The sequence below is a fragment of the Syngnathus acus genome, chromosome 3, assembly GCF_901709675.1.
Source record: "Syngnathus acus chromosome 3, fSynAcu1.2, whole genome shotgun sequence".
NCBI lineage: Eukaryota > Metazoa > Chordata > Actinopteri > Syngnathiformes > Syngnathidae > Syngnathus > Syngnathus acus.
Window position 1 is genome coordinate 18,008,015 of NC_051089.1, and position 288,358 is coordinate 18,296,372.

A 288,358-nucleotide genomic window follows, 5' to 3' on the forward strand; every position below is an offset into this window, starting at 1 on the left:
AGGCTATTTCATGTCAAAATAGGCCGCTCCGTTAATGTTTCGAGTAAATCTACGGATCGATATGGAAGGGAAACATAGGTAAGTAGTACCAATGCGTTAGATCGAACTTTAGTCAGTTCCGATCATTTTATAGGAGATCGTTTGAGAAACGCGATTGTTTACAGAGGGCTCGTTGGTTATTGGCTAGTGGATGCATACCGCAACCCTAGTCAACCTCAGTTTGTTGCAGTATAGCTTCTATTTTATGCGCCTTATAATCCGGTGCGCCTTATATATGGACAAAGTTTTAAAATGGGTCGTTCATTGAAGGTGCGCCTTATAATCCGGTGCGCTTAATAGTGCGGAAAATACGGTATAAATCGCACCTGCAGCTGGAGTTAGGATAAAAGGAAAATGCATATTCAATATTACAATTTATTGGAAACTATTACTGATAAATTTTTAGAACAACTTTAAAGGATCAAGAGCTTTAAGCAAGCTAATTGTCAAATTGGATGGATTAATTACTTTGAGAAAAGAGAATGCATTTGACAATTAGAAAATGTAATTTCTGGAGAAATTGCATGTGAAGGCTAATAGGCTGAATGAAAACTTTTGGAATGCTATGTACGGAATGATGTCAAGTGACATTGATTGACAGGAAGTATATTACAATCACTGGAATGAGCTGAAAATGTTGAAATTGGAATGGTTCAAATCTATAAAAAATGTGGAAACTAGGTGAATATGTAAAAATTAGAAAATTAGTGAATTTAGTGAATGGGAAATGCAGTGAAATGGCTTTAATGATCTGATGAAGTTGAAAGTGGCGAGTAATAAAGTAATTGAGTAATACAGTAATCGAGCCAAACATTAATCAATTAAAACAGTAACCGAGTACAATTGTTTGGGACCCTTCCGGTTTGTTTAAAGCTTTTCCGGTTTATTTTTAAGCATTTCCGGTTGGTCTGTTTGGTTCCTGTTAGGCATAAGATGAACAGTATACATTTGGAATGGGTTTAATGGGTCAAAAAAGTTAGAAATTAGTTGGGAAAAACTAAAATTTGTAAAGTTTTGTGTGTATTTTAAGGGTGAAAATGTAGAGCTTTTGGTACGTGGCAATTTTGGGAATGTTGAAAATCCTCCCCAAGGTGAGCTGAATTTCAAACGTCACAATGTAAATGTGAATTGTTCAATGTCCCGTTGTGATCATTCTCACCTGCCTCTTGTTACCTGTCTTGTACTTAGTAAGTCCTGTCTGTGTGTCACTCCCGGTCGGATCATTGTTGTTGTTCTGTCAATGTCACTCTGTCTTTGGTTTCACGTCTCTGTTCAGTTTCTGATGTTGGTTTTGTTAGTGAGTCATGTCAGTTTACCGAGTCTGTTAGTTTGTGTTTTCGCCAATAAACCCCGGTCCAAGCTGCACTTGGTCGCCCTGCTCCATCCGTTTCGTGACACTCCACTGTTGTCTGTTCTAATCTACAGTACAGATGTTAAACTTGTATGTGTAATCATACCTGTCCATGGGCTTGTTGGTGCATGCATGTCTTCGAATGCTCCCCCAACACAAGGCAGCATTGCTATCTGTATATAACAAATTATGGACAGTGTCTCAAGTTGAATTGAGGGACTTTTTGTCTTATAGGTCAGGCAAAAGTGACAGTGAAAGTAACTCTAGTACAGAAATAAAACCAAATAGAACCCTACAAGTTCCATTTGTGAGCTGTCATAAGTCAAGGGGAGACAATTACATCCAAAATTTTGACATTGCTTTTTGGTGCATTTAATGAGTTCTCCAGCTGTGTGAGTAGTCATTGAACGCACCCCAGGTGTACTGCAGAATGCGAGCGAGAACTTAAAAAATAAAATAAAAGAAAAGAAACCTAGTTTCTAAAGACGAAAATTTACAAACACAAAAAGTGTCTGGCGGCACACGACTCGCCCCAGAGGTCGGCCTGTTGGAAAGATTGGGAGCACCAAACTTCCAGCAAGGAGGCCTGAGTGTGGCCGTTTAAAATAACTCCATTTCGGATCGGCGGCTGATGTGGTACCCCATACATGGACTTCAGGGGAAATGTGAGTCAAAACAACCCTTATCAATTTCAATTGGATATACAGTGAACCGCGTTTTTCACGGGGGTTACGTTCCAAAAAGAACCCGTGATAGGCGAAATCCGTGAAGTAGAGAAAATATACTGTTACAATATACATAACAGACTTTTGTGAACCTTTATTGTAATTTTAAACACTGTATTGTACTTTTAAAGGCTTTTTTGTATTTTTCCGAATGCCATACGTAATGGGGTAGTATGGCCGTAAGCCATGGTTGGTCCCAAAATTTTGCATTTTATAGATACAATCGCCCCTGAAAACCAAGACTTGGCGTTTCATGGAAACATGGCTATCATGAAAAGTTATTGACAGCTTTTTATGTGGTAGCACGAATTTGCCATTGCGATCTGCATTTTGCTGCATCAAAGTAAATGTCATGAAAAGTGGAAAAACCCTACATGGAAGAGCAATGTGTTGTTTTGGGTTCTTTACAAATAAAGACTGCTGCTTTGAGTTCACAGGGAGCCAGCCTCTTTATTCACTGTACATACCCAGCTCAGTGGCCTAGTGGTAGAGTGTCCGCCCTGAGACTGGAAGGTTGTGGGTTCAAACCCCGGCCGGGTCATACCAAAGACTATAAAAATGGGACCCATTGCCTCCCTGCTTGGCACTCAGCATTAAGGGTTGGAATTGGGGGGTTAGATCACCAACTGATTCCCGAGCGCGGCACCGCTGCTGCTCACTGCTCCCCTCTCCCCCAGGGGATGGATTAAAATCACACGGGGATGGGTTAAATGCAGAGGACAAATTTCACCACACCCAGGTGTGTGTGTGACGATCATTGGGACTTTAATCTTTAATCTTAATAGTCTGCTCTCTAGCGGTAAAAGACGTGAACTACAATGCTATGGATGACACCACACAATATAGGTTTGAAACTCGGGTTATAGTTTCAATGTCGGAGTTAGAACTTGGCTTGCAGTTTCCGAATGCCATACGTAACGGGTGTTGTCAAAATTTCCCTAAACGATTGAAGTGCAAAAAAAAAAAAAAAAAAGCTTACAGCACCTGGTATTCCCAGGCGGTCTCCCATCCAAGTACTAACCAGGCCCGACCCTGCTTAGCTTCCGAGATTGGACGAGATCGGGCGTTCTCAGGGTAGTATGGCCGTAAGCCATGGTTGATCTCAAAAGTTTGCATTTTATAGATACAATCGCCTCTGAAAACCAAGACTTGGCGTTTCATGGAAACATGGCTATCATGAAAAGTTATTGACAGCTGTTTATGTGGGAGCACGACTTTGCCATTGCGACCTGCATTTTGCTGCATCAAAGTAAATGTCATGAAAAGTGGAAAAACCCTACATGGAAGAGCAATGTGTTGTTTTGGGTTCTTTTACAAATAAAGACTGCTGCTTTGAGTTCACAGGGAGCCAGCCTCTTTATTCACTGTACATAGTCTGCTTTCTAGCGGTAAAAGACGTGAACTACAATGCTATGGATGACGCCACACAATATAGGTACACTTTTGTAAACATTTTAAAGTCAAACTGGGTTTCATACACAGTATCCTTTATTTAAATAAATAAGAAAATAAATAAGAGTAAATACATATATTGTTACAATACAAGACTTTTATGAACCCTTATTATAGTTTTATACACTTTATTGTTTTTTTAAACACTTTATTGTATTTCTAATCACTTGTAAAAAAATTAAATTCAAACTGACTTTCAGAAACATTCTTAATTATTTAAATAAATAATAAGATAAATAAGAGTAAATATATTGTTACAATATCCACACAGGACTTTTATGAACCTTTTATGAAGTGTAAACCTGCCTTCCTATGGGATTGGCAGTTGATGCAAAGTTTTGTATTTTGTGAGAGAAATTGCAGAGAGAGAGCGAGACAAACAGAGACAGACAGAGAGTGAGAGACAGACAGACAAACAGACAGAGACAGACAGACAGTGCGAGAGAGACAGAGACAAGACACAAAGAGGGAGACAGAAAGAGAGAGAGACAGAAAGAGAGCAACAGAGAATGTACTTTAATATATACATTTTGATGCACGTATGCACATAAGGTGTTCCTGGAGATAACAGTAAGCACATAATACAACCCACGCAGGCTATTAACAGTGAATGAGGTTATTTTGATTGATCCCATGATGACAGTAGAGATAATGAAAACTGTTGACGAAGCATGACGCTATATTGCTCTGAGAGTCTGTATGTGTTTTATTTGTCTTACCTGTATGTGTGTGGCAAAACTTGGCACCATGCTCCCAACCTAATTTTCTCTCCCTGCATTAATTATTTCACCCCCTTCTCACGAGGCCACCCATGCCAGTAATTCAAACAGCATGAAAGGTATATGACTGCTATGTGCACAGTAATGTCTATTGGATATTATGTGATAAAGATATAGAGTGCTGCTTTTCCACAAATCTTTTTTTTCCTTTTGATTAATTCTATACTGCAAATCTTTCATCTATTATTGTATGCTACATCTTCTGCTCAAACTCCCCTGATTTGAAAGTCTACCTTCACCACATTCAGAAATCGCCTCTGTCTGCTACTTGTCTCCATTTAGAGCATTTTTCTACTGAAATAAACACAGCCGTTTTTCTGGGTGTTCACACAATCTCAATTTGGCTTCTTTTGCTTTTTATCCAAACCTTCCAGACAATAACTGGTCACAAGTGGCCATTACTAATTTAGACGAAGTCCCTGCTCTGGGATGACGGTATTCGAAATATATATTTTTTCTCATCAATGATCTCTGATGAATATGAATGTGATGTTTTGCTGACATCAAACAAATAAATCTGTAGTTTCGCAAGAACACGGTTTTAATATATCCAGCACGCAACTTCACATACACCGACGGCCATTAACTATCACACTTCTCGTCGTCCAAACACGCCTTAACACTCCTTATACTCGCGAGAGTTAACTGTGTGTGTACTTCAGGTACCATAGACATTTCCATACATTACATCTCCCCCTTTTAAAGTCATAACATGGTTTCAGTACAGACTGTATAAAATAAATCCCTCGACTTACTGCATGCATCAAAATCAAAATCAATCCTATTCCTCATGTCGAGTTTACATCCAAAGCAGATAAATGTAACTCTTTCAACTGTTTCAAAACATATTTTCAATCACTCATCGTACAACCAGTTCTGAACATTTTTCCCCCATTTTCTTTTTTTCACAACATCAACGTTCTCATAAATTCAGTCTGTTGGCTGGTTTACTCACTCTTCCTGAATGAGTGATGGTGACTGTCTCCCGAGTGGGTGAAACAGATGATCCAGTGGCAGGTGTCTCTACCTGGCTGGGATTCATACTCACATTTGTCCCAAAGTCACCAGTCCCTTCAGCTGTGAATTGTTGTGGAAGCCTGTCATAACCCGAAGATAATGTAGGTGCTTTCTGTAGATGACGTCTGTCCCGTTTATACTGTCCTCCATCAGTAGACTCCACCAAGTAGGACCTTGGAGTAGAACTGGCTTGTACCACCATACCTGGGGTTGTCCATTGTCTCTCATCATCCAGTTTCATGATAACCTTGTCCCCTGGACTCAGCTGCGGAAGATATCTGACTCCATAAGCTTGCATTTGCTTAGCAGCTGCATCCCTTCATCAAATTTTGTCTTTGTCCGTCCATCCTGGATCTAGGTTCTTGGACAAGGTTGGGAGAGTTGTTCTGATCTTTTGACCCATCAACAGCTCGGCAGGACTCACTCCCGTGGATGATGATGGTGTAGCTCTGTATGTCATCAAGGCCAGGAGAGGATCTTCCTGTTTAAGAATAGCTTTTGCTACCTGCACAGCCCTCTCTGCCTGTCCATTACTTTGAGCATAATGTGGACTAGATGTCAAATTGATAAAGTCATATTCTTTACCATATAATTAATATATATAATTAATCTGTCTCCTCTGGTATAGTGCCAATAGCCTTTAAAACCACTATCATTAAACCGCTACTTAAGCGACCAAATCTCGACCCGGACTGTCTCAGTAATTATAGGCCGGTTTCAAATCTCCCATTCATAGCAAAACTTCTTGAAAAAGTAGTAGCGCAGCAGCTTATTGATTACATGGTTGCCAATAATCGATTTGAATCTTTTCAGTCTGGTTTTAGAGCTAATCATTCCACCGAGACAGCACTTGCTAAAGTGACTAATGATCTCCTCATAGCTATGGATTCGAACACATCGGTATTATTATTACTCGATCTTAGTGCTGCCTTCGACACTGTAGACTTCGATATTTTATTAGAGTGCCTTAAAAGCTGTGTTGGTATTTCAGGGTCAGCACTACGCTGGTTCTATTCTTATCTATCAGACAGGACTCACCGAGTGGTCCATGGCAATGCGACCTCTGAGCTCTATAACATTACGTGTGGTGTCCCACAGGGATCGGTACTCGGACCAATTCAATTTAATATTTATATGATTCCGCTTAGGGACATAATACGTAAATATAGCTTTAGTTTTCAATGTTACACGGATGACACTCAATTATATATGCCGTTATCGATGACAAATCCGCGGGACTGTTGTGATTTTGAGGCGTGCCTTACGGAGATCAAGCACTGGATGTCACTCAAATTCCTCCGTCTTAACCCAGATAAAACTGAGATGTTGATAATTGGTCCAGCTCGTTATCACAACTTATTTAAGGAAACCACTATAACTATGGATAACTGTACTATCATGCAGAGCGATACTGTAACTAATCTCGGAGTAATATTTGACCAAATGCTCTCCTTTCAAAAGCACATTAAGAACATAACTAGAATTGCGTTTTTTCACCTCCGTAATATTGCTAAGATTCGTCCGATTCTCTCGACCGGTGATGCGGAAACTATTATACATACGTTTATTACGTCGCGCCTGGACTACTGTAACACATTATTCTCTGGCCTTCCTAAGTCCAGTATCAAAAGTCTACAGTTAGTACAAAATGCTGCTGCAAGGCTGCTTTCACGGTAAAGAAAATTTGATCACATTACCCCAATATTAGCTAACTTACATTGGCTCTCGGTCAATTTAAGGTTCAAGGTTCTTCTATTAACCTATAAATCATTGCATGGCTTAGCGCCTTCATATCTCGTCAACTTATTTGTTCCTTACGTTCCATCCCGTAACCTCCGCTCGCAAAACGCTAGTTTTTTAGTGACCCCGAGGGCCAAAAAAATGTCTGCAGGGTCTAGAGTAGGGGTGTCCAAACTACGGCCCGCACAACAGCTTGAGCACTTCTCAGTTCCCACAGTAGATGGAGCCCGCCACACAAAGCGCTTGACGTCCGATTAGCGCCCCCCCCCCCCCGGAAGAGAAGCGAACGCGCAGTGTTTGATTTGACGTCACACTAGCCCCCCCCCGGGAGAGAAGCGAACGCGCTGCGCTTGACGTCCGATTAGCAACACCCCCCCCGAAAGATAAGGGAACGCGCAGCGTTGGACGTCCCACTAGCCCCCCCCCCCCGGAAGAGAAGGGAACGCGCAGCGTTGGACGTCCCACTAACATCCCCCCCCCCCCGGAAGAGAAGGGGACGCGCAGCGTTGGACGTCCCACTTGAACCCCCCCCATCCCCCCCCCCCGGGAGAGAAGCGACAACAAATATTGGCCCCCGGGCCCCTTCACGTTACTAAATATGGCCCTCCGTGCAAAAAGTTTGGACACCCCTAGTCTAGAGCATTTTCTATTCGGGCTTCAGAGCTTTGGAATGCCCTACCAATGGATATTAGAACTGCTACCTCAGTAGAAACATTTGAGACACGTTTAAAGACAAATTTTTATGATATGGCCTCTAATTAACCCGTGGCCGATTCGGCTGGAGTTTGTGTTTTTGCTCCCTCCCCCCAATACCTCCCCGGCTGGGGAGGTGGTAAGGTGACACCCAAACTGACAGCGGCTGTCTGGATTCTTGTGGACCAATCAGGATGAGTGAACTGCAGCGGATTACCCCCCTCCGCGACACTGCCAGGACAATCGAGGTCACCTCCTGCAGCTCTTCACTTTGAATTGGACATCCAGTTTTTCTTTGATTTTTTTAATATTATGTATTCTATGTGCCCTCTCTGCATCCATTGCAGCCTGGTCATCCTGGAAGGGGGATCCTTCCATCTGTGGTCCCTTCTCAAGGTTTCTCATTTTTCCCCTGATAGGGGTTATTTGAATTTTTCCTTGCCCTCCTGGGAGTTTAAGATCAGGGGATGTTTGAGAATAATTGGCTTTTTTTTTGTATATGTGAAGCCCTTTGAAACTTGTTTGTGATTTAGGGCTATATAAATAAACTTGACTTTACTTGGCTAGTGTAAATTAACGAATTTCTGCGGTCTTAACAAAGACAGCTAAATTTCTCCGAAAGTTACCAAGTTGCACCTAATCCTTTAGAGGAAAGAGCCGCTGTAAAAAGGACGCGGTCACTCTGACGTGTCTCGATCAAGTAGTTACTCGACACGGCCGTCGGTGTACTTTAGAGGGATTGGCGTCCTAAAAAGAATAGATTAATTCTTTCCGAATTGAAATCTAAGAGGCGGTTAGGCTCGGACGAATTTTTTTCCGCCCCGACTTACTTAAACTCTCGTTGCCCACTCTTAGCGCCTTAGTGTTCCAGAAGGAACAAGGAGAGTTTTTAACCCTTTAAACAGAGAGTTGGGTCACTTACGTTTGATAAGTGCAGATTTGACAATATATAGTATAAAGGGAAAAACAGCACGGTCACTGTGAGAGGATAGTTGCTGGGATTTGTTTTCTTTATTCTAACCATCAGTGGGATTACAGAGTTTGTCTATTTGTGGCGATATGGACAGTGTAACAAGCCTGGCTCCACGGCAAGCCACAACACAAACTGTGGGGAGAATAACTCAAAGGGTTCAGGCCAATCAAAATGGTTTATTTCAACAACAATACTAATAATAATTCAATACCAACAGAAAGACAAAGTATGTAAGTATGAGTAGGAATCAGTTGTTTATGCAGTGTATGAAAGCGAATGACTGAGTGGATGTGAAGGTGTTGTTACGTGTAAATCAAAGATAACTGGAACCCAAGATGAACTGAAGACAAAACCAAACGAGTTCCCTGTGGTGGGAGAGCGCAGAATGAGCGCCGCACAAGTAATTTAACACCACAGGTGCCACCACCACAGATGCCAACAATCAGGTGGCCCTACCCCGACCTCAGACCAAGTAAAAAAAAAGATTTAAAACAGCAAAACAAAATCAAACATTTGAAAATGTCCATTGATGCACTCAGTACTTGGTTGGGAATCCTTTTGCACGGATTACTGCATCAATGCGGCGTGGCATGGATGCAATCAGCCTGTGGCATTGCTGAGGTGTTATGGATGCCCAGGATGCTTCAATAGCGGCCTTTAGCTTATTTGCATTGTTGGGTCTGGTGTCTTTCAGCTTCTTCTTCACAATACCCCACAAATTCTCTATGGGGTTCAGGTCAGGGGAATTGGCAGGCCAATCGAGGACAGTAATGCCATGGTCAGTACACCATTTATTGGTGGTTTTAGCACTGTGGGCAGGTGCCAGATCATGCTGGAAAATGAAATCATCATCTCCATAGAGCTTTTCAGCAGACGGAAGCATGTAGTGCTCTAAAATCTGCATTTACTCTGGACTTGACGAAACACAGTGGACCAACACCAGGAGCTGACATGGGTCCCCAAACCATCGCTGACTGTGGGAACTTCACACTGGATTTCAAGCAACTTGGAATTTGCTCCTCTCCAGCCTTTTCTTCAGACTGTGGCGCCTTGACTTCCAAATGAAATACAAAACTTGCTTTTGTCTAAAAAGAGGACTTTGGACCACGATGCAACTGTCCAGTGCTTCTTTTCCATAGCCCAAGTCAGACGCTTCTTCCGTTGTCTTGAGTTCAGAAGTGGCTTGACCATGGGAATAAGGCTATTGTAGCCCATTTCCCGGACACGTCTGTGAACAGTGGCTTTTCATACCTGGACTCCAGCTTCAGTCCACTGCCTTTGAAGCTCCCCCAAATTCTGGAAGCGACTCTTCTTCACAATGCTGTTAAGGCTGCGGTCATCTCTCTTGGTTGTGCAGCGTTTCCTGCCACATTTCCCCCTTCCAACAGACTTTTTGTGGATGTGCATTAAAACTGCACTCTGTGAACAGCTTGCTCTTTGAGAAATTTATTTTTGTGTCTCATGGAGGGTGTCAATGATGGCCCTCTGGACAGCAGTCAGATCAGCAGTCTTCCCCATACTTGTGATTTAGTTTACTGAACCAAGCTGAGTGTTTTTCAAGGCTCAGGAAGCCCTTGCAGGTGTTTCGAGTTAATTAGACGATTCAAGTGATTGGTTGAATACACTACTAGTATACTTATTCATGATATTCTAATATTTTGAGATAGGATATTTGAGTTTTCTTAAGCTGTATGCCATAATCAGCAATATTAAAATAATAAAAGGCTTGCAATATTTCAGTTGATTTGTAATGAATCGAGAATGTATGACATTTTTGGTTTTTTAATTGCATTACAGAAAATGAAGAACTTCATCACAATATTCTAGTTTTCTGAGACAGTCCTGTGTATATATATACCATTTTTTTCCATGTATAATGCGCCCCCATGTATAATACGCACCCTAAAAATGGCATGTCAATGCTGGAAAAAAGCCTGTACCCATGTATAATACGCACCCAAATTTTGACTTTTTTTTTCTTTTTTTTTTTTTAAGTCCCAATGATCGTCACACACGCATCTGGGTGTGGTGAAATTTGTCCTCTGCATTTGACCCATCCCCGTGTGATTTTGATCCATCGCCTGGGGGAGAGGGGAGCAGTGAGCAGCAGCGGCGCCGCGCTCGGGAATCATTTGGTGATCTAACCCCCAATTCCAACCCTTAATGCTGAGTGCCAAGCAGGGAGGCAATGGGTCCCATTTTTATAGTCTTTGGTATGGTCTTAACTAGGCTGGATGTATTTTTTTGGTTTGCGTTGATTTCTCCGACTGCCCATAAAGGCACCACCGCGATCAGTTAGGTTAAAATGAAAAGAGAGGAAAGTGACGTGCGGACATGTGAAAAAGGCGGCTCTGTATGGGAGAGAAGTTGAAGAGGAATAAAAACACCCTTGGAAACCAAAACTTGCCCCTCGTCGTGACTCGGAGCCGCAACAAATGTTTCGGATTTGTGTAGGGTACATTGTGACAGCAAACGAGCAGGTGATCGAGCAAGCGTCTGATACGAGAGCATTGCGTTCGTATGGAGCGTGTTTGAAGTGAACAGCAGAGACGAAAGGAACAAGGCAAAGTGTTGTGAAATAAAATATTACCTGTAATACGTATTTTGTTATTTGCTGATTGTATGTATTAAACTATCACATTCATTGTCAGTCAAGAAGAGAAGAGGACTATTCGCATCGGATCCATAGTACGCATGCGCAGTGATACTGCCTCCGTATGACGTCCAGTCCGCGATGGAGATTAAAAAACAAACAATATTTGACAATAACACAGGTTTCTGTTCCTGTCTTTGGTAATGTCCCCCTGTCTTTTTGTTCCACGTCTTTGTCGGTCAGTCCTGTTGTTGGTTTTGTTAGAGAGTTATGTTAGTTTACCAAGTCTGTGTTTTGAGTTCCTCCAATGAACCCTGGTTCAAGCTGCACTTGGTCGCCCTCTTCCTTTCCACACTCCATCCGTGACAAGATTTTCTTCAAAAATTGTTGTACCATGATTTTCTTCAAAAAAAATAAAAAAAATAAATACATTTTTTTTAAATTGTACCCATGTATAATGCGCACCCCGGATTTTAGGACAATAAATTAGTTAAATTTTGCGCATTATACATGGAAAAAAACGGTATATATATATATATACGCAGTAATACTATTCTCTCCACAGACACCTTCAAGTTCCTGGGAACCACAATCTCTCGGGACCTGAAATGGACCGGCCACATAGACTCTGTCTGGAAGAAGGCCCAGCAGAGGCTGTACTTCCTGAGACAGCTCAAGAAGTTCAACCTGCCGCGAGAGCTTCTGAAGACCTTCTACACTGCCATCATCCAGTCTGTCCTCTGCACCTCCATCACTGTCTGGTTTGGATCAGCCTCCAAACAAGACAAGCACAGACTGCAACGGACAATCAGGACTGCAGAAAAGATCATTGGAATCAACCTCCCATCTATCCAAGACTTGTACCTGTCCAGGACCAGGAAACGTGCAAGGAACATCTCTACAGACCCTTCTCACCCAGGCTGCAGTCTGTTTGAACTACTCCCCTCCGGACGGCGTTATAGAGCTTGGTACGCCAAAACCAGCAGACACCGAGACAGCTTCTTCCCCCAGGCTGTTGCTCTGATGAACTCACACCACTCATAGAGTCTCAGAGGCATTACTGTGCAATAACATCCTGCTCTTCACACCTTTTGAATTTGTCTACACTGTTTTTGCCATTATTCACATGTCCTGAGTGTTGTTAGTCACCTATATGTTGAACAGAGGGTGTGTTTTACCGAAGTCAAATTCCTTGTTTGGCACGCTCAAACATGGCGAATAAAAACTCTTGAATCTTGAATCTTGAATATATATATATATGTACCGTATGTATTCTAATTATTGCCCATATTCTAATAATCGCCCAGTGTGTGTTAGCGATGACATAAATAAAAAACAATGATACCTCTAATTATCGCCCTTGCTTAATTTGAATTATTTTAATTAAAATCTCATATCAGCAGTCTTCACACATAAAAACACTCAATAAAGCACATGGAATCAAAAACCGTTTGAAAAGACAGTTGGTCTTCCTTTACTGATGACCTCCTGCGTTCGATCGAAAACCCATAGTTCAAAATCGTTTGGATATGTAATCTTCCATTGTAAAACGAAATGTAAAAATGGGGGGGAACGAATGTAAAACGAATTAAATGGACGACTGCTCCTCAGTTGTTCACTGTAAATTTGAACTGGAGATCTCTTATTCTACAGGTAGGCGCATGAAGCATCCCGGGATCACTAGCACCCCAGCCATAAGGCTGGAGAACCTTTTTTTCATAGCCTCCGTAAGGTCTCTTTTCAAAGCCGTTTTGTTCATCTAAAGAAACACGACGTTACAGACAGATGACAAAAAGCACTAGATATTATATACATCAGCTTAACTACGGAAATTAGTTAATATAGCCACAGTGTTTGAACACTTAAACAGCGACATAAAGACAGAGAGCAGTTCAGTCTAACTGCATAGCCTGTCAACATAGGCAGCCGTGTGATTACGCAATCCTCAGAGGAGGCTAGGCAGGAAGAGTTGGCTCATCCGAGCGAATCGTCTTCGGTTTTAAAATAACTATAAAAATTCAGCTATTTTGGTTCAAAATGATACATAAGAATTGAAATTAAAAGGAAAATTACTTTATAATAAAAACAATTTAATTTGTTTCTCCCCTTTTTATGATGGCAGGGGAGGCGTGGCCTCCTTTGCCTCCTCTGACCGCACGTCCCTGATCTGCGTCATATATATATATATATATACTATATATATATATATATAGGCGGCTCGGTGGGGCACTGGGTAGCACGTCCGCCTCACAGTTAGGAGGGTGCGGGTTCGATTCCATCTCCGGCCCTCACTGTGTGGAGTTTGCATGTTCTCCCCGGGCCCGCGTGGGTTTTCTCCGGGCACTCCGGTTTCCTCCCACATCCCAAAAACATGCTTGGTAGGCCGATTGAGGACTCCAAATTGTCCCTAGGTGTGAGTGCGCGTGCGAATGGTTGTTTGTCTCTGTGTGCCCTGCGATTGGCTGGCAACCGGTTCGGGGTGTCCCCCGCCTACTGCCCGATGACGGCTGGGATAGGCTCCAGCACACCCGCGACCCCCGTGGGGACTAAGCGGTTCGGAAAATGGATGGATGGATATATATGACGTAGGGCAGCTGTCCCGGAGGATACCCACGATGGCACCGGGACAACATGCAAACTCTAGACAGTAAGGCTGCACCTCTGAATTGTGAGGTGACAAAATGAAATCGCAAAGCATTTACAAAATTCGACCAATTATTGCAGGAAAGAAATCAGTCGACCACTAATCAATCTTGAATGTTTTTGGAAAGTTTCTGCAGAGAAAACCAACATGAGCATAGAGAGAGCTTGCAATTTACACTAACCTCCTCGACTGTGATTCACCCGTTACCACTTCGCCTTTGGTGACCGCAAAAACTGTAATAAAATCCAGATGACACACAATCTGAATTTATAAATTTATAAATTCATTAAAAAAAATCTATTCTATGAACACAATTTGACTGCACTATGAACCATACATGCACACCTGCATGCACAAACACACCATCCTAAAAATCAGTTCTATGAACACAATTTAACTGTACTATGAACCATGCATGCACACATGCATGCAAACACACACCATCCTAATACTACCCACTATATGAATAATGAATGGTAATGTTCTGCTCCTGTCTTCAATAAATAATGCCCATCAATATGTAGCCATATCGCTCTCTCCCTCTCTCTCTCCCTCTCACTCTTTCTCTTAGTTTCTCTCTCTATATCTCTGTCTCCCTCTCTTGCTTTTGCTCTGTCTTTCTCACGCTGTGTTTCTCTGTATCTCACTGTCTTTCTCTGTCACAAGCTGTTAGTAGGAACAATAAGGGAGCTCGAGAGATTCTTGTTTGTGGAGAGTGAAAGAAAATAGAACAGGACAAAGATGACAACTGTGATTTCAAAATTTGAATAGCAACAAAACAAAAGTTGAGAGGAGGAGCAAGAGTGGAGAAGTAGAAGTACGTAGCTTTAGATCACAGAGGACTGAGACTCAAGGAAAACTTGAAAATCCAGCATATTCAATAGAGGGAAGAGGGAAACAACTGGATAATCTCAAGAAATGGCTTCAAACTTCAATGACATTGTCAAGCAGGGCTATGTACGGATGCGCAGTCGCAAACTTGGGGTAAGTCAACTAGATCGACACTTGCAATTTTCGCATTAATTTAAACAATCATTAATGTTAACCAAAATGCATTGTTCTGCTGAAAACTGATGACTTCTATGAAGTGTAGGTTACACAAGGTTGTGATTATGGGACTATCACTGTTGTTGATACAGCAGTTGAGCCCATTGTTCCAGGAAAAAACGTGTCAAATGCAGTAATTGATCTAATATTTATGACATTATTATAATGACAATATGACATTGACAATGCAGGTTATGATGCCCATCTCAGAATTTTGTTGTTAAGTCCTATCTTTTTATGTATTTGTTTACATTACAAAAACAATTGCAATTTCTGATGTAAATCGAATGTCCTTCACATTTTTGCACACAAAAATGTAGTCACGTAACTGTTTACAGAAGTAAATATGGTCTTGCGTAATGGGGTTTATCTCATTGACAGAGAAGCAAATTGGGATAAGGTAGAAATCCATCCATCCATCCATCCATCCATCCATCTTCTTCCACTTATCCGGGGGTTGGGTCGCGGGGGCAGCAGCTTTAGGAGGAACTCCCAGACTTCCCTCTCCCCAGCCACTTCGTCCAGCTCATCCAGGGGGATCGCAAAGCGTTCTCACACCATCAGTTGCCTGTTTTCCCATACAACAGCACGAACAATGTGGAATTTACAGACCATGACTTAGACCACAAGTGTCAAACTCAAGGCCCGGGGGCCAGATACGGCCCGCCACATCATTTTATGTGGCCCGCGAAGACAAATTGTACATCAAATTCGTGTCATTACTAGAATTGCAAATTGTCTTCACTTTTAATAATTTTTTTTTTAAATATTTGACCAGTTTTTACTCGTCTGATTTGAAAACGAGTTATTTGTCAGTTTGTTTTGTAGCTTTTACTGTATATAATATGAGGTGCTCATACATTTATTTGGGTTGACAGTCATAATGGCCCTCCGAAAGAAGCTATGACTACAATGCGGCCCGCGAAAAAAACGAGTTTGACATCCCTGACTTAGACTATACACCACCAGCAGCCAAAGAGTCAGTCAGCCAGAATACATTTACCAGAGAAAGGCCCCGAGTTATTACCAAGACTCTCACCTCGCAGCCCAGTGACCTGAATATTGAGGCTCCATCCTTTAACCCCCAGCCGACAATTACTCAAACTACGTCTGCAACTGAACACAATATTTAGCTCGGCGTGACTTAGTAAATACAAGTTTGTATGAGTTTGAAGATAAACCTGAAAATTATCGAGCTTGGCTGTCGTCATACAAAAATGCCACTCAAGGACTTGGACTTACAGCTACTGAGGAATTGGACTTGATGACGCGATGGCTTGGAAAATAATCTAGCAACCACATGAAACGTCTCCGTGCCGTGCACATAGCAAGACCACAAATAGCATTCGTGAAAGCTTGGGAACGTCTTCAGGAGTGTTATGCAGCTCCAGAGGTAATTGAAAATGCCCTCTTTACCCGCCTGGATGCATTTCCTAGAGTTTCAGCCAAGGAAAATCTGAAGCTACGAGAGCTGGCTGACCTGCTTATGGAAGTGCAGTCTGCTAAGGAAGATGGCTACTTACCAGGGCTGTCCTACCTGGATACGACACACGCAATTGAACCTATAAATACCAAGCTGCCTTATGGACTCCAGGAAAAATGGATCTCAGCTGGTTCTAACTATAAAGAAGCAAATGGAGGATGGTTTCCACCGTTTGATTACTTCACAAAATTCGTATGTTATGAGGCCAAGAAAACAAATGACCCCAGGTTTGCCTTTTTAAACACCACCACAACATCATTTGTCAGAACTGGGAGCGCCCTTCCTAAAACCATCAAGAAGCCCATTGCAGTTCACAAGATCAATGTCACTCACTCAGAGTCAAATGTCTCCAACGATCCGAGTAAGATCTGCCCAATACATGCAAAACCCCACCCACTGAAGAAGTGCAAAGCCTTTAGAGCCGAAACTCTCGACGACAGAAAGACTTTTCTGAAAGAAAACGGAATCTGCTTTAAATGTAGTTCAACCAATCATATGGCAAAGGACTGTACCACAATTGTGAAGTGTTTTGAGTGTGACAGCACCCAACATGTCTCAGCTATGCACCCGGGACCAGCACCGCGACCCACTACTCCTTTGACTTCGCCACAGCATGGCGGGGAGGGAGAAGAGGTAAACGAAAACCAGTGAGATTAGCTCAAGCTGCACAGCAGTATGCGGTACGGGACAAGTCGGACGGTCATGCTTCAAGATATGCCTGGCGAGAGTGTACCAAAAAGACCACCCAGATGAAGCCATCAAGGCCTACATTGTGTTAGACGACCAAAGCAACCGATCATTAGCCAAGTCCAGTTTCTTTGATAAGTTTGACATTCACACTAAGCCATATCCTTACCAACTGAAAACATGTTTGGTATCATGGAAACCGTTGGCAGAAGGGCCTCAGATTTTATTGTGGCGTCCCTCAATGGAAGAGTTATGATTCCCTTACCACCACTCACCGAGTGTAATGACTTACCTGATAATCGGTCCGAAATTCCCAAACTCAAAACTCCAACTAGGGGAAATGAGAAACCTGGAGAAGAGACCACAGATGGGAGGATCCCTCTTCCAGGATGACCAGGCAGCAATGGATACAGAGAGTGTTAGGGTTTACAGATTATGTTGATCGTATGATTATGTTGGAATGTAGACTAGAATTATTAACTTTGTTTAAACCTTTTACCTTTCCTTGACTCTGAAAAGTTTAACCATTCAGTTGTTGAAACTTTCCAAATGGTGTGGAAACATTCTTGCTTAGTTAGTCATCTAAAATGCTCCACTAGTTCCTGTTTCCACGACCTTGTAAAAGAATGAGCTGGGACCCTCCGCACTGATTAACCAGTTGCTGAGGTGACCTCCATCCTGTTCAATCTCACCCCCACCCTGTTTCTCTCAATAAAAATGCTCTTGCAAGAGGCCTGAGTCAGACCTCATTCGATCATCGCTGTACGCACAGCGACGAATGACTCTCCATTTGCAAATGCTTAAAAAGGGCATACTGTCTCCCGTGTGGTTCTTGCAAAAATAAGTTAGAGTGAGCACCACTCTAACATTTTGGTGCCGAAACCTGGGATCCTCTCATACCCGGCATCTGGCCGACGGAGGACGGCACGCTGTACACCGTCGACGGGCCAGCGTCCATTAGCCGGACCTGGTAAAGAAAGACCTGGGAAGGAAATTCTTCGCTGGGCCAGCATCTTAGGTCTGCCTTCGTCTGACAGAGGTGCATTGACGGGATCCGGCAGTGCAACGAACCAGGGGACAAGTAAGTTAAAGCCCTAAAGTTGTGTGATTGTGTTGTTGTGAAACACGTAAACAGTTAAAGGTGCACGAGAGATACGGCTTTGGTTTGTCCGAGCTATGAGATACGGCTTTGGTTTGTCCGGGCTATGAGATACGGCTTTGGTTTTTCCAAGCCAAGAAACAGCTGGGATTCTAGTCCCAATGGAAGGAACGGGCTAAGAAAAAACAGAGCTTCTTTTTCCTAATTGAAGAAGGGCGTAGATTCTTTTTTTTGTCCGTTTTTTTTCCAAGCTGTTTGGGAGGGTTTTACACCCATCCTGGATAGGCCTAAAAATAAAAAGCGCTGGGGTTTGTGTGGTTGAGTGTGACTGGTAGGATAAATTGGCTACAAAGAGAATTTGTTGAAAGGTCAATTTAAACCCGTAAAAAAAAATAGTGAAAAAAAAATTGTATAAACCCTAAAATACCAAGTTAAGATGGGAAATAAAAACGGTAAATCTCTAGCTCTTGAGGGAGATGTGAAGTACATGGCGAGTAAATTTCTTGATTGTATGCAATACATGCCGAAGTGGAAGAAAAAGTATGGAGTGGAAGGGAAGTTGAAAGTTGAAGTGTGGAAGATAGTGGTTGATGTTTTGGAGGAGAGTGTGGCTAGGAAGACAAAGGGACTGAAAAAGGAAAGAAAAGAGAGAATTGAATTGTGCGAGTGTGGTTGAAAGCTTCACAAGAGAGAAGAGAACAATTCCAAAAGACAAAAGATAGAAAGGTGAAAAGTGATGAGGCTGCGACTATGTTTGTCAGGCCGGAAGACAATGAGGCCACAGTGCGCAGGCGCGCTGTCCCGGCTGCAGCTCAAGCCGCAGCTGAAGGCGCAGCTCTAGCAGAGGGGCAAGAGGAGCTTCCTGCTCCTATGCAAAACTTGTATCCAAGTTTAACAGACCTGCACCCTCCCCCATATAACAACAAAAAAGGTCAGGGTCACATTATTAGAAGTCCTGTACAAGCAAGAGGATTGACCACTGCTGCTAGATTTTCCCAAAATTTAGACAATGTTGATGTGTGCCCAATGATACAGGTGCCAAACCCTATTGTAGGGGAAGGCCACCCTCCACATACATATGTTTTTCGGCCATGGACTTTGGAAGAAAAGCAGTTGAAAGGGTTACCCCTGTTGCTGAAGACCCAGATAAATGGGCAGAAGACATGGCTGGAATCATACATTCCTATAGACTGAATGGGCATGAGGCAGGAGAAGCTGCAATGTCTTCCTTGGGAAAAGACTGGGCAAAGGTTAGAGGAAATTATACAGGTAGAAATAACCAAGGGCCTTTTCCCTATCCCGTTGAGGGAAATCAATTGGGAGGGGGAGTATGCAGCACAATGGAATGATCTTGTGCAAAGAGTGCGAACTATATTTCAAAGACGAGCGAATTATGGTCATTTAGCAGGAATAAAACAGAAGCCTGGGGAAGATACTGATGATTTTCGCTTGAGATTTGAAAAAGAATTCAGGGTGCAGGTGGCATCCCATTCAATGATGCAGCTGAGAGTGCTTATCAGCAACAGCTTAAAAATGCACTCCTCACTGGTTTCCGCCCTGAAATAGGCAACTGGGTGAGGAAACACTTGGTGGAAGTGGACACTGCTAGTGTTACAACAACCATGCAGTGGGCCAGACATGCTGAAAAAGTGATAAAAAAAGGCAAAGGTTCTGATGTATTTCATCTAGACAATGATGATGATGATGAACTAGATGAAGATACAACAGTCTTCTTCCAAGGGTCCCAACGGGGCAGAGGAAGAGGTAGAGGCAAACAAGGTCGCGGGCCGCTATATAAATCAAAATCCCCATCAGATTCAGAGACCTGTTGGAACTGTGGGAAACGAGGACACTTTGCAAGAGTGTGTCGTTTTGCAAAACAAAACCAATCAAAGGGTGGAGGAAGGGGCAGAGGAAAAGTGTAGAGTTTTTGTGTGATACCGGGGCTTGTAAAACCGTAATAAAAACTAAACTCCCTAATCTAAAGGCCTCCCAAAATACAATTTGGGTGAAATCTGCTGAAATCGGCAGGTACACAAGGAGAGTATCTCCAATCTAGTTGTAGTGAGAGATGATGAAACGGGAGTCATAGCTTCAGTCTCGATTGTCCTATCCCCAAAATGTCCCATAAACCTGCTGGGACGAGATCTGATGACTCGGTTGGGAATTGCAATAATTCCAGTAAAGGATGGCATGCGAGCACGTAGAGTGAGAGATGTAGATTCATATGCTGCACAAGCAGGTGAACCGATTTGCTGTTCCTATGACATCTCTCCTGAACGGAATCCCAAGCTACCAAGCAGTTTACTGAGTGAAGCTCAAAAACAATTGTCCCGACCTGAATCAGAAATGACTTGTAATCAATTACATGTCACCATGAACATTCTCACTGATCCACAAGATGAATATATTGAAAGTTTTCTCAGTGACACAGAAGTAACCTTGACAATCACTGCTCTGTACACTGATCGCAGGTCATTTGCAGCTGCTGCTGTGCTCCTGCCCGCTCCTCAGAAAGACAAATACAAGTTGTCGGCTGTACCCCACATTTCATTGTTTAAACCTCACAGTATAACATGGGCAGATGTGGGTTGCCGAATTAAACTTGCCGAATCTGTCACTGATTATGAGGACAAAGGTGATAGGTGGAGCTACAGTACCAGTTGTGACATGTGGAAGCAAACAGTGTGTGAAGTGGTTTTTGGAAGGGCATGCACTTACTATGTGCTCCCCTGACTAGTTAATGTTTGTTTGACTGAGATGGAGGAGAGGGAATTGGCTGAGCTTCCTGAAAAACTCTGGACAAAGGGCCCATCTGATGTAGGACTTTTAACGTCCATTCCCCCAGTGCAGATCAAACCAAGATCAGAGTGGCGTCCAAGAGTTAAGCAATATCCTTTAAAACATGAGGCAATAAATGGGATTGCCCCTGTTATAAGTGATCTTTTGACAGGAGGAATCATTAGGAAGTGCTCGGATTCTCCTTGCAACACTACTATTTTTCCAGTTCGAAAGGCCAATAAAATTGATTGGCGAATGATACAAGATTTACGAGCAGTGAATAATGCAGTGCAGACAAGAGCACCTAATGTGCATGACCCGCACACACTTCTAAACACTTTGAAACCTAACCAGAGGTTTTTCACAGTGATTGATCTTAGCAATGCATTTTTCTCAGTGCCAATTCACCCAGACTCACAGTTTTGGTTTGCGTTTACCTTTAAAGGACAAAGTTATATGTACACCAGATTGCCACAGGGATTTGCTGGTAGTCCAACTATTTTCATTCAAGCTATCATGGCCTGTTTGGCTGATTTTCAGATGTCAAACAAAAGCCAACTTCTAGTTTATGTAGATGATCTCCTGGTAGCCTCTGAAACTGAAGCTGCGTGCAAGGAAGACTCCTCAGCATTGTTACACTATCTCTGCAAAACAGGGAATAATAAAGTGAGCAAGAACAAGCTACAATGGGTCAGACAGGAAGTGAACTATTTGGGTCACACGTTGACAGCTTCTGGAAGACAGATACAGAGAACCCTAAAGCAGATCATTGGAGATGCACCGAAACCGGAGACAAAAAAACAAATGATGTCATTTTTGGGGCTCTGCAATTACTGCAGAGCACGGATCCCACATTATGCAGAAAAGACGCAACCGCTGCTGAATATTGTGCATGGAGTCCCCATGGCAATGACAGAAAAAATAATGTGGACACCAGTAGCAGATGTTGCTTTTGTAGTGCTGAAACAGGCTCTGATGGAAACTACAACCCTTATCTTGCCAGACTACAATAAAACCTTTGTGCAAACAGCAGACTGCAGGAATGGTTTTATGACCTCAGTGTAGCTGCAGAGTCATGGCAGCAAACTAAGACCAATTGCATTTTATTCAAAAAAATTGGATCCAGTGGCTCAATCCTTGCCAGATTGTGTCCAAGCAGTATGCGCGTCAGCGCTTGCAGTGAGACAATCTGCAGATGTGGTGCTCTTTCACAAAATGGAGCTGCTAGTTCCACATGCTGTAGATGTGTTGCTACTGCAAAGCAAGATGAACTTTTTGTCACCTGCCAGACACCTATCCTACACTGCTACACTTCTGTCACAACCACACATTGTGATAAAGAGGTGCACAGTCCTTAACCCAGCAACGTTGATCCCGTTGCCAGGGGATGGAACCCCACATAACTGTTTGGATGCTAGGGAACATCTACAGCTGCCCAGACAAGATTTAAGTGACACACCACTTGACAAAGGGGAAAAGTGGTTTGTGGATGGATCATGTTCAAAGGGTCCGAAAGGAAACAATCAAAGTGGTTATGCAATTGTGAAATTGCCAAACCAGATTGTTGAAGCAGAGAAGCTTCCATACAACAGGTCAGCGCAGGCTGCTGAGCTAATTGCACTAACAAGAGCTTGTCAATTAGCGGAAGATAGGGAAGTCACTGTATACACAGACAGTCAGTATGCGTTTTCTACTCTGTTCTATTTTGCAAAACAATGGGAGCGCAGAGGGATGACAACATCAACCGGTAAGCCTGTTACCCATGCCTCCTTGTTAAAAGACTTGTTGCAGGCCATTCATTTACCTGCTAAACTAGCTGTGTGTAAATGTGCTGCTCACACCACTGGCACAGATGAAGTCTCAAATGGAAACAGAATAGCAGACAAAATTTCTAAAGAAGCAGCAGCAGGGAGACATGGCCATGGATTTTTTAAAATAGATTCAGAGGACACGCAACTCATAGATACAACTATACTGACAGATATGCAGGGCAACGCTCCAATGGTAGAAAAACGAATGTGGACGACAAAAGGTGCAATAGTGGATACAGATAATATCCACCGCATCAATGACAAACCTGTTTTACCAAAATCACTTTTCAAGGCAGCAGCAATTGCGACGCATGGGCCTTGCCATGTGTCGACAGGAGGGATGAGGTCCATCATACATCAACAATTCACGACCTTTGGTTTAGATGCTTACTTAAAAAATCTTTGTAAAGCATGTCCTGTCTGTGTGAAACATAATCCACAAGGAAACATGAGACCTAAGAGAGGCTCATTTCCAAAACCGTCTTACCCATTTCAAATCATGCATATGGATTTTATTGAACTCACACAAAGTGGACCTCACAAATACTGCCTAGTGATGATTGATGCATTTTCCAAATGGGTGGAAATAGTTCCATCTAAACGTGCAGATGCCTTAACAGTGGCAAAGGCCATCTGCAAAGCCATCATACCGACTCATGGCATCCCCAAACCATTTACAGTGACAATGGTCCACACTTTGTGAACCAAGTTGTACAGAACATGGCTGTACACCTTGGGATAACGTTAAAGAACCACTGTGCTTGTCACCCTTCCAGCGCTGGCCTGGTTGAAGGAGCAAACTCCACTATCAAAAGCTGATTGAAAAAATGCATGGAAACAACAGGCAGATCTTGGCCAGAGTGCCTAGACTTAGTGAAGCTCTATATGAGAATCACTCCCACTTCAGAAGGGCTAACACCTTTTGAAATCATCCATGGGAGACCATATAGACTACCTGTGTTCCCTGCAGATTTGCAAAAAGCAGATGAAGAACAGTCCTTGGCAGATTATATGATCAGAACACTCTAACTGAAAGATATGTCAAATGCAAATTTACTGACGCCTGATCTTTCATCCTCACAGGTTGACAACCCCATCAAGCCAGGAAACTGGGTCTACATCAAGGTCATCAAAAGAAAGAACTGGGCCAGCCCACGGTGGGAGGGACCATTCCAAGTCTTGCTGACTACCCCCACCGCAGTGAAAATCGCTGAACGGCCCAGCCACTGCAAGCTACAGGGAGTGCTGGACCCCTCATTTCGGGGCGGTAGGGAAGTCTGACTACACAGGGGCCTCATCGTTTAGGGTGGGGCGTCTCAATGTTGGTGAAGCGAAAAACGATCCCACTCCGCTAGGCGAGAGGGTATGTCTTGGTGTCCCTGTCATCCTAGTAGCAACGGGGTTCCATATGCCAGATGGATCTTCTGCTGCGTTGTGGCTGGAGCGTGCTATGGTCTATGGACTCATCTGAACAGACCAAGTGACAATGTTGACCGTGGAAAACGATGGTCACACGATGAGAACTTTGAGGACTGGTCATGGGACCCCAGGAACCCATAAGAAACCAACACTTGGTACCGGTACGTCAAGTTCACTGTGAGATCACACACACAGGAGGGTTGCTATGTGTGCTCCAAACTTCCTCCTTCCTCCACACAAGTTCACTTGGAGGCCAGAGCAATGAATGTCACTGAAGCGAAATGTATGGCATCCATGGGAGGAGTTGGATATCAACACCGTGCTGTCACAGTCAGTGATGCCGACCCTTTCCGCCCTGGACTTGCAGACGGTACCTGTGATCAGCTTTTCTGGACAAATGTCAATGTGACTGTTAAAGGACGAACATTGCTGCAAGTGGCCTACACAGAGAGACCGGCTGGAGTGAACTACACATGTTATATCCAAGGTAACGAGACCCACAAATGCATTAACGACGACTGCTCTCCAGGAGGAAAATGGATGGGAGCTTTGGACATCACCGCTGAGTGTCAGGATAAGAGAGCCGTTTCGAGTGGTGAGGGCTCTCCCACCGACATGGCTGCACCATCAAACGGGACCTACTTCATACAGAATGGCTGGTGGCTTTGTGGTCACAAGGTTTATCCGATGCTGCCCGCCAACTGGACAGGAGTGTGTGCACCAGTGTGGGTGACAGACCACACCTACAGGATACAACATCATCAGCTGACGACAGCACACAACTATTCTGGACGTCAACGCAGGGCTGTTGCAACCTTTGACCCTCATGACCCTGTCTGGGGTGCGAATGTTCCAGACGACCATAAAGTATGGTCCGTCGTAGACAAAGTTGTTCATGCGCTTTTTCCTTGGATCGGAGTTGGAAAACAATCACTCTTCATCGAGACTCTGAACTATCGTTTTCAATCCTTTGTGAATCTCTCACTGCAAGTCAACGATGGACAAAATAGAGAGATTCAGGCTATTAGACTGATGGTCTTGCAAACAGTATGGTTCTGGACTTGTTGACGGCAGCACAAGGTGGTGTGTGCCACATTATTGGGACTTCCTGTTGCACATACATACCAGGAGAAAATAATAATAATAATAATCAGGGCTGTGGACTCGGTTCGGACTCGGGGACTCGGACAAGGCCGGACTCGGTCATTTTTGCCGGACTCGGACTCGGTGCTGATTTTGACAGAGTCCACCGAGTCCGACAATAAAAAAAAGAGGCAAGACGCAGCCAGAGAGTGTCAGGTTACAGTCAGCGCGGTAGGAGTTGGAAGAAGCAGTAAAAACTCCACCAAACTCGTCGTAATGACACGTGATATATATGATATATCCTTACTATTTTCCAGGTTCTTAGATAGCAAGAATAGGTCGGACAACGACGTGAATGATAACTGCTTTATTCCTTACTCACAGTGCGTTCACAGGGCGTACCAGAACAACACAGAATGCCCATCCCACTTCCGGGGTTTTTCTACTACGGAATTTGAGTTAGCCCAAAATACACAACATCTCTTCCCCTCTTACAATGAACGTGCTATATGCATGAACAACATAGTCTTATGCACTTATAACTTGACATCTTCAAGATCTATCAATAACTACCATTAAACAATTATCATATATGGTCCAGACAATTATGACAATAATATTCCCATGAAACCTTAACTTTGGGTGAGGGTGGACTACCTCGAATTATACCGAATTATAGCGAAAAACCGATGTCGTACGGCGTCGTACGGCGTCAACACTATGTTGTTTTCAATAAAAACATACGTACGACTGGTCTTTGAATGCACCCCGCTTCAATGGCAGAACGCGGATGAATTTAAAGACATCAAATGAGAATAATCCTTTATAAAAATTAAAATTGACTGACGCAAACGTGAGTTCCTCATGTTTCTATTGAAAACAACATAGTACTGACGCCGTACGACATGGGTTTTTCGCTTTCCAAATAAGGGGTCGTCACTAATTATTTGTGTTTAGATAAATGTCTGAGCTATAATGGTGTAATTAATGATTAAAACTTGAAAGTATCTGTTTATTGTATTCGTTTATATGTTTAATAAAGACAAAGCCATCACAAAACTGTTGTAATTATTTAGATTTTGATCTAAATTAGCCTTGAATAAAGACTAAGCAGTCACATGAATTAACAGAAAAAATGGACAGCCGGACTCGGACTCGGACTCATGGTCAAGAGGCCGGACTCGGACTCGGTGCAAAAATCAGACCGAGTCCACAGCCCTAAAAATTTTATTTGTATAGCACCTTTCATACAAGAAATGCAGCTCAAAGCGCTTTACAACAATGAAAGAAAAACATGAATACATAAAAACAAAACATTAATGTATGCATACACAATTAATAAAGTAAGTTTAAAATAGGAGCACGCTTTAATAAAATAAAGAATATATCTTTAAGAAAAGGTAAAAAATAAAATAAAGATAAAGATAAAATTAGGCTTAAAATGAAATTTACAAAACGTAATTAGTTAAATGCTCGGGTAAAGAAATGAGTTTTAAGTTTTGTTTTGAAAATATCTAGCGACCTGGCCTCCCTGATACCTATTGGCAGTGTGTTCCATAGTTTGGGGGCGTAATTAATAAAGGCTGCATCACCGATCTTCTTTCTGCTGTTGCTGGGAGCCTCCAATAAACCAGCAGCAGATGATCGCAGGGTTCTTGGAGGTATATAGCTAACAAGAGAGTTTGCAATGTAGCTTGGTCCCTGCCCGTTGAGGGCTTTGTATAGAAGGAGAAGGATTTTGAAATCAATTCTAAATGTTACAGGAAGCCAGTGCAGAGCAGCTAGAACTGGTCTAATGTGCTCTCTCTTCTTGGTCCTGGTTAATAGGCGAGCTGCAGCGTTTTGGATGAGCTGAAGTCTATCAGTGGTTTTTTTCGGGAGACCAGTAAAGAGTGCATTACAGTAGTCAAGCCGGCTTGAAATAAAGGCATGAATCAGTTTCTCAGCATCATTTTGATTTATGAACGCTCTTACTTTGGCTATATTTCTAAGGTGGAAAAATGATGTTTTGGTCACCTTGTTAATACCACTACATTGTTGAAAGCCGTATGCAACGAAATTTCGTTTTGTACACACCTAGTGTTGACAAAATGACAATAAAGTTCTGTCTAAGTCTCTAAGTCTTAATGTGGGACTTGAAGCTTAGATCTGAATCTAAGATAACACCAAGACTTGTAACCTCAGATTTAATCCAGGGAGTTAATTTCCCCAAATTATTAAACAGAATTTCTCTTTTTGTTTTAGGGCCGATTAGCAAGATTTCCGTTTTATCCTCGTTTAACTTTAAGAAATTGTTGCTCATCCATTTATTTATAGCCAGAAGACAGTTGGTGATGGAGCTTATAGGTGTAGCATCATTGGGTTCTGCAGATATGTACAATTGTGTGTCATCCGCATAACTATGGAAATATACATTGTGCTTTCTGATGATGTCGCCAAGCGGCAGCATGTAAAGTGAGAATAATAGTGGACCAAGGCAGCTGCCTTGTGCAACCCCATAGCGGCTGTCATGTGTGTTGGACACATGCTCTCCTAAGCTGACATAGAACTTTCTCCCTTTGATATATGTTCTGAACCAGTTTAACACACAGTCCGAAAGACCGACTAACCTTTCAAGACGATTGATTAGGATATCATGCTCAATGGTATCAAACACTGCACTTAGGTCTAAGAGGATAAGAATCGACACCTTGTTTTCATCAGAGTTTAGTCTGAGGTCGCTGATTATTTTAGTAAGAGCAGTTTCAGAGCTGTGATATGTTCTAAAGCCTGACTGAAATTCCTCCAGGATATTGTTTTCTTTCAGAAACGAGTTTATCTGCACTGAAACTATCTTTTCAAGTATCTTACTAATGAAAGGAAGGTTGGATATCGGCCTATAGCTGGTCAGTACATTTCCATCTAGGTTGGGCTTCTTTCGTAAAGGTTTTACCACAGCTGTTTTAAAGGCATCTGGGAAGATGCCTGTTTGAAGGGATGTGTTTATAATGTTTAGGACATGACTTGAGACACTGTTGAATACCCGCTTAAAGAATGCTGTCGGTACAGGGTCAATACTTGAAGTGGAGGAGTTACACTCAGTGACAGTCTTGCAAAGCTCATTCAATGTAATACAGGTGAATGTTCCCATGGTGACACAATTTTTATAGGATTTACTGAGATCATCTATGTTTATATCGTCAACAATACTGGCTCTAATTGAAGTTATTTTACTAGTGAAGAATAATGCGAGTTCTTCACATTTTGATGCAGAGAACTGTGGGGGTGTGGGGGCAATGTTGAGTAGTTGATCAATAGTGGAGAATAATATTCTAGAGTTTCCAGTGTTCTCTGAAATAATCTTAGAAAAGTAATCCTTTCTTGCCAGACATATTATTTTATTATAAGCAGTCATGGCGTCTCTGTATAGATCACGATGAACTGTGAGTCTAGTTTTCCTCCATTTTCTTTCAGCTGCCCGACAGACTCTCTTGGTTTGCCTAACATTGCTATTGTTTAACCATGGGGAGATTCTGTCAGTACTTTTCCTTTTGACCTTTAGCGGTGCAACAGTATTCAGAGCAGACAACAAGATACCATTGAAATGTTCAACTATGTCATTTAGAGAGCAGTCATAGTTGTATGGCTCAAATGACCTCATAATATCAGAAAACTCTGCTTCAGCCTGCTCATCTAGGAATCGCTTTTGAACTAAAATTTCCCTTTTAGTCTGTGTTAAGGTTAGCTTTACATTATAAAATACACAGTGATGGTCAGAGATAGGCAATTCACATACAGAGATATTATCAATGTCTATTCCTGTTGTTATTACTAAGTCCAAAGTGTTACCATGCTGGTGAGTGGCTTCATTAATGTGTTGGGTAAGATTAAAACTGTTTAGTAGGTTTACTAGTTCTATAGCTTTGGAGTCGTTCTTTTTATTAATATGAATATTTAGGTCTCCATTCAGAATTAATCTGTCATAGTTAGTGATTCCAAGTGAAATCAGCTCTGAGAATTCCTGTAGAAATAATGATGAGTATTTTGGTGGCCGATATAATGTGATAATGAGTACTGGTAATTTTGTTTTAAGTTCAAGAGCAAGATATTCAAATGATGAGAATTCACCAAGGTCGATGTTATTACCCACAAACTGTGTAGAGAAAATAGCTGCTATTCCCCCGCCCCTTTTCTCATGTCTGACAGACTGATGGAACTTGTAGTTTGGAGGACAAGCTTCCATCAGTGTTGCTACACCATTGATATTGTTTAGCCAGGTCTCAACCAAACATATACAGTGCAGATTCCTTTCAATGATCAGATCATTTACCAAAAAAGATTTGTTAACCAAAGATCTAACATTCAAAAGAGCTAATTTCAGTTGTTGTGTTTCAATAACAGGGACTGGTTTTGGCTGGACATTAAGACATGTAAGGTTACTGAGACGAGTACCAGATGGTCTATGGTTACTACGATGTGTTTGACCATAGCACCGGCTGTTTAATATTACCGGTATGTTTAAAGAGGTGGCATGGGGTCTGTCTCATCTTTGTCTTATACCTGAGCGTCTGTTGTTGCTGCTGTTTAGTAGTCCATCAGTTTGACTGGCAGCTTTAACCAGTTCCTTAATTTGTGATTGTGGTGTGGGGGGGATTTGTGATTGAGGGGGAGGTGGGCAGGGGGATCGTTGGGTCCTCGATAGGCACAGAGACATCCTTCGATTGCCTTGGGTGATCTGGAGCAGTGGGTCTGGTGAGGTGGGATGTGATGGAGGGGGGTGTGCAGGAGGGAGAGTGTGTGCTGTCCTTGATGGTCCACGTGGGAGGGGGGGAAAGGAATCCTGTGAGGGGGGAGGGGGGGAGATGGATCCTGGGAGGAGGGAGGGGGGGTGATTGCGTGCTGACGTCTTCGGTGGGCTATCCTTTGTGCGTCGCCAGCTGTCTTCTCTTATCTTTGATAGGACACCATGTCTTTGATATGGTGTCCCAACGGCGTAACAAATGTTGGCACTGAGTAGCCTGGATCCGTAGATGTTTGGATGTATCCCATCCGGCTGGAAGCGGTCTTTACAATTCCAAAAGATACTGAAATTATCAATAAACTGTATTCCATGTTTGAAGCACTCCGATGTCAGCCATGTATTTAGGCCAAGAAGTCTACTGAAAGATTCCGTTCCTTTGTTTAAGGTTGGAATGGGGCCAGAGATGTACACACACTGTGACTGATGGTCATCCAGTATGTTTAGCAACAGGGTCAAGTCTTTTTTCAGAATCTCAGACCCAGTTTTCTTTTGTAGAATGTCAAAAGACCCGGTGTGGATAATGATTCTCATATTTCTTGGGCATGTATTTAAGATAACTGGAATCAGTTCTGCAATTTCAGATACGGTCGTGTTATCCATGCTAATGTTTTCAGTCTTTGGCATTTTAACAAATTTAGTTACTGAGTCTCCAATCAAGAGAGTGTGTGGTTCAGTTCTGGAGTTAGCAAAGTTTCTTCTGGCCCTCGGCCTGTCCATGGCTTGGGGACTGTTCCTGGGGTTGTGATTAGCCTTAGCGCTAGCAGTGTGATTAGTATCTGTGGCTTCATTACAGTTATTATCCAACATTTCATCCCTTGCCAATAGTTCATACCTGTTATGTAGTGGGAGATCAGGTGTAGGAGTGAGTGTTGATGCTTTCATGTCTAATCTCTTGCCCGGTTTGCCTCTCGGGCTGACAGCTGGTGTTGATGTTTTTGGCCTGGCTCCATTGCGATGCCAGTAAGCGGTTGTCGTCGGAGCTTCTGCAGCTAATCCAGGGTTACGGACAACATCAGAGAGCATCCTGGGAGTTTCCACCACTAGTTCAGTAGTGTTAGGACATATCCAGGGAAGTGTGTCGGTCAGATCTGTAGCGGGAGCCTCCACGTTGATAGCCCCGTCTATAACAATCTGTGTCTGTCCGTTAGCATTTGGTGCTACTTTGGCTACATGATAAGCGTCAATGAGCTGCTCCACAGCTGCTACCGAGTCCGTGAATTTGTCATTTTCACATATCTGATGTAGTGTTTCAATCTGTATTCCAAGCTGCGTTTCAAGCTGGAATATCCTCTGATTCAGTCGCTTACACTCCGTGCAGTTTACCGGTTTTGATGGCGTTGGAGACATGTTGGAGAGATTTGAGGACACTCCTTGGTGGTAGCTGGGCTTCTGTAGTCTAGTGGTAGCTACTGCAGGCTGCAGTAGCCTGGTGGTAGCTATAGGCTCCAGGCTGCAGTAGCCTGGTGGTAGCTGGGCCTCTGTAGTCTGGTGGTAGCTACTGTAGGCTGCAGTAGCCAGATGGTAGGTGGGCTGCTGTGTAGGCTGATGGTAGCTAGCACGGCTAACAGGTAGCAAGGCTAGCAAAGCTGGCTAGTGCTAGCAGGCCTGCTAGCATACCAGAGCACATGCTCCAAAAAACATAAAAATAGTCCACAGAAAAAACAAAATTGGTTTTCTAACTAACCTGTACAATGGTGGTACACTTGCATTCGACAAATGGCCAGAAAGCTCTCAAGGAAACACTAAATACACTCTAAAATTGCAGGCAAGACTAGGAGCAAACTATACCGGCAAAATGACACACACATCAACGACGCCATGAATTCACTGAAGAACTTACAGCGGGCCATGTCAAAAGACAAAGTCCCACATCAATGGGATTTCTTTTCATGGCTATTCTCTGGCAACTGGTTGCAACTGCTGTTGAAATTTGTGACTCCTGTGCTTGTTGTGCTGGTGTTATTGTGCTTATTTGCGACCTGTGTTGTCCCGTGTTTGAAGTCTGCTGTATCAAGATCTTTATCTTCTACCATAGCACAGGTGCAAATACAACATATCAGACATGTCAAATGTGATGACTATGACGCGCTGCGGAAAGATGATTGCGATGATGCTGTTTAGCCGTACATATTTTACAGAAACTTAATGATTTGACCATCGAAAATGCTTCGCAAGTGATGGGTACAATGATGTACTGTTTCTGTGTTTTTCTTGTTATTTTTTTTATTGATAGCATTCTGGTCACCTCAGGCAGAGGGACCGTGTGAGACTTTTCCTGCATTAAAACATCTTGCCGCAGGTTTTTCACTAATACACACTAAATTTGGACTGGAGTATTGAGGAAAAACCTCATCTTCACTGGAAATTATTGCTGTCATTGTTTGTTGTTTTTATCATGTATCACCCTTCACGATCCCCAACCCGTCCCCTGTCATCTCTGTTTTTTATTGATCTTTTTTATTATTATTTTTATTATTTTTCTTTCTTCATTATATTTTCTTACTTATGTTTGATTGATCGGGATTGGCATAATCATATGATAAACAGGAGGGATATGTTTGGGTTTACAGATTATCTTGATCGTATGATTGTGTTGGAATGTAGACTAGAATTATTAACTTTGTTTAACCTTTTACCTTTCCTTGACTCTGAAAAGTTTAACCATTCGGTTGTTGAAACTTTCCAAATGGTGTGGAAACATTCTTGCTTAGTTAGTCATCTAAAATGCTCCACTAGTTCCTGTTTCCACGACCTTGTAAAACAATGAGCTGGGACCCTCCGCACTGATTAACCAGTTGCTGAGGTGACCTCCATCCTGTCCAATCTCACCCCCACCCTGTTTCTCTCAATAAAAATGCTCTTGCAAGAGGCCTGAGTCAGACCTCATTCGATCATCGCTGTACGCACAGCGACGAATGACTCTCCATTTGCAAATGCTTAAAAAGGGCATACTGTCTCCCGTGTGGTTCTTGCAAAAATAAGTTAGAGTGAGCACCACTCTAACAGAGAGGACACAGTACAAATAATGTAGACAATTCAAAAAAGGTGTGGAGAGCAGGATGTTATTGCACAGCAATGACTGAGACTCTGAGAGTGGTGTGAGTTCATCAGAGCGACAGCCTGGGGGAAGAAGCTGTCTCTGTGTCTGCTGGTTTTGGCGTACAGAGCTCTATAACGCCGTCCGGAGGGGAGTAGTTCGAACAGATTGGAACCTGGGTGAGAAGGGTCTGTAGAAATGTTACTTGCACGTTTCCTGGTCCTGGACAGGTACAAGTCTTGGATAGATGGGAGGTTGATTCCAGTTATCTTTTCTGCAGTCCTGATTGTCCGTTGCGTCTGTGCTTGTCTTGTTTGGAGGCCAATCCAAACCAGACAGTGATGGAGGTACAGAGGACAGACTGGATGATGGCAGTATAGAAGGTCTTCAGCTGCTCCCGCGGCAGGTTGAACTTCTTGAGCTGTCTCAGGAAGTACAGCCTCTGCTGGGCCTTCTTCCGGACAGAGTCTATGTGGCTGGTCCATTTCAGGTCCCGAGAGATTGTGGTTCCCAGGAACTTAAAGGTGTCTGTGGAGTGAATAGTATTACTGCGGATAATGAGGGGTGAAAGTGGTGAAGGGTCTCGCCTGAAGTCCACTGTCATCTCCACAGTCTTGAGCGGGTTAGCTAGCACCTTCAATTGAAGATGAAACTTTCATTGAAATGATGGACAAAGAAGTCTACAAAAACGATTCACACAGCTGGGTTGCTCCATTGCCATTCAGACAACCTCGGCAACAGCTTCCCAACAACTGTGAGCAGGCACTCAAGCGATTTCACTGCATACAAGCCATAAGGACGTAGACCTCAGCATGGGCAGACATCTGCGTAACCAAAGCTGAACGAGTAGAACTCCACGTCTTAAGCGATGCATCTATGAAGGCCATTGGTGCCGTAGCCTACTTGAAAGCCATCCAAGAAGACACAGTAGATGTTGGATTTGCCATGGCAAAGGTCAAACTTGCCCCTCAATCAGACCCCACCATTCCCAGACTTGAACTGTGTGCTGTAGTCTTAGCAGTGGCTGACCTGGTGTCACGGTCGGTTCCAGCAGCAAAACTCACACAGACAATGTGGTTCAACGGACCAACCTTCCTGTGCAAGCCCTCTACTCAGCCAAACCCAGCTCAATTATTCAGCTTAGTCTCACCGGAGTCAGATGCAGAGGTCCATCCAGTTGTGAAGAGCTGCATCACCATCTACAAGGGAAAGTTCTCAGCACAGAGCGCTTTGAAAGGTTCTCCACATTCGACACTCTCCAATGAGCCATCGCACTCGTGATTCACATAGCAAGATCATTCAAGACTCCGACAGGCAAGTGTAGGGATGGCATCACTGTGACTTATCTCGCACAGTCGATGAGCTTTCCCAAACAAGAAAAGTCATCATCAAAGCTGTTCAGAGGAATACCTTTGTGAAGGAATTTGAAACTCTGCAGAGAGGAAATCAAGTTCCGTTATACAGCTGCCTACGCTCTCGCAACCCAGTCTTACAGGATGACCTCCTCTGCCTTGGAGGCAGACTGAAGAATGCGGTTGTGGCCATTGAACAAAAGAACCCTGTCATTCTCCCAAAGCAACACCATGTCTCCTTGCTTCTCACTAGATACCATCATGCCCAAGTAAAGCATCAGGGCCGTCATTTAACAGAAGGCACGATACGAGCTGCTGGGCTGGGAGGCAAGCGACTCGTTAACTCAACTATCCACAAGTGCGTCATCTGTCGCAGACTTAGAGGATGAATGCAGGTACAACAAATGGCAGATTTCCCCGTAGAGCGCCTTACAACCTGCCCTCCCTTCACGTATGTGGGCCTGGATGTCTTCGGACCCTGGCACGTCTCCACCAGACGCACCAGAGGGACGCAACCTAAGAGCAAGTGCTGGGTCATACTATTCTGCTGCATGAGCTCCACAGCAGTTCACATCGAGGTGATTACCTCACTGGACACCTCAAGTTGCATAAATGCGTTGAGGCGTTTCTTTGCCATTAGAGGACCAGCCAAACAACTGAGGTCAGACTGCGGCACAAATTTCATTTGAGCCTGCAAAGAACTTGGGCTGATTGCACATCAACCAAACGGCATGGTGCAGCGGTACCTGCACCAACAAGGATGCTCCTGGGTGTTTAACCCACCTCATGCTTCACACATGGGGGGTTCACGGGAGCGACTCATTCGGGTAGCCCGACGAATTCTTGATTCAATGCTCTGTGATCACAGCACTCGCCTAACTCATGAAGTTTTGTGTACACTAATGGCAGAAGTGACAGCAATTCTGAATGCAAGACCACTAGTTCCAGTATCAAGTGATCCAGACAATCCATTCATCCTCACACCATCGATGCTGTTAATACAGAAAGTCGGCATCCCACCACCTCCAGGAGACTTCACAGACAGAGGCCTTTCCACGAGGCAGTGGAGAAAAGTACAAGCCTTATCCAACTTGTTCTGGAACCGTTGGAGACAAGTGTACCTGTCAACATTACAAAGCCGCAAGAAATGGACAGACAACAAACAACTGAGGTCAGTTGGGCGAAGGCCGGGCCACCAGACGCTTGCCTTTGAGCCCCAACTCCAGGCCTGGCTCCAGAGGGGGGCCCCGGTGACCCACGTCCGGGCAAGGGAAAACGAAATCCATTTATTGTAGTCTTCGTAAGGGGTTCTTGTGAGCCGTGCTTTGTCTGGCCCCTCACCTAGGACCCTTTTGCCATGGGTGACCCTGCCAGGGGCATGAAGCCCAAGACAACTTGGCTCCTGGGATCATTAGAACCCTCCACCACAATAAGGTGACGACTCACGGAGGGGTAAGGTAGAAATGTTTTTGGTAAAAGCTCTTCGATCTCATTATTTCATGTAGTTGTCTACAAAAGATTACGTTACATCACTGCCGTGCATAACAAATCACATTTTTTTGGGGTACTGGCGTGTTTGGGGCTCTATTAAAAGAAATGCTATGGTCTGCTCGAGAGGGGGCAGTACGGACCGGGACAGAGGGAGCCTAAATAAACTGGCCAGGAGAGCGAGCTCTGTCCTGGACTGACCCTGGACTCCATAGAGCATAGGTGTCAAACTCCAGTGTAATTATATTTGGCCTGCGAGGCAATTTCAAATTAATATTAGAGCTGGCCCGCCGGTATTATACGGCGGCAGCGCTGTAACACCGCATTCATCGCTTGTACTACAAATCCCATAATGCTCTGATGTTGCTTTGGCGCCCATACGTCCGTTCATGACTCCGCCTCATGCCCATATAAGTAGAATCCGTGTTCATTTTTTCCCAGAATGCACCTGAAATTTTCAAGATGGCGCTGCCTAGATTCGATACTATTGGCTTCCGAGCAGCAGTCCACAAACCAATTGCTCTCCATGTTTGGTAGCACTTACCTATGTGAGCAACTTTTTTCCTCAATGAAGATGACGAAAACTTCTCACAGGAGACGTCTGACTGACGAACACCTTTGTTCGATAATGACGGTTTCCTCAGCTCAAACCCTAAGCCATTGATGAACTGGCATCCAAGAAAAGATGCCAGGTATCTGGCTTGGCCGCATCAGAGTAGATCAGTGTGTCGCAAAATGAGCAGTAAATACATTTTCTATGCACTTATTCTTGCTACTCCAAGGCCTGAATGGTGGATTTATTCATAGTTGTTATTTTATTTTCAAATTTATTAGCCTGTGTAAGAAGCTAATTTTGACATTTACCTCAGAAGGCTGCAAACAGAAAGGAGGCATTCAATTTTTATTTAAATTTTATTTAATATGCCATTGATGTTTTATTATTATTATTACTATTATTGTTATTATTAGTATTATTAGTGTTACTATCAACTTGATTTTGCACGCCTGCACTTTTAAGTTATATAAGCCTTGCTTGTTCAATATTCATTGTAAAATCAAAACTTGTTTGATTCCGTATTAAAAGGTTCATTTGTTCAATCTTTGTTCAATTTAAAAATTTGGCCCACTGTGAATTTGAGTTTGACACCCCTGCCATAGAGGTTGTAGGTGAGAGAAGGATGTTAGTTAAATTGGCATCCATCCTGGACACCACCTCTCACCCCCTCCATGACATTATGGGGTCCCTGAGAAGCTCCTTCAGCAGCAGACTGTTACACCCACGGTGTAAGAAGGAGAGGTTCCGCAGGTCCTTCATTCCCACTGATGTCAGACTCACAACGCATGCAGCACCTGATCATGCTCACACACAATAATCTACATCTTGTCAGTGCATCCAATTCCAAGTATAAAAAAGGCAACCAAACAAACAGTTTTTTATGACAATAGCCTATATAGGTATATGCCTAACTACACACCTTAAAGCTTATAGGCATTAACCCTCAATTGACAAAAGAACAGATGGACTTTAACTGTTGTAGTTAAATTTAGAGGCTTGCACTTTGGTATTAAAAGCACCATTACAAAGAATTGTACATCCACGCTCAATCTTGTCAATTTTCGGACAGAAAAATATTCAGACGGATAAAATGATGGACTCCTTATTAAATGTGCTGACTGTTTTTTATTTCAATAATTAACATGAAAATATTTCTCTTGTGCTTGTTGCAGATTTATCGCCGTTGTTGGTTAGTTTTCAAAAAGTCATCCAGTAAAGGGCCTTGTCGACTTGAGAAGTACCCTGATGAGAAGTCTGCCCACACCAGATCCTGCTCTAAGGTTTGTGTGTGTGTGTGTGTGTGTTTTTTTGTGTGTGACATATATCATTTTCCAGTAGAAAAAGATTTGTTTATGAAAGTTGGACAACTTGATATGGATTCTATTGACATCAAAATAACATTTCAATACAAAATTGAGCCCTCCAATCTTCCTAAACAAAGATCTTGGAATGTGGAACAACATGGAGTTGGGCTGCGACAGACAAGATTTTATCCAATTAACTCAAAACACGCCAATTATAGATTCAAATTCCGGAGCTTTCATGCCACCATTTTTATATGAGTTGACAGCTTTTAAAATAGTGCGTTATATTTCAACACAATAACTGGAAGATGACGGCGTTAGCTTTACTAATATTTCTCGAGGATACGTATATGGTGGAGCACTGGTTCTTCACAGTTCAGAGGGTGTGGGTTTAATTCCACCTCCGGCCCTCCCTGTGTGGAGTTTGCATGTTCTCCCTGTGCCTGCATGGGTTTTCTCTGGGCACTCCGGTTTCCTCCCACATCCAAAAACAAGGCTGATTCAGCACTCCAAATTGCCCATGGGTGTGAGTGCGAGTACGGATAGTTGTTCGTCACTGTATGCCCTGCGATTGGCTGGCAACTGGTTCATGTCCTACTGCCCGATAGGCTCCAGCACGCCGGCAACCCCCGTGGGGACAGGCGGTACAGAAAATAAATGGATGGATGGATGTATGGATGGTTGGCTGGCTGGCTGGCTGGCTGGCTGGCTGGCTGGCTGGCTGGCTGGTTGGAGGGAGGGAGGGAGGGAGGGAGGGAGGGAGGGAGGGAGGGAGGGAGGGAGGGAGGGAGGATATATACATAGAGTGACAGGGGTGGATTAGTTTGGAAATACCTTCCCCCGAGGATAGCATGATTCTGCCCAAAATTGTAAAGTCTCTAATTAAGCAGCGGCTAAGTGAGTTTCTCATGTCCAATATACGGGTAGCAATACGCAAGTATTTGATCTCAGATTTAACTTCGATTGAAGCAATAGCTGTGCCAGAGTAGTTCACATTTTTCAATGTTAAGAGATAATCCAGATGCTTCAGAAAAGACTGAGATGTATTGAGAGCTTGGTTCACCATTGAGTATCCTTTAAAAAAAATGTGTCAAAAGGGTTAGCCCTATTCGAGTAAACGTGCTAACAATGTGTTGTCATTACATCGCAAAGTTATAGGTCTCTAATTTTTAAGTAAAAGTATTTTTTGGGATTTGAGATTAATGTAATAATTCCCTGTTTCATAGAAGTTGACAGGTGTCCCGCTTAGATACAGTCAACAAGAGCATTGTAAAGCATAAATCCAATATTTTCCTAAAAGAAAAGACAGAATTCCACAGTCATTCCATCAATCCTTTTAATCGCTACATCCAGTTCTTCAATTTTAAGGTTAGCCTCCATATGCTGCATAAAACTATCAATTTTTCTACTTTTCTTAGTTCTCTCAAAAAACACCTGGCAATCCTCCGTTGAAAATTTGGATTCATACAAATTACTAGAAAATTGTCTAATTTCCTCATTGACTTGTATATAACAACAATTTATGAATCTTGCCAGCTCGAGTGATGCCCTCAAACCATCCTCTTGACGGAGCTAAATGGCCAAGGATTCAATCGCTATGGTGAACAGGATGGGGGACAGATGACACCTTTGTCTGGTACCCCTAAAAAGGGGGAATAGGGCAGATCAGACTTGGTAAAGACAGAGGCTAGCTACAGGGGAAGCATAAAGTAATCCATGATATGAAATTCAAAACAAATTTCTTTTAATACCAAAAAAGAGAAAGCGCCACTCCACACTGTTCACTTCAAGTGTAACAATCAATTCTGGAGGGTTTGAACAAGGGGACCGGACTATAGTTAACAGCCTCCTTATGTTCTGAAATGAATGGCTTTCTGGCATAAACCCTCTTTCACCCAAAAAATATATACTTGCAAGAACCTGTCAAAGACAATGGGCATGAATCTTCAAAAATATTTTTAAATTCACATTTAAAAGGTAATAGGTCGATAACCTCCACATGAGCGGTCATTTTTCATCCATTTTGTCGTCCGTTTTTTTGTCTTTGACTGTCCTTGACAGACAGAACAACCAAATGCGTCACAGTTTGTTGTAATGGAGGGAAAGGGGAAGTGGATCACTGGCGCGGGAGCGGAGCAGAGGTTGACTCAGTCCTCCTCGGAGCCCTCCATGTTCATGGCATCATTGTCCGGAGACACCACCGACATCGCCTTGTCCTCGGATGCGGAGTCGGGCGGCCTCAACGCCCCAGACCCGTTTTCGGGGGGCACCAGGGAAGGCACCGGCTCAAGAGCGAGGATGCGCGCCGGCCGGGGGACAGAAGCCGATGCGGGAGGCGACTGAAGCCTCGGGTCGACATGTGGGTCGAGCGACTGCCCCGGAATGTTGCGGGATGCTCTCGGGCGACCCCTCTGCAAGGCTGGCTGATCCAGATAAAGGCGATGAAAGTTGGCGTCATCCTCGTCATATCCCTCCCAGCCCACGAAGCACTGGAGGCCCCTGCCCCGCCGACGGGACCGGAGCAGGCGACGGACTGCGTAGACAGGACCCCCATCGATAACCCGGGGGGGAGGTGGAATGGGGGCAGGGACCGTCGTGCTTTCGTGGACTGGCTTGACCCGCGAGACGTGGAATGTGGGATGGACCTTCATGGAGCTGGGAAGACGGAGTCAAACAGCTGACGGACTGATTACCTTGACAACCGGGAATGGCCTGACGAACTTGGGAACCAACTTGCAGGAATCCACCTTGAGTGTCAAATCCCTTGTTGACAGCGACACTTGCTGCCCGACCCAGTACTGTGGGGCAGGAATGCGGCAATGATCGGCATTGTGGGAGTAGGCGGAGGAGGCTGGCGCGGGCTCTTGCCCAGGTCCAATGACACTGGCGAACGCAAGTGGAAGCTGACAGGCAGTAGACGCGCTTCTCCTGCTGCTCAAACAGTGGTAGCTGGTACCTGAACACGCAGTCGAAAGGCAACAGACCAGTGGTGGAGCTTGGCAGGGGATTTTAGGCATATTCCACCCAAGGAAGCTGTCGGATCCACAGACGAGGATTGAGAGCCGCCATGCACCGATGGGCCTTACCCAGCTCCTGGTTCAGTCTCTCTGCTTGTCCGTTGGACTGAGGGTGGAACCCGACGTGAGGCTGGCCGAGGCTCCCAGGCGGCAGCAAAATTCCTTCCAGAAGGCCGAGGCAAACAGTCTCCAGTCGGACACGATATCTCGTGGCAGCCTGTGATACTGAAACACCACGTGCAACAGTACTTGGGCGGTCTGTTTGGCAGACGGTACAACATTGGGGACAAAATGTGCCATTTTGCTGAACCGATCCACCACCGTGAGGATGACAGTGTTCCCCTCTGACGGTGGCAGACCGGAAACGAAGTCAACCTAGGTGAGAACACATCCGCTGCAGAACCGGCAGTGGCTGGAAGAAGCCCGCTGGCGGGCTATTAGGCGTCTTATACCGAATGCAGACTGGGCAGGCTCTGACGTAGTCCCGGACGTCGTTCCTCAGCGTCGGCTGCCATAAGTGATGTGCCAGCAGGAACGTCATGCGCACTATTCTGGGGCAAGACGAGAGTCACGTTCCCATTCCAGCACCCAGTCCCATAGTGAAACGGAAACAAAGACCTGATCCCGGGGACAGGTGCTAGGGGCCGGGCTTATCCTGAGCGGCCGCCCTTACCTGCCTCTCGATATCCCAGGTGAGCGCCGCCCCCACCACTGACTCTGTGATGATGGTTTCTGGCTCATTGTGGGCGTCCTCGCCCCCCTGTGCCATGCGAGATAGGGCATTCGCCTTACCGTCCCGGGATCCCAGTCTGTAGGACAGGGTAAAGTTAGATTGCGTAAAGAAGAGGGACCATCGGGCCTGGCCGGGGTTCAGCCGTTTGGCTGGGCGGAGATCGTCTAAATTCTTGTGGTCGGTCCAAACCAGGAACGGAGCTGCAGTCCACTCCAGCCAATAGCGCCACTCCTCCAGAGCCATCTTGACGGCGATCAATTCACGGTTTCCAATGTCATAGTTTTGCTCGTTGGGGGTCATGCGATGGGAGTAGAAGGCACATGAATGAAGCCTGTCGTCATGGGCAGACCGTTGGGACAATACCGCTCCTACGCCCACATCCGAAACGTCGACCTCCACCACGAATTGGCGCTCTGGCATCTGTAGGACAGGAGCGAAAATAAAGCGACGCTTGAGAGCGGCGAACACCTGATCTGTTTCAGGGGTCCATGTAAAGGACACAGCAGTGCTGGTGAGAGCGGTGACTGGAGCAGCGAGAGAACTGTAATTGCGGATGAATCGGCGGTAAGAGTTGGCAAACCGAAAAAATTGCTGCAGCGTCTTCCAAGTGTCGGGAGAGGCCCAGGAGGTGACAGTCTTCACCTTGGTGGGGTCCATGCGGATGCTGCTCTGGAAGTCAAAGTCTGCTACAGAGGATTAGAACATCAGCTAAGTATTATCAAGGTGATAAGGTGTAATGTTTGATGTTGTTTGTCCTGTTGGGTTTTACAGTGAGAGGAAAAAGCAGTTCATAGTTTAATTTTTATTAAGTGCTCTCCTCTGCTAGTACTGCACTGATTGCCAGTACTGCACTGATTGTATAGCTTTATTGTATTATTGTTCCAGTTGTTTAAAGTTTAAAGTTTTGTTTAAAGTGAGAGACAGAATATACATGCTTAAATACTCTCATGTCTGAAGCCATATATTCTATCCTTGTTTGCAGTGTTGCACTGATACTTTAAATGTTGTTGTAAATTTAAAGTTGCACACAAAGTTAATAAAAATAAGTGACAAAAAATATTCATTCTTGGTGTCCTCATTTTTATCATCTAATCTGGTATATATTTATATGTATATTTATATTCATATATGGAGATATACGACACAAGGTAGGGAAAGATAGATAAATAAAAAAGGCACAAATCTAACCATAACATCGACTTAAGTTAAATGCTTCAACACACAGTTCTTCCCAAAAGTATCTCAGATGGACAAATAAGTAAATAAAATAAATAAATACAATTTACAACAAGCATAGTAAGTTGTAGGCGAGGACTTGAAGTGGCATATCAAAGGACTGCGCTACATATGAAGATCAATTCCCACCACTCTCAATCTCAAAATTTTTTTTTTTTAAAAAAGATGGTAATAATAATCATAAATTTGGTAATCACTGATACGCAATGGTCATATATACAAACACACCTACACATACAACAGAGAGCAAAGAATCCAGGGAAAACCTGCGTAAACAAAATTAGTATGACGTACTGTAGCAGACATGTCCATACACCTATATTCATTTCGCAATCATCTCAAAAAGAAGCAAGGAACTTACATCTCGGATGACATTGAGACAAAATGACTAGGATTAAAAATGATCCCTATTTAAACTGCAGGCTGTGAAAAATCAGTATGTCCCTTCTGCAGCGTGGCAAATGTAACCAGAGCACGTCTATTGCTATAGTTGCCAAGACACTCGCGAAAGAATACCATGTAATCGTCACTCCAAATGGCAACAGTTAGTTCTCAAGGTGAAGAACATCCATTGACGTCCACAATTTCTTCCAACAACTGGGGGAAGAAATAGAATAAAAAGTCGAATGAAAATAATTTTGCTTCACTTCGGTCATTATTTAGAATAAATTATTCCCCATCCCTCATTTTTCTCATTGACTGAAATCCATTTTAGCAACGGAGAACTTTAATCTCTGCGCGTACTCCCTGAGTCAGGCTCACAAAGTTGTCAGGACTACCCAGCCATTACACCCATTCAGTCAGTGCGTGCTCCCTGGGAGAGAGTTTTGTCCAAGGCACCACCATTATAACCAAGAAGCAACTCGGGGACCACGCTTTGGCGGAATACTATTTTATTTTGCATCATAGGAGGATAGATAGACCTATACAGGTTATTTATTTGCATCTGTATGCGTATTTATTTGCAACTTGTGCTAAAAAGAAAAAAAACCATAAATGAACACATTAAACTGTAGTAATGAACAGAAATAACATGTGGGAAGCCACAAATTTCACTGTCACTGTGAGAGGACAGTTGCTGGGATTTAAATTCTTTTTTTCCCATCTGTGGGATTACTGGGCATGGTGAATCGTACACAGTTTGTCTATTTGTGGCAATATGGTGTAAAGGTACAGTCTCATATCATTTTCTGGCTTCATTTAGTTAGGCCAGTGTAGAAAATCCACTCTTCCAGAGATATGTGGTGGCAGCAGGCAACAGAGAATTGACTGGTTTTGCCGAAAGTGCTTGAGAATTAGCCTGACAACACACCCAGAATTTCAGAAGGGGCTGTGTTTCATATATGTTCCTCTTGACAGAGTTCGATGACAGTTTGACCAGTTGATCCTCTTCTATGGCAGATAAGCTTGACCCTACTGCTGTATTGTTACTGAATGGGAGCAGGATCCAATTGCTATTACAGCGCCACTGATCAGACTCAACAAAGTACTTTTGGAATTGGAGCACAAGCTTCCTCAAATGGCCACTAATAATGGCCATAATATCAGTACAGTAATTCCTCGTTTATCGCGGATAATTGGTTCCAAGACCACACGCGATAGGTGAAAATCCGCAATGTAGAGAAAATATATTGTTACAATATCCATGAAAGACTTTTATGTCCCTTTATTGTATTTTATTGTATTTTTAAACACTGCATATTGTACTTTTAAATGCTTTTTGTATTTTTAAACACTTTGGTAAACATTTTAAAGTCAAACTGATTTTCATAAACATTCTTTATTTAAATAAATAGGAAAATAAAGAAAAGAAGATTAAATATATTGTTACAATATCCTCACAAGACTTATAAGAACCTTTATTGTAGTTTTATACACTTTATTTTTTTAAACACTTTTTGTATTTTTAAACACTTTTGTAAAATGTTTAAAGTCAAACTGACTTGCAGAAACATTCTTATTTATTAAGATAAATAAGAAAATAAATATGAGTAAATATATGGTTACAATTTACACACAAGACGTTTATGAACTAGTGATGTGCATTCCAGATCTTTTAAGTGAACTGAATCTTTAGAATCATTTTAGCCGCTTGTATCCGGGATCTTGTTCTTTCGGTCACAACCCATACCTCGTGACCATAGGTGAGGGTAGGAGCGTAGATTGACCGGTAAATTGACCGTCTGCTCAATGACCTCAACCGCTTCTTGGCTCGCTTCGACGCTCAGAACAGCACTTGCCCGCTGAAGGCCACTCCCCCTTCCCACGAGCTGCCCCTGTGCCTCTCCGCCGACAGCGTGAGGAGGACGCTTGCCGCTATCGACATCCGTAAGGCGGCGGGCCCGGACAACATCCCGGGTCGAGCGCTGAAGGTCTGCGCTGGTGAGCTGACGGGTGTCTTCACGGACATCTTTAACACTTCCCTGCAGCAGGCCATCGTCCCGTCGTGTTTCAAAGCAGCCACCATCGTACCTGTCCCGAAGAAGCCTGCTCCGTCCTGCTTCAATGACTACCGCCCCGTGGCACTTACGCCCATCATCATGAAGTGCTTTGAGCGGCTTGTCATGGAGCACATCCGGTCAGTTCTCCCCCCCCACCATTGACCCCTTCCAGTTTGCGTACCGAGCCAAACGGTCCTCTGAGGATGCCATCTGCTCTGCCCTCCACTCGGCCCTCACCCACCTGGAGGGGAGGGACTCGTATGTGAGGTTGCTGTTTGTGGACTTCAGTTCTGCCTTCAACACCATTGTGCCGCAGCGTCTCATCAGCAAACTGGACAAGCTGGGCCTCAGTACCTGCCTCTGCAACTGGCTACTGGACTTCCTCTGTCAGAGGCCGCAGGTGGTACGTGTTGCCGACAAGATCTCCGCCAGCATCACGCTGAGCACAGGGGCCCCCCAAGGCTGCGTGCTCAGTCCGCTGCTCTTCACCCTCCTGACGCATGACTGCGCTGCCACCTGCAGCGGCAACCGCATAGTGAAGTTTGCTGACGACACGACTCTGGTGGGTCTCATCACCAAGGGAGACGAGACTCAATACAGGCTGGAGGTTGACCTTCTGACCGCGTGGTGCAGGGACAACAACCTCCTGCTGAACGTCGACAAGACCAAGGAGATTGTTGTTGACTTCCGGAAGGGTCACGCCCAACACCTGCCGCTGACCATCGACGGTGCTGTGGTGGAGAGAGTGAGCAGCGCCAGGTTCCTGGGGTGCACATCAGTGAGGATCTCTCCTGGTCCACCAACACCGCATCGCTGGCGAAGAAGGCCCAGCGCCGCCTGTACTTCCTTCGGAAACTCAGGCGCGCGGGGGCTCCTCCGGCCGTCATGACTACTTTTTACCGCGGCACCATTGAGAGCGTCCTCTCCAGCTGTATTGCTGTCTGGGGTGGCAGCTGCACTGACTACGACTTGAAGGCCCTGCAGCGCATAGTGAAAACGGCTAGTAAGACTATTGGTGCTTCTCTCCCCTCCTTGAAGGACATTTACACCTCCCATCTCACCCGCAAGGCGACCAAGATTGTGGGTGATGTGAGTCACCCCGCTCACTCTTTGTTTGAACTTCTGCCCTCTGGGAGGCGGTACAGGAGCCTGCGCTCCCGCACCACCAGACTCTCCAACAGCTTCGTACTCCAGGCTGTTAGGATCCTGAACTCGCTCCCCCTTTCGGCGTAGCGTCCTGTTCTTGCTGTCTGCTGTATGCACACTGGCTCGGTTTTGCCCCTCTTATTTATTGGTCTATTATTTATTCATCGCTCATTTTATTTTATTTATTATTTATTGTTTATGGTTTGTGCCTTCTTGTTTTTGTTTTGTGTCGCCTACTTGTATGTCTCGTCACCGTGGGATGGAGGAAACGGAATTTCGGTTTCTTTGTGTGTCTTGACATATGAAGGGATTGACAATAAAGCTGACTTTGACTTTGAAATTGAGAGCTTTGCCTTTTGGCTCAGCTCTCTCTTCACCACAACGGACCGGTACAGAGTCCGCATTACAGCCGACGCTGCACCGATCCGCCTGTCGATCTCACGTTCCATCCTGCCCTCGCTCGTGAACAAGACCCCAATATACTCTAACTCCTCCACTTGGGGCAGGATCTCATCCCCGATCCGGAGAGGGCATTCCACCCATTTCCGACTGAGGACCATGGACTCAGATTTGGAGGTGCTGATCCTCATCCCGACTGCTTCACACTTGGCTGCGAACCGCTCCAGAGAGCTGGAGATCACGGCTTGAAGAAGCCAACAGCAACACGTTGTCTGCGAAAAGCAGAGATGCAATGCTGAGGTCCCCAAACTGGACACCATCAACACCTCGGCTGCGCCTAGAAATTCTGTCCATAAAAGTTATGAACGGAATCGGTGACAAAGAGAAGCCTTGGGGGAGTCCAACCCTCACTGGGAACGAATCCGGCTTACTGCCGGAAATGCGGACCAAGCTCTGGCATCGATGATACAGGGACCGAACCGCCCTTATCAGTTGGTTCGGCACCCTGTACTCTCGAAGCACCCTCCACAGGTCGAGGGACACGGTCGAACGCCTTCTCCAAGTCCACAAAACACATGTGGACTGGTTGAGCGAACTCCCATGCACCCTCGAGGATCCTGCCGAGGGTATAGAGGACAAAAACCACATTGCTCCTCTTGAATCCGAGATTCGATCTCCTGATGGACCCTCCTCTTCAGCACCCCTGAATAGACCTTACCAGGGAGGCTGAGGAGTGTGATTCCTCTGTAGTTGGAACACACTCTCCGGTCCCCCTTCTTAAAGTGGGGAACCATCACCCCAGTCTGCCAATCCAGAGGCACCGTCCCCGATGTCCACGCGATGCTGTAGAGGCGTGTCAGCCATGACAGCCCCACAACATCCAGAGCCTTTAGAAATTCCGGGCGGATCTCATCCACCCCTGGGGCCTTGCCCCCGAGGAGTTTTTTACTACCTCAGTGACTTCGACCCAAGAGATTGGAGAGTCCACCTCAGAGTCTCCAGGCCCTGCTTCTACAATGGAAGGCGTGTCGGTGAACTGAGGAGGTCTTCGAAGTATTCTGCCCACCGACTCACGACGTCCTGACGAGGTCAGCAGCACGCCATCTCCACTGTGAACAGTATTGACGGTGCACTGCTTCCCCCTCCTGAGACGTCGGATGGTGGACCAGAATTTCCTCGAAGCCGTCCGGAAGTCATTCTCCATGGCCTCGCCAAACTCCTCCCACGCCCAAGGTTTTGCCTCAGCAACCGCCGAAGCCGTGTTCCGCTTGGCCATTATGTTTTCATGCGCAAAAATAAAAACAAGGAATAAAACACTCAAACACCATACAAGTTTTAAAATAAATGTTTATTAAAATACTAATAAAAGTAAATTTCAAACCAGCATTCTAATGTGAAATTGCAGTAGATATATTGGATAACAATATTTAGGCGTATATATGCATACACATGTTATTTAAAAACTACTGTAAGTATTATAAAATAAAGATTACCCAAAGAAGAGCATAATCTTCCCGCTGTTGCATACCGGCGCATCCCTTCATGCAATAAAGTTAGCCCTAAGCTTGGAGAAAACGAGCACAAACGTGGTGTTACAGTGAGTGGCTCTTTATTTCCTTGTCGTAAATCTACATTCTACATAGTTCTCGTTCATTCACTGAATTGTTCACGCCAGGAGACGCAACACGTTCACTGACTGATCCGTTGATGCACGGTAAGGCAGTTCACTCACTGATCCGTTCTCGTGATGAACGGGAAAGGCAAATCACTCACTCGCTGACTCGTTCCACACTGATCCGTTCTCGCAATGAATGAGAAGGCAAATCAATCACTCACTGATGCGTTCGTCATTTTCTTCTTCGTCTTGTTTTACGGCGAAGTGGCACCAGCTTCAATGCGCATTACCGAAACCTACCGTGTGGGATAAGTTACGGTATTGCATGTTGGTTGAAGTCATATGAACTGAAAAAATAACGAATTGCTTCAGGAAGTGATCCCTTCACTCACGTTCATTATCCCAGCCGACACACGTTTGTGTGAGCTCAAATTACCTGAGAAAGGATTATGCATTTTTTTTGTACAATCGCATGTCAAGAATGTGTATTTGACGACTTGCTCTTTATATAGGGTTATTGCACAATGCACAAACAATAATAAAATACGGAAATAAATAAAAAGATACTGAAACAAAGATATTGGGCCATTAGGTGACCTCGTTACACAATATGCCGACATTTGTTATTTTGGGGGACACCAACACATATGACACATAACGTAAAGCACATATTGTTATATAAAACCAAATGTCTGATTTTTATGTTTTCATGCGCGAACATAGAAACAATGAATAAAACACTCAAACACCAGACAAGTTTTAAAATAAAAGGGTAACATAATAAAATTAAATTTCAAACCATAAATCTAATGTGAAATTGCAGTAGATATATTGGATAACAATATTTAGGCGTATATATGCATATACATGTTGTTTAAAAACGACTAAGTACTATAAAATAAAGATTTCCCAAAGAGAAGTGTGGTAAAATTTGGAGTCCATGCGGCCCTGTAGGTTGCCTTAGATGGCCAACTAGCAGCAGTGAGACTACCATAAGCTATTTTTGCCGGGCAGAGAGGCTTTAGCTTCAGTAATGTATGGGTACTTAGAATATGGAAGGTAGCAGCTGTTGTTGATCAGGGAAGAGTCTGGTAGATTACCTTTTAGGGGCATCGAAAGCAACAAGTAGACTGAGACTCGAAGGGGCAGCTGTTACTCAAAGCCATGACATCACCGGTCTGGGCAGGTATAAGATAGGCTTGTCTGTCAGGAAGTGGGGGCTGCTAACATCTTTGCTGTTGGGCCACTCGAATTTTTGGAGAAACTTCACTCTGACATCGTTGAATAAAATATTTTCCCAATCAGCCGTGTGTCACTGGAGTGTTCCTTCTCTGGGCCAGCCATCATCCACCAAGTGTTTTTTTGAAGACCAGCGAAGCAACAAAGACCATTCACCACAGAAGCATAATCGCCCCGCTATTGCATACAGGCGCATCCCTTCATGCAATAAAGTTAGCCGTTAGCTTGGAGAAAACAAGCACGAACGAATTGGTGTTTCAGTGAGTGGTTCTTTCTTTCCTTGGAAAATCGTAAATCATCATTCTCACTGAATTGTTCACGCCAGGAGACGCAACACGTTCACTGTGCTGGTGGTATGGGTGTCAGATGTGATGGTCCCCAGCCTCACATGCTGTCTCCTGTTGGTCAGGAAGCTGGTGATCCACTGACAGGTGGAGGCACCGCGAGCTGGACGAGCTTCTGGTGGAGCATGTCGGGAGCGATGGTGTTGAACGCCGAGCTGAAATCCACAAACAGGATCCTGGCATACGTTCCTGGGGTGTCTAAGTGGCGCAGGAGGTGGTGCAGTCTAAAATTTGGCCGCATCATCCACTGACCTGTTTGCCCGGTAGGCACGCCCGGGCTGACCATAGGGAGAACCGGGAGTTTTTGGTTCCTCCTTGAAGATTTGTTTCCCCTGCCGCGGGAGCGCGCACGCCTTGTTTGGAAAGCGAAAAACCGATGGCGTACGGCGTCAGCACTATGTTGTTTTCAATAAAAACATGAACACACATTTGCGACAGTCAGTTTTAATTTTTAAAAAGGATTATTTTCATTTTATTTCTTTAAGTTCATTCGCGTTCTGCCGTTGAAGCGAGGTGCGTTCAAAGACCAATCGTACAGACAGAACACTCATTCACTTCACCAAAAAGCAACGATATAATTACGTGAGCTCTTTGCATAAACCTCGATGCAAAGGAGATCCACTTTTTGGGGAGCATTACATGCTACAAGGAGTATATATTACAAAGGAGACCTTATACTTAATTGTGATCATCATTCATCCAATTTCATTATTCAGGTATTTTCAAAGCAACTTAATATTGTTGCATTTATTAATTTGCTTTAAAATGACAGTGCATTATAATTAAATGCAGACACTATAGCAATGTCAAACGTGTTCATTTAAGAAAAAGCCACACACGTTTTTTGATGAAATCTTTCATAACGATTGATTTGAATGAATGAATGAATGAATGAATGAATGAATGAATGAATGAATGAATGAAAAGACATTTCAGTTCTGAAGGCTCCTTTGGTCCCAAGCAAAGTGACTGGTGGTGGGGAGGGGGGATAAAAATTGTAACAGGAACGCTATAAAAATGTCAACCCGTGAGAATTTGTGCCCCCCTCACATTTTGAGAACGGTGAGTCCTGGACTCCAACTGGCTTCTTTTCTGTCTTCCTGGGGGTCTGTTCAGGTAGTGTGGCAAATTTGAACAGGTTCGCTCATTCCTAGCCCAAATTACAGGGGGAACATATCCTCACAGCGGCCCCGTGACTCCTGGCCTGAAAGAAATCTCCCAGTCCGGCCCTGCCGGTAGGCAAACTGCAGGGGGTCGAGCAGGGGGCCCGTAATGTACTTCAGGTGGCTCAACACTAGCCTCTCAAAGGATTTCATGACCACAGGTGTCAGGGCGACAGGTCTATAATCATTCAAACCTGTGATGGCGGGCTTCTTGGTGGTGGAGCTTTTGAAGCACAAGGGCACCTCACACAGCTCTAGGGAATGGTTGAAGATCCTTGCAAAGATGGGTGCCAGCTGTTCAGCACAGACTTTCAGGCAGGAGTGGGACACACCGTCTGGTCCTGGTGCCTTCCTGGCCTTTTGTCTCCGGAACATCTGACACACCTCTTCCTCGCGGTCTGAAGTGCGGGCGCGGCTTCTGAAAGTGAGAGAGTAGGGGATAACGACGATGGAGGTGTGAACAGCGGGGTGGTGGGGGGTGGTGTGGATGTTGGGATGCAGGAGGTCCTGTTGTGTGGGTGGACCATTGAAACCTGCAGTAAAACCTGTTTAGCTGGTTTGCAAGCCTTGTGTTCTCCACAAGACAGTTTCTTGAAGCCTGTGATGCTCTGCAGGCCTTTCCACACTGTTGAGGGATCAGGATTGGCAGAGAGGTGTCTCCAGGCTATTCCCATAGCTCCTATTAGCTTTCCTGATCTCTCGGGTCAGTGTGTTCCTGGCCTGCCTGAACAGGTCACGGTCCCCACTCCTGTAGGCCTCCTCCTTGGCTTTGCGCAGCATCCTGAGGTTTGGTGTAAACCACGGTTTGTTGTTGTATGTGCAGAAGGTCTTAGTCTGCACACCAAGTCCTCACAAAAGCTAACGTATGACGTCACAGTGTCGGTGAATTCATGCAGGTCTGAAGTTGCAGCTTCAAAAAAAATAAACAATCGGTGAAGTCAAAGCAGGCTTAGAGGTCGTGCTTTGACTCCACTGTCCATTTCCTCACAGTCCTCACCACAAGCTTAGATGTTTTTAATTTCTGCCTGTAGGTTGGGATCAAATGAACTAGACAGTGGTCCGAGAGTCCTAAAGCTGCACAGGGCACAGAGCGGTATGCATCTTTTATTACGGAGTAGCAGTGGTCCAGTGTCTGTGTCCCTCTGGTGGGACACGTTATGTGCTGTCTGTATTTGGGGAGTTCGTGTGTGAGGTTCGCTCTGTTAAAATCACCCAAAACAATGATCAGTGAGTTTGGTAGTTTTTTCTCCATGTCTGTTGCCTCGTCAGCCAGCAGCTGCGGCTAAAATCTCCGTCAGCCTGGGTCAGTGAAAACCGGAGAGAAAGTACCAGGAGAAGACTGTCCGATGTTTAACAGTTCTTCTCTGCTAAAAGTGATCCGGGATGGGAAGCAGAAGACGCAAAAAACACACAAAACACAAGGTAGCAGAGAGCGAGTCACCGAGGCGGCCATCCACGACGCCATCTTATGATGTAATGCGCAATAACTGTGACCACACCCCCTCACCGCAAGTTTGGCTGCGCATACACAAACCCGGCGCCAAAGCTAACAAGCTAATCAACGCATTACGCATCAACGCACGCACTCGCTTTTTTCTTTTAAACTAAAGAAAGTTTATTACCATCAAAAATGAGTGGGGTTGCTGGACCTAGAATCCAGCCGATTGCTTGATTGACATACAGGTAAGCCTGTCGGGAGGCAATCACAGGGTAACCACGTGCGCAATAGACAGTGACCACACGCCCTCACCACAGCTCTTTGGCTGCGCATACACAAACCCGGCGCCAAAGCTAACAAGCTTATCAACGCATTATGCATCAACGCACGCACTCGCTTTTTTATTTTAAACTAAAGAAAGTTTATGACCATCAAAAATGAGTGGGGATGCTGGACCAAGTAAGAACCCAAACCGTATTTCATACAGAATAGGAGTTGGATTTTTTTTACCTCATTGACTGGGTTGACATTCCCACAGCTCTATCTAATGAACGCATAACGCAACCCTAGTCAACCCCAGTTTGATGCAGTAGCTTCTATTCTATGCGCCTTTTAATCCTGTGCGCCCTATATATGAAAAAAATTCTAAAATAAAAAAATCAATGAAGATGCGCCTTATAATCCAGTGTGCCTTATAGTGCAGAAATTACTGTACATACAACACAAAACTGACAACAAAACAAAAAAAAAACTTAAAGGAAAAAAATCTCAAACATGTTTTTTTGTATTTTTCTTCCTTATTACTGTCTAAATTACCTTATCCCAAGCCCTTTATTTTGTTGCCTAGGTGACAGAAATCAGCAACGTTCAGACTGTCAGACGGCTGCCTCGGGATACCAAGCGACAAGCGGTGGCCATTGTATTTACTGATGACACCTCACGCACTTTCACTTGTGATTCAGGTAATGATTAGAGAAATCCATGTTGATTTTTGAATGATGAAGATTAACAAGGTTACATGAAACCTTTTGTTATATTAATGATGATGTGGCTGTCTGTTGTGGTGAAGAAAGAACTGAGCCAAAAGGCGAAGCTCTCGATTTACCAGTCGATATATGTTCCTACCCTCACCTATGGTCACAAGCTATGGGAGACTACTATGTCTCCTGGCTGGCCAGGGAACACCTTGGCTTCTCCAGGATGAGCTGGACAAAGTGGTTGGGGAGAGGGAAGTCTGGGATAAAATAAAAGCTTCCCTTTTGAAAGCTTACCTTTTGAAGCTGCTGCCCCATCAAAAATCTGCGTAGTATACAGGCATTTTATTTGATATTCTCAAATATATTTTATATATTAACTGTTTTATTCTGTTCATTGTTCATGTCCCTTTTTGAATGGTATGCCGTGAAAACTTTTGGGGACACAATAAAATGCGCATTAGTCTAGTGGGCTATTGCTTTGAGATGCATTGCAAGCCATATTGTTTCATTAAAAGAATAAACATAAAGAACAATTAAGCATAGTAGTTGTACAACGTGTAGTGTTGTGTAACATATCCCCTGATCACGACACGATTATATTTATCTTGTAGTTTGACAGCGCGACCGTCGTGAACAATAAAAAAAGTTGTGTAGTCTGACAAGGGCACTCCACTATCCTTTTTACTTAATATATTATCCCAGTGGCCAATATTTACCCCAGGCCACACTTAAGTGATCAATACATAAGTAAAGTATGTGTAATCATTTGAAATACAGTATTCCGTCAGACTGAGGTCAACCCAATGGTTTGGAAAGAAAATTTAGCTCTTCAGACCTTCGTCTTTACTATGGTCTAAACAAAATTTGGACAATAGTCCATCTATCCATCTTCTTCCGCTTATCCGGGGTTGGGTCGCAGGGGCAGCAGCTTTAGGAGGGACTACCAGACTTCCCTCTCCCCAGCCACTTTGTCCAGCTCATCCCGGGGGATCCCAAAGCGTTCCCAGACCAGCTGAGAGACATAGTCTCACCAGCGCATCCTGGGTCGTCCACGGGGGCTCCTGCCGGTCGGACATGCCCGGAAAACCTTCCCAGGGAGGCGTCCAGGAGGCATCCTGATGAGATGCCTGAGCCACCCTATCTGGCTCCTCTCAACGTGGGGGAGCAGTGGTTCTACTCCGAGTCTCTCCCGGATGACCGAGCTTCTCACCCTATCTCTAAGGGAAAGCCCGGACACCCTACGGAGGAAACTCATTTCGGCCGCTTGAATCTTGTTCTTTCGGTCACGACCCATAGCTTGTGACCATAGGTGAGAGTAGGAGCATGGATTTTTTTTTAAATTGTTATAATAATAAGAGTTCTAAAAACATATTTACAGTGTTGTACCTTGTTATAGATTTTTTTATAATAATAAAATAGTTCTAAAACATATTTACAGTATGTACACCTGTACCTTGTTATAAAAATTGTTATAATAATAAAAGCTGTTCTAAAAACACATTTACAGTATGTGTTAAGAATTCTGCATGTTATTTGTTATTCAGCCGTGCTTTGATTTGAGTTAGGGTGCTTTATTTAGAAGGCCATTTTCAGGCGATACCACTTCCTGTTTCACATTCGTGTACATATGTCAGTTACAGTGGTACACCAGTCATTGACGATGTAAGTGGGTCTCCTAACAAGAGAAATGAATGATCCCATGTGTCTAACCTTTAGGACAATGTAGTATTGCTCCAAATGTTCATTTATATTCCTTTAGAGGAGGGGTGGGCCATAAATTATTACAAGGGGCCACATGAAAAATCTGAGTTGTGTCAGAGGGCCACACCAACCAGGGATGAGAACGGCAAATGAAAAAACCACTGAAAAGTAGCCAGGGTATGGGGGTCCATTTGCCGCAGGGGGCCGCAGTGGGCCAGGGGCCACAGGCCCCCATTGGGGGCTGCAGGGGCCACAGGGCTCACAGACCCCCATTGGGGGCCACAGGCAACGCCCCGGAGGGGGCTCAGGGGGCAAAGCTCCCTAGAAACTCCTGGATTTTGGCAGTAGAGCAACCCCAAAACCATTAATTCCATCACTCAATTTCAACAGTTTTGTTAAAAAAATATTCCTGCTTGGTGGGCTATCAAGGTGAATATAATACAGTCAAGCCTCGGTTTTTGACCACAATCCGTTCCAGACGGCGGTTCGAGAAGCGAATCGGTCGAATTCCGAATCTATTTTACCCATTACAAATAATGGAAAAAAATGTAATCCGTTCCAAGACTTTAAGCATTTTTTCATTTGCGCATTTTTGTCCGATCGCGCAACTGCAGCGCACCGCCGAACGCGAAACCGTAGTGCGTCGTCGACCGCGCAACTGCACCGCGCTGGTTGCATTATTGTGACAGAGCCGTCGCTGAAATTTAGAAAATATTTTTAAACTCCTGATGTACTTTCCAAAATTCAAGTGGACCTAAGTGCGCAGGGAGCTTAATTTTGTCCGATCGCGCAACTGCAGCGCACCGCTGAACGCGCAAACGTAGCGCGTCGCCGACCGCGCAACTGCACCGCGCTGATCGCATTATTGTGACAAAGCCGTCGCTGAAATTTAGAAAATAATTTTAAAGTCCTGATGTACTTTCCAAAATTGAAGTGGACCTCAGTGCGCAGGGAGCTTAATTTAGTCCGATCGTGCAACCGCAGCGCGCCGGGCGCTCACAGTCGCATTGCTTTAAGAGCGTCTTTGTGTTCCGAGTTGTAAGATGACGCTGCTCTTGAGCCATGCCCAACTGAAGCAGTTCCTGATCCCGTTCGACTTGTCTATTTCCCTGGCACGATCCTCGTCTTTTTCCTCAAAATCCTTCGCCATGCTGGCTAAAACTTTTGCTAATTAAGCAAATGAGTAGGCAAATGATATGACGAAAGTAGCGCCAAAATGCTGCCGAAAAAAAGGCGGCTGTTGTCGCAATACTGCTGCCAGCCCCCCCCATATAAAAACAATTTTCTCAATGGATATACACGATTCACGAAAATGATACTCCCGACGGAAAAAACACGGAAATCCGCGGATCCGCGGAAGATTCTCATCTCTGTAAACCTTTGATGTCTATTGTATGCAAATGTATATGCTAATGAGTTTGGCGCCAGTCTGGCGGGCGCCAAGATGGCGCCAGTCGAGACGGCGCCATCTTTGGCTGGCGCCATTTTGATTTGCTGCCACCATTTTGGATGGGGACATGTATGGGGCCTGTATTATAGCAGCCGGATGTTGGTGTATCTAATTTGACATTCAACGGATGTTGGTGTATCTAATTTGACATTCAATATTTAGTGGGGTCCGTTCAATAGTTTGAGTTTATGTTTTACTATTCCGTGTTGCTTCCGTTGTGTTTTGTAAAAAAGAAATATAATGGGTCATTCTAACCTTTCGTCAGCGGAGTCAGATTTTCTAACAAACATTGATGAAATAGATTTGCAACCATTTTTGTGAAACGGTTACAAACCAAAGAAGTGACACATCTGAGCTAGATTTGCTATCAACCAATGTGTCTAGGGGTCATGGGGGGAGTTTTGTTGAAAAAAAGGCATCTGAAGGAGATGGGCAAAGTGTTGCTGCACCTAATTTGACATACAATAGCTTGTGGGGCGGCCGTAGCCGTCTCCGATAGTTGAGTCATTGGAGAGCCAGGAGAGTCAACATTTATTGGCTCCGAGTTGTCTATGTGTAACTTTGTTGAAAAAGGCATCGGAAGGAGAAAGGCAAGGTGTTGGTACACCTAATCTAACATACAATAGTTTGAGCTGAGGTCGAGTCATTAAAACGCCGTCACAATCAGTAGCTATAGCAGAGTGTTCTCGCGGCACGTGACCCCATAGGCGTGGTCTTTTCTCCGGCAAGTTTGAAGTTAGTTTGGGACGGATGACCATCGACCATTTTGAGAAGACAAGCCAGCGCATGAGCTCTGATCAGCGGAGTCGGAGTGCGTCAAAAATTGTTTCGAGATGGTTAAAGGTAAGTAATGTTACTATTTTATCGGTATAATAATAATAATAATAATAATAATAATCATAATCATAATAATGCATTAGGTTTATTATAATACACTAGGGTTATTTGTAAAACATGATGTAATGTTTATGTAATGTCATGCAGATATCATCGTTTTTGCCGATGTTCATACACCCTTTGACGACGACTTTAGTGGAGTTTATCTAACACAATCAGACTACGGCGAGTCAGCCGTTCATCTATGGTAGTTAATATAAATGCTATTAGTTTGTGATTTATTTTATGTATGTAACAGATCTCGTAGCCGCAGCCACTAGAAAAAACGATCCGCCGACACAAGCTGATTTCGAAACACAGACTCTAGTGCAGGGGTGGCCAACCAGTCAGAGACTAAGAGCCACATTTTTTACTGTGTCATCGCAAAGAGCCACATCATACACATGAGCACACATGAACACCCCCCCCACACACACACGCACACAAACACGCACGCGCACACGCACGCACACACACACACACACACACACACACGCACACACACCCCTCTGCTCAGCCAAATTTATTGTGTGACATTATTATGTCACGCACCAACATGATAATGACAAATTGACTCCTACAGTACTAAAAGCACAGACCAAAGACCACATTTTCAACAATGAGCATTGTGTGCATTGTCTCACACAGACAAACTCTCAGTTCAACAAATTCCACAAACAAAAACATAATAAGTTTTTTCACTTACTATGTGTGACGGGACAGACCATTCGTTTGAGTTCGTCGTTTTCAGGAGACAAGATTTCAATAACGTCACTGAGGCATATTTTAACGAACTCCACTTCATTGTATGGCTTTTTAGCCCGTGCAATGTTCCAAGCCAGTTGAAACAATGCAAGTGTGACAGTCGCTGAGTGCTTCGTAATTTTTTTGAAAAACTGTACCTATTTTTCTGCCTGACTTTTCAAAGTCTCCAAACTTGTGCTTGCGAAATTCAGTCCCTTTTGCAAAGTCCTTATCGATATTGGCATGAAGTGAGCTGAAGTGGCGCTGACCATTTGAAGCTTTTAAATGCGCCAATGACGTCCGACATATCAGGCAGAATGGCTTGCCATAGCGTTCAACAAAAAACAACTTTAACTCTGTTAAAAACGTCCTGTGTTCATCGTCATATATTCGTTTAGCTGTGCATTTTTTCCTTGCCATTTTGGCAAGCGTCTTGTCAGCCTTGCTGGACCTAATGGGCCCCCGTAGTCACAGTCGCCATTCATAAAAAAAGCGGGCAAAACCAATTCACCTCACGCGCATGCGCGTTTGACCAAAATACCATATTGAACTCAAGCGAAGCAAATACGCACGAAAAATAAACACAAATGTTGATATGAACGTAAAAGAGCCGCATGAAACTAGCCAAAGAGCCGTATGCGGCTCGCGAGCCGCGGGTTGGCCACCGCTGCTCTAGTGGATGTCTCTGGACGCCATTTTGAAGTACCAGAGGCGGCAGAGCCAATCGCATCAGAGCCAGCGAAACCAATCGCATCAGAGTCACGTGCTACCATTGAGACCAATCAACTCACGCCCCACGCCGATGGACAGGAAGTTGTCACGAGCATAGAGGTGGAGCCGGAAGCATCCGCGGACACAGAATTGGCGGACGCTTTATCTGCATACGAAGGCGTGAACCACCCTCACGAGTCGACAAACAAAGTTAGAGGTATTCCTTCTATTTTTTTCTCTTTCTATGTTATCATTCGACTCGCTATTTTTGGTATTATAACGGTTTAACTGCTTTTAAATATCTACTTCCAGTTAAGCGTCGTGACACAGGGCGAGGGGTTCAAAGAGGAAGGAGGAGGAGGAGGGGGGCAGCCATCTACAACACAAGCCACCCAACAACCAGAACAACCAACAACCTGAGCCGGCACGCGAGAGTCATCACCATAAGAATAGAAGCCGTCCTGTAAAGTGCAGTGGTAATTGTATCTACAAAAGTCGGTTACAAGAATGTTTTAGGGTTATACGAATTCTGACAAATTTGGCTAAATGAAGATAGATCTGTTTTTTTTTTACTATTCTGTGTTGTTTCTGTTGTGTTTTATAAAAAAGAAATATAATGGATCCTTCTAACCTCTCGTCAGCGGAGTCAGATTTCCTAACAAACATTGATGAAATAGATTTGCAACCATTTTGTGAAACAAACCAAAGAAGTGATACACCTGAGCTAGAGTTGTTAAGCATTAACAACGATGCGTCTACGAGCCAGATATCAGATTTGCTCAACAATGTGAACAATGCTGTATCGGGGGGAGAAAGCCCCCTCAGTCCTGATATTCTTACCCATTTACAAGTTGTCATAGATGATCTGAACAATGAAAGTCTGAATGAAGGTAGACAGAGTCCTACACCGATCCCGTCACAATTGCTAAACATGATAGCAGAATTAAATAACCAAGCTAATGATAGCAGCGGTGTTTTGGGGTGTTCTCTTGTATTGAGGGGTGCTGGTTGGCCGCTGTTACTTTTTTTCCTTTGTCTTTTAGCTTTGTTTTTGCTTTGATGGCTTTTATCTTGTGCACTTTCTGACTTTCTTTGTGGCGCCGTTGTGTGGCAGCCTTATGAGAGCCTATTGAGTTGTGCTCATGCCATCTGTGTGTCTTTTGTATACCCACTCTGTGGTATGGATACTGCTGGGGCCTGAATTTCCCCACCCCTGGGGATCAATAAATATTCAATCAATCAATCAGTCCTGATATTCCTGTTCAATTGCTAAACATGATCAAAAATCTAAATACGCAGCCTCTGGTTGACCCGTTGACCGTTAAGCCTGTCGATTCAACGCCGGCTGTTCTTGATAACAGCACACCAATATTTCAACAGCAGCGTGACAACAGTTCTGTAATAACTGTTGAGATTCCACCGGCATTTCAGCCTCCCAACTGCTCTGTTATAATTGATCATGAAATAGATGTTATTGATGACAGCACACCAACGTTTCAACACATGCCCCACCAACCTAACAGCGGTTCTGTAATAACTGATCAGCACGGTGGTTCTGTTGTAGTCAATAGACCGCATTTCAATAATGTCGAGGTAAGGCGGCAGTTAAATATACCATCGCAAGCGAACATCAATGATTTTGCCACCTTTTACCTCCAGATTGAAGATAAAATAGATGATGTTATGCAAGAGGTGGATAGGCGAGCACAACCAGGTGATGTGATTCAGGTTGAGTTAGTGAGTGGTAATGATAGGGCTCACATCTACCAGCAAACGAATGACATAAACTCTATCAGAGATAGTGTAACAGACATGGTTTAGCCCAATCAAATGCAGAGCTTTTGGCCGATGAGAGCTTAGAGCTTATTGTACAAATAGTCACTCCATTGCGTGGTGGAATGCGTTGCAGGCTGGTGAACAGTACCAACAAAGAAATTTTGAGGTTGAAAAAACGACACTCACACATACCTCGTAATAAAGGCAACAATCTATGCTTTGGTCTCTCACTAACTTACCTGCTAAATGACACACTAACAACAAAACAGGCCACACGACAGGCACGGCTTTTACATGAGAGTGTGGGGTTGAATTGTCAAACACCTGTGAGTCTGGGGGATGTCCATAAATTTGAAAAAGTCCTCAAACAGAAAATAACTATAATGTACCGAAAAGAGGACTGTCGCCGCTTGACTTTTTTCGACACACATTACCCCAAAACAGACGAAGACACTTTATTTGTCTTACACCTAGAGCAGGGGTGGCCAACCAGTCAGAGACTAAGAGCCACATTTTTTACTGTGTCATCGCAGAGCCACATCATACACATGAGCACACATGAACACCCCCCCCCACACACACACAAACACGCGCACGCACACACACACACACACACACACACACACACACACACACACACACACACACACACACACACCCCTCTGCTCAGCCAAATTTATTGTGTGACATTATTATGTCACGCACCAACATGACAATGACAAATTGACTCCTACAGTACTAAAACCACAGACCAAAGACCACATTTTCAACAATGAACATTGTGTGCATTGTCTCACACAGACAAACTCTCAGTATTTTAACGAACTCCACTTCATTGTATGGCTTTTTAGCCCGTGCAATGTTCCAAGCCAGTTGAAACAATGCAAGTGTGACAGTCCCTGAGTGCTTCGTAATTTTTTTGAAAAACTGTACCTATTTTTCTGCCTGACTTTTCAAAGTCTCCAAACTTGTGCTTGCGAAATTCTGTCCCTTTTGCAAAGTCCTTATCGATATTGGCATGAAGTGAGCTGAAGTGGCGCTGACCATTTGAAGCTTTTAAATGCGCCAATGACGTCCGACATATCAGGCAGAATGGCTTGCCATAGCGTTCAACAAAAAACAACTTTAACTCTGTTAAAAACGTCCTGTGTTCATCGTCATATATTCGTTTAGCTGTGCATTTTTTCCTTGCCATTTTGGCAAGCGTCTTGTCAGCTTTTCTGTCCCTCCTCCTTTGCGGGATTTCACCTCACGCGCATGCGCGTTTGACCAAAATACCATATTGAACTCAAGCGAAGCAAATACGCACGAAAAATAAACACAAATGTTGATATGAACGTAAAAGAGCCGCATGAAACCAGCCAAAGAGCCGCATGCGGCTCGCGAGCCGCGGGTTGGCCACCGCTGACCTAGAGGGTCATTACTACAGCGTGAAAGCTATAGAGGCATTCGTTGGTCACGCGTTCTTTTGCAGACATTGCTACAAGGGGCACGAGAACTGGCAACAACACCATTGTGAAGGACACTGTAACATTTGTCTCGATCCGCGTTGTAAACAACGGCAGTTTAAACGTGTTATCTGCCCCGATTGTAACAAAACTTGCCGTAATGAGGAATGCTTTGCCAAACATAAAGAGTTTCGAGCGACGAATCGCGTGAGCAACTGCACCTCATACAAAAAATGCTTGCAATGTGGTCTGCAGTATTATGTGAAAGCTGATGGTACCGGTGCTAAGCATCGTTGCCCTGTTAAAAAATGTGCAGTGTGTGATGAGATCTTAAATCAAGATGATGCCTTGCTGAGCCCCCACATGTGCTACATTCAGCCCATCAAGCATCAACCACCTTGAAAATTGTAGTCTACTACGATTTTGAAACCTATGTAGATACAGATGGTTTACACAAACCTTTTCTTATCTGCTGTAAATCAAATAGACTGGAGAAACAGTGGTTTGGCACAGATTGTGTTGACGAATTTCTCAGATTTTTTCGAAACCCACAGTTTAAACAAACGACATTTGTTGCACGTAATGCGAGAGGCTTTGATTCATACATCTTGATAAGGAGAATGCTTGAACTAGGTATCAAACTTGGGGGAGTAAAGTTCTGTCATTTGTCGATTTAGACACAAAATCTCGATTCATAGACTCGCTCTCATTCCTGACGATGCCTTTAAGTGCGATGCCTAAGGCCCTGGGGTTTGAAGATAAATCAAAGGGTTATTTTCCACACAAATTCAGCTCTTTAGAACATCTAAACTACGTGGGATGTCACCCTGACCCTACGTACTACGATATCGAGCGAATGTCACCCTCTCAACGAGCTAAGTTCGATGAATGGTATGCCAAAGAAGCTAGCGGTGTGTTCGATTTTGCTAAACAGGCGATAGCCTACTGCGAGAATGACGTTGACCTGTTAATGCAGGGGTGTGAGAAATTCAGGAGTGAGTTTTTTGAGGCCACCGGAAGAGACCCATTCAATGCTGTGACAATAGCCTCTGCGTGCATGAACGTTTTTCGCACTAATTTCCTAACCCCTCAAACATTAGCCATTACACCTTCAGACAACTATATGCGTCAGTACAAAGCTTTTTCGCATGACACTATTCAATACCTGCAATGGATCATGCATAGCCAAAATATTCACATTAGGCATGCATTGAAAGGGGGCGAGATCAAGATAGATAACTACACTGTAGACCAGGGGTCACCAACCTTTTTGAAGTTGGGAGCTACTTCAAGGGCACCGAATAATGCAAAGGGCGACCACTTTGATAATACACTTCTGAAATAACAAAGTTACACAGTGTACCTTTAATTTTATATTTTTATTAATGATATTCTATGTGAAGACACTGAACATTAATGTTAGTGGGAAGCCTGGCATTGCATGCTCTTCACCAGTGTACTGTAATCTGGGATGTAAATTGACACTGCAACTCTGAGTGACTCTTGCAGATGTGCATCAGTGAGGCGGGTTCTGTGTTTGTTCTTAATGAAGTTCATGTCACAAAAGGCTGATTCACACAGATAGGTTGAACCAAACAGGCTAGCAACCTTCATGGCTGCTGTACATACACCACTGTACTTTTCAGTGTCTGCAAGGCACCAAAAGTTTGAGGTGGCCTGGTTGGCTTTGAGGTGGAGGTCATTTTGCAATGTTATAATTTCAATCTCCACCTGTCCAACATCCAAGTTGAACGTTGCACTTAGTTTCTCAGCAATGCATGTTGTATCCACTTGCATGAAAGGATTGGAAATGAATGACACACATGGCTCAAGCTGATCAAAGTCACAAAACCTGTTCTCAAACTCTTGCCCAAGTCTGTTTATGACTTGAGAGTACTTTTCTGCAGCTTTGTCAAAAGTCTCAGATGCAGAAGCATTGTCTTTCAGTACTGACTGCACAGAGGGAAAGTGCAGCACCTTTTTCCTCTGTAAATGCATGGAAAAAATGCTCATCTTGACTTTAAATGCATTGACAGAACTTATCATGTCAGCAACAGTCTTACCTTTGCCCTGCAGCTCACAGTTCAAAAGGTTTAGTTTCTCGGTGATGTCGGTTAAAAATGCAAGGTCAAGTATCCACTCAGTGTCCTCCAGCAGCGAGGTGTCTTCACCTTTGGACTGCATGAACTCTCTGATTTCACCCAAAAGCGACAAAAAACGTTGCAAAATCCGTCCCCTGCTCAGCCATCGGATTTCTGTGTGCAGTAACAGGTCACCATATTCAGCTGACAGCTCCTCCAATCGCACCTTGAATGTCCGGTGCTGTTTCGCTTTGGAGCGGATGCCGTTTATGATTTTCACGACGGGAGTCATCACATGCTCAAAGCCGGTCACTTTTGCACATAACGCCTGCTGGTGAATGATGCAGTGGTAATGCAGAAATGGTGGGAAGTCTGTGTCACCTTTACAGTGTGCGATGAATCCTGCATGCCGGCCGGTCATAGCGGGAGCTCCGTCTGTGGTCACCGATACCAGCTTTTGCAGTGGTACTTTTTTCTCCACAAAAAAACTCTTTACCGCGTTATAAATGTTAACTCCCCTCGTAGTTGTCTTCAGGGGCAGTAGTGTTAGGAGTTCTTCTTTAGTAAAGAAATCATCAAATACCATCCGAATAAAGATCATTAGATGTGCATTACTGCTGTTGTCCACAGACTCGTCGCACTGGATGCTAAACCAGTCGCACCTTGCCAGATCCCAGTCCAGCTGCTCTGTCAAGTTCCCAGACATAGCAGACACTCTTCTAGCCATCGTGCTCGCCCCCAGCTGGACATCGGAGAGAGTGGAGAGGATATCAGTTCCATTCTTCTCATCTTTAAGCACAGTTTTCGCAATAATCATCATTGCTTCTTTGAGAACCTCCCCGTCTGAGAACGCCTTCTTCTTTATCAAAAAATGTGTAGCTCTAAATGAGGCTTCGGTTGCTTTTTGAGAGTTTTCCACCGGCCTCGTAAAAAAAGACTGCTGTTTGCCCAAAGCTGCCTTTAACCCGCGGGCTTTTTCCATCCGTAGTGCGCTGCCTGGTGGGTAGTTAACATGGTAGCTTTTGTGAAATGTACTGAAGTGTCTCTCCACGTTGTGCCGCTTAGTTGTCGCCACAGTCGCACCGCAAATGAGACACACACATTTTTTGTTCATGTTAGTAAAAAAGAACTCATCCTCCCATTCACTGTTAAAATGACAAGTTTTCTTCCTTTTTTCTGCCATGTTTTTGTGGGTAGAAAACGCGTTTGTCTCCTCATCTCAGCGCTCAAGAGCTCATCTCAGCAAAGTTGGTTTGTCATGCGCACTAGACTGACCTCCGACCCATACTACGTCAGAGTTTGTATATTAAACTTTTTTTATGATATACATTTTTTTTTACGTTTTTATGTATTCGTTTTTAAATTTACATCACTGTAAATGTAATTCAAAAAGAATAGCAACACAATTAAATAAAATTTTAGACAGAGCTAATTCGTGATTAGTGCTATTTTTAGAACTGGCCTATGGCCGACTGATGTGGTCGCTGCGGGCGACTGATGTGGTCGCCGCGGGCGACCTGGTGCCCGCGGGCACCGGGTTGGTGACCCCTGCTGTAGACGGATATTCTGAAATTGGGGGTGTACAAATAGTGTTTGAGTATTTTGGTTGTTATCACCAAGGCTGCGCAGAATGCTACGACCTCTCTAAAATATGCCCGACAACAAAACACTTACCCGGGGACGGCTCAAAATATTTAGATTTATCCGACACATGACTACACCTGCGTTTAAAAGTAACACGTAGAGATGGAACTAATCTACCGCCACACGAGCAAGTTGGTATTATAAATTTTCCAATAAACACAATTTTTAGTCAATTAGATGTTTCGCTGGGCGGGCAGCTAATCTCACAATCTAGCGCCACGCACGCCTATCGGTCCATCATTGAGTTCTTGTTAAACTTTTCAAACGATTCTTTGGAGTCAATTCACAGCAGGAATGTTTGCTAAGGATACAAGAGGTCGTATGGACTCCATCGCATTCGAAGGGGCGGGGGTCAATGAGGGTTTACTCAGACGCGCGCAGCTGATAGCACGGTCACGTGAATTCCACCTAACGGGTCGGCTTCATGGAGATATTTTCTTTTCTGAACGTCATCTATTGAATAATGTGGATCTGCGTCTGAAGTTAACTAGAGCTCCTGATGATTTTTGTCTCATGAGCGCTCCAGACAGCGATTCGTGTCTCAAGATACTAGGAGCATCACTGTTTGTGAAAAAAGTAACAGTCTCACCAGCCATAGCAATAGGCCACGCCACAGCTTTACAGAAAGGTAACGCATTGTATCCATTAACCAGAATCAATATGAAGACATTCTCCATACCTCAAAACTCGCGGATTTGTCATCAAGACAATCTCTTTCTCGGACATATCCCTAAACAAATTGTATTGTCACCCGTAAATAACGGTGTTTTAAGACTAGATTTACGTTTTCGTACCCCGCTCCCGCACACAGCCACGCTTATTGTATACGCGGCTTATGATTCCCTTATTGAGATTAATGCCAAGAGGGAAGTATTGATGGACTATTATTAACGCTATGAACGGTCGTGAATTGGACTTGATTATGACTCGGATGCAAAGAGCATTGTTTGGAGGTGTTTTTGCATCAGACGAGTTAGCTGACGTCAAAGACACACACCCTAGACACTACATTGTAAACACGCATCCAAGGCACCTCCCCGGCGAGCACTGGCTCGCTTTAACTCTAGAAGAGGATGGTTCGGCCACATTCTTTGACCCTTTTGGTCTGCCACCGGACAATCCATATTACCCGTCAAGTATATACAGATTTCTGAAGAAGCATTCTAGTCGGGTAGAATACCAGAACAGCCAACTGCAACACGAGCTGACAGACACCTGCGGTCAGCACTGCGTGTATTATTTGTGCCAACGTGGATGGGGTCTTACTTACCATGAAGTGTTGACTCATTACACTCTTGATCCTCTGAATAACGACGCAATGGTTAGCGAGTTTGTCAAAAAATGTCGGAGGCCAGACCGGATGTGTGGCGGACAAACATCATGTTCATTGCATACATTTAAAAAATGTCATTGTCTGAAACCGTGTTAATGTTTTATAAAATCTCTTTGATTCAATAAACATTGTTAAAGAGAGTTACAGAGTCATGCGTTTTTTTCCAGTAACAGTAACAACAATAGAGTATCTAACGTCTAATAACTAACCCACTTTACTACCGCCGAGGTCTTCTTTCTTTTTCTTTTATTTATCACGCTTACATCTTTTGCGTAAGAAACATCCTCATCTTCATCCCTAGCGTATTTTAAACGTTTAAAATCAGCACGAGCCAAGGGATTCGAGACGCTTGATTCAGGTAGATTAAGCTGTGCTAATGTACGCAGAAATTCGGTCCATCCTACCGGTTGATCGGTTAGTTTTTTTTCCACTCACGACTAGATGTTTTAACAAATCGCTCATGTGAGCCTTTGACAGTTTTTTCTCTAAAAATAAATTAACTTAGCGGCGTCCAGCTTACAGCTTCTGTTGATAATCTTTTCAACACATAGATGGCGTTGCGGCGATAACGTGGACCTATGGCGTCCAAAATATCCCCCCATTCTTCACCGGTCACCTTATCTGTCATCTTTCTTTCACCCGCCTCATTGCCTTCGTTGCGAATCGCGATAGGAATTTGTTCGGAGTCTTTTTGTTTGACCAACCCTATGTAACGTTGCATCAGGGCTTGATAAATTTGGATCTTTTCATATTGATTTAAATTTTTATTATCCAAAACCTGCTTCATCTCTTCATCCAAAGAATACTCGGCTGTATCGCGAATGGTCGGGGCAGGCCGGCTCAGCCTCTCAAGCTGATAAGGGGAGTCCAGGTACATTTTCTGCGCCGTTTTCAAACTAATTTTATTATTTGTTCATAAAACCACTAACGATGTTTCCCAGAACAGGTGCGAATGCGGCTAGTAAAGGCAATATAAAACCACCTTTCTGAACTAACACAGCTCTTTTCTTCTTCAAAGTATTTTTCTTATCAGCCAAAAAGTGGATATTTTTCTTTTGCTTTTTAAGTTTCGTGTAGAGTTTTGATTTTAGGGGCACATGTCCTTTAAGAAGATTTAGAGCAATCTCACACAATGCTTTCACTAAGCTAGTAGGACCTCTGAGGAGTAAATGCTTACGTTTGGCCGGTTTGGATGTAAACAAAGACTTGAGTAACGGAGCATTTGTTTATAAGAGCTTCGTCATCGTTTTATTGTTTGGGGATATAAACTACAGGCCACTGGTTATGTAGTACACCTGTACGTAGTCTATATTGTTCTGGGCACGAAGGTGTCAAAGCTATCACTAAATACCCGTGCGGCTCCCTTGTAGCATCCTCAAAACACTCCAGGAAAAACCTCCGGTTGTTGGGAGAAATTTGATTCGCCAAAACATTCACTTGCAATTTATTGCGGGGGTTTTTGAACAAAATCAAATACCGTTTTTTTCCGTGTATAATGCGCCCCCATGTATAATACGCACCCTAACAATGGCATGTTGATGCTGGAAAAAAGCCTGTACCCATGTATAATACGCACCCAATTTTTTTTTTTTTTCTTTTTTTTTTTTAAGTCCCAATGATCGTCACACACGCAGGGAGGCAATGGGTCCCATTTTTATAGTCTTTGGTATGGTCTTAACTAGGCTGGATGTATTTTTTTTTGTTGGCGTTGATTTCTCCGACTGCCCATAAAGGCACCACCGCGATCAGATGAAAAGAGAGGAAAGTGACGTGCGGACATGTGAAAAAGGCGGCTCTGTATGGGAGAGACGTTGAAGAGGAATAAAAACACCCTTGGAAACCAAAACTTGCCCCTCGTCGTGACTCGGAGCCGCAACAAATGTTTCGGATTTGTGTAGGGTACATTGTGACAGCAAACGAGCAGGTGATCGAGCAAGCGTCTGATACGAGAGCATTGCGTTCGTATGGAGCGTGTTTGAAGTGAACAGCAGAGACGAAAGGAACAAGGCAAAGTGTTGTGAAATAAAATATTACCTGTAATACGCATTTTGTTATTTGCTGATTGTATTAAACTATCACATTCATTGTCAGTCAAGAAGAGAAGAGGACTATTATCCCTTCTTTGACGAAATGACCAGAGCACAGTACAAACACACTATTGTTCTTTCGGTATTTATTCAACCCGCATTCTTTCACAACATGACAAGAAGAGAACAATACATAAATCAATACCATGATTTTCTTTAAAAAAAAAATAAAAAATAAAAAAAAAAAACAATTTAAAACAATTTGTACTCATGTATAATGCGCACCCCAGATTTTAGGACAATAAATTAGTTAAATTTTGCGTATTATACACGGAAAAAAACGGTAATAAAAATTTAAGCGTTTTAATGCTAACACAGAATGTATTCCATCAGGGCAAATTCAGCCGTACTATTAGTTTAAACAGTAATTACCGTTTTTTCATGTATAATGCGCAAAATTTAACTAATTTATTGTCCTAAAATCCGGGGTGCGCATTATACATGGGTAAAAAATTGTTTTTATTTCTTTTTTTTTTTTTTTTTTTTTTTGAAGAAAATCATGGTACAACAATTTTTGAAGAAAATCTTGTCACGGATGGAGTGTGGAAAGGAAGAGGGCGACCAAGTGCAGCTTGAACCAGGGTTCATTGGAGGAACTCAAAACACAGACTTGGTAAACTAACATAACTCTCTAACAAAACCAACAACAGGACTGACCGACAAAGACGTGGAACAAAAAGACAGGGGGACATTACCAAAGACAGGAACAGAAACCTGTGTTATTGTCAAATATTGTTTGTTTTTTAATCTCCATCGCGGACTGGACGTCATACGGAGGCAGTATCACTGCGCATGCGCACACTATGGATCCGATGCGAATAGTCCTCTTCTCTTCTTGACTGACAATGAATGTGATAGTTTAATACATACAATCAGCAAATAACAAAATACGTATTACAGGTAATATTTTATTTCACAACACTTTGCTTTGTTCCTTTCGTTCTCTGCTGTTCACTTCAAACACGCTCCATACGAACGCAATGCTCTCGCATCAGACGCTTGCTCGATCACCTGCTCGTTTGCTGTCACAATGTACCCTACACAAATCCGAAACATTTGTTGCGGCTCCGAGTCACGACGAGGGGCAAGTTTTGGTTTCCAAGGGTGTTTTTATTCCTCTTCAACTTCTCTCCTATACAGAGCCGCCTTTTTCACATGTCCGCACGTCACTTTCCTCTCTTTTCATTTTAACCTAACTGATCGCGGTGGTGCCTTTATGGGCAGTCGGAGAAATCAACGGCAACAAAAAAAATACATCCAGCCTAGTTAAGACCATACCAAAGACTATAAAAATGGGACCCATTGCCTCCCTGCTTGGCACTCAGCATTAAGGGTTGGAATTGGGGGGTTAGATCACCAAATGATTCCCGAGCGCGGCGCCGCTGCTGCTCACTGCTCCCCTCTCCCCCAGGGGATGGATCAAAATCACACGGGGATGGGTCAAATGCAGAGGACAAATTTCACGACACCCAGATGTGTGTGTGACGATCATTGGGACTTAAAAAAAAAAAAAAAAAAAAGTCAAAATTTGTGTGCGTATTATACATGGGTACAGGCTTTTTTCCAGCATTGACATGCCATTTTTAGGGTGCGTATTATACATGGGGGCGCATTATACATGGAAAAAAACGGTAATAATAATTCATTAAATTTGTATAGCGCTTTTCAAAAACCCAAAGACGCTTACAGGGAACAAGGCAAAGACATACATGAGGGGAGGGGGACGGGGAAGAAACAATCGGATAAAATTAAGAAGAGGAAACCAGTTATGGGTAGGGGAGGTCATGAGCTTGGGAGAAGAGGTACGTTTTTAAACGGGACTTAAATATGGGGAGTGTGGGTGAGTCACAGACAGACTGAGGGAGAGAGTTCCAGAGTCGGGGTGATGTGCAGGAGAAGGCTCTGTCACCGAAGGATTTGAGTTTAGATTTTGGGACTGTCAGACGTGAAGTATTGGAGGATCGGAGGGGACGGTTGGGGCAGTAGGGGACAAGGAGGTCGGATAGGTAAGTGGGAGCCAGGTGGTGAAGGGCTTTGAAGGTGAGGAGGAGTATCTTGAAAATGATACGCTCCTTAATGGGGAGCCAGTGAAGAGAGTGGAGAACAGGAGTGATGTGTTCACGGGACCGGGTATGGGTAAGGAGGCGGGCAGCAGAGTTTTGGAGTAGTTGAAGTCTATGGAGTGAGTGAGCAGTGATTCCAGTGAGAAGGGAGTTGCAGTAGTCAAGCCGGGATGAGATGAAGGCGTGGATGAGAGATTCAGCGGCAGGGAGAGAAAGGCAGTGCCGGATTTTGGCGATGCGTCGGAGGTGGAAGTAGGAGGTCTTGACAACTGAGCTAACATGAGGTTGAAAGGACAGTGTGGGGTCAAAAATAACGCCAAGGTTGCGTGCCAGAGGGGAGGGAGTGATGTTTGAGGAGTCAATGGTGAGTGTGATGGATCCAGTTTTATTAAGGGAGGATTTAGTGCCTATGAGGAGGAGCTCTGTTTTGTCACTGTTGAGTTTGAGAAAGTTGTGGGTCAGCCATGCTTTTATTGTAGAGATGCAGGTTTCAAAATGGGTGAGGGAAGGGTTACGGGTTGGTGTCGTACGTATATAGATCTGGGTGTCATCAGCGTAGCAGTGGAAGTCCAGATTGAGTTTGCGGATGACAGTACCAAGGGGAAAGAGGTAACAGATGAATAGGAGGGGGCCAAGAACTGAGCCTTGGGGGACCCCTTGTGTAACTGGGGAGAGGATGGATGTGTGACCGGAGAGAGAGATGAACTGGTTTCTGTTGGTGAGGTAGGAGGTGAGCCAGTCGAGTGCAGTGCCCTCAACACCTAGTTGGCGCAGCCTTTGGAGGAGGATGGAATGGTTCACAGTGTCAAAGGCTGCGCTAAGGTCAAGTAGTAGTAGGATGTTGAGGGCACCAGAGTCTGCAGAAATGGGGAGATCGTTGGTGACTTTAACTAGAGCTGTTTCGGTGCTGTGAAGTGGGCGGAATCCGGACTGGAAGGGTTCATAGAGGTTGTTGGATTGGAGATGGGTGTGGAGTTGGGCGGAGACAATGCGTTCGAGGGTTTTGGAAAGGAATGAAAGGTTGGAGATGGGACGGTAGTTGGAGAGGTTGAGTGGGTCCAAGGTGGGCTTTTTGAGGATGGGGGTGATGGCTGCAAGTTTATAGACATTGGGAAAGTGGCCAAGGGATAGAGACTGATTAAAAAGGGTGGTGAGGTGGGGGAGGAGGACAGGGAGGCAGGCCTTAGTTAAGGTCGTTGGAAGAGGGTCGAGAGAGCAGGTGGTTGTCTTGGATGAGGTAATGATGTCTAGGATAGTGGAGGAGTCGACAAGGGAGAAGGCAGTGAGAGAGGGGAAGGGCGGGAGGTCAGGAAGGGGGGGCAGGAGGACAGGGGAGGTGGGGGAGGAGGAGTTATTGATGGTGTCGGTCAGAGAACTGTTGATTTGGGCGATTTTGTTGTTAAAGTTGGCAAGGAAGGAGTTACAGAGGGCGGGTGAGGAGGGTGGCTTGGTGACCGGTGGCTGGAGCAATTTGTTGACGGTGGAGAACAGTATGCGGGGGTTTCGGTTGGTGTTATTAATGAGAGATGAGAAGTAAGCAGATTTGGCAGCAAGAAGAGCATCACGATAAGAGGAGATGTGTTGTTTAAAGGTTTCGGCATGGACGGTGAGGCGGATTCTTTTGTAGAGGCGTTCGAGTTGACGGCCAGTTTGTTTCATGGTGCGGAGTTCCGGTGTGTACCAAGGGGCAGAGTTAGTGCATGTAACAGAGGAAGTTTTCCAGGGGGCTAGGGAATCAAGGGAGTCAGAAAGGATGTTGTTGAGCGTGGTGGCAAGGTCATCAGGGGAGGAAGAAGTGGGGTCAGAGGGAAGAGCAGAGGATAAGAGCTGGCAAAGCCTGATTGGGTTTACAGTCTTGATGTTGCGGTAGGAGATGGTGTGTTTTGTGGATTTATGAGGCGAGGGTAGAGGGGCGGAGAAGAGGATGCAGAGATGATCTGACAGTGGAAAGGTGAGAGGACGGGGGTTGGATGTGAGTGGAAAGGAGGAGCATACTATATCCAGGGTGTGGCCTTTGGTGTGGGTGGGGAAGTTGATGTGCTGGGTGAGATGAAAGCAGTCCAGAAGGGAGATGAAGTCAGACGTCAGTGGAGCAGTTGGCTGGTCGATGTGGATGTTGAAGTCACCGATTAGTAGGAGGCGATAGGAGACTGAGGATACGATGGTGAGAAGTTCAGAAAGTTCAGAAAGAAAAGACGGATGTGACTTGGGGGGGCGGTAGATAAGAACAGCAGTAGTAGAGTTGGGGAGGGAAAAAGCGAGATATTCAAAGGATGAAATAGATGGGAGGTTGAGGTCCAATTCAGTGATGGATAGGGACCGCTTATGGAGGACAGCAATACCACCTCCTCGCCCAGAGAGGCGGGGTTTGGCGATGTAGCTGTAGTTAGACGGAGTGGCTTGGTTGAGAGTAAAATAGTCCAGGGGCTGTTGCCATGTTTCACAGAGAAGGAGCAGATCCAAATTATTGTCCAATAGTAGTTCGAAAATAACTAGTGATTTGTTGGAGAGGGAGCGACAGTTCAGCAGTGCGAGGGAGATGGATGAAGGAGCGGGGGTGGGGGAGCGAAGATTGTTGAAGTTGACAGTACGGAAGGTGGGGGTGACGGGGGGGCGAGAGTTAGTCCAGAAAGAGGGGATGGGTGAGCCATCAGGGAAATGTCGGTTAAAAGATAGTCCGGAGCTACGGTGGATGTAGCGGCGACGGCGGAGGATCCCAGCCTTGCTGGCAGCTGAGGCAGCAGCAGCAGGGAGACGGTGATTATTGTTGAAATGATGAAGATCAGCAGCAGTGTAGACAAATGGACGAGAAGTTAGTGGAATGGAAGCCCGGAGTAGCAGAAGTGATAGTTCATGCAGGAGATGAGACGTGACAGCAGCTGGGAATAATCCAGGTAAAATGGTAGAAATAGCTAGTAGCTGGTTAACTAGAAGTTGGTAGGCAGTGAAATGCATGGAAGCAGCAGTGGACCGAGTCGCGATGTTGGTGGAGTGGGTGGTGGTGTTGGTCAATCCCGACTGTACCCGTGCAAACAGCACGCCCCAGTGTGTCATGGCGGCACCCAGCCGAGCCACGACCGGCGAGTTCGCAGCGAGCGGGTTGTTGGCAGAGTAGCCATACAGCAGCAGGTAATTGTGAGGAACACAATCGCACCAAACTCAGTGGAATAAAATAAAGAAAGACGAGGAGGACGATCAACTCTGTTTGCACACCATTCACTGCGACTACTGCGGCAACAGCTTGTAGGGACCAACTGTGCAGCATGCAGGAAGGCTTTTTATTAAACACGCCCACTTAACAGGTCATCACAGGTGGTTCCAATCACACAATAAATCAAGATGCTGTCATAAGAAAATAACCCGATTTAAACATATTCTGACAAAACATAAAATAGGAAAATGTATAATTGAGAGCATCTCTCAACACCCCCACTTGCTCTCACATTATAAACCTAAAGAAAACATTACATTGACATTTTAGTCAGAAAACAAGTCCATTTTCCTTTAGTTAGACGCCAACTTAAATTTTGTTGCAGGCTTGGTCATTACGTCCGCAACCATATGTTCAGTTGGACAGTACAGAAGAGACAGTTTACCCTCGGTAACATTGGACCGGATAAAGTGGTATTTAATATCCACATGTTTGCATCGCTGTCTTTTAACAGGATTCTTTGCTAATGCAATCGTGCCTTGGTTGTCTTCAAACACTACAGGTAGCATATACACATGTTTATCAATACCATCTAGCAGTTGTGTGAGGTATAGACATTCTTGGATAGTTGCAGCCAGAGCAATATACTCTGCCTCACAAGTAGACAGTGCTACAGTTGGCTGTCTTTTTGTCTTCCATGACACTAAAGTACCACCCTGAGATAGAGTTACACAATAACCAGTTGTACTACGTCGATCTACATCACCAGCCCAGTTTGCATCACTGTAGGCTTGTATACCCAGGTTTTCATTACTCATTTGGTAGCACAACTTCTTGTCACTAGTACCCTTTAAATATCTTAGCACATGTTTAACTGTACAAAAATGTTCAACAGTAGGTTGATTAAAATACTGTGACAGTTTGCTTACAATAAAACTCAAGTCAGGTCTTGTACATACAGTTAAATAAATAAGACTACCCACTGCTTCTCTGTACATTGAAACATCACTCAGTAACGCAGCATCATCTGTGTAGTTCAGTTTTTGTTCACAAGGTGTCGATCTACCTTTGCAGTCTTGCATATTAAACCTATCTAAAATTTTCTCAACATATTTAGCTTGAGACATTGTTACACAGTTACTGGTTTGCTCAAAATCGATGCCCAAGAAATGTTTCAGTTTGCCCAAGTCCTTCATTTTGAACCTTGCTGTCAGCATGTCTTTTGTGACCTCCATAGCTTCTTCATTACTTGCTGCAATTAATAGGTCATCAACCCATATTATCACAATGACTTTCTCATGTTCTGTCTCTCTTGTGTAAACACAGTGGTCAGCTTGGTTTTGGGTAAAATAATTTTCTGTCAAATGATCATGCAACAACTTATTCCAATTTCTGCCTGATTGTTTTAACCCATACAATGACTTCTCAATTTTGCATACTAACTTCCTATCTGTTTGAGATCTCTCCTCATACCCTTCTGGTTGTTCCATGTAGATCTCACAGTCTATGGGTGCGTTTAAATATGCGGTTTTCACATCCATTTGGTGTAAAATCAACTCCTCCTGCGCTGCTTTCTGCATCAGAACTCTAACACTGGTCATGTTAGCTGTAGGATAAAATGTCTCCCCATAATCTACACCCATCTTTTGGCTATATCCCTTAGCAACATATCGGGCCTTGTACTTCTCAGATCCATCAACATCTGTTTTGATGGCATACACCCATCTACCCCCCACTGCTTTCTTGCCCTCTGGCAAATTGGTCAAGGTAAATGTGTTGTTTTCTTTAAGTGAATGCATTTCCTCATCCATGGCTTTAACCCACTCTTTGGCCTTATCTGAGGCTACAGCTCCTGAAAATGACACAGGTATGTTACACATTACACGATAACAGTAATCAATGTTACTCTGGACTTGATCAGTCTCTTCATCATCAGCCACATATTTGGACACATTACAATCTGTGTATCTGTCTGGCTGCCTTCTCTCTCTGGTAGGGTAACGGCTACCATCAGGCTCACGTTTGATCTCAGCTCTTTCTTGTTGTGGTTGGTGGTGGCTGACTTCAGGTTTTTGTTCTCCGAACACAAGATTTGGACTTCTTGGTTTGGTTTTTACAAAGTCATCATCCTCAGATGTGACATTAGTCTGTGTTTGTTGTTCTACACCTGATTTTGCCACAAACTTTACCAATCTGTGCTTTTGCACTTTCTTACTGACAGGGGAATACACAATGTATGCAGGACTGGTTTTATCATACCCAATAAAAACACATTTTTCACACCTTGGATCAAGCTTTCTCTTGTCTTGTTTATAGGCATAACACTCTGAACCAAACCTCTGCATCCTAGACAAATTTGGTCTTCTTCCTGTCAACATCTGGATGGCTGTCTGCCCTGTTCTTTTGTTAAAACACCTGTTCCGGATCACAGCAGCAGTTTGGACTGCATAGGTCCATAGTTGTTTTGGCAAACCACTATCAATGAGCATACACCTTGCCATGTCAAAAAGTGTTCGCCAATTGCGCTCAGCAGTACCATTTTGATGAGGAGAGTACGGTGCTGATGTCTGATGTTTAATCACATTTTTCGTGAGCAAAGTCTGGTAATATTTACTTGTAAATTCAGTACCATTATCAGATCGGATACATTTTACTTTGCCATATGGGGCTACATCTGCCAGAAACCTTTCTGTAGCTTGAACAGTGTCACTTTTGTTCTTTAAGAAATACACAAAAACAGTGCTGGAAAAATCATCAGTAAATGAAACTGCATATCTGTAACCCTCTTTAGATTCTGGATGGATTGGCCCTGCCAAATCTGTGTGAACTAGTTCTAGAGGGGTCTTAGCCCTCACATCAGGATCTTTGTTCCTGGTTTGGAAAAACTTTCCTTTAGTACACACTTCACAATGTTGAGGTTTGCTTATTGACCCCTTAATTTTCATGCCATCAACAACGTTTTGTAATTTCTGAATGTCTTTATAGTTGCAGTGTCCCAGTATCTCATGCCACGTCTGAATATCATGACATCCTTTACACTGATCATCATCACAATCATCATCATCATTTACCGTATGCAAATAATATAGCCTATCACGTACGTGGATGGGGAATTTCGTACCGTCTTGGTAGATGAGGACGTTCTTCTCCTCCTTGAAGACCACAGTGGCTCCCCTGGCAGTAGCTGCTTTCACGGATAGGATGTCTTGTGGGTAGGATGGGATGTACAGCGCCTGCTTCAGCGTTGCGTTCAGGTGTCTACCTGTGCTGCCGATCAGGCAGACTTCGGCATCACCTCGGCGCTCCGCGACGCCCATGCACCGCGTGCCGTCCGCCAGCTCCACGCAGTGTGTCACGGCCTGGAACCCGTCATCAAACCGCTTGAATTTCGCCAGGTCTGTGATGATGTGCGAGGTAGCCCCGCAGTCAACCATCAGGCCTCTCACGTCGACTCTTGCTGCCCCCTCGCTCACTCGGAAGAAGTACTCGTCTCGGCCCTGGTCTTCCGTCTCCCCGTGGACCCTCCGTGCGTCGTCCCGGTTGCCGCGCTGCTTCCGCCTGCAGGTCGCGTCCCGGTGTGTGCTGCTCTTGCAATGACTGCACCACAGTTTACGTCGGCAGGCTCTGGCCATGTGGCCCTTCAGGCCGCACTTGAAGCACACCACCTCCGCGGCGCTCCTCTCGGCTCCCCGGTCAGCTGGTCTGTCAGGTCTCGCTCTCCTCTGCCGTACGTTCATCACGTTGTCATCTGCTTCAGCCTGCATCTTCTCTGTGTCCTCGTAACTGCGCAGTTTTGTCTTGAATTCAGAGAACTGCATCGTCTCATCACGTTGTTTGACATGGATTGCAAATGGTTTAAAGGACTCCGGCAGACCTTTTAACACCATTGCTACCAATAGTCCATCACTTAATGTCTCACCGGCATTTCTTAGCGCTGTGATTGCGGTCTCTGCCCGGATCACATACTCGGTCACACTTTCACTCTCAGACTTCTGTGGTGATGTCAGTTCTGTGTAGAGACTTATGATGCGTGGCTTGCCTTTGCTTTGATAGTAGTTTCTTAGGATCTGTAGGGCCTCTCGCCCGTCATCTGCAGCATCGCGCATCACCAGCGACAAACTTTTATCATCCAAAAACTGAATGAGTTCTGCATACGCTTCCTCATTCTTCCCAGCGTCTTGCTGTAGTTCGTCTTCTTCCTCGGTTGTGGGCTCGTTTAAGATAACGTCTTTCAAATCCTGCAATCGCAGGTGGCCCAAAAACTTTGCCTCCCATAATTCGTAATTCTTTTCATCACCGTCGAACAGTAACCGCGACCAGCGGCTAGCAAAACTGTTCCTCTCTGCAGCCCGTCCGCTCATGGTGCTCACAGCGTGCTATCATCACCAGTACGTCGGTGGGAACATGCGGTGTTGGGTTTACCTGGGCCCATAACCTGTTGGCAGAGTAGCCATACAGCAGCAGGTAATTGTGAGGAACACAATCGCACCAAACTCAGTGGAATAAAATAAAGAAAGACGAGGAGGACGATCAACTCTGTTTGCACACCATTCACTGCGACTACTGCGGCAACAGCTTGTAGGGACCAACTGTGCAGCATGCAGGAAGGCTTTTTATTAAACACGCCCACTTAACAGGTCATCACAGGTGGTTCCAATCACACAATAAATCAAGATGCTGTCATAAGAAAATAACCCGATTTAAACATATTCTGACAAAACATAAAATAGGAAAATGTATAATTGAGAGCATCTCTCAACACGGGTGCTCCCCCCGAGGACGCCGGCCAAGTGGCCAGCAAGTTGGGTTGGAGCCGTTTGCCGAGCCAAGAGCAAGCAGCTACAGGCTCAGAGTCGGGAGGTAGGAGGGTCCGGTGGTGGGTTGGCTAGCTGGCTAGCGTAGCTCGTAGTCAGAGGGAGCGGGATCGGAGAGGTGCGAGCAGAGCTCCAGAGATACGCGGTGGGCAGGAGAAAAGGCGAGAAAAATAAAAGAAAAAAACGGGCACACTTAAAATGGGAAACACGAAACAGACAGGGGACAAAAAAAAATAGCGGACACGGTTCGGGGTAGAAGCGGCAGTCAACAGTCCAGACGCCAGCGTTGCTCTAACCCGGAAGACAAGAAAAGGGGGCGTGAAAATGCACAGAATTAATGCCTTTCATTTTTCACGTTCATGTCGTGGGATGCTCGCTCAGCCAGCAACTTCCCCCAGCCGCACCCCTTTCATCACTGTAATGCCTGTCACCATTTTCCTCTTGTTACCATATGTATTTAAGCCCTGCCCGTGTGTTTCTCCCTGTCAGTGTCTACTGTTGTCTCCCGTCTGTGTCTGCGCCTAGTGTTCCTGTCCTGCTCGTCTAGTTTACCCCCGGTCTTGTGTGGAGGCTCACGGTCAGATTCTGTTCCGTGTTCGAGTGGACTTCTGTTTGCCTGTCTGCTGGCCGTGAGTCTCTATCCCGCCTGTGTCTGTGTTCGTCCACTTCCCTTCCCTTCAATAAACCCTGGTCCAAGCTGCATTTGGTTGCCCTGCTATACTCATCCATGACATCATTCATCCATTTACACCAGGGGTGGGCAAACTACGGCCCGCGGGCCACATCCGGCCCACGGGACCGTTTAATCCGGCCCGCCAACCCTGAATTAATTGTATTATTAAACTTTTTTTTTTTGTCATTTTGCCTGCAATGACTGCGTTTCCCCAGTAGATGGGGAACCGCTCGCCTGCGCATTTACTACCGGAAGCCGTGTCAGAAAGCTCGGTGCACACTCACAAGTGCGTGTACGTACGTACGTACGTACGTACGTACTCAGTAGTACGGACATGGCGCACTCGCGCTCTATTTGTATCAGTCCCGAATTTAGAGCGTGGGCTGTGACGACAGCATTCTTGTAATTCGCTCGCTGAGCTTTCAGATACAGTTTGACGCTAAAGCCACCCACAAACCTTCCCCTGGAATCCTTCCATTAAAATGAGTGGCCCGAAGAAAAGAAGTGAGTGCCGAATGTTAAAAGAGTGGCCAATTTGGCTCGACGTACGCGACGTGACGTTCAGCCACATCAACCCGTCACAGATCGAGGTAAACGGATCTCTCCTAAGAATTGCCACAACAAATTTTACTCCAGACTATGATGCACTAGCAAAAAAGGGAGACCAACAACACTGTTCCCACTGAAAATGAAGTGGAGGCTCTCAAGTTTGTTGTAAAAAAAATGCATTTTGAATATGATTTGTACACATAGCAGGGATTGAAACTAGCGACCATTCTCATTTTCAAACAATGCAGGATGCTCAAGGACATTGATGCACCAACTGTTTGCGACTAATCTTAACCTGTAAAGTTCTTAAGACTTACTTTAAGGAAGTGTTTCCCGTTTCCTCACCTCTGTTACCAGGTGTTTGTGAGTTAAAACTCTGCTCTGATGTTCAGATACCCCTCACCGTGTTGCCGTTTTGATTACTTTATTTGGATGTATGCTTTCACCGATTCTTCAAGATGATATATTTGGTCAGAATGTTTGCTGTTTGATGTGATCTCATAAGATAAACATTTTTCATTAATCTGACCTGCAGGCACTGAAGTGATGGAAACTGTTATTCATAATAATAGTGTCGTATTTTATGAGAATCACTGATAGCAGTTTTTTAGTGATTTTTTTTTTAATGCTGTTAATAAATGCATTTGTTTTCAAAAAACTTGTTTGGAATATCCATGCTTTACTACCTACTAAAGGCCAAAATCTTTTATGCAATGACCTTTACAGGTCGCTTATATTACTTCACACAAACACTACGTCCATCTGCTCCTGGTTCGGCCCTCCGGTCCAAATTTAGAACCCAGTTCGGCCCGCGAGTCAAAAAGTTTGCCCACCCCTGATTTACACACTACAGTCAAACCTCGGTTTTCGAACGTCCCGGTTCTCGAACAAATCGGAATTCGAACGAAAAATTCTAGATTTTTTTGCTTCGGTTGTCGAACAAAATTCGGAGGAGGTCGAACCTCGCGAGATGAGCCGAAAGGACCCGAGAAGACCCGACCGCGCGGCCCGGATGCCGACTGATTCCCTTCGTTATTGTATTTTCGTTACTCTGAGGACTGTATTAACCCCTAATCATGCCTCCAAAGAAAGCAAGTGGAAGCAGTAAAGCCATCCTAAAACACAAAGACGCTCTTAAAGCAATGCGACAGTGAGCGCCCGGCACGCTGCGGTTGCGCAATCGGACATAATTAAGCTCCCTGCGCACTGAGGTCCACTTAAATTTTGGAAAGTACATCAGGACTTTAAAAATATTTTCTATATTTCAGCGACGGCTCTGTCACAATAATGCGACCAGTGCAGTTGCGCGGTCGGCGACGCGCTACGGTTGCGCGTTCGGCGGTGCGCTGCAGTTGCGCGATCGGACAAAACCGCGCAACTGAAAAAATGCTTAAAAAAGGCGGGGTTTTTTTAGTCTTGGAACGGATTAAAGATTTTCCCATTATTTGTAATGGGAAAAATAGATTCGGAAACTCACCAACATTCTCAACTCCCTCGCTCCAGTCAGAACCCGGTCTGTTTCTTTCACCCATTCTGCCCCCTGGTTCACCCCTGCTCTCCGCTCCATGAAATCGAAAGGACGCCAACTTGAACGCCTCCATAAAAAGACTGGTCTCTCTGTTCACCTGGACATGTACAAAAACCACATTTTACAGTACAAGGACTCTATTGCTTCAGCCAAATCCACTTACTTTTCCAGTCTCATTTCATCCAACCGTGGGAACCCGAAGGCTCTTTTTTTACTCCTCAGTAAAATTCATCAACCCCAAGATCTCCTACCCTCCCACCTGTACTCCTCTGACACTTGCAACACACTCCTTCTGTTTTTCACTCAAAAATTTGACAAAATCCACCAGCAATTGAGCCCCTCTTCTTTCTCCCAACTCCTCTGAACCTCTCTTGTACAGTCTGCCTTTCCCTTCATTTCAACTCCCTGATCCCTCTACTATTTCTGCTCTCATCTCCAGATCCAAATCGTCCACCTGTCAGTTAGACCCACTCCCTACCACCCTGGTCATATCCTGCCTCTCCTCACTACTCTCTCTCATCACTGCCATCATCCACTCCTCTCAGTAGTGGCTCTGTTCCCGTAAATTACAAAGCTGCTGCTGTCTCCCCAATTCTTAAAAAAACTGGTTCAGATCCCAACAACTTCAATAACCTCCGACCCATTTCCAACTTACCTTTCATTTCTAAAATTCTTGAAAAAATTGTTGCCTCTCAACTTTAATCTCATCTTTCACGAAATAATTTATTTGAACAGTTCCAGTCCGGTTTCCGCCCCCACCATAGCACCGAAACAGCCCTCTTAAAAATCACCAATGACCTCCTCACTGCAGCTGATTCCGGTTTACTCTCCATCCTCATCCTCCTTGACCTGAGTGCGGCCTTTGACACTATCTTTCATTCCATCCTCCTCCATAGACTTTCCTCCATCGGTATCTCTGGCACCCCCCTCGCCTGGTTCCACTCCTACCTCTCAGGCCGCACTCAGTTCATCCAACATAAATCCTTCCGTTCTCAATCCTCCGCTGTCTCCACTGGTGTCCCCCAGGGCTCGGTCCTGGGTCCCCTTCTTTTCATCACCTACCTCCTTCCTCTTGGTCTTTTTTTCCGTAAATTCAATGTCTTCTTTCACTGCTTCGTGGATGACACCCAGCTCTATCTGTCCACCAAACCCAACTCCACCCTCCCTCCCTCTACCCTGACTCATTGCCTCTCCGAACTACAAAACTGGTTCACCTCCAATTTTCTCAAACTTAACAGTGATAAAACTGAAATGCTTTTAGTTGGTTCTAAATCCACTCTATCAAAAGTTGACAGTTTCTCCCTCCCCATTGACAGCTCCTTAGTTTTCCCTTCTCCCCAGGTTAAGAGTCTGGGTGTCATCCTCGATGGCACACTCTCCTTCTCTTCCCACATCAACACCACTCCCCGCAATGCTTACTTTCATCTCCGCAATATCAATCGCCTCCGCCCCTCTCTCACCCCCCACTCCACCTCCATTCTTGTTCACAGCCTCGTTACCTCCCGTCTTGATTATTGTAACTCTCTCCTCTTCGGTCTCCCCCAGAAATTTATCCATAAGCTCCAACTGGTCCAGAATTCAGCTGCTCGAATCATTTCCCAAACCCCTTCTTTCCATCACATCACCCCGTCCTACAGAACTTGCATTGGCTTCCGATTCATTACCGTATTATTTTCAAAATCCTCCTCCATACCTTCAAAGCTCTTCATAACCTTGCCCCTCCCTATCTGTCTCAACTCGACACAGCCACCTCCACCCGCTCCCTTAGATCCTCGTCTTCCATCCAACTCACTGTCCCCTATGCCCGGCTTACCACCATAGGGAGAAGAGCTTTCAGCTGCTCTGCTCCCAAACTTTGGAACACACTTCCGCCTGACATTCGCAATATTGACTCCTTCCCACAGTTTAAATCCACCCTCAAGACCCACCTATTCAGGACAGCATTTCATATCTAGTTGCCTCACTGTTGTTGTTTTTAACATGTTTTCACATTCTTCTTCACTGTATGGTATTGTTTTAATTTGCTTTTAACTTGTTTTTAACTTTTTAACTCTTGTAAAGTGACCTTGAGTGACCTGAAAGGCGCTTCTAAATTAAATGTATTATTATTATTATTATTAATGTGCCGCAAGAAGCTGGATGGGAATTAATGATATGATCAACCCTGAGGTATATTAAAAAATAAATATATATATATTTATCCTATTTCTGTTTTTGGCTATTGTTTCCCATAGAACTGGAGGCAGAAGAGTGGTTCAATACACTGTCAATTGAGTCAGCACAGGTCAGTGACATCAGCAAGGGAGAACCAGATCTACTGGCAGCTGGGATGCAACGTGAACACACAGGTCTAATTATCAAATACACACTAATTCAGAGCATTATCTTAGCTAACGTTGATTTTTTTTTGCTGAAAACAAATTGAAATACAGTGATCCCTCATTTTTTGCGGGAGATGCGTTCCAGAACCACCCGCAAACAACTTAAACCCACGAAGTAGAAACGGTATATGCATTATTTAGAAATTTGAATACCATCCATCCATCCATCCATCCATTTTCTGAACTGCTCAGTCCCCACGGGGGCCGCGGTCGTGCTGGAGCCTATCCCAGCCGTCATCGGGCAGTAGGCGGGGGACACCCTGAACCGGTTGCCAGCCAATCGCAGGGCACACAGAGACAAACAACCATTTGCACTCGCACTCACACCTAGGGACAATTTGGAGTCTTCAATCGGCCTACCAAGCATGTTTTTGGGATGTGGGAGGAAACCGGAGTGCCCGGAGAAAACCCACGCGGGCCCGGGGAGAACAGGCAAACTCCACACAGGGAGGGCCGGAGGTGGAATTGAACCCGCACCCTCCTAACTGTGAGGCGGACGCGCTACCCAGTGCTCCACCGAGCCGCCCTAATTTGAATACCAATGTATTGAAATTTCCAACACAATGTTTCTTTTTGGCCGCTAGAGGGAATGGGTGTATCGTGAGTCAATTAGAAGAGTGATTTTCCTTGCCAGCAATGCACAGTGTCCAACCTCAGAATTAGAACACTACACTAACCCGGGAGACATCATACATAAATAAACCAAAGTGAGTCACGGATGCGTATGAATCTCCTCTTGCATTGTGGTCCAGTACACAATTGAAGTTGAAGTTGAAGTTTATTTTTTAACATGAGGTCGACCGAACACAAAATCATCTTTTTCACATTTTCACATAATTTCATGTTATCCCAATAAGACAAATAAATCAACATGTTCAAAAAAGGAGAAGGAAGAAGCTATTGCTTGTTTTTTCCTACCCCTTTTATACATCATAATTCTTAACATGGTTGCTGATTAGTTTTTTCGAGGTACAGAAACTTGATTTATCGGAGGAAGATAATTTTGGAAATGAAAAACAGTTTATACAATAATATTCTGGAAAGAAAAATAAATAAATAAGATATGGACTATATAGCTGAAAACAGACAAGCAAAAGATTTCAATTACTATAATTTTCTAGTGTAACATTTTTAAAGTGTTCTTTGAATTGGGCAATGTGTTTACTTTCTTTGATCATTACAGGTAAATTATTCCATAGCTTTACCCCATTGACAGATATGCACATGCTTTTGAGGGTGGTGCGCACCTTAGGTTGTAAAAGATTCCCTCTCCTTCTTAGATTGTAATCACTTTCTCTTTCTATGAACCACTTTTGTATATATATATATACGTATATATATACGTATATATATATATATATATATATATATATACACAGGATAGACGTCTATTAGACGTCTATTAGACGTCTATATGTGAAGGTTTTTTTAGACGTTTTTTGAGTAGACGTTCGAATGATGGCTAATAGCTATTAGCGCAATTAGCGCTAATCGCGGCAATAGCTAGTGATCATTTGAACATATAGACGTCTATTCAACATTGAGGTTCTCATAAATACATTTGACCTGTGATCCTTACCTTTGTGTAGTTCCAGGATGTTGTGAAAATGCATTTGATTAGCGATGGTCCAGGGTGTGAAAATTTACATTTTTTAATACAGAAATAGGTTTCAGTAACAGTCATACTTATGTTACCTACAGATATAAATACACCTTTTGATGTTAAAATTAACCAAAACGATAATTGAACCTAAATAAAAACATTTTTTAAAACATTATACAACCATCATAAATGTGCAATGTTTTTAAATCATGTTTAAAAATGTAAAAATATACATACAATATATATACACCATTAAAAAATGGGGGCCATTTAATAGAACAAAACTACTACGTTACAATATAAATATATACATATTTTATGTAGGACATGTCAAACAAAACAACCAGCTTGGCGAAACACAACAATATAAACATCACTCTCTTGTGGGCTTTTGATAGCCCCCTTTGCTACTCAGTGCTGGAGCCCGTTTTAATTTTAAAGCCATTGCGGTCCTTGTTTCATCATATGTGGCCATCAGCTTCCACAATGATGAACTCGATGGACATCAGGCACCACCCATTGTAGACCTTGGGATTACTCTGTAAAAGAAATATGAATATGGGGAAAAAACACACGACTACCTGTAAAATAGTTTTTCCTTGATGCATCTCATGTCAGTCGCACATTTCGAACATGAAGCAATCGCACAGGAACGAGCAGACAGGTTTTTTATTTTTTTTATTTACCAGCGCTATCAGAGCAGTCTTCCTGAGGGCCCTCTGCACGAGTCACACGAGCATGCATATTGAACGTTGTCATTGTCATTTGTGTACAGTCTACAACAGAAAAGAAATGTCAACATTGAGCGCAGCCACCACATCATAAGACTTCACTGTTGTCTCTTTTAAATCTACAGTACAGATGTCAAACTAATCATACCTGTCCATGGTCTTGGAAACATGAACGTCTTCAAATCAGCGGCCTCCTGACACAAGACTGCTTTGCAATCTGTATACCAGAGATGGGGACTTGAGTCACTGTGACTTGGACTCGAGTCGACTCGAGTCGCTGTTTTGATGACTTGTGACTTGACTTGACAAAAAATGAAAAAACTTGAGACTCGACTTGGACTTGGAAGTTAAAGACTCGGGACTTGACTTGACTTGAGACACGATGACTTGAATGACTTCAGTGTTATTTAGTTTATTTTTCCAGTTTGAATATAAAATTAATAATACATTTAAAAAAATAATATCGATAACACGGTAGGAGCGTAGGCTGAGAATGGCGTTGTCATGATTGGATCACTACCCTGTCAATCAATCAGTCGTGCCCTCTCTACCTAGCGAACGTGTTTATTGGAGAATCACGCACCTTTATATCAGACATGCGCAAACATGTCAGCGGGAGCGAGAGCGGTACCGCGAGTCATAACCTTCGGCAGACGTTTAGATTGTTTAGATTGAGCTGTCAATAAATCATTGTATGAGGTAATTTCTTTTTTGTTTGATTCCATGGTGTATTTTACTGAATATCAGTCATTACAGTGCAAATCCAAATTATTGTCATATTTTTTAAACAGGTTAGACACATTGGACAATGATGGTTACTTAAAGTTACTGATATCTTGTCTTTTCACTACTAAGATCAGATTCTGCGGGTAAAATTGCAATAATAATGTGACTTGACTTGGACTTGACCTATTTAAGGACTTGACTTGGACTTGACTTGACCTATTTAAGGACTTGACTTGACTTGCCCAAGAAAAAAATGACTTGGGACTTACTTGAGACTTGAAGGTTAAGACTTGAGACTTACTTGAGACTTGCACATGTGTGACTTGGTCCCATCTCTGCTGTATACAAGGAATTATGAACAGTGTCTCAGAAGAGTGGAATTAAGAGTAGACAAAGCTGAATTGAGGACTTTTTTTCTTGTAAATCAAGCAAAAAAGTAACTGAAAAGTCAGTAACTTTGACAGTACAGCAATTAAACCAAACAGAACCCTACAGGTTCCATTTGTAAGCTATCAAGAGTGAGGGGGGGACATCCAAAATTCTGACTAACCAATTAAGTTAAAGTTAAAGTCCCAATGATCGTCACACACACATCTGGGTGTGGTGAAATTTGTCCTCTGCATATAACCCATCCCCGTGTGATTTTAATCCATCCCCTGGGGGAGAGGGGAGCAGTGAGCAGCAGCGGTGCCGCGCTCGGGAATCATTTGGTGATCTAACCCCCCAATTCCAACCCTTAAATGCTGAGTGCCAAGCAGGGAGGCAATGGGTCCCATTTTTAGAGTCTTTGGTATGACCCGGCTGGGGTTTGAACCCACAACCTTCCAGTCTCAGGGCAGACACTCTACCACTAGGCCACTGAGCTGGTTCTAAACTTAATCATTCTGTCATTCAGTCCTGCATCCTGTTTATCATTTATTTCCTTGGACATTGTTAGAGTGGTGCTCACTCTAACTTATTTGCAAGAACCACACAGAGACAGTATGCCTTTTGAACACTTGCAAGTGGAGAAATCGTTTGTCACTGTGCATAAAGAGTCAGAGTCAGAGTCAGAGTCAGCTTTATTGTCAATTCCTTCATGCTAAGACACACAAAGAAACCGAAATACCGTTCCCCCTATCCCACGGTGACGAGACACAGTACACGAGTAACACACAAGTAAAACAACGGGGAGAGAGTTCAGGACCCCAACAGCCTGGAGATCACAAACTTCGCCAGTGGCGAGCAGTGCTGGCATCCCACAACAGAGTCCCGGCACCATTCGTCACGGATGTAGACGCACAGTCCACCTCCTCGCGATGTTCCCCCTCGTACAATGGCCCGGTCCGCCCGATAGCACGCCATCCGCTCCAGATGCACAGCAGCTACGCACTGTCCGGTCCGCGATAAAGCGATGTTCAAACAAAATCTGACTTAGGCCTCTTGCAAGAGCATATTTATTGAGAGAAACAGGGTAGGGGTGAGAGTGGACAGGATGGGGGTGAACCCCTGGCCTCTGGTCAAATCATAGCAGGGGGTGTTTTACGATGTTGTGTAAACAGTACAACTTTGATTGCTTCCTCTGCAGCTGGTTAATCAGTTCAAGGGATCTTAGCGTTAGCTTAGAGTTCGATCACAGGTTATTTTCTGTGAGTCCAGAGTTGGTAGGGATAGCATCACTGACTGTGACAGCACGGTGTTGAAACTCCTCTCATAGAGGCCATGCATTTCGCTTCAGTGACAGTCATTGTTCTGGCCTCCAGGTGAACTTGCGTGGAGGAAGGGGGGAGTTTCGAACACACATAGCATCCCTCCTGTGTGTGGGATCTCACAGTGAACTTTACATACTGATACCAAGTGTTGGTTTCGTATGGGTTTCCGGGGTCCTATGACCAGTCCTCAAAGTTCTCATCATGTGACCATCTTTTTCCTCGGTCGACATTGTCAATCGGTCTATTCAGATGAGTCAATAGACCATAGCACGCTTCAACCACAACGCAGCAGAGGATCCACCTGGCATGTGGCAACATTTGACAGCTTCGGCACGCTCCTTTAAGTTTGCATCGCATTGTACGAGTAGCCGTTACGCAGCGGCACGACTACTAGCGGTTGCCAGCAAATGTATTTTGTTGTCTCGATGACTTATGTTTGGTGTGTTGCAGAGTATTTCATTGATGGTTATTTAGTATGGTGGAACCGTTACACGCAGTTAGTTATGTCATGTGTGCCGTCTACGAGTGTTGTGTGACGTCAGAAGTTGAGCGGTGATGTGGTGTATTTCTGTCTGTTGCAGAACCACACACATACACACACCCCACACACCACACACACCCTTCACACACTTCACACAATACCCTTTTGCCAGTTTGCCTGTATGCTCCTATGAGCCACAGTGCCTGTTACTTTTTTGCCAATACAGTCAAACCTCGGTTTTCGACCACAATCCGTTCCAGAAGGCGGTTCGAGAAGTAAATTGGTCGAATTCCGAATCTATTTTCCCATTACAAATAATGGAAACAATTTTAATCCGTTCCAAGACAAAAACAAAAACGCCTTTTTTAAGCATTTTTTCATTTGCGCATTTTTGTCCGATCGCGCAACTACAGCGCACCGCCGAACACGCAACCATAGCGCGCCGCCGACCGCGCAACTGCACCGCGCTGGTCGCATTATTGTGACAGAGCCGTCGCTGAAATTTAGAAAATATTTTTAAAGTCCTGATGTACTTTCCAAAATTTAAGTGGACCTCAGTGCGCAGGGAGCTTAATTATGTCCGATCGCGCAACCGCAGGGTGCCGGGCGCTCACTGTCGCATTGCTTTAAGAGCGTCTTTGTGTTTTAGGATGGCTTTACTGCTCCCACTTGCTTTCTTTGGAGGCATGATTAGGGGTTAATACAGTCCTCAGAGTAACGAAAATACAATAACGAAGGGAATCAGTCGGCATCCGGGCCGCGCGGTCGGGTCTTCTCGGGTCCTTTCGGCTCATCTCGCGAGGTTCGACCTCCGAATTTTGTTCGAGCACCGAAGCAAAAAGTTTTCGTTCGAATTCCGATGGTTTGACTGTAATTCAGTAAAGCAATCAAAACTGAACCACGTCTTCCCTCCTGTGTTCTGACCGACACCCGGGGGCGAAAAGAGCATAACCATCCGAGCCAACCCCTATACAGTTTGCATTATCTTATTGCAATGTTTTTCCTTATTCAGATTTGTTTCAAGACTACAGTTAGTTTGACTTCACTTTGATGGTTAATGCAGTTGTTGCAATTTTGTTGTTTTATCACAGTAGATTGGTTTATTTACATTTCATAAGCCAGAAGCCATTTATTTACAAATGTGATTGCACTTTAGTTTACACAGTATTTAAATGTTCAGATTTTAAGATGTGATAGACAGTTTTTGTATGATTTGAATGAGGCAAAATAACATGCTTTTTCTCTCGAATCATCATCGGTTTAAAGTCCGCTTTCCAGGCGCCGCTGGGTTGGACTGGGTTCTCGATATGGCTTTCTTCCACCGGGAACGGTCCATGGCCATCTCGTGGTTGATGCCGAGTGCCTTCATGTCGGCTGCCACGGTCGTCTGCCAGGTCTTTTTAGGTCGGCCACTGGGTCTTGTTCCCTCTTCGTTATACGACATAACTTTCTTCACCCAGTCGTTCTCGTCCTTCCTCACTACATGTCCGTACCACCACATCCACTATGGCCTCCACTCCCATCTTCTTTCTCAGCTCTGCACTGGTCTTTTCCTCCTTCATTGACACACCACACATCCATCTGATCATCCTCATTTCTGCTCTGTTTAGTTTGTCTTCGTGTTCTGTTTTCAGGGCCCATGCCTCACTTCCGTACGTCATACTACTTCTGACGCAGGCTGAGTACACTTGGCCTCTCATCTTCAGGGATGGGGCCTTAGATGTTAAGAAGGGCATGAGTTCCCTGAATTTCTTCCACCCGCTTCTCACCCTTGTGGTCACTGCTAGGTCCACCCCCCCATCAGCGTTAAGCATGTCTCCAAGGTAGCAGAAGCTGTCCACCACCTCGTACATCTCCCCATCTACCACGAGCCCCTCTTGCTCAGCTGGGTCCGCTTGGGCGACTTCTCCCCTGCACCGCTTGCATTGGAAGGTCTCACTTGCAGTTAGTAGGCTGCCTTTTACTCCGCTGCATCTCCGGTGTACCCATCTCTGACAACCCTTGCTCTCGAATATATTGTTATAATCATTTGTTTCAGATGTACTGTAATTTTCTGCATAAAAATTAAATTTGGTGCTCAAAACGTTTTTTTCACACTTGAATCAAAAAGCCTAAATTCAAACTTGAGTCTTAAAAAAAAGGGGGTCGTCTTATAATCAGGGTCATCTTATATTCGGGTCAATACGGTATATACTTTTATTTTTAAACACTTTGTTGTACTTTTAAATACTTTATTTGATTTTAAACACGTTTTTAAACATTTTAAAGTGTAAACGTTTCACAGCTCCGATCTGCTCTTGCCATGCTGGCCGGCTGACGCACCCTCGCGGTCCAGCACATTAGTGTTGGCTCGTGAGTGAACGATCCGTTCAGAAGGAACGGCTCTTTTCAGTGAACGAGAGTGAACGAATCACTTCCTAAAGTGATTCGTTCTTTTTTTCCTTTCATATATAACGTCAACCAGTCGATGTCAGTAATGCCCATTGAAGCTGGCGCTACTTCGCCGTAAAACAAAACGAAGAAGAAAATCAGCCAATCAGCAGCGCCAGCGAGCGTTAGATGGAGGAGGGACTTTACGAGTCAGTGACGTAACTTCCCGTTCACGAACGAGTCGTGAATTGCATTTCCCGTTCACCAACGAACGAATCTGTGAGTGAACGAATCACTCACTGAGTGAATCACTCACTGAGTGAATCACTCACTGAGTGACTCACTCACTGAGTGAATCACTCACTGAGTGAATCACTCACTGAGTGAATCACTCACTGAGTGAATCACTCACTGAGTGAATCACTCACTGAGTGATTCGCATTTCCATTCATTGAACGATTCGTTTGAACGAATCTTTTGAGTGAACTGATTCTAAAGATTCTGTTCACCTAAAAGAACTGGAATGCACATCCCTACTTCTTCTCCATGGATCGCCACCTTGCCGTGGTGGAGAGCCTTGCGTGTTCCGATGAACCTCAGAGCGATGCCGTCTGGAGTCTCGGCTCCTGGTAGGTTCAACCATGGCGGTAAGGTCGAAGGGGAGGTTCCAGACAAAGTGCGATCCAAAGACCTCAACGGTGGGAGTGGCGGAGGATGACACTGTGAGTCACAACGGCACTGAAGGCGGATGAAGGCTGCAACAGAGGGTGGTCTCCAATCGTCATGGACCCATGCCATTGGATCCCGGCCCCTTTCTGCCAAGGACCGTGTGGTGGCTGCAGGCGCATCAGTCTCCCCACGCTAAAAGACGTCACGCATAGGCGTTCTCCTGAAGGGAACCTATTCCATTTTACATCCTGGACAACAAAGTCCTGTGGCGATCAGGAAGTGGTAACGGGGGCAGGACAGTGAGGTCTGGCAGCCCCTAGCCACAACCTGGCACACAGGCAGTGGGTGTTAGATTCAGTCGTTACATAAGTTCTTGGACTGAGGCAGAAGAGCTTCTCGGCAGCTGCACCCATGACTGAGCAGCCCTATTTAGGATCCACTCTACTCACCCCATTTAGGGGAGGGGGTTAGAAAAGGTACCCTAAACATAGCCTGCCTCACAAAATCCTGTCTGGAATACCGCATCCAGAGGGATCACCATCACGCGGTCAGAAACAAAAACATGTACACATTGGAGCCTGGAACGTGCGGACCCTAACGGACAACCAAGCCAGTGATCGACCTGAAAGGCGAACTGCCATCATCTCCAGAGAGCTAAGGAAGTTCCAGATCGACATCGCAGCACTCTCCGAGACCCGACTGGCAGATGAAGGGCAGCTGAAGGAGGAAAAAGGTGGATATACTTTCTTTTGGAAAGGAAAACCTGCAACTGAGCCAAGAATCCACGGTGTGGGTTTTGCTATCAAGAACCGCCTCATCAACCACCTCCATGAACTCCCTGTGGGCATTAACGAGCGCCTAATGACCATACGCCTGATGCTTGCCAACAATCAGATGGCCACGGTTATTAGTGCCTGTGCACCAACACTCCTGCAAGCTAACCTCGTGTTGCTAACTCGTGAAAATTCATCAACAAACATTTGTGTGGAACAACTTAAACTGGCTGATATGCAGAGACCTTAAAATCAGCTGAAATAAAGTTGTTTTAGTCGATGGTTAAACTTTATTGTGATAGCTCTCTCACTCAGGTGAGGTCCTGCAAGCTAACCTCGTGTTGCTAACTTTCATGAAAATTGAACATTTGGAAGTCACGACTTCCAATTATTGTTGTTATTATGCTATCAATATTATTAGATAATACTAGGAAGGGTAATGACAATGTTGTGATAATGACACAGCTAATGCAAGGGGGGAATATATCGGACCTTTACCGATCCATTTTTGAAATTGTTCTGAGTGTTAGTTATTTTATAAATATTTTAATCCTTCCATTCTGTTAGCACAGATGCCAGCATGCGGTCAACCAAAAGATTTCTATTGATCCATCTGTAGACGTCGGTGCGTGGTACGACGTAAAAGCTGCATCAACGTCAAGTTCAGCAAAAGAGTCTCCTCAACCACCGGATGGAGATTGGAAAGATTTTCCTCAATGTGGCATTCTGAGACATCTAAAAATTTTGAGTTTGAAATAACAGTAAAATCTAGTCTATTGGGAAAAGTTAGGAAAAGTGATTTATTCAATAAACAAGCTTGTGAATTTCAAATGTTGTATGTGTGTAAGGACACACTTTTTTCCAGTGTGTTAAATATTGTGTGATTAAGCAATCATTACAAGGTTTAAATGTTCAAGTTTATTGACAAGTGTATTTCATGCAGGCATATCGCACAGATGAAATTACGTTCCTCTACGTTCCTCTAATACACAGTACCTATCAAAATTGGTATTGTAAAGCTGCCTCAATTTATGTAACACATGGTTCTTGAAAATTCACTCAGCAGCCAGCAACAAAAAACATTTTGTGAAAGAACTGGCTGCAGAGACAAGGGAATTATTTTACCCAGCAATCTAATTTTTTTATTCTCTCGATGCATCTTTCAACATGGATTCTTACTCTTGCAATCTGTTTTGTGTACATTTTTTCTTTTTTACTGTAAATCCCTGCCGTTTACAAGCTTCTACCCAGCGAAGGCATTTCTCTCGGCTCCTCCTCGGCTTTGGAAAAGATATGAGGAAAATTCCCTTCATATTATCAGCATATCGCGAGTCGCTCCGGCAGACACCAAAGCAGCAGTGTTTTGTTGTAACCATGATGTTATTTCTGATAAAAAATAGTGAGTTGTTCCTTTGCGCTCTTACTGTTTACTACCTGTGCGGCTCGTGTAAATGTCCGACCACGCTGTTCTAATAATAGAAACTTTGGTGTAATTTTGACAATCCCCATTGGAGGACTGTGGGCGCCGAGCTGAGTCAGCAGCTTCACGGCTTCTCCTCCGCCCAGCTGACTGGAGGAATGAATGCATAAGTGAGCGAGGCACTGGACAGCCCGGCTGATGTCCCGCCCTCCAGAGCCATATACCTCACCGTCAATGGTTCATTCAGCTCTGCACACCACAAGTGTCATTTATATCAATCTTGCGGGCCGCACTAATATGAATCTTTCATATTAAGACGGGGGTCTTAAACGCGAGTTTGAGACCCCTCTAGACTCTAGAGCAGGGGTGGGCAAACGTTTTGACTTGTGGGCCGAATTGGGTTCTAAATTTGGACCAAGGGGCCGAACCAGGAGCAGCTGGATGTAGTGTTTATGTGAATATAAACGACATGTAAAGGTCATTGCATAAAACGTTTTGGCCTTTACTAGGTAGTGAAGTGTAGATATTAAAAAAAAGCTTTTTGAAAAAAAATGCATTTATTAACAGCATTAAAAAAAAATATTTCACCAAAAAACTACTATCAGTGATTCTCATTAAATACGACACTGTTATTATGAATAACAGTTTCTATCACTTCAGCGCCTGCAAGTCAGATTTATGAAATGTTTATGAGGCGAAATCACATCAAACATCAAACATTCTGACCAAATACATCATCTTGAAGAATCAGTGAAAGAATACATCTAAATAAAGTAATAAAGAAATCAAAACGGCAACACGGTGACAGATATCTGAAAATCAGAGCAGAGCTTTAACTCACAAACACCTGGTGACAGAGGTGAGGAAACGGGAAACACTTCCTTAAAGTCGGCCTTAAGAACTTTAAAAGTTAATATTAGTTGCAAACAGGTGGTGCATCAATGTCCTTGAGCATCCTGCATTGTTTGGAAATGAGAATGGTCGCTGGTTTCAATCCCTGCTATTTGTACAAATTATTTTCAAAATGCATTTTTTTTTTTTACAACAAACTAGAGAAACTCCCCTTCATTTTCAGTGGGAATAGTGTTGTTGGTCTCCCTTTTTTGCTAGTGCATCATAGTCTGGTGTAAAATTTGTTGTGGCAATTCTTAGGATAGAGCCGAGGTGTTGGTCCGTTAACCTAGATCTGCGATGGGCTTTGTTGACGTTCATGTGGCTGAACGTCTGCTCACACACGTAGGTCGAGCCAAATTGTCCACTCTTTTTTGAACACTCGGCACTCCGTGTCCACCTTTCATTTTCTCGGGCCACTTATTTAAATGGAAGGATTCTACGGTAAGGTTTGTGGGTGGCCATCGCGTAAAACTGTATCTGAAAGCTCAGTGCGCGAATTACAAGAATGCTGACGTCACAGCCCACACTCGAAATTCGGCACTGATGGAAATAGAGTGCGGCGTGCGCCGGGTCCGTACGACTGAGTAGATACACGCACTTGTGAGTGTGCACTGAGCTTTCTGACACGGCCTCCGGGAGTAAATGCGTGGGCGGGCGTTCCCCCATCTTCTGGGGAAACGCAGTCATTGCAGGGTAAATGACCCAAAACACTTTTTAATAATACAATTTATTCAGGTTTGACGGGCCGACTTAAACGGCCAGCGGATGTGGCCAGCGGGCCGTAGTTTGCCCACCATGTCTGCTCTAGAGCATTTTCTATTTAGGCTTCAGATCTTTGGAATGTCCGACCGATAAATATCAGAACTGCTACCTCAGTACAAACATTTAAGACACGATTAAAGACTTTAATTAGCCTGTGTTAACCAAGATGGCGGCGCACGCAGTTGCAGCGGCTTACGGCTCTCCATTTCAGTGCTTTTTTCTTATTTTTCATTCTGGTTTCTTACTATCGTGCAGTTTTGTTCCTGCGAACTTACAGTACACTTGCCAGTCGCTTTTGGATATCGGGTTCCTGTACCGGATATCTGTTTCGACTGACTTTCACCAAAAACACGGTATCCCGGACGACATAGCTTGATCGCCGGGGTCTCCGTCGATTGTTGTCGGGTCTAGGAGGCGGCGCAGACAGAGGAAGGAGAGGAAGCAGATGCGGGGCCGCAGGTCCGGTGTTATGCTAAGGCTATGCATGAAACTACACAAGCCACCTCTCCCGAGTCTCTATCTCTCCAACGCCAGATCCCTGGTACACAAGACGGACGACTTGGAACTGCAACTTGCTGGAAACAAGTATGTTTGCGACTGCTGTATGCTAATCATCACCGAAACCTGGCTTCACCGGAACGTACCTGATGCTAGCATGCAGCTAGCAGGCCGCACGCTGCTCCGTGGGGACAGAACGGAGAACTCCGGGAAGAGCAAGGGTGGGGAGGCTCTGTATTTATGTACATGATGACTGGTGCAACAATTGGGACAATCATAGACAGTCACTGTTCCCCGTACATCGAGTACATGTCTGTTAAGTGCCGGCCTTTTTTCCTCCCGAGAGAGCTAACTGTTGTGATATGCATGGCTGTGTATATCCCACCCAACGCCTGTGTAAACACAGCAATCTCTCTCCTGCTGGACATTGTCAACGAACATCAGCGGGCTCACCCCGACGGTGTTCACATCATTGCAGGGGATTTTAACAAGGCCAACCTAAAGACTGTACTGCCGAGCTTCCATCAGCATGTAAAATGTGCCACAAGGGGAGAGAACACTCTGGATCATGTCTACACCAACATCAAGGACGCTTACAGAGCCATACCCCTCCCCCACCTCGGACAGTCAGACCATCTTTCCCTCCTGCTCTCCCCAGCCTACACCACCCTCAGACGCAGGGCTAGGCCCATCATAAAGACCGTGACGACCTGGCCTGACGATGCACTCACCAAACTCCCAGACTGCTTCCTACAGACAGATTGGGACATATTTGGTCACCATAAGCTGGATATACACACAGAAACGGTTCTGGACCATATTCAGTTCTGTATTGGGAATGTGACTGTGGAAAAATCCATCCAGGTTTTTCCGAATCAGAAACCCTGGATAACCAGTCAGGTTTGCACACTCCTTAGGGCCCGCAATGCCGCTTTCAGGTCAGGAGACAGAGGTCGGTACAGTGCTCCCAGAGCTGACCTGAGGAGAGGAGTAAAAAGAGCGAAAGAAGACCACAGGATGCAGATCGAGTCCCATCTGTCCAGCAACAATGCACGGAAGGTGTGGCAGGGGATCTATAACGTCACCAACTACAGAGGTTGTGATACGTCGACAGCGGACCTGAGTGCTCCACTGGCAGAGGAGTGAAACTGCTGCTTTGCTCGGTTCGATTCATCCCAACAGCACTCACCTGCCCTTGCCCTGCCCCCACCCCATCCCGGTTCCTGCACCACTCCATTCACTGTCCAGGTGCACTACGTCAAAAAAGTGCTCCTTGCTTTGAACTCCAGGAAATACCCCGGCCCAGAGAAGTGCCTGGTAAAGTGCTCAAAGCATGTGCAAATCAGCTAGCCCCCACCTTCACCAAAATCTTCAACCTCTCCCTGGCTCAGGCTATCATCCCCTCCTGCCTGAAAACCTCCACAATAATCCCGGTGCCGAAGAAGTCTCTCATCACCAGCCTGAACGATTACCGTCCGGTGGCTCTCACTCCGGTAATCATGAAGTGCTTTGAGAGATTGGTTCTTCAGCACATCAAAGACTACCTCCCTCCAGACCTCGACCCCCACCAGTTCGTGTACCGGGCAAACAGATCTCCAGAGGACGCCATCGCCATTGCTCTCCACTCTGCACTGAACCACCTGGAGCTGCAGCGGAGCTACGTCCGGATGCTCTTTGTGGATTACAGTTTCGCATTTAACACAATAATTCCGGACAGACTCACCACAAAACTGGTCACTCTTGTCCTCTCCCCTCTCACATGTGCCTGTATTAAGGACTTTCTTTAAAACCGACCCCAGACTGTGAGACTTGGCCCCCACGTCTCCTCCACTCGCACGCTGAGCATCGGCTCCCCTCAGGGATGTTTGCTGAGCCCCCTCCTCTACTGCCTCTACACCCACGACTGCAGACCTGCCCACAAAGACAACCCTATTGTCAAATTCGCTGATGACACCAAAGTGGTTGGTCTCATCTCCAAGGATGACAAGGCTGCCTACAGAGAAGAGGTCCTGAGGTTGGCAGCCTGGTGCTCAGAGAACAACCTTGCCTTGAACACCAGCAAAACCAGAGAAATGATCATCGACTTCAGGAAGCATAAAACGGACATAGCCCCCTACACATCAACGGAGCGCGCGTGGAAAGGGTCCACACCTTCAAGTATCTCAGCGTCCTCATCTCAGACAACACCTCCTGGACAGAGAACATCACCTCCATCACAAAGAAGGCTCAGCAGCGGCTACACTTCCTGAGAGTTCTCAGGAAGCACAACCTCAACTCCAACCTGCTGCTGACCTTCTACCGCTCATCCATTGAGAGTTTGCTGACATACTGCATCACAGTATGGATTGGCAGCTTCACAGTTGCTGACAGGAAGAGACTGCAGAGAGCTGTCAAGGCAGCACAGAAGATCGTAGGCTGCCCACTCCCCTCCCTGACAGAAATTTACACCTCCCGCTGTCTCAGCAGAGCCAAGGCAATCTCAGGAGACAGCTCCCATCCTGGCTCTGTCCTGTTTGACCTGTTGCCCTCGGGGAGGTGTTACAGGAATAGAACAAGGACAACCAGACTTAAAAACAGCTTCTTTCCAAGAGCCATAACTGGTCTCAATATGAACATGCAATAAGCCTGATCTCTTTGGACTACATTCTTTTACGTGCCATATATTTATGCTTGGTCACCATAACTGTGCATTTGTCACTTTGCAACCTTATTTACATTGTATATATATAGTTTAACATATTTCATATAACCATAACTGTGCATTTGTCACTTTGCAACCTTGTTTACATTGTATATATATAGTTCAACATCTATCATATTTTCTATACTATAATTTTTCTATATACTTTATTGTTGGGCAGCTCAAATCTCGTTATACTATGTATAATGACAAATAAAAGGCATTCTGATTCAGATTCAGATTCTGATTGGCCGATTCGGCAGGCGTTTGTGTACTCTGTCCTGAGGCTGGGGAGAGGGGTTAGGTGACAACCAAACTGAAAATGGCTCGCTGAATTTTTTGTCGACCAATCGAGATAAGGGATCTGAGGCAAATACTGCTATGACAATTGAAGGCACCCTCCTGGAGCTCTTCACTTTGAATATGGATATCTACTTTTTCTTTGGATTGTTTTACATCAGGCTCGGTGACGCGTTGGTTAGCATGTCCGCCTCACAGTTAGGAGGGTGCGGGTTCGATTCCACCTCCGGCCCTCCCTGTGTGGAGTTTGCATGTTCTCCCCGTGTCCGCATGGGTTTTCTCCCACATCCCAAAAATATGCTTGGTAGGCTGATTGAGCACTCCAAATTGGCCCTTTCGTAATTTACCACGGTTTTACCGAACCCATTCCATACTCGGGTTTTACCTCGGTAACCGCCAAAGCTATTTTCTGCTTGGCCAGTCAGTACCTGTCTGCTGCCATTGGAGTTTCACAGGTTAAAAAGGTCCGATAGGACTTCAACTTGATGGCATCCTTTACCGTCGGTGTGCATCAAAGGATTCGGGGGTTGCCGCCTCAGAACTACTTTTAATGGGTGATTTTGGTGGGAGGAAATTTACATAGGCGTGTTATTCCAAAGAAATTATGGCAAATAATATCTACAGATCACTAGAAATGCTTGACAATCTGGAAGTAAGTCAGGTCAATTAATGTATTTCTTCTATAGGCCGAGATCTACCGGAGTCAAATTCCTTGTTTGGCATGCTCAAACGTGGCAAATAAAAGATTGATTGATTGATTGATTGATTGATTGATTGATTTACCATTTACACTATTTATATTATTGCTTGTCTTCTCCCTAGAACGTTTTAATGTATTCTTCCTACCTTGCTCCAACTTGGACATCTTCGGAGAGTGCATGATGCAGATCACCCATGATCACATTTATCTCTGGGACATTCACAAGCCCTGTACCAAACTGTTCGCCTGGCCACTTTGCTCCTTGCGACGCTACGGACGTGATACCACTCATTTCACCTTTGAGACAGGAAGGTAAGACTTAATGCATATACTTTAACGCAATATTTATATGATCATATCGCAAGTTTTTCATTGCAGTCTTTAGGATGGAGAGACTGGTGTGTTGTATGTATATTCAGTACACCACCGTTATGAATTGGAGATAGGGAGCGGTCTGGCCAGGAAAAAGCCGCGTATAATTGATGGTCAATTATCAGGAAAAAAATATACAATGTATACAGTACATATACTTTTATACCCCTGAATTCCCCCGAAAATGCTGATAAACATTCAATGTTTTAAGGCTCCAAATAAGCGGTCTCACATTGCTGTTTGTGATGTAATTTGCATATGTATTTAGAATGACACCATCCATTCATTCAATTTCTACGGCTTATCCAGAGTCAGGTTGCAGGGGCAGCATCTTTAATAGGGAAGCCCGGACTCCCCTCTCCCCTGCTACTTCGTCCAGCTAACCCCAGAGGAGCTCAAGACGTTCCCAGGCCAGCCGAGAGACATGGTCTCTCCAGCGTGTCCTGGGTCGTCCACGGGGACTCTTTCCGGCTGGACATGCCCGGAACACCTCACCTAATCAGATGCCCTCATCTGGCTCCTCTCAACTCCTTCCCGGATGACCGAGCTTCCCAACCTATCTCTAAGTAAGAGCTCAAACACCCTGTGGAGGAAAGTCATTTCGGCTGCTTTTATCTGGAATCTTGGTATTTCGCTCACGACCCATAGCTCGTGACCATACGTAGATCGACCAGTAAATTGAGAGCTTCGCCTTTCGGCTCATCTCCTTCTTTACCACGGCATGTACAGAGTCTAGTCCGCATTACAGCGGACGCTGCAACGATCCGCCTGTCGATTGCACTTGCTCATCCTGCCCTCACTCGTGAACAAGAGCCCAAGATACTTTAACTCCTCCACTTGGGGCAAGATGTCATCCCCAGAGAGGGCATTCCACCCTTTTCCGACTGAGGAGTGTCGTCTCAGATTTGGAGGTGTTGATTTTCATTTCAACCGCTTCACAACTGGCTGTGAACCGCTCTAGTGAGAGCTAGAAATCACAGCTTGAAGAAGACAACAGCACCACATCCTCAGCAAAAAGCAGAGATGCGATACTGAAGTTACCGAACCGGACACCCTCAATGCCTTGTCTGCACCTAAAAATTCTGTCCATTAAACTTATTAATAGAATCGATGACAAAGGGCGGTCTTGGTGGAGACCAACTCTAACCGGGAACACATTCGACATGACTGCCGGCAATGCGGACCAAACTCCAGTGATACAGGGACCAAACCGCCCTGATCAGTGGGTTTGGCACCCTGTCCTCTCAAAGAACCCCCCACAGAGCTCCTCGAGGGACACGGTCAAACACTTTCTCCAAGTCCACAAAGCACATGTAGACTGGTTGGGCAAACTCCCATGGATCCTCGAGGACCATGCTGAGGATGTCTGTACGAAAACCGCACTGTTCCTTTTGAATCTGAAATTTGACCACTCGACAGACCTCCTCTCCCGAATAGGAGGCTGAGGATTGTGATATCTTTGCAGTTGGAACACAACCTCCCGTCCCAAGGGGGACCACCACCCTGTTCTGCCAAGTCCCTGAAGTCTACGCAATGTTGTAGAGGCGTGTCAACCAGGACAGCCTCACAACAGACAGATATTATATATAGTACGTATATAACGTATATATAATATCTTTATATAATTATAACGTACAGTTAGACTGTATTTTATGAGACAGCTCAGGAAGTTCAACCTGCCACAGGAGCTGCTGAAGACCTTCTGTACTGCCATCATCCAGTCCATCCTCTGCACCTCCATCACTGTCTGGTTTGGATCGGCCTCCAAACAAGACAAGCACAGACTGCAACGGACAATCAGGACTGCAGAAAAGATAATTGGAATCAACCTCCCATCTATCCAGGACTTGTACCTGTCCAGGACCAGGAAACATGCAAGTAACATCTCTACAGACCCTTCTTACCCAGGTTGCAGTCTGTTCGAACTATTCCCCTCCGGACGGCGTTAGAGAGCTCTGTACGCCAAAACCAGCAGACACAGAGTCAGCTTCTTCCCCCAGGCTGTCTGATGAACTCAGACCACTCTTAGAGTCTCAGAGTCATTGCTGTGCAATAACATCCTGCTCTCGACGCCTTTTTTGAATTGTCAGTATTAAGTGTACTATGTGTCCACTCTGCATCCATTGCAGCCTGGTCATCCTAGAAGAGGGATCCTCCCATCTGTGGTCTCTTCTCAAGGTTTCTCATTTCCCCTTGTAGGAGTTTTGAGTTTTTCCTTGCCCTCCTGGGAGTTTAAGATCAGGGGATGTTTGAGAATATTTGTCAATTTTCGCACATGTCCTGAGTGTTGTTAGTCACCTAAATGTTGAACAGAGGCTGAGATGTACCGAAGTCAAATTCCTTGTTTGGAACGCTCAAACATGGCTAATAAAAATTCTTGAATCTTCCATCCATCCATCTTCTTCCGCTTATCCGGGGTCAGGTTGCGGGGGCAGCAGCTTTAGGAGGGACTCCCAGACTTCCCTCTCCCCAGCCACTTCATCCAGCTCATCCCGGGATCCCAAGGCGTCCCCAGGCCAGCTGAGAGACATAGTCTCTCCAGCGCGTCCTGGGTCGTCCCCGGGGTCTCCTACCGGTGGGACATGCCCGGAACACCTCCCCAGGGAGGCGTCCAGGAGGCATCCTGATGAGATGCTCGAGCCACCTCATCTGGCTCCTCTCAACGTGGAGGAGTAGCGACTCTACTCCGAGTCTCTCCCGGATGACCGAGCTTCTCACCCTATCTCTAAGGGAGATCCCGGACATCCTGCGGAGAAAACTCATTTCGGCCGATTGTATCCGGGATCTCGTTCTTTCGGTCACGACCCATAGCTCGTGACCATAGGTGAGGGTAGGAGCGTAAATCGACCGGTAAATTGAGAGCTTTGCCTTTTGGCTCAGCTCTCTCTTTACCACGATGGACCGGTACAGAGTCCGCATTACTGCCGACGCTGCACCGATCCGCCTGTCAATCTCGCGCTCTATCTTCCCCTCACTCGTGAACAAGACCCCAAGATACTTGAACTCCTCCACTTGGGGCAGGATCTCATCCCCGATCCGGAGAGGGCATTCCACCCTTTTCCGACCGAGGACCATGGACTCGGATTTGGAGGTGCTGACCCTCATCCCGACCGCTTCACACTCGGCTGTGAACCGCTCCAGTGAGTGCTGGAGATCACGGCCTGAAGAAGCCAACAGCACCATGTCGTCTGCATCAGTTGGCTCGGCACACCGTACTCCCGAAGCACCATCCACAGAACCTCCCGAGGGACACGGTCGAACGCCTTCTCCAAGTCCATAAAACACATGTGAACTGGTTAGGCGAACTCCCATGCACCCTCGAGGATCCTGCCGAGGGTGTAGAGCTGGTCCACTGTTCCACGGCCAGGACGAAAGCCACACTGCTCCTCCTGAATCCGAGGTTCAAACTCCCAACAGACCCTCCTCTCCAGCACCCCTGAATAGACCTTACCAGGGAGGCTCAGGAGTGTGATTCCCCTGTAATTGGAACACACCCTCCGGTCCCCCATCTTAAAGAGGGGAACCACCACCCCAGTCTGCCAATCCAGAGACACTGTCCCCGATGTCCACGCAATGTTGTAGAGGCGTGTCAGCCATGACAGCCCCACAACATCCAGAGCCTTTAAGAACTCCGGGCAGATCTCATCCACCCCCGGGGCCTTGCCACCGAGGAGTTTTTTCACTACCTCAGTGACTTCGACCCCAGAGATTGGAGAGTCCGTCTCAGAGTCTCCAGGCCCTGCTTCCACAATGGAAGGCGTGTAGGTGGAATTGAGGAGGTCTTCGAAGTATTCTCTCCACCGACTCACGTCGTCCCGAGTCGAGGTCAGCAGCACGCCATCTCCACTGTAAACAGTGTTGATGTTGCACTGCTTACCCCTCCTGAGACGCCGGATGGTGGACCAGAATTTCCTCGAATCAGTCCGGAAGTCATTCTCCATGGCCTCGCCAAACTCCTCCCACGCCCGGGTTTTTGCCTCACCAACTGCCGAAGCCGCGTTCCGCTTGGCCATCCGGTACCTGTCAGCTGCCTCCGGAGTCCCGCAGGCCAAAACAGCCCGATAGGACTCCTTCTTCAGCTTGACAGCATCCCTTACCGCTGGTGTCCACCAGCGGGTTCGGGGATTGCCGCCACGACAGGCACCAACGACCGGTCGGCCGCCTCAACAATGGAGGCGCGGAACATTGTCCACTCGGACTCAATGTCCCCCGCCTCCCCCGGGATGTGGAAAAAGCTCTGCCGGAGGTGGGAGTTGAAGCTCTTCCTGACAGGGGATTCTGCCAGACGTTCCCAGCAGACCCTCACAGAGCGTTTGGGTCTGCCAGGTCGGACCGCCATCTTCCCCCACCATCGGAGCCAACCCACCACCAGGTGGTGATCAGTTGACAGCTCCGCCCCTCTCTTCGCCCGAGTGTCCAAAATGCGGCCGCAAATCCGATGACACGATTACAAAGTCGATCATCGAACTACGGTGAAGGGTGTCCTGGTGCCAAGTGGACACATGGACACCCTTATGTTTGAACATGGTGTTCATTATAGAAAATCCGTGTCGAGCACAGAAGTCCAATAATAGAACACCGCTCGGGTTCAGATTGGGGGGGCCATTCCTCCCAATCACGCACTTCCAGGTTTTACTGTCATTGCCCACGTGAGCATTGAAGTCACCCAGTAGAACGATGGAGTCCCCAGAAGGAGCGCTCTCCAGCACTTCCTCCAGGGACTCCAAGAAGGGTGGGTACTCTGAGCTGCCGTTTGGTCCTGACTGTTGTTTGTGTCTATACACAAACAACAGTCAGGACCCGTCCCCCCACCCGAAGGCGGAGGGAGGCTACCCTCTCGTTCACCAGGGTGAACCCCAATGTGCAGGCGCCCAGCCGGGGGGCATGAAGTATACCCACACCTGCTCGACGCCTCTCACCGTGGGCAACTCCAGAGTGGAAGAGAGTCCAGAGGGCTTGTACCGGAACCCAAACTGTGTGTGGAGGCAAGTCCGACTATGTCTAGTCGGAACCTTTCTGCCTCGCACACCAGCTCAGGCTTCTTTCCAGGCAGAGAGGTGACATTCCATGTCCCAAGAGCCAGCTTCTGCAGCCGGGGATCAGACCGCCAAGGTCCCTGCCTTTGGCCGCCGCCCAGCTTACACTGCACCCGACCCCTTTCGTCCCTCCCACAGATGGTGAGCCCATGGGAAGGGGGACCCACGTTTCCTTTTCGGGCTGTGCCCGGCCGGGCCCCATGGGCGAAGGCCCGGCCACCAGACGCTCGCCTTCGAGCCCCGCCTCCAGGCCTGGCTCCAGAGGGGGTTCCCGGTGACCCGCGTCCGGGCGAGGGAAAACGAAATCCATTTGTGTTTTTCTTCATAAGGGGCTTGTGTGAGCCGTGCTTTGTCTGGCCCCTCACCTAGGACCCGTTTGCCATGGGTGACCCTACCAGGGGCATGAAGCCCCAGACAACATTGTCCTAGGATCATAGGGGCACGCAAACCCCTCCACCACGATAAGTTGACAACTCACGGAATCTTGAATCTTGAATACAGATGGTTGATCTCATCCACCACTCTTTTACCTGCCACTAAGGAGCTTTTTAACTACCTCGGTTACTTCAACCTCAGAGATAGGAGAGTCGAGTCTGCTTCCTCAATGTAAGGCGTATCGGTCGAATTGAGCAGGTCTTTGAAGTATTCTCCCCACCAACTCACGACGTCCTGAGTCGAGGTCAGCAGGATCCCATCTCCACTATACACAGTGTTAACAGAAATATTTTGAAGCCGTCTAGAAGTCATTTTCCATGGCCTCACCGAACTCCTCCTACGCCAGAGTTCCACTTGGCCATATGTACCTGTCAGCTGCCTCCAGAGACCCACAGGCTAAAAAAGCCTTGACAGCATCTTCTCCCACTGGTGTCTGCCAGCAGGTTCGGGCGTTGCCGCCATGACAGGCACCAACCACCTTACGACCACAGTTCTGATCAGCCGCCTCAACAATGGAGGCATGGAACATGGTCTACTTGGTCTACATGGTCTACGACACAATGTCCCCCGTCTCTCCCGGGGCGTGGGCAAACTTCTGCCCAAGGTGGGAGTTAAAACTCTTTCTAAGAGGGGATTCTGACATGTTCCCAACAGACCCTCACAATATGTTTGGGTCTGACACATTGGACCGGCATCTTCCCCCACCGTCGGAACCAACTCACCACCAGGTGCTGATCAGTTGAGAGCTCCGCCCCTCTCTTCACCCGAGTGTCCAAGACATGCAGCTGCACATTCGATGATACGACTACCAACCATCAAACTGCGGCCTAGGATGTCCTGGTGCTCCATGCACATCATGTTTGAACATGATGTTTGCTATTGACAATCCCTGTTGAGAACAGGAGTCCAATAACAGAACATCACTCGGGTTCAGATGGGGCGGTATTCCTCCCAATCACGGCCCTCTAGGTCTCACTGTCATTGCCCATGTAGCACTGAAGTCACCCAACAGATCAATGGAGTCTCCGGGGGGGTAGTCTCCAGCACATCTTCCAAGGACTCCAAAAAGGGTGGAGAAAAGGGTGAGGTGCCATTTGGTGCATAGGCACAAATAACAGTCAGGACCTGTCCCCCAACCCAAAAGCGGAGGGAGGCTTACCCTCTCATTGAGTGAGGTGAACCCTAATGTACAGGCACCAAGCCAGACGGCAATAGGTATGCCCACAACTGCTCTGCACAATGCAACAATGAAAATTTTCTTTTGTTTTTTTAAAAGTAAAGGGTTTTGTAGGGCTAGCGATATGGATGATAAATGTTTCTCAACATTAGTATTTCACATAACTCAATATTGATATTTGTTTTTTTACCTATTAAATTTTTTAAAGATAACTATTAACTGCTTTTGTGTACATAGTAATGTGCTCCTCCAGCAGTGCACTGTAAAGAGTTGCATTAGACGCTACACCAGACATGGGCAAACTACGGCCCGCGGGCCACATCCAGCCCACGGGGGCGTTTAATCCGGCCCACCAACCCTGAATAAATTGTATTATTACAGGGATGAGAATTTTCCGCGGATATTTTTTTTATATATGAGGGGGAGCGGCCGGCCAGCTGGCCGGGCAACGTTAGCCTCGACGACTCGCGAGCATTCCCCCGCCCGCCGCGACGGCGTCTTTAGGTTTTGTATATTCTCTGTTAAGATATGATCAGCTATGGAGGTCGCGGCGCTAGAAACATTAAAGGAGCACATCGAAACAAAAAAAACACAAAGCTACGTTTTTACTTTTACAAGCATGTGGGTTTAGAAAGTAACATGATGTTACATGTAAGCTAATGTTAGGCTATTGTCATGAGATCGTTCAAGAACAAATCTTCAATGAGATATATCCCTCCCTCCTTTTCCGTGCTTTTTCACATTTGCCATTCTCATCCCTGTTATTAAACTTTTTTTTTCTGTCATTTTCCCTGCAATGACTCTGTTTCCCCAGTAGATGGGGAACCGCCCGCGCATTTATTACCGGAAGCCGTGTCAGAAAGCTCGGTGCACACTCACAAGTGCGTGTACGTACTCAGTAGTACGGACACGCCGCACTCCGTGCTCTATTTCTATCAGTGCCGAATTTAGAGTGTGGGCTGTGACGTCAGCATTCTCGTAATTCGCGCGCTGAGCTCTCAGATACAGTTTTACGCTAAAGCCACCCACAAACCTTCCCCTGGAATCCTTATATTAAAATGAGTGGCCCAAGGAAAAGAAAGGCGGACACTGGACTATTTCGCTCGACCTACGCGACGTGACGTTCAGCCACATGAACATCAACATCAACCCGTCACAGATCTAGGTTAACGGACCAACACCTCGGCTCTATCCTAAGTATTGCCACAACAAATTTTACACCAGACTATGATGCACTAGCAAAAAAAGTGAGACCAACAACACTGTTCCCACTGAAAATGAAGGGGAGTTTCTCAAGTTTGCTGTAAAAAAAAAATGCATTTTGAATATAATTTGTACAAATAGCAGGTATTGAAACTGGCGACCATTCTCATTTTCAAACAATGCAGGACTCTCAAGGACATTGATGAGGACACCACCTGTTTTCAACTAATCTTAACTTTTAATGTTCTTAAGGCCGACTTTAAGGAAGTGTTTCCCGTTTCCTCACCTCTGTCACCAGGTGTTTGTGAGTTAAAGCTCTGCTCTGATTTTCAGATATCCGTCATCGTGTTGCCGTTTTGATTTCTTTATTACTTTATTTAGATGTATTCTTTCACTGATTCTTCAAGATGATATATTTGGTCAGAATGTTTGCCGTTTGATGTGATTTCGCCTCATACGATGAACATTTTTCATAAATCTGACCTGCAGGCGCTGAAGTGATGGAAACTGTTATTCATAATAACAGTGTCGTATTTAATGGGAATCACTGATAGCAGTTTTTTGGTGAAATATTTTTTTAATGCTGTTAATAAATGCATTTGTTTTCAAAAACCTTTTTTTGAATATCTATGCTTTACTACCTACTAAAGACCAAAACCTTTCATACAATGACCTTTACATGTCGTTTATATTGCTTCACACAAACACTACATCCATCTGCTCCTGGTTTGGCCCCCACGGTCAAAATTTAGAACCCAATTCTAGCAAGTCAAAAAGTTTGTCCACCCCTGCGCGACACCAAAACAGTTTAGTTGATAGTTGATACATACCTTCATTCAATACAATGTGTCTTTGCCTCACACATGGACACTGGAGTACTGAGAAATGTTTAAGTAATAGCCCTGTAATGTTCAGCTTGATTTTTATTTTCCTTTACAATAGGTTTGTTCTTTTTCCTCCAGAATTTTTTTTGTGTAAGGTAAGATAACGCTTAACTGATCTTTTTTTGTCTGGGGAAAAAAGTAATGCAAAACTTTTACCATCATTAAGATTCTAAGAACCTTCATTAAGAACTTAATAAGGCTTTGGAAAACAACTCTGGAGGCAAATGCAGACAGGTAAATATCAAATGTGGCATACTCCAAGAAGATGCTTTGCCCCCACTCCTGTTCTTCATCGGCCTGAACCTGTGACGAATCAGGCAGTACTACCAAATGCTGAGCGACACAGATTTTATTGTGAAAGGGAAAGGGGACGGTGGAGTGCTGGAGCGGCGATCAGGCTGGTGTGCTGGCGTCGCTGGGTAGTGGCTGGCGGACCTGCCGGGCGGAGTAGCGCTTGAGTGCTCCCTTCACCAAAACTGGCTGAGGACTGGAACCCACCTGGTGGGAAAAAACGGCAGAGCGAGCGGGCAGTCGAGGCAGACGGATCAACAATCGGGCAAGGTTGGCAACTGGAGTCAGACGGACAGGACACAGTGAGCTAACTAGTGGCATCACGGGACAGACTGACAAAAGAGTGATTGAATGACAGGGTTTAAGTGGGGAGCCTAACAAGCCAGTGACAGGGGTGGGTGATTTACTGATTATGGGGGCATGGCCGAGTGCAGGTGCTGCAGGCACGTGACAACCCCCCCCCCTAGGAACGGCTCCCGACGTCCCCAAGAACAGGGCCACGTCTGATTCCGCGATGTGAGAAGCCGGTGCGGAAGGCGCCGGTGCCGGGGTTTCAGGAGCGGATGATTCAGATGCCGGTGGGAGGCGCCGTGCGCGGCCGGACGTCGCGGTCCCATCGGATCCTCTTGGGTGCCCTCTTGGCAGGCTGGTCCGGATGCCAGCGGCGAAATTCAGTGATGAGTGTCGGGTCGAGAATCCAACGGCTTGGCACCCAGGAGCGGTGCACGTCATTGTAGCCCTCCCAGTCCACAAGGTACTGGATGCCGCGTCTGCGCTGTCGTCACTGGAGCAAGGATCGGACGGTGTACGCGGAGCGGGCACTGGGGCCAATGTGCTCTCATGGACGGGCGGCACTCGTGACACATGGAACGTGGGGTGTACCTCCATGGAGCCTGGCAGGCGCAGACGGACGGCGGGAATGGCCCCAAAAAACGAGGCGCCAGTTTGAGGGATTCCGTTCGCAATGGCAGGTCCCGCGCAGAGAGCCACACTCGCTGCCCAGCCAGGTACGCCGGGGCCGGCATTTGCCGCTTGTTAGCCTGGCAAGCGTAGCTTGAGACTGTGCAGAGGAGGGAGGCTCGGGCTCTCACCCAAGCCCGATGACAGCGGCAAACATACGCCAGGGCCGACGGGCACACCGTGCTTCGCTCCTGGTGGTCAAAAAGCGCTGGTTGGTACTTGCTGGTTGGAAAATGCAGTGGAAGGGTGAGAGGCCCGTAGCCGAGCTGGGGAGGGTGTTGAGGGCATACTCCACCCAGGGGAGTTGCTGGGCTCACCTGCGCTGATCTCTCGCGGCCATGCACCGGAGAGACTGGCCCAGCTCCTGGTTTAGGTGCTCTGCCTGCCCATTAGACTGCGGGTGAAAGCCAGTGGAAAGGCTGGCGGTGGCGCAGAGGAGCCGGCAGAACTCTGCCCAGAAGGCAGAAGAAAATTGTGAAAATTGTGAGCCACGATCCGACACGATGTCCTGTGGGAAGCCGTGGTGTCAAAACACTTCCTGCAGAAGAATCAGCGCTGTTTGCTTCGCGGAGGGGAGCTAGAGCAGGGGAATAAAATGTGATATCTTGCTAAACCGGTCAACAATAGTGAGAACTACCGTGTTCCCTTTGGATGGAAGGAGGCCCGTGACAAATTCGATGGACAGGTGAGACCAGGGACGCGGGAGCACTGGCAAGGGTTGAAGCAGCCCAGCCAGAGAACAATTCGACGATTTATAGCGGTTACAGACGGAGCAGGCTCGGACGTAATCGCTTGTGCCCTCCCTCCAGGTGGGCCACCAAAAGCGCTGGGACAACACATACCTCGTGCGGGTAACCTCGGGATGACAGGCGAGGCGGGAGACGTGCGCCCATTGCAAGACTGATGCCCATAGGTTGTCTGGAATGAATAGGAGGCCCTCCGGGCAGTTGCTGGGGCCGGGTTGATCTCGTGTGGCTGCCCTCACTTGGCGCTCAATGTCCCACGAGACCGCATCGCTGCAGTCTGCGATCCCATAATATGTATCAGATTGCATATATACTATATATATATATATATCAGAATCAGAATCAGAATCAGCTTTATTGTCAATTCCTTCATGCTAGGACACACAAAGAAACCGAAATACCGTTCCCCCTATCCCACGGTGACGAGACACAGCACACGATTAACACACAAGTAAAACAACGGGGAGAGAGTTCAGGACCCCAACAGCCCGGAGATCACAAACTTCGCCAGTGGCGAGCAGTGCTGGCATCTCACAACAAAGTCCCGGCACCATTCTTCACGGATGTAGACGCACAGTCCACCTCCACGCGATGTTCCCCCTCGTACAATGGCCCGGTCCGCCCGATAGCGCGCCATCCGCTCCAGACGCACAGCAGCTACGCACTGTCCGGTCCGCAGAACTCAGCAGGCATGTTGATGTCCAGCGATCGAACGTCCGCCAGAAGAATGGAAGGCACGGCCGGGCGAGCTGGGGTGGCCGCCAGCCAGGCCCGGACGCCCAACCGGGGGAAGAATAGCAGGCGAGTCCGGCGACGCTCCAGGACGGCGCAGACCGAGCGCCTTTAATGTCCCCGCTTCAAAGTTCAGGTCGCCACAAAACTCGCTTTCGCCGATGTCGAGCAGAACCAGCCCGCCGCACTTGAAGCACAACCCGGTACGACGAGACGAACACACAAAACTGGCGGACAAACCCACATTAAACGACAAAACAAAACACCGTTCGGGACAGAGAGAGGCCGCAGCGTGTGCACGCGCCGCCATCTCTCTCTCTATATATATATATATATATATATATATATATACGTATATATATATTATATACGTATATATATATATACAGTATATATATATATATAGAGAGAGAGAGAGAGAGAAAGGTGGAGTCACCACCATATACTATATATATATATATATATATATATATACATACAAACACACACACACATGCCCGCGCACACAAAGTCTCTGTTTTGTTTACCAGACAAATTAGAAGCCAGCAGATGAAAAGAAATAAAAAACAGGCAGTAACCAATGCAACACGAGGCACTAACATAGATGTCTTGTCAAATACACTGTGTACTTCAGGAAACAAGTTTACTCACTTTAAATATTACAAAGAGAAAAATGGTGAGCTGAGGAAAACTGAATACAAATTGGAGCAACGTTAGCTGCAATCAAGCCAAGAATGCAGTATCTTCTGCACTATATGGCGCACTGGATTATAAGGCGTACTTTCATTGAATTTTTTTATTTTAGAAATGTTTTCATAGGGCGCATCGGATTAAAAGGCGCATAGAATAGAAGCTACTGCATCAAACTGGGGTTGCGTTATGCATCCACTAGATGGAGCTCTGCTAAAGGGAATGTCAACCCAGTCAATGAGGTAAAAAAAAAAGTCCAACTCCCATTCCGTATGAAAGTGATACGGTTTGGCTTCTTACTTGGTCCAGCAACCCCACTCATTTTTGATGGTCATAAACTTTCTTTAGTTTAAAAGAACAAGCGAGCGTGTGCATTGATGCGTAATGCGCTGATTAGCTTGTCAGCTTTGGTGCCGGGCTTATGTATGCGCAGCCAAGCATGCTGCAGTGAGGGAGTGCGGTTCACTGTGACTGCCTCCCGATAGGCTTACCTGTATGTCAATGAAGCGATGGGATGAAAGTGATATGGTTTGGCTTCTTACTTGGTCCGGCAACCCCACTCGTTTTTGCTGGTCATAAACTTTCTTTAGTTTAAAAGAAAAAAGCGAGTGCGTGCGTTGATGCGTAATATGTTGATTAGCTTGTTAGCTTTGGTGCCGGGTTTGTGTATGCGCAGCCAAACATGCTGAGGTGAGTGGGTGTGGTCACTGTCTATTGCGCATGTGCGCTTCACTGTGATTGCCTCCTGACAGGTTTACCTGTTTGTTAATCAAGCGATGGGATGGATTCTAACCTATGGAAAAAATTTTGTTTTTTTAAATGTCATGCGAATCGACCAGTAGTAGCTTACTTCGGTGACGCCCCTGACCACGGTTGCCATAATGCTGAAAGCAATGCGACTTTGTTATTTACTAGTCATACTGAAACGTACTGAAACATCCAAACCAGTATGGATCAACAAATTCATCAATTGATCCATATATAATACGCTCTGCATTATAAGGCGCACTGTGGTTTTTTGAGTAAATTATAAGCTTTTATGTGCGCCCTATAGTGCGGAAAATACGGTACACAGAAATCAATCACTGTATGTAAGCTCCTGATGCTGCTGTACGTTTGTCTAGGGACGGGAGGTAGCTGTGTGTGACTGGCCAATCACAGAGCATGATGACAAGGCTTTTCCTTCAGCAGTACGAAGAATGACAAACTTCGTAATCGTTTCATGCTCGTACTTGGCAAAAATGCGAAGAACAAATTCGCATCCGGCTCAGCCCTTTGCTACATAAGGCATGCACTCCACATAGTGCAGTGGTTCTTAACCTTTTTCCTTGCCACTCGCATGTCGTGTTGAGGATCCAGCCGATTTCTGCTCTTGGTTTTGATGTGAAGCAGACAGGAAAATCCAGTCTCGCAGAGGTAAGTATTCGCGAAAGGCACGAGCACAGTGAGAGCCTTCTTTGCCAGTGCAGGATACGTTTCCAACTGAGAAGCCCAGAAGTGCTCCAAGTGACCATCGGCAAACTCCATTTGGATTCCACGATTGTTTCTCAGTTCGATGAGATCTTCCTTGATGTTGCTATCATCATCAACATCTTCCATATTCTGCTTAAAAGGGTGCCGGATCCAGTCGTCACAGGGTTGTAGCTCTCCACACGAGAAGTAGTCATCAAATGAGGTGCACAGTATCTGCAGATGTTCAACAATTTTTTAAACAAAATCTGGATGTAGGGAACATCCTCTGTGACTGTTTCTTCAAGGGAAGGAAAATTTGCCAAGTTCCCTTTCTTTACACGCCTAATCCACAAAACAATTTTGTCTTTGAATGTAGCCAACTTCTCACTTGCAATCAAAATGTTCATCCCTCTTCCTTGTAGTGAGCGATTGAGCTCATTGAGTGCTGTGAACACATCAGCCAAATAGGCAAGCATTTGAACAAATTCAGGATCGTTAAAATATCCAGCCAGTTCTTGTCCCAGTCCGTGGAGAAACTGCTGAATTTCTTCTCGCAATACAAACATACGAGATAGCACACGCCCACGTGACAGCCACCTCACTTCGGTATGGTACAACAGCACAGTGTGTTCTTGACCTACTTCCTCACAAAATGACTGAAACAGTCGATGATTCAGAGCACGACCACGAATCATATTCACAATCTTCACACAAATCTCCAAAGTCTTTTTCAGGTCTGGGGCAATGTTTTTGCTGCAAGAGCCTGCCGATGAAGAAAGCAGTGGGTAATCTTCAGGTCAGGAATTTCTTTTCTCATCAATGCAGCAAACCCTGAACGATTGCCCAGCATGGCTGGTGCACCATCCGTACATATCGAACCAATCCTGTCAAGAGGAAGTTGGTATCTTGTGAAGAATTCTTTTATCATACTGAACACATCTATGGCTTTCGATGTTGTCTTCAGTGAGTGACAGAAGAGAAAACCTTCTTCCACTTTATTGTTCTTCACGTACCGGACTAATACCAATAGCTGACAACAATTTGACACATCTGTTGACTCATCCACTTGTAGGCTAATCTTTACTGGACTGGCCTTGATGTCAACAACAACTTGCACCAGGATATCATCACTCATGTCGACGATTCGGTTACGGATTACATCATTTGATAAAGACACTTGTTGCAATTTTCTCGCAGCTTCCTGACCGAGAACAGTCTTTGCCATTTCAAGGGCACACGGCTTGATCAATTCCTCGGCAATTGTATGGGGCTTCTTTGACTTAGCAACCAGGTATGCAAGTTGATAAGAAGCATGTAGTAAAGGTTTCGCTGTTGGTGAAAATCCGTGTGTCAGCAAAGTGCCGGCACGATCAAACCGAGCTCTTTTGACTCGTAATGTTGCAATATCATTCCCTGCATCCTTGCCACCATGTCTGTTCTTAAAATGTTCATCGAGCTTTGATGGCTTCAAATTTGCGTTGGAGAACATGATGCCGCATAGGATACACTGTGGACGTTGTGTACCATCCTTCTCAGTAACACACGTGAAGCCATACTGAACATCATTCCACTTTCGTTTTTTGGACATACTGAAGATAAACCTGGAAAACAAGAATTTTGTTGTTATTTTTTGTTTTTTATGTGCAAGAGGGAGACAAAAGGCAAAGCTGCCTGTAATGAGTGTCTCCTCAACTTCAAACAGTAACAGAGCAAAATTGAAGTTACAATAAAAGTGTATGTTATGTCTATATTACTTTATACAATTTAATTTGTTTTGTTTTTTATTTAAAGCCTGGTGTAGATCTGCAAAAGAAAAGTTTAGTGTGCATGTCTGTGATACATGTCTATACATGGTGTGATATTGTGCATGTAAAGTTTACATGCACAATATCACACCACATTACATTGTAAACTTTACATGTTTGATTTTTACAAAAAAAATGTATAACTATGAACACTGAGAGCTTATTAATTATTATAGCATGGCATTCTAATTATGAGAAAAGCGTATTACTACTAAATATACAGCACGAGGCAGTACACATACATACCTTCTTAGGTCTACCTCGGCTGATGATTAAAGAGAAACTAACAGTGTGAAGCCGAAGCAGGCTTATGCAGTGAGTGACACGTACTAGACACGTTGCGATCAATGTTTTCTGAGTAACTGTGTTCTGAAGCATACCTGTCAAAATCTTGTTAGCTTCCCAAGTTTTTATAGTGTATTGTTATTCATTTAACAGTACTTAACTTTATTACTTACAAAAATAAATTAAAACTACATATAATAAATACTACAAATAATAAATAAAGATTATTATATATTATATATATTAAAATATTATAATAATAATTGGTTTACTTTACAGCTATAAGGCTTAATTAGCATTATCCCTAATGCCAATTAACACAATGACTTCTTGATTTCCAGAATTTTTCACTTTTTTCAGTTACCCGACCATTATCCCCGGAAAATTGTAAATTTCCCCCAGGCTATCCTCGCACCCCCTAGGAAGCATTCTCGCACCCCTAGGGGGTGCTCGGAACCACTGACATAGTGCTGTACCTCTTATCCTCACCAAGGTTGCAGAGTAGCCAGAGACCTGCCTTGTTGTTTCAGTGTCTAATTAAGATGAAGTATAATGTCATGGGCCCAGTTTCATTCCATACAGTATTTCTATTTCACTTTCTCCTTTTTTCAATAGGCTCTGTGACAGCGGTGAAGGTCTCTACACGTTCCAGACCAGAGAAGGAGAGCAGATCTATCAAATGGTTCACTCTTTCACGCTGGCAATTGCTGAGCAGCACAAGAAGGTTCTGCTGGAGGTGGAGAGAAAAAACAGAGTGAGATCCCTCGCTATGACACTTGCGCAATTGCCCCAATTTAGGCTTCAGTAAGGTACCAATGGCCCCATTCGGAATATCCTAATCGGACCAAGCCCATTACGATCAAGATTTCACTCCGAATAAGAGGGGGTGGTTTATGTCGATAATCCGATCGGCGCGCAGGAAAATGCTTATTCCAACATCTCAGAACAAACTGCCTTCTTCTCTGTGACATAAGTATACGTGTATCTGTTATATCCAGAAGCTACCATCTCACCCAGTTCATAATCGAATGCGGAAGGATGTACAACTGGACTCGTGTTTGAAAAATCAACACTAGCAAATACAGTAATAAAGGGCAGTCTTAATGATACATTACAGCTCCATTAGGAAGTGTTAACACTACGTAACTTCACAAAAGAAAAAAAAGAAAAATAATTCTTTTATAATATTTTTATATTATATTTATAAATAATTTATAATTTAAATTATAAATGGACAGAGCAATGTTTTGTTGAGACTTTATTGATCCCCGGGGGGAAATCCAGTTGTCAGTAGTTAAACACAGAAATAAACAGATAGACAAGATAAACATTGGACACGACAAAAACAATAACAAGACAGAGAAAGATAATAGATCTGATGAAATTAAATTGACAGGTTAACAATTCATAATAAGTACATAGATCAAATAAACATACAATAAACAGTGTCATGACCGTGAACGCGCCCCAAACCCCTGCGACGAGTTAAAAAGGCTCATGGCATAAATAGAGCATGTTAAAGTGATTTGTTTTGACCAAAAGTGTGATGCATGAACAGACAAGTTGTAATTGGGTCATTATTTTTAGTGTTCATAAAAACAGTGCATCAGATCATAATTTTAATCCAAACCCTGATCGGACTGAATACATTTTGTCCATGTAAACATAGCCACTGAGAGTTATGGTCAAAAAGTTGGATCACAGATGGGGAGACAACAAAAATGCAATAATTGCATAATGCATGTGCAACATCTCACAGCAATGTTTGCACACCTTGTGTATCTAGAATTTGCCAAGAGTGTAAACAGTTATGACAACATCCCTTGACCAAGAAGATCTTCAATAACGTGACCTGATTTAGGGTAATGTTAATATGTTAGTATGCTAAAGTCACTCTAACTAGTGAAAAACCTGAAACTGTCCCAACATATAGGAGTAACCAAAAGCACCAAGGAAAAAACTGGATATTTTGGTTTTTATATTTAGCTTTTTGAGAAATCTTTAGCTATTTATGAATGTTCCCATCAATGACACAAACAAATTGCCCAATTCGTTAGTACTGTAAACCCGCAGTCATGTTTAATGGTAAATATTACTCAATAGCTTCACACGTTTTGTTTTACAATGTTGTTTGTTTTATTTACAGTTGTTTCGAGGTTCAGAATCAAACTCTTACCCATCTACCCCTCATGTCATACTGCCGAGATCAGCCTACTGGCACCACATTACCAGAAACCAGTACGGCATGGACTCTGGTAGGGCACCATCTTTCTATCCATTGACATGTTTACTTTACTGTCTCTCGTGTATGTGATCACAGGTGGGGGGCAAGTAATTATTGTATTGCAACTCTCATGCTATGTTCAGACTGAAAGTAAAATATAGCACCGTGCCGCTTGTCTTGCGCGTTTGTTGGTACTCCAGTGGAATTTGCTTTCGTGCCGCACCACATTGGAAAAGAGAGGCTTCCTCTTTTCTGCTTCCACGTACTCTTTACAAACAACCATGTCTGGGCTATTTTCTGAGCTCGCTTGGTTCATAATTCAACGACTAAGTGGACAAGCTCACCAGATATGCGACTCAGTTCGGGTTCAGGTAGCTGTGATGATTGACTCACACACACAAAGTAATCCCTTGTTTATCACGGATAATTGGTTCCAAGACCACCCGCAATGGGTGAAAATCCGCAATGTAGAGAAAAAATATTGTTACAATATTCATAAAAATCTTTTATTAACCTTTATTGTATTTTTAAAAACTGTATTGTACTTTTAAATGCTTTGTTTGTATTTTTAAAGACTTTTGTAAACATTTTAAAGTCAAACTGACTTTCATAAACATTCTTGTTTTTTTAAATAAATAAGAAAATAAAGAAAATAAATAACAGCAAATATATTGTTACAATATCCGCACAAGACTTTTATGAACCTTTATTGTAGTTTTATACACCTTGTTGTGTTTTAAACACTTTTTTTAAACACTTGTAAAAATTTTAAAGTCAAACTGACTTTCAGAAATATTCTTATTTGTTTAAATAAATAAGAAAATAAATAAGAGTATCGTATCTTCCGCACGATAAGGCACACTTAAAAGCCTTTCATTTTCTCAAAAAACGAAGGTGCGCCTTTTAATAAGGTGCGCCTTTTGTATGGATCAAATTCCAAAATCTGTACAGTTGGTTTGTGTGGCTTCCGTGTTATACAGGCGTAATTTGGACCCCATGAACCAATCAGAGGCCATTACGTTTTACGTAGATCAGGGCAAAAAAACAATCAGAGGACTGTAAGTAGCACGTAGAGTACGTACCTCCGCTGCCATTGATAAATGAATACTATCGTTTGTGCAAATCTGTAGAGTATTCTGAGTTTGCCGCAAAATGTCTGGAAATCTCTGCCTCAGATCTCGAACAAAGCTTCGGAATCCGACCCAAATCATGCGACTTTCGTAAACAAAATACGTACTGTACAGTTTGTGCTTCGGTCACATGCTGCTCGTTGCCGTTGTTGTTTAGTGGGTTTTAAACCATTGTGACACCCGACTGTTGTCGTGTACGGTGGTGTCCGGCAAGTTGCACTGGCAAGACCACAAGATCACAGGGATTCACGCTGAAGAGTTGTTCACGTGATAACAACCGTGTAAAAAGAGAGCTTTTGTTTTGTCAACAATAGACTTCCTTTCGTTCACATTGATATACTTTTGAGACATTATTTCCGGGACTTTGGCTTGTCTACTATCGGTAAGTACATTTCTGTTTTGTCATTTATTTTGAGCTCTTTTAAATGTGATGTCAAGTGTAGCATACAGACCACCTAAGGCTGTGCTCCATGCTTTTGCTGTACTATAGTTTCATTGTTTTTTTGTGGTTTTATGTACTGTCAAAATTAGACAAATTGCTTCGGAACTCAACTGCTTTGCTTCTCGACACTCCTTCTGGAACGAATTAGCGTTGTGTTCCGGGGTTCTATTGTATATTATTTGTGGTGGTTCTAACGACCATTCATTCATTTAGGTTTTCTCTTGTGTTTTCCCTTGAGCCATTTGCAGTGTGTTAGCGACATCTATTGGCCACTTTTGATAACGACAGGCTGGCGAGTGTATTTCCGGTTCTCTTCCCGTTTGAAACGAGAGCTCAGTTAGACAACACGAGGCAGTTTAAGCTACCGGTTAACTCAGCTGAGCGAGAAAGTTAAGTCTGTTCAAGAGCTTCACAGTTGTGATTCCCCACGAGGGCAATGCTGGTGAGTTACCCGTTAGGGATGTATTATTGGAACAAGGAAATGTACTGTTGCGTGTTGTTTGAGATGTCCGTTGTTGAGCAAGGAAAACAAAGATGTGGAGTAACAGTTGGTTCTTTATTGGCAAGATCTTGGGTTGTTTAATGGTGACCAGCAGGGCTGTGGACTCGGTCGGATTTTTGCACCGAGTCCGAGTCCGAGTCCGGCCTCTTGCCCACGAGTCCGAGTCCGAGTCCGGCTGTTCATTTTTTCTGTTAATTCATGTGACTGCTTAGTCTTTATTCAAGGCTAATTTAGATCAAAATCTAAATAATTACAACAGTTTTGTGATGGCTTTGTCTTTATTAAACATATAAACGAATACAATAAACAGATACTTTCAAGTTTTAATCATTAATTACACCATTATAGCTCAGACATTTATCTAAACAAATAATTAGTGACGACCCCACAACTATCGAAACACATCAATGATATAAGCTGGGTGACATAATCGTCCTTGACATTGGTACATAATGTAAACATTAGCCTAAGTGCAACTCAACGTGGCCGCATTGATCGTAACTTACGCTCCGTTTCCCCCCCAAATCTAGAGGCAAAACATTGTTCTCTCGCTGCTCCCGGGTTCTTCCATCTTGGCTGCGCGCGGGGCATTGTGGGTCTTGTACGTGCACGCACGCAGGCAGGCAGGCGCGGGCGCGCACGCAACAACTAAATTTGTCTTCATAACAAGCAAGCAGGGCTGTGGACAGTATTCCTACGCGCATTCTCAGCAGCATGATGAAAATAAAATTCAATAACGTCACTGAGGCATATTTTAACGAACTCCACTTCATTGTATGGCTTTTTAGCCCGTGCAATGTTCCAAGCCAGTTGAAACAATGCAAGTGTGACAGTCTCTGAGTGCTTCGTAATTTTTTTGAAAAACTGTACCTATTTTTCTGCCTGACTTTGCAAAGTCTCCAAACTTGTGCTTGCGAAATTCAGTCCCTTTTGCAAAGTCCTTATCGATATTGGCATGAAGTGAGCTGAAGTGGCGCTGACCATTTGAAGCTTTTAAATGCGCCAATGACGTCCGACATATCAGGCAGAATGGCTTGCCATAGCGTTCAACAAAAAACAACTTTAACTCTGTTTAAAACGTCCTGTGTTCATCGTCATATATTCGTTTAGCTGTGCATTTTTTCCTTGCCATTTTGGCAAGCGTCTTGTCAGCTTTTCTGGACCTAATGGGCCCCCGTAGTCACAGTCGCCATTCATTAAAAAGCCAGCAAAACCAATCGCTCTGTTTGTCCCTCCTCCTTTGCGGGATTTCCCCTCACGCGCATGCGCGTTTGACCGGTTGGCGAGGTGGCGGCCGACAAACGCCGGCGGCGCTCAATGCTGTCAAGTTCTTTTTCAAACTTGATCGTAAGCAGGGCTGTCGACAGTATTCCTACGCGCATTCTCAGCAGCATGATGAAAATAAAATTGAACGTATTTTTTTTATTGTCGGACTCGGTGGACTCGGTCAAAATCAGCACTGAGTCCGAGTCCGAGTCCGGCAAAAATGACCGAGTCCGACCGAGTCAGAGTCCCCGAGTCCGAGTCCACAGCCCTGACACAGCAGCAGATGAAACAACAACCCCCATTCTCAAGGTCAGAAGGTTTTATACTGTCCGGAAAAGGTCGGAAAGCGTCACCTGACCATTTGGTACCTATGTGTATTGGAGTCCCCGGCCTGTTTGCGTGTGCGCGTGCGTGCGTGTGTGTGCATGTGTGCGTGTGTGTGTGTGTGTGTCCGCCGTCTGTGCTTATGTGTATTGGAAGACCACACAGCTCCGTGTCCTGCATCCGTGCTCCTAACCGAGTAGTATGAACATGAAAAGTAGTATATGAGTTTGTCTAACTTTACAAAATTTGTATATGTTGCTGTTTCTCCCACTTCAATCCCCTTTTGACCTCGAAAGAGGTCAACCAAAAAGCAAAATCCGAGTCATATCATGTGAGAAACAAAGTATAAAGAAATAAAGGGAGCAGGAGCACAATTACCTAACACGAAGAGAATAAATGATATAGGACGGGGCGGGAGTCATGAAAGGTGATACATGATAAAAACTTCATACGTCAGCAATAAACCGCCGCAAGGAGGAGGTCTTGCCTCAATTCTCCTGTTCAACTTGAGTGTGAGTGAAAAACCTGCGGCAAGATGTTACAGTGCAGGAAAAGGTCCCTCTCCCTTAGTCGACCAAAATGTTAGCAGCAGTATCAGACCGAGACAACAATTGCTCGTAGTAGTTCAGCCGTTGGGGGCTTGGCACGCCTACTGGTGGAGGGTGAGCACAATTCTCACCCCTTTTGCAGCTCTGCTCCGTCCGGAGGAACCTGAAAATGTCCGCTGTGCAGTCTTTGTCTTCAGTGGCTCAGGGTAGACTACCTGACCACCAAGGGTGAGAGGATTATTCTGCCTCTTTTTGATCTGGGAGTGGGGATGCTGCCGATGGCTGATCTGGATCACCGCAGGAATCTTTCACAGAGGCACACACTTCAAAGGGTCCAGTCCACTTGGGCTCTGTCCACTTCCTCTTCAGGACTTTTAGCCAGACAGTTGGGGTGATCCGGACCTCTGTCTTTCCTTCCGGATCCGCAGTAGTTTGCTCAGCAAATCTGGAACCATAAAACTGGACAATTGTTCTGAGATGTGTGTGTGTGCTTGCCCCCATAGGGATCAGCAACTCGAAGAGTTGAAATTGGTCCGGGAAAAAAGCACCCTTTCTGCAACTTTTGCACATTGTCTTTAAAAATGTTAAACCTCATCATCCCTAAATTGTTACCACATTTTGTATTCATTCCAGATTGTTGTCTCTTATTCACTCCTTCCTTTCGAGATGCTTCTTCTGCTCCTCCCATCACTGTGTGTTGAATTCTTACATGTCCTGTTAAGACTCCAAAAACAAGTACATTTGAGAAAAACATTGAATCTCACAATATACAAAATGATTCCACTCACTCAATTCTACTTCATTTGAAAGAAAAGAAAAAAAATGGTATCGCACAATATACAAATTGATTCTACTCACTCAATTTTACTCACTCACTCCCCCCCTTTGACACATTCACTCAATGTGTCAATTGTGTCATTAGGGATAAAAAGGGACTAGCAAAGTGTCCCGACACATTATCATACTCATCGCAGCTGGACTCGGTGATCCTGTCTTGTCCGGTCACAGGAAATGGGCCTTGTACATTGAACCATTTTGTCGTCAATGGTCCCTCTGAGGCGGCTCGGTGGCGCGCTGGGTAGCACGTCACAGTTAGGAGGGTGCGGGTTCGATTCCACCTCCGGCCCTCCCTGTGTGGAGTTTGCATGTTCTCCCCGGGCCCGCGTGGGTTTTCTCCGGGCACTCCGGTTTCCTCCCACATCCCAAAATCATGCTTGATAGGCTGATTGAAGACTCCAAATTGTCCCTAGGTGTGAGTGCGAGTGCAAATGGTTGTTCGTCTCTGTGTGCCCTGCGATTGGCTGGCAACCGGTTCAGGGTGTCCCCCGCCTACTGCCCGATGACGGCTGAGATAGGCTCCAGCACACCCGCGACCCCTGTGGGGACTAAGCGGTTCAGAAAATGGATGGATGGATGGTCCCTCTGATTAATCATCAAATCATAGTTATTCCAATTTGTACTATACTTTCAGGTGAGATGAATTTTATCCTGTATCGTGATCACGTCACCTCCACATCAAACGACCTTGGCCATTCACACACGTACAAATTCACAGACACACAGGCGTCCATTTAGTCACCTTTACAGCTCAGCCCCCATCCCACAGCAAGTACATTTAGTATGTTAGTGAGCAGGCAAACATTGAATTACACTGGGCTGCAGTTTCGTTAGTGCCCATCCAATGTCGTACACGTATTCTCTGTCCGTCATCATTTATTCTTCCATCATCCTTTCTTAGTCTCACTTGCTATCACACCCTCAGCACACACCCCTGGAGCGAGTACGCCACAACCCTGCGCGCAGCCACAGCGCCGAGGTGGGGGGGCCCGGCATTTCAATATTGATACGTCACAGGATGGCCACCCCTGGGACGATCAATGCCGCCGGCCCCCACTCGCGCCAGCACAGCACAAGGCCACACGCAGAGCCCAGGCCCCCGCACCTCCATCAGTCTCCCCTGCCCGAACCGCAGACCAACTTCTCTCCATGGAGCCATGCCTTTCCGCTTGGCTCTCCGCACTTGCACACACATAGTACACACACACACATATAAGTGGATCCCCGATGTGCACCCACGTAGAAGGAATCAGAATCAGCTTTATTGGCCAAGTTTGTGCATGCCAAACAAGGAATTTGACTCCGGTTGATCTCAGCCTCTGTACAACATTTAAGTGACTAACAAAATTCAGGTGACTAACAACATTTAAGTGGAAAGAACAGGATTGTCACGGATCGGATGGAGCAGGGCGATCAAGTGCAGCTTGGACCAAGGTTTATTCAGCAAAACAAACTACTAGACTCGGCAAACTGACATGACTTAACGAAATAACAAAAGGACTAACCGACAGGGACGCGAAACAAAGGACGTGAAGACATTAAGACAACAGGAACCAAAAGACATCAAGACAACAACAACACAATGATCCGACGGGGCGTGAGGGGCAGACAGGACTTAGTATATACACGACAGGTAACAAGAGGCAGGTGAGAATAATCAAACTAATCCTGGGCACACAGGAGGGGAGGGGCGAGCACACAGACAGAAACCAAGACAACAGAGACACATAGTAACACGGCTGGGGATGAGACGTGACAAGGATATTATTGCCCAGTGATGTCTCTGAGACTCTATGAGTGGAGTGCGTTCATCAGAGCGACAGCCTGGTGAAAGAAGCTGTGTCTGCTGGTTTTGGCGTACAGCGCTCTGTAACGCCGTGCGGAGGGGAGTAGTTCGAACAGACTGTGACCTGGGTGAGAAGGGTCTGTAGAGATGTTACTTGCACGTTTCCTGGTCCTGGACAGGTACAAGTCTTGGATAGATGGGAGGTTGGTCCCGATTATCTTTGCCGCAGTCCTGATTGTCCGTTGCAGTCTGTGCTTGTCTTGTTTGGTGGCCGATACAAACCAGACAGTGATGGAGGTGCAGAGGATAGACTGGATGATGGCAGTGTAAAAGGTCTTCAGCAGCTCCTGTGGCAGTTTGAACTTCCTGAGCTGTCTCAGAAGGTGCAGCCTCTGCTGGGCCTTCTTCCGGATAGAATCTATGTGGCCGGTCCATTTCAGGTGCCAAGAGATCGTGGATCGCAGGAACTTGAAGATGTCTGTGGAGGGAATAGCATTACTGAGGATAGTGAGGGGTGGAAGTGGTGAAGGGTCTCTCCTGAAGTCCACTGTCATCTCCACGGTCTTGAGCGGGTTCAGCTCCAGATGGTTTTGGCTGCACCATTGGACCAGCCGCTCCACTTCCTGTCTGTACGCAGTCTCGTCACCGTCCTGGATCAGTCTGATGAGAGTGGTGTCGTCGGCATACTTCAGGAGCTTCACAGTGTGTCACCTGAGGAGCAATTGTTGGTGTAGAGAGAGAAGAGCAGTGGGGAGAGGCCGCACCCCTGGGGGGCGCCGATGCTGGTGGTCCAGGTGTCGGATGTGATGGTCCCCAGCCTCACATGCTGTCTACTGTTGGTCAGGAAGCTGGTGATTCACTGACAGGTGGAGGCAGGCACTGCGAGCTGGACAAACTTCTGGTGGAGGATGTCGGGAGCGATGGTGTTGAACGCCAAGCTGAAGTCCACAAACAGGATCCTGGTGTACGTCCCTGGGGTGTCGAGGTGGCGCAGGATGTAGTGCAGTCCCATGTTGACCGCATCGTCCACCGACCTGTTTGCTCGGTAGGCAAACTGCAGGGGGTCGAGCAGGGGGCCCGTGATGTCCTTCAGGTGGCTCAACACTAGCCTCTCAAAGGACTTCATGAACACAGATAATCATTCACACTTGTGATGGGGAGCTTCTTGGCCACCGGTACGATGGTGGAGTTTTTGAAGCACGAGGGCACCTCACACAGCTCAAGGGAACGGTTGAAGATCCGTGCAAAGGTGGGTGCCAGTTGGTTGGCACAGACTTTTAAGCAGGAGGGGGAAACGCCGTCTGGGCCCGGTGCCTTCCTGACCTTTTGCCTCCGAAACATCTGACACACCTCCTCGCGGATCTGAAGTGTGGGCGCGACTTCAGAAAGAGTAGGTGATAACAACAATAGAGGTGTGAACAGCGGTGTTGTGGGGGGAGGTGTGTATGTTGATTGTGATGCAGGAGGTCCTGTTGTGTGGGTAGACTGTTCAAACCAGCAGTAAAACCTTTTTAGCTGGTTTGCAAGCCTTGGGTTCCCCACAGGACGGGTGGGGTTGGTTTCTTGAAGCCCGTGATGCTTTGCAGGCCTTTCAACACTGTTGAGGGATCAGGATTGGCAGAGAGGTGTCTCTCCAGCCTCTCCCCATTGCACCTCTTGGCTTTCCTAATCTCTCAGTTCAGTGTGTTCTTGACCTGCCTGAACAGGTCCCGGTCCCCACTCGTGTAGGCCTCCTCCTTGGCTTTGCGTAGCATCCTGAGGTTTGGTGTAAACCACGATTTGTTGTTGTTGTAAGTGCAGAAGGTCTTAGTCTGCACACACAAATCCTCACATAAAGCTGATGTATGATGTCACACTACCGATACCTCCTCCCCCACCGTCTGTTGTCTTCCGGGTTAGAGCACGCTGGCGTCAGATTTGTTGACTGCCGCTTCTGTCCCGGACCGTGTCCGTTACTTGTTTTTCGTTTTCCCGTTTTCAGTGCACCCGTCTTTTCTTTTCTTTTTCTCGTGTTGTCTTCCGTCCACTTCGCATTCCCGCAGCTCCGCTCTCACCTATCTGTTTCCTCTCCCTCGGACTACCAGCTACGTTAGCCAGCTAGCCAACAGCCAACTGGCCAAAACCACCACCGGACCCTCCTGCCTCCCGACTCTGAGCCTGTGGTCGCCTGCTGTGGACTCTACGGCAGCTCTGGCCTGGCTCTCTGGCCTTCCGTCCGGCGTTCTTGGGCGACGGGCTCCACTCCCTGCGGGCTCGCCAACCGTGGCTCTGCTGTGTGCCGCCGTGGTGCGTTGGGGCCTGCCGTTCGAGCGGGTGCAGTCGAGGTCGACCGGCATCACCATCTGGTCCACTGCTGCTTCCACACGAGGCTGGGATCCTTCGCCGTCGTCGCTACATCTGGACCGGCATTTCCCTGATGGCTCACCCATCCCCTCTTTTTGGACTACCAACCCCCCGTCACCCCCACCTCCCGTACTGCCAACTTCAACAACCTCCGCTCCCGCCCCTCCTGCTCCTCCATCCATCTCCTTCGCACTGCTGACCGATGTCCTGTTATTAACTATATCCTATTGTCTCCCCCCCCCATACGTACCCCCCCCTTTTCTGTTCCCTGTAAAGCGTCTTTGGGTCATTGAAAAGCGCTATATAAATTGAATGAATTATTATTAATTATTATTATTAGTATTGGTGAGTTCATGCAGATCTGAAATTGCAGCTTCAAAAACACCCCAATCGGTGCAGTCAAAGCAGGCTTGGAGGTCCTGCTTTACTCCACTGTCCATTTCCTCACAGTCCTCACCACGGGCTTAGAAGTTTTTAATTTCTGCCTGTAGGTTGGGATCAGAGGAACTACACAGTGGTCCGAGAGTCCTAACACTGCACGGGGCATAGAGCGGTATGGGTCCTTTATTACGCAGTAGCAGTGCTCCAGTGTCTGTGTCCCTCTGGTGGGACACGTTATGTGCTGTCTATATTTGGGGAGTTCGTGTGTGAGGTTCGCTCAGTTAAAATCACCCAAAATAATGATCAGTGAGTTTGGTAGTTTTTTCTCCATGTCTGTTACCTGGTCAGCCAGCAGCTGCATGGCTTCAATCGCACGTGCATGTGGTGGAATGTAAACAGCCGCCATTACGATCGAGGAGAACTCACGTGCTGAATAAAACGGCCAGCAGTTTATGAAAAGTGTTTGTAGGAGAGTGCTGCAAGAGTCTTTCAACACTGTGACATCAGTACACCAACCTTCATTAATATAGAAACATAGACCACCTCCCTTTGTTTTCCCCGTGATCTCCGTGTTTCGATCGGTGCGTAGTAGACGAAACCCAGTTAGCTCTACGGCGTGGTGCGGGGTGCGTCCGTTGAGCCACGTTTCGATGAGCACAGTGCGGCGGATCTGCTAATGTCCGGGTTCCTTGAAATGACAAGCAGCAGTTTGTCCATCTTGTTCACCAGGGAGTGGACATTTGCCAGATGTATTGATGGTAGGGGAGCGTGGAACCCTCTCTGCCATAGCTTCATCAGGGCTCCGGCGCTTGCCACGCCGCCGTCTTCGTTTTATCTTGAAGAGCGCTGCCGCTCCGGCTAAAATCGCCGTCAAACAGCCTGGATCAGTGAAAACCGGAGAGAAAGTACCAGGAGAAGACTGTGCGATGTTTAACAGTTCTTCTCTGGTAAAAGTGATCCGGGATGGGCAGCAGAAGACGCAAAAAACACACAAAATAACACAAAGTAGCAGAGAGCGAGTCACCGAGGTGGCCATCCGTGGCGCCATCTTATGACAACAAGGAAGACAACAAACTGACTTACGAAGTACACAAACATTATGTCCAAACATATAGGCAACAGAGCCAACGCCCTGCCACCGGCCCTCCCCCACCACAGGTAAGACAATACAAGACCAGGCCCCCTACAGTCTCCCCCACCATCAAAGTACAATATCAATTCACCACACTTAAGGCAACACTCAGACAGACAATACATTTCAGTACAACTCAATTCGCACAGGTCACACCCATTCATCCACACAGACGGCACTATTCAGCATTTCACACAATTCACCCAGGCAATCTCAGGCATCGGCGCCACGTACACACAAAGAGACAGAAAGAGAGAGACAAAAGAAAAGTTAAAGCCATACATACATGCCGGGAAACTCGCAACGGCTAGAATTACTACACAAATAAATTCTCAAAGTTAAAACCATACATACATGCCGGGAAACTCGCAACAGCCAAAATTACACAAATTCTGAAAGTCAAAACCATACATACCTGCCGGGAAACTCGCAACGGCCAAAATTACACAAATAAATTCTTAAATGCCTGGAAACTCGCAACGGCTAAAATTTCATAAATAACAAATCACGGCTACAATTTTCATAAAAAAATAAAATTAAAAAAAATGCTGGATACACACCTCAGCTCAAAGTTTATAAATAATCCTCTAGAAATCGAATTTCGCCTTGATTTCGTAACGCAATATAAAATTTCACAATAATTCCTGGGAGCAGCCTCAGGAGATACACACCTCGATTTCTTAACACAACAAAATTCCACGATAATTCCTGGGAGCAGCCTCAGGTGATACACACACAACAAAATTTCACAATAATTCCTGGGAGCAGCCTCAGGTGATACACACACAACAAAATTTCACAATAATTCCTGGGAGCAGCCTCAGGTGATACACACACAACAAAATTTCACAATAATTCCTGGGAGCAGCCTCAGGTGATACACACACAACAAAATTTCACAATAGTTCCTGGGAGCAGCCTCAGGAGATACAAATCTTGATTCCTTAACACATAAAACTTTTACAATTCCTGAGAGCAGCCTATGGTGATACACAACAAAATTCCACAATAATTCCTGGGAGCAGCCTCAGGTGATACATAATACAATACACAACAAAATTCCACGATAATTCCTGGGAGCAGCCTCAGGTGAGTCATAATACGATACACAACAAAATTCCACGATAATTCTTGGAGCAGCCTCAGGAGATGTGTGTGTGTGTGTGTGTGTGTGTGTGTGTGTGTGTGTTGTGTCCAGCGTCTGTGCCCATGTGTATTGGAAGGCCACACAACTAAGTGTTTTGCATCCGTGCTCCCAACCGAGCAGTATGAACATGAAAAGTGTATGAGTTTACAAAATATGTACATGTTGCTGTTTCTCCCACTTCAATACATACTGCTAATGTAGTCAATCTGCTCTGTAGAGAACAATCTGTGTGCAAATTATTATTTGGAAGTTGTTTGAAAGACAATATAAGCAAAAACATATTTGTATTTCTGTTTAGTTTTACAGCTTCTTGTTTTGCACATTGGTGTGAAATAAAGGTGGGAAAAAATGAGAGGCATTCCCTTTGTTGTTCCCGTCACCTAGCTGTTTACATATGCTGGATAGCTGAATACCTACATGTTTAGTGAAGTCAGTATATACTACATATATATATATATACGGTCGTTTGCAAAAGTTTGAGCACCCCTGATCCTTTTCATGAGTTTCCTTTATAAATCATTGGTTGTACGGATCAGCAATTTCAGTTAAATATATCATATAGCAGACAAACAGTGATATTTGAGAAGTGAAATGAAGTCTATAGGCTTTACAGGAAGTGTGCAATCATTACTTGAACAAAAGTAGGCAGGTGCATAAATTTGGGCACCCCAACAGAAAAGTCCTCCATTTGCAGAAATAACAGCCTCTAAAGTCTAAATCAGGGGTCACCAAACTACGGCCCGCGGGCCGGATACGGCCCACGGGACCGTTTAATCCGGCCCGCCAACCCTGAACAAATTGTATTATTAAACTTTTTTTTTTGGTCATTTTGCCTGCAATGACTGCGTTTCCCCAGTAGATGGGGAAGCGCTCGCCTGCGCATTTACTACCGGAAGCCGTGTCAGAAAGCTCGGTGCACACTCACAAGTGCGTGTACGACGTACTCAGTAGTACGGACATGGCGCACTCGCGCTCTATTTGTATCAGTCCCGAATTTAGAGCGTGGGCTGTGACGACAGCATTCTTGTAATTCGCGCGCTGAGCTTTCAGATGCAGTTTTGCGCTAAAGCCACCCACAAACCTTCCCCTGGAATCCTTCCATTAAAATGAGTCGCCCAAGGAAAAGCAAGGTGGACACAGTGCCGAGCGTTTAAAAGAGAGTGGCCAATTTGGCTCGACGTACGCGACGTGACGTTCAGCCACATGAACGTCAACATCAAACCGTCACAGATCGAGGTAAACGGACCAACACCTCGGATCTCGCCTAAGAATTGCCACAACAAATTTTACTCCAGACTATGACGCACTAGCAAACTTTAACAAAAAAGACAGCGGTGTCTACAAGCCTACTGGAACCTACAAAAGGATTATAAGGAAGGAACACAAGAACTTTAAGAGACTGCTCATATGTGTCAGAGAGATTCTGCTCTGACAACTGAGCTGAACTTTTATCTGTTAAGATTGTGCATGGCACAACAGAAAGTAAATGTTCCATGGCTTTTTTTTCTATGAGGAACCCAGAGAGAGTTATTTAGTTATTATTTATTTCCTGTTTTTTCTGTGAAGAACTCAGAGAGGGTTATTTAGTTATTATTTATTTCATTAATAGTGTTATTATTTGTTTCCTGACTTTTTTTCTGTAAAGAACCTGGAAAGGGTTATTAAATAACCGTTATTTGGTTATATGTGGCTTTCTGGAAAACAATAAATTTTTTTAGCTCCCCTACGATCGTCACACTTTTTCTGTTACAAACTGACACCGGCCCCCCATCAGAGAAGGGAAAAGTTATGTGGCCCTCACAGGAAAAAGTTTGGGGACCCCTGGTCTAAATGCTTCCTATAGCTTCCAATGAGAGTGTGGATTCTGGTTGAAGGTATTTTGACCATTGTTCTTTACAAAACATCTTGAGTTACTGGTATTTAAGGTGGCCCATTGCAAGTTGTTCTCCTCTTTGCATCTTCTCTGAAGAGTGGCAACATGGGAGCCTCAAAACAACTGACAAATGACCTGAAAACAAAGATTGTTCAACGTCATAGTTTAGGGCACATGTGTCAAACTCACTGCCCGCGGGCCACATCCAGCTGCACAGAAATACATATCCCATAATGCAACGCTTCGACTGCCTTGCCGCGCACTTCCCGCGCACTTCCCGCGCACTTCCCGCGTCAATTAAGTCTAGCTATTACAAGATATTACGAAGATAGCCATTAGCCAAAGATACCCCTCACGATGCCGAAGAGAAAAGTTGATTCTGAAAACAGAGCCTTTAATAACCGATGGGAGGCTGAGTATATGTTTACTGACATTGCCGGTAATCCCGTGTGTCTCATTTGTGGAGCTAATGTGACTGTAATTAAAGAATTCAATCTAAGATGGCACTTTGAGACCAAACATAAGGATTACCTGAAAGACCTGGATGCAGAGCAGAAGAAACAGAAAGCAGAAGAGTTAAAGAAGAATCTGACATTCCAGCAGACGTTTTTTACCCAAGCAAAATCACAAAGTGAATCTGCTGTGAAAACAAGTTTTATCGTGGCAGAGGAGATCGCCAAATCAGCCCGGCCATTTACGGAGGGAGAATTTCTGAAGCGCTGCATGATCAAGGTGTTCGACATCTTATGTCCAGACAAAAAGCAGATGCTGGCAAATATAAGCCTGAGTAGAAATACGGTTACTGATCGAATTTGTGAGATGGCCACTGATTTAAGAGTACAGTTGAGTGAAAGAAGCAAAGACTTTATTGCCTACTCTCTCGCTGTGGATGAAAGTACTGACATGACTGATACTGCACAACTGGCCATCTTCATCCGTGGAGTGGACTCCAATTTGCGCGTAACAGGAAGTAATGGACATTAAATCGATGCACGGTACAACGACTGGAAAAAACATTTTTGAAAACGTGTCAAAGTGTAACCGACATGAAACTGCCCAGGGACAAACTTATTGGACTTACAAATGATGGAGCATGATGGCTATGTGCAGTGAAAAAAGTGAACTACAGTCAAACCTCGGTTTTCAAACGTCCTGGTTCTCGAACAAATCAGAATTCGAACGAAAAATTCGAGATCTTTTTGCTTCAGTTGTCGAACAAAATTCGGAGGTCGAACCTCGCGAGATGAGCCGAAGGGACCCAAGAAAACCCGACCGCGCGGCCCGGATGCCGACTGACTCCGTTTGTTATTGTATTTTCGTTACTTTGAGGGTTGTATTAACCCCTAATCATGCCTCCAAAGAAAGCAAGTGGGAGCAGTAACGCCATCCTAAAACACAAAGACGCTCTTAAAGCAATGCGACAGTGAGCGCCCGGCGCGCTGCGGTTGCACGATCGGACCAAATTAAGCTCCCTGCGCACTGAGGTCCACTTAAATTTTGGAAAGTACATCAGGACTTTAAAAATATTTTCTAGATTTCAGCGACGGCTCTGTCACAATAATGCGACCAGCGCGGTGCAGTTGCGCGTTCGGCGGCGCGCTGCAGTTGCGTGATCGGACAAAAATGTGCAAATGAAAAAATGCTTAAAAAAAGGCTTTTTTTTTTTAGTCTTGGAACGGATAAAATTTTTTTCCATTATTTGTAATGGGAAAAATAGATTCGGAAGTCGACATATTCACTTCTGGAACGGATTGTGGTTGAAAACTTAGGTTTGACTGTAGTGGGAAGGATGCGAGTGAAGATGCAGGAGGAGAACTGTACTAGTGAGTTAACAGCATATCTGTCACGGACGGAATGCAGCAGGGCGACCAAATGCAGCTTGGACCAGGGTTTATTGAGGGAAAAGGTAGTTGGAAGGGAGGATGAGGGGAATAGACCAACAGAACCGGCAAACTAACATAACTTAACGGACCGACCGACAGACTGGCTAACGGAAACATAACTGACAAAGACAGGAACAAAGAAACAAGAAACAAGAGACGAGAAGTCATCAACGATCCGACAGGGCAATCGGCGGCATTTGGAAGTCAGAGCCGCAATCGGCGGCACTCGGAGAGCCAGAGCTGCAATCGGCAGCGTTCAGAGAATCCGGACCGCAATCGGCGGCATTCGGAAGGCGGAGCTGTCCGCGGCGGCAGGAGCCACCACGCGCCACAGCAGTGGGAGCGGGGTCAGGGATGATCGCGGGTCCGGCGCAGCTGGCAAGAGGTTCGGCCCAGCTGGCTCGAAGTCCGGCGATGGCCGCGGGTCCGGTGACGCTGGGGTGGGGCCCGATGGCGGCCACGAGTCTGATGGCGCCGGGAGGAACTCCAATGGTGGCCGCGGGTCCGGCGTCGCTGGAGCGAAGTCCGACGGCAGCTGGAACAAGCTCCGACGACAGACGTGGATCGGGCGTCGCGGCAGGAGCTGGTGGAGATTGGTCCAGGCGCTGGTTGCTGAAGTGGTCGGATCATTCTGTCAAGATCGGAATAGAGCAAGGCGACCAAACGCAGCTTGGACCAGGGTTTATTGAGGGAAAAGGTAGTTGGAAGGGAGGATGAGGGGAACAAGACCAACAGAACCGGCAAACCTACATAACTTAACAGACCGACCGACAGACTGGCTAACTGAAACAGAACTGACAAAGACAGGAACCAAGAAACAAGACATCATGAGACGAGAAGACATCAACGATCCGACAGGAAGTGAGCGGCAGACAGGACTTGAATACATGACAGGTAACAAGAGGCAGGTGACTGTGATTAGTGCTTTGAATGTGAGTAGACACAGGAAGGGAGGGGCGAGTACACAGACGCGGACAGAAACCATGACAACCTACACATAATAAAACAACCGGTGACGAGTCGTGACAGTACCCCCCCACAAGGGACGGCTCCCGTCGTCCCAAAAACCCAAACCCCCACGCGGCGTGCGGGGGGGCGGGGGGTTAGCACACCAGTCCAAATGACGCCACTGGTCTGCGGCATAGTCCGAACCACGCTCCGCGGCACGAGTGAACAGAACCGCACTCGGCGGAAACTCGGGGAACAGAACCGCACTCGGCGGAAACTCGGGGAACAGAACCGCGCTCAGCGGAAACTCGGGGAACAGAACCGCGCTCGGCGGAAACTCGGGGAACGGAAACGCGCTCGGCGGAAACTCGGGGAACGGAACCCCGCTTGGCGGAAACTCGGGGAACGGAACCGCATTCGGCGGAAACTCGGGGACAGAACCGCAATCGGCGGAAACTCGGTGACAGAACCGCAATCGGCGGAAACTCGGGACGCAGAACCGAGTCTGAACCGCAATCAGCGGCATTCGGGGAGTAGTTGCCACAATCGGCGGCATTCGGAGAATCAGAGCCGCAATCGGCGGCATTTGGAAGTCAGAGCCGCAATCGGCGGCATTCGGAGAGCCAGAGCTGCAATCGCAGCATTCAGAGAATCCGGACCGCAATCGGCGGCATTCGGAAGGCGGAGCTGTGCGCGGCGGCAGGAGCCACCACGCGCCACAGCAGTGGGAGCGGGGTCAGGGATGATCACGGGTCCGGCGCAGCTGGCAAGAGGTTCGGCCCAGCTGGCTCGAAGTCCGGCGATGGCCGCGGGTCCGGCGACGCTGGGGTGGGGCCCGATGGCGGCCACGAGTCTGATGGCGCCGGGAGGAACTCCGATGGTGGCCGCGGGTCCGGCGTCGCTGGAGCGAAGTCCGACGGCAGCTGGAACAAGCTCCGACGACAGACGTGGATCGGGCGTCGCGGCAGGAGCTGGTGGGGATTGGTCCAGGCGCTGGTTGCTGAAGTTGTCGGATCGTTCTGTCAGGATCGGAATAGAGCAAGGCGACCAAACGCAGCTTGGACCAGGGTTTATTGAGGGAAAAGGTAGTTGGAAGGGAGGATGAGGGGAACAAGACCAACAGAACCGGCAAACCTACATAACTTAACAGACCGACCGACAGACTGGCTAACTGAAACAGAACTGACAAAGACAGGAACCAAGAAAAAAGACATCATGAGACGAGAAGACATCAACGATCCGACAGGAAGTGAGCGGCAGACAGGACTTAAATACATGACAGGTAACAAGAGGCAGGTGACCGTGATTAGTACTTTGTGAGTAGACACAGGAAGGGAAAGGCGAGTACACAGACGCGGACAGAAACCACGACAACCTACACATAATAAAACAACCGGGGACGAGTCGTGACAATATCACTGCACCAGGAAGCACTATGTGGCAAAGTCCTGAAGATGGACCGTGTAATGAGCACTGTACGCAAACCGTAAACTTTATCCGAGCTAAAGGGTTAAATCACCAGCAGTTTCGGTCCTTTATGCAGGAGATAGATTCAGAGTTTGCCGACATTCCTTATCATACAGAGGTGCGTTGGCTAAGTCGGGGGATAGTTCTCAACAGAGTTTTTGAGCTCAGCAACGAAATCTGTCAGTTCATGGACAGGAAAGGAAAAGACTCCACCGTTTTGAGAGATGAAAAATGGAAGTGCGAGTTGGCATTTCTGGCTGACATAACAACTCGACCAGCTTGACCAGCTCGTAGCTCAGGCGCAAAATCACACGTCTCATTTGCAGTTTCTTGTGTTTGGTAGTGCTGAACATGTTTCCGACCATCAGAGAACCGCAGAAGAAACCCCAGCTGGCTGATAAGTGTCTACGGGCTGCCATGGGTTACATTTTTCCCATGTAGGCCAATAACTTTGGCATCTCAGATATCAAACCCAAAAAGCCTCATAACTGCTTTCTTTAAATAATAATGCAGTCTCTTTGCTTCAACAACGACACCTGCAAGAATACGCATACACAATAACAAGTTTGCAGCAATTTCAGACAACTGGTACAAGACTGTTCGGAACTGTGCATCAACCTCCATTCCAGGACAGCATGTTACTGTGAGTGAGCAGTTGTTTCTGTCAAAGGTTAATAATTAATAATGAATAAGTAATAATTAAATAGATCAAATACATAAACAATAAACTATGTCATACCTAGTCCATAGAGAAGGGGGTTTGGTTCCACCGGAAAAACGGAGACCATACATACTGCTCCTGAAAACAGACTTAATTCCTTCAGTGTATCCAAAGGACCAACAGAGTCAGCAAGGCGCAAAATCACAACTCTCATTTGCAGTTTCTTGTGTTTGGTAGTTCTGAACATGTTTCTGACCATCAGAGACGGCTGCAGAAGAAACCCCAGCCGGCTGATGAGTGTCTACGAGCTGATGTTGTCCCTCTTTTTTCAAGGGGCTGCCATGGGTTACATTTTTCCCATGTGGGCCAATAACTTTGGCAACTCAGATATCAAACCCAAAATGCCTCATAACTTCCTTTTCGAAATAAAGCAGTATCTTTGCTGCAACGACACCCGCAAGGGTACGCATACACAATGACAACTGGTATCAGTTTGTTCAGAACTGTGTGTTAACCTCCATTCCAGGACAGCATGTTACTGTGGGTGAGCAGTTGTTTCTATCAAAGGTTCCTTGCATACATTCCATCCAAGCCTGACAAGTTTGGAATCAAGTTTTGGATTGCAGGAACTCTGGACACTAAATACATGTATCACCAGGGAAGGACTGTAACTGCAAACAATTTCTTCTTCTTTCGTCTTTGGCTGACAGGTTCTTCCAGTGAAATATACTATGGTTTGGCACTGTCAGGTCTAAGTACCATCAGACATTAATTCACACACTGAAAACAAAGAGGAGAAGACAACCAGTATTCGTTTTACTCGCGAGGAGAATGACAGAGAGCGCTCAGTTACAGTCTCTGTCAATTCTGAGTTCTTACTCTGCGTTCTCCTCTTTTTAATGTATAAGGTTACCCTGGTTACAAAGGTGTTGCTATACTAAAGGGAGGGGAGTTTGGAGCTGTAGCAACGCTGAATAGCTAACTTTGTTATGTGGTGCGAGGCCTTGGCCGTTTTGTGACTCCAGCAGTGCAGAGTCTGTCCTGTTACTCCTCAGCCGGTTGGCAGCCGTTTGGCTGACTTGTCCTTGATTAGATATCTCGAAGCGTGTTGAGTGCCGTTTTCCTGTGGAACAATGCAACTAGATTTTCTTGCTAAGTTTCACACAGTAATAATAATATTGAGTAAATATGGGATAACATGTATGCAACTACTTCAACAGATGTGTATTTTCTATAACATTTAAAGACAAACAGTCTCGATCAACAACAATCTATAGATATAAGCTACAGAGTTGATTTAAAGAGAAAGAAGTTATTTTTAACTAAACAGAGAACTAGTGAGTGTCAGGGTCCGGGAGTTTTCCTTTCTGTCCACAGGTGGCATCCGTGAGCAGGGTGGCTGAGGATCCACAGGTGCCACTGATCAGGCTCGTCAAGGGGAGGCTCTTAAGGAACTTGCTGTCAACAACTCGTCGCCTGAGTGTTAGACGATGTCGGTCACCTCTACAGCTGTTGAAACCACGTTCCCCACCTTGCTCGCCTACGCCATGACTCCTGGCTCTCCGGTCGGCCCGTTCACCCTCCGCCGCGTACCATTGAACAATCTGACAGAGCGATTTTGTCTTTCAGCTCCTGGACCCCACTCGCAGATCTCCACTAAGATCCACTCCTCTCTGGCGATGCTTCACGCCCTCCCCCATCAAGGAACCAGCCCGGCCACTCCTGTTTCGGAACCCGGCTCAACTACCGACCGTATCTCAATAAATCCTTAACGATCACTTTGGTCTCTCTGAGTTCGTTGTGCATGTGGGTCAAAACAATCGCCCGCACCATTACAGTGAGATAAGACAGGAAGGGAGTTAAAGGAATTCTCTGGAGCTAAACAGACTTAGACTTAGACTTAGACAAACTTTATTGTCATTTTGTCAACACTAGGTGTACACAAAACGAAATTTCGTTGCATACGGCTTTCAACAATGTAGTGGTATTTCGGCTGGTTAAAAAGTGACATTCTATATAAAAATATGAAATAAGATACTTACAAAGTACAAAGTGCAGCAGTGATAAAGTATGTAAACAGTGCAGGAGACAAAAGCAGTATTTACAAGTGTGCAGAGGAATGCTACGTTTGAATGTTCAACAGTCTGACGACAGCAGGGAAAAAACTATTGCAGAACCTGGTGGACCTGCAGCGGATGCTGCGAAACCTCTTCCCAGAGGGCAGCAGGGAGAACAGTCCATGGTGGGGGTGTGATGGGTCACTGATAATATTACGGGCTCGGGACACGCAGCGCTGGGATGACAAGTCCTGAATGGAGGGAAGAGGAGCCCCGATGATCCTCTCTGCTGTCCTCACCACTCTCCTTAGGTTCTTCCAATCGGAGGCGCTGCAACCTCCACACCACACCGAGAGACAGCTTGTCAGATGCTCTCTATGGTGCTTCGGTAGAACGTCCTCATGATGGGTGGGGGCAGGTGGGCTTTCCTCATCCTCCGCAGGAAGTACAAGCGCTTCTGTGCCCTCTTGACCAGTGTTGTGGTGTTCACAGTCCAGGTGAGGTCGTCTGTGATGTGGACTCCCAGGAATTTAGTGCTGCTGACCACCTCCACAGCTGAGCTGTTGATGATCAGTGGAGCGTGGTGAGGCTGGTTCTTCCTGAAGTCGACGATGATCTCCTTCGTCTTCTCCACATTCAGGATCAGGCTATTTTCTCTGCACCAGCCCACCAACTGCTCCACCTCCTCTCTGTAGTCCAGGTCGTCGTTGTCCCTGATGAGGCCCACCACCGTTGTGTCGTCTGCAAACTTCACGATGTGATTGGTGGTGGACCTGGGGGCGCAGTCGTGTGTCATCAGGGTGAACAGCAGGGGGCTCAGGACGCAGCCCTGAGGGGAGCCTGTGCTGAGGGTGATGACATCTGAGGTGTTCTGTCCGACCCGGACTGACTGAGGTCTGTTGGTGAGGAAGTCTAGCAGCCAGTTCCGAAGGGGGGTGCTGAAGCCCAGGTGTTCCAGTTTTTCCACCAGATGTTGTGGAATGATGGTGTTAAACGCTGAGCTGAAGTCCAGGAACAGCAACCGCACGTGGGTGTTCCTCTCCTCCAGGTGAGCCAGGCTCAGGTGAAGAACGGAGGAGATGGCATCCTCAGTAGAGCGGTTCTGCCGGTAGGCAAACTGGAACGGATCGAATGTTGGGGGGAGTCTGGAGACGATGTGTTCTTTGAGCAGCCTTTCGAAGCACTTCATCATGATGGGAGTCAGTGCCACAGGTCTGTAGTCATTCAATGAGGTGATTTGAGGTTTCTTCGGCACCGGAATGATGGAGGCAGCCTTGAAGCATACTGGCACTTTGGCTTGGTCCAGCGAGATGTTAAAAATGTCTGTGATGACACCAGCCAGCTGGCCTGCACATTCCTTGAACACCCGCCCAGGTATGTTGTCGGGGCCTGGGGCCTTACGTGGGTTGACTCTTCTCAGAGTCTTCCACACGTCGGCTGAGTCAAGGCAGAGGGCCTCCTCTTCCTGGTGGGGAACAGTTTTAACTGCAGGAGTGCTGTTTAGTGCCTCAAAACGCCCAAAGAAGTTATTTAGACCATTTAGGAAGTCAGCATCAACCTCACCCACCGGGGGGGAGGGTAAGTTGTAGTCCGTGATCGCCCGTATGCCTTGCCACATACTCCTGGTGTTATTGGCGTCGTGGAAAAAATCCAGAATTTTTCGACTGTGGCTTCGCTTCGCTAGCCTGATGGCACGGTTCAAGTTGGCTCTCGCTGTCCTCAGTGCCTCCTTGTCGCCAGACTTGAAGGCTGAGTTCCGTGCTCGTAGCGTATGACGTACCTCCTCAGTCATCCAGGGTCGTTGGTTGGCTCGGGTGATGATGTTCTTAGTGGTGCTGACGTCCTCGGAGCATTTGTTGATGTAGGCTGACACAGTCATGGCGTACTCATCAATGTCGATCTGATTGTCATATGTTGCTGCTGATTTGAACATGTCCCAGTCAGAGCACTCAAAGCAGTCCTGGAGTGCCTCCATGGCCCCCTCAGACCACACCCTCACCTGCTTCACTGTGGGTTTTGCTCTGATCAGCAGGGGCCTGTATGCAGGGATTAGCATAACAGATAGGTGGTCTGAAGAGCCGAGGTGGGGGCGGGGGGCTGCTCTGAATGCATCCTTTATATTGGTGTAAACCAAGTCCAGAGTGTTCTCTCCCCGAGTTGGAAAATCCACGTGTTGGTAAAAATGAGGGAGAATAGTCTTCATGCTAGCCTGGTTGAAGTCCCCAGCAATGATGAAAACCCCCTCTGTGTGCGTGGATTGCAGCTCACTGATTGTCCGATAGAGAACACTCATGGCCTCTTTAGTATTAGCGCTAGGAGGCACATACACAGCCGTGATGCTAACAACAGTAAACTCTCTGGGCAGGTAGAAGGGTCTGCAGTTAACAGTCAAAAGCTCGATGTCCGAAGAGCAGAAGCTGGCGACAGATCTAGCATTTTTGCACCAGTTGTTGTTGATGTAGACACACAGCCCACCTCCTCGGGATTTACCGCTTAGCTCGCTGTTTCTGTCGCCGCGGAATGTAGCGAGCCCCTCCAGGCTAACGGCGTTGTCCGGTATTGATGAGTTCAGCCATGTCTCCGTCAGGATGAGAGCGCAGCAGTTTCTAACTTCCCTCTTTGAAGAGAGTTCCAGTTGTAGATGGTCCATTTTGTTATCCAGTGAGCGGACGTTGGAGAGGAAGATGGATGGAAGCGGCGGTTTGTAGGGGTTAGCTTTAGGCTTAGCCGTTAGCCCACCTCGACAGCCGCGCTTTCGCCGCCGGTCACACCGCCTACGCTTACTCCTCCTCCGGCGTGTGCTGCCCGGCGAGCCCGCTGCATCGTGACCTTCTGGGGCTAGCGCCCTAAGCACTCCGAGGCTACGTAAACAGACTAGGGTAGTTGTGGCTACGAGTCTGAAAACACTTGATGACCGTACCTCCAGCAGGCGCTGGCGATCATACACTAATCTACTGGATGGATAAACTAAACTTTGTGTTGTTTGTAGTGTCCTAGGCGACATATTTTGTGAAAATACTCGTCAGTTGTTGAGACCCGTGGCGGCCGCGGCCAACTGGGACGCCGCCATCTTGGAAGATGAGCTTTGTTGAAGCAAGGGAGTCCAACACATAAATTATGAGGCCCTTGGTCAGGCTGACCATCCAATTATTCCAACAGGCACCATCAACAAAAATCATTGAGCCCTATCAACTGATAAGGAAACCTCAGGGCGCCAGTTGAATTCCACACAGATGTTCACATCTGGAAAAGCCTTGTTGACAGTGTATGGCACAAAAAAATAGTTTCTCTTATGAGCACCATACATCAGAAGGTGGAAATTGTGGACACCTGAAAACAAAAAGCATAACTGTTGATACAACAATCTCAAATGCGGCGTTGACATCATGGACCAGAAACTGCAACTACTCTGTGCATAAAGGAACGAGGAGATGGCCCATGGCTGTATTTTACAACTTGCTTGAGATGGATGCCACAAATGCACACTTTATAGACAGCATATGTACAGGATACAAAAAAAGTCATTAATTGTTCCTGCTGGAGCTTTCAGAGGAACTCACCACTTTATAGACACCATGTACAGGATGCAAAGAAAGTCATTGACTGTTCATGCTGGAGCTTTCAGAGGAACTCATAAACAGGCTCACTCAAGAAACAGGAGGAAGAGTGCAAACAGTTACATTGTGGTTTGAGTTTCTCAGCAAAATGCATAATCTGTAATAAGAAATACATACAGTAATCCCTCGCTACTTCGTGCTTCACCTATCGCGGCCTCGCTCTATCGCGGATTATTTTTTAAAGAAATATTGCGGATAGATTCGGTGCATAGCGGTATTTTTTTTTTTTAGTCTGCCACACACACATTCACAGCGTCATATGAAATGAAGCACACAACCCAGGCAACAAGACAGTTAAGTGCACCCATACACCATCAGCGACTCCCCGATGGTCGTGGCTTTTTGCGGCGTCACTTGGAGCGCAGGGCTTTGTCTGCCCATATGACACTAATTGCCAATGGGAACATGTTGAGCTGTGTCCATGCAGTGGATTGGCTGAGCAGTTCTAACAACATTTTATCTCAGCCTCCCTCACTTTACTCACTCCGTCTGCGTCAACATATCAGCAGCACCTCAGACATTGCACTTCATTCATTCAAGCGGAGTAGAACTGCGTGTCTGCTTGTCACTCCCGATCAGGTCGTCCTATTTGCCTGTCATTATAAAATGTCTTGTGTGGATGCCCTTGCGCTGGGCAGTGGGGGCGCGACAGCTGGTCAGCACGGCAAGAGCAGAGCGGAGCCGTTGCATGTTTACACTTTAAAATCACGAGCCGGTCAGCAAGCTCGCGTCATGCAGGCATCTCGTAACACAGCAGGTCAGGCAAACGACAATCAGGTGCCAGGCATGCGTGTCAAAACTGTGAAGACTGACGATTAGCAGTTCCGTATTGGCGACGCACGCCTCAGAGGTCTAGCGCGGGGGGCACGTGATGCCATAGGCCAGCAGGACCAGAGCAGAGATGTGACATAGCTGCACACAAAGGAAAAATGCACCGCCGTGTAGAAACAGTCGGGACAACGACAGTGAGCGTAACCGCGCACGTAGAAAAAAAGGACTGTCGTCCAGGATTTGGGACAGCAATGAGCACTAAGCACAGGGTGTGCCTCTGAGCAATGGATGCCCTCGCGTTGGGCTGCCGGGGAGCGTCAGCTGTTCAGCACTGCAAGAGCAAAGTGGAACCATGAGACACTTTAAAATGTTTAAATGTTTAAAAATACAATAAAGTGTTTAAAAATAAAATAATAAAAAAGTCTTGTGCGGATGCGCTCGCGCTGGGCCGTGGGGGCGCGTCAGTCGGCCAGTACGTAAGAACAGAGAGGAGCCGTGACACTTTGAAATGTTTTAAAAAGTGTTTAAAATACAATAACGTATTTAAAAGTACAATAGAGTGTATATAAATAATATTTAAAAAGTCTTGTGCGTTTGCACTCACGCTGGGCCGCTGGGGCGCGTCAGTCGCCCAGCACGCAAGAGCAGAGAGGAGCCAGACACATTTACACTTCAAAAAAGGTTCATAAACGTCTTGTGTGTATATTGTAATAATATATTTACTCATATTTATTTTCTAATTTATTTAAATAAATAAGAATGTTACTGCAAGTCAGTTTGACTTTAAAAATTTTACAAAAGTGTTTAAAAATACAAAAATTATTTAAAAAAAAATAAAGTGTATAAAACTACAATACAGGTTCATAATAGTCTTGTGTGGATGTTGTATATATTTACTCTTATGTATTTTCTTTATTTCCCTATTTATTTACTCACACCACTCTTAGAGTCATTGCTGTGCAATAACATCCTGCTCTCCACACCTTTTTTGAATTGTCTACACTGTTTGTACTGTGTCCTCTCTGCATCCATTGCAGCCTGGTCATCCTGGAAGAGGGATGCTCCCATCTGTGGTCTCTTCTCAAGGTTTCTCATTTCCCCTAGTTGGAGTTTTGAGTTTTACCTTGCCCTCCTGGGAGTTTAAGATCAGGGGATGTTTGAGAATAGTTGTCATTTTTCACATGTCCTGAGTGTTGTTAGTCACCTAAATGTTGAACAGAAGCTGTGATGTACCGAAGTCAAATTCCTTGTTTGGCACGCTCAAACATGGCGAATAAAAAAACTCTTGAATCTTGAATCTTGAATTTAAATAAAGAATGTTTATGAAAATCAGTTTGACTTTAAAATGTTTACTAAAGTGTTTAAGAATACAAAAAAACATTTAAAAGTACAATATACAGTGTTTCAAAATACAATAAAATACAACAAAGGTTCATAAAAGTCTTATGGATATTGTAACAATATATTTTCTCTACATTGCGGATTTTCACCTATCGCGGGTGGTCCTGTAACCAATTATCCGCAATAAACGAGGGATTACTGTATGTATAATTATTAGGGGTGTAACGATTCATCGATACACATCGATTAATCGATATAATGCGCTACGATTTGTTGGCATCGATGCTAAACATAAACATCGATCTATATCGCCCGTTTCTGACCTCGGACATTAGACGCGACTTTATTTTGAAATCCAGTTCATTGTTGCCTGCTTCCTCTTTCCGGGAGCAGTGCGCGGCATGTTGTGTTGTGAGCAGAGCAGGCACGTGAAAGGGGAGCCGACAACTGCGCGGCTCCTGGGCTGGTGCTATGGCTAGTAGGGGTGTAAATCGCGGGTTTTGTCACGATACGATATCATATCGATACAAAGAAACACGATACGATATTTGCCGATATCTTAAAGCCTGCTGTGATTCATTCACGATACATCACGATATAGTGCTCCACGATCGATATTTTTATTTATTTATTTTTTTTAAATAAAAAATATAGAACAATATCCTGATTTATAACAATTCATACGCAAAATCAACAAGGTACTGCAAACTCTTTATTTAGGAAATTACAAGAGTATTGTAGTATACAAAGTGCTTATTTTAACACTGAACTTTATCAAATTCCTATATTTTTTCTCATATAAGTAAAGAAAAATGAATCTTTCTTTTTTTGTAATACCATTAACTTTAAAGTGCATTACTGAACTATTTATTTACAATAATTTTAATTGTCCGTTGAGCCATCTTTTCTTTGGAATCCAAAGTGCTTCCAAACGAATGACTTGAAGCCCAAAGGGGAGCGAATTTCCTCGTCTTCTTGGACACTAGCCATAGCACCAGCCCAGGAGCCGCGTAGTTGTCGGCTCCCCTTTCACGTGCCTGCTCTGCTCACAACACAACACAACACGCCGTGTACTGCTCCCGGAAAGAGGAAGCAAGCAACAATGAACTGGATTTCAAAATAAAGTCGCGTCTAATGTCCGAGGTCAAACACGGCGATATAAATCGATGTTTACGTTTAGCATCGATGCCAATAAATCGTAGAGCATTATATCGATTAATCGATGTGTATCGATGAATCGTTACACCCCTAATGGCTAGTGTCCAAGAAGACGAGGAAATTCGCTCCCCTTTGGGCTTCATTCATTATAAAGAACTTATTTTTGTTTTGTAATTAAATTGTTCAGTAATGCACTTTAAAGTTAATGGTATTACAAAAAAGAAAGAAAGAATATTCATTTCTCTTTACTTATATGAGAAAAAATATAGGAATTTGATCAAGTTCAGTGTTAAAATAAGCACTTTGTATACTACAATACTCTTGTAATTTCCTAAATAAAGAGTTTGCAGTACCTTGTTGATTTTGCGTATGAATTGTTATAAATCAGGATATTGTTTTATATCGATCGTAGAGCACTATATCGTGATGTATCGTGAATGAATCACAGCAGGCTTTAAGATATCGGCAAATATCGTATCGCGGTTCTTTGTATCGATATGATATCGTATCGTGACAAAACCCGCGATTTACACCCCTAATAATTATGTTTTAAAGGGTGTAAATGTTTTAAACTCTCATCCTTATCCCACTAGGAATGTGGCTCAGTGGTGAGGGTGGTGTGGCTCAGTGGTAGAGTGGTCTTCTCCCAACCCAGCGGTTGGGGTTCGATCTTTTGAGACAGGCAACCAGACATCACAATATACTACCTCACGCCATGCCTTGTCACTGTTCTATCAGGCACAATAATCCCCAGGCAGTAAAAGATCATCATCAGCTGGATGCTGCTGAACAAGCAACCATCAGTCAGCAGGGCCTAATAATTCCCAGACTGTGGAAAGTAACATCCTGTCATGGTCCTTTGTTTTGTTACTGACTGTCCAGTGTTTTTCCAGAGACTGAGCCAAATGGATGGGCAGAGCCTCCCTCCACCTGTTCGGCAGCCTCATCAGATGGCTATTTAAGTGCCGGGGAGATGGAAACTTTTTATTGACTTACAATACACCTATGCCCTCTACTGGCCTACAATAAACACTGCGTTGGAAATTTCAAAACAATTTAAATTTCTAAATAATATATATGCTGTTTCTACTTCGCGGATTTTTGTTTTTCACGGGTGGCTCTGGAACGCATCTCCCGTGATAAACGAGGGATCACTGTATGGTATGTATGTACTGTAATTTCACGACCATTAGGCGCTTCGGGTGAAAAGGCGCAGTCTCAGTTCTGTGTGCCATTACTGTATTTAACACACACATAAGGCTCACCTGATCATAACCCGTTTGGCGCGGGTTTTATATACAATCCACGCCCACACTTCCCCCTTTAACATTCTCATGGTGTCCTCTACTACGTCCATCTTACAACAACTCACACACAGCGCACACTGCAAATCAACGCCCACACTTCCCCCTTTAACGTTCTCATGGCGTTCTCTACTATGTCCGCCTTACAACGACAACACACACACAAGCATACAATTGTGTGTATTTAAAAGTAGAGCGGGAGCAAAACTGAGTTTGGTTGTTTTATTTAAGTATTGATTACAAAGTACTAACATTTTTCTAATCATCAATAGGAAAAGTAGAAAGTGAGTGTTAGTGATGTGGCTCGGCTGGATGGGTTTGTCGGCGATGTGTTTGCTTCAGTAGGAGTGGAAGATGGCCAGCTTTTCATTATAATCCGCTGGAAGTTGCTGCGCTAACGTAGTACTGGTCCAGATGGAAAAATGGCACCGTTTCATGAAATGAAAGCACAAAGGCAGACCTCCTTGGAAATGTTCAATTTTCATTTCTTCTGCTAGTGTTACTGCTTTTAGTCGAATGGTGACCGTCGAAACACATATATATATATGTATATATACGGTATTTATTCTAATTATCGCCCATATTCTAATAATCGCCCAGTGTGTGTTAGCGATGACATAAATAAAAAACATTGATACCTCTAATTATTGCCCTTACTGCTAAAAATTCCCCCCAAAACGTAAGTTTTCCTCCGCGACCGCATGCCGACGTCATTGCGCAAGTTTAAATATGACTGATTTGACAGCGCGTCGATTGTCCCTTTTAAATTGTTTTTCTCCATAAACTATGATACAATAATACTCGTCACTCCGCTACAATATCCTCGCACAATTACGTTATCGGGGCGTGCGCTCGAACAAGACGATCGCGATAACATGACGTGCGCAACATGTGATGTGCGACGGTAACGCCCTGGGCGATAATTAGAATAAATACGGTATATATACGTATATATATATATATATTGTTAGTGTTGGATTTTATCAAATAAATTTCCCCCAAAAATGCGACATACTCCTGTGCGACTTATGTCTTTTTCTTCATTATTATAGATTTTATGGCTGGTGCGACTTATTCTCCGGAGCGACTTATACTATATATATATATATATATATGTGTGTACTTTTAATCCTACCCACACCATCATCTATTATCAGGGTTGAGACAGAGTGAGGAAAAACATTATTGATGAATTCATGAGTTCATTACTACAAAAAGTATTGCTCTTTGTGTATGTGTGTATTGTAAAGAGAAGAAAACTGTTTGTGCTTGGTCTGCAGGCAATGCCTCGGAAGAGCTGCTGCTGTCAACTTTTCCTGCTGAACACTACTCTTCTCTGCCCATTGAAAACACACATACACAGTCCCAGCCTGATATAAACTCACATTACCAAAGACTACAGCTTACCTACCAAGTACAGTGACACATTCACAAACTGTTGTGATTATAAATGATCAAATCTGGTCAAAGCATCAATAAATGTAGCTTTGACATCTACATTTGTAGTCATCTCTTTTGAAGTTCTCATTTGGCTTTAAATGGAGTTATCACCAAAGTACATGGGAGCAAACGTGAAGCCTCTGCTGAACAGGAGACTATATCAACAGCACAAACTTGTTTCTCTTGTGTATACTGGCCTTTCTTTTGAATACTTTAATTTATCAGTTCATAGAATTAAACTCCCAACAAACAAAGAAAATAATAAAAAAAATAAAAATTATTTAATTTAATAAAAATATTTTTCTTTTTCAAAAAAGGAATTACTCGCACTCACCCATTTCCTAAAAGTGTGTTTCATTCATTCATAAAAAAAAAAACTTTCAGAAATTCACAATATTTACAGTAAAATGAGGTCAGTTACATTCCAATATTACGGTATCCACAAAATCAAAATAGTATTGGCAAACTTGAATGAAGGTAAGGTCATATGTATGTTACTTTTTCTAAAGGCACCCAATTATTCATCTTTAATTACTATCTAGTTAAGGATAAAGGGGAATTAGCAATGCACTTTCTGGCGACAGCCAGTGCTATTTCCAGAATGTTTTATTGAAACTTGTTGAGTCTTTATCCAATTTATTAATGCTTCCCAGCAAACAAAATTCTGAATCAATCGGCAATAAAATTTGAGAGATCTTAGTCAAGGCAACACACAAGTCAATCCAGAAATCTCACCTTTCCACATGAAGGTATAGTGTAGGAAAGAACCCATATCAGCAGCACATTGGAAACATGTATGTATCAGATAGGATTCGGCTTACCTTTATGATCTTTTGCTGGAGTCAGATATAACTGATTAAGAAGATTATGGTGGATAAGTCTATACGGTACAGTGTACTGACATACTAGATCTTATCTTATTTGCTAGCACTTTAGAAATTAGTTTGTAATCCAAATTCATCAATGAAATAGAGCTACAAGAGGCACATTTTAGTGGCTCTATGCCTTTTTTAAAAATATGACAGTATTATGGCTTTTTGGCAAAGGGTGTGGTTATTATGGTGGCCAGGCCTGAAGAGATTTATGTACTTATTTTTCATCGTAGTGGTAGCACCACCTACTGGCCACAGAAAATAAATGGTTTATGGGGTTGATCTCAAATGACGTCACGTTTGCTCATAAATATTCAGCGGATGTGAACATTCGGACAAACATTGGAATGGCCACTGCAGCTACACGCATCATTTTGGAGGAGGACGATGTACCAGGACAAAATTCCAACACGGTTTTGTTGCCAAACATAGTGTGCAACAACTCAAACGTTAGCTGACATGCAGAGGCCTCAAAGTCAGCGGGAAGAAAGCCGTTTTGGTCGAAAGGTAAGCTTTATTTTGCGATAGTGCTCGCTCTCACTCCGGTTAGGTCGTGCGAGGTAACTTCGTGTTGCTAACTTTCCTGAGAATTAATCGACAAACAGTGTGGAACAACTTAAACGTTCACTGACATGCAGAGACCTTAAATTCAGCTGAAAGAAAGCCGTTTTAGTCGATGGGTAAAATTTATTGGGTGATAGCTCTCACTCATGTGAGGTCTTGCAAGCGAACCAAACTAACCTCGTATTGCCAACTTTCATGAAAATTTAACATTTGGAAGTCACAACTTTGTTATTATGCTATCAATAATATTATATATATTATTGTTATAATGACACAGCTATGCAAGGGTGGAATATACAGGACCTATACCGATCCATCTTTGAAATTGTTATGATTGTTAGTGATTTTAATATATTTTAAAAAATATACTGATCTATCCATTCTGTTTGCACAGATGCCAGCATGCGATTTTACAGAGAGCATGGTGCCATTTTGTCATTTGGAGTCCGAAAGGAATGATTGTGAAACAAATTTTGTTCAACCAAGGTGTTTTTGATGCAATCGTGCCTGTTCTGAAAGACTTTCACTTTAACTATCTTTGCCCGGAATATGTTGAAATGAGACTTCCGAGAAATCTGAAAATTTTGACTTTGAAGTAAAAGTAAAATCTTGTCTAATGTAAACTGTGGTTGTATGCAAACACTGCTCGCCACTGGCGGAGTTTGTGGTCTTATAGTGCCGTCCTTTTTACCTGCCAAGGGAAATTACTGCGATTCTGCTAGTGGCGGTATACATCCCGCCTTCCAACGTTGAAAGCGACAGGATCACGGCTCTTAGTGAACTGTACCAGGCTGTCAGTGAACAACAGACGGCGCACCCTGACGGTTTCACCATCTTCGCTGGGGATTTTAATCATGCAGACCTGAAGACTGTTTTTCCAAAGCTACACCAGCATGTTGATTTTCCAACTCGAGGAGAGAGCTTCCTGAACCTGGTCTACACTACGCATAAAGGAGCTTTCAAAGCCACCCCCCTCCCCCACATTGGACTTTCTGACCATATCGCTGTTATGCTGATGCCCACATACAGACAAAGAGTGAAAGCATACAGGCCGGTTCGCAAACAGGTAAAAGTGTGGCCTGAGGGAGCCTGTGATGCTCTTGAATACTGCTTTGACACAACAGACTGGGAAATGTTTAAGCAGGCAGCCACTTACAACAATCAGACAGACATAGAGGAGTATACAGACTCTGTAACCTCTTACATCACAAAGTGCATTGATGATGTGACCCACACAAAAACATCGTCACTCGGGCTAACTGGAAGCCATGGCTGACAGGGGATGTCCTCAGGCTGCTGAGGGCCAGAGACGAAGCCTACAGGGCTGGGGATGAAGCTGGCATGAGAACGGCGAGGGCCAATCTGTCCCGTGGTATCAAGGAAGCAAAAAAGGCATTCACTTGCAAGGTTACCGCCCACTTCAAAGACAGCAGGAATGCACGGGGCCTATGGCAACGTCTTCCGGGTTAGAGCACGCTGGCGTCAGATTTGTTGACTGCCGCTTCTGTCCCGGACCGTGTCCGTTACTTGTTTTTCGTTTTCCCGTTTTCAGTGCACTCGTCTCTTTTATTTTTCTCGTGTTGTCTTTCGTCCACCTCGCATCCCCGCAGCTCAGCTCTCACCTATCTGTTTCCTCTCCCTCGGACTACCAACTACGTTAGCCAGCTAGCCAACAGCCAACTGGCCAAAACCACCACCGGACCCTCCTGCCTCCCGACTCGGAGCCTGTGGCCGCCTGCTGTGGACTCTACGGCAGTTCTGGCCCGGCTGTCTGGCCTTCCGTCCGGCGTCCTTGGGGGACGGGCTCCACTCCCTGCGGGCTCGCCAACTGTGGCTCTGCTGTGTGCCGCCGTGGTGCGTTGGGGCCTGCCGTTCGAGCGGGTGCAGTCGAGGTCGACCGGCATCACCACCTGGTCCACTGCTGCTTCCACACGAGGCTGGGATCCTTCGCCGTCGCCGCTACATCTGACCAGCATTTCCCCGATGGCTCACCCATCTCCTCTTTTTGGACTACCAACCCCCCATCACCCCCACCTCCCGTACTGGCAACCTCAACAACCTCCGCTCCCGCCCCTCCTGCTCCTCCATTCATCTCCTTCGCACTGCTGACCGATGTCTTGTTAACTATAACCTACTGTCTCCCCCCCCCCCCCCCTCCACTCTTTTTTTATTCCATGTAAAGCGACTTTGGGTTATTGAAAAGCGCTATATAAATTGAATGAATTATTATTATTATTATTATTATTCAGACCATCACGAACTAAAGGCCCGCGCCGCAGAGCTGTGAGAGCAACATCCCTCTGCTCGACGATCTGAACCGCTTCTTTGCTCGCTTTGACGCTCAGAACAGCACTGAAGCGGTCGGGATGAGGGTCAGCACCTCCAAATCCGAGTCCATGGTCCTCGGTCGGAAAAGGGTGGAATGCCCTCTCCGGATCGGGGATGAGATACTGCCCCGAGTGGAGGAGTTCAAGTATCTTGGGGTCTTGTTCACGAGTGAGGGGAGGATGGAGCGCGAGATCGACAGGCGGATCGGTGCAGCGTCGGCAGTAATGCGGACGCTGTACCGGTCCGTCGTGGTAAAGAGAGAGCTGAGCCAAAAGGCAAAGCTCTCAATTTACTGGTCGATTTACGCTCCTACCCTCACCTATGGTCACGAGCTAAGGGGTGTGACCGAAAGAACGAGATCCCGGATACAATCGGCCGAAATGAGTTTTCTCCGCAGGATGTCCTTAGAGAGCTCGGTCATCCGGGAGAGACTCGGAGTAGAGTCGCTACTCCTCCACGTTGAGAGGAGCCAGATGAGGTGACTCAGGCATCTCATCAGGATGCCTCCTGGACGCCTCCCTGGGGAGATGTTCCGGGCATATCCCACCGGTAGGAGACCCCGGGGACGACCCAGGACGCACTAGAGAGACTATGTCTCTCAGCTGACCTGGGAACGCTTTGGGATCCCCCGGGATGAGCTGGATGAAGTGGCTGGGGAGAGGGAATTCTGGGAGTCTCTCCTAAAGCTGCTGCCCCCACGACCCGACCCCGGATAAGCGGAAGAAGATGGATGGATGATATAATTATTCAAACTATAAACATTCTTGACCAACTGCCATTTTATGCTGGAAAAAATACAATCTCTGGCATCCGTCTGTCTCGAGAGACAATGGTAGCGCCATGGAGTCTCCAGGGCGCTAGCCAGGGCAGAATGTTTGAAGATCATGCGTTGCCCATTAAACATGACTCCACTCTCGGCTGCACCAACTTGATCCAAGGGAACGCTGCGCATTACATTTGGAGCTGGTTTAGCTGCAGGAGCTGCCGGAGAGATGTCGACGTCGACTATCCAACCGTCTTCGGGGCTCCACTCCGAATATTTCCTCAGGGTTGTCTCCCGAAGCCTTTCCCGAAAATAGGTAACCCACAAGGCAGTGGGGGTTTGAGAATCAGGGTTTTCCGTCCCCTAGATGGATTGCCCTCCCAAGCTGACGAGCTCCATCTACCCGAAAAAATACAATAAAATCATAATAAACATACATAATATTAAATTAAATAACAGCAATAAATAATATTCAATTCAAAGTAATCAGCAACATTAACTCAGGAGCACAATATATAAAACGTTTTAACCTACAAAACAAAAATGAATAAAACAATTTGTGCTCAAAATGAGGCAGCATGACAGAGACCATATCCACGGCTGCAGGTAGTATCAGCTCTTCTGCAATGGTGTGTTTTTTTCTTGCACTGAGCAATTTGGTACATTGCTTTATATGATGTTTACAGTGCTTGCTGATTGACGGAAGTAGCATTCACAAAGTGGGAGGATTGTTGGCAATATTCAGCCCGTTTTCGCTGAAAAACCTCAAGCATCTAATCAGCGTGATTGAGGTGCAATGACTTTATAAGTGCCGCCTTAGTTTATTTGGCTTCAGACTGTCCACTGCCAACATTGTAAGGCACAGTAAACACACCGCTTTCCTTGTCTCCCATCGTAGTCGCACTGAAGCCGAGCGCGACGTACGCTTGGTCATATTTCCTTGTCTTAGCTTTCGTTTGACTCATTTCTCTTATCTCCGTCTCCTGCACTTTTTATCGCCTGTCTGTGCTGTGTGTGCGTATGTTCCATGTGCTCTACACTGTGCGGGCTTTGAAAAGAGACCTTACGGAGGCTACGAAAAAAAGGGTCTCCAGCCCTATGGCAGGGGGTGCTAGTGATCCCGGGATGCTTCATGCGCCTACCTGTAGAATAAGAGATCTCCAGTTCAAATTTACAGTGAACAACTGAGGAGCAGTCGTCCATTTACCGTTTTTTTCCATGTATAATGAAAAGGTATGAAAAATTCTTGAATCTTGAATGTCAATTTTTTTATTCCATGTGCTTTATTGAGTGTTTTTATGTGTGAAGACTGCTGATATGACCAGCTCAGTGGCCTAGTGGTAGAGTGTCCGCCCTGAGACTGGAAGGTTGTGGGTTCAAACCCTGGCCGGGTCATACCAAAGACTATAAAAATGGGACCCATTGCCTCCCTGCTTGGCACTCAGCATTAAGGGTTGGAATTGGGGGGTTAGATCACCAAATGATTCCCGAGCGCGGCACCGCTGCTGCTCACTGCTCCCCTCTCCCCCAGGGGATGGATCAAAATCACATGGGGATGGGTTAAATGCAGAGGACAAATTTCACCACACCCAGATGTGTGTGTGACGATCATTGGGACTTTAACTTTACTTTAATATGAAATTTTAATTAAAATAGTTCAAATTAAATAATGAATAAGCCACACTCGAGCAGCGTTCCCCAACCTTTTTTGTGACACGGTTAGGTGGCGGACAAATTTTACCGGAGGCGGGGTGTGTGCGTGTGTGTGTGTGTGTGTGTGTGTGTGTGTGTGTGTGTGTGTGTGTGTGTGTGTGTGACGTCAGTGCCTCCCCAGTCATGAACCTCACCGCACGTCACTGGTGTGGACATGTTTTCTTGGGTGGGACGCTGGTTAGATTCTCAATCCCAGAGGATGGTCTCTTCTGAGCAGTCAAAGGGCCTGCTGTCACAGTGTGTGTCACTGAGCTGCCACTGCCTGCAGATGGCCGTCCCCTCTTCGGAGTCTTGATTGTGTCCTTCAGAATGAGAGAGGATGCTATCTGTGCCTGGAACAGTCTCAGGTTCAGTGTCTCTTTTGGAGAGACCCCGAGAGCCTTGCAGTCCCGCTTGTAGATGAGCCAGGTGTTGACCACAGCAAGGGTGATGGTGTGCTAGAAGATGTACATGTACCAGCGGCGAGATTTCACGGGGAACTTGTATTTGGCTGTGAATGAATCCAGCAAATCCACACCTCCCATGTATTTGTTGTAGATGCCCACGATGTGAGGCCGTTCAACTTCTATGTAGGTCTTGTTGACTTTGTCCCAGTGTTGGATCTTCTCCACAGGCTCAGTTCCAGCAAAGGACGACACAAGTGTGACCGCTCGGTTGTCATACCATTTGACGGCAGAGATGTTGTGTTTCACCTCCACTCTGTGGTCAAAGGCTCCTCTTCCCTTCTTCTTCAAACTCTTGTCGTCTTCAAGGTTGCAGTTGGGTAGGCGCACCTGCCTGGCTGTTCCGACATAATGTATTCCGCGATCAAGGAGCTTCTCTACCAGTGGAACAGGGGTGAAGAAGTTGTCTGCATAGACCTTGTAGTTGTGACCTTCTGGCAGTGTTGAAGCTAGCTTTGTCACAACATCACCAGAAAAGCCAAGTTCTGATTTGGCTCACAGTCCATTGTTGCTTTCTTGGTAGATATCAAAGTCACACATCACGCCACAGGCTCCAGTAGGAAAAAATAATTACAAGTCGAACAATTAACAATAATTCCACTCACCAACAATTAACAATAATTCCACTCACCAACAATTAACAATAATTCCACCCACCAATCTCAGAGCAAAAGAGGAGACAAAAGGTCTATAATGCTATTTGGTGGAAAAGGTCAAGTGATCAGTTCTCCTTTGTTCCAAAATCCGAATTCTGTTTGAATAGATATGCGGCCTTCAGGAGGAGGACCACGCCTTGAAAATGGCATCTCTCTTCTCTGCTGGCCCAAAGTCCTCTCTCCATGCATATCGATAAGCTTAAAATTTGACAAAGTCCAATTCGAAGACTCCAGAAATTCCAATCTCAAAAAGGATGAAAAATCCACCTTCGTCTAAAGGCGTTCTTGGCTCCGGGCACGCAGTGCCAGCATACTGGCGAGAGAGAACAAGTTTCCTGTCCGGAACCAAGCTTTTATAGGCTCGTCCGCTCCACCTCATAGGAATATGTAGATGAAAGGTCAAAACCCCTGCACTAGGTCATAGGTATATCTCGGTGAGAGGTCAGAATCCCTACACCAGGTCATAGGAATATCTAGGTGAAAGGTCAGAATCCCTGCACCAGGTCATGGGAATATCTAGGTAAATATCTGGCCGATTCCACCAGGATAGCAAACAACCTCTTTTGTCTCCCCACAACTTTATACATTCATGTATCGATGGAACAACAATGTTAAATACATGTTGGATATCGATTTAAACATTGCAACATCAAAATAGCATGTTTTCACAATAGTCAATTTAACAGATCATCCTCATTAGCCATAATAATGGGTTCTTCTAACTTTAATATATACTATAATGATATTGCTCAAGCTGTTACAGATTAAAATTATGGCAAAGCAAAATCATATTCCAAAGTTGTGTGTGGCTACATGTTTGAACAGGTCGTGTCCTCCCAACTGCTAACAATTTAATTTATTAGATTTGTTAGTTTCCATCAGGTCACCCCTATGTCGAGCTTTGTCACAATCACCTGGTGAAATTTTTGAATTACAATAGAGGTTGACTAGATCAATCAGTCACCTCCTTTATCAGTTTATCAAAAGTTAATTTTAAGGAACTAACTTCTAAGTAACTTTTACTAGGCCCTCAACAGGTCACCTCTACGTCAAGCTTTAGCACCATCTCCTGGTGAAATTTGGAGTTACTGCATGTTTTAGGATAGCCAATGTGCCTGGGCTAAATCCGATACTCGATCATACACCATCTTGTACCATCATGCCACTTGACACCATGCATCGGAGGGACTTGCCCAGCTCCTGGTTCAGGCGCTTCGCTTGCCCGTTGGATTGCGGGTGAAACCCCGAGGAGAGGCTGGCTGTGGCGCCAAGGAGACGACAGAATTCTGCCCAGAAGGCGGAGGCGAATTGTTAGCCTCGGTCCGACACGTTGTCCTGTGGGAGACCGTGGTGACGAAAAATCTCCTGCAACATAATGGCCGCCGTTTGCTTCGCCGACGGGAGCTTAGGCAGGGGAATAAAATGGGCCATCTTGCTAAAGCGGTCCACAACCGTAAGAACCGCCGTGTTCCCCTCCGAGGGCGGAAGACCCGTGACAAAGTCTATCGACAAGTGGGACCAGGGGCACCGGGGAACGGGCAAAGGTTGGAGCAACCCAGCCGGAAGACGATTAGACGCCTTGCAGCGGTTACAGATGGTGTTAGGATTGATAGATTAGTTTGATCCTATGATTATGTTGGAATGTAACCTGTAACAATTGACCAAACTTGTCCTGTCTTAACAAAGTAGTAAAACAAAGTGCTAAGATCCCTTGAACTGATTGACCAGCTGCAGAGGAAGCAATCAAAGTTGATCTGTTTACACAACATCGTAAAACAGCCCCTGCTCTGATTTGACCAGAGGCCAGGGGTTCACCCCCACCCTGTCCACTCTCACCCCCACCCTGCTTCTCTCAATAAATATGCTCTTGCAAGAGGCCTAAATCAGACTTTGTTCGAACATCGCTGTATGCACAGTGACGAACAATTTCTCCACTTGCAAGTGCTCAAACGGCATACTGTCTTCCGTGTGGTTCTTGCAAATAAGTTAGAGTGAGCACCACTCTAACATTTTGGTGCCGTGACCCTGATTTCAACATACCCACTGCTGACCGACGGAGGACGACGTGCTGCACACTGTCGACAGGCCAGCGTCCATTAGGAGGACCTGCAAAAGAAAGACCTGGGAAGAAAATTCTTCGCTGGGCCAGCATCTTAGGTCTGCCTTCGTCTGACAACAATGGATTGACAGGATCCGGAAGTGCAATGAACCAGGGGACAAGTAAGTAAAAGCCCTAAAGTTGTGTGATTGTGATGTTAAACGCGTAAAAATAAAAGTAAGAGGACAGAAGTCCCATGGAAGGAGGGGGTGTGTTAGATTCCCCCTCTGGATGAAGTAGCACTTCTAAAGAGTACTACTTTGCGTTGGCAGGGCTGGGTAACAGGACTGTTGTCTTTCGTTCCCAGGGAAAGAGGGGGTGTTGTAGAGTCCTCCTTTTGGATGAAGCAGCTCTTTTTTTTTTAAGAGGACTTCGCGTTGGCAGGAAAAATAATAAAAAAACTAGTACACGGGTAACAGGACTAGTGTCCTGAAGTCCGGGGAAGGAGAGGGTGATGTAGAGTCCCCCTCTGGATGAGGTATCTCTTCTAAAGAGTACTTCGCGTTGGCAGGGAAAGAAAATGTGTGTGGTTGAGTGTGACTGGTAGGATAAATTGAAAAGAGCAGTACTAGCAAAAACCCACGGCAATAACACAGGCTAGAAATTTGTTGAAAGGTCAATTTAAACCTGCATTGAGGATCCTCAAAAAAAAAAATTAGAAATTGGAAAAACTAAAAATACTAAGATTAAGATGGGAAATGAAAACCGTAAATCTCCAAATAAAGGAGCTTTTGAAGGAGATGAGAAGTACATGGCGAGTAGATTTCTTAATTGTAAGCGATATATGCCGAAGTGGAAGAAAAAGTCTGGAGTAGAAGGAAAGTTGAAAGTTAACATGTGGAAAAAGTGGTAGAAGTTTTGGAGAAGTGTGGCTGGGAAGAAAAGTAACTGAGAAAAAAAAGGAAAGAGAGGATTGAAATGTGCTAGATTTGAAAGACCTAAAGCCTCCCCCATATAACGCTAATTGTATGCCGAATGACAAATGACCAGAGATCAAATTATGTGTGCACACTAAAGTTAAAATTTGCAAATCAAGTGGTAAAGAAATGCAACTTGTTTCTAAAAGATAAATAAAGAAATACAAACTGCTTCTAAAATATAAATAGAGAATTGGAACATGCTGTCCTCGCGTGTGTGGGCGGGAACCAGCTCCATGATCGACTGCAAGAAATGGCCAGCCTGTGACGAATCATTGGTGCCGGCCCCCACCCTTTGCACGCGAGAGTTGTGCATGTGTATGCCTATGTGTTAAAATGATTAAATTGGCTAAACTTTTAGTGCAAAGAAATTTGCTAGACTGTGGTCTATCCAATTTGCACCGCAAAACAGAAACAATTTTGAAAAATAAAAAAGAGAGGAAAAGAAAGAAATCTGTTTGTGGGCAGAAACTGGTTCACACTAGTCCTCATTAGTGGCTCGCCCTGATGACAAATTCGAAAGAAAGAGAGAACATGCTTTCAGGAATTGGATGAAGCAAAATTGTGAATTTGAGACATTGCAATGCTACATTTAAGAGAAATAATGGAAAATATTAGGAAAAGGGACGTGAGTTGAGAATGATATACGAATGATGTGTGGAGAGCTTGGATAAATTGAGACCAATATGATGGAAAGACTCCTTTTTGGAGACTGTGCATGAGATGCAAATGAGCAAGAATGAATGATTGCTTGAATGAAAGGAAAATACAGGTTGAATGGTTGAAGTTGTTGGAGACCACTATGGAAAATTAGTAGAACAACTTTGAAGAAAGAGTGATTTTGAGCAAGTTAAATGGTAAGAAAAAAAAAGTTGGTTTTGGATTGATAATTAACTAGAGAAAAAAAACTGGAGAACCAGTAACACATACAGAAGATGTGTGAACTGGGAAACTGAGTAGCGTTTTGGAAAGAAAGTCAAATTAAATGATGTTGGAATCATATGTAGTAAAGAACACATCCTCCAAAAAAGATTGTCTTAGTGATACTGGACAAGGTGTCAGGCATGGGCGTCGCCAAACCTCAAAGGGGAGGGAGTAGGACAGATAGTGAAAGATAATAATAATACAACACTTTACGACATATGGATTCTCTAATACATTTGGCGTCATACCATTAAGTTAAAATGTTCTCAAACTTTTCAAACTTTTGCTGTAAGCAATCGGAAGATGATTGAAAAGTGACTAAGGAAGCTATGAGGAAGTGGTGTAGCTGTTGGAAGGGCACGCGCTTATGCGCTTTCCTGACTTTTGTTCGACTGATAAGGAAATGGGCAACGCAACCATCTGCTACAGGACTTAACATCCATTTCCCCAGTCCAAATCCAACCAAGATCAAACAATCTCCTTTAAAACAGTCGGCAATAAATGGGATAGCCCCTATCATAAATGGTCTTTGGTCAGGAAGAATCATTAGGAAGTGCTCAAACTCTTCTTGCAAACACTCCTATTTGCCCAGTTCAAAAGGGCAATACAATTGATTGGTGATTGACACAAGATTTGCAAAAAGCAGACAAGAACAGTCCTTGGAAGATAGCATGATCAGAGCACTCAAACTGAAAGATGTGTCAAATGCAAATTTACTGCCGCCTGATCTTTCTTCCCCACAGGTCAACAACCGCTCCAAGCCAGGAGACTGGGACGACATAAAGGTCGTCAAAAAGGACAAACTGGGCCAGCCACGGTGGGAGGGACCGTTCCAAGTCGCTGACTACCCCCACTGCAGTAAAGATAAACACCGCAGTGTTGCAGCCCGGGAGATAATAAAGCGCGGAAAAGCATTCACCGACGGCGAGTACATGAAGGATTCATTCGTTAAAATATCAGAGTGCCTATTTTCGGACTTCAAAAACAAAACCGAGATCATTCAGAAAATTAAAGACATGCCTCTGTCCGCAAAAACAGTGAAGGAAATGGTAATTTGAATGGCAAACAATATCACCGATCAGCAAATCAAGGACATCAATTCAGCTCCAGCTTTCTCAATTGCCTGTGATGGATGAGTCGTGTGACGTGACCAATATCGAACAGACAGCTCTACTATGCAGGTACGTGAACTCTAATGGGCCGCAAGAAGAAATTGATATCACTAAAAGGCCAAACACGGGGGGAGGACATCTGCGAGGCTGTGCTGCAGTGTTTAAATGACAGAGCTACACACTGGCCACCTGATTTCAGTCACTACAGACGGCGCACCTAGTATGAGAGGGTCGCAAAAGTTTGTGACTTTACGACAGAAAGCATTGGATCGAAATTTGCATATTGCACCATATTGCTGTGTGCGTAAACATTCCCACCGGAGTGTATGGAGGTAATGAACCTTGTCATCCATATTGTGAACAAAATAATCGCAAAAGCATTAAACCACCGCCACTTCCGTGAATTGCTAGATGAAGTTGACAGCAAATATGCCGATCTCCTGCTGCACAACAAAGTCCGCTGGCTATCCAGGGGCGACGTTTTTCGTCACTTTGTTGCTTTGTATTTGTAGCCCACTTACCGTTTTTTTCCATGTATAATGAGCCCCCATGTATAATACGCACCCTAAAAATGGCATGTTGATGCTGGAAAAAAGCCTGTACCCATGTATAATACGCACCCAAATTTTGACTCCTACTTAAGTCCGTAAACGTAAAATTATTTCAGAAAAAAGATCATCTTTGGGAACAACCAGATGTTATTCTGCCGGTCAGTATCACTGCGCATGCGCTAGCAAACTCAATAGCGAAGAAATGTTTCGGATTTGTGTAGGGTACATTGTGACAGCAAACGAGCAGGTGATCGAGCAAGCGTCTGATACGAGAGCATTGTGTTCGTATGGAGCGTGTTTGAAGTGAACAGCAGAGAAGAAAGCGCATCTGTAATGGCGGCCTCCGTATGATATCCGGATAAAAAATAAAAATAAAAAAATAAATAAAAAAATAAAATAAAATAAAATTTGTAGCCATGTATAATGCGCACCCCAGATTTTAGGACAATAAATTCGTTAAATTTTGCGCATTATACATGGGAAAAACGGTAATTATTTTAATAGTAGGCATACAATGCATGTATTGACAGTCTATGTTGCCTTATAAAAAGCTTTTAGATTTTTGCGGTTCCAGACAGTTTTTTTTTTTTTTTTTTGGGGTTAATATGGCTCTTTGAACATTTTGGGTTGCCGACCCCTGGTCTATGGGCTCATCTGAATAGACCGATTGACAATGTCAACCAAGGAAAAGATGATCACATGATGAGAACTTTGAGGACCCCAGTAAACCCATACGAAACCAACACTTGGTACCGGTGTGTAAAGTTCACTGTGAGATCCCACACACAGGAGGGATGCTATGTGTGATCCAAACTCCCCCCCTTCCTCCACGCAAGTTCACCTGGAGGCCAGAGCAATGACTGTCACTGTAGCGAAATGCATGGCCTCTATGTGAGGAGTTGGATTTCAACACTGTGCTGTCACAGTCAGTGATGCTACCCCTACCGCCCTGGACTCAGAAAGAAACCTGTGATCAAACTCTTTTGGATTAATCTCAATGTGACTGATGAAGGACGAAAGATGCCACAAGTGGCCTGAACAAAGAGGCTACCTGGAATGGACTACACGTGTTTCACCCAAGGAAATGAGACCCACAAATGCATTGACGACGACTGCTCTCCAGGAGGAAACTGGATGGGAGCTTTGGACATCACCGCTGAGTGCCAGGATAGGAGAGCTATTTCAAGTGGTGAGGGCGCTCCAACCAATATGGCTGCACCATCAAACGGAACATACTTCATACCAGAGATGGGGACTCGAGTCACTGTGACTTGGACTCGAGTCGACTCGAGTCGCTGTTTTGATGACTTGTGACCTGACTTGACAAAAATAAAAAAACTTGAGACTCGACTTGGACTTGGAAGTTAAAGACTCGGGACTTGACTTGACTTGAGACACGATGACTTGAATGACTTCAGTGTTATTTAGTTTATGTTTTCAGTTTGAATATAAAATTAATAATACATTTAAAAAAGTAATATCGATACCACGGTATGAGCGCAGGCTGAGAATGGCGTTGTCATGATTGGATCGCTACCCTGTCAATCAATCAGTCGTGCCCTCTCTACCTACCTAACGTGTTTATTGGAGAATCACGCCCCTTTATATCAGACAGCACAAATATGTCAGCGGGAGCGGTACCGCGAGGCAAAAGACGGACAGCACAGTGCAAGATATGCAACAGAAACATTTCAGACAGCCAGACGACAACTTCAAACTTTGTCCGTTTGAAGTTTATAGAGCTCTGGTGTCTCCAGATGTTACAGATGAAGCATAAAATGTTTCTAATGCTCTTTAATGTGTTTCTTCTTTCAGATTATTTTTTCATATTTGCAACTCAAATGTGTCAGACACTGTCGGCAGACGTTCATTTGTTTAGATTGAGCTGTCAATCATTGTATGAGGTAATTTCTTTTTTGTTTGATTCCATGGTGTATTTTACTGAATATCAGTAATTACAGTGCAAATCCAAATTATTGTCATATTTTTTAAACACGTAAGACACATTGGACAATGATGGTTACTTAAAGTTACTTATATCTTGTCTTTTCACGTTACTAAGATCAGATTCTGTGGGTAAAATTGCAATAATAAGGTGACTTGACTTGGACTTGACCTATTTAAGGACTTGACTTGGACTTGACTTGACCTATTTAAGGACTTAACTTGACTTGCCCAAGAAAAAAATGACTTGGGACTTACTTGAGACTTGAAGGTTAAGACTTGAGACTCACTTGAGACTTGCACATATGTGACTTCGTCCCATCTCTGCTTCATACAGAATGGCTGGTGTCTTTGTGGTCACAAGGTTCATCCGATGCTGCCCGCCAACTGGACAGGAGTGTGTGCACCAGTGTGGGTAACAGACCACACCACAAGATACAACATCATCAGATGACAACGGCACACAACTCTCCTGGACGTCGACGTAGGGCTGTTGCGACCTTTGAACCACATGATCCCGTCTGGGGTACGAATGTCCCTGACAGCCCTAAAGTGTGGTCCGTCGGAGACAAAGTCGTTCATGCGCTTTTTCCTTGAATCAGAGTTGGAAAACAATCACTCTTCATCGAGACACTGAACTATCGTTTTCAATCCTTTGTAATAATTCTCTCGCTGCAAGTCAATGATGGACAAAATAGAGAGATTCAGGCTATTAGACTGATGGTCTTGCAAAACAGGATGGTTCTGGACTTGATGACTACAGAGCAAGGTGGCGTGTGCCACATTATTGGGACTTCCTGTTGCACATACATTCCAGGCGATAACGACACGCACATCAAGGATGCCATGAACTCACTGAGGAATTTACAGCAGGCCATGTTGGAGGACAAGGTCCCACATCAATGGGATTTCTTTAATGGCTATTCTCTGGCGCCTGGTGGCAACTGCTGTTGAAACTTGTGATTCCTGTGCTTGTTGTACTGGTATTGTTGTGCTTGTTTACGACCTGTGTCATCCCATGGTTGAAGTCTGCTGTGACGAGGGTCGTATCTTCTCCCGTAGCACAGGTACAAATACAACTTCTCAGGCATGTCGGATGTGATGACTATAATGTGCTACGAAACGTGGATTGCGATGATGCTGTTTAGCCAAGCTTTTTTTACAGAAACTTGATGATTTGAACGTCGAAAATGCCTCGCACGTGATGGGTACAATGGTGTACTGTTTCTGTGTTTATTTTATTTTTATATCTTCATTATATTTTCTTGCTTATGTTTGTTGATTGGGGTGACATAATCATATGATAAACAGGATGTTAGGGTTGATAGATTAGTTTGATCCTATGATTATGTTGGAATGTAACCTGTAATAATTAACCAAACTTGTCCTTTTTTTAACAAAGTACCGTTTTTTCCATGTATAATGCGCAAAATTTAACTAATTTATTGTCCTAAAATCTTGGGTGCGCATTATACATGGGTACAACAATTTTTGAAGAAAATCTCCCTCGAAATAAAACTTGAAATCACCTTTCTTGTTTGTTGTCAATCGCGCATCGCATTCAGCCATCCTGCCCAACACACTTAGTCAGTAAAATTCATAATTGACGACACATCGTTTGATGCGATGGTGCAATCCTTGATGGTGTGTTATTGTCAAATATTGTTTGTTTTTTAATCTCCATCGCAGACCGGATATCATACGGAGGCCGCCATGACAGTATGCGCAGAACGGATGCGCAAGACACGTCAATCGCGCATCGCATTCAGCCATCCTGCCCAACACACTTCATCCATCCATCCATCTTCTGAACCGCTCAGTCCCCACGGGGGTCGCGGGCGTGCTGGAGCCTATCCCAGCGTCATCGGGCAGTAGGCGGGGGACACCCTGAACCGGTTGCCAGCCAATCGCAGGGCACACAGAGACAAACAACCATTCGCACTCGCACTCACACCTAGGGACAATTTGGAGCGCTCAATCAGCCTACCAAGCATGTTTTTGGGATGTGGGAGGAAACCGGAGTGCCCGGAGAAAACCCACGCGGGCCCGGGGAGAACATGCAAACTCCACACAGGGCCGGAGGTGGAATCGAACCCACACCCTCCTAACTGTGAGGCGGACGTGCTACCCAGTGTTCCACCGAGCCGCCGCCCAACACACTTAGTCAGTAAAATTCATAATTGACGACACATCGTTTGATGCGATGGTGCAATCCTTGATGGTGTGTTATTGTCAAATATTGTTTGTTTTTTAATCTCCATCGCAGACTGGATATCATACGGAGGCAGTATCACTGCGCATGCGCACTATGGATCCGATGCGCAGAACGGATTTGTACTGTGTTCTGGTCATTTCGCCAAAGAAGGGATAATAGTCCTCTTCTCTTCTTGACTGACAATGAATGCGATAGTTTAATACAATCAGCAAATAACAAAATGCGTATTACAGGTAATATTTTATTTCACAACACTTTGCCTTGTTCCTTTCCTCTGCTGTTCACTTCAAACACGCTCCGTACAAACACAATGCTCTCGTATCAGACGCTTGCTCGATCACCTGCTCGTTTGCTGTCACAATGTACCCTACACAAATCCGAAACATTTGTTGCGGCTCCGAGTCACGACGAGGGGCAAGTTTTGGTTTCCAAGGGTGTTTTTATTCCTCTTCAACTTCTCTCCCATACAGAGCCGCCTTTTTCACATGTCCGCACGTCACTTTCCTCTCTTTTCATTTTGACCTAACTGATCGCGGTGGTGCCTTTCTGGGCAGTCGGAGAAATCAACGCCAACAAAAAAAATACATCCAGCCTAGTTAAGAAATCACCAGAAAGATCACCATGACAATTGTGAACACACAGAAAGATAATAAATAACTGGAACATCACTCAAATATTGGTGATCCCGTTGAGAGTCTCACATATTTCTTCGCTATCGAGTTTGCTAGCGCATGCGCAGTGATACTGACCGGCAGAATAACATCCGGTTGTTCCCAAAGATGATCTTTTTTCTGAAATAATTTTACGTTTACGGACTTAAGTAAGAGTCAAAATTTGGGTGCGTATTATACATGGGTACAGGCTTTTTTCCAGCATCGACATGCCATTTTTAGGGTGCGTATTATACATGGGGGCGTATTATACATGAAAAAAAACGGTAGTAAAACAAAGTGCTAAGATCCCTTGAACTGATTGACCAGCTGCAGAAGAAGCAATCAAAGTTGTTCTGTTTACACAACATCGTAAAACACCCCCTGCTCTGATTTGACCAGAGGCCAGGGGTTCACCCCCATCCTGCCCACTCTCACCCCCACAATGCTTCTCTCAAGAAATATGCTCTTGCAAGAATCCAAAGTCAGACTTCGTTCGATCATCGCTGTATGCCCAGTGACAAACAATTTCTCCACTTGCAAGTGCTCAAACGGCATACTGTCTCCCGTGTGGTTCTTGCAAATAAGTTAGAGTGAGCACCACTCTAACAGATGGGGCAGGCCCGAACGTAATCGCGGACGTCCTCTCTCCAGGTAGGCCACCAGAACCGCTGAGCTACCACGTACCTCGTGCGGGCAGCCCCAGGATGACAGGCAAGACACAAGCCGTGCGCCCACTGCAGGACGGACGCCCGCAGGTCTTCTGGGATGAACAGGCGGCCCTCCGGGCAATTGCTGGGACCGGGTTGATTGCGTGAAGCGGCCTCCACCTGGCGCTCAATTTCCCATGATAGGGCCGCGACTCGAACAGAACTCGGAAGGATAGTGGGAGCCGGCCCCTGCTTCTCCTCCCCTCCCGGAAACATATGAGACAGGGCATCTGCCTTTGCGTTGCGGGAAGCCGGCCTGTAGGAGAGCGACAAGTTAAAATGGTCAAAAAAACAGTGCCCACCGAGCTTGCCTGGCATTCAGCCTCTTAGCCGATCGCAGGTGCGCCAAGTTAAGGTGGTCTGTCCAAACAATGAACGGCGAGGAGGCGCCCTCTAGCCAATGCCTCCACTCCTCCAAAGCCAGCTTGACTACGAGGAGTTACCGTTTGCCGATGTCGTAATTTCACTCTGCGGATTACAAGTGGCGAGAGAAGAAAGCACACGGATTGAGACGATTGTCCTGGCTGCTGCATTGGGACAGCACCGCCCCGATGCCCACATTAGAGGCGTCCACTTTGACCACAAATTGTTTCTCGGGATCAGGCACTCGAAGGATCGGGGCGGTCGTAAAACGCCTCTTCAGCTCGACGAATGCGTGCTCCGCTGGTTTTTAAATTTTTTAAAGATTAAAGTCCCAATGATTGTCACACACACACCTGGGTGTGGTGAAATTTGTCCTCTGCATTTAACCCATCCCCGTGTGATTTTAATCCATCCCCTGGGGGAGAGGGGAGCAGTGAGCAGCAGCGGTGCCGCGCTCGGGAATCAGTTGGTGATCTAACCCCCCAATTCCAACCCTTAATGCTGAGTGCCAAGCAGGGAGGCAATGGGTCCCATTTTTACAGTCTTTGGTATGACCCGGCCGGCTGGTTCTGTCCATTTGTACGTAAGAGCAGTGAGAGGAGAAACCACTGTGCTGTATCCGCGAATGAAGCGACGATAAAAGTTCACGAAGCCCAAAAATTGCTGCAGTTTCTCTGGCACGGGCCATGACGTGACTGCCTTCACATTCTTGGGATCCATCTCGATGGACCTCGCTCTGATCACATAGCCAAGGAATTTGACTGAGAGGGCATGGAACTCGCATTTCTCCGCTTTCACATACAGGAAGGTCTCGAGAAGGCGACGCAGCACCGCCCTGACATGCTTGATGTGTTCGGGGAGCGAATGGGAGAAAATGAGGATGTCATCCAGGCATACAAACACGAACTGATTTTTTTTTTTTTTTTTTTAAAAAACGTTTATTTCGAACATTAAAGAAATACAGGAAAAAATAAAAATACAGAAAAATGATAACTCCATAGTACAATAGAACATAAAAGAAAAAAAGATATTGCATTATAATTTTCCTTTATCGTAAAATCATATTTGTTCAAAAAGGGAGTAGAAGGAAGCCTAAGCTTATCTGATTCTACCCCATGTAACTACATGTTTCTATTTGATTCAGTCAAGAATTTGTCCATAGTCAATATATTAAAGAAAAAAAAAACATATATACATTTTATATATATATATATATATATACTATATATTTTCTCATTAAAATACAAAAGCAACTTAAACAACTTCACAGCATGTTACGGTATCCCGTCAATATTTTGTCCTTATACATTTTTTTAAACTTAGGTAAGGTACTACAGTTCTTTAATTCTTCACTGCTGGTGTTCCATAATTCCACACCTCTAACTGTTATACAATGTAACTTTAAGTTTGTTCTCACCAAATCTTTTTTAAACATACGTGTTCCTCTTAAATAATGGGTACTTTCCCTCCACTCAAACAACCTCTGGATACTGTTTGGTAATTGATTATTTTTTATTTTGTACATGAGTTGGATGGTTTTAAAGTCGACTAGGTCGTTGTATTTCAGTGAGTTCAATTTAATAAAGAGAGGGTTAGATGGTTCTCTATAATCAGCATTATTTACAAGTCGTATTGCTTTTTTTTGAAGAATGAAGATTGGATCTGTGTTTGTTTTGTATGTATTGCCCCACACCTCCACACAGTACATAATGTATGGGAGTATGAAGGAGCAGTACAAGGAATATAATGATGACTGATTTATAAGGTCTTTTACTTTATATAATACTGCTAGTGATTTTGAAATTTTTGATTTGATATACATTATATGTGGTTTCCAACTTAATTTATTATCTATAAGCACTCCAAGAAATTTTACTTCATTTACTCTTTCTATTTCTATATTATTTATTGTAAGAATTTTGTCTGTGTTGGTCGGACGGTTTCCAAATATAATATACTTTGTTTTACTTAAATTTAGTGTTAGTTTATTTGTGTCAAACCAACTCTGTAATTTTTCCATTTCAATTCCCACAGTATCCAATAGTTGATCCAGGTCCTCCCCACTTCAAAGCAGGTTTGTGTCATCTGCAAAAACTACGGCCTTGAGTAACCTGGAGACCTTGCATATATCATTGACATACAAAATAAATAACAAGGGGCCTAATATTGAGCCCTGAGGAACCCCACATTTTACCTGCTTTAGGTTTGATTTACAGTCCATAAGTTGCACATATTGAGTCCTGTTTGATAAATAACTGTTTAACCAATTGAGTGACATACCTTGTATCCCATATCTTTCAAGTTTTGTTAACAGTATTTCATAATTTACAGTATCAAAAGCCTTTTTAAGATCCAAGAAAACACCTACAACATATCGTCTATTTTCAATAGCTGTTGTTATTTCAGCTACGAAATCTAACAAAGCTAGTGTGGTGGTCCTATTTTTCCGAAATCCATACTGTTGGTCACACAGAATATTTTGTTTTGTAATAAAATCATCAAGCCTTTTATAGAATACTTTTTTCTAATATTTTGGAGAATTGTGGGAGTAGAGATATTGGCCTGTAATTTGAGAATATGTGTTTGTCCCCAGCTTTATATATCGGAATAATTTTAGCAGTTTTCATTTCACTCGGAAAAACACCATTTGTCAGAGAGTGGTTGCAGATATGTGTAAGAGGTTTCACCACACATTCAATAATATTTTTAACAAGTGACATATCTATCCCGTTACAGTCGGTTGACTTTTTACCTTTGAATTCTCTAACAATTTCTATTATTTCCTTCTCATTCGTTCCCCTTAGAACCATACTTTCGGCTATGGGTACATCCTTAAGTAGGTCACTTGTACTCCCTTTTTTTGCTACTTCCGCTGCCAAAGTAGGCCCAATACCAACATAGTAATCATTAAACTCCTCTGCAATCATAGTAAGATCATTTATAGTTATGTTATTACTGTTTACAAAGTAAGAAGGATATCCTGGCTTTCCAGTTCTGTTTTTAATAATCTCATTTAACACTTTCCATGTTATTATTGTATTACTCTTGTTTTCCTCCAGTATCTTGCTATAGTAGTCCCTTTTACTGTTTCTCATTATTTTAATCAATTTGTTTTTGTAGATCTTATATTTTAATTCAGCTTCCTTTGTTCTTATCTTTAAGAAATCTTTGTATAATAGGTTTTTCTTTTTGCAAGCACTTAAGATTCCCTTTGTCAGCCATGGTTTTCCCACTGAATTTAGTTTAACTGCTTTCTTTACAAAAGGACAGTTTTTTTCATAAAGTTCGGATATAATGGCCATGAATGTGTTGTAGGCTTCATTTACATCACCCGCATATACCTTTTTCCAGTCTTGTTTTAAAAGATCATTTTTGAATGAGTTAAATGAATTACCAGAGTTCATTCTACACATTTTAAAAGTTATAGCATCCTTTTTTTTCTTTGTACAGTCCTGGATCACTGCAAACACTGGCAGGTGGTCGCTTGAATCATTTATTATCAGTCCAGTTTTGACTTTCTTTCCAATTACATTTGTAAATATATTATCAATTATTGTGGCACTGTGAGATGTAATTCTAGTCGGACGGGTTATTGCAGGGTAGAGACTCATACTGTACATTAAGTTAATAAATTCTGTTACTGGAGTCAGCTGAAGTGGGTTCAATAGATCTATATTATAATCGCCACAGACGTACACCATTTTCGTATTGATTTTTCTTTCATACATTCCTGATAATAGTTCACTAAATGTCTCAATACATGAACCTGGACATCTGTATACACAGCTTACCAGAATGTTTTTAGATGATTCCATTTCTATTTCAACTGTAATACATTCCATGATATTATCTATTGCTTGAGACATACTTCTTACTATCTTACACTTATAGTTTTTATCTATGAATAGAGCAACTCCTCCACATCTTTTTACCTTCCTATTTAATGTATAACTCTCATACCCCTCTATGTCAATCTTTTCAGACTGATCTTCCTTTAACCAGGTTTCAGATATTGCAATTACAGTAAACGGATTATTCATATCTTTTAAACATTGTTTGATCTTAGAGATGTTTGCTTTCAAGCTCCTACTATTAAAATGTATAATTGATATTGCTCTATTTGTTGTTACATTCTTGTTAAATTGCTCTACAGTATAGTATTTGCTGTTCCTTTGAGTGTAGTTGATGAAGAAGTTATTCTCAGGATCAATATTGGTCTCTATGTCAAATCCCTTATGGTCAGTGAAGTCAAATGTTTTCAAATCAAGTTCTTCATTTTCAGTTATCAGTGCTTGTTTGTTAAACACACCAGTTGGAAAAGAAAGGCATTTGTCAGCACTATTCATAGTGGGTTGATAATTTCACCAGGTTTTTACATTCCATGATCTAAAGGTACCACAACTTGAGGTTCAACAGAAAGATGTACAGGTTACTAGTCTCCTTCGTACCTCTTAAGTTGCTCTATGGCACTGATGCAGAAACCATGAGAACTTTCTGCATTTAGCATGTCCCTGAGCACGTCGTTAACGAGGGCCTGGAAGACGGCCGGGGCGTTGGTCTGTCCGAACGGGACCACCAAATACTCATAGTGCCCGCTCGGGGTGTTGAATGCTGTCTTCCACTCATCTCCCTCTCGGATGCGTACCAGGTGGTATGCGTTACGGAGATCCAACTTGGTGAAAATGGTGGCGCCCTGGAGACTCTCAAAGGCGGACGAGAGGAGAGGCAGCGGGTAGCGGTTCTTAACAGTGATGTCATTTAGTCCCCGGTAGTCTGTGTACGAGCGGAGCATGCCATCCTTCCTCCCGACACAGAAAAACCCCGCTCCTGTGGGCGAAGAGGATCTGTCGAATGATCCCTGCCGCCAAGGAGTCTCGGATGTACTCGTCCATGGTCTTGAGCTCCGGCGCGGACAGGGAGTATATGCGGCCCTTGGGAGGAGAGGTACCGGGTAGCAAGTCGATGGCGCAATCATAGGAGCAGTGAGGAGGAAGCGCAGTCGCCTTGGTCTTGCAGAAAACATCTCTGAGTTCATGGTAGTGAGCTGGAACCTTGGAAAGGTCTCGACGGGGACTGGGCGACGACTCTCCGGACGCACAACCCCGTATTGGACTGGGAAGTGGGAATTGTCCGGCAGTGGAGCGATCACTGCCACCGTCTGTGCCTGAGGTGAGCCACCGGTGGCAGCGATCGCTCCACTGCCGCACAATTCCCACCTCCCAGTCCAGTACGGGGTTGTGCTGGCGCAGCCAGGGGTGCCCCAGGATGAACCGCGGCCCAGGGAGTGGCAGAAGAAAGAACTGGATGGTTTCATGGTGGTTACCAGAAATCCGCAACCCGACCGGCTCCGTGATGGAAGTTACCTCGCCTATCAGCCGACCATCGATGGCATGGGCAGGAATGGAAGGGCTCAGAGGCAGGAGTTTGACTCCCCATTGACGGGCCAGCCCCAGGTCCATAATGTTGCCCTCCACCCCGGAATCCAGCAAGGCTGTCACGTTTCTGTCACCCGCAGCGAACCGAAGGTGAGCCCGTAGCGTGAATGTGCTGGTTCTGGGAGAGTGAGTGCCGGTTGAGCTCACGCGACGTCGGGGGATCCTTTTAATGGGCATCGAACCGCCCAATGACCCTCCTTCCCACAATATAAGCATAAGCCCACTGTGAGGTGTCTAAGGCGTTCCTTCGCGGGAAGGCGGGCCCGCCCCAGCTCCTTCAGCTCAGCCGGTAGTGTGGTTGGTGGCTCCTGCCCTGACGAAGGGAAATGGCGGCGTGGTTCTCGCGACGATCTCTCGCTCACGCTCGCGCCGCCGTGTTCGGATCCGCCGATCTACTCTGGCTGCGAGGTCCATCGCCTCCTCCAGTGTCCGGGGCCGATCGTATGCCACCATCCCGTCCTTCATACAGTCTGCGAGCCCGTGGAGGGAGTTGCTTACCAGGGCCGGGGTGTTCCAACGGCTGCTTCCTGCCAACGTTTAGGTCGTATTCAGCCACCGAGCGGCTACCCTGGCGCAGCGTCGCCAGCTCCTCGGCTGCATCCTCGGCGGCGGAACCCAAGTCAAACAGCCGAAGCAGCTCCTCCGGGAAGGCATCGAACATGTCACATGCCGAGAATCCTCTTTCGTATTCGGCTAGGCCCCACAGCCGTGCCTCGCCCGTGAGGTGGCCCAAAACGATCCCCACCTTGGCTGGTTCGGACGCGAATGTGACTGGCTGAAGGCCGAACATGATGCGGCAGTTTGTCACGAAGGCCCGGACGTATTTGGGGTCGCCGCTAAATTTCTCGATGTTACCTAGGCGGGGCTCCGGGACATCAACAAGTCGTCTGGCTTCTGGGACCGGGCGGGGCGTAGGAGTAGAGACAGGCACGTGTGCAACCGGGGCAGCGTGTACGGGTGGATTATGGATTGACAGCTCTCGGAGGCTGCCCAGGACCTGAGGCATTTCTTGCCGTCGCTGCTCTATTTACTGCTGTTGTCGCTGCAGTTGTTATGGCTGTTGTTGGCCCATTTCAATCAGGGTTTGGAGATCAGTCGACAGACTGCTGACGGCGGTCTCCGCTGGCTCCAGTCGGAACGATGCCGTCTGATCGCTCGTTGGCTGCATGGTGATGGTCAGCTTGTACTTTAATGATCGGACAGTACAGCCAAGTGCAGAGCGACCAGACTTTATTGTGAAAGGGGAAGGGAACGATGGAGGGCTGGAGTGGTGGACGAACGAGGCTGTACTCATTGGGCGTGGGTGGCCGGACGGCGAGCCAGGGGACGGAGCACTTGACTGGGCTTCTTGTGAGTGTGGACGGGTTGCTGACAGGAAGCTTCTGCATAGGACGACTGCTGCTGCAAAAGTAGGACAGGAATGACAGATCAAGAACCGAATCACAGGGAAACGGGGAGTCAAGCTTTCTAGGACCGGTGCGAACAAGGACATGACGAGACAAGCTGACAAAGGGTGTTGCGCTGGCCGCGCTAATATAGCGCTCCTGATGAGCCAGTGCCAGGTGACGGTGATTACGGTGATCGGGGGTGTGGCTGAGCGGCCGGTGGCGCCCACTCGTGACAAAGACACAAAACAGATTGCAATGTAGAATTGGTAATTGATAATAGTAAAATAGAAAGGGTCCAGGAAATTAAATTTCTTGGTGTGATTTTAGATACGTAATAAAATCTGCTGGAAACCTCATGTAGAAGCCACAAGAGCAAAATCAGTGAAGTGTTTGGGAATTCTGTATAAAGCAAAACATATTTTGGATTCTAAGTCATTACACACCCTTTGGTACTCATTATTTCTGCCATATCTGTCTTACCGTGTTGAAGTTTGGGGAAACACCTATATAAAACCACACTACAGCCGATATGCACAATACAGAAAAGAGCAATAAGGACAATACACAAAACAGGATACAGAGATCACACAAACCCATTATTCATAAAATAGCATTTGCTGACATTTATGGACCTGGTCAAATTCAGAACTGCACAAATAATATACAAAGCTAGAAATAATCTTTTACCAGAAAACATACAAGGAATGTTTAATGAAAGGGAGGGGGGGATATCATAGATTAGCCTATGCCTTCTGATTAGTGTCTAATCAGAAGGCATAGGGGCGTTATATGAGCAGGGGCGGAGTGTTACTTAGCAGGCAGTGGGAGGAGTGATACTATTTTGCGTTCTTATTTTTTATTTTTATCAAACTATTTACTATTGCGCTTTAAAATGACATTCGTTTCTAGAAAAATACATTTAAAATATAAGACCAGACCACACTACGCCTATCATTTAGCAGGCTGTGGGAGGAGTGATACCCTGTGGGAGGAGTGATACCCCACTGTGTTCTGCAATCAGACTCACTTGATAAAACGCGTTGCAACGAGAGAGAGAAAAAAAGGAATGAACCCCTGAAGAAGAAGGGGCATGGAAAGATGGCGGAGTAGTCGCCGCATTTTTGAGAAGCTCTCTCGAAAACTGCAAATTTTTATTGTTTGACCTTACTTTACTTCACCCGAAGTAAAGTGATGGACGCGCAGAAGTTGCTTAAAACGGCAACATTAAAACATCTGACTTCTACAAGACCTAAGACGCCAGGAATAATGAAGGACAAAGCACGACTATTGTTCAATGGAGGTGACGACGCAGGCAAAACACAGACCAGGCTCCTCTTCTCTACCTGGATGTCCTAATATTAAGAAGAGTATTTGTATCTTTAAAGAGAAATACCTCCTTTACCATATAACGACTCTGTGGAGCGTGTGTGCGAAATTGTCAAAAGGAACAGAGAAAGGTATGAGAAACACAGTCGAGACATTGACAATGCCATCCAAGAGGTGGAGGACAGTGGGCTGGTCATAAACGAATGGTGCCACCTGGCTCCCGAGAGTGAGTTGCAAAGACTCGAATGCGTTGAGGAAATCAACGCAAGAGAGGACCCAAATGACAACGTGGAGGAAAATGTCCCGGACTATAACGTCAGGTCCGAAACAACACAAATGTCCATCGTGACAGAGGCTGCTGCCATCGATCCCGCAGTGTTACGCGACATGTATCGTGACCTGAACCAAAAGCAAGCGTCCGTCCGTCTTCTACAAGGTCAGAGATTGGTGCATAAAACGTGTGTGTAGCTCAAAGCCAATTGAGCAGTTCTTCTACCACATCAATGGTGGCGCCGGGACCGGCAAATCGCATCTGATCAAATCCAGAGCAGATCCACGCAGAGGCTACCAAAATACTGCAGAGACTACCACGACTGGCTGAGGAGGCCGACATTTCCAAGCAAACGGTTGTTCTCGCAGCTTTCACTGGCACGGCGGCATTCAACATTTCTGGGACAACTTTGCATTGTCTACTCAAACTGCCGAGAAGTCTCAAACCCCCGTACCACGGCCTAGGCAATAAACTGGACGAAGTCAGAGCCGAGCTATCGATCGCCGAAATCATCATCGATGAGATTTCCATGGTGTCAAAAGACCTCTTTGCCTACGTGAATGCCAGGTTGAAACAAATCAAAGGAATTCATTGACCTTTTGGTGGCATGTCTGTTCTTGCTGTTGGAGATTTCTTTCAGCTCCCTCCTGTGAGACAGTCCAAACCTCTGTGCGTGTACGATCCCACGCGGCTGGACCACTGGCGTGACAACTTCAAAACGATCACACTCAGCGACATCATGAGGCGGAAAGACGATGTCGCCTTTGCTGAACTGCTGAACCGACTCCGCGTCAAGGAAAAGTCTGATGAACTGTCGGAACTGGACAGAGCTCTCCTTGCGACGAGGTACACTTCCCCAGAAATGTGTACAAAGCATATTCTGCATGTTTTTGCCACCAAGAAACAGGTGGATGGCCATAACTCCGTGATGCTGAATCTGCTTCATAAGGACATTGTGCAAATTGACGCAGATGACCACAAGAAAGACAAAGGAACTGGCAGAATGGCAAGGCAAGCTTCCCCTGTGCAAGGCGCTAAGAATGAGCTCCCGGACTCAATCAAAGTTGCCTTCGGTGCTCGTGTTATGATCACACGCAATATTGATGTTCAAGCAGGTCTGTGCAATGGGATGTTTGCAAAAGTTGTCAAATTGGTGAACTATCCAAATGAAGCACGTGTCCAGAAACTTGGGTTTATTAAATCAACCGGAATTGACCTTATTTCAACAAGAAGTGCCTTAAATGAAACCAGAAGTGACCTAAACATAACATTTGCTCGAACTTTTACAATTTTTGTCCCATTAGACCCGTTTCATTTTTTGAACTCCAACCTGAACCTCTTGAACCTGTAGTTTTTGTTTTGTTCCAAATTTAAAAAAATGTCGGCGCCCATTTTTTTTAAAATTCCCATTCATGGTCTTCGCCATCACACGCAATTTCTCCAGAAATGGGATTTTCTAGTTCTTTTTCTAGTTTATACCATTTGGCAGAGATGGGACCAAGTCACACATGTGCAAGTCTCAAGTAAGTCTCAAGTCTTAACCTTCAAGTCTCAAGTAAGTCCCAAGTCATTTTTGTCTTGGGCAAGTCAAGTCAAGTCAAGTCAAGTCAAGTCCTTAAATAGGTCAAGTCAAGTCCTGAAATAGGTCAAGTCAAGTCCAAGTCAAGTAAACTGTAGTTTTTACTTATGAACTTGCTCCATATTAAATCATATTTACTTAATTCAGTTTCATCATCATATTCATTGCATTAAAGCTATATATACACACACACACCTATTTAGATAAATGAAAAGCACTTACTTGGCAGAATGGCTCTTCAAATGATGGACAAAGTTTGAAGTTATCGTCTGGCTGTCCGAAATGTTTTTGTTGCATATCTCGCACTGTGCTGTCCGTCTTTTGCCGTCATAAAAGTGATTGCGATAGCCGAAGGTGATGACTCGCGGTACCGCTCCCGTTGACATGTTTGCGCATGTCTGATATAAAGGGGTGTGATTCTCCAATAAACACGTTCGGTAGGTAGAGCGGGCACGACTGATTGATTGATTGATTGATTGATTGACAGGGTAGTGATCCAATCATGACAACGCCATTCTCAGCCTGCGCTCCTACCGTGTTATCGATATTATTTTTTTAAATGTATTATTAATTTTATATTCAAACTGAAAACATAAACTAAATAACACTGAAGTCATTCAAGTCATCGTGTCTCAAGTCAAGTCAAGTCCCGAGTCTTTAACTTCCAAGTCGAGTCTCAAGTTGTTTCCTTTTTTGTCAAGTCAAGTCACAAGTCATCAAAACAGCGACTCGAGTCGACTCGAGTCCAAGTCACAGTGACTCGAGTCCCCATCTCTGCCATTTGGTCCTTGCAAAAGTTCAAAAGCATTAAAGGGTCAACGCAACTGAAAATATTTCGTTTCTTTAAATTTTACTGACATCCTTCCATTTTACACTTTAATTTAATCCTCAAAATGTGACGACCTGTTAACCAGACCTGTTTAACATTTCTAGCGTTTCTGATCATAAAAAAAAACACCCATCAAAAGATGTTTAAAGAGTGCCATGAATTTTTATTTGGAATTTATAACATATTGAACATCTAATATCATGTTTGACAGTGTTTATAAAGTTTGTAACATTTACCGAAAATGCGATCACGTCAAGTGCATCCATCCTGGCTCTGAAAATGGCGACTCTCGAAGACTCCCCGTATCATGATGGACAGGGAACCTACAAATTATTCTTTTTATATCTCTTCAGTGGGTTTAAAAAGAGAAGTTGAAACCATTTTGTCCAAATAGAACGCAGCCACGAGCCACGTCCAGACGTTAGTTAGCCACCTAGCAGGTTAGCATAGCTGCCCTTTCATGTTCGATGTGCGTAATATCCGGTGATGTATCAAAGGCAAACCCTGTGTTGTGATTGGCTGATGAGGAGGCCTTTTTTTTTTTTTTTTTTTTTTTTAAGTATGCCTCATAATGGATAGACATCATTTCGGAAGTTCAGAAACTCATCGATCAGACGCACAAAAATTAACCAACACCGATTTAAAGATGATGCAAAACCGTCAAAAACAGGTAGGGAAAAGTTTTAGACCCAAATAACTTCAATAAAGAAACGTTTTCGCATTAATAACGTTTCTGAAACTTATTGGAACATGCACAAACTTGAAGACACAATTACAATTCGGGACGGAAAAACTCAACTGAAAACTAAAATGTTTCATTTAGTGTTCCAGATGTTTAATGAGGAATTGCAGCGAGATCTGAATGAAGATTCAAGTATGAACAACTAATGCAAACTCTGGATTTTGAGGAGAATCATGCACGAGAACATGAAAAATGGAATAGTTACATGTTTCTCATAAAACAATTAATAACTTTTTTTTTGGCAGATTCTGGATGCACACTTGGTGGAACCTTGGTGCCACCTGCCTGATCGAGTGATGTAAGTAACAACTGTATATCATATCATGTTTCTTTCATCAACATTTCTGCAGTCTAACGTACGTATTTTTCTGTAGCCTTGGACACTTGTCCAATAACATACCACCACCAGGATGTTACCTGCTCACTCCGATCTTACCACCAACACCCCAAAAAGCACGGTCAATCCTCAGTTTCTGCCAAATGGATTCCTTTGAATGCCCACACGATGGTGACATGCGTTTGCTTGTGCTTTTGATTTTCCAGCTGGACAAAAGAACCCCAGGCTCCTTCCAAGCCGTATATCAAAAAAACACCGAACGCGTTTATGTTATTTATGAAGGAGCAGCGGCCTTTTGTCAAAGCTCAACTTGAAAATTCAAGCGGAGAGTGAAAAGACAGCGCACCCGTTAATAAAATCTTGGGGCAGATGGTAAGTACGATGCGCACGCATTCATGCGCGCATGTTTTTTTGACACTTTCTCATTAAATCCACAGTGGAAGTCGCTCACGCAGGACGAGCGGGAAAAGTACTTTAATGAATCGGATCGGCTCAACCAGATCCATGCCAGCTTGCACCCGGATTGGTCCTGTCGAGATAACTATGTGAGTTAGAATCCATCGGAACAATTAAAAAAAAAAAAAAAAAAAAGTGTTTTTGTGTGAAATGACATGATTTTGTGTTCTGTGCAGGGTCAAAAGAAAAAGAGAGTGTGGTGCAGTACCAAAAAATCCGAACGCACCAATAATGTCCAACCGCATGCTTCTTTGATGGGCAATCATAATACAGGTACGTCTCAGAAAATGTTTCTTTGAATTTTTTGAACTGATCACCTGACAGAGCGCCGTGTCAATCCAAGCTGAGCATTCTGTTTAGTAATGGAAGACTCACAGTGAATCTCATCTCGGGAGTGACTGGCGTTTTTGTGTTTGCAGTGCGTGTCCCTGACATCCCCGCACCGGCACCCCCCTCTGTCATTTTCAGCCACTTTGAGGCACCCAAAGCGGACCTGACTGGCCACTTGGCGGTGCCGAGGCAGCCCTTCTTGCCATATACGACGAGCATTTGGCAAGCAGGGCCTAATGAGGACCCTGGCTGCACCATCGGTCGGGGTTTTGAGTTGCCTCCATCTTCGTCCTCATGCATCGGCAGCCTGTATGAGAACGACCTGACGACCTCCGGCCTATTTAAGGAGTTGGAGGAGCTGGAGATGTCCACGAGCTCCTTCTGGGATTCACCCTTGTGTAGCAGCAGCTTGCATGAGGACGAGGACGACCTGACCTCCGGCCTATTTAAGGAGTTGGCCGAGGTGACCTCGGACTGCTTTTCGAGTTCACCCTCAGACACCAGCAGCCTTCATGAGGACGAGGAGGATCTGACCTCTGCCCTTTTTAGGCAGCTGGTAGCTTTGGAGGGAGCTGAGGTGTCCTCAGCCTCCTTTTTGTCTTCCTACCTCATTTAAGGCATGGAAACAGAGACACAATGAATTGATTCTTTTTATGAATGTTTTGATATACATGATAGATTTCTTCTTTGGATCTGCTTCTATATAATCTATTAACTGTTTCCTTTTAACTCTTTTAATGACCGATTGGTCTAACTTAATATTGTACAATTGCAATTTACAAAAGTTGTTTTATCTGTTTGATCTATTTTTAAAATGGATTTTATTCGGTGTAAATTTCCCTTAAACACAAATGCACTTGATTTTAAGATACCAAAATACGAACTGTACATTTGAAATGTTTATTGATTAAAACACTGTGTTATAAAAATGACCTTGTTATCTATTTTCAACAAATGTTTGTCAAACTTTTTTTAACACGCAGGCACGTTACGACTTGACGGTAGCTGATCAACATACGTCACATTTGATGGGGACACGATCCCAACCTGCGGCCGCAGAAGATCCGTGTCTCGCGGCTTTACAAATTTTGTCGTAAACTTCGGGGAAAGCGTCCTTGCAGCCGAGCTCCTCTCTCAATTTCTGATACAGCTGCCCGTCAAACATCTCCCAGAACTCGTCGCGGTCCATGTAGATGTCGGCGTACAGCATCTGGAACCTGCAGGGTCAACACAAGAACCTTAGAAAACATCTCCGAGTCATTAAGGTAGAAGGCAAATGTCATCAAAGGAATTTGAAATATTTGCGTGGTTAAACTTTACAGCAGAAATACAAAATCTTGAGCGACGTACCCGCGGACGTCTCGAACAAACTTCTCCAGCCGCCTCGTAGACGCCGTTGCCTCAAAGTGTTTGACTTTGGCTCGCCGTAGGCACCGATGTCCACGTACAGTTCCTCCTCGTCACTTTTGGGGTGGACCATGCCCCTGCCGGGTGGTAGGAGGAACGGGCAGAGCCAGAGAGGGTCAACCTGAACACAGAAAAAAAACTTTTTGTTCGAAGGGCCGTGTCGAGAGGTGGCTCGCATAATCCAAAATCTTTTGTCCAATCTATCTGTCACAGTATTTTGGCAAAAGTCAAAATCACGCCGGCAACACCAAGTAAGTCGGTGAAGGAGAGGAAAGCTAAGACTTCTGAGGAGAAAAAGGATGACCAAGCTACCAACAATGATATTCTTATACTTGTGTTGGGACAACGTGTGGCTGGGCTTGAGTTGCAATTAAATGATATCAGAGAACAAAATAGGTAGAACGCTGCCATGATTGCCAACTTAACTAAGACCGTGCAAGTCAACTCGGAGGAAATAGATGGACTAAAGAAGAGAGTGGTGGCGCTCAAGAATGAGAATACCAGTGTGCTGAACGAAAACAAAGAATTGAAGAACAAACTATTTGAACAACAACGCGATAGCATAAGGTCATGTCTTCGAGTGAGAGGTATTAAGGAAACGAGGGATGAAAATCTCCAGGAGACTGTGGTTTGAATACTAAACAGAATTGTTCCAGAGCTCACAGTGAAAATGGACCTCGCGGTAGATGTTGTTCACAGGCTGGGGAAAAGAGAAGACAACCGCACAAGGCAAGCTGTTATCCTGTTTGCACAGAGACATGTAATACATGAGGTGTGGCGGAGAACTAAAGATTCTGGGATTAGCAAATCGGAAGGCATACGCTTTGCAGAAATGTTACTGAAAGAAGACTTATAGGAGTGAAAACGACAGTGGCCGCTGGTGGAGCAAGCAAGAAGAGCTGGGAAACGGGCCTACTTTTGAGGCCCCGACGCTTACATAAAAGGACGTCGTGTTGGAGAAGGTGGACAGCAGTTGGGATAATATATGAAACTTTAATGGCCGGAGGACATTAGTGCAATTTAAGAGCTAAGGTCGAGAGTTCTTTTTCTTCTTTTTCTAACGGTCGAGTTTGTGTTTTTTTTAATTTGTTTTGTATAATTTTTTATCATTCATGTTAAATGTTAGGACTATTTTTGGTTCATTGAATGTTTGGGGCTTAAGAGAGCTGGTTAAAAGGAAAGCTATATTTTTATTTTGTAAAGGGCAAAAATCCAACTGTCTTTTTTGCAAGAGACTCACTCTACAGAGGCAGATGTTTTGTTCTGGTCCAATCAATTGGGAGGCAAACTCTTGTTCAGCAATGGCTCGTCAAGATCTGCAGGAGTGGCTGTTTGTTTCAACATCTTTCCTGGTGGAGTTATCACACATCGGACTGACAAGGAAGGACACTGGTTGGCAGTTGTGGCAGAGATTGATGGTATATTTTTGAATTTGTTGAATGTATATGGATACAGTAATGACTCTCAAAATAAGGAAATGATGAACAGTTTATCAAAGGTGATTGGTGAACTTAAAAGTCGTTATCCAACTGATAAAGTCATATGCTGTGGAGACTGGAACATCACCCCGGACGAATGGCTAGATAGGTGGCCCGAGAAAACTGGGGAAACCTGAATATAATTTGTTGATGAATAATAATCTCAGGGATTGGTGCGTGTTCTGAAATGATGTCCGTTGTTGAGCAAGGAAAACAAAGATGTGGAGTAATAATTGCTTCTTTATTGGCAAGATCTTGGGTTGTTTAATGGCGGCCAGTACACGAGGTACGGCAGCAGATGAAATAACAGCCTCCATCTCCAGGTCAGAAGGTTTTATACTGTCCGGAAAAGGCGGTAAAGCGTCACCTAACCGTTTGGTACATAGTGTATTGGGAGGTTACCGCCCCTATGTGTGTGTGTGTGTGTGTGTGTGTGTGTGTGTGTGCGTGTGTGTGCGTGTGCTTGTGTGTGTGTCCGCCGTCTGTGCCCATGTTGCCACAAAGTTCTGGGTGCTGATTGAGCAGTTATGTTTATATGAAATAATAATAAGATTTGCACACATACGAACATGAAAAGGTATGAGTTTGTCTAACTTAACAAAATATGTACACGTTGCTGTTTCACCCATTTCAGGATATATGGAGAGAAAAGAACTCGGGAATAAGAGAATTTTCATGGTTTAAACCGAATGGAAGCTGTAAATCCAGAATTCAGTGGCGTAGCCAAGCCGGGGCGAGCCGGGGCGGCGGCCCGGTTAGGACTCCCTGCGCCCCGGTTGAAAAAAATCGAGCTTTTTCGATTCTTCATTTTCATGCCGTTTTTTTCTTTCGGTCTTGCGCGAATGTGCTTGCGCTATTCTATGTGCGCGATGTTATCCATTCACCGTTTGCCTCCCGGACCCAGATGTTGTTTTAGCGATCAGCGAATGGCGTGGGTGATGTTCGATTTTTTTTCCTGTGGGCGCGCGCCCCTACTGGAAAAATTCCTGGCTACGCCACTGCCAGAATTGATTACTGGTTGGGCACTGACGATATAACGTCGCTAACCACAAAGGTTTCAATGTCTAAAGCACCTTTATCAGATCACTGTCTTATTATATGTTAACTTTATAACCTGCCATCAAGAAAATGTGTCAAAGAGGCTATTGGAAATTTAATGTCAAATTGTTAGAAAATGATGAGTACCGGAAATTGCCATTTAGAAAAATTCATTTCTTTCGGATTTTAGCTAATGACCTACCTGAGAAATTAGTTCTAGCTTTACATGCTAACGCGCTTAGCTTCAATTTGTCAGCTTTTTCTGTTGGAATTTTTACAATGTAGTGGTTAGCCTTTTTTATTTATGTTCAATTGACGCAACCCCGCTGTTAGAGGTAGATCAAAACAGCCGCTGTTCTAGTGTTAAGAACACCAGTGAGATGCAGGTATTGCATACTACATCAGGAAAATATACATATTATCGCCCATTTCAGTGCCCCTTGGCGATCGGACAAAAAGTGTTCTCTATTTATCGCCCACCCCACCTGTTGGACATAAACCTTCTCTAATTATCGCCCTGGGCGATAATGAGAATAAATACGGTATATTTCTTAAGGATCAGCTCCAAATTCCAATAACATGGCAAGTGATTAGTACTTTTTCAAAAGCTTCTGGACTCCAGTTAAATGTAAAGAAATGTGAATTAATACCACTTAAAGACCAAACCAGATACAGGTTAAAAGAGAGGTTAAATATTTAGGTGTCTTAGTCTCGAAAGACAAAATTGCTTCGGAAAAGAATAACATAAAGGATAATATCGATAAGTGCAAGGCATCCCTCAATCGGTGGCTACAAAGGGATCTGTCAATATTTGGTAGAATTATGTTAACCAAAACTAACAGTTTATCCAGGTTAATATATCCAGCTTACTCCCTTGCCATCTCTCCTCAAATAACAAAAAATGTTCATAGGCTATGTTTTGATTTTATTTGGAGAAATAAATATCAAAACAGGACTTAAACAGACCCTAAGAGAAGGGGGGAGGTAATGCTCTAGATTTTGAGTTTATGAATGGTTTGTTGAAAACTAATTGGTTGAAACAATTCCTTAAAAATTTGCAATCAATATGGTTCCTCATACCCAATATGGTCTTTGAAAAAAATAGGTGGAATCAGATTCCTTTTGAAATGTGATTATGAACACAAAAGATTCCTTTACAATTATCGGACTTTCATCAACAAGTTCTGCTTTATTGGAGACTTATTTTCAAACATAATTTTCCATCTCACAACACACCAATTTGGACAATAGGTATATTTTGATACATAGAAATTCAGTTTTTATTTCTGAATGGTTCTCTACAGGAGTAGGCTATGGGATATATCTGACTTCATGGATGAGGAGGGAGGAATCTTGCATCATGCTGAATTTTGTGATAGATTTAAAATTTCTTGTACTCAAAAAAGTACAAACAAATGGTGAAAACATTGTTTGGCATGCACAAACAATAAAGCTGATTCTGATCTTTTCTTTTGGTGTGAATTTGTACAAAAGTTTTGGCTTGACTTACAACAATGGGCTTGTTCAAAAGGGTTGCTCTATGTTCTCTTACTATCTCTGATGTTAAATATAGCTTTTTCATAATGGTAAATTAGATTTTTTTATTAACAATATTATTTTATTGGCCAAACAATACATACACAAATGTCGCTTCTTTAAAACAAGACCAAACTTTCTGCATTGGAAGAATGATCTGAAATCCTATAACAATTCGTTAAAATTTATTAACATCAAGAATGCTGTAAACCTGACCTCATTTATTGAAAGGCTGTCTCTAAGAAATTTGGTCTGGCTGTATATTCTTTGCATATAAGATGGAGTTGCCCTGAAATGTGTGTGTTTTTTTAAATACCTTTTTCATTTGAGTTTTTTTTTTGTGTGTGCTTTGGTTTGTTTGTTTTGTGTTTTGTGGTCTTGGGGATATTTTTGTTTGTTTTTGTCGAAAAAAAAAAAAAAAAAATGAAGAAGAAGAAGACGAAGAAGAAGAAGACGAAGAAGAAGAAGAACCAGTGTCGTTGAGTAATTACTTTACCAAGAAAATGGGAAGAAAAGTGACTCTTGCTACTTGTTCGTTGGATCAGTGGGCCTTGGAGTTTGACGGCAACTTTGAGAGAATACTGAAAAGTAAGTCAGACCTCTTCAGATTCTGACGCATGGCTTGGCTTTTGTTGTACCTCTATCCCCGACGTTATCAATCATTACTGTGATCAAAAATAGGGAATACAACAATAATAACTGTGCCTAATTAATACATATCCTCCCGATGAACTGGCTTTCCAAATCCAGATGTGGTCGTTACTGCAGTCAGTTCAGTAATCAGTCAGTTCAGTGTCTCCTGTCTGCAGATTCGTCACAAGCTACATGGAAATTATTGAATTGCATAACTGTTCAACTTTTCAATAAACACGTGGAAAAAAACGTCTCGTTTACTACTTCCGACTGGCTGAAAATATTTGTAAACAGTAAAAAATAAGAGAGGAGAACGTGAGATTTGAGTACGGTAATCCCTCGTCTATTGCGAATAATTGGTTCCAAGACCACCCGCGACAAGTGAAGACGCGATGAAGAGAAAATATATTGTTACAATATCCACACAAGACTTTTATGAACCTTTTATTGTATTTTTAAACACTTTATTGTACTTTTAAACACTTCTTTTGTATTTTTAAACACTTTTGTAAGCATTTTAAAGTCAAACATTCTTATTTATTAAATAAATAAATAAATAAATAAATACGTGTAAATATATTGTTACAATATCCACACAAGACATTTATGGACCCATATTGTATTTCTAAACACCTAATTGTTTTTTTTAAACATTTTGTATTTCTAAACATCTTTGTAAAACAAATTAAGGTCAAACTGACTAAGCAACATTCGTATTTATTTAAATAAATAAGAAAAATAAATAAGAGTGAATATATTGTTACAACAGCCACACAAGACTTTTATGAACCTTTTATGAAGTGTAAATGTGTCAGGCTCCTCTGCTCTTGCGTGCTGCCCGGCTGACGCGCCCAGTGCGAGGGTGTCCACACAAGACTTGTATACTAACCCTAACCCAAACACTTTACTGTACTTTTAATCCTTTATTGTGTTTTAAGCATTTTAAAGTGGAAACGTGTCACGGCTCTGCTCTTGCTGTGCTGGCCGGCTGATGCGCCCCGTAGCCCAGCGCAAGCGCATCCGCAAGACTTTTATAATTTTATTTTTAAACACTATTATATTTTCAAACATTTTTAGTGTAAACATCTCACGGCTCCCTCTGCTCTTGCCGTGCTTGCCGGTTGACGCGCCCCCGCGGCTCAACGCGAGGGCATCAGCACTTTTATATATATATATATATATATATATATAAGACTTTGTTGGATTTTGGTCCACAATTTAGGGAGCGCTATCTGCGCCTCACGGCAAAAGCCATTGCCAATCACCTGTTATCCAATTCACTCACTGCGTGCTCGTTTAATTTCTTCAGATTTAGGAAAATGCAAAGACACTGAAGCAGAAATTAGACTTACACAGGTTGGTTGAGTTCAATCATAATTCTTGTTAAGAAAGCTCTGTTTTCAGGAAAGTACAATACAGCGCTGGGCCTTTCAAGAGCAGAAAGTCTCCATTCAGAAAAGGCAACGTTCAAGGTTCTTTGGTCTGCTTATATTCAGTTGCTCATGCCGGTGTGGGGCGAGTTTGATGGGTGATGAGTTGTTGGGGTGGGGCGAGTTCGCAGTAGAGTTTGATTCCATGGGAGTGGGTGCTGGTATGGACGATTCGGTGTGTGTGTGGGGGCTGCCGTCTTCCATCCTGTCTTTCGGCCTTCGGGATCATCTTTGGCCGAGTCCTTGGCTGTCTCCTTCTGGCACCAGCTGGTTTTATCTCCAAGTGACCTTCCTGTAAACATTCTGCTCCATTCCTTGCACATATACTGTCGTACCTCATTCTTTCACTTTTGTCATTTTGTACGAATTTATTTGAGCTTTTTGGCTGTAACATCATTAATCTATTACTGTTCCCTGACTATGCTTTCCCTCTGTGCAGAGCGTTCAGTAGTAATCGAAAAGCTGGCGTCCCGCATTAGGCGACATATGACGTTTAGTCAAAACACGAGATATAATCAAGTACTGAACGGTCAAGACGACTCTGGCCGTGTCCATGATTCAGAGAACAAACATCAGGCATGCATTACACAGTTCCTTAAGGGTCATTAAGCTATTTAAGCAACATATCAAAAGACATTTATTTTGCAGTGCACAGAAATACATATTGAATCGTGAAGTTGTAGCAACCTCTGTTATTATCTTTTATCAAAGAATGTCTAGTTATGTCTGCTTTATTGGTTGACTCCATGAATATACTTGTCTGCTTATATACTTTATCCAAAGAGATGTGAGCGTATCTGTTATTGTGGCTAGGCGGGTTTTGTGTCTTTTGACCCTATTCCTTCAACTTTTATAATGATTTTGAAACACTTTGTTGTATTTTTAAACGCGTCATTGTATCTTTAAATACTTTTTAAACAGCTTTAAAAAGCTTGCTCTGCCCGTCTGCTTCGATGACGCACGCTTGCTGACCGGCTCGTCAGCCGTCATTCCAGCCCTCCTTGTCTCCTTTAAACTTTGTGTGAGCCCGTGTTGCATTTGGTTGTCTTGTATCGTTAGTGTCAAAATGAAATGCAAATCAGAGATGCTGCTGATTCTGCTGACGGAACAAAGTGGAAGAGTGGACACGTAGCGTGACTGCGGCAGGCTAAGATAAAGCGTAGTTCGAACTGCTCTTACAATTCCAAGCCAGTCAGCGCAAGGATCAACATGTTGCCATTGGTCTTGCCTCTCGACCAGCCAATAGTGTGCTTGTGCTGTAAAGACATATGGTCAGACAAAGCCCCCTGCTCCAAGTGGTGCCGCAAAAAGCCGCGATGCACCGAATATATCTCCAATACAGTCGAACCTCAGTTTTCGAATGTCCCGGTTCTCGAACAAATCGAAATTCAAACGAAAAATTCGAGATTGTTTTGCTTCGGTTGTCGAACAAAAATTCGGAGGTCGAAGCTCGCGAGATGAGCCGAGAGGACCCGAGAAAACCCGACCGCGCGACCCGGATGCCGACTGACTCCGTTCGTTGTTATATTTCCGTTACTTTGAGGATTGTATTAACCCCTAATCATGCCTCCAAAGAAAGCAAGTGGGAGCAGTAAAGCCATCCTAAAACACAAAGACGCTCTTAAAGCAATGCGACAGTGAGCGCCCGGCGCGCTGCAGTTGCGCGATCAGACCAAATTAAGCTCCCTGCGCACTGAGGTCCACTAAAATTTTGGAAAGTACATCAGGACTTTAAAAATATTTTCTAAATTTCAGCGACGGCTCTGTCACAATAATGCAACCAGCGCGGTGCAGTTGCGTGGTCGGCGGTGTGCTGCAGTTGCGCGATCGGACAAAAATGCGCAACTGAAAAAATGCTTAAAAAAGGTGTTTATTTAGTCTTGGAACAGATTAAATTTTTTTCCATTATTTGTAATGGGAAAAATAGATTCGGAATTCGAACGATTCACTTCTTGAACCGCCTTCTGGAACGGATTGTGGTCGAAAACCTAGGTTTGACTGTATTTGTTTTCATAATAACCTGCGATGCAGCGAGACCGCAATAGGTGAAGCACAAAGTGGTGAGGGATTACTATAACAAGAAAAGCATCGACATCCCATACGCCCTACCGTTATGCCTAAATGCGGCGCATTCCGGTGTTGAGCCAAAGTAGTTACCCTCGTGAAAATTCGTATTTCCTGCGGCGGGAGCGCACACTCATCACGTGTGAGGAGAAAGCCAATGCCGTCCGGCAGATAGTACCAGCTTGTTTTCAATAACAACATGAAGAACACTCGTTTGCGTTAGTCAAGTTCCATTTTTAGAAAGGGTTTATTTTATTTCTTTAAGCTCATTCGCGTTCTGCCATAGACCCGAGGTGCGTTCAATGACCAATCATACAGTCTGAACACTCATTCCATTCACCAAAAAGCAATGAGTACGTAAGCACTTTGCAGGGAGTACAAGTGTACATTCAAAAATGTATGAGCCTGATCATTAACCTCGACGCAAAGGAGCTCCACCTTTTGGGGTACATTACATGTTACAAGAGGATATTACAGGGGACTTTATTCTTCATTGTGATCATCATTACCGTAATTTTCGGACTATAAGTCGCACCGGAGTATAAGTCGCACCAGCCATAAAATGCCCAAAAAAGTGAAAAAAACATATATATGTATATAAGTCGCTCCTGAGTATAAGTCGCCCCCCCACCCAAACTATGAAAAAAACCGCGACTTATAGTCCGAAAATTACGGTACTCAGTTTTTATTATTCCGTTATTGTCAAACTTATCTTTGTATTTATTAAATTGAGTTAAAAATGACGATGCATAATAATTAAATGCTGACATTACAGCAATGTAAGTGTTCAAAGCCACGCATGTTTGCATTCATGAGCAAAGTTTTGTGATGAAATCATTAATAATGAAAATGAATTTCAGTTCTGAAGGCTCGTTTTGTCCCAAGCAAAGTTACAGGTGCTGGGGAAGAGGGCTAAAAATTGTAACAGGAGCTCTGTTAGAGTAAGACAGAAGACCCACCTCTCAGCACAAAACGGTGAGCCCTGGACACAAACTGACTTTTTCTCTGTGTTCTTGGGGGTCTTTTCAGCAAGTGTGGCAAATTTGAACAAGTTCCCCCCTTCCCAGGCAAATTTAGAGGGACGGTACAAATTCTAACAGCAGCGCCGTTAGGATATGTTCGCCCCCTCCCATTTCAAAACGGTGAGTCCTAGACATAAACTGACTTTTCCTCTGGCTTCTTGGGGGTCTTTTCAATTATGTTTGTGAAATTGTGTCAGTTATGCACTCTTCAGTTCAAGATACTGAGCAAACATACCACTGTTGAATGCTCAATTGAAGTGTTTTTATGAAAACAGTGTTTTGCAAAAATCCTTCTAATGCATGCACGCACAACCATTTACATCCTTGTTGACATTAAAATATAATTTACAATGTCACATAGTGGTACAATAGCATTGCAGAACTTAACATACAATAACATATAAGAACATACATGAAAATATAAATACTTTAAATGTTCTATTTAGAAATAAAAGTAAAACAAAATCTTCAACGAAGGAGGTTCCCCTCCACACGACAATGAACCACCTGAAACTCTCGTCACACTGAATCTGGTAAACAAAGAAACAAGCAGCATTTACAATATAGCACTGTCTAATGCTTTTTAAAATATTACACGTTAATAAATCAAAAACATCAAAACGTTTGCTGCTGTTAACATAGAACAACAGACGATAATTTTCAATAAATGTGTAACTTAATACGTTTCATAATCATCACATGCAGTCGTTAGCAAGAACTGATATTATTACCCAACGTTTGTCGGCGTGATGCCACAAAAGTGGCACAAGTCAGATAGGTCATTTGTGAAAACAGATAAAGATAGAGCCACAGTCAGGACCATTCTTTGGGTGGCATAAACATCCCTTGGTTGCATGTTACTTACCGGTCTCTAATAAAAGAGTTGTGGCAATTTGCAGCCTATATTTGGTGATATCCTATGCTAGGCGTCAGGAACCTTTTTGGCGGAGAGCCATAAATGCCCATTTTTTAAAAATAATTTTCCTTGAGAGCCATACCATTTACAAAAAAAACCCGATAGGCTAAATACAATTAAATGCATGTATTTTAATTAAGACCAACGATTTTTTGAGTGTACAAATGTATTCTTTTTAATAACGTTTTTATAGCCAATGATTTTTTGAGTGTACAAATGTATTCTTTTTAATAACGTTTTTATAGCCAAAAATTTTTTTTTTACCATGAGTGAGACTTCTGGGGCTGCATCGTTTTGCTGATGACTTTGTAGTCCGGTTGATATGCGGTGAGGTTGAGCTTCATGCAGGCGTTGAGGCTCTCATCAGTTAGACGTGACCTTAGGTTGGTCTTGATGTAGTGATGTGCATTCCAGTTCTTTTAGGTGAACGGAATCTTATAAATCAGTTCACTTAAAAGATTCGTTCAAACGAATTGTTCAATGAATCCCCCCCTAACCCCCCCCCCCCCCCACACACACACTCTCACACACACACACAAAAACGTTTTTTTGTTTTTTTTTTACATCCAGTGGAAACAACCCATACACATCAAACAATACAACTACACAACCCCCCCAAAATTATTATATATAATAATAATTGGCTCGGGTAATTAACACATTTCTTTCTATAATACAACACTTAAACACTGATCCGTTGGCAACAGTCTCTCACCCGGTCGTGAATGGGAAATTGCGTCACTGACTCGTTCATGAACGGGAAATTACGTCACTGACTCGTAAAGTCCCTCCTCCATCTATCGCTCGCTGGCGCTGCTGATTGGTCGTTCGCGAAGATTCACGAGTGAGTGACAGACAGCATTGCCGCTATGCCATTGCCAGCCGACACACTTTATGCCGACATTGGTGTTTTAATTTTGTTTTTGTTGGCTTGTAGTTGATGGTGTTATTATATATCGAATGTGTTTGTGTTTGAATAAAAGGTTGAAAAAAAAAACGTTATGCCGACATTTGTTAATTTTGGGGACACCAACTCATATAACAACGTAAAACACATATACATATTGTCATATAAAGCAGTTAACCAAATGTCAGATTTTTATGTTTTGATTGGCGAATATAAAAACAAGGAGTAAAACACCAGACAAGTTATAACTTAAATGTTTATTAAAATAATAATAATTAAAGTACATTTTGAACAAGCAATCTAATGTGAAACTGCAGTCGATATATTGGATAACAATATTTAGGCATATATATGCATACATGTTACCGTATTTTCCGCCCTAAAAGGCGCACCGGGTTATAAGGCGCACCTTCAATGAACGGCCCATTTTAAAACTTTGTCCATATATTAGGCGCACCGGATTATAAGGCGCATAAAATAGAAGCTATACTGCATCAAACTGAGGTTGACTAGGGTTGCGGTATGCATCCACTAGCCAATAACCAACGATCCCTCTGTAAACAATCGCGTTTCTCAAACGATCTCCTATAAAATGATCAGAACTGACTAAAGTTCGATCTAACGCATTGGTACTACTTACCTATGTTTCCCTTCCATATCGATCCGTAGATTTACTCGAAACATTAACAGAGCAGCCTATTTTGACATGAAATAGCCTGGTACGTATAGCAGCTATCGCAATAGCATTAGCCATCCGCAAAGTCTCACGAGCCTCAGCTCGCAATCTCCCATGAGCCTCAGCAAAGTGTAAACAATCGCGTTTCTCAAACGATCTCCTATAAAATGATCGGAACTGACTAAAGTTCGATCTAACGCATTGGTACTACTTACCTATGTTTCCCTTCCATATCGATCCGTAGATTTACTCGAAACATTAACAGAGCAGCCTATTTTGACATGAAATAGCCTGGTACGTATAGCAGCTATCGCAATAGCATTAGCCATCCGCAAAGTCTCACGAGCCTCAGCTCGCAATCTCCCATGAGCCTCAGCAAAGTGTAAACAATCGCGTTTCTCAAACAATCTCCTATAAAATGATCGGAACTGACTAAAGTTCGATCTAACGCATTGGTACTACTTACCTATGTTTCCCTTCCATATCGATCCGTAGATTTACTCGAAACATTAACAGAGCAGCCTATTTTGACATGAAATAGCCTGGTACGTATAGCAGCTATCGCAATAGCATTAGCCATCCGCAAAGTCTCACGAGCCTCAGCGAAGTGTAAACAATCGCGTTTCTCAAACGATCTCCTATAAAATGATCGGAACTGACTAAAGTTCGATCCAACGCATTGGTACTACTTACCTATGTTTCCCTTCCATATCGATCCGTAGATTTACTCGAAACATTAACAGAGCAGCCTATTTTGACATGAAATAGCCTGGTACGTATAGCAGCTATCGCAATAGCATTAGCCATCCGCAAAGTCTCACGAGCCTCAGCTCGCAATCTCCCATGAGCCTCAGCAAAGTGTAAACAATCGCGTTTCTCAAACGATCTCCTATAAAATGATCGGAACTGACTAAAGTTCGATCTAACGCATTGGTACTACTTACCTATGTTTCCCTTCCATATCGATCCGTAGATTTACTCGAAACATTAACAGAGCAGCCTATTTTGACATGAAATAGCCTCGCGGGTACAACAGCTATTCGGTGACGCCCCCTGACTACAGTTGCCGTAATGCTGGGAAGCGATGCGACCTTGTAATTTACTAGTCGTACTAAAACGTACTGAAACATTTTGGCAGAGCACTGTGTACAACCAGTATGGATCAACAAATTCATCAGTTGATCCATATATAAGGCGCACTGGCCTATAAGGCGCACTGTCGGCTTTTGAGAAAATTTTAGGTTTTTAGGTGCGCCTTTTAGGGCGGAAAATACGGTATTTAAAACCTACTATAAGTAAATCGTAAATCTAAATTCTGGTTTACATAGTTCACGCCAGGAGACACAACACGTCCACTGACTGATCCGTTGATGCACAGGAAGCCATTTCACTCATTGACTCGTTCGCGAACGGGAAAGCCAGGATTCGTTCCCTCACTGATCCGTTCTCGCGGTGAACTGGAAATGCAAATCACTCAGTGAGTGATTCACTCAGTGAGTGATTCGTTCACTCACAGATTCGTTCGTTGGTAACGGGAAATGCAATTCACGACTCGTTCGTGAACGGGAAGTTACGTCACTGACTCGTAAAGTCCCTCCTCCATCTAACGCTCGCTGGCGCTGCTGATTGGTCTGCACGAGTGAGTGACAGACGGCATTGCTGCTAAAACGACACGTTATGCCGACATTGATGTTTTAATTTTGTATTTGTTGGCTTGTAGTTGATGGTGTTATTATACCGAATGTGTTTGAGTTTTAATAAAAAGCTGAAAAAACCCCGTTATGCCGACATTTGTTATTTTGGGGGGCATCAACTCATATAACAACGTAAAACACATACATATTGTCATATAAAGCTGTTAACCAAATGTCTGATTTTTATGTTTTAATAGGCGAGTATTAAAACAAGGAATAAAAAACTAGATAAGTTTTAACATAAATGTTTATTAATAATAATAATAATAATAATAATAAATTCACGACTCGTTCGTGAACGGGAAGTTAGGTCACTGACTCGTAAAGTCCCTCCTCCATCTAATGCTCGCTGGCGCTGCTGATTGGTCTTCACGAGTGAGTGAGTGAGTGAGTGAGTGAGTGAGTGAGTGAGTGAGTGACAGACAGCATTGCTGCTATGCTATTGCCAGCCGACACACGTTATGCCGACATTGACGTTTTAATTTTGTATTTGTTGGCTAGTAGTTGATGGTGTTATTATACCGAATGTGTTTATGTTTGTGTTTGAATAAAAGGTTGAAAAAAACGTTATACCGACATTTGTTAATTTTGGGGACACAAACTCATATAACAACGTAAAACACATACATATTGTCATATAAAGCAGTTAACCAAATGTCAGATTTTTATGTTTTGAATGGCGAATATAAAAACAAGGAATAAAACACCAGACAAGTTATAACATAAATGTTTATAATAATAATAATAATAATAATAAAAGTACATTTCAAACCAGCAATCTAATGTGGAACTGCAGTCGATATATTGGATAACAACATTTAGGCATATAGTATATGCATACACGTTATTTAAAACCTACTATAAGTAAATCGTAAATCTACATTCTGGCTTCCATAGTTCACGCCAGGACACGCAACATATTCACTGACTGATCCGTTGATGCACAGGAAGGCATTTCACTCATTGACTCGTTCGCGAACGGGAAAGCCAGGATTCGTTCCCTCACTGATCCGTTCTCGCGGTGAACTGGAAATGCGAATCACTCAGTGAGTGATTCACTCACTGAGTGATTCACTCAGAGTGATTCGTTCACTCACAGATTCGTTCGTTGATGAACGGGAAATGCAATTCAGAGTCAGAGTCAGCTTTATTGTCAATTCCTTCATGCTAAGACACACAAAGAAACCGAAATTTCGTTTCCCCTATCCCACGGTGACGAGACACAGTACACGATTAACATACAAGTAAAACAACGGGGGAGAGAGTTCAGGACCCCAACAGCCTGGAGATCACAAACTTCGCCAGTGGCGAGCAGTGCTAGCATCCCACAACAGAGTCCCGGCACCATTCGTCACGGATGTAGACGCACAGCCCACCTCCTCGCGATGTTCCCCCTCGTACAATGGCCCGGTCCGCCCGATAGCACGCCATCCGCTCCAGATGCACAGCAGTCACGCACTGTCCGGTCCGTAGAACTCAGCAGGCATGTTGATGTCCAGCGATCGAACGTTCGCCAGAAGAATGGAAGGCACGGCCGGGCGAGCTGGGTTGGCCGCCAGCCTGGCCCGGACGCCCAACCGGGGAAGTAATAGCAGGCGAGTCCGGCGACGCTCCAGGACGGAGCAGACCGAGCGCCTTTAATGTCCCCGCTTCAAAGTCCAGATCGCCACAAAACTCGCTTTCGCCGATGTCGAGCAGAACCAGCCCGCCGCACTTGTAGCACAACCCGGTACGACGAGACGAACACACAAAACTGTCGGACAAACCCACATTAACCGACAAAACAAACACACAAACAAACAATTCACGACTCGTTCGTGAACGGGAAGTTACGTCACTGACTTGTAAAGTCCCTCCTCCATCTAACGCTCGCTGGCGCTGCTGATTGGCTGATTTTCTTCTTCGTTTTGTTTTACGGCGAGGTAGCACCAGCTTCAATGGGCATTACTGACATCTACTGGTTGAAGTTATATATGAAAGGAAAAAAAGAACGAATCACTTTAGGAAATGATTCGTTCACTCTCGTTCACTGAAAGGATTCGTTCTTTTTGAACGAATCGTTCACTCACGAGCCAACACTATCTTGATGTTTGAGATGAGAGAAGGACTGCTCACATGTATAGGTAGATCCGAACATGGTCAATACAGCAACGCTCACTCGCTGCAGTGTGTGATATGTGACTGGAAGCGCATTCCATGTTTTCTCAATCAGCTCATCTGCATGTGGAAGTTTTTTCATTTCTGTCCACGTGTTGGCCAGTTCTGCTTGCTGTCGTGCAAGTTTCTCCAACTCTTCATTCAGCGACACCCACATGTCAGCGGCCTTCAGATCAGCAATTTCAAGCTCAAACTCTCCGACAGACACACCAGGGATGTAACTCAGCTCCGCTGCATCCAGCAGGCACACGTGTGGATGAGTGATGAATTGAAACAGACGAGTGTGCTCACGAAAATCTCCAAAACGTGCTTTGAACGACTGCAGGACATTAGATGTCAAGCTAGCGAGCTGCTGAATATCAACATGTTGAGAGGGGTCTCTTGTTGTGCAGGCATCTTTAAATTCCTTCTGTTTTTCAAAGTGCAGTAAACAGCCCGTCTCAATATCCGCAACAAAAAGCTCCAGCTTATCCTTGAATGCAGACACATCTTGTAGAAGGGATGCGACTGTATTTCCAATGCCTTTGATTTTCACGTTGAGTTGGCTTAGATAGGCAGTCATGTCCACCAGGTAGTAAAACTTCAGAAGCCACTCGGTGTTGGTTAGCTCAGGATGCTCAGCACCTTTCATTTTGAGAAAAGTCAGGATTTCACTCAGGCAAGCCGCGAAACGGCCGAGCACCTTCTCTCTTGACAACCACCGGACATTGCTGTGCAGAACCAGACCAGGGTAGGCATTTCCAACTTCATCCAGCAGTGTTTTAAACCGGCGATCATGTAACGCTCTGGCAACAATGAAGTTGACCAACCGAATCACCAGCAACATCACTTCACCTAGTTGCTCACCACACATTTGCGCACAAAGTGGCTCCTGATGCAGAATGCAATGAAGACTGAGGATAGGTCTGTTTTCAAGTTGACGAAGAAGGGCCACGAATCCTCGTTTTTTTCCCCACCATACATGGAGCGCCATCGGTACACGGAGAAATGAGTTTATCCATAGGTAGATTTTTCTCCTGGGCAAACTCCATGAACGCCTTGAATAAATCCTCCCCTCTCGTTGATCCCTTCATTGGCAAAACAGCAAGACTTTCCTCATGCAGCGTGTCACCGGCAACATATCTTGCAATCACACTGAATTGGGATACATGGCTCGCGTCTGTTGATTCATCCAAAGCGAGGGAGAAGTAGACTGCTGTGTTTATGTCCCTCACTTGTGTTTCCTCCACTTGATTTGCCATCATAATGGCCCGATCATGAACGGTTCTTGCTGACAGAGGCATGTCTTTTATCCGTTTGAGTATCTTTTCTTTATCCGAGAAGTCGTCAAAAGGTTCATTAGCCACATCATGCATAAATGTTTTGAAATACTCGCCATCAGTGAATGGCTTTCCGTTCCTCACAATTGCTAATGCGCCAGCAAAACTAGCTGAATTAAAGTCACCTTGTCTGGTCCATACACGGAGTTGCTGTTGACTAGCTTGGACCTTCCTCTGGAGCTCTACACACGCATTCTTTCTGCTGTCCCCAGCTGGGTATTTGGTTGCAAATGTCGCATGTCGTGTCTCAAAGTGGCATTTAATATTGGAGCGTTTCATTGATGCAATTTTGTCATTGCATATTCAAGATTCAAGAATTTTTATTTGCCATGTTTGAGCGTGCCAAACAAGGAATTTAACTTCGGTACATTACAGCCTCTGTTCAACATTTAGGTGACTAACAACACTCAGGACGTGTGAAAAATGACAAATATTCTCAAACATCCCCTGATCTTAAACTCCCAGAAGGGGAAGGAAAAACTCAAAACTCCAACTAGGGGAAATGAGAAACCTTGAGAAGAGACCACAGATGGGAGGGTCCCTCTTCCAGGATGACCAGGCTGCAATGGATGCAGAGAAGAAACATAGTACAAACAGTGTAGACAATTCAAAAAAGGTGTGGAGAGCAGGATGTTATTGCACAGCAATGACTCTGAGACTCTAATATGAGGCACATAGCAGAGCCTCCTCTCTCCACAAATGTGATTTCTTCGGTCCACTCACTCTGAAATGTTCGGTAACCGTCATCTTTTTTTCTCTTCGCCATCAGCAAGGCAGGCACGCGTGGGGAATTGCGAAAAGCGAAGTCGTGGTCGAGCGTCGACTAACCAGCAGCAGGTGTGCGTGATTTGGCCAGATTAGAGGGGTGTGGTCGTGGGTGTGTGACAGGAGTATTGTCCAATAAAAATCGCGCTTTTTTTGTCCGACGTGGCGTCATCCTTCTGTAAACCAAAGGGCAGTTGGGATTAGCTGATGACGCAACTGTGGATTTCAGCGGTAGAAAACAGATGGGATGGATTGCAAATGTGATCGTATTTTATATTTTGAAAGCTAATTTAACATTCTGATTTCAGTAGGTCTATTTTTTCCTTTGATAATATAACAAAATTATTCATGACTTCAATGGAGGATATGCATGTGACGTCACAGACCGGCCGACGGTTTGTTTGGGTGGCAAAAAGCGGCGGGCGCTAATAGGGCCAAGGTTGGTACTGGAGCATTTTTTAGCATTTTATCGGTTGCAGATCATGGCAGAGATGTTACGTAGGCAACTTAAACCATAGTGAAGAGTTGTTGTGCCATAGGGTGTGCCTATCGCTTCCAAAAAAGCGATACCAAGAAGTTGTATCGGTTCCCTGCGGACCAGACCAGAAAGGATAGCTGGGTGGCGGCGCTTCGTAGGGCGGAACATGGCTGCAACAGCTCCAAGCTTTGGAAGCCAACTATCCGTTCTTACATCTGCTCAGATCACTTTGTGGGAAGTACGTAATTTTGTTTTACTGACGTCAACATTCATCTGTGAAGTATACTGGATGTAGTGCTATGGTACACATCCACCATCAGAGGACGCTGGCATGAGTGCCTCTCATAACATTTGAAATGTACTCTTTTTATTTATTTTAATGTATGTGATGTTTGGTTTTTACCCTGTGGGCCAAGAGCCTGTAATAAAGTTTATTATTATTTCTCGGATATTCCCTTTTTCTTGCTGCTACTCGGCCATGACCTAAGGAATGCATAATTACACAGCTTCATTACAGTATGTTTGTCCAATTGCTAGTTTCTAATAATTAGATTGTTCACATATCTACAATTATAATATATTATTATTATATTATGTGCTGCCATGGCTGGCATCTTCTCCGTTTCGCTCCACTGGCTGTGACTCAACGGAATGGACATAACCAGCAGTCAGGTAGCGATATCGTTGCAAACTCTTGTAGGCTCTGAGGTCTTCCTTGGTATATGGACTTGAACAATCTATCAAATAGCTGTAAATGTCTGGAAATGTTACTGGCGGAAAAGTCGCCTTATCAGAGGACCAAACGCTTGCTGTCCCAGCTCCTGCTACGCTTGAGCTGGTGGCGTTCTTACTTGGTTTCCACAGTGGATCAACACGAATGTTATATTTTTTCAACTTTTCAATGTATCTCTTGCGGCTTTCTTGGTCCAACTGGACGAAATAATCACTCACGACACCCACCCAGGCCGCCGTCCTCACGAGTCTAGTGGCAGCGGACGAGGCTTTTTGCCACCCAAACAATAATGGCCGCCCCGATCTGTGACGTCTGTGCATATCCTCCATTGAAATGTCAGATTTGTCCGCGAGCCAAACGCAGTCACCAAAAGAGCCATATATGGCTCGCGAGCCATAGGTTCCCGACCCCTGTCCTATGCCTTTGCTGGGAAATCATTTTCTTTGTTTTGTAAGATGTTCTGCGAACTGGAAAAGAAAAGTCAGATGTTTTACAGTGCCTAAAGAATGCTTTAAATGTTTGCCGTTTTGTACCTATGTACTATAGACAATTCTGCTGTCAGACAATAGTTTGTTTTAACCCTTTGTTGTATGAACTCTAAATTTGTTCTTTAATTTTGAGTAATGTTTGACCAGGTTTTTGCCTAATTGGGTGATATGAGTTTGGTGAATCTAGTCTCTAAAGCAAATGCATACTTTCAATGCAAAAGACACCACAAGAGCTTCCATCTTGCTGCCGGGATGGGGGACAGTGCCACTGGTTCACCTTTAAACATTGTAACCTTTCTTGCCCATTGATGCCCTAAAACAGTGGTCCCTAACCTTTTTAGCACCACGGACCGGATTACTATCAGACGATATATTTATGGACCGGTGTTTGATGACATCACGGTTTCTGCGAAGAATACTTCTAAAAACAATTCTAGCAAATTGAATTCAAATGTCGAAAGCATCAATTAATCAAATAACCATTGACTGCACATTGTTTATGGACGTTTTCTTTGCAAAAATCATCCGTGTTTGAATTACAATCCCATTTTCGCAAAACAGACCAACCACAATCCTAAACGTCATCGTACTGTCTTTCCAGCCAATCATATAGCACAACAACAACGGAAGTGCATTACCACATAAACACCACCATCCCAACTAAGCCTTCAACCCTGAGTTCCATGGGGGAATTTTGCATGCGAACACCACAGTATATCACAATATAAAGTAAAATAATGCAAGTTATTTATTCTTTCTTGTGCGGCCCGGTACCAAATGAGCCACGGACCGGTACCGTTCCGCGGCCCGGGGGTTGGGGACCACTGGCCAAAACATAAAACCTCATAAGAAATTGTTATCAATGCAAATTTCAAGTTTTATGGGTCAATTTAATCAACACATACATTTTTATTTACAACAACAAAAACCTAGTCAATTTTCAAATGAAAGCGCACATCTTCAGTTACATGTTGAATTCTCAATACTACTCTGAATTTTACAAGCTGTGCTTGATTCCAAGCATTTTTGAATGTGCTTTTTAGACTATCCTGGCATGATTGCATATTTTACATATTTTACAAATAGTGCTCATTAAAAATGCCAACAATGACCCTGTATCACTGGGTTCATCTAAAAAGAAATAAAAAAACATAAAAAATCATCTGTCTACAAATCATTACAATGAAATGTGTAAAGAAAAAGAAAATAAATGCTTAATGCCAATTGAGTTTTTGCTTGAGGCTAAATAATACTTTATTCAAAATTTATGTACCGTTTTTCCCATGTATAATGCGCAAAATTTAGCTAATTTATTGTCCTAAAATCTGGGGTGCGCATTATACATGGATACAATATTTGTTTTTGTTTTTTTTTAAGAAAATCTCCCTCGAAATAAAACTTTTTAAGGAACAAACATTAAGGACGAAGAATTCGATCGATGGATTTAATGATTTGGAGTGATACAGATGGTTTGATAAAATTGTTGTTTATATTATAGTTATTTGATATATCGTTTATATATCGTTATATGGGCCTGTGCATTAATTTAAACTGCAACTGACGACGAGTCCGACGTCAGCGGCGCGCCGCACACGCGCCGTTGTTTACATAAAGGACGAAGAATTTGATCGATGGATTTAATGATTTGGAGTGACAGATGGTTTGATAAAATTGTTGTTTATATTACGGAATGATTTGAACTGCAACTGATGACGAGTCCGACGTTAGCGGCGCGCTGCACACGCGGCATTGTTTACATAAAGGACGAAGAATTCGATCGATAGAGTCATTGATTTGGAGTGACACAGATGGTTTGATAAAATTGTTTATATTATAGTTATTTGATATATACTGTTTTTTTTCCATGTATAATGCGCAAAATTTAACTAATTTATTGTCCTAAAATCTTGGGTGCGCATTATACATGGGTACAACAATTTTTGAAGAAAATCTCCCTTGAAATAAAACTTGAAATCACCTTTCTTCTTGTTTGTTGTCAATCGCGCATCGCATTCAGGCATCCTGCCCAACACACTTAGTCAGTAAAATTCATAATTGATGACACATCGTTTGATGCGATGGTGCAATCCTTGATGGTGTGTTATTGTCAAATATTGTTTGTTTTTTAATCTCCATCGCAAACCGGATATCATACGGAGGCCGCCATTACAGATGCGCAGAACGGATGCGCAAGACACGTCAGCTATATAAAGAGCGAGAGTTCAGTTCTCTACCTAAATGCGTATTACACGCTCCATACGAACACAATGCTCTCGTATCAGACGCTTGCTCGATCACCTGCTTGTTTGCTGTCACAATGCCTACACAAATCCGAAACATTTCTTCGCTATCGAGTTTGCTCGCGCATGCGCAGTGATACTGACCGGCAGAATAACATCCGGTTGTTCCCAAAGATGATCTTTTTTCTGAAATAATTTTACATTTACGGACTTAAGTAAGAGTCAAAATTTGGGTGCGTATTATACATGGGTACAGGCTTTTTTCCAGCGTCGACATGCCATTTTTAGGGTGCGTATTATACATGGGGGCGCATTATACATGGAAAAAAACGGTAATCATTAAAAAAGTTAAAGTCCCAATGATCGTCATACACACACATCTGGGTGTGGTGAAATTTGTCCTCTGCATTTAACCCATCTCCGTGTGATTTTGATCTATCCCCTGGGGGAGAGGGGAGCAGTGAGCAGCAGCGGTGCTGCGCGCGGGAATCATTTGGTGCTCTAACCCCCCAATTCCAACCCTTAATGCTGTGTGCCAAGCAGGGAGGCAATGGCTCCCATTTTTATAGTCTTTGGTATAACCCAGCCAGGGTTTGAACCCACAACCTTCCAGTCTCAGGGCGGACACTCTACCACTAGGCCACTGAGCTGGTATGGTACATTACTGTATATTTTAAATTTTAACTGATCATTATTTAGTCCCGTTGCCCAAAAACAACACATAATTCAACAATGCAAATGGTAAGGTGTATGAGGGGCCGTTAGGGACATAATTCAGGATTACCATTCACATATGAAATATATGTATATATAATATATGTAAATATATTCATATACATATGAAAGAAGAAAGAATCACACACCACAGTAAAAACCTCACACAAAAGTGAAACGCTTATATACACACAACTGAAATGTGTTCTTGCACACACAGCTGAAATGCTTCGACACACCAGTGAAATGTTCTCACACACACACAACTAAAATGCTTTCACAAACACCATTGAATGTCGTGTTCTCACGAACACAACTGAAATGCATGCACACACAAGTTAACTGCTTTCACACACACGTCTAAAATGCTTTCACACACACACAACTGAAATGCTTTCGCGCACACACCCACACACACACATGCACATGCACACGCACACGCGCACGCACACACCCACACCCTAACACACACACGCACACAAACACACACGCATACACACACACACACACACACACACACACGCACACACACACACACACACACAAACGTAAAATGCTTTCACACACACAACTGAAAGTTGAGGCTGGAGGAGCAGTGGCAGAGGGAGCAATGGCTGTAGGAGCTGAGGCTGGAGCTGTTGCAGAGGGATCAGTGGCTGGGGGAGCTGAGGCTGGAGGAACAGTGGCAGAGGGAGCTGAGGCTGGAGGAGTTGTGGCTGGAGAGGCATTGGTTGGAGGGACAGCAGTTGGTTGTGGCTGACTGATAGGTGGTGACAGTATCCCCATGAGGATGCGCCTTTTTTTTTTTTTTAACCATACCTGTGGGGCACTCCTTGTTCATTTTCTTTGTATGGTTTTAAGTGATCAATATTTATTTTGGGAATCAATGTTCCATTTTTATCTCGGAGGTCAACTGTTTTACTCTCAATAGCCACAATTTTGTATGGCCCAAAAAAAGTTTGGGTCTAATTTTCTTCCCTTTCTTTGCTGACTCCTTATGTTTTGCCTCAGAACTAGGTCTTCTAAATTTAAAAGCACTGTGGTCCCTGAAATGCTTTTTGGGTGCCTTTTTTTTCTTGTGCCTTTTTAATGTTTTCCCTAACCAGCTCAAATGTTAGCTCTTGTTTTTCATAATCCTGTCCCATCAGTTCCAGTCCCACCACATCCTCCTCAGTGCCTTCAACCTTTGGAAAATATTTGCTGTAATGATTAAAGCATCAACAAGTTTTAGTTTTGTATTTGTGTTTTGCAATTAAGATGCAACAAAAGAACGAATATATTGAACAAGCAAATTGGACTTGTTTGTTTTAAATAACCTTTCCATGATACTGTAAATCCTTGTGATGGATCGTGGATTTAGATGTGCCAAACTCTTACCTTGTAATTTTCTGGCACTTGAATGGGGTAGCGTAACTCCCTGCCAAACATTAGAAAGTAAGGAGAGTACTTTGTCGTCATTTGTTTTTTGGTCCGAAGACCAAACATCACTGCATCCAAATATTCATCCCAGCTTTCTGCATGCTGACAAACCACTTTGCTCAGAGCTCTAAAAAAAAAAAAAAAAATCTGTTTTAAAGTTGCACTGGTGACAGTGGTGTTTTTTTGTAATTAAGTTTGGACAATTGTCAAAATGACCCAAACAGTGGTTTTTAATACAAAACGTTTTTAGACTGTATGTAATTTACTTTGATAGTGTCTCTCTCAATTAAAAATAAACTTATAAGCAATGTCATAAGAAATTGTCAAAGTTGAATTTGGTTAAACAAAGGATTCACCTTTGAATCGTTCCATTTAGTTTTTCAACCAACCCATTGGGTGGTATGGCAAGCAAAGGCCTCTTTTTATCTCGAGTGTTTCACACAATTGCCAAGGGAAAGAATAAGTAATTGATTTAGACAATCTTGCAGTGAAATAGTGTTTGAAAATGTGAGCTTAGCATCCTCACTATACTGGCTTTGCATCACAAATGCACAGAAGGAAAAGATGGCACCCACAACTGCAATAGTCACAAAATACAGACAAAATGCAATTAACAGTATGAAAAAAAAGTAGCAGGCCAAATGTACCCTCAGAGCCTTGCATTTGACAGCTACAAAGCAGATAATTTCTGCCAAATACAATAGTACCGTAATTTTCAGACTATAAGTCGCGCCGGAGTACAAGTCGCATCAGCAATAAAATGCCCAAAAAAGTGAAAAAAAACCTATATAAGTCGCTCCGGAGTATAAGTCGCATTTTGGGGGGCAATTTATTAGACAAAATCCAACACCAAGAACAGTCATGAACGAGCAACAACAGGCTAAACGATAGGTATGCTAACGTGACATAAACACAAACGAAGAGCTGTTTAAAAAAACTATTACATAAATAACACGTTTATAAAACCATCTGTGTCACTCCAATTCATTAAATCCATCGATCGTCCTTTGTCAACAATGGGTGCGCGCCGCTTGCACTTCAAAATATTCCACAGGCCCATATAACGATATATAAATTAGAAATCAAATAACTATTATATAAGCAATAATATTATCAAACCATCTGTGCACTCTAAATCATTAAATCCATCGATCAAATTCCTCGTCCTTTGTCAACAAGGCCGCGCGTGAGCCCTGACGTCAGCCTCGTCGTTATTCCACAGATCTAGTATATAACTGTATTGTAGCCTTAACAAAGTACAAGGAAAGACGTGGGTTTGGTAAACGGCTCTTTATTTAACAAAACAAACTTCCAGGCGTGTGGCGGCGTGGACTTCCAGCCACGGAGGTGGAAGAGAGATCCATAGAATAGGACCGGGCGTGCGTAAAAGCCATGACCAAGCCCCATCCACCGTCCCCGGACAGCCACCCGGCCGAGCGCCGGCCCTCGACTTTCATCCACAGAGGTGAAAGAGAGCTCGGTAGAGTAGGACCGGGTGTGCGTAAAAGCCATGTCCGAGCCCCGTCCACCGTCCCTGGACAGCCACCCGGCCGAGCGCCGGCCCCCGACTTCAATCCACGGAGGTGAAACAGAGCACCGTAGAGTAGGACCGGGCGTGGGTAAAAGCCATAATAGTTTTTCAAACCTTCTGTGTCACTCCAAATCCTTAAATCCTTCAAACTCTTCGTCCTCCGTGTCACTTACAAACAAAGCCGCTAATGATGCCGGTAGTACGTGGGGCCCTTCGTCATCTTCGTCATCCCGTGATCGAATCTTTGTCCTTTATGTAAACAACCGCTGCGCCCCGACGCTGACGTCACTTGAAATTAAAATTAGAATAATCCCTTGCTACATCGCGGTTTGTTTATCGCGGTTTCACCTTTTTTTTTTCTTTTTTTCTTTTTTTTAATTTTGAAAATTTGTGAAAAAATTCACATATAAGTCGCTCCTCAATATAAGTCGCCCCCCCACCCAAACTATGAAAAAAAACGCAATTTATAGTCTGAAAAATACGGTAAGTTTTTGTTCTTGCCAAGCTATCTAGCACAACACACAAAAATGCTGAGTAAATATGGGATAACATATACAATTACTTCAACACCCTGCTGGGCTGGCATGAAAACTTAAAAAATTCATCTGACTCTTGAGCACCACATCCCACCTTCACTTGCACTGCCTTGTCAGTACCTTTGTGCGGCAATAATACAGCTCCCTTCCTGAACAAAGGTAAAAGAAACGTTGAACTGAAAAACATATTTGTGGTAATTTATTATAATGTTCACTCAATAGATCTACAAGAAAATGTTACTTAAAAAAAAACATTAGTTTGATAATTGATCAAATGTTCACTGAATAATCATGTTGCTTAAAAAACATTTGTTTGAGGTGTACTCAACGAATTCAACAACCTGTTCAAATTTGCCACACTTGCTGAAAGAACCCCCAAGAAGACAGAGGGAAAGGTCAGTTGATGGTTAGGGCTCACCAATTTTAGATGGAAGGGTGGGACTTATTATAACAAGGCCGCTGTGAGAATATGTACCCCCCTTCTGTAACTTTGCCAGGAAAAGTCCAGTAAGAGGGGTAGGGTGAGCCGTCAGGGAAGTGCCGGTTAAAAGACAGTGTCCAGATGTAGCGGTGACGGCGAAGGATCCCAGCTTTGTGTGGAAGCAGCAGTGGACCGTGTGGTGATGTTGGTCGACCACGACTGTACCCGCACGAACTACAGGCCCCAGTGTGCCATGGTGGCACACAGCTGAGCCACGGCTGGCGAGCTCGGAGGGTGTGGAGACTCCTCCCAAGGACACCGGCCAGATGGCCAGAGAGCTGGGTCAGAGCTGTTGTCGAGTCCAGAGCAAGCGGCCACAGGCTCAGAGCCGGGAGGCAGGAGGGTCCAGTGGTGATTTGGCCTGCTGGCTGTTGGCTAGCTGGCTAACGTACTACTAATGGTTTGGCTCCTCCCACAGGTGGTGAGCCCATGGAAAGGGGGACCCACTTTGAAGGCCTGGCCCTCAGGTTTTCCTTTGTTTTCAACATCTTATTCAAACTTCCAGTTTATTTGTTACTGCTGTATTCAAATCATGTTATACTGGTCAAATCTGTTTTCTGTTGTTTCTCACTTTTCTCTTCATGGTATATGGTGGTATATAGGTTGCACTGTAGTAATTTAGACCGTGTGTCTGACAGTAAAACCTTGGTTGTAATCGGGACGGGACTAGATAAGCACAATTGCTTCCTCCCGCTCCCTTTATGACAAGGCATGTCAAACAAATGTGACATGAATTTGTAAAAAGTGTGTTATGTACCGTATTTTCCAGACTATAAGGTGCACCGGACTATAAGGCGCACCTTCAATGAATGGCCCATTTTAAAACTTTGTCCTTATATAAGGCGCACCGGACTATAAGCCGCACCATTAATTTAAGATTTAAGATTTTTAATCCAAATCAAATCATTCTCCATTTTATCTTTTTTATTTCAACTTCAGACGCAACAAATAACTTTATAATCACAAAATAATGATCCATAGTCTTTCTGATTCATGATTCATAGTCTTCAGCGGGCCACTTATGATTGATTTCATGACATAATGCTTCGGGCCAGTTTAAATTTAGGAATTTGGTCCATATATAAGGCGCACCGGACTATAAGGCGCACTGTCGGCTTTTGAGAACATTTTACGTTTATAGGTGCGCCTTATAATCCGAAAAATACAGTACTTGCCGAAATAAATAAAAAATCGATGAAACTTTATCGTATGAAATGTGTGCCTCTGCCTATGCTAGCGCTCTGTCTGCAAATGAAGTTCCTAACTGATGAATAAAGTAATTTTGAGTTTTCAATGTCTTGCTCAAGGAAACTAACATGGTCGTAGTGGCTGGGGATCGAACCCCCAGCCTCTGGGTTGGAGAATAACCACTCTACCACTGAGCTACAAAAAATAAACTTTGTAGTAAGCATTAAAATGCTACAATTAATTTAATCTGTCTAATCATTTGATGTTTGTTCTTTGTCTTCCTATAGGTATTGAGATTGCCAAAGAACATGGAGCCAAATACAGACTGGGCCCAGAGCTGGAAATCTGGTGTGATTCATTGAAATGTTCTCACTCTGTAATATACAAAGTAATAGTACTGTGCGATACGCACATTATCAATCCTGATATACCGTATTGGCCCAAATATAAGACGGTGTTTTTTGCATTGAAATAAGACTGAAAAAGTTGGGGTCGTCTTACATTCGGGGTCTAGACATTATGCCCATTCACAACGCTAGATAGCGGCAGATATCTTCAAAGCTAATGCTGAACTTAACTCCCCATGCCAAAGCAAACCCCTGTCACGAAGAATAAAAATAAAAATAGCGGTAGCAGTTTGCAATATTTTATTGCAATGTTTTTCCTTATTCAAATTTGTTTCAAGACGACAGTTACAGTTAGACTTTACTTTGATGGTTAATGCAGTTATTGCAATTTTGTTGTTTTATCACAGTAGATTGGTTTATTTACATTTCAAAAGCCAAAAGCCATTCATTTACAAATGTGATTGCACTTTAGTTGACATATTTAAATGTTCAGATATTAAGATTTGATAAGACAGTTTTTGCATGAATTGAATGAGGCAAAACAACATGCTTTTTCTCTCGAATATATTATTATAATCATTTATTTCAGATGTACTGTAATTATTTTCTGTATGAAAATTAAATTTGGTGTTCAAAAAGTCTTTTTTCAAACTTGAGTCTTGAAAAAGAGGGGGGCGTCGTATAATCGGGCCAAAACGGTATCTCACATGTATTTTGGTCCAAGACTATTTAGAGATTTACAGAGCAGCAGCAAGATTTTAAAATGTATTCTTTGACTTACTGAACGGCAATGTAATTTGATGGCTGGTGTGATAAGGTGGTATTTGCTGGTGTTTATAAGGACTACCGTATTTTTCGGACTAAAAGTCGCTCCAGAATACAAGTCGCATCAGCCATAAAATGCACAATGTGGAGGAAAAAAACATATATAAGTCACATCGGAGTATAAGTCGCATTTTGGGGGAAATTTATTCGACAAAATCTAACACCAAAAACAGACATGAACCAGCAACATCATGCTAACGATACGGTATGCAAACATGACATAAACACAAACGAGAAGCTGAGAACGGGCCTGATGTAACATTAACACTTATTCAAATAACTATAACATAAATAACACCTTTATCAAACCATCTCTGTCACTCCAAATCATTAAAGCCATCGATCGAGTTCGTCCTCCTTTATGTAAACAAGTCTGACGTCAGCGGCGCGTTGCAGTTCAAATTCGTCTACAAGCCCATATAACAATATATAAACTATGTATGAAATAACAATAATATAAACAACAATTTTATCAAACCATCCGTGTCACTCCAAATCTTTAAAGCCAACTGAATCTTCGTCTTGTGTCACTTTTAAAAAAAAACACACGCACATACACGCACACACACGGCTGTTGACGCCAGAAAGACTACGTGCGCTGCTGACGTCAGACTAGATATGTATATCATCCATCCATCCATTTTCTGAACCGCTTAGTCCCCACGGGGGTCGCAGGTGTGCTGGAGCCTATCCCAGCCGTCAATGGGCATTAGGCGGGGGACACCCTGAACCGGTTGCCAGCCAATCGCAGGGCACACAGAGACAAACAACCATTTGCACTCGCCCTCACACCTAGGGACAATTTGGAGTGCTCTATCGGCCTACCAAGCATGGTTTTTGGGATGTGGGAGGAAACCGGAGTGCCCGGAGAAAACCCACGCGGGCCCGGGGAGAACATGCAAACTCCACACAGGGAGGGCCGGAGGTGGACTCGAACCCGCACCCTCCTAACTGTGAGGCGGACGTGCTACCCAGTGCGTCACCGAGCCGCCCTAGATATATCAAATAAATGTAATTACTTATTTGAATGAGTAGTCCGTTCCCAACAGTAAATTGAGTAAATAATGATTCGTGATATAGCCTACCTTTTACGTTAGCATTCTGTTTAGGTTAGTTTTCTGTTTTCGCTTATGCTTGCTTTGCTTATAGACTACACAAACATGAGATGTAATTTTAAGATTATAAGATTGTGCTTTGCAACAAAACTGTTACAAGTTCATTTATTAGACCTATTTATTTCCCTTGGGTTAACATTGGCCCGTAATTAGCTACCGGAATGTTTATATGTGAAGCTCAGGGATGAGAATTTTCTGCGGATCAACAGGCAACGGGCAACGTTAGCCTCGGCGATTCGTGAGCATTCCCCCGCCCGCCGCGACGGCACATATATATACATATACCGTAAATTCCGGACTATAAGCCGCACAGGACTATAAGGCGCACCAGCTAAAATTGGGGGATATTTTAGTTTTTTTCTTATATAAGCCGCACCGGACTATAAGCCGCACGTGCACACGCGTTTTTTTACAAAGAAAGACCGTTCACAGAACGCCTTTTTAAAGTTTTAATAACATACTTTAACACAGGGGTCACCAACTCCGGTCCTCAAGGGCGCCAATCCAGCCTGTTTTAGATATATCCCCCCTGCAACACACCTGATTCAAATAATCAGGATCGCTATCAGCCTTAATAGAGCTTGCTGATGAGCTGATCATTTGAATCAGGTGTGTTGTTGCAGGGCTGCACCTAAAACAGGCTGGATTGGCGCCCTTGAGGACCGGAGTTGGTGACCCCTGCTTTAACATGTCTTTCTAAACATTGCCTGTGACGCAGCAGTCGTACCGCAGCAACACGGAAGTGTGCACGCGAGTTATTAACAAAGAAAGACTGGACACAGAAAGCTTTTTTAAAGTTTTAATAACATACCTTAACATTTCTTTCCAAACACTGCCCGTGACGCGGCAGTAATACCGCAGCAACACGGAAGTAACACAAGACTAATAGGGCTGGATTAAAAAAAACATACCCGGTAAAAGTCACTGAGACGCGGCGGTAACACAGCAGCAACACGGTAGTACAGCACCAACAGGGCTCGTTAAAAAACATACCAGTAAAAGTAAAAAAAGAGCTTCATCGTCTTCATCTTCCTCCTGTGCACTGAAACCATCGAAGTCTTCCTCCTCAGCGTCCGATTGGAATAGCGTTAGATATCCTTCGCCTCACACTTTCTCAGTCTCTCTTTCGTCGTCGCTTTTATGCATTTCTTCGAGTGTGATGAGGGTCTGTTCATGCTAATTTTATTCATGCACGAAGCGCTAAATTACATTAAACTAGCGAGCGACACGTATAGCTCCAGAGTAGACGGGACCACGAAATAAAGAAAAAGGGTGACGCAACACAATGTCATCAACATCGACTGCCTTTAGCTTAAAAGCGGCTTCATATGCATTTCTTTTGTCCCCCATAATGACGGTTTGTGTATAAAAGCTTCCTTTCAGTAATGTCCGTCTTGATCTCGTTCTGTCTCTTCTTTGTGTGAATTATACGCCACTATTCGCCTATCAAAACACAAACTAGCACATCTTCTTCGGCGCATTATCTCTTCTTCGTCTGTCTCGCTCTTGCTTCCTGCTAGAGCGCCCCCTGGAGGCCGTAGAAATCCATAAATACGACGCGCCGCGCCGCCATTTAAGCTCTATTTCCCTCTTTGACAGCCAAATCGATTGCTTTTAACTTGAAAGCTGCATCAAATGCATTTCTTCGTGTGTTTTCCATGATGAGGGTGTGTTCATTACAACTTGTTTTTGGTGAGCAAAATGTCAGAAGAATTGAATTTAAATGCTGATTGATTGGGTTTTAATACAATGCAGATGGTCCAAACAGCGCCACTGCTTTGTGTAATCTCTGAGTCACATGGCAGAGTAAGAGAAAGGGTTTAGAGCCCTTTGACGCAGGTCACCTAGCGTGCATTCCTACTAAAGCTCATAATAGTCACAAGCAACACAGCCAGAATAAGCAGCAGCCCTAGTAGTGTTTCAAAATAGTATTTTTGTTGTTGTTTTTTTCTTCAAATTACCGCAGTGTATAAAAGTGATCAAGTCATCACAAAAATCACGAAAAAAATCCTTATATAAACCGCACCTGACTATAAGCCGCAGGGTTCAAAATTTTGGAAAAAAGTCGCGGCTTATAGTCCGGAATTTACGGTATATACATGTGTGTGTGTGTGTGTATATATATGTATATATGTATATATATATATATATATATATATACACACTGCTCAAAAGAATTAAAGGAACAGTTTTTTATCAGGGTATGGCATGAATTCAATTTGACTTTTCGGATAAGGTTTTGGTCAGGTACGTGGCAGAGGGGGTTGTTAATCAGTTTCAGCTGCATTGGTGTTGATGGAATTAATAACAGGTGCACTAGAGGGGCAACAACCAGATGGTCCCCAAAACAGGACTGATTTTGCAGGTGGAGGCCATTTCAAAATCCTCCCTTTTGATCTTTTTTAATTGTTTTCCACAAGTGTTGGCTTTAGTTAGAGTCATTATCACGACTGGGACCATGAGGCGATTTCTTAACCCTCCTGAAGTTGCGCAGATTGTCCAACTCCTCCAGGATGGCACATCCATGCGTGCTGTTGCAAGAAGATTTGATGTGTCTCCCAGTACAATCTCCAGATCATAGAGGAGATTCCAGGAGACAGACAGTTACTCTAGGAGAGCTGGACAGGGCCGTAGACGGTCCTCATTCCATCAGCAGGACCGATATCTGCTGCTTTGTGCTAGGAGGAACAGGTTGAGCACTGCCCGAGCCCTACAGAATGACCTCCAGCAAGCTACTGGTGTGAATGTCTCTGCCCAAACAGTCAGAAACAGACTTCACGAGGGTAGCCTCAGGGCACGACGTCCTGTAGTGTTTCCTGTTTCCTGAGCACCAGCTCAGTGGCCTAGTGGTAGAGTGTCCGCCGTGAGACTGGAAGGTTGTGGGTTCAAACCCCGGCCGGGTCATACCAAAGACTATAAAAATGGGACCCATTGCCTCCCTGCGCGGCACCGCTGCTGCTCACTGCTCCCCTCTCCCCCAGGGGATGGATTAAAATCACACGGGGATGGGTTAAATGCAGAGGACAAATTTCACCACACCCAGACGTGTGTGTGACGATCATTGGGACTTTAACTTAACTTTAACTGTGCTCATTGCTCAGCACCGTGGAGCTCGATTGGCATTTGACATAGAACACCAGAATTGGCTAGTCCGCCACTGGCGCCCTGTGCTTCTCACAGATGAGAGCAGGTTTACCCTGAGCACCTGTGATAGACGTGAAAGGGTCTGGAGAAGCCAAAGAGAGCGCTATGCTGCCTGCAACATCATTCAGCATGACCGGTTTGGTGGTGGGTCAGTGATGGTCTGGGGAGGCATTTCCATGGAGGGACGAACAGACCTCTACAGGCTAGAGAACGGCAGTCTGACTACCATTAGGTATCGGGATGAAATCCTTGCACCCATGCTGGTGCAGTAGGTCCTGGGTTCCTCCTGATCCACAACAATGCTCGGCCTGTTGTGGCAAGAGTATGCAGACAGTATCTGGAGGATGAAGGAATTGACACAATTGAATGGCCCTCACGATCACCTGATCTAAACCCGATAGAACACCTCAGGACATAATGTTTCGGTTCATCATACGCCGCCAGGTTGCTCCTCAGACTTTACAGGAGCTCACTGATGCCCTTAGACAGATCTGGGAGGACATCTCACAAGACACCATCCGTCGTCTCATTAGGAGCATGCCGCGACTTTGTCAAGCGTGCATACAAGCTCGTGGGGGCCACACAAGATATTGAAAAGAATTGCAAAAGACGAATTTGAGTTGCAGAAATAGAATTTAGGCAAAAAGGACGAGCCTGCCATATCATTTTTTCACTTTGATTTTTGGGGTGTCTGTATACTGAGCCCTCTGTAGTCTGAAAACTTTTATTTCCATCGAAAGATGTGGCATCCTTTTGTTCCTAAGACATTAAACTGTCCATATCAGTATAGATATCCCCCCAAAAAATGTCACCATTGAAATCTGATGTGTTTTCAAAGTGTTACTTTAATTTTTTTGAGCAGTGTATATACAAGAGATAACAGAAAATGGAGAATATATATATATATATATAGTATATATATATATATATAAATACAGTGCCTTGCGAAAGTATTCGGCCCCCTTGAACCTTTCAACATTTCGCCACATTTCAGGCTTCAAACATAAAGATATAAAATTTTAATTTTTTGTCAAGAATCAACAACAAGTGGGACACAATCGTGAAATGGAACGAAATTTATTGGATAATTTAAACTTTTTAAACAAATAAAAAACTGAAAAGTGGGGCGTGCAATATTATTCGGCCCCCTTGCGCTAATTAAAGATTAAGATTAAGATTAAAGTCCCAATGATCGTCACACACACACCTGGGTGTGGTGAAATTTGTCCTCTGCATTTAACCCATCCCCGTGTGATTTTAATCCATCCCCTGGGGGAGAGGGGAGCAGTGAGCAGCAGCGGTGCCGCGCTCGGGAATCAGTTGGTGATCTAACCCCCCAATTCCAACCCTTAATGCTGAGTGCCAAGCAGGGAGGCAATGGGTCCCATTTTTATAGTCTTTGGTATGACCCGGCCGGGGTTTGAACCCACAACCTTCCAGTCTCAGGGCGGACACTCTACCACTAGGCCACTGAGATAATACTTTGTAGCGCCACCTTTTGCTGCAATTACAGCTGCAAGTCGCTTGGGGTATGTCTCTATCAGTTTTGCACATCGAGAGACTGGAATTCTTGCCCATTCTTCCTTGCAAAACAGCTCGAGCTCAGTGAGGTTGGATGGAGAGCGTTTGTGAACAGCAGTCTTCAGCTCTTTCCACAGATTCTCGATTGGATTCAGGTCTGGACTTTGACTTGGCCATTCTAACACCTGGATACGTCTATTTGTGAACCATTCCATTGTAGATTTGGCTTTATGTTTTGGATCATTGTCCTGTTGGAAGATAAATCTCCGTCCCAGTCTCAGGTCTTTTGCAGACTTTTATATCTTTATGTTTGAAGCCTGAAATGTCGCGAAATGTTGAAAGGTTCAAGGGGGCCGAATACTTTCGCAAGGCACTGTGTATATATATATATATATATATATAAAAACAGAGTTCAATGGATGATACCTTATCAATGCTTTTTAAAATATAATGGGCGAGCAGGGTTGCGCATCACGCAGATGAGTGACATTGACTGAAAGATCATCACGCTTTCTTCCTTCCTCCTACCACATGTCGCATTTTGATGACACACATGACATGCAACAGTGGCCGTGGTTGCCAAACAATTTTTCTCCCACTTAATTAAGCCTCGTTTACAGGACTTTTTGGTAGTCTGTGAGGAGAATACCTGGGACTTTGTCTAACGAAGAATAAACTTGGGACATAAATGAACTGCCCTTCAAAAACCATTCACTGGCCCCAGAATCAGCCCGTTCACTAAAACATTCAACCAAAAATGCACTTTGTTTAATTCACTTTCATCCAATATATGAATGAGTTTATGAATGTTTGTTCATTGAACTCGTTCAGGTATGACACTGTACCTCATATCGCACAGCTCTAATTACTGTACATTCTTGTATCAAAGTGTCAGTGTTTGATGTTTTTGAAATGAAATGTCTCAGACAAAATGTGGATTATATTTTTTGCCCTACCTTTCTTTTCATATTGGCTAATACCGTTCTTATAATTCTTAATTTTTTTAGTGGGTATGGCTGCGCAGACCATTTTCATGAATCGGATACATTGCTCCACTGTTTTGAAGTTCTCAAGAAGCTTCTAGAATCTCCCATTACCCAAGACATTATTTGTGACGTGGGAATGTAAGTATTAACTATAAAAAAAAAATGCTGAAATCAAGAAATAAAAGGACTAGTCCTCACATTCCAGACATGATTGCCTTGTATGATAAACTGTGGGGCAACATCTTGACACTATTCTATTAATCATGGTCTATTTCTCATGATGTGCTTGTTTTTCAGGTTTTTATTTAACAAATTGCTACTATGCTTAACTTTGTGATACTTTTTCTGGCTTTTAAGGCGCTAGTTCAGCGGTCAGGTTTTGCCACACAGCTGGAGATGGGACAAACAGTGAAGCAAAAATTCAATTGAAATACCTTGAAAAAATTATGAATTTTGTTAACAACAAACATTGACTGATCTCATCCCCATGCTGTCTACATAAGTCTTAAGGCCTACTTAGTATATTCACGCAGGCATAAGCTGCTCAGACGTCACTGCGTCAATGCAGCGCGCAGTTTGCCGAGAGGCATAGTGACTCCAGCGTGTCCTGGGTCATCCTCTGGGCCTGCCTCTGGTGGAAAATGCCCGGAACACCTACCCAAGGAGGCGTCCAGGAGGCATCCAATTCAGAAGTCCGAGCCACCTCGTCTGGCTCCTTTCAATGCAGAGGCTTGAGTCAGTCCCTTGTGGATGACTGAGCTTCTCACCTTTTCTCTCAGTTAGAGATTGGACTCCCTGCGGGCGATACTCATTTTGGCCGCTTGTATTAGGGATCTTTTTTTTTCGGTCACGACCTCCACCTCGTGACCATAGGTTAGGGAAGAAAAATCAATCAAGCGGTAAATCAAGAGATTTGCCTTTTGGTTCAGCTCCTTCACTACGACAGCAGGTGCTGCACCGATCCGCCTGTCGATCTTACGCTCCATCTTGCCCTCACTTGTGAAGAAGACCCCAAAATACTTGAACTCCTTTACTTAAGGCAAGATCTCATCTCATCCGACCCGGAGAGGGCATTTCCCACTTTTCCGACTGAGGACCATGGTCTCAGATTTGGAGGTGCTGATTTTCATTCCAACACCTTTACAACCTTTTGCAAAATGCTCCAGTGAAAGTTGTAAATCACGAGTTGAAGAATTCAACAAGAACATATCATCAGTAAAATGGAGAGATGCGATGCTAAGGTCACCAAACCAGACACCCTTAATGCCTCGGCTTCACCTAGAAATTCTCCCCATCGAAGTTATGAATAGAATCTGTGACAAAGGGTACCCTTGGTGGAGTCCAACCCTCATTGGAAAAGAATTCGACTTACTGTCAGTTATGTGGACCAAACATGCACACTCGAGGACCCTGTTGAGGGTGTAGAGCTGGACAACTGTTTTATGGCCAGGAAGAAAACCACACTGCTCCTCCTGAATCTGAGATCCGACCCTCCTCTCCAGCACCCCTGAACAGACCTTACCGGGGTGGCTGAGAAATATGATTTCTCTGTAGTTGGAACACACCATAATGTCCCCCTTTTTAAAAATTGGGACCACCACCCTAGTCTGCCAATCCAGAAGCACTATCCACAATGCCCATACAATGTTGTAGAGGCGTGTCAACCAGGACAGCCCCACAACAGTTTAGGGATAAGTGGATCCCATCCAACCCCAGGGCCCTGCCACCAAGGAGCTTTTTAATCACCTCAGTTTCTTCAAACCCCAGAGATAGGAAAGTCCACCTCAGAGTCTCCAGGCTCTGATTCCTTAATGGCAGGCATGTCATTGGAATTGAGGAGATCTTCTTCCCACCAACTCATGACATCACTAGCACCCCATAGCACCTATACACAGTGTTAACAGTGCACTGCTTTACGCTCCTGACATGCCAGATGGTGGACCAAAATGTTCTCTACGCTATCAGTTATCAAGGATCTAGGACCCAAAGTGCAGGGAAGCAAGAACGCAGATGGAGTTAAATAAAAAGTGATTTCATTCAAATAAAACAAAAAGGCAAACAAAGCACTAATGGACAGGGAAAACTAAATAGATAAGAACAACATGGAAACAAAATAACAAAATAAACCGACTTGGACAGGGGCATCACAAAGCACAGCGCATAGCAACACATTGCGTGGACATCGGGGACAGTGCCTCTGGATTCGTAGACTGGGGTGGTGGTCCCCCTTTTCAAGAAGAGGGACCAGAGGGTGTGTTTAAACTACAGAGGAATGACACTGCTCAGCCTCCCTGGTAAGGTCTATTCAGGCGTGCTGGAGAGGCGCGTCCGTCGGGAGGTCGAATCTCGGATTAAGGAGCAGTGTGGTTTTCGTCCTGGACGTGGAACAGTGGACCAGCTCTATACCCTCGGCAGGATCCTCAAGGGCGCATGGGCGTTCGCTCAACCAGTCCACATGTGTTTTGTTGACCTGGAGAAGGCGTTTGACCGTGTCCCTTGGGGAGTTCCGTGGGAAGTGCTTCGGGAGTACTTCGGGAGTATTTCCAGCAGTAAGTCGAATTCGTTCCTAGTGAGGGTTGGACTTCGCCAAGGCTGCCCTTCATCACGATTCTGTTCATAACCTTTATGAACAGAATATCTAGGGCCGAGATTCTCGGTGCAGCAGAAGCGTTGAAGGTGTCCGGTTTGGTCACCTCAGCATTGCATTTCTGCTTTTAGCAGACGATGTGGTGCTGTTGGCTTCTTAAAGCCGTGATCTCCAGCTCTCACTGGAGCGTGTCACTGCCAGGTGTGAAGTGGTCGGGATGAAAGTCAGCGCCTCCAAATCTGAGACCATGGTCCTCAGTCGGAAAAGCTTGGAATGCCCTCTCTGGATCGGGGATGAGATCCTGCCCCAAGTAGAGGAGTTCAAGTATCTTGCGGTCTTGTTCACGAGCGAGGGCAGGATGTGGCATGAGATTGACAGGCGGATCGGCTGTGAAGCGGACTCTGTACTGATCCGTTGTGGTTAAGAGAGAGATGAGCTAGAAGGCGAAGCTCTCAATTTACCGGTCAATCTACGCCTCTACCCTCACCTATGGTCACGAGCTATGGGTCGTGACCGAAAAAACAAGATCCCGGTTACAAGCGGCCCAAATGAGTTTCCTCAACAGGTTGTCTGGGCTCTCCCTTAGAGATAGGGTGAGAAGCTCGGTCATCCGGAGGGACTCAGAATCGAGCCGCTGCTCCTCTACATTGAGAGAAGCCAGATGAGGTGGCTCGGGCATCTCAACAGGATGCTTCGTGGACGCCTCCCCAGAGAGGTGTCCCTTTGGCAGGAGACCCCGGGGACGACCCAGGACGCGCTGGAGAGACTATGTCTCTCGGCTGGGCTGGGAACGCCTTGGGATCCCCGGGATGAGCTGGATGAAGTGGCTGGGGAGAGGGAAGTCTGGGCGTCCCTCCTAAAGCTGCTGCCCCCGCGGCCCAACCCGGATAAGCGGCAGATGTTGGATGGATGGATGGGTTTCTTGCAAATCAAATTAGAGGCACAATGTGGAGCAAAAAAGTGCTTTATCCACCCTCTTCTTATTTCGCATGTTTATCTGTGAAGTCATATTGACTGTTTAAACAAATATTCTCTCCCCCCTTATAAAGAAAAATGTTGGGGGAGACTTTAAATCAGTGGTTCCCAAACCTTTGCAGGCTGGCGCCCCCTTTGGCTCCCCAGTGAATTCCTAGCGCCCCCCCCAAGGCACATATGGAAACAAACACCTCTTTCTTGATATTTGGTTTGCTGCAATTTGAAAAGAGAAAGGTTAAACACAAATGTGTATTTCACAAATAAAACCCAATTTAGTATTTAGTAAACCAATTTATTATTTAGCAGTTTTAACTGTTTCAGCAACATAGAATCGTAAATAAACATTCCACCAGTAACCTTCATTGTCTCACACGTAATATTAATGGGATGGATGTGCTTGGTGCAGGGACATAAGCTTCTCAACATCAGGCTGGAACTCACTAAGAAGAAGTCGTAGATCCCCGCGGTCAGTAATTTTCAGTCGGTTTCTTTGCTTGGAAAGAAGCAAGGTGACTGCACTGAAGCCCCGTTCTACTAAATATGATGTTGGGAAGGCAATGAAGTACATCTTGACCTTGTTCCACAGCACTTGATAGCAGTCAGAGATTTTTTTTTGTAACCAAAAATCTTGATATGACTTTTTGAACTTTGGCCTTAGCTCAATGTCATTTTGAATTGAAATCAGTTCTTCCTCTGCCACTCCAGTTTCTTCACCGTCGACATTTAGGAATGGATTGATCACCCAGTCTGGTATTTCAAGCAATAAAATGTCCTCAAATCTCTCAGACATGTCTCTGTGCAGTTCATCCAGGTGTGTACAATACACTTGAAGGTCATCGTCTGGTATGCCTTTTTCCTCATCCAATTCAGAGAGGCTTGGGAACTGGTAGAGTGCATGGCGAGCTATGTTTCGTTTGAATAACTGTAACTTGGCCAGGAAGGTGGAGATAGCTGATTTGACTTTAATTAGGTTAGCCTCATTTCCCTGCAGCTGCAAATTAACTTCATTGAACTTTGCGAATATATCTGCCAAATAAGCAATGTCATGCTTCATGTTTCTTAGTTCATCACACAGAACAGAATTGGAGTCTTGGAAGAATTCAACAACTGTATCAAACAGTGAATAGAAACGTCTCAGGCAGTTTCCCTTTGACAGCCATCTAACTTCTGTGTGCAACACTAAACGTTCAAACTCTTCATCATTATCAGTGCACGGCTGTCGAAACAGTCGGGAATTGAGGGCATGTGCCTTGATTTTATTTATTGCTGTGATAACAGTACTCATTGATTTGTGTAGTCTACCACTCAGGTTTTTTGCGACCAGATGCTGCCTGTGGATTACACAGTGCACTGTAAGTACTCCAGGTACAGCTTTTTTCAAGAAACTAATGAAGCCACGATGACGACCTACCATTGATGGTGCCCCATCTGTTGCACAAGCAAGAATGTTAGAAAGTGGGATGTCTTTCTCTTTGAAAAAATCATCAACGACACGAAATACTGACTCCCCTTTTGTGTCTGTTTCAAGCTGTCTTGCAAATAACAGCTCTTGAACCAAGCTTTCATCTTTGACGAAACGAACATAAGCAAGAAGCAAAGATTCATTGCCTGGCAGAGTGGACTCATCTAACTGTAAACTAAATTCTGTTGTCCTAAGCATGTTACACAATGTTTCTTCAATATTTTCAGCCATTTCATCTATTCTTCTCTGAACAGAGTTATCACTGAGAGGAATAGCTTTTATAATTTGGTCAGGTGACTTGTGTAGAACTGTGTGTAGAACCTCTCTTACTGCTGGTAGAATAAGCTCTTCTCCAATTGTATGAGGCTTACCAGATCTAGCAATCAGCAAAGAGATGTTGTATGACGCTCGCAAACCGTCAGTAGATTGTTGTGAAATGCTGTCAAACATATTTCCGATGGTTTTCCGTTTCTGACCGTTGTCTCGGAGTGACTGCAAATATGCCAAGTTTTTGTCTGCTTTATCAGAGTGCATTTTCTTCAAATGTTCCAAAAGCCTCGAAGGTTTCATAGCTTCATTTGAAAACACTCTATCACACAGTAGACACATTGGTTGCTGTTGGTTGTGTGGTGCTGCGACAAATCCATATTTCAGATATTCCACACTATATTGCCGACACTTCTTTTTTGTTTGCTGTACCAAGGCCATACTTTATTCTGGAACAAAAAAATAAAACCATGTAAAATACAGCATTTTATCGCATTTCATAAATAGGCCTACTTAAAGACAAAAATGACAACATTGAAGGTATGAAAAGCAAGTTTACCCTCTCATGTATTCATTTTCTTCCATTTACTCACAGAAAATGGTGGCGGACGTGATCTAAGGCAGTGGTCCCCAACCTTTTTTGCGCCACGGACCGGTTACATGTCAGAAATATTTTCGCGGACCGGCATTTATATAAATAAATAATACATTTATATAAATAAATAAATAATACATTTATAATATCATTACCATTACGTTGAATTAGTGGGAGCACTGAGTTTGTTTCTCAGAAACGAGCCGGTCCCATCTAGACGTAATCGGAGACAATGACACCCGAAGTGATTTAAGGTTTGTCTTTTATTGCAGGATGCTTGGTCTCCATGTGTTGAAGCAGTTTTGAATGCTTCACTGCCTGGTTAGTTAGCCTGTCGCCACATATTAGCTTTGCGGGCTCGACTGGGGAAACATGTCACGTGACCGGGACGAGTGTCTTGACCTGAATTAATTGATCGTCGATAAAAAAAAAAAATTCTGTGCGGCTTGGCGGCCCGGTACCAAGTGACCCACGGACCGGTACCGGTCCGCGGCCCGGTGGTTGGGGACCACTGCCCTAACCAGCTCAACACAACACAACACGGCGCGTTCTGGCGAGTCCCCAATTTCATGTTGACTTGAACTCAAGATGATGTTGACCGCCAGAATGCGGTTTTTATTATAAGATAAAATTCTGAACATTACAAGCTTGAAATTACAAACCTGAGCTTTTGCTTTTGTAGTCTATGCTGTCGGATCTGACTGGGCCAGAGCGGCGTGTTGTGTACAAATCGACTGCCGCCCCCCTACCGCCCCTTTCTTCCTCACCGCCCCCCCAGATCTTTCCACCGCCCCCAGGGGGGCGGTACCGCCCACTTTGGGAACCACTGCTTTAAATGAAAGACAGTAAGTTTCTTCTATGTGTATATTGCAGTCCTGTTTATTTTGTGTGTTTCTGGGTGTTCTTCTCCCTTAGGCCCATCATGCATCGCAATGTACGCTACAACTGCCGGGTGATTTTTCTCAACAGGTAACCTTAAAAACTCGTCATGTTAAATGTATGGATATGCATTTACAGATAGTGTTTTTCTATGAGATAATACATTCAAAAACAGTGAAAGCATGGCGGAGTCAGGCAGATTTAAATGGATTAAAACCAAATAATGTATTGTCAAAAAAGCTCAAGGTTATTTTAGATATGTATTGCTGTTTATCCATTTAATGAGGTATTGCAATTGGTATGATAATTATTATTGCCTAGAGTTGCATGTGTACAGTCCCCCTCAAGTTTTTCCGAAGGGCGGATAAATTAGATCAGGGGTATCCAAACTTGGTCCTGGAGGGCCGCTGTCCTGCCTGTTTTCCATGTCTCGCTGCTGCAACACACCTAATTCAAATGATCAAGATCTCAGAGCTTGTACAGTATTTTCTGCACTATAAGGCGTACTGGATTATAAGGCGCACCTTCATGGAGTTTTTATTTCACAATGTTTTCATATATAGGGCGCATCGGATTAAAAGGCGCATAGAATAGAAGCTACTGCATCAAACTGGGGTTGACTAGGGTTGTGTTATGCGTTATGCATCCACTAGATGGTGCTGTGCTAAAGGGACTGTCAACCCAGTCAATGAGGTAAAAACAAAAGTCCAACTTCCATTTTATATGAAAGTGATACGGTTTGGCTTCTTACTTGGTCCAGCAACCCCACTCATTTTTGATGGTCATAAACTTTATTGAAAAGAAAAAAGCGTGTGTTGATTAGCTTTAGCGCCAGGTTTGTGTATGCGCAGCCAAACAAACTTGCAGCGGTGAGGGGGTGTTGTCACTGTCTATTGCGCATGTGCGGTTCACTGTGATTTCCTCCCGTCAGGCTTACCTGTATGTCAATCAAGCGATGGGATGGATTCTAGCCTCGGGGAGAATGGGGTAATTTGTGCCAAGGGGCAAGTAGTTCCACCCCTGTTTTCCAGAAAACCATAGAAGTTGGTCATGTGACCACCTATTTTTGAAGGGGCATCCATTTCACTCATGGCTTGAGAGGTAAGTTTAATTTAAGTTCAAAAAACATTTTTTTGCCCTCAAAAGTAAAATTTCTATGATGAAGGTTTTTTTTATTGCTGTGTTTGAACAATTATAAACAACTTTGAAAACAGTTCAACTATGTTTTAGTGCTTTCGTAAGCTACAGCATGAGTCCATACAATTAGCATGATGCTTGCTCAAAACAGCAGGGGGGATGCATTTTTTTCAAAATGGTGGGTCTGGGGTAATTTGTGCCAAAGGGCCTGGGGTAAATTGTGCCACTGGCAGAAGATAACAGCTTCCTGGACCTGGTCTACTCTACACATAAAGGAGCTTTCAAAGCCGCCCCCCTCCCCCATCTTGGACTTTCTGACCATCTCACTGTTATGCTTTTGCCCGCATACAGACAAATGGTGAAAGCATCCAGGCCGGTTCGCAAGCGGGTAAGAGTGTGGCCTGAGGGTGCCTCTGATGCGCTTCGAGACTGCTTTGGCACTACTGACTGGGAAATGTTTAAGCAGGCGGCCACTTCCAACAATCGGACGGACATAGAGGAGTATACTGACTCTGTTTCCTCTTACATCACGAAGTGCATTGATGATGTGACCTACTCGAAATTCATTGTCACTCGGACTAACTGGAAGCCATGGCTGACAGGGGCTGTCCTCAGGTTGCTGAGGGCCAGGGACAAAGCCTTCAGAGCGGTGAGCGATGAGGCTGGCTTGAGGACAGCGAGGGCCGACCTGTCCCGGAGCATCACGGAAGCGAAAAGGGCATTCTCTTGCAAGATTACCGCCCACTTCAAGGACAGCTGGGACGCACGGAGCCTATGGCAGGGCATTCAGACCATCACGGACTACAAGCCCGCGCCGCAGAGCTGTGAGGGCGACATCCGTCTGCTCAACGATTTTAACCGCTTCTTTGCTCGCTTCGACGCTCAGAACAGCACTTGCCCGCTGAAGACCCCTCCCCCTCCACACGAGCAGCCCCTGTGCCTCTCTGCCGATAGCGTGAGGAGGGCGCTTGCCGCTATCAACACCCGTAAGGCGGCGGGCCCTGACAACATCCCAGGTCGAGCGCTGAAGTTCTGCGCTGGGGAGCTGATGGGTGTCTTCACGGACATCTTTAACATTTCCCTGCAGCAGGCCATCGTCCCTTCGTGTTTCAAGGCTGCCACCATCGTACCTGTGCCGAAGAAACCTGCTCCGTCCTGCTTCAATGACTACCGCCCCGTGGCACTGACGCCCATCATCATGAAGTGCTTTGAGCGGCTTGTCATGGAGCACATCAGATCCATTCTCCCCCCCACCATAGACCCCTTCCAGTTTGCGTACCGAGCCGAACGGTCCTCTGAGGATGCCATCTGCTCGGCCCTCCACTCGGCCCTCACCCACCTGGAGAGAAGGGACTCGTATGTGAGATTGCTGTTTGTGGACTTCAGTTCTGCCTTCAACACCATTGTGCCACAACGACTCATCTGCGAACTCGACAAGCTCGGCCTCAGTACCTACCTCTGCAACTGGCTACTGGACTTCCTCTGTCAGAGGCCTCAGGTGGTACGTGTTGGCGACAAAATCTCCGCCAGCATCACGCTGAGCACGGGGGCCCCCCAAGGCTGCGTGTTCAGTCCACTGCTCTTCACCCTGCTGACGCATGACTGCACTGCAACTTACGGTAGCTACCGCGTGCTGAAATATGCCGACGACACGACTCTGGTGGGTCTCATCACCGGGGGCGACGAGACTCAGTACAGGTCGGAGGTCGACCTTCTGGCCACGTGGTGCAGGGACAACAACCTCCTGCTGAACGTCAACAAGACCAAGGAGATTGTTGTTGACTTCCGGAAGGGTCACACCCAACACCTGCCACTGACCATCGACGGTGCTGTAGTGGAGAGAGTGAGCAGCACCAGATTCCTGGGGGTGCACATCAGTGAGGATCTCTCCTGGTCCACCAACAACGCATCACTGGCGAAGAAAGCTCAGCGCCGCCTGTACTTCCTGCGGAAACTCAGGCGAGCAAGTGCTCCTCCGGCCGTCATGACTACATTCTACCGTGGCACCATTGAGAGCGTCCTCTCCAGTTGTATCGCTGTTTGGGGTGGTAGCTGCACTGAATACAACATGAAGGCCGTGCAGCGCATAGTGAACACGGCTGGTAAGATTATTGGTGCTTCACTCCCCTCCCTGAAGGACATTTACACCTCCCATCTCACCCGCAAGGCGACCACGATTGTGAGTGATGTGAGTCACCCCGCTCACTCTTTGTTTGTTCTTCTGCCCTCTGGGAAGAGGTACAGGAGCCTGCGCTCCCGCACCACCAGACTCACCAACAGCTTCGTACTCCAGGCTGTTGGGATCCTGAACTCTCTCCCCCCTTCTGCGTAGCGTCCTGTACTTTTGCGCTCAGTGGCCTAGTGGTAGAGTGTCCGCCCTGAGACTGGAAGGTTGTGGATTCAAACCCCGGCCGGGTCATACCAAAGACTATAAAAATGGGACCCATTGCCTCCCTGCTTGGCACTCAGCATTAAGGGTTGGAGTTGGGGGTTTAGATCACCAAATGATTCCCGAGCGCGGCACGGCTGTTGCTCACTGCTCCCCTCTCCCCCTGGGGATGGATCAAAATCACATGGGGATGGGTTGAATGCAGAGGACAAATTTCACCACACCCAGATGTGTGTGTGACGATCATTGGGACTTTAAAAAAACAACAACTTTATATTCTGACTGTCTGCTGTATGCACACTTGCTCCATTTTTGCTCCTCTTATTTATTATGTTATTTTTTTATTTATTATTTATTCATTGTTTGTGCCTTGTTTTTATTTTTTTGTGTTGTTTACTTGTATGTATATTGTGTACTATGTCTTGTCACCGTGGGATAGTGGGAACGTATTTTCGATCTCTTTGTGTGTCTTGGCATGTGAAGAAATTGACAATAAAGCAGGCTTTGACTTTGACTTTTGACTTTGAGATAAAGATAAAAAGGCTGAACAGGAAAAGAAAAAGAATGAGAGAAGAAAAGGGCTATGAAAGCTGCAATTCGAAACAAAACCAAGAAGAAAATGACCGTGTACAGTAGCTCAGAAGAAAACTCCACCATTAATGATGAGGCAGAAGATGGCCTGGAGAAGATGCACAGCAGAGAAAAGAAACGGGCTGAAAAGAAGAAAAGGAGTGGAAATAAGAAGGGGAGCCTGAAGGGGTCAAAGCAAAACAAATCCAACAACAAAGTGCTCCCCTGTAGCTCAGAAGAAAGTTACGTTCCGCTTCCACTTAGTGATGTCACTGAATATGACAGTTCAGGTGTCCAGAGTGATGGTGATGATGATGGTGACAAGAATCTGTCTGCTGGTGACTTTGTCATTGTGAGGTTTGCGGGTAAAAAATCCAAATCCTATAACTATGTTGGATTCATGGAGAATGTTGAAGGTGACGAGATTAGTGCAAAATTTCTGAAGCAAAGTTCTAAGAGGTCTCTTGATGGTAAGCCCATTTTCACATTTAGAGAGAATGATGAAGGATCATCCCTAGAGGTGACGTGCTGAAGAAATTACCCACACCACAAAAACTACAGCCGGAAGGGAGCATAAATTTACATTCCCCTGCAGCATTGCCATGTGGGATGTTCAGTGGTAGGCCGAATCTGGGATGAGATTCAGGTGCAGATGATTAGGTGCTCATTTTGGAATTTTGATTTTGTTCTGAGTAGCCTATGTGTTCACACCACACCACAAAACTTGGTGGTACAGCCAGAAAGGAGCAGAAGTTCATATTTTCAAGACTCAATTAGGTGTTCATGTGACTGTATAGGCCTTGTGATAGAAAAGTGGCCTTTAATGTTGTTAAGACCTTAAATTAAAGTTAAACAAGTAATTTGTATGGAATTTGTCTTTCTTTTATATAGCATTATCATTTGTGAGATTAAAATGATCTGTTTTACTTCAATTATCAATGGCACAATTTACCCCACGCTCACATTACAAAGTAATGCAGTCTTATAACTGGCCGTCGTTTCCATGGCGACAGGGTTGTTTCTTATTATAAAATATAATAAATATGGATATAATACAATATTATATATTTACCTAGGGACTCTGAACATGTAAACACAACTACCAGAAGTTGTCAAACATAGAGCTGAAGAAATAAAGCACTCAAATACAAGATTTTGTGTGCTTTGGAATTCGTGGATTGACCAATAATTACAAAAACAGTTTACCGTAATATTCGGACTATAAGTCGCACCGCAGTATAAGTCGCACCAGCCATAAAATACCCAAAAAAGTGAAAAAAAACATATATAAGTCGCTCCGGAGTATAAGTCGCATTTTGGGGGGCAATTTATTCGACAAAATCCAACACCAAGAACAGTCATGAACGAGCAACAACAGGCTAAATGATAGGTATGCTAACGTGACATAAACACAAACTAAGAGCTGAGAACGGCCCTGACGTAAAATTCAGAGTTATTCAAAAAACTATTACATAAATAACACGTTAATAAAACCATCTGTCACTCCAATTCATTAAATCCATCAATCGTCCTTTGTCAACAATGCGTGCGCGCCGCTGACGGCTCTTGCACTTCAAAATATTCCACAGGCCCATATAACGATATATAAATTATATATCAAATAACTATTATTTAAGCAATAATGTTATCAAACCATCTGTGCACTCTAAATCATTAAATCCATCGATCAAATTCCTCGTCCTTTGTCAACAACGCCGCGCGTGTGTGCGCCCTGACGTCAGCCTCGTCGTTATTCCACAGATCTACTATATAACTATATTGTAGCGTTAACAAAGTTCAAGGAAAGACGTGGGTTTGGTAAACGGCTCTTTATTTAACAAAACAAACTTACAGGCGTGTGGCGGCGTGGACTTCCAGCCACGGAAATGGAAGAGAGCTCCATAGAATAGGACCGGGCGTGCGTAAAAGCCATGACCGAGCCCCATCCACCGTCCCCGGACAGCCACCCGGCCGAGCGCCGGCCCTTGACTTCCATCCACGGAGGTGAAAGACAGCTCGGTAGAGTAGGACCGGGCGTGCGTAAAAGCATTGTCCGAGCCCCATCCACCGTCCCTGGACAGCCACCCGGCCGAGCGCCGGCCCCCGACTTCAATCCACGGAAGTGAAAGAGAGCTCCGTCGAGTCAATCTCTGTCCTTTATGTAAACAACGCCGCGTCGCGCTGCTGACGTCGCGCTGCTGACGTCGCGCTGCTGACGTCACTTGAAATTCAAATTACAGTAATCCCTTGCTACATTTTTTTTTTTTTTGAAATCTTTTGAAAAAAAAACATATAAGTCGCTCCTGAGTATAAGTCGCCCCCCCACCCAAACTATGAAAAAAAACGCGACTTATAGTCCGAAAATTACGGTAATTAGGTTTCTGGTAAATATATCGACATTTATAAACATGCCATTTAGCCAGCAGTATCTTAGAAATTTACATTTGTTCAGATTCATTGCATGGGTAACGCATAAGTATTTTTGATACACTTGTTTTTTTTCCCACTCCGTTGCTGGAAAAGACATATGTGATGGCGGCTTCGTAGCAGACTTTCGTGATGCCCACATTGCTCCACTCTCTACTACAGTAATGCATTCAACACATGCCCACTCGCTCAAGCTGTCAGAAACGAAGATGAAAAAGTTCTTGTACGCATGTCTTCGGTGGAGCATTTACTTTGAAGTTCCAGACACAAGTGGTGTGTCGTTGCTTGAGGGCGTCTTCAGTTGGCTCAACGTATTACACGTCAAGAAGAGGGTAGGAAAGCGTGGAAGAAGAGAGGCAAAATTAAGGCTGCGAAGGTCACATTTTCATAGCCTTAACCTATGGCCCGTCTCCATAGAAACAGGGCCAGATTTCGACAACTGGTTGTCGAAGGCTGCAAGAGTTTGGATACCAGCGGTGCGGTCTTGTCACACCAAAAATTACGCCATGTCATCGCCATATTGTGCTTTGAAGGACGTGGTGCTCCCTACAAAATCTTGTTTCATCTAGCTCTACAAAAATTTGAAGGTGTATGTAACAGCCCAACTTCAACAAAATAGTTTCTCAGAGCCATATGCTAAAACTAACAAGAAGGCGGACATTTTGAATTTACTTTAAAATTTGCCGTAGCTTTGACTTCAACCCTTACAATGCCAAGCATTATTAGAAAAGACAACCCTTGAGATCCCAGCTGATTTTGAGCAGCTTCACTCATCTTTCAAGGCTGACAGAATATTGTATGCTAATGACTATACTTAAGTGGTACCAAATGAAAGGTTACTGTTCTTTAATTAGAAAAAAAGTATGATTCTACCCAACACTGTTCTGTAGTTATCATATTTGAATGCAGGTTGGTCTCACTCAAATCAGCAATCGCCAACAAAATAAGGACAAAATGAGGTTTTTGCGGAAGACGTATTTCCTGCACAATCATGACTTTGACACTAACTCCATAACTACTCTCCATTGTTCTTCCATTTGGGCTGGCATATCACCTCTTTATGAGCCAGCAAGAGGATCTCTGCCATCAAGTGGTCACAGTTAACCACTTTAATGGAGGCTTGACGATAAGTGGAGAATTGCCCGAGAGTCTCGTCTGCCCTTTCATAAAATAAAAAGTTGATGAGAATATTCGTCGGTGGGATATAAGGTCCTTACTTTTGATGATGAGTTTTGTCGCCGCTGGGAAGTAAAGAGTTAAAAGCTGCTGTAACATTACCTACAAGAATCCTATCTTGTCAAAATTTCTCACATTTGATAACAGTCCAGGCCTGAAAACAGCTACAAACTTATTTTTCACAAGTGGTAGGCCCACCTACTGGCTACATGAAATAAATGTTTTCTTCCTTGATGTTTGTCTGCTAGCGGGTTAAACAGATCTACAAACCGGATTCATTTGAAGTTGGGAAATTGTGTAAAATGCAAATAAAAACAAAATGCAACGATTTGAAAATCCTTCTCAACCCATATTCAATTGATTACATTACAAAGACAACATATTTAATGTTCAAACTGATAAACTTACCGTATTTTTCGGACTAAAAGTCGCTCCGGAGTACAAGTCGCATCAGCCATAAAATGCACAATAAAGGGGGAAAAAAAACCTATACAAGTCGCACCGGAGTTTAAGTCGCATTTTGGGGGAAATTTATTTGATAAAATCCAACACCAAATACAGACACGAACCAGCAAAAACAGGCTAAACGAAACGGTATGCTAACGTGACATTAACACAAACGAGGAGCTGAGAACGGGCCTGACGTAACATTAACAGTTATTCAAATAACCATAACATAAACAATACGTTTATCAAACCATCTGTGTCACTCCAAATCATTGAATCCATCGATCGAATTCTTCGTCCTTTCTGTAAACAACGCCGCGTGTGCGGCGCGCCGCTGACGTCGGAGTCGTCGTCAGTTGCAGTTCAAATTATTCCACAGGCCCATATAACGATATATATAAACTACATATCAAATAACTATAATATAAACAACAATTTTATCAAACCATCTGTGTCACTCCAAATCAATCACTCTATCGATCGAATTCTTCGTCCTTTATGTAAACAATGCCGCGTGTGCAGCGCGCCGCTAACGTCGGACTCGTCATCAGTTGCAGTTCAAATCATTCCATAATATAAACAACAATTTTATCAAACCATCTGTGTCACTCCAAATCATTAAATTCATCGATCAAATTCTTCGTCCTTTATGTAAACAACGGCGCGTGTGCAGCGCGCCGCTAACGTCGGACTCGTCATCAGTTGCAGTTCAAATCATTCCATAATATAAACAACAATTTTATCAAACCATCTGTATCACTCCAAATCATTAAATCCATCGATCGAATTCTTCGTCCTTAATGTATACAACGGCGCGTGTGCGGCGCGGCGCTGACGTCGGACTCGTCGTCAGTTGCAGTTCAAATTATTGCACAGACCCATATAACAATATATAAACTATATATGAAATAACAATAATATAAACAAAATTTTATCGAACCATCCGTGTCACTCCAAATCATTAAATCCATCAAAATCTTCGTCCTGTGTCACTTAAAAGAAAAAAAAAAAACACAACTGTTGACTCCGGAACTACGTGCGCTACAGGAGCTGATGGTGGAAGGTGGTACAGGACGGTACGGGAAAAGGTAGTTGGAAGGGAGCATGAAGGGAACAAACCAACAGAACTGGCAAACTAACATACGTAACTTAACGGAGACAGAGTGACAGGGGTAACCAACAGACCAACTTGGACAGAAACTAACCGAATCGAAAGACAAACCGACGAGACTACAGGCGAGAGACGAGAACAATCCGACAGGGGAGTGAGGGGCAGACAGGACTTAAATACATGACAGGTAACAAGAGGCAGGTGACTGTGATTACATTGATTGTGAGGTAACACAGGAGGGGAGGGGCAACGCGAACAGAAACCATGGTTACATATACACATAATAAAACAACCGGGGACGAGTCGGGACAGTACATGAAGCTAATCTTATCAACTAACTGATTTATTCTCTATCTTGTTAGACAAATCCTACTGATTCGACCAAAGATGCTGATGGCCAACCATGGCATCTACAGAGAGATGCGTTGGTTCTCACCCTGGACAAAGTTTCGGTTGGTAAACAAAAAGCTATTATGGCTGAAGTGATGTAACTCTTTAATGTTTGCACTTTATTGTTATCTAAGAAAGCCATGCCTAAATATTTTTCACAACCACAGTCAGTCAAACGTTGCACATTTACTTGACATATACAAGGCCAAATACGTTGTGAAGGGATGCTGTCAAAAGATGGGTATAGATTATGAGACATTTTCTCCTACTGCTAACTTGACAAGCATCAGAGTGCTCATGGAGAAAGCGGTGCAAGAAAATTTGATATTGCACCAATTAGATTTAATGACAGCCTACTTAAATCCACCAACTGACTGTGAGATTTACATCCAACAGACTGAGGTGTATGCATTATGTAGTGGGGAATAGAAGGGTTTATGCTCTGAAGAGTAATCCTGAAACATACAAAGCCAGATACATTGTGAAAGGATGCTGTCATACGATGGGTATATATTATTAGGAGACATTTTCTTCTATTGCTAACTTGACAAGCATCAGAGTGCTCATGCAGAAAGCGGAAAACTTGATACTGCATCAATTAGATGTAACACTTAAATCCGCCAGTTGACTGGAAGATTTACATCCAACAGCCTGAGATGTATACAGTCAATTCTTTGACAAATGAAAAGCTGGTGTATAAACTGGAAGTCATTGTATGGGCTAAAACGATCAGGTATTGGAACAAGGTTTTTCATGATTTTTTTTTTTTTTGTTAACCCAAAATGATTTCCTACAAATCATGGCTGACCATTGTGTCTACTCCAAGGAAACGGTATGTGATCATATCTGTTTGGGTAGATGATTTGCTTGTTGCGGCAAGTAATAAGAATGCACTAGAGCAGGGGTTCTTAACCTTCGAATGATTCCAGACCCCCAATGGATTGTCCAATATGGTACCATACCCCCTTCACTTGACTGTTGAAATAATTATTAACCCTAACCCTAAAAAGAAGAGCAAGAAAGAAGAAAGAAGAGCTTTTGACCTCATATTTACTTGCCTTATTATTCCTTCTGTGTTAATATTTTCCTTAGGGGAGGATGGGTGTGTTGTGGTGTAGTGAGTGTGATGCAGGACAAAATAACTGCTGTGGTGTGGGAGTGAGGCGTGAATATGAATGTTGTGGGTGAGGGGGTGGACGGCTTTTTGACGCTACAGCGATGTTGTGGTCAGTTATGCTGCTTGTGGTCCCGCCAGAGCTCAGCTGATGGCCACAACACCCACTGCCTGTGCTGTCAGTGCTGCCAACTCTACAGATTAATCGTTAGGTCTGCATATTTTTACGTTCATTTGAGATTGTCAGATTTTAACTACTTACAAGCATAACGACAGTGAACAACAACATAAGCATAACTAAAAAAAAAATAACCTGTGAACAATAATAGGTACAAAATAGAAGAAAATAACGAGATATACTAAAAAAATACCTGATTACGAGAGATCGAGTCCCATACCCCCAGCAGTTGGGTCCCATACCCCCAGCATTTGGGTCCCATACCCCCAAGGGGTATGGATACCCCCGGTTAAGAACCCCTGCACTAGAGGCTGTGAACATATGCCAATAACAAGGTTTAGAATAAAGGAATTGGGTGAACCCTGACATTTTCTAGGCATTGATTTTAACCTGAATAATGACTGTGTAACAATGTCACAAGGTCAGTATTACACGGCTGTTTTTTTAAAGAAAACCTCACATATGTACCACCTACAGACTTTCTATTATAGCTAACTACATATATATATACTATACATGCGTAGACATGTACTATATACTGCTGCTGCTTGTTTGGCTCAATTAATCTATTACCGTTACTATAATCTATTACTACTACTATTACTATTCTAGGACAGTTGAGGAATACTTTCTGCCAAGAATGATCCAGCAGGTCACCGGGCAGGTAAATAAGTACTTTTATATGCTGTAAAATACGATTTTGTGCCTTCAGTACAGTGCCCAACTACCCCTGTACTCATCAGGATACAGTCCCATTTGGAGACTGTGTGCTCTCTACCAAGGATACCTGTATTGGGACTGAGATGTGTGAAGAGTTATGGCATCCCTCTAGGTAAAGTAACATTATTTGCCACTTTTGAGTCATCTGTAATTTTGAAGCAGTAATATTTTTTGCCAATTATGCCTTGATTAATGACGCTTTTATTCAGTCCTCATAGTCAGATGGGTCTTGATGGAGTTGAAATCTTTACCAATTCCTCTGCAAGCCACCATGAGCTCCGCAAAGCAGACCAAAGAATCAATTTGATCAAGTCTGCAACCCTCAAGGTAGATCAACCGAATAACATTTGAGGTCAACACGACAAAAGATGAAAATGAAACAGTCAATCAACAGTTCATCTTTTAATTTTATTTTATTTTATTTTTTGTAAAATCTGGATACGACACACTGGTACCTTGACTCAGAAGGTTAATTTGTTCTGTGCCTGATGTAACCTTTACTCATTTATCGATTCCATTTTCTTTCCATTAAAAATTATTCGTAAAACCTAAAACATTTATCAATAATAACCCGAGTTTGTCTGAAATGCTCTCTAGATCAGACATAGGCAAGCTACGGCCCGCGGGCCACATTCGGCCCACGGAGCCGTTTAATCCGGCCGGCCAAACCTGAATAAATTGTATTATTACCGCAATTTTCCATGTATAATACGCACCCTAAAAATGGCATGTCGATGCTGGAAAAAAGCCTGTACCCATGTACCAATGGGTCAAATTTTGACTCTTACTTAAGTCCTCCTCCTAATTGAAATGTCATTGCGCGCTCATGAATAAGTAGCACCACTTTGGAGAGGCTCTGAAGTTTGAATCCGGGTGGTCTCTCTTTATCCATTTCATAGCCAAAGTTCTAATCTCAATAGTGCTGATGGCTATTCCACCAGCTCTTCTCTCCCTAATGAACTCCACTAATTGTTCCTCAACATCTGGATACTGTGCTTTCTTTCCTCTTCCAGGTGCTCTTGCTGAAGCCTTCGCTGGATCAAATTGATTTTTTTTCTTCCTCCAGAGTCTTATGTTTGATTCATTGACATCAAATTGGCGCGCAGCTGCCCTATTGCCTAATTCTTCTGCGACTTCAATGACTTTCTTTCGAAATGCTATACTATAACTTGCTCTCTTAAGCATTTTGATGAAACTGCTAATTAAACTGAACTCTCGCTCATTAAATAGCTGACGTGTCTTGCGCATCCGTTCTGCGCATCGGATCCATAGTGCGCATGCGCAGTGATACTGCCTCCGTATGATATCCGGTCTGCGATGGAGATTAAAAAACAAACAATATTTGACAATAACACACCATCAAGGATTGCATCGCATCAAACGATGTGTCGTCAATTATGAATTTTACTGACTAAGTGTGTTGGGCAGGGTGGCTGAATGCGATGCGCGATTGACAACAAACATAGGTAGAGAACTGAACTCTCGCTCTTTATATAGCTGACGTGTCTTGCGCATCCGTTCTGCGCATCTGTAATGGCGGCCTCCGTATGATATCCGGTTTGCGATGGAGATTAAAAAACAAACAATATTTGACAATAACACACCATCAAGGATTGCACCATCGCATCAAACGATGTGTCGTCAATTATGAATTTTACTGACTGTGTTGGGCAGGATGGCTGAATGCGATGCGCGATTGACAACAAACATAGGTAGAGAACTGAACTCTCGCTCTTTATATAGCTGACGTGTCTTGCGCATCCGTTCTGCGCATACTGTCATGGCGGCCTCCGTATGATATCTGGTCTGTGATGGAGATTAAAAAACAAACAATATTTGACAATAACACACCATCAAGGATTGCACCATCGCATCAAACGATGTGTCGTCAATTATGAATTTTACTGACTGTGTTGGGCAGGATGGCTGAATGCGATGCGCGATTGACAACAAACATAGGTAGAGAACTGAACTCTCGCTCTTTATATAGCTGACGTGTCTTGCGCATCCGTTCTGCGCATACTGTCATGGCGGCCTCCGTATGATATCTGGTCTGTGATGGAGATTAAAAAACAAACAATATTTGACAATAACACACCATCAAGGATTGCACCATCGCATCAAACGATGTGTCGTCAATTATGAATTTTACTGACTAAGTGTGTTGGGCAGGATGGCTGAATGCGATGCGCGATTGACAACAAACAAGAAGAAAGGTGATTTCAAGTTTTATTTCGAGGGAGATTTTTTTCAAAAATTGTTGTACCCATGTATAATGCGCACCCCAGATTTTAGGACAATAAATTAGTTAAATTTTGCGCATTATACATGGAAAAAGACGGTAAACTTTTTTGGGGTAATTTTTCCTGCAATTATTATGTTTCCCCAGTAGATGGCGAAGCGCCCACCCGCGCATTTACTCCCGGAAGCCGTGTCAGAAAGCCTTGTGCAAACTCTCAAATGCGTGTACATACTAAGTAGTACGGACCCGGCGCACTCCGCGCTCTATTTCCATCAGTGCCGAATTTCGAGTGTGGGCTGACGTCAGCATTCTCGTAATTCGCCCGCTGAGCTTTCAGATACAGTTTTACGCTAATGCCACCCACAAACCTTCCCCTGGAATCCTACCATTAAAATGAGTGGCCCGAGGAAAAGAAAGGTGGACACTGAGTGCCGAGTATTTAAAAAAAGAGTGGACAATTTGGCTTGACCTACGTGTGTGAGCAGACGTTCAGCCACATGAACGTCAACAAAGCCCGTCACAGATCTAGGTTAACGGACCGACACCTCGGCTCTATCCTAAGAATTACCACAACAAATTTTACTCCAGACCATGATGCAGTAGCAAAAAAGGGAGACTAACAATACTATTGATTTCTTTAGTACTTTATTTAGATGTATTCTTTCACTGAATCTTCAGATGATGTATTTGGTCAGAATGTTTGCCGTTTGATGTGATTTCGCCTCATTAGATAAGCATATTTAATAAATCTGACCTGCAGGCGCTGAAGTGATGGAAACTATTATTCATAGTGTTGTATTTAATGAGAATCACTGCTGGTAGTTTTTTGGTGAAATATTTTTTTAATGCTGTTAATAAATGCATTTGTTTTCAAAAAGCTTTTTTTAATATCCATGCTTTAGTATCTACTAAAAGTAAAAACCTTTTATGCAATGACCTTTACATGTCATTTATATTACTTCACACAAACACTACATCCATCTGCTCCTGGTTCGGCCCCCCAGTCAAAAGTTAGAACCCAATTGGCCCGCAAGTCAAAAAGTTTGCCCACCCCTGCTCTCGATCCTCACATTTAAGGAATTCTCTCTCAAACGTTTCCTATCCCTAAAGCGTTTTAAGTCCTCAGTTCCAAAATGGTTTAGCTGTACATTTTTCTTGATGAATCCCAATCCTGCTTCCTCAAAATTTCACAGTTTGCACATTAATTTCCCTTTTTATTGAATCACACAATAACCTATGCCATTCATCAATCTTAGGTCTTATTTTTTAAATTAATCACTAATTTATCGATGAGTTCCAGGAGAAACAAATGACATATCAGAGGTATAAAATGTTTTCAGGAACTGTCCTTTTAACCAACTACACAGCAGTATCAACTTCAAGAGAAATCATCTCAAAAGGAACATTCTCAGCAATAATAATGAATGATCTGGTCAACTTACATCTTTCATCAACAGCAGCAATACAAGCAGGTTTGTTAATAAGAAGCTCAGATGATGTAATAATGACTTTAAGCAATCTAGACAATAATGTGGCGTTATTTTAAAGATAACCACTGCGTTCCCTTTTGTCAGTATGGATGTAAAGTTATCATTTGCTCGCCGCTCACATAGGGTGCCACTCGGGGAGGCATATTGTCAACATCCAATATATAATTTATTTTATTTATTTAATGTATTATTTATTTTATTCAAAATACTGCAGTTAAGATCGCCACTCACTTAAATCATACCCGAGTTGAACGGGGAAGTCAACTCCAAAATTTGTATTTGCCCCCACTAGTCTGAACATGGCATTGTGATTAATAATGCATCTGTGGAATACGAGTTATACAGCAAGATTCCCCTGTTTTTATCCATCTCAGGGGGGCGACCATTTTGGCACTTGCTGTTCACTGAAAATGACATCACAGTTGCCAGGTCTCATGTCACAACCAATCACGGCTCAGCTTCAGAAAGCTGGTGAGTCTTCATTGTCCTATGATGGATAAAAACAGGTGGATTTTGTCTGTTTAACTAATTTTCCACAAACAAACTATTAATCACAACTGCCTTTCGACTACTTAGGCACAGAAGATATTTGCACGTCAGTCATCTTTTAAAGGAGCCCTGACATGATCTTTGCAGAAACGCCAATTATCCTCTGAGTGCCCTGCTACAAGTATCAATACTTTTTTTACGATGTTTTTTCCTTGGAGATATACAGGCTCCACCAGGAAGATGTACTGTACTGTTGGCCTAGCAATTTATGAGTGGATGTTGTTTGGTGGGTGTGGCCAAGGCTCACCTGTTCCAGGTTTTTGTTTCATATGTTCCACATGCTTCTGTTTACATTGAATTTCTGACATCAGGACCTTAAGGAATATTGACATAAGCAATACCCCACTGGAGGTCCACTCCTCTAAATATTTTTCTCTTCACGTGGTCACTTGAATGAGCGTGTCCAACCATGGCGTGCATTGGTCAGCCTGTCTTGCAGTTCGGTCACTGAAGCTCCGCTCCCTCCCTTCAACACAACACCGACTGATCGGCATTCGTGACCTGACATCAGGGGACCCCGCCAGCGCTTGGGTGGATATTTCCTCTCTAATGCTGGGGCAAAAGCGCGAGCGTGTGGTATAAATCCCCGATGTTTTAGGTCAGTTTTAAGACCTTAGCCTTAAGACCATATTGTTTTTTATGTTAACGCAGTGCTTCTCAAATGGTGGGGCGCGCCCCCGCGTTACCAAGGAGCGCGCGTGTGACACCAGGGAACATGCTTTTCTTTTGGCTGTACTAGATTAAAGGGATATTAGACATCCACTGCAGTAGGTGGGAGTGGCGGTATCACTGGAAGAGTGTGCGCAAGGAGTAGTTGCTCTACAGCAGCGGTGTCAAATTAATTTTTTTCGCGGGCCGCATAGCTTCTTTCGGAGGGCCCATTTTGACTGTTGTGGTGAATTCTCTTCGGTGATCAGCTGGTCTTCTAACGCAAACGGTGGAAAAGTGACTGGCTCAGGGAAGGAAAACTTCAGTGACACACGGCCGATCAACGGATGTCAGAGTGAAGTGTCTCTCGCCCTAGCAAAATGTCCAGTCCCCCTGTCTTCTCCCGCCTTGAATCTTATACCGCGCGCCCCCACCTCACTCGGGCGCACGCACACGAGGGCAGCTGGATGACCTCTGACCCGCCAGCCTGCCTTGTTGATTCTACACAGATGGCCGATTGCTGTATCCTGGTGCCAGGAAGTCTGCCTTCCTGGCCCAGGCCCCATAAAATCCCATGCGCGCGGGACCTGGTCACACTTAGGCTTAGAAGTGAAATATACATCGCATGAGACCTAAATAAAAATACACTACACTGTCAACCCAAATAAATGCATGAGCACCTCATATTATATACAGTAAAAGCTACAAAACAAACTGATAAATAACTCGTCTTTAAATCAGACGAGTAAAAACTGGTCAAATATTTTTAAAAAAAAAATTATTATTAAAAGTGAAGACAATTTGCAATTCTAGTAATGACACGAATTTGATGCACAATTTGTCTTTGCGGGCCACATAAAATGATGTGGCGGGCCGTATCTGGCCCCTGGGCCCTGAGTTTGACACCTGTGCTCTACAGTGTAGAGTGCACGGAACATATGCACTCACAGCACAGAGCAGGCGATAAAAAGTGCAGTGGGACACCATGGAAAAATATTTAACAGGGTTGAAAAGAACGGCGGAGAGAGACGGAGATAAGAGAATTGAGAGTCACACGAAAGCTAAGGCAAGGAAATATGACGAAGCATTCGTAGCGCTCCACTTCAGTGTGACTACAATGGGAGACGAGGAAAGACCAGTGTGTTTACTGTGCCTTACAATGTTGGCAGCGGACAGTATGAAGCCAAATAAATTAAGGCGGCACTTATGAAGTCATTGCATCCCAATCACGCTGATAAGATGCTCGAGGTTTTCAGCGAAAACGGCCTGAATATTGCCAACAATCATCCTACTTTGTGAATGCTACTTCAGTCAATCAGCAAGCACTGTAATATAAAGCAGCGTACCATATTGCTCATTGCAAAAAAAACACACCATTGCAGAAGAGCTGATACTACCTGCAGCCGTGTAATGCTGCCTCATTTTGATTAAAAAAACAGCACAAATTGTTTTATTCATTTTTATTTTGTAGGTTAAAATGTTTTATATATTGCGCTCCTGAGTTAATGTTGCTGATTACCTTGAATTGAATATTATTTCAAGATTCAAGAGTTTTTTATTCGCCATGTTTGAGCGTGCCAAACAAGGAATTTGACTTCGGTAAATCACACCCTCTGTTCAACATTTAGGTGACTAACAACACTCAGGACATGTGAAAAATGGCAAATATTCTCAAACATCCTCTGATCTTAAACTCCCAAAAGGGCAAGGAAAAACTCAAAACTCCAGCTAGGGGAAATGAGAAACCTTGAGAAGAGACCACAGATGGGAAGGTCCCTCTTCCAGGATGACCAGGCTGCAATGGATGCAGAGAGGACACATAGTACAAACAGTGTAGACAAATTCAAAAAAGGTGTGGAGAGCAGGATGTTATTGCACAGTAATGACTCTGAGACTCTAAGAGTGGTGTGAGTTCATCAGAGCAACAGCCTGGGGGAAGAAGCTGTCTCTGTGTCTGCTGGTTTTGGCGTACCGAGCTCTATAACGCCTATTAGCTCTATTGCTGTTATTCAATTTAATATTATGTATTTTTATTATTATTGTTAGGTCTAAATACCATCAGACATTAAACCACACGCTGGAAGGAAGAGGAGAAGACAACCAGAACAGGTTTACTCGCGAGGAGAACGATAGAGAGGAAACTCAGTTACAATCTCCATCAATTCTGAGTCCTTAATTCACGTGCTCCTCTATTTAATGTTTTGGTTGCCCTGGTTACAGAGGCGTTGCTACACTAAAGGGAGGGGAGATTGTGTCTGTAGCAACGCTGATTAGCTAAGGAATGTAGTGTGGTGTGAATTAGCACTTCATTGTCGGCCCGTGACCCCCGCAGAATTTGTCCTCTTTCCTCAACCAGCTCTTCTTCTCCCATGGTTGGCTGACTCGTCCTCGAGTGTGATCAGATAACTTGAATTGCCGCTTTCCTGTGGAACAATGCAACTAAACCTTTGCTAAATGTATCTACTTGGTAAATTAACACACAATAATAATGAGTAACTTGTCCTAAACACTTAAACATTGAGTAAATATGGGATAACTTGTATGCAACTACTTCAAACTGTATATAACACTTAACAAAGAAAAACAGTTCTGACCAACAACAATCTATGAACCAAACCTACAGTTAACTAAAAGGAATGAAGTTTCTTTGAACCAAATAAGAACATTTCGCCTATGCAAATAAGCTCTGCTCATTGTTAGTGAAGGCCTCTTACAGGAACAAAAACACACAGACAACATAAGGACAGGAAGGATACATATGGCTGACAGGGATCAAAAGACATCCCTGTCACTAAAGAGGAAGAACCTAGATAAAAGGAAAGTCATAAAATCGTAAAGATAAGGCCTCCAGGTCTGGCAGGCCAAGGCTTCACTTAAACTATTCCAACAATTATTTTATTGTATTTTTTTCAGCATAAAATGGCAGTTGGTTAAGAATGTTTATAGTTTAAATAATTATAATTTATTTTTTAATTTCAGGCAAAGTGATGCACATTGAATCTGTTCTGTTACAGACTAAAAAACAATTTTATTAATAAAGTTATACTTTATTGTAAGTTGATCTTTCTTTTTTCTTTCTTTATTTTTTTCTTTAATGTTAATAACATGGGGGGGCGCGAAATGTTTTCTTCTCCCTAAGGGGGGCATCACATAAAATAATTGAGAAGCAGTGTTAACGTAAGTCTTTCCAGTCTTTGCAGTCACGTGACAACCAATAGATAAGTTCGAACAAAACCGTAAACAGAAAACATTGACAGTCACATCACAATATTTTATTAGAGCGCCTAAAATCTGCGTTGGTATTTCAGGGTCAGCACTTTGTTGGTTTAATTCTTATCTATCTGACAGGACCCACCGCATGGTCCATGGTAATACGACCTCTGAGTTTACTAGTGTTACGTGTGGTGTCCCGCAGGATCGGTACTCGGACCAATACTATTTAGTATTTATAAGATTCTGTTTGGGGACATTATACGTAAATATAACATTAGTTTTCGATTTTATCGATGACAAATCCGTGGGATTGTTGTAATCTTGAGGCGTGATTTGCTCGGATTAAACAATGGATGTCTCGCAATTTCCTACGTCTTAACCCAGATAAAACCGAGATGTTGTTACCGTAATTTTCGGAAAAGTCGCTCCGGAATATAGGTCGCATTAGCCATAAAATGCACAATAACATGAAAAAAAACATATATAAATCGCTCCGGAGTATAAATCGCATTTTGGGGGGAAATTTATTCGACAAAATCCAACACCAAGAACAGACATGAACGAGCAACAACAGGCTAAACGATAGGTATGCTAACGTGACATAAACACAAACGAAGAGCTGAGAACGGGCCTGACGTAACATTCAGAGTTATTCAAATAAGTATTACCAGAGATGGGGACTCGAGTCACTGTGACTTGACTATTACATAAATAACACGTTTATAAAACCATCTGTGTCACTCCAATTCATTAAATCCATCGATCGTCCTTTGTCAACAATGGGTGCGCGCCGTCTGACGGCGCTTGCACTTCAAAATATTCCACAGGCCCATATAACGATATATAAATTAGATATCAAATAACTATTATATAAGCAATAATATTACCAAACCATCTGTGCACTCTAAATCATTAAATCCATCGATCAAATTCCTCGTCCTTTGTCAACAACGCCGCGCGTGCGCCCTGACGTCAGCCTCGTCGTTATTCCACAGATCTAGTATATAACTATATTGTAGCATTAACAAAGTAGAAGGAAAGACGTGGGTTTGGTAAACGGCTCTTTATTTAACAAAACAAACTTCCAGGCGTGTGGCGGCGTGGACTTACAGCCACGGAGGTGTAGGAGAGCTCCATAGAATAGGACCGGGCGTGCGTAAAAGCCATGACCGAGCCCCATCCACCGTCCCCGGACAGCCACCTGGCCGAGCGCCGGCCCCCCACTTCTATCCACGGAGGTGAAAGAAAGCTCCGTAGAGTAGGACCGGGCGTGTGTAAAAGCCATAATAGTTTTTCAAACCTTCTGTGTCACTCCAAATCCTTAAATCCTTCAAACTCTTCATCCTCCGTGTCACTTAGAAACAAAGCCGCTAATGATGCCGGTAGTACGTGGGGCCCTTTGTCATCTTCGTCATCCCGTGATCAATCTTTGTCCTTTTTGTAAACAACCGCTGCGCCACGCCGCGCCTCGCTGCTGACGTCACTTGAAATTCAAATTACAGTAATCCCTTGCTACATCGCGGTTCGTTTATCGCGGTTTTATTTTTGAGAATTTTTGAAAAAATTCACATATAAGTCGCTCCTTATTATAAGTCGCCCCCCCACCCAAACTATGAAAAAACCCGCGACTTATAGTCCGAAAATTACGGTAATTGGTCCTGTTCGTTATCGCCACCTATTTAAGGAATCCACTGTAAATATGGATAAATGTCACCCAAAGTGATACTGTAACCAATCTCTGTGTTATATTTGACCAAATGCTCTCTTTTCAAAAACACATTAAAAACATAACTTTTTTCACCTCCGTAATATTGCTAAGATTCGTCTGATTCTTTCAACTCGTGATGCGGAAATTATTATACATGAGTTTAGTACGTCGCACCTTGATTACTGTAACATATTGTTCTCTGGTCTTCCAAAGTCCAGTATTAAAAGTCTACAGTTGGTATAAAATGCTGCGGCGAGACTGCTCACACGAACGAGAAAATCTGATCACATTACCCCAATATTAGCCAATTTATATTGGCTCCCGGTCCATTTAAGATGGGACTTCAAGGTTCTTTTTTTAACCTATAAAACACTGCATAGCGCCTTCTCGTCTCGTCGACCTAGTTGTACCTTACGTTCTGTCCTGTAACCTTCGTTCGCAAAATGCTAATCTTTTAGTGACCCCGAGAGCCAAAAAGAAGTCTGCGGGGTCTAGAACAGGGGTGTCAAACTCATTTTTGTCGCGGGTCGCATCGTAGTCATAGTTTCCCTCGGAGGTACATTATGATTGTCAACGTCTTCTATATATACATATATCTATATATTATAGGCTACAAAACAAACTGATGAATAACTAGTTTTGAAATCGAGACTAGTAAAAATTTGAAATATTTTAAAAAGACGAATGGTAATAAAAATTGCAAGCAATATCATTATTTTTTTTAAAAGTGAAAACAATTTGTAATTTTAGTAATGACACAAAGTCGATGCACAATTTGTCTTCGCGAAAATGATGTGGCGGGCCAATCATAATATCTCTCCGGGGGAAACTATGACTGTGATGCGGTCCGTGACAAAAATGAAGTTGACACCCCTGGCCTAAAGAATCTAGTTGACGTCTTGTAATCTCAATCTGAAGACGAGGCTGAGGCTAAAAACTCAAATTTGTCTTTAAACTTTAGCAGGTGTAAGTCGACAGACAGCGAGAGCAACCGACCGACTGACTACCGGGAAAGCTTTTATATGATGATTCATACAACCAAACCTGCCCGGTGTCAAACTGACCTCAAATAACTACCGTATTTATTCTAATTATCGCCCATATTCTAATAATTGCCCAGTGTGTGTTAGCGATGACATGAATAAAAAACATTGATGCCTCTAATTATCGCCCATGCTGCTAAAAATTCCCCCCAAAACTTACGTTTTCCTCTGTGACCGCATGCCGACGTCATTGCGCAAGTTTAAATATGACTGATTTGACAGCACGTCGAATGTCCCTTTTAAATTGGTTTTCTCCATAAACTATGATACAATTACACTCGTCACTCCGCTACAATATCCTCACACAATTACCTTTATCGGGGCGTGCGCTCGAACAAGACGATCGCGATAACATGACGTGCGCAACATGTGATGTGCGACGGTAACGTGTCGCATCGATGGAGCGTCAATTGACGCACCCCGCTCTTAGAGGTAGATCAAAACAGCCGCTGTTCTAGTGTTAAGAACACCAGTGAGATGCAGGTATTGCATACTACATAAGGAAAATATACATATCATCGCCCATTTCAGTGCCCCTTGGCGATCGGACAAAAAGTGTTCTCTATTAATTACCCACCCCCCCTGTTGGACATAAACCTTGTCTAATTATCGCCCTGGGCGATAATTAGAATAAATACGGTATCTCTATAATGATTGTATATTATTCATTTAATCATTCCTTCATCTTCCAAACTACTCATCTTCAAGAGGGTCGCAAGGTTTTGGAAAATGGGATGAAGCTAGACCAGGGGTGGGCAAACCTTTTGAGTGGCGGGCTGAATTTGGTTCTAAATTTTGACCGAAGGGCCGAACCAGTAGCAGATGGATGTAGTGTTTGTGTGACGTAATAGAAATGACATGTAAAGGTCATTGCATAAAAGGTTTGTAATTTTAGTAGGTAGCATGGATATTCAAAAAAAGCTTTATGAAAACAAATGCAGCATTAAAACAATATTTCACCAAAAAACTTCTATCAGTGATTCTCATTAAATACGACACTGTTATTATGAATAATAGTTTCCATCACTGTAGCGCTTGCTGGTCAGATTTATGAAATATGTTTATCTAATGAGGCGAAAAAACATCAAACGGCAAACATTCTGACCAAATACATTATCTTGAATAATCAGTGAAAGAATACATCTAAATAAAGTAATAAAGAAATCAATAGTATTGTTGGCCTCTCTTTTTTGCTAGTGCATCATGGTCTGGAGTAAAATTTGTTGTGGTAATTCTTAGAATAGAGCCGAGGTGTCGGTCCGTTAACCTAGATCTGTGACAGGCTTTGTTGACGTTCATGTGGCTGAACGTCTGCTCACACACGTAGGTCGAGCCAAATTGTCCACTCTTTTTTTTAAACACTCGGGACTCAGTGTCTGTTAGAGTGGTGCTCACTTACTTATTTTGCAAGAACCACACGGGAGACAGTATGCCCTTGCCACTTGCAAGTGGAGAATTTGCTCGTTACTGTCGGTACAGCAATATTCAAACAAAGTCTGCTTTTGGTCTCTTGCAAGAGCATATTTATTGAGAACAAGTAGGGTGGGGGTGACATTGGACATGTTTGGTGGTCACCTCAGCAACTGGTTAATCAGTGCGGAGGGTCCCAGCTCATTGTTTTAGAAGGTCGTGGAAACAGGAACTAGTGGAGCATTTTAGATGACTAACTAAGCAAGAATGTTTCCACACCATTTGGAAAGTTTCAACAACTGAATGGTTAAACTTTTCAGAGTCAAGGAAAGGTAAAAGGTTTAAACAAAGTTAATAATTCTAGTCTACATTCCAACATAATCATACGATCAAGATAATCTGTAAACCCTAAGAGTGTCCACCTTTCTTTTCCTCGGGCCACTCATTTTAATGGAAGGATTCCAGGAGGTTTGTGGGTGGCATTAGCGTAAAACTGTATCTGAAAGCTCAGTGCACGAATTACGAGAATGCTGACGTCACAGCCCACACTCGAAATTCGGCAATGATGGAAATAGAGTGCGAAGTGCGCTGGGTCTGTATTACTTAGTACGTATACGCAGTTGTGAGTGTGCACCGAGCTTTCTGACACGGCTTCCGGGAGTAAATGCGCGGGCGGGCACTTCGCCATCTATTGGGGAAACATAGTGATTGCGGGGAAAATGACCAAAAAAAAGTTTAATAATACAATTTATTCAGGTTTGGCGGGCCGGATTAAACGGCCCCGTGGGCTGGATGTGGCCCGCAGGCCGTAGTTTGCCTATAGCTGAGCTAGACTATCCTAAGAAAACCCATGCAGGCACGGGGAGAATATGTAAATATTATAATATAATATTTAATATGAACCAAAAGAAATTGATTATTGTTGGACGAAAACATCAAGTCTGCTGTTTATGTGTTTATTTTTTATTTTTTTTAATCACGGGTATCTATTGCATCTACTGTGGATCTATTATTTTGTTTTGTTTGTAGTTTTTGTTGTGTCTGATGTTGATATTGTATATTTATTTATTTATGCATTTAATTATTAATTCATATTATTTTTCAGGTTTTCTAAGTTATGTTTTGTTTGTTATGTAACAACTGCATATCTGTTCATTAACCTCTCTTATGTGCCCACTCTTGGGTGTAGATACTGCTGGCAACTGAATTTCCCCCGGGGATTCAATAAAGAATCTCAGTCGCTCGCTCTCTTGCTCTCTGTCTGCCTCAAAAGGTCATTGGGCGTTTAATAAGACTCGAAGCTTGAGCTCAGTGTGCATCAGAGGAGCCTGGATGAGCAGTTGCTCATTTGCAGGAGACAAGACCTCTCAAAACCGCTATAGCCTTCAGCTGCAGTTGTAGATTTTTATGGTTCAATTGTTTGTTTTATGTTTTATTACAATTGATGCAGTGTACTGTGTTGTTTCCTATCCAGATGTACATGCCTAGAAATAAAATCTGAGTTGCATTTAAAATCAATCTAGTATTGATAAATTTACATTCTGTGTATTTTTGGTTCACTTACAGAGTGGCGGTATCTACTTGTATGCAAATCAGAGGGGTTGTGACGGAGACAGACTGTATTATGATGGTTGTGCCATGGTGGTTGTCAATGGGGGCATTGTGGCGCATGGAGCACAGTTTTCTTTAACTGAGGTGGTAAGTCAGGAAATTAAGAGTTAATAGTATTTATTGAAGTGTGATTTGATAACAATTCTTCACTTATTTCTTTATGCTCACATTCACTGTGATTAATAGAAGAAGCTGGAGTCTATTGAGAAACCCAGAAATAGGAACCCAGAATAAATCCAGAACCATTTTACTAATGGTGTTAAACATTGTTCCACTGTGGTATCATGTCTACTGAACAAAACAGTTCCATGATTGCATAACTAAAAGTCATTCATCCATTGAATATCGACGGCAGACTACTCGAATGTAGCCGGATAATGAGCTGACAGACGTCTCGCAGACAAACCTGGCGTGTCATTACCGATTTTGAGTTGGTCTTGACGTATCGCAGCCAGTGTAGTGTGACATAATCCACAATTCTATGCTAGCGTCTGGAATGGCTCATGACCACTACGACGGAAGTCAGCCATGTCAGAATGACTGTTTGTCTTGCCGCATAGTATAACATAACCTACGTCGTCCTTCAAGTGGTTATTGGGCATTGACCAATAGGAATACAGTGAGCTCTTATTGTGACATAATCCACGATTTGACGCTAGCCTCTGGAATTGCTCACGACCATTACCACAAAATCCTGGCATGTCAGAATTTCTGTTCGTCTTGCTGCAGTGTGACATAACCTACGTACGTCATCCTTCGAGGGGTTCTTGGGATTTAACCAATAGGAATACAGCGAGCTCTTATGACAAGAGATTGGACATGGTGCACACAAAAAAAAAAAAGGCATAATTAAGAATGGACGGTACCTCAGCTGATCTTTAGCGGGCCATGATATAGAGCAGTGGTCACCAACACAGTGCCTGCGGGCACCAGGTCGCCCGTGAGGACCGCATGAGTCGTCCGCAGGACTGTTCTAAAATTAGCTTAAATAGCGGCACTTGTCAGTGAGCTGCATCTATTTATTATACAGTCAAACCTCGGTTTTCGAACGTCCTGGTTCTCGAACAAATCGGAATTCGAACAAAAAATTCGAGATTTTTTGCTTCGGTTGTCGAACAAAATTCGGAGGTCGAACCTCGCGAGATGAGCCGGGAGGACCCGAGAAAACCCGACCACGTAGCCCGGATGCCGACTGACTCCGTTCGTTATTGTATTTTCGTTACTTTGAGGATTGTATTAACCCCTAATCATGCCTCCAAAGAAAGCAAGTGGGAGCAGTAAAGCCATCCTTAAACACAAAGACGCTCTTAAAGCAATGCGACAGTGAGTGCCCGGCGCGCTGCGGTTGCACGATCGGACCAAATTCTGCTCCCTGCGCACTGAGGTCCACTTACATTTCGGAAAGTACATCAGGACTGGAATATTTTCTAAATTTTAGCGACGGCCCTGTCACAATAATGCGACCAGCGCGGTCCAGTTGCGCAGTCCAGTTGCGCGGTCGGCGACGCGCTACTGTTGCGCGTTCGGCGGTGCGCTGCAGTTGCGCGGTCGGACAAAATTAAGTTCCCTGCGCACTTAGGTCCACTTAAATTTTGGAAAGTACATCAGGACTTTAAAAATATTTTCTAAATTTCAGCGACGGCTCTGTCACAATAATGCGACCAGCGCGGTGCAGTTGCGTGGTGGGCGACGCACTACGGTTGCGCGTTCGGCGGTGCGCTGGAGTTGCGCGATCGGACAAATATGCGCTAATGAAAAAATGCTTAAAATAGGCGCGGTTTTTTTTGTCTTGAAACGGATTAAAAATGTTTCCATTATTTGTAATGGGAAAAATAGATTCGGAATTCGACCGATTCGCTTCTCGAACTGCCTTCTGGAACGGATTGTGGTCAAAAACCAAGGTTTGACTGTATTTTTGCTATTCTTGTTAAAATCACACTTACATGTGAACTGGAAATGACAATAATAACACATAGTGAAAGCCAAATTGAGCAAATTGGCTATTTCAGAAGTGTGTGTCACACTGGTAGCCCTTTGCCTTAATCAGTACCCAGGAAGTAGCTCTCGATTTAAGGTTGGTGACCCCTGATATAGAGGAAAGATTTGAGGAACTGTGGCTGCAATGTCCTTAGCTGGTTGTCGATTAGCAAATTTGGTGTCATTAAACAAATTTCTTGCTTCAAGTTCTCACAGGAGAATCGACTGTATGCACTGCCTGTGTAATATTTGCGTACGGGCTAAATGTGTAAAGGTTTTTTTCACAGTGTATTAGTACCATCTGTTGGTGACTACAGTCAATTTCTGACAGATTATTTCTAACAGACCACAGGGGTCGCGGGTGTGCTGGAGCCTATCCCAGCCATCATCGGGCAGTAGGCGGGGGACACCCTGAACCAGTTTCCAGCCAGTTGCAGGGCACACAGAAACGAACAACCATCTGTACTCGCACTCACTCCTATGGGCAATTTGAAGTGCTCTATCAGCCTACAATGCATGTTTTTGGGATGTGGGAGGAAACCGGAGTGCCCGGAGAAAACCCACGCAGGCACGGGGAGAACATGCAAACTCCACACAGGGAGGGCCGGAGGTTGAATTGAACCCGCACCCTCTGAACTGTGAGGCGGACGTGCGCACCGTGCCACCTAAAATCATGTTTGATTAAGGTTATTGACGCCAAAGGTCAACCAGTTCAACAAGAATCACATGCAGTACTTTCACCCACCCTGTCCTGTGACCTTTGGATTTATGTTCACTAGAAACATGAAAGCACAATTATTTATGTGGTTTTCGTTGAAGGTTTACAGCTGGGGTGTCCAAAATACAGCCCGCAGGCCATTTTTATTTTGGCCGCAAGAAATCTTATAAATAGAAAAGAATATGGACCACACTTCAACCTTTGCCCAAGTGTTGCACTTTTTAATTTTAACACCAGGGAGAGCTACTGTTCTACTACTACTGTTGATCAAGGCAGTTTCTCCAAGTACAAAAGTAGACCAAGAAAAAAATTTCCTCAAGATACTAAACTCTGTACCGGTCCGTCATGGTGAAGAGAGAGCTGAGCCAAAACGCAAAGCTCTCAATTTATCGGTCGATCTACGCTCCTACCCTCACCGATGGTCACGAGCTATGGGTTGTGACCGAAAGAATGAGATCCCGGATACAAGCGGCCGAAATTAGTTTTCTCCGTAGGGTGTCCGGGCTCTCCCTTAGAGATAGGGTGAGAAGCTCGGTCATCCGGGAGAGACTCGGAGTAGAACCGCTGCTGTTTACTGTTGTTAGCATCACGGCTGTGTACGTGCCTCCTAGCGCTAACACTAAAGAGGCCATGAGGGTTCTCTATCGGACAATCAGTGAGCTGCAATCCACGCACACAGAGGGGGTTTTCATCATTGCTGGGGACTTCAACCAGGCTAGCATGAAGACTATTCTCCCTCATTTTTACCAACACGTGGATTTTCCAACTCGGGGAGAGAACACTCTGGACTTGGTTTACACCAATATAAAGGATGCATTCAGAGCAGCCCCCCGCCCCCACCTCGGCTCTTCAGACCACCTATCTGTTATGCTAATCCCTGCATACAGGCCCCTGCTGATCAGAGCAAAACCCACAGTGAAGCAGGTGAGGGTGTGGTCTGAGGGGGCCATGGAGGCACTCCAGGACTGCTTTGAGTGCTCTGACTGGGACATGTTCAAGTCAGCAGCAACATATGACAATCAGATCGACATTGATGAGTACGCCATGACTGTGTCAGCCTACATCAACAAATGCTCCAAGGACGTCAGCACCACTAAGAACATCATCACCCGAGCCAACCAACGACCCTGGATGACTGAGGATGTACGTCATACGCTACGAGCACGGAACTCAGCCTTCAAGTCTGGCGACAAGGAGGCACTGAGGACAGCGAGAGCCAACTTGAACCGTGCCATCAGGCTAGCGAAGCGAAGCCACAGTCGAAAAATTCAGGATTCTTTCCACGACGCCAATAACACCAGGAGTATGTGGCAAGGCATACGGGCGATCACGGACTACAACTTACCCTCCCCCCCGGTGGGTGAGGTTGATGCGGACTTCCTGAATGGTCTAAATAACTTCTTTGGGCGTTTTGAGGTACTAAACAGCACTCCTGCAGTTAAAACTGTTCCCCACCAGGAAGAGGAGGCCCTCTGCCTTGACTCAGCCGACGTGTGGAAGACTCTGAGAAGAGTCAACCCACGTAAGGCCCCAGGCCCCGACAACATACCTGGGCGGGTGTTCAAAGAATGTGCAGGCCAGCTGGCTGGTGTCATCACAGACATTTTTAACATCTCGCTGGACCAAGCCAAAGTGCCAGTGTGCTTCAAGGCTGCCTCCATCATTCCGGTGCCGAAGAAACCTCAAATCACCTCATGGAATGACTACAGACCGGTGGCACTGACTCCCATCATGATGAAGTGCTTCGAAAGGCTGCTCAAAGATCACATCGTCTCCAGACTCCCCCCAACATTCGATCCGTTCCAGTTTGCCTACCGGCAGAACCGCTCTACTGAGGATGCCATCTCCTCCGTTCTTCACCTGAGCCTGTCTCACCTGGAGGAGAGGAACACCCACGTGCGGTTGCTGTTCCTGGACTTCAGCTCAGCGTTTAACACCATCATTCCACAACATCTGGTGGAAAAACTGGAACACCTGGGCTTCAGCACCCCCCTTCGGAACTGGCTGCTAGACTTCCTCACCAACAGACCTCAGTCAGTCCGGGTCGGACAGAACACCTCAGATGTCATCACCCTCAGCACAGGCTCCCCTCAGGGCTGCGTCCTGAGCCCCCTGCTGTTCACCCTGATGACACACGACTGCGCCCCCAGGTTCACCACCAATCACATCGTGAAGTTTGCAGACGACACAACGGTGGTGGGCCTCATCAGGGACAACAACGACCTGGACTACAGAGAGGAGGTGGAGCAGTTGGTGGGCTGGTGCAGAGAAAACAGCCTGATCCTGAATGTGGAGAAGACGAAGGAGATCATCGTCGACTTCAGGAAGAACCAGCCTCACCACGCTCCACTGATCATCAACAGCTCAGCTGTGGAGGTGGTCAGCGGCACTAAATTCCTGGGAGTCCACATCACAGACAACCTCACCTGGACTGTGAACACCACAACACTGGTCAAGAGGGCACAGAAGCGCTTGTACTTCCTGCGGAGGATGAGGAGAGCCCACCTGCCCCCACCCATCATGAGGACGTTCTACCGAAGCACCATAGAGAGCATTCTGACAAGCTGTCTCTCGGTGTGGTGTGGAGGTTGCAGCGCCTCCGATTGGAAGAACCTGAGGAGAGTGGTGAGGACAGCAGAGAGGATCATCGGGGCTCCTCTTCCCTCCATTCAGGACTTGTCATCCCAGCGCTGCGTGTCCCGAGCCCGAAATATTATCAGTGACCCATCACACCCCCACCATGGACTGTTCTCCCTGCTGCCCTCTGGGAAGAGGTTTCGCAGCATCCGCTGCAGGTCCACCAGGTTCTGCAATAGTTTTTTCCCTGCTGTCGTCAGACAGTTGAACATTCAAACGTAGCATTCCTCTGCACACTTGTAAATACTGCTTTTGTCTCCTGCACTGTTTACATACTTTATCACTGCTGCACTTTGTACTTTATAATTATCTTATTTCATATTTTTATATAGAATGTCACTTTTTAACCAGCCGAAATACCTCTACATTGTTGAAAGCCGTATGCAACGGAATTTCGTTTTGTACACACCTAGTGTTGACAAAATGACAATAAAGTTCTGTCTAAGTCTAAGTCTAAGTCTAAACCTGTTGGGAGGCAATCACAGTGAACCGCACCCGCCCCCTCACGGCAGCATGTTTGACTGTGCATACACAAACCTGGCACCAAAGCTAATAAGCTAATCAACGCATTACGCATCAATGCATGCACTCGCTTTTTTCTTTTAAACTAAAGAAAGTTTATCCCATCAAAAATGAGTGAGGTTGCTGGACCAAGTAAGAAGCCATACCTTATCAGTTTCATCCCTTTACTTAATTGACATACAGGTAAGCCTGTCGGGAGGCAATCACATGCGAAATAGACAGTGACCACACCCCCTCACCGCAGCTTTTTGGCTGCACATACACAAACCCAGCACCAAAGCTAAGAAGCTAATCAACGCATCACACATCAACACGCCCACTCGCTTTTTTCTTTTAAACTAAAGAAAGTTTATGGCCATCAAAAATGAGTGGGGTTGCTGGACCAAGTAAGAAGCCAAACCGTATCACTTTCATACGGAATGGTAGTTGGACTTTTTCTTAACCTCATTGACTGGGTTGACATTCCCTTTAGCACAGCACCATCTAGTGGATGCATAACGCAACCCTAGTCAACCCCAGTTTGATGCAATAGCATCTATTCAATGCGCCTTTTAATCCGGTGTGCCCTATATATGAAAAAATGTCTAAAATAAGAAATTCAATGAAGGTGCGCCTCATAATCCAGTGTGCCTTATAGTGCAGAAAATACTCTACCTTAAATAACTAAATAAAAAGTTTACCAGTCCAAGTTAACCCTTTTTTGTTTTATCATTGTACTGTAAATCTTATGTCCACGAAGAAATCTGAAGCTGCTGTTCTGAGAATGAGCTACCGAAGCGTTTTTTGAATAAATCAACAAAGATCCATTTATGGAAAGCTGTGACGATTGCACTGCTGTCTTTATTTATATTCAACAATATACGTATTTCACCGGGCGGCTTGGTGGCGCACTGGTTAGCACGTCTGCCTCACAGTTAGGAGGGTGCCAGTCTGATTCCACCTCCAACCCTCCCTGTGTGGCGTTTGCATGTTCTCCCCGTACCCACGTGGGTATTTTCCAGGCACCTCCAGTTTCCTCCGACATCCCAAAAACATGCTTGGTAGGCCGAATGAGCGCTCCAAATTGCCCCTAGGTGTGAGTGCGAGTGCGGATGGTTGTTCGTGTCTGTGTGCCCTGCGATCGGATGGCAACCGGTTCAGGGTGCCCCCCGCCTACTGCCCGATGACCGCTGGGACAAGCGGTATAGAAAATGGATGGATGGCACCACTTTTAAGTGATTTTTTTATCTTTAATACACTAAAGTCTAGCCTAGATACCTAATTTCTAGTAAGTGGCCCACCCCATCCTATATGTGTATGTATGTATGTATGTATGTATGTATGTATGTATGTATGTATGTATGTATGTATGTATGTATGTATGTATGTTAAGTTAAAAGTTAAAGTTAAAGTCCCAATGATCGTCACACACACACCTGGGTGTGGTGAAATTTGTCCTCTGCATTTAACCCATCCCCGTGTGATTTTAATCCATCCCCTGGGGGAGAGGGGAGCAGTGAGCAGCAGCGGTGCCGCGCTCGGGAATAAGTTGGTGATCTAACCCCCCAATTCCAACCCTTAATGCTGAGTGCCAAGCAGGGAGGCAATGGGTCCCATTTTTATAGTCTTTGGTATGACCCGGCCGGGGTTTGAACCCACAACCTTCCAGTCTCAGGGCGGACACTCTACCACTAGGCCACTGAGTATGTATGTATGTATGTATCAGTGACGTGCGGTGAGGTTCATGACTGCGGATGCACTGACGTGATCCCCCCCCCCCCCGGTAAAATCTGTCCGACACCTAATCGTGTCACAAAAAAGATTGGGGAACGCTGCTCTAGAGTGGCTTATTCATTATTTAATTTTCGATCGTGCGTACCACTCCGTTTGAAAAGACATGCTCCGAAGTCCCGTTGTCCGAATCAAAACTTTTAACTCCGGAGTTGGTTTTCCTTTACTGATGACCTCCTGCTTCGACCGAAAATCCACAGTTGAAAAGCGTTTGGATATGTAATCCTCCATTGTAAAACAAATTGTAAAAACAAAAAATACCCGAATGTAAAACGAAATAAATTGACGACTGCTCCTCAGTTGTTCACTGTAAGTTTGAACTGGAGGTCACTTATTCTACAGGTGGGCGCATGAAGCATCCCAGGATCACAAGCGGCCCCTGCCATAAGGCTGGAGACATTTTCGCTGCCTCCGTAAGGTCTCGTTTCAAAGCCATTTTGTTCATCTAAAGAAACACGACATTACAGACAGATGACAAAAAAAAACACTAGATATTATATACATCAGCTTAACTACGGAAAGTAGTTAATATAGCCACAGTGTTTGAACACTTAAACAGCAACAGAGACAGACAGCAGTTCAGTCTAACTACATAGCCCGTCAGAATAGGCAGCCGTGTGATTACGCAATCCTCAGCGGAGGCAAGGCAGGAAGTTGGCTCCTCCGAGCGACTCGTCTTCGGTTTTAACATAACTGTAAAAATTCAGCGATTTTGGTTCAAAATGATACAAAATTACTCAAACTAAAAGGAAAATTACTTTATTATAAAAACAATAGAATTTGTTTTTTCCCCTTTTCATGATGCAAGGGAGGCGTGGCCACGCCTCCCTTGCCTCCTCTGACCGCACGTCCCTGGTATGTATGTATGTATGTATGTATGTATGTATGTATGTATGTATGTATGTATGTATGTATGTATGTATGTATGTATGTCATTGAAAAATGTTTAGACAGCCCTGGTTTACAGTAAATCTATGATTGTCTGGTTATGGCATTAATGAAAGAGTAGCATTTTATGATAATTTTATACAGAAATCTTGTTAATTCCTAAAAACTGACTGAGGTTTCCTTACAACTGTCTCCTTGGAAAGAACAAACTTAACTGCAAATGTTATTAAGAATAAATGCCAATTTATGTCAAATGCAGTAATTTTCATTGTTTTTAGGAGGTGATCACAGCCACTCTGGATCTAGAGGATGTGCGCTGCTATAGAGGAGAGTCTTGTCAGCTTCAGCTGGTGAGTAACTTTTTTGAACTGTTTTAGTTCAAGATTACACTTTTCACAATCACAATTTCACATTCAGTATATTCACCATTGGCATGAACGAGGAGGGGGGGAGAGAGAGAGAGAGAGAGAGAGAGAGAGAGAGAGAGAGAGAGAGAGAGAGAGAGAGAGAGAGAGAGAGAGAGAGAGAGAGAGAGAGAGAGAGAGAGAGAGAGAGAGAGAGAGAGAGAGAGAGAGAGAGAGAGAGAGAGAGAGAGAGAGAGAGAGAGAGAGAGAGAGAGAGAGAGAGAGAGAGAGAGAGAGAGAGAGAGAGAGAGAGATTGTGTGTGCTTGGGAGAATGGCCCCTTCATGGCTACATCATGATGACGTCAGGTGTTAACTGGAGGCAGAAGAGCCAAATGCCCATGCATCCCGGATAACCCTGTTAATGTGTGATTTTTCTGTATTTGGCATACACTCCCTAGTCCCCCTTCTTAACTCTTCATATGCCAGCGACGAGAATACTTGTCATTGACATTAATGACGTAGGATCCCATGGACAAGTATTCTTGTCAACTTATTTTTATTTTATTAATGGGTAGATAAGACTCAGGGCCACTTCTCCACTTAAAATCAGGTTACTAGAGCATTGTAGTGGTTAACTCCGACCACTTGGTGGCAGAGTTGCAAAATTGCAAAATCATCAATTACTTAATAATAATAATAATAATTCATTAAATTTGTATAGCGCTTTTCAAAAATCCAAAGACGCTTACAGGGAACAAGGCAAAGACATACAGGAGGGGAGGGGGACGGGCAAGAGACAATGGGATAAAATTAAGAAGAGGAAACCAGTTATGGGTAGGGGAGGTCATAGGCTTGAGAGAAGAGGGAAGTTTTTAGACGGGACTTAAATATGGGGAGTGTGGGTGAGTCACAGACAGACTGAGGGAGAGAGTTCCAGAGTCGGGGTGATGTGCAGGAGAAGGCTCTGTCACCGAAGGATTTGAGTTTAGATTTTGGGACTGTCAGACGTGAAGTATTGGAGGATCGGAGGGGACGGTTGGGGCAATAGGGGACAAGGAGGTCGGATAGGTAAGTGGGAGCCAGGTGGTGAAGGGCTTTGAAGGTGAGGAGGAGTATCTTGAAGATGATACGCTCCTTAATGGGGAGCCAGTGAAGAGAGTGGAGAACAGGAGTGATGTGTTCACGGGACCGGGTGTGGGTAAGGAGGCGGGCAGCAGAGTTTTGGACTAGTTGAAGTCTATGGAGTGAGTGAGCAGTGATTCCAGTGAGAAGGGAGTTGCAGTCGTCAAGCTGGGATGAGATGAAGGCGTGGATGAGGGATTCAGCGGCAGGGAGAGAGAGGCAGTGCCGGATTTTGGCGATGCGTCGGAGATGGAAGTAGGAGGTCTTAACAACTGAGTTAACATGAGGGTGGAAGGACAGTGTAGGGTCAAAAATAATGGCAAGGTTGCGTGCCAGAGGGGAGGGAGTGATGTTTGAGGAGTCAATGGTGAGTGTGATGGATCCAGTTTTATTAAGGGAGGATTTAGTGCCTATGAGGAGTAGCTCTGTTTTGTCACTGTTGATTGAGTTTGAGAAAGTTGTGGGTCAGCCATGTTTTTATTGTAGAGATGCAGGTTTCAAAGTGGGTGAGGGGAGGGTTTTGGGTTGGTGTGGTGCGTATATAGATCTGGGTGTCATCAGCCTAGCAGTGGAAGTCCAGATTGAGTTTGCGGATGACATTACCAAGGGGAAAGAGGTAACAGATGAATAGGAGGGGGCCAAGAACTGAGCCTTGGGGGACCCCCTGTGTAACTGGGGAGAGGATGGATGTGTGGCCGGAGAGAGAGATGAACTGGTTTCTGTTGGCGAGATAGGAGGTGAGCCAGTCGAGTGCAGTGCCCTCAACACCTAGTTGGCGCAGCCTTTGAAGGAGGATGGAATGGTTCACAGTGTCAAAGGCTGCGCTAAGGTCAAGTAGTAGTAGGATGTTGAGGGCACCAGAGTCTGCAGAAATGAGGAGATCGTTGGTGACTTTAACAAGAGCTGTTTTGGTGCTGTGAAGTGGCCGGAATCCGGACTGGAAGGGTTCATAGAGGTTGTTGGACTGGAGATGGGTGTGGAGCAGTAAAGCCATCCTAAAACACAAAGACGCTCTTAAAGCAATGCGACAGTGAGCGCCCGGCGCGCTGCAGTTGTGCGATCGGACCAAATTAAGCTCCCTGCTCACTGAGGTCCACTAAAATTTTGGAAAGTGCAGCAGGACTTTAAAATATTTTCTACATTTCAGGGACGGCTCTGTCACAATAATGCGACCAGCAGTTGCGCGGTCGGTGGCACGCTACGGTTGCGCGTTCGGCGGTGTGCTGCAGTTCTGCGATCGGACAAAAATGCGCAAATGAAAAAATGCTTAAAAAAGGCGTTTTTTTTAGTCTTGGAACGGATTAAATTTTTTTCCATTATTTGTAATGGGAAAAATAGATTTGGAGTTCGAATGATTCACTTCTCGAACCGCCTTCTGGAACGGATTGTGGTCGAAAACCGAGGTTTGGCTGTACTGTATATGTATTAACCCGAAAAACACGGTTAGCTCTTCCGCCTGACAGTTCACAGATGCAGGGTTCGATTCCGCTTCCAGCCTTCCTGTGTGAAGTTTGTATGTTCTCCCCGTGCCTGCGTGGATTTTCCTACTACATTCCTAAAACATGCACAGTTGGCCGACCAAATCAAATTGTCCATAAGTGTGATTGTGAGTGTGAATGGTTGTTAGTCCATTTGTGCTCTGAGGTTGGCTGGCGACCAGTTCAGGATGTACTCCCACATGCCCGCGACCCTCATGAGAATAAGCGGTACGGAAGATGAGTGAGTGAGTGAGTGAGTGAGTGAGTGAGTGAGTGAGTGAGTGAGTGAGTGAGTGAGTGAGTGAGTGAGTGAGTGAGTGAGTGAGTGAGTGAGTGAGTGAGTGAGTGTATTCGCCAAAGACCAACAAAAACACCATTTGCAACCATTTGCTAAACCTAACAGGAAGATAGTTGGCCCCATTTTTGGCCTTTCTGAGAGGGTTTATCGTTTGTCTTGTAACTGTAGGTGCTTCATCTAAATATGTTTATGCTGAAAAAATATCCAACCAAAACTTTTTATTTTGTTCAACACTGTTGCTATGGAAAGAAACTGTTTGCTAAAAAACAAACAAAACAAAAAACAACAAAGGTTTTGATGTTCTTAACATTTGTGAAAATATATTACACCTGGCAGACCATTATCCTTGATAAAGTAATCATTACTTAATGCTTTTTTGCACATTTTAAAATCTCTACAAATTTTAAATGAAACCGCCCCTCTTGAACTTTCCACCAAGATCTACCAAAAATTGGAAACATACAGATGCCTATGTAACAGCCCAAGACCTCCCAACAGTCTCTGAAGCTCTACTCTCAACGCAACAGGAAATTTACCATTATTTGCTTTGAGATCCTGTCTCACTTTTGGCCTTTTATTGGGGTCATGTTTTGTTAAAGTAGCTTTTAATCTGATGTACTTCATTTTCCAACAATTCCAATTTGCTGGCATCCAAATGTACCTGTAACCTAATGGCGCCAGGGCTGCGAGGGCCCTATATTGCTGCTCGTAGCTCTAGTTCAGGGGTGTCCAAACTTTTTGCAAAGAGGACCAGATTTGATAAAGTAAAGGGGCCCGGGGGCCAATAGTTTTTTCTGATATTTTTTAACTACAAAATTTCATGCAAATACACTCTGTTATGAAACAAATTTTATTGTCCCAATTGTCTTTATTTTTAAATGACAAAATAACCAAATATAAGCCAATCAGACAGATGTGAACAACTCTAAAAACACAAATTCTGCCTTTCAGTCCTATCTGAAGAGTCAGATAACATTGAACAAACTGTATGAAATACCTTAAATTTACATGAGTTTGAAATTATTTTTGCCTCATGAACATTTTAAACAGGAGTTATAAGTAATGCAAAGTTGGCTGTTATTTTTAAAAGTGAATTTTGCTCTTGTCATTTACAATATCTTTCAGAAAGTAATAGTTTGTGTCACGTCTACAGGTTCGTAACATCAACAGTATTAACATGGCCACTTCGTAATATTTAATATTAAGTAATATTTAATATTAAGTAATATTTACTTTTGATTTAATTTTTACTCACAGCCCCGCGTGAAGAATCAGTTGTGATGCCAGTTCAGCTTGGAGCTGCTTCACTTTATCAGTGCGGTCACTCCCTGTTAGCTTGTTGTATGTGTTAACATGTTTAATCTGATAGTGAAATCCTTAAACAAGGCAACCGTCTCTTTAGAAATTAAACAAACACAATTGCCTTGATTTTTGGTGAAGTATTGTAATTCCCATTTCTCTTGAAAGCGACAACCCTATATGTCTACTTTCCCCGTTTTCTTTGCAGTCGCCATGGCAGAAATGAGCGGAGAGGGGTGCGCGGCACGGATGCAGACTGACATTATTAAAGAGGTGCTGCCACCTTTGGTAAAAGGAGGAATTATAGTTTAAAGTTTCATTATTTTTTGAATTCAGTTTAACAGTGCAGGCGGGCCATAAATAATACATTATAAGACTGCGGGGGTGGTGCTGCCACCTTTTGGTAATAAGAGGAATTACAGTTTCAAGTTTCATGTTTTTTTTTATTCAGTTTGATAGTGCAAGCGGGCCATAAATACCGTATTTTTCGGACTATAAGTCGCTCCGGAATATACGTTGCATCAGCCATAAAGTGCACAATAAAGTGAAAAAAACATATATAAGTCGCACCGGAGTATAAGTCGCAATGTGGAGGAAATTTATTCAACAAAATCCAACACCAAGAACAGACATGAACGAGCAACAACAGGCTAAACGATACGGTATGCTAACATGACATAAACACAAACGAAGAGCTGAGAACCGGCCTGACGTAACATTAACAGTTATCCAAATGACTGTAACATAAATAACACCTTTATCAAACCATCTGTGTCACTCCAAATCGTTAAATCCATCGTTCGTCCTTTATGTAAACAATGCCGCGTGTGCGCCGCGCCGCTGACGTCGGACTCGTCAGTTGCAGTTCAAATTATTCCACAGGCCCATATAACGATATATAAAGTATGTATCAAATTCCTATTATATAAACAACAATATTATCAAACCATCGGTGTCACTGCAAATCATTAAATCCATCGATCGTCCTTTATGGAATCAACGCCGCGTGTGCGCCGCGCCGCTGACGTCGGACTCGTCAGTTGCAGTTCAAATCATTCCACAGGCCCATATAACGATGGATAAAGTATATATCAAATTCCTATTATATAAACAACAATATTATCAAACCATCTGTGTCACTCCAAATCATTAAATCCATCCACCCATCCATCTTCTTCCGCTTATCCGGGGTCGGGTCGCGGGGGCAGCAGCTTTAGAAGGGACTCCCAGAATTCCCTCTCCGCAGCCACTTCGTCCAGTTTATCCCGGGGGATCCCAAAGGGTTCCCAGGCCAGCTGAGAGACATAATCTCTCCAGCGCGTCCTGGGTCATCCCCGGGGTCTCCTACCGGCGGGACATGCCCGGAACACCTCCCCAGGGAGGCGTCCAGGAGGCATTCTGATGAGATGCCCGAGCCACCTCATCTGGCTCCTCTCAACGTGGCGGAGCAGCGGCTCTACTCCAAGTCTCTCCCGGATGACCGAGCTTCTCACCTTATCTCTAAGGGAGAGCCCGGACACCCTGCGGAGGAAACTCATTTCGGCCACTTGTATTCTGGATCTCGTTCTTTCGGTCACGACCCATAGCTCGTGACTTTAGGTGAGGGTAGGAGCATCGATCGACCGGTAAATCGAGAGCTTTGCCTTTTGGCTCAGCTCTCTCTTCACCACGACAGACCGGTACAGAGTCCACATTACTGCCGACGCTGCACCAATCCGCCTGTCGATCTCGCGCTCCAACCTGCCCTCACTCGTGAACAAGACCCCAAAATACATGAACTCCTCCACTTGGGGCAGGATCTCTTCCCCGATCCGGAGAGGGCATTCCATCCTTTTCCGACCGAGGACCATGGACTCGGATTTGGAGGTGCTGACCCTCATCCCGACCGCTTCACACTTGGCTGCGAACCGCTCCAGTGAAAGCTGGAGACCATGGCTTGAAGAAGGCAACAGCACCACGTCGTCTGCAAAAAGCAGAGACGCGATGCTGAGGACCCCAAACCGGACACCCTCAACGCCTTGGCTGCGCCTAGAAATTCTGTCTATAAAAATTATGAACAGAATCGGTGACAAAGGGCAGCCTTGGCGGAGTCCAACCCTCACTGGGAACGAATCCGACTTACTGCCGGAAATGCGGACCAAACTCTGGCATCGTTGATACAGGGACCGAACCGCCCTTATCAATTGGCTCGGCACCCCGTACTCCCGAAGCACCCGCCACAGAACTTCCATGAGTTTTTAAGTTCTCTAGTCACCCAAGGTCTATTTTATGCTGGTATTTCTCTGATATATTCCCATAGCGCAGGGCAAATTATAGTGTATTAAAGGGAAAAAAAAAAACCTGATAAGATATTTGAATCACATTTGTTGAATTTCTCCCACCGGCTTTGCTTCCTTAAATCGTCCTTAAGGCCCTCTATGGGTGCCGGTCTTTTAAGGCTTGTCTGGTTATTATTATGTTTATCATTGTTATTATCATTGATTAATTTAAATTCTAAAAGATTACAAATATTGGAAAAGTGTCACCTATTACCGTATTGGCCAGAATATAAGACGGTGGTTTTTGCATTGAAATAAGAAACGTAGCGACAATCTGGAGAAAAGTGGGTCGAAGATCGGCCAGGTTAACCAGCAGCTGCTGAGAAGTTATGATGCAAACTTCAAGATGATGGTGATAATTGAGTCAGAGTCTTCAACCAATTGCAAAGCGGCTGTGAAATATGGTGTCACAGAGTGTAATGTATGGAGATGGAGAGCTCACCTACAAAAATGCTCACAATCAGAGAAAAGCGTTCCGTGGTCCTCAGAGCAGCCGCTTTCAAGAGCTCGACAGGATCATTTGTTTCAGATGTACTGTAATTATTTTCTGTATAAAAATTAAATTTGGTGTTCAAAAAGTCTTTTTTCAAACTTGAGTCTTGAAAAAGAGGGGGTCGTCTTATAATCAGGGCCGTCTGATATTCGGGCCAATATTGTATGTCACATAGATTCAGTCCGCAAAGATTTGTAGTCTCAAATTCATTGTTAAAGACGTTATCAATTATTTAACTTTAAGAATGGAAAGTGAAGAGGAACAGATTCATGAAGGGAACTAGATGGCTTAATCTAGCAAAACACACCCTCTGAAAAAGGAAACAGCTTCAAATGAATTCAGCCGTCGTTTGGCGGTGTTACATTCGACAGAGGGGTCAAATCTGTTGTTTGAAATAAGAGCCTTAGCTGCAGCAATTTGGTCATTGAAAAACTGCAGGAATCTATTTCTTGAATATATTGAATCTATTCTAATTTTTGGGGAAGAGTCTGTGCAAACAGTCCAAGGGGGATTTAATCACAGAATCAATACTTTACGTGCACCTTGTCTTTCTTTCCACTTAAATTCAGCTTTGCAGCACTCCTTTTTTTGAGAAAAGTCAAATGGCTGTACTTAGGAGTGATAGTTTTAACAGCAGTAGGAAAAGACATCTAAGAGCACATATGATTGCAAATCACATTTTCAAATTTGAGACCAAAAGACCAAAAACACGAATAATAACACGTAATTTTCCATGTATAATACGCCCCCATGCATAATACGCACCCTAAAAATGGCATGTCGATGCTGGAAAAAACCCTGTACCCATGTATAATACGCACCCAAATTTTGACTCTTAAGTCCGTAAACGTAAAATTATTTCAGAAAAAAGATCATCTTTGGGAACAACCGGATCTTATTCTGCCGGTCAGTATCACTGCGCATGCGCTAGCAAACTCGATAGCGAAGAAATTTTTCGGATTTGTGTAGGGTACATTGTGACAGCAAACGAGCAGGTGATCGAGCAAGCGTCTGATACGAGAGCATTGTGTTCGTATGGAGCGTGTTTGAAGTGAAGAGCAGAGAAGAAAGGAACAAGGCAAAGTGTTGTGAAATAAAATATTACCTGTAATACGCATTTTGTTATTTGCTGATTGAAACTGCAAATTAAACTGTGAATTGAAACTAATAGGTAGAGAACTGAACTCTCGCTCTTTATATAGCTGACCAGGGCCGGTTCTAGGAATGCACACAAGAGGGGGCAGTCAGAAATGTGAAGGGGGCATGTTCTTTTTTTTTTTACACATTTTTAACACTGTTAGTGTTTTTTTCTCGGCAGTTGTTAGCTGTGTGTCCAGATCTCAACCTGAAGAAGTGGATTGCACTCTGTCAGGCCTCTACACTAAGACCTGTCCAGCTTGGGTGTCCCACCTGAAGATTAAAGCTTCTGCTGGTATAGCTCTTAGGGTCACTGAGGCACGCAAACCCTCTGACCACAATAAGGTGGCAATCTCTCAGGGGGGGGGAACATATAATATGAATGTTATATTAACTATTATTTGAGTTGTTGTTAATCAGTAGTTATATCACGGATCATTACGACGAGTTTGGTGGAGTTTTTACTGCTTCTTCCAACTCCTACCGCGCGCTGACTGTAACTTGACACTCGCTGGCTGCGTCTTGCCTCATTTGCATACTCACAGTGATTGGATGTTTACGGAGGGGCGCGGAGTCCTGACAGCAGGCTGTGTGAGGACACACACTGCACCGACATGAGAGAAGAGAGGGGGCTGATTAACGTGTGTTTCTATCAGCGGATTTTTCACTCCTAAAAGTTTGATTCGAGGGGGCAGGACATCTGTTTGAGGGGGCGTTGCCCCCTCTTGCCCCTGCGTAGAGCCGGCACTGTAGCTGACGTGTCTTGCGCATCCGTTCTGTGCATACTGTCATGGCGGCCTCCGTATGATATCCGGTCTGCGATGGAGATTAAAAAACAAACAATATTTGACAATAACACACCATCAAGGATTGCACCATCGCATCAAACGATGTGTCGTCAATTATGAATTTTACTGACTGTGTTGGGCAGGATGGCTGAATGCGATGCGCGATTGACAACAAACAAGGAGAAAGGTGTGATTTCAAGTTTTATTTCGAGGGAGATTTTCTTCAAAAATTGTTGCATAATGCGCACCCCAGATTTTACGACAAGAAATTAGTTAAATTTTGCGCATTATGCATGGCAAAACACGGTATGTCCTTGCAGCAGAACCAGGGATGAATGCATGTTTACGTACGGTTCAAATTGACACATTTTGCAGCAAAGACAAACAACACTTACTGTATATAATAATAATGCTGTTCTTTGTGTCTCTGGTCTAGGGAAGTGAATTCAAACCATGCTATAGGATCAAAGTTGACTTTTCTCTATCCAGTAATGATGATGACATCTTCCTCCCCACCCACCAAGCGATAACATGGCACTTGCCTACGCCAGAAGAAGAAATCAGGTAAACAACATGAGTTTGTATTTGAATGTGATGTGCAGCTGTTTAGGTAAACCCCCCGCTGTTCCTGGTTTTTTTTTCCAGCCTCGGGCCAGCTTGTTGGCTATGGGACTACCTAAGGAGGAGTGGACAGGTAAGATTGAAAGCCCAAGTAAATGTTGACAATGACATCTTACTTTGCCTGTCAACAAACAATTTGATTGTGTAATATCAATGTACTATATGTGATGATTTTATTTTACCTCTTAGGCAGGCTTTCTGTTGCCTTTGAGTGGAGGAGTTGATAGCTCTTCTGTTGCCTGTATTGTCTACTCTATGTGTGTGCTGGTTTGTCAGGCAATAGAAAATGGCAGTAAGTAGATTTTCATTCAATGCATTCTAAATTGTGTTACATGAGACCAGGGGTGTCCAAAGGGCTGCATACAGAAAAATGGAATAATGTAAGGGCCACTTTAAAGTTTGACTTTTATTAAATATGGTAAAATCAAGCAAGCTTTTATTTGTTGTTTGCATTTTATTGTATTTTATTTCATAAAGTGCGAAATATAAGCTTTCTGTTGCAAGGTGATAATACGTACATATATTTGCAGTTTTGTTCTCAAAATTTGGGGGTTTCCTGCGGCCCTGTATCCCATTGGACAAGATCCATCATTGCACTAAATACCACCCAAATTCCATCTGCCCATTCAGAAACCCCCAATAGAGCAAACTGTCATAAGATAACCTTTTTTCAAACAGATTACTGCAATATCTTCATAAATCAGACAGAGCAGATAGTGGAAGAAACCTTTTGCTTTTGAAATTGAACTATCTTAATTCACCACAGTATTCTGAAGAGAATTTGTGTTATTTTAGTCATAATTTATTATTTTTTGTGCCTCTTTATTAAGGCTCTAAAATATATAAACCAATTTATTTTGAGGAGTGGAATCTGTTTTGACACCCTTCCTTCTGACTCTGCCTACCTCTAGCTTTTTGTGTCAAATGTCATTTTTAGTTACTGTATTTTCCGCACCATTACGGGGGCTCACACGGCAATACAGGGCGCGTGCATGTCATGATTTACGGTAAAAAACAAAATGGGAAAAAACGCGTCACGGAAGTCATATGAGTTCAGTTGCACTTTATTCTACTATTTAACCATGTACTGTACTGTACTCACATTATTGTTAATCGATAGTCATACGCAAATCCATCCAAGTCCTCGTCTTCTGTATCTGAATTAAACAGTTGGGCAAGTTCGCCATTAAACATGGCAAGTTCCCTCTCGCCATTATCTCGACATTGTCACATTGCTCTTCTGCAATGATCCCGGCTTTCCAGAAAGCTCTAATTGTGCCTCATAAGCATGTTTCTTTGTCAATGCCATTTCAGAGGGTCTTAATGCGGTTTGTTTTGCACAAACAAAAGTACAGTTTTTTTCCATGTATAATGCGCCCCCATGTATAATACGCACCCTAAAAATGGCATGTCGATGCTGGAAAAAAGCCTGTACCCATGTATAATACGCACCCAAATTTTGACTCTTACTTAAGTCCGTAAACGTAAAATTATTTCAGAAAAAAGATCATCTTTGGGAACAACCGGATGTTATTCAATATCACTGCGCATGCGCTAGCAAACTCGATTGCGAAGAAATGTTTCGGATTTGTGTAGGGTACATTGTGACAGCAAACGAGCAGGTGATCGAGCAAGCGTCTGATACGAGAGCATTGTGTTCGTATGGAGCGTGTTTGAAGTGAACAGCAGAGAAGAAAGGAACAAGGCAAAGTGTTGTGAAATAAAATATTACCTCTAATACGCATTTAGGTAGAGAACTGAACTCTCGCTCTTTATATAGCTGACGTGTCTTGCGCATCCGTTCTGCGCATCTGTAATGGCGGCCTCCGTATGATATCCGGTTTGCGATGGAGATTAAAAAACAAACAATATTTGACAATAACACACCATCAAGGATTGCACCATCGCATCAAACGATGTGTCGTCAATTATGAATTTTACTGACTAAGTGTGTTGGGCAGGATGGCTGAACGCGATGCGCGATTGACGTGTCTTGCGCATCCGTTCTGCGCATACTGTCATGGCGGCCTCTGTATGATATCCGGTCTGCGATGGAGATTAAAAAACAAACAATATTTGACAATAACACACCATCAAGGATTGCATCATTGCATCAAACGATGTGTCGTCAATTATGAATTTTACTGACTAAGTGTGTTGGGCAGGATGGCTGAATGCGATGCGCGATTGACAACAAACAAGAAGGTGATTTCAAGTTTTATTTCGAGGGAGATTTTCTTCAAAAAAAAAAAAAAAGAATTGTACCCATGTATAATGCGCACCCCAGATTTTAGGACAATAAACGGTATTTATTTATCAATGGTGACGGTGGTATGTAGGTATTATGTACAGTTCTCTGATTGGTTTACCGCCCTAGTCTACGTATTTTACAATGTAATGTCTGATTGGTTCATTGGGTCTACATATTACGTCTACATTTTGGACTTACCCTGACACTGAACACTAAACACGGCAGCCACACATTTACCGATTTTGGAATTCGGTCCACACAAAATGTGCACCTTCGGTTTAGAGAAGATTAAAGGCTTCTAAGTGCGGAAAATATGGTAATTACCGTATTTGTTGGACTAAAAGTCGCTGCGGAGTACAAATCGCACCAACCATAAAATGCACAATAAAGAGGAAAAAAACATACGTATAAGTTGCACCGGAGTATAAGTCGCATTTTGGGGGAAATTTATTTGACAAAATCCAACACGAAGAACACACATGAACCAGCAACAACAGGCTAAACCAGACATGGGCAAACTACGGCCCGCGGGCCACATCCGGCCCACGGGGCCGTTTAATCCGGCCCGCCAAACCTGAATAAATTGTATTATTAATTTTTTTTGGGGTCATTTTCCCTGCAATTACCGTAATTTCCGGACTATAAACCGCACCAGCTAAAATCCGGGGATATTTTAGGTTTTTTCTTATATAAGCCGCACCGGACTACAAGCCGCACGTGCACACGAGTTTTTTACAAAGAAAGACAGTACACAGAAAGCCTTTTTAAAGTTTTAATAACATACTTTAACAGGTCTTTCTAAACATTGCCTGTGACGCAGCAGCAGTACCGCAGCAACACGGAAGTGTGAACGCGAGTTATTAACAAAGAAAGACTGGACACAGAAAGCTTTTTTAAAGTTTTAATAACATACCTTAACAGCGGTCCACAGCCTTTTTATGAGTGTATAAAAGTGATCAAGTCATCACAAAAATCACGGAAAAAATCCTATATAAACCGCACCGGACTATAAGCTGCAGGGTTCAAAATTTGAGAAAAAAGTCGCGGCTTATAGTCCGACATTTACGGTACTATGTTTCCCCAGTAGATGGGGAAGCGCCCGCCCGCGCATTTACTCCCGGGAGCCGTGTTAGAAAGCTCGGTGCACACTCACAAGTGCGTGTGCGTACTCAGTAGTACGTAGTAATTTCATCTATCAGTGCTGAATTTCGAGTGTAGGCTGTGACGTCAATATTCTCGTAATTCGCGCGCTGAGTTTTCAGATACAGTTTTACGCTAATGCCACCCACAAACCTTCCCCTGGAATCATTCCATTAAAATGAGTGGCCCGAAGAAAAGAAAGGTCGACACTGAGTGCCGAATGTTAAAAAAGACTGGACAATTTGGCTCGACCTACGTGTGTGAGAAGACGTTCACCACATGGACGTCAACAAAGCCCGTCACAGATCTAGGTTAACGGACCGACACCTCGGCTCTATCCTAAGAATTACCACAACAAATTTTACTCCAGACTATGATGCACTAGCAAAAAAGGGAAAACAACAATTCTATTGATTTCTTTATTACTTTATTTAGATGTATTCTTTCACTGATTCTTCAAGATGATGTATTTGGTCAGAATGTTTGCCGTTGGATGTGATTTCGCCTCATTAGATAAACATATTTCATAAATCTGACCTGCAGGCGCTGAAGTGATGGAAAATGTTATTCATCATAACAGTGTCGTATTTAATAAGAATCACTGATAGTAGTTTTTTGGTGAAATATTGTTTTAATGCTGTTAATAAATGCATTTGTTTTCAAAAAGCTTTTTTTAATATCCATGCTTTAGTACCGTAATTTTCGGACTATAAGTCGCACCGGAGTATAAGTCGCACCAGCCATAAAATGCCCAAAAAAGTGAAAAAAAACATATATAAGTCGCTCCGGAGTATAAGTCGCATTTTGGGGGGCAATTTATTCGACAAAATCCAACACCAAGAACAGTCATGAACGAGCAACAACAGGCTAAACGATAGCTATGCTAACGTGACATAAACACAAACTAAGAGCTGAGAACGGCCCTGACGTAAAATTCAGAGTTATTCAAAAAACTATTACATAAATAACACGTTAATAAAACCATCTGCGTCACTCCAATTCATTAAATCCATCAATCGTCCTTTGTCAACAATGCGTGCGCGCCGCTGACGGCTCTTGCACTTAAAAATATTCCACAGGCCCATATAACGATATATAAATTATATATCAAATAACTATTATATAAGCAATAATGTTATCAAACCATCTGTGCACTCTAAATCATTAAATCCATCGATCAAATTCCTCGTCCTTTGTCAACATCGCCGCGCGTGCGCCCTGACGTCAGCCTCGTCGTTATTCCACAGATCTACTATATATAGATAATATATATTGTAGCGTTAACAAAGTTCAAGGAAAGACGTGGGTTTGGTAAACGGCTCTTTATTTAACAAAACAAACTTACAGGCGTGTGGCGGCGTGGACGTCCAGCCACGAAAGGGGACGAGAGCTCCATACGATAGGACCGGGCGTGCGTAGAAGCCATGACCGAGCTCCATGCACCGTCCTCGGACAGCCACCCGGCTGAGCGCCGGCCCTCGACTTCCATCCACGGAGCTGAAAGGCAGCTCGGTAGAGTAGGACCGGGCGTGCGTAAAAGCATTGTCCGAGCACCATCCACCGTCCCTGGACAGCCACCCGGCCGAGCGCCGGCGCCCGACTTCAATCCACGAAAGTGAAAGAAAGCTGGACGAGTCGATCTTTGTCCTTTATGTAAACAACCGTCGCGCTGCTGACGCGCGACCGCGACGTCGCGTCGCGCTGCTGACGTCAGCAGCGCGACGTCGCGCGTCACTCGTCCAGCTTTCTTTCACTTTCGTGGATTGAAGTCGGGCGCCGGCGCTCGGCCGGGTGGCTGTCCAGGGACGGTGGATGGTGCTCGGACAATGCTTTTACGCACGCCCGGTCCTACTCTACCGAGCTGCCTTTCAGCTCCGTGGATGGAAGTCGAGGGCCGGCGCTCAGCCGGGTGGCTGTCCGAGGACGGTGCATGGAGCTCGGTCATGGCTTCTACGCACGCCCGGTCCTATCGTATGGAGCTCTCGTCCCCTTTCGTGGCTGGACGTCCACGCCGCCACACGCCTGTAAGTTTGTTTTGTTAAATAAAGAGCCGTTTACCAAACCCACGTCTTTCCTTGAACTTTGTTAACGCTACAATATAGTTATATAGTAAATCTGTGGAATAACGACGAGGCTGGCGTCAGGGCGCACGCGCGGCGATGTTGACAAAGGACGAGGAATTTGATCGATGGATTTAATGATTTAGAGTGCACAGATGGTTTGATAACATTATTGCTTATATAATAGTTATTTGATATATAATTTATATATCGTTATATGGGCCTGTGGAATATTTTTAAGTGCAAAAGCCGTCAGCGGCGCGCACGCATTGTTGACAAAGGACGATTGATGGATTTAATGAAGTGGAGTGACGCAGATGGTTTCGTGCTGCTGTCGTCACTTGAAATTCAAATTACAGTAATCCCTTGCTACATTGCGGTTCGTTTATCGCGGTTTCATTTTTTTTTTTTTTTTAAATTTTTTTTTTGAAATTTTTTGAAAAAAAAAACACATATAAGTCGCTCCTGAGTATAAGTCGCCCCCCCACCCAAACTATGAAAAAAACCGCGACTTATAGTCCGAAAATTACGGTATCTACTAAAGGTAAAAACCTTTTATGCAATGACCTTTACATGTCATTTATATTACTTCACACAAGCACTACATCCATCTGCTTCTGGTTCGGCCCCCCGGTCAAAATTTAGAACCCAATTCAGCCCGCAAGTCAAAAGGTTTGCCCACCCCAAACGATACGGTATGCTAACGTGACATAAACACAAACGAGGAGCTGAGAATGGGCCTGATGTAACATTAACAGTTATTCAAATAACTATAACATAAATAACACATTTATCAAACCATCTGTGTTACTCCAAATCATTAAATCTATCGATCGAATTCCTCGTCCTTTATGTAAACAATGCCGCGTGTACGCCGTGCCGCTGACGTCAGACTCATCGTCAGTTGCAGTTCAAATTATTCCACATGCCCATATAATTATAAACAACAATTTTATCAAACTATCTCTGTAACTCCACGTCATTAAATCCATCGATCGAATCCTTCGTCCTTTATGTAAACAACGCCGCGTGTGTGCCATGCCGCTGACGTCGGACTAGTCTTCAGTTGCAGTTCAAATTACAGTAATCCCTTGCCACATCGCGGTTCGTTTATTGCGGTTTCACTACATCGCGGATTTGTTTTTCCAAATTAAAAAATGATAAGATTCAAAATAAAACTTTTAAATTGAGGAATTATGGCACAAATGTTGCCCAATCGTCAGCAGAAGGCGGGAGTGCCCACACAATTGCAGTGCATACACTTGTACCTTTTTATAAAAATAATTGTTGTGTTAATAAGAGTTCTAAAAACACATTTGAGTGTTATAACTTGTTATAGAAAAATCGTTATCATAATAAAACAGTTCTAAAAACATATTTACAGTACACTTGTACCTTTGTTATTAAAATTGTTATAATCACAAAGGCTGTTCTAAAAAGATATTTACAGTATGTGTTAAGAATTCTCCATGTTATTTATGTTATTCAGCCGTGCTTTGATTTGAGGTAGGGTGCCATCTCAAATCATTAAATCTCCTGACTCTAGAAGTCAATGAATGGAACTCATTGTCAGTGAGGCTCCAATTATTCCACAGCCATAGTGCGCCCTCTTGCGGTTTAAAGTGAAAATAACGTGAAGTGATCAACTATACTAGTAATGTGTTAATGATGAAGTAAAAATCTGTGAATAATTTCACATATAAGTCGCTCCTGAGTATAAGTAGCCCCCCCACCCAAACTATGAAAAAAAACGTGACTTATAGTCCGAGAAATACGGTACTTTTTCATGTCGCGGACCAATAAATGAATGACAGGCCGCAAATGGCCCCCAAGAACTAGTTTGGACACCACTGTTTTTGACAATCATTCTTCATTCATGAACAGTTTGTGTATTTACGTATATACAGGGTCCGGCAAAATGATCTGACACATTTGTAGGTTTAATAAAATGCAAATAAATTAAAGAAACAAAAAAGTTTTTTTATTTTCGAAAAGTACATATAATGCCGTTTTGTTTTGTTTCGTTTCATTTCATTTTTGTTTCGTTTTCGAATAATGTTATTTTGTTTTAGTTTCAGTTGCTAACATGAATTGGACCGGTGAGCATCACACTTTCATTGTGGAAACGTTTATCAAGTGCAAATCTGTAACTGCAACACAATGAGCGTTCCGTTTGCGCTTCAGACTTGGTAGACGTGATCCCGTACCTGCTCGAAACACGATCTTGTTATGGGTTACTAACTTCAGAGCCAGTGGATCAGCATTGAAACGAAAATTAACCGGCTGACCTCGCACCGCCAGAACTCCAGAAAATCTGGTAGCGGTAAAACCAAAATAAGATTATTCGAAAATGAAACGAAAATTAAATGAAACCAAACAAAACGAAACAAAACAAAATGGCATAGTATGTACTTTTCGAAAATAAAATAAAAAACTTTTGTTTCTTTAATTTATTTGCATTTTATTAAACCTACAAATGTGTCAGATCATTTTGCCGGACCCTGTACTTTCCTGTGTTATGCTTTCCTATGATCTCTCTTTCTCCTCTCAGATAACCAGGTACTGGAAGACGTTCGCAGGTTAATTGGGGATGACACGTACTTTCCTCAGCAGCCAAGAGAGCTCTGTGGTCATATCTTTACTACTTGCTACATGGGCAGTGAAAACTCATCAGCAGACACATGCGACCGTGCCAAAAAGTTGGCCAGTCAGATTGGGAGGTATGCATGATCAAAGGTCTTTTATGTATTGTAAATTAGCATTTGTGTGTGCAACTTGAGAGGCAGAATCTCCTCACATTCATCATTATCATCATTCTCTGAACTGCTTTATACTGATGAGGGTCGTGGGCGTGCTGGAGCCTATCCCAGTAGTCTTTGGGTGGCAGGCGCAGTGCACCTTCAACCGATGGCCAGCTAATCACAGGGCACAAATAAAGAGGAACAACCATTCACATTCGCAATCACAGTTAGGGACAATTTGGAGTGGTCAATTGGCGTACCATGCATGTTTTTGGAATGTGGGAGGAAACAGGAGAACTCTGAGAAAACCCTCTTAGGCATGGGGAGAACATACAAACCCCACACAGGAAGGCCAGAGCCGGAATCAAACCCTTTACCTCTGAACTGTGAGACGGACGTGCTAACTGGTCCTCACATTCAATCCATGTTAAATTACAGAACTATGTCAATGTAATCTCTGCTTCATTTATGTGTATAAACAAAGAATGTTAATCTAAGACCACTTGTAGCTTAATTTACCTTAACCGATTATGATCTAAAGCAGTGGTCCCCAACCACCGGGCCGCGGACCGGTACCGGTCCGTGGGTCACTTGGTACCGGGCCGCGGAGCCGCACAGGAAAAAAAATAAAATAAAAAAAAATAATTTTTTTTTTTTTTTTTTTCCATTGACGATCAATTCATTCAGGTTAAGACGGTCGTCCCGGTCACGTGACATGTTTCCCCAGTCGAGCCCGCAAAGCTAGCAAAAATGAGTAAGAATTTATTTTGAAAAATATAAAAAATTTGGCGAATCTCTCCCAATTACATCTGTCGGTGCATCTGAAAAATAAGGACTCTTGACACAGGGCGCTCGTCTCGGTCACGTGACATGTCACCACAGTCAAGCCCGCGAGGCAAGCAAAAATGAGCAAGAAACAGAGAAGTTTGGAAAGCTTCTTCGGAAAGGGAAAAACGTCCAATGAGGACACTGAAGAAGAAGAGGCTACGACTTCTAAGAAAAGGAAAGCTGCATTTAAAAGAACATTTCTGGAGTCCTACTTAAAATATGGATTTATCGCCACAGGTGACTCTGACGCGCCAAGTGCACTCCGCATATGTGGCGAAAGGCTAGCTAACGAGGCAATGAAGCCTTCAAACCTGCTTCGGCACATGGAGACCAAGCATCCTGCATTTAAAGACAAACCTTAACCACTTCGGGTGTCATTGTCTCCGATTACGCCTAGATGGGAACGGCTCATTTCTGACAAAAGAGCTCGGTGCTCCCACTAATTCAACGTTTTATTTTTATGTGGTTTATATTTGGTTTTATGCCAGTCGTATCATTTTATTTCATCCTATTTATATATATAAATATTTAAATAATAAATATATAAATATATTTATTTATATAAAGGCCGGTCCGCGAAAATATTTCTGACACGTAACCGGTCCGTGGTGCAAAAAAGGTTGGGGACCACTGATCTAAAGCACTTGGAAAAACACGCCTCTAAAACCTACGGGTGACTTTAGAAGCACTCCCGAAAACCTGATGCTTTACTGGAAATTCAGCAGTATTGTCAGCCCCTGTAGCAGATAGAAACATGATTCCATAAACCTTGGAGAACTCAGGTCAAGTCAAGTTTATTTGTATAGCCCTAAATCACAAGCAGTCTCAAAGGGCTTCACATAGACAAACAATTGACAATTATTCTCAAAGCATCCCCTGATCTTAAGCTCCCAAAAGGGCAAGGAAAAACTAAAAAAAAAACTACCAGGAGAAAAATGAGAAACCTTGAGAAGGGACCACAGATGGAAGGATCCCCCTTTCAGGATCACCAGGCTGCAATGGATGCAGAGAGGGCACATATAATACGTAATATGAAAATCAATGAAAAAGTGGATGTCCAAGTCAAAGCGAAGCGCTGCCGGAGGTGCCCTCGATTGTCCTGGCAGTGTCTTCGAGGAGGGTAATCCGCTGCAGTTCCCTCATTTTGAATTGGTCCACGAGAATCCAGATAGCCGCTGTCAGCTTGGGTATCACCTAACCACCTCCCCAGCCGGGGAATTAGTCCTCCATTCATCAAAACTTTCTTCCGCGTTGTACACAAACATACTTTTTAGCCACAAATCACAATTCAATCACAATTCTTGTTAAGAAAGCTCTGTTTTCAGGAAAACTTACAATACAGCGCTGTGCTTTTCGTGCAATGATGCTCAGGAGCAGAAAGTCCCCATTCAGAAAAAGCAATGAAATAATGTTTCCCCTGGTTCAAAGACCTCAAGATTTCTACCTAATTGTGAAATTCCTACATCTAACATGCTCGAAAACAAAATCCTGGAAATTCTATGAGCCAAGAGCACTGTCACGTGTTACTTCTGATGCATTTCATTGGCTACAAGATCGAGAAGGAAATGTCCACAAACATAAGACACATTTGCATTCCAGGTTTTAAAGGGAGAGATGTGTAACAGCGCTCCTGGCTCCAATGGTTGAAATGCGATAATGCGCTCCTGGCTTAAATGAGCTAATTTACATTAATATATAAAGTTTTTTTTTTTAATTGTTTTAGTTCAAGTGATATTGCTGGGCCATCCATCTATCTTTTTCCGCTTATCCGGGGTCGGGTCGCGGGGGCAGCAGCTTTAGGAGGGATGCCCAGACTTCCTTCTCCCCAGCCACTTCGTCCAGCTCATACCAGGGGATCCCAAGGCGTTTCCTGGCCAGCCGAGTGACATATTCTCTCCAGCACGTCCTGGGTCGTCCACGGGCTCTCCTGCCGATGGGACATGCCCGGAACACCTCCCCACCTGCAGTCCAGGACCTTACCAGGGAGGCTGAGGAGTGAGATTGCTCTGTAGTTGGAACACACCCTCCGGTCCCCCCTTCTTAAAAAGGAGGACCACCACCCCAGTCTGCCAATCCAGAGGCACCGTCCCCGATGTCCACGCAATGTTGTGGAGGTGTGTCAGCCAGGACAGCCCCACAACATTCAGAGACTTTAAGAACTCCGGGCGGATCTCATCCACCCCCGGGGCCTTGCCTCCGAGGAGATTTTTAACTACCTCGGTCACTATGACCCCAGAGATTGGAGAGTCCACCTCAGAGTCTCCAGGCCCTGCTTCCACTGCGTGTCGGTGGAATTGAGGCCTTCTTCGATGTATTCTCCCCACCGACTCACGACGTCCCATTATTGCTGTGCAATATCTGAATTTGCAGATTCAGTCAATCCAACATTTTATTTTTATTCTATTTGATGTTCATGCTCTGATTAATAAAAAATAAATCAGCCCTTAGACCAGGGGTCTCAAACTCCAGTCCTCGGGGGCCGCATTCCTACATGTTTTCAAGTTTCCCTCGTTAAACACACCTTATTCAAATGATCAGTTCATCCTCACGTTCTGCAGGAGCCTGATAATTGAATCAGGTGTGTTTAACGAGGGAAACTTGGAAAACATGTAGGAATGAGGCCCCCGAGGACTGGAGTTTGAGACCCCTGCCTTAGACTATCTCGCCTCTTGCCCAAATGTATCAACAACTTAACAACAACCAGCTCAGTGGCCTAGTGGTAGTGTGTCCGCCCTGAGACTGGAAGGTTGTGGGTTCAAACCCCGGCCGGGTCATACCAAAGACTATAAAAATGGGACCCATTGCCTCCCTGCTTGGCACTCAGCATTAAGGGTTGGAATTGGGGGGTTAGATCACCAACTGATTCCCGAGCGCGGCACCGCTGCTGCTCACTGCTCCCCTCTCCCCCAGGGGATGGATTAAAATCACATGGGGATGGGTTAAATGCAGAGGACAAATTTCACCACACCCAGGTGTGTGTGTGACGATCATTGGGACTTTAACTTTAACTTTAACTTTTAACTTGAAAAAATAGGTTCTGTATTATGCTGACACACATCCAAGGCATGAGAGAATTCCGGACATTACTATTTATACAATCTACAATTGTTGCTATAGCATTTAGGAAATTAACTGTTTATGAATTCTTTGTTTTTTTAGCACTCATATGAACATTAATATAGACATGGCAGTAAAAGGCATTCTGGGTATCTTCTCAATGGTTACTGGAAGGTGGCCTCAATTCCTCGCCAATGGAGGGAGTCACAGGGAAAACTTGGCGCTGCAGAATGTGCAGGTTTGTCATTCAATCACACAGCATTACGTGTTTTACCAGCAGATATTATGTGTTGCAACCAAGATTATTTTAGTTAACGAAAACAGCCTTAATACTTCTGAAGGTTTTCAAGCCACGAATCAACTTGTGACGTTAGCAATTTTTCACACAACCCATCTTAGATTTATTTAATTGGGGTAGGTGCATGCACTGCACTTATTGTAATCCAAAATCTGTGGACTGTTAAACTCTACTTGGTATCATAAACATGTTTTAAATTAAAACAATACTTAAATGGTGTTTTTTTAATCTTGCACACAAATAAAACAAATTCTTTGAATAATGAAAACTAATACCACAACCAACTAAAACTAAACTAAAACTATCATTTAAATTCAATAACTACGATAACCCTGGTTGTAACTCACTGCTTATTCTTGAGGACCTTCATACTAAATATTTAAGCTCACGCAATGTTTTCATAGGCAAGGGTAAGGATGGTCCTGGCTTATTTGTTCGCCCAACTGAGTCTCTGGAGTCGAGGAAAACCAGGGGGCTTACTGGTGCTTGGCTCAGCCAATGTAGATGAGAGGTAATAACTGCTTTTCCTATGGAAACGGGCCGTGGGTTAATGCTATTAAAATGTGACCTTTGCAGCCTTCATTGCCTCGCTCTTCTTCTACGCCAGTGCTTCTCAATCATTTTCTGTGATGCCCCCCCGAGGGAGAAGAAAACATTTTGCGCCTCCCCATGTTATTAACATAAAAGAAATAAAAAAATAAAAAAGAAAGATCAACTTGTAAAAAAGAATAACTTTATTAATAAAATTGTTTTTAAGTCTGTAACAGAACAGATTCAATGTGCATCACTTTGCCTGAAATTAAAAAATAAATTATAATTATTTAAACTATAAACATTCTCGACTAACTGCCATTTTATGCTGAAAGAAAAACAATAAAATAATAATAAACATACATAATATTAAATTAAATAACAGCAATAAATAATATTCAATTCAAAGTAATCAGCAACATTAACTCAGGAGCGCATTCACCGAATCCCTCTTTTAGTGAAAAATAAAATATGATTTTTTTCAAATTCAACCCATTGATGTTTTTTTACTGGTGCACAAAATGGGCCATGCATGAACATCATCTTGTTCAAAGAACAAAACCAACACACAATGCATGAACTCACAACAAATTACATATGTACCTGGAAATCAGTGTGACTTCTGCTGTTGCTTTTGAGAGACGAGTTCCGATATGCGTCATCACGAATTTACAAGATCAGTCATATGTGTCTGGACCTCCGCGGCGGAGGCTCTGCCAAACCCTTGAGACCGACTCATTGAACCGCTAGGATTCGATTGAACCCAGGTTAAGAAACACTAGTTAAAACCTTCTTAAACTATTGAGAAAAATGTGGTGCCCTTAGTGGCGGTTGATTATACTGCTGGCAGTAGATTTTCTGCCACCACTAACAAATAATTGATTATTCAAGGTCTACAACAATGCTGGATTATCTGCCTGAATATTTGATGTGTTGGAGAATTTTCTGAGCTGTATTGACTGGACAACTCGAGTCTCTCCCTAATAAAATTTCTTCTCAGTCTGACAGGTTATTTTACAAAGTATGACTGCTCAAGTGCTGACATCAACCCTATTGGAGGGATTAGCAAAAATGACCTGAAGAGTTTTCTTCAGTACTGTGTTCAGCAATTCCAGCTCACAGCTCTTAGAAGGTGAGAGTTGCTGATTTGTATATTTACAAAGGGACACTTAAATGTGTTGATCACTGGCACTTATATCATAAGGCTGCATGTAAAATTTCAGCACAAAAAAGTCGTGATTTATGGGTATTTTTTCATCCATCCATTTTCTGTACCGCTTAGTCCCCACGGGGGTCGCGGGCGTGCTGGAGCCTATCCCAGCCGTCATCGGGCAGTAGGCGGGGGACACCCTGAACCGGTTGCCAGCCAATCGCAGGGCACACAGAGACAAACAACCATACGCACTCACACCTAGGGACAATTTGGAGTGCTCAATCGGCCTACCAAGCATGGTTATGGGATGTGGGAGGAGTGCCCGGAGAAAACCCACGCGGGCCCGGGGAGAACATGCAAACTCCACACAGGGAGGGCCGGAGGTGGGATCGAACCCGCACCCTCCTAACTGTGAGGTGGACGTGCTACCCAGTGCGCCACCGAGCCGCCACATGGGTATTTTTTATTATATATATTTTTTTTTATAAAATAATCGCTACATAGTAACTGCCCCTATGGGAAGAATCCCACTTCTTTCTCTCTCTTTTTTATGGATGCCATTCATTCAGGACACCTTGGTTCTTGTTTTGGTTATCTGTAGAGTGCTTGTCCCTTCTTTTGTTCCGTCTGACTGTGGTACCTCGGTTGTTCACTATTGTCAAATGGGTCATTTGTGTTTTCTCAAAGTAATTGTTTCTGTCTTGCCAAAGCAGTGTTTACGTTTGGCAAAGTGTATCGTTGGATGTTTGGCAATGACCAATGAACAAATCATAGCACAAAATGCTTCTCTAAACACATTGTGTTCCAATCTTAGAGACTTGTAAAAGAAAGAAAAGCTGCTATTAGAGAATTACTGCATTTAAGATGCTCATTTCCTCATTCTTTTGTAAGTCAGCCATAAGAAGAGAGACTTTTTTTTCATTTCGATTATTGGTATCTCAGTTTTTTAGTCATTTAATGTCATTACAGCATCCTGGCTGCTCCACCCACTGCTGAACTGGAGCCTCTGACTAATGGACAGGTGTCGCAGACAGATGAGGTATGAAATAAGAAACTCCTGTCAAAAACGAACAATCTTTTTCTCAGTGATCTTAACTTTTTAGCACATTGCTATTTGCCTCTTAATTGAGATTTTACTGCTCAGGGACGTGCGGTCAGAGGAGGCAAGGGAGGCCACGCCTCCCCTGCATCATGAAAAGGGGAAAAAACAAATTCAATTGTTTTTATTATAAAGTCATTTTCCTTTTAATTTCAGTAGTTTTTTATCATTTTGATCCAAAATCGCTGAATTTTTATAGTTATTTTAACCGAAGACGATTCGCTCGGAGGAGCCAACTTCCTGCCTTGCCTCCTCTGAGGATTGCGTAATCACACAGCTGCCCATGCTGACAGGCTATGCAGTTAGACCAGGAGTCTCAAACTCCAGTCCTCGGGGGCCGCATTCCTACATGTTTTCCAAGTTTCCCTCGTTAAACACACCTGATTCAATTATCAGGCTGCTGCAGAACGTGAGGATCATCCAGCAGTCGTCCATTTATTTCGTTTTACATTCGTTTTTTTTTTGTTTTTTTTTTCGTTTTTACATTTCGTTTTACAATGGAGGATTACATATCCAAACGATTTTCAACTATGGATTTTAAAAGGTTTGATTCGGACAACGGGACTTCGGAGCATGTCTTTTCAAACGGAGTGGTACGCACGATCAAAAACAAGTTTTTGATTCCATGTGCTTTATTGAGTGTTTTTATGTTTGAAGACTGCTGATATGAGATTTGAATTAAAAAAGATCAAATGAAATAATGAATAAGCCACTCTCGAGCAGCGTTCCCCAACCTTTTTTGTGACACGGTTAGGTGTCGGACAAATTCTACCGGGTGGGGGGGACGTCAGTGCCTCCACAGTCATGAGCCTCACCGCACGTCACTGTCACTGCTATACACCCCTTCCTGAGCCGTCACCTTATTGTGTTACATGAGTTGGTGTGTGTGTGTGTGTGTGTGTGTGTGTGGTGTGTGTGTGTGTGTGTGTGTGTGTGTGTGTGTGTGTGTGTGTGTGTGTGTGTGTGTGTGTGTGTGTGTGTGTGTGTGTGTGTGTGTGTGTGTGTGTGTGTGTGTGTGTGCGTGTGTGCGTGCGCGCGTGCGCGCGTGCGCGCGTGCGCGCGTGCGTGCGCGCGTGCGTGCGCGTGTGCGCGCGTGTGTATATACATATATATACACATACTGTTTTGCACACCATCACAACTTCATTAGAGTTTTTGGGTTTTTGAAAAGCGCTATACAAATTTATTGAATTATTATTATTATTATTATTAGAGTTTGGGTTTCATCAATTGCTACCTTGTCGAATGTGAAGAGTTTTATGAGGAAACGAGTTAGTCTTCTAGTATTCTCTAACCTTTCATATCTGTATAGGCTGACATGGGGATGACCTACTCCGAGTTATCAGTAATTGGACGCCTAAGGAAGATCTCCAAATGTGGACCTTATAGTATGTTCTCTAAACTCATTCAGATGTGGAAGGATGTGTTGTCACCCACAGAGGTTAGTGATCTGTAGGGCATTAGTAGTATTCTCAGTTTCTCATTTTCCCCAGGTGGGGTTTTGAGTTTTTCCTTGCCCTCCTGGAAGTTAAGATCAGGAGATGTTAAGAATAATTTTTCAGTATTGCCCATGTGAACCCCTTTGAGACTTGTCTGTGATTAAGGGCTATATAAATATACTTGATTTGACTTTTCCGGACTATAAGGTGCACCGGACTGTAAGGCGCACCTTCAATGAATGGCCCATTTTAAAACTTTGTCCTTATATAAGGCGCACCGGACTATACGGCGCACCATTAATACATCATGTCAGATTTTTAATCCAAATCAAACCATTCTCCAATTTATCTTTTTTATTTCAACTTCAGACGCAACAAATTACTTTATAATCATAAAATAATGATCTGTAGTCTTTTTGATTCATGATTCATAGTCTTCAGCGGGCCACTTATGATTGATTTCATGACACAATGCTTCGGGCCAGGTTAAATTTAGGAATTTGGTCCATATATAAGGCGCACCAGACTATAAGGCGCACTGTCGGCTTTTGAGAGAATTTTAGGTTTTTAGGTGTGCCTTATAGTCCGGAAAATACGGTAACATTTATTGACAGAGATGAAGGAGCTCTGCAAACATACAAACGTGCATAAATCTCAGCGATGACCACAATAAACCTAATGTACAGGGAACAAGAGCTACAGACAACTGTTATAATATGGGAATGAAAATTTGTTTTCATGTTGCTTCATCTCCAAGGCAACATCACGTTCTAATTGCAGGTTGCCGTCCCTGATAGATAGATAGATAGATAGATAGATAGATAGATAGATAGATAGATAGATAGATAGATAGATAGATAGATAGATAGATAGATAGATAGATAGATAGATAGATAGATAGATAGATAGATAGATAGATAGATAGGTTTAACCTGGCCTTAACCAGCTCAGTGGCCTAGTGGTAGAGTGTCCGCCCTGAGACTGGAAGGTTGTGGGTTCAAACCCTGGCCTGGTCATACCAAAGACAAAAATGGGACCCATTGCCTCCCTGCTTGGCACTCAGCATTAAGGGTTGGAATTGGGGGGTTAGATCACCAAATGATTCCTGAGCGCGGCACCGCTGCTGCTCACTGCTCCCCTATCCCCCAGGGGATGGATCAAAATCACACGGGGATTGGTTAAACGCAGAGGACAAATTTCACCACATCCAGATATGTGTGTGACGATCATTGGGACTTTAACTTTAACTTTTTAAGAATCAATTTCGTACAACGGATTTTTTAGACAATCGTAGCCTTCATGTACTCTTACCCGCCCAAATATGTACCTCCCCAAATGTACTCAGCCGACACCTGCAACTCCATAATGCTGTTTGTTTATTAATAAAATTCAAAATATCCTCCTGAACCTCAAGATAAATTCATTCTCTCTTCACAAACCTAAACTCCTACCCACCAGTCTTTCTCCACTTTTGCACACCCCACTTCCTCACAACTCGCAGAAATCATCCACAAATCCATGCTCTCCACCTGCCTGCACAATCCTGCCCCTTCAATCTTGGCCAAATACTGCCTTTCCTCATTATATCCACTAATCTCTGCCATTATTCACTCCTCTTTCTCTAATGGCATTGTACCACCATTGTTGAAAACTGCAGTTGTCGCTCACTCTGAAGAAACCTTGTTCAGACCCCAACAATTACAAAAACCTCCACCCCATCTCCAAGCTACCATTCATTTAAAAAATCCTAGAAAAATGGGTCATCATTCAACTCCGTTGCCATCCAACCCACAACAATCCTTTGCGAGGCTTTTCATTCCAGTTTTCGTCCCCCCACAGCACTGAAATACGTAGCTCAACAATCTCTTTCATTGGCATCACTCAAACCACCTTAGTTTCATTCATACCTCAAAGACCACACCGTTCATCCGGCTAAAGGCATTTTTATCCAGATCCCGTTCAATCTTACTATTCATTATCTTCCTCCTCTCCCTTAGCACTATTGTCAAAAAATGTACTACCTTCTTCATTGCTTTGTGGATGACACCCAGCGAGCTCTATTTCTCCTACAAACACAGCATTTCACTCTCTCCCTCCTACCTCACCTCATATTTATCAGAAATCAACTTCTGGTTTGCCTATAACTTTATGAAGCTTGACAAAAAATAACTTATTCTCATTGGTACAAAATCCATTATATCCCATCTTGGCACATTTCCCTCAATCTGTTGGCCACACCTCTTATTTTGCCCTCCCTTCAGGTCAAGATTCTGAATGTCATTCAAGACAGCACACTCTCTTTCAATTAACATATCAATAACATTACTGGGTCAGCCTACTTCCACCTGCACATCAGTCAACTCCGCCCCTCCCTTTCCCACTCTACTGCTTCTATCTATCCTTGCCCAAAGCATTCAGAAAAGGCAACGTTCAAGGTTCTTTGGTCAGCTTCTATTCAGTTGCACATGCCAGTGTGGGCCAAGTTTGATGGGTGATGAGTCAGGGGGGTGTGGCAAGTTCGCAGGAGATTTTGATTCCATGGGAGTGGGTGATGGTTCGGTGAGAGCTGGTTCCGTGGTGGTGAGTGCTGATAATGGGCGATTCGGTGTGTGTGGGGGCTGTTGTCTTCCATCCCGTCTTTCAGCCTTGGCGATCACCTTTGGCCGGGTTCTTGGTTGTTTTTCCTCCTGCCGCTCTTCCTCTGGCACCTCTACTGGTTTTATCTCCAAGTGTCCTTCCTGTAAACCAGGGGTCTAAAAAACTCCAGTCCTCGGGGGCCGCATTCCTACTCCTAAGTTTCCCTCGTTAAACACACCTGATTCAAATGATCAGTTCATCCTCACGTTCTGCAGGAGCCTGATAATTGAATCAGGTGTGTTTAATCAGGGAAACTTGGAAAACATGTAGGAATGCGGCCCCCGAGGACTGGAGTTTGAGACCCCTGCTGTAAACCATTCTTGCACATACATCCACTTCGCCCACTGTCGCACACCGCCCAATCATCATTCTTTCAATTTTGTCATTTTGTACGGAATTATGTGAGCTTTTGGCTGTGACATCATCAATTTA

General features: G+C 44.2%; 3 protein-coding genes, 2 long non-coding RNA genes, 1 other non-coding gene and 1 pseudogene across 12 annotated transcripts in view; 3 read left to right on the forward strand and 4 right to left on the reverse strand.

Annotated features, from left to right (window-relative positions):
* Positions 1 to 3,087: 3,087 nt before the first annotated feature.
* Positions 3,088 to 3,206, reverse strand: LOC119121129. The gene has a single exon (XR_005097620.1). It is a non-coding gene; the product is annotated as a 5S ribosomal RNA (ribosomal RNA).
* An 11,386-nt stretch (positions 3,207 to 14,592) lies between these two features.
* dok4 (docking protein 4) lies at positions 14,593 to 149,708 on the forward strand. Of its 2 annotated transcripts, XM_037246687.1 has the most exons (8): positions 14,595 to 14,990; positions 37,802 to 37,909; positions 53,552 to 53,666; positions 84,545 to 84,658; positions 101,112 to 101,301; positions 117,673 to 117,811; positions 119,204 to 119,312; positions 149,480 to 149,708. In XM_037246687.1, exons 1-8 carry the CDS (start codon positions 14,925 to 14,927, stop codon positions 149,620 to 149,622), a joined length of 984 nt encoding a protein of 327 aa, XP_037102582.1. In that variant the 5' UTR covers positions 14,595 to 14,924; the 3' UTR covers positions 149,623 to 149,708. The 2 variants fall into 2 exon arrangements, with proteins under 2 accessions (XP_037102583.1, XP_037102582.1); XM_037246688.1 differs by lacking the exon at positions 84,545 to 84,658 and having other exon boundaries at positions 14,593 to 14,990.
* Positions 56,782 to 59,672, forward strand: LOC119120080. 2 transcript variants are annotated; one of them, XM_037246712.1, is made up of 6 exons: positions 56,782 to 57,677; positions 57,812 to 57,894; positions 57,968 to 58,030; positions 59,123 to 59,258; positions 59,289 to 59,380; positions 59,476 to 59,672. In XM_037246712.1, exons 1-6 carry the CDS (start codon positions 57,583 to 57,585, stop codon positions 59,628 to 59,630), a joined length of 624 nt encoding a protein of 207 aa, XP_037102607.1. In that variant the 5' UTR covers positions 56,782 to 57,582; the 3' UTR covers positions 59,631 to 59,672. The 2 variants fall into 2 exon arrangements, with proteins under 2 accessions (XP_037102607.1, XP_037102608.1); XM_037246713.1 differs by having other exon boundaries at positions 56,785 to 57,675; positions 57,817 to 57,894.
* On the reverse strand, positions 86,774 to 87,212 carry LOC119120092. Its single transcript, XR_005097442.1, has 3 exons — positions 87,174 to 87,212; positions 86,981 to 87,070; positions 86,774 to 86,833 (listed from the first exon to the last, which is right to left on the reverse strand). It is a non-coding gene; the product is annotated as an uncharacterized LOC119120092 (long non-coding RNA).
* Positions 149,709 to 182,041: 32,333 nt separating the features above from the next.
* LOC119120862 lies at positions 182,042 to 183,331 on the reverse strand (annotated as a pseudogene).
* A 3,700-nt stretch (positions 183,332 to 187,031) lies between these two features.
* Positions 187,032 to 288,358, forward strand: part of nadsyn1 (NAD synthetase 1) — a 104,770-nt gene continuing 3,443 nt past the window's right edge. The window contains exons 1-19 of one of the 5 annotated variants that reach the window (XM_037246675.1): positions 187,032 to 187,202; positions 210,293 to 210,353; positions 217,965 to 218,081; positions 224,745 to 224,798; positions 234,328 to 234,417; positions 236,260 to 236,311; positions 236,391 to 236,479; positions 236,577 to 236,694; positions 250,237 to 250,368; positions 259,072 to 259,143; positions 268,508 to 268,635; positions 268,717 to 268,765; positions 268,882 to 268,984; positions 276,695 to 276,863; positions 280,872 to 281,007; positions 281,472 to 281,578; positions 282,599 to 282,730; positions 283,721 to 283,790; positions 285,163 to 285,291. In XM_037246675.1, coding sequence (XP_037102570.1) covers positions 187,118 to 187,202; positions 210,293 to 210,353; positions 217,965 to 218,081; positions 224,745 to 224,798; positions 234,328 to 234,417; positions 236,260 to 236,311; positions 236,391 to 236,479; positions 236,577 to 236,694; positions 250,237 to 250,368; positions 259,072 to 259,143; positions 268,508 to 268,635; positions 268,717 to 268,765; positions 268,882 to 268,984; positions 276,695 to 276,863; positions 280,872 to 281,007; positions 281,472 to 281,578; positions 282,599 to 282,730; positions 283,721 to 283,790; positions 285,163 to 285,291 — 1,893 coding nt within the window. In that variant the 5' untranslated portion in view covers positions 187,032 to 187,117. The remainder of the gene's footprint in view (positions 187,203 to 210,292; positions 210,354 to 217,964; positions 218,082 to 224,744; positions 224,799 to 234,327; positions 234,418 to 236,259; positions 236,312 to 236,390; positions 236,480 to 236,576; positions 236,695 to 250,236; positions 250,369 to 259,071; positions 259,144 to 268,507; positions 268,636 to 268,716; positions 268,766 to 268,881; positions 268,985 to 276,694; positions 276,864 to 280,871; positions 281,008 to 281,471; positions 281,579 to 282,598; positions 282,731 to 283,720; positions 283,791 to 285,162; positions 285,292 to 288,358) is intronic. The other 4 variants (XM_037246679.1, XM_037246678.1, XM_037246677.1 and 1 more) reach the window with 4 other exon arrangements.
* Positions 221,896 to 222,699, reverse strand: LOC119120106. Its single transcript, XR_005097455.1, has 3 exons — positions 222,684 to 222,699; positions 222,611 to 222,612; positions 221,896 to 222,132 (listed from the first exon to the last, which is right to left on the reverse strand). It is a non-coding gene; the product is annotated as an uncharacterized LOC119120106 (long non-coding RNA).

Excerpts from the sequence above, each read along its gene's own strand:
- LOC119120080 (XM_037246712.1), top strand. The coding sequence starts at position 57,583 with ATGACCATCGACCATTTTGAGAAGACAAGCCAGCGCATGAGCTCTGAT. Across the intron at positions 57,678-57,811 it reads GTTTCGAGATGGTTAAAGGT|TGCAGATATCATCGTTTTTG; the intron begins AAGTAATGTTAC and ends TATGTAATGTCA. Across the intron at positions 57,895-57,967 it reads TCTAACACAATCAGACTACG|ATCTCGTAGCCGCAGCCACT; the intron begins GCGAGTCAGCCG and ends TGTATGTAACAG.
- dok4 (XM_037246687.1), top strand. The coding sequence starts at position 14,925 with ATGGCTTCAAACTTCAATGACATTGTCAAGCAGGGCTATGTACGGATG. Across the intron at positions 84,659-101,111 it reads GATGCAACGTGAACACACAG|AACGTTTTAATGTATTCTTC; the intron begins GTCTAATTATCA and ends TCTTCTCCCTAG. Across the intron at positions 119,313-149,479 it reads CCAGTACGGCATGGACTCTG|GCAATGCCTCGGAAGAGCTG; the intron begins GTAGGGCACCAT and ends CTTGGTCTGCAG.